Source organism: Periplaneta americana, chromosome 12 (genome assembly GCF_040183065.1).
Source record: "Periplaneta americana isolate PAMFEO1 chromosome 12, P.americana_PAMFEO1_priV1, whole genome shotgun sequence".
Lineage (NCBI taxonomy): Eukaryota > Metazoa > Arthropoda > Insecta > Blattodea > Blattidae > Periplaneta > Periplaneta americana.
Genome location: NC_091128.1, coordinates 174994788 through 175283145, shown reverse-complemented (window position 1 = coordinate 175283145; position 288358 = coordinate 174994788). Strand labels below are relative to the sequence as shown.

General features: G+C 36.2%; 4 protein-coding genes across 6 annotated transcripts in view; all 4 read right to left on the bottom strand.

The window, feature by feature from the left end:
* Nucleotides 1-33935, bottom strand: part of LOC138711233 (pseudouridylate synthase RPUSD2-like) — a 1031543-nt gene extending 997608 nt beyond the window's left edge. For both annotated transcript variants that reach the window (XM_069842639.1, XM_069842638.1), the window contains exon 1: nt 33612-33935. In XM_069842639.1, the coding sequence (XP_069698740.1) occupies nt 33612-33851 (240 nt within the window). In that variant the 5' untranslated portion in view covers nt 33852-33935. The remainder of the gene's footprint in view (nt 1-33611) is intronic.
* Nucleotides 33936-64332: 30397 nt separating this feature from the next.
* Nucleotides 64333-206391, bottom strand: LOC138709997 (uncharacterized). Its single transcript, XM_069840675.1, has 3 exons — nt 206334-206391; nt 202953-203200; nt 64333-64698 (listed from the first exon to the last, which is right to left on the bottom strand). The coding sequence occupies exons 1-3, from the start codon at nt 206380-206382 to the stop codon at nt 64333-64335; spliced, it is 663 nt and encodes a 220-aa protein (XP_069696776.1). The 5' UTR covers nt 206383-206391.
* Nucleotides 206392-229321: 22930 nt separating this feature from the next.
* On the bottom strand, nt 229322-247978 carry LOC138711232 (trichohyalin-like). Its single transcript, XM_069842637.1, has 5 exons — nt 247821-247978; nt 241395-243822; nt 237605-237943; nt 235206-235260; nt 229322-231511 (listed from the first exon to the last, which is right to left on the bottom strand). The coding sequence occupies exons 2-5, from the start codon at nt 243807-243809 to the stop codon at nt 230247-230249; spliced, it is 4074 nt and encodes a 1357-aa protein (XP_069698738.1). The 5' UTR covers nt 243810-243822; nt 247821-247978; the 3' UTR covers nt 229322-230246.
* An 11752-nt stretch (nt 247979-259730) lies between these two features.
* On the bottom strand, nt 259731-287870 carry LOC138711231 (speckle targeted PIP5K1A-regulated poly(A) polymerase-like). Of its 2 annotated transcripts, XM_069842635.1 has the most exons (7): nt 287784-287868; nt 278605-278644; nt 273873-274055; nt 269332-269449; nt 263157-263257; nt 262677-262943; nt 259731-261341 (listed from the first exon to the last, which is right to left on the bottom strand). In XM_069842635.1, exons 3-7 carry the CDS (start codon nt 274024-274026, stop codon nt 259897-259899), a joined length of 2085 nt encoding a protein of 694 aa, XP_069698736.1. In that variant the 5' UTR covers nt 274027-274055; nt 278605-278644; nt 287784-287868; the 3' UTR covers nt 259731-259896. The 2 variants fall into 2 exon arrangements, with proteins under 2 accessions (XP_069698736.1, XP_069698737.1); XM_069842636.1 differs by lacking the exon at nt 269332-269449 and having other exon boundaries at nt 287784-287870.
* Between the last annotated feature and the right edge of the window lie 488 nt (nt 287871-288358).

The window sequence follows — 288358 nt, the reverse complement described above, 5'->3', positions numbered from 1 at the left end:
TGACTAAGAATGTGACGTAGCTCCGTAGCCTCACGCTACAGGATAGTGTGACGTAACTCATTCTCGTTGCTAAGCAACCGATGTCAGGACTGTGCTGAAGTTTTCTTAACATTATTATTCATCCGACAGTCGAACATATACGCTTCACGACAAAGCAGGGCAACAAAAGAGAAAAGAAATAGAAACAGAGAAAAGAGAAACTGTAAGAAGAAAAGAAAACATATGAAATATATAAAGAGGGAAATAAAGGGGGAAAAATGACTGTAGAAAAATAAAAGAAAGAGAGACTGAACAGAAAAAAAAATAGACAGGAAAACCACATGGACGGGAAGAAACATTTAGGGTTATTTAAAATTCGCATGCCCTTCGTCAATTACTGATCACAGACCTCCAAGCGTAAACCGAAACAAAAATAAAACATTCAAGCCAACACAACTGTAGTTTCATTCCCGAAACTGGTTGACGTGTTCTATGTACCAGTGTTTCCCTGATACAGTGCAGAAAATTTTATTTTTAGAAGTGTAGACTTAAAACTGTGGCTGGATCACTGGCTAAGAAGAAACTGCCTAGTGAAGGATGCACTGGAAGGAATGGTGAACGGAAGGAAAGTTCGTGGCAGAAGATGTCAGATGAAAGACAACATAAAATACACGAATCGTAAGCGGAAACTAAGATGAAAGCGGAAAATAGGAAAGATTGGAGAATGCTGGGTTTGCAGTGAAAGGCCTGCCTTTGGACAGAACACTATGAATGAATGAATGAATGAAAAAAATGAAAAACACACTCAGATAGAGACTATCTACCTATAGAGTACCGCAGATCTTTTTGACCCTGAAATTTTAAATGTTAAACAAAGAAGCGCATCACTATTCAATTTCTAAGTTTTGTCTCCCATCCAGCTGCAACCCCCAACCGATATCCGCCCTCCAATCGCCGTAACATTAGAAGTACACTCAGAACTCGTGTAAATAGACCTATACGCCAATGTCACGAACACCGAATCTAATGAAACGTTATACACTGTGAGTTTATTGTTATTGTTAGAAATGTTTTCCACTACGCTATCACTCCTGCTTTATTGTAATTTGTTATTATTGTGATCTCCATCCTATGTACTCGTATCATTGTGATTTCGAAGTATACAGGGTGTCCCATTTATCTTATGCACCTATTATAACTTTTTTGTTTGAATAGATATTGGAATTTTTGTTTTGAGCGTTATGTTAGAACGAGGGGCTAACATGAGTGTGGAGATCTGGTGCATGTAACTACATTATGGTACAAGATACATGTGACGTCATCAATTTTTCAAATAGCACTACATACTTTAATCATGTTCCATTGATTATACACATTAGGAGTTCAAAAATGTATCACAATGTCATCTTCCTAATCAATAACAACAAAACGAAACAAAAACGTACTTCCAATGTGATAATGTTATGCTTTGAGAGTCACAGAAGATGTTCCAAATGGTGACCATTTACATTAATGCATATTCGAAGGCATTCCCCGGAAGACCGTATGACTGCCCGGCATGTTGCTGGCTGGGTGGACACACAAGCCTGTCGAATGTGTTGCTGCATGTCGTCTGGTGTTGTCAGAATGTTCTGGTACACAATGTCCTTTACAGTTCCCCAAAGGGAGAAATCGAGTGGCGATAGGTCCGGAGAACGTGCAGGCCACTGTACGTGGATTGTCGCGTCGACAGTTGTTGTGGTTTGTTTACATGTTAAGACAGCAAACACACAACACACGACGTGTACGGACGTCAGTCGTCTTTCGTTTTGTGTAAGTTAATGCACAAGATGAATGAGGCACCACAACAAACAGCAATTCTGATGGCATTCATTTTGCATTTTCTTGTTGTTATTGATTAGGAAGGTGACATTGTGATACATTCTTGAACTCGTCTTATTGTGTGTAATCAATGTAACATGATTAAAGTATGTAGTCCTATTTGAAAAATTGATGACGTCACGTGTATCTTGTACCATAATGTAGTTACATGCACCAAATCTCTACATCCATGTTAGACCCTCGTTCTGACATAATTCTCAAAAACAAAAATTCCAATACCTAACCAAACAAAAAAGTCATAATAGGTGCACAAGATAAATGGGACACGCTGTATACAGGGTGTAAAGATAATAATGGGCCAAACTTCAGGTATGGATTCCTCATATGTAGAGAAGAAAAAAAGGTTATATGAACATAGGTACGTAAATTTATGCGTCCCTGTATGAGGGAGCTGTCACAAAATCATAAAACACGAGATTTCATGTGAAGACTACAGGGGAAAAACATTATAAGTCACGTTTTACTGTTTCTATTGTCTTCGGGTTATCATTCTTCAAATTTCTTTCGACTAATGAGGTTGTTATTCTGTACAGTTAAAACTACACAAAACTACACTACCCGAGCTATTACATGACATCAAATAGAAAATCGACAATTTTGGACTTAGCAAGTTTTTCCCCTGTGATCTTCATGTGTTTTAGACAGCTCCTTACTGTCTGTTGTCCTTTCCCTAAGTTATTGTAGATATGGCATTGCACCAACTTATGCTAAAACGCTTGGACTAATTCTAAGATACATAAAGTAAGAGCCAAAATGTGTAAAAAAAAATTTCTAGGAATATCGGAGAATGCTTCTAACCTGGCAGCGTTACTAGAGATGGGAACCGATTCGAGTCTGGGAATTATTCTAGAAAGAAAAATCAAATATTTAGGTAATATTCTTTGTAGTAATGATTCGGCAGTTATGGAAACATGTATCTTTTGTATGAAAGCCGCTAATTGGAAATCGAATTGGCTGAAGGAGCTGGAACGAGAAATAAACAGATTAGGTCTAAATTGGCTATGGAGAGAACTAGGGTCTATAAACACGAAAACTATTGGAAGAATAGTAAAAGAGAGGGCAAACGAAATTTCGAGACAAGATATTTTTAGTAATATTAAATACCTAGGATCACTAAAATACTATAGGGAGGTTAAACAGTTTTGGGAACAGGAAGAATATGTTAGACTAAATTCAAGGGAAGAGAGAACAGGAATGGCATGGTGGAGATTAGGTATCTGGAGACTGAAGAAGAAGAGAGGGAACGTAGAGAAGGATAAATGTCCTTCGTGTGGACTAGCTGAAGACGCAATGCATATTGCGCTAAAGTGTCAGGCAACGAATGATTTGAGAAACAGTTGGGTGGATAAAAAATTTCTACAAATAAACGCTATAGTAGCTTATAAAAAATGAATGGTCCCCTTAACGCCAGCAATCTGCATAAATTAGGAAAATTTCTTGTTAGAGTTAAAATTAGATGGGAAGAGAAAGTCAAAGCTCTAACGGAGATGGAATTATAAATGTTGAGTAGTCACACGATAAGAATCTACGAAGAGTAGTCAATGAAGTTAACAGAATAATTCTTAAGAGATTGAGCATAAAAATGAAAAAGCTAAGGTAGGAGTTTTAAATACAAGAGCCATACTTATTAGTTTATTATTATTATTATTATTATTATTATTATTATTACTATTATTATTACTATTATTATTATTATTATTATTACTATTATTATTACTATTATTATTATTATTACTATTATTATTATTATCATTATTGTAAACAGAGGATACTTATAGGTTTAATATGTATTAGGTTATGTTATATTTGTATACAGAGTGATGGCGGATTAAGAACTGGAATATATCTAATCCGCCATGACGTGAACAAAGATTAAATAAATAAATAAATAAATAAATAAATGAGTGAGTGAATAAATAAATAAAATAAATTAATTAATTAAATAAATTAAATAAATGAATGAATGAATGAATAAATAAATGAATAAATAAATAAATGAATAAATGAAAAAATAAATGAATGAATAAATAAATAAATAAATTCTAAGATATGGCCTTTTTTGCAAAATTCTTATTTTTCTCCCTTTATGGTTCTTGTCTATGCGGATGACGTGAATATGTTAGGAGAAAATACACAAACGATTAGGGAAAGCACGGAAATTTTACTTGAAGCAAGTAGAGCGATCGGTTTGGAAGTAAATCCCGAAAAGACTAAGTATATGATTATGTCTCGTGACCAGAATATTGTAAGAAATGGAAATATAAAAATTGGAGATTTATCCTTCGAAGAGGTGGAAAAATTCAAATATCTTGGAGCAACAGTAACAAATATAAATGACACTCGGGAGGAAATTAAACGCAGAATAAATATGGGAAATGCGTGTTATTATTCGGTTGAGAACCTCTTATCATCCAGTCTGCTGTCCAAAAATCTGAAAGTTAGAATTTATAAAACAGTTATATTACCGGTTCTTCTGTATGGTTGTGAAACTTTGCTCTCACTCTGAGAGAGGAACATAGGTTCAGGGTGTTTGAGAATAAGGTGCTAAGGAAAATATTTGGGGCTAAGCGGGATGAAGTTACAGGAGAATGGAGAAAGTTACACAACACAGAACTGCACGCATTGTATTCTTCACCTGACATAATTAGGAACATTAAATCCAGACGTTTGAGATGGGCAGGGCATGTAGCACGTATGGGCGAATCCAGAAATGCATATAGAGTGTTAGTTGGGAGACCGGAGGGAAAAAGACCTTTAGGGAGGCCGAGACGTAGATGGGAGGATAATATTAAAATGGATTTGAGGGAGGTGGGGTATGATGATAGAGACTGGATTAATCTTGCACAGGATAGGGACCACTGGCGGGCTTATGTGAGGGCGGCAATGAACCTTCGGGTTCCTTAAAAGCCATTTGTAAGTAAGTAAGTAAGTAATGGTTCTTGTACCATAGCTCCATCTTGTAGCAGTTCTCTCAATTATCTTAATTTCATTAATGGGACGTGGCTGATCTCACAGTTAGTAACTGACATATTTACTTCTGTGTTTTCTTCTTGATTGAAGGAAAATTACTAGTTATCGGCAAGTGACAGAGCCTCACGTGTGCTCCAGATATTCTCGAACGTCGTTTATTTTATGGTTGCACTGGTTGCTCGGCAACACAAAGAGCTCTGTGCCCATATGCATGCACATCCACAATTCACTTTTAATCGTTTTAGAGCTGCCCTTAGAAACTATGTTAATTCCTAACGTCTTCCTTAATTGCAGTAAGCTAAATTCACACGACTCTATAAAATCAACGAATTTTCACAGCTGTTTTTACCAGCTCCCTTCTCGACTTACTTACCGGTAGCGTTGGGAGAAAAATTTACAGTTTTTATCCAAATTTTGAAAACACTTTTTTCACTGATTATTTGGCACATATAATTAAAGATTTTCACACGAAAAAAATCCCTCAAAAACGTATACCAAGACGAAAAATATAAAAGCGAATTAAATCAATGGCTTTCTCTATGAAATGTTGAAGGATGGGTGGAGCGGAGAAAAATTGTGCATGAGGGTTGGCCACTGCAGGAAAACTAAGATAATGATGATGATGATGATGATAATAATAATAATAATAATAATAATAATAATAATAATAATAATAATAATAATAACCCTTGGCGCTACAGCCCGTGAAGGGCCTAGAGCGACCAGCCGGCTGCTGGCCTCACGCCCACATGCCGAAGCAGAGGTGGACGATCATCCAACCAGAATGAAGGTATTATGTGGTTAGCACGATGGTCCTCCCAGCCGTTATAGCTGGGTTTCGCAACCGGATTTCGCTACCTATCATAACTCCCCAAGTGCATCACGATGCTCCGTGGGCACCGGTCTCATACACTGGCCGAAATTTCATGAGAAAATTTCTTCCCCCATGAGGACTCGAACCAGTGCGCAGTCCACAACGCGAGTCCTAGGCGGGACGCCACGGCGCGGGACACAGGGAAACTAAGAGGTGGAACTTAAACTGAGAGGATTCAATCCGGCATCGGAACTGGAATCCGGTGTGGCTTAGTGGATAAAGCGTCAGCACATAGAGATGAAAACCCGGGTTCGAGTCCCGGTGCCGGACAGACTTTTTCTCCGCTCCACCCATCCCTCATCATATGATAACGCAGAATTCATGCACGAAAATATCATACGTATTTCGGTACATTACTATAATACGCTATGAAATGTTTCACACAAAACAATTTTTCTCGAAAAGAAAGAAATAACGAGAAAAACTGTATTAAACCTTTTATGTTTGAAATATCTCAAAGAATAACCCCTTGAATTTAATGGTATTAGTTACGGTTCACTCTATATATACTTAAATCATGCAATATACAGTCTGATCCGTTTGGGTATGGATAATATTAATTTATTATTATAAAGCTATTATGATAGTAGGAAAAATTTCTTGCTGGTTATATTATGATTAAAAGATGGGAGTTTCCATGACAATCAACAATGCATAATCTGAAAGGACAAATGAAAATCGTACATGATTAAAATGGCTACTACAAATCAACAGCGGGCACAATGTGTTCTTTGGTATGCTAAATTTGAGAGTGTTAAAAGAGTTCAAAGTGAATTTCGACGTGAGTATGGTGTGCGTAATGTACCTAAATACGATTCCATAATGTTGTGCTATCGAACATTTGTAGAAACAGGTTCTGTGTAAAAAAAACATGCAAGAGGTCACAGGCGAAACTCGGTACGAGAAGCAGCTATCTCTTGGCTTGGTCCCCAAATTCCCCAGATCTAACCCCTCCTGACTTCTTCGTGTGGGGTTTTGTTAAAGACATTGTCTATTCACAGAAACCCAGGAACATTGATGATCTGAGAGTAAAAATTACTCAAGCTTTTAAACAAATCACCCCTCTTACGTTACAACGGACATGGGCTGAATTGCATCACCGTTATGAGTTGTGCAGAGTGCGCAATGGGGGTCATGTTGAGCTCTGAGGAATCTCCCATCTATCAGTGTTGTATGCACTAAGCTTCAATAAATAAAGTTCAGTAGTAAATGTTTTACGGTGTTTTTATTTTATCCATACTCAAATGGATCACCCTGTATAATTAATCTAAAGCTATTAACTTGTATATAATATAGGTAACGAAATTTAATCTTCTTTTGGTTGAAAATAAATTTATGGCCTTCTAATGACGGTTCAACAGGCACTGCGTGTTGATTCAGACCTGCACACGGCGTGGGTTCGATTCCCGTTTGCGCTAGTAACGTGGTTGCCCCAACTGTAAAGCGAATATCAGGTAATCATATGGCAAATCCTCTCCCACATCTTACCAAATACCATACAGCTTCACCGACTCTAGATAACCTAATAGTTGATACAGCTTCGTTAAACAATCAACTAAAAAAACTTTTCAAGAGTATAAAAATATAAACGGTAATAGTACGAGTATTCGAGAAACAAATTAAATTATTGCTGAAAGAGTGTAACATACGATGGGCAGAGATAATCATCTTAGTTATACTCATTTTTCTATACAGTTTCCTAATACTCTATAACCACATTCCCAGGCCGGTATTTTTAAACGAGTGGATATAGGGCTTCTGGACGGTTCAAGCAATATTCAGCAGCGAATGAAAACAGAGACAGACACAAAGATTAATGAACGAGATTCACAATTCAAACGCGCACGTGCTCCACAAGCCCGTTCAAAGCTCAGTGTTCGATGCAACACGTATTGTTTTACAGTTACATTTTATCACATCTCCTGGCAGGCATTTGTTTAGCGAGGAGTGCCACAACATCTGCATATCTAGCGCTAGTTATTTGTTTATTTCTGCCGTGCATAAGTAGTGCTAAATGAAGCAGTATCCAATACATGTATGCAGTGGTGAATGCAGGGTTTATTCCTGTGACTGACCATACAATGAAATACCGTGTCTCTCAAAACATAACACTTAAATTGGTAGTGATTCAGTTCGTGTTTATCAGATTACACACACAACTTTCGAGAAAACATGTTTACATTTCTCCAAAATAAGGTAGGCCATGGTATCTCCATGGTTACAATGAATTTGTTTCCAATTTCTCTATAGTAAAAATGGCTACAAGATTCAGCTTAAGGCAAAGACAAAAGATTGCGCCATTGATGGAGGTGGTTCAGTCCCAATAGGTTATCTCGTTTTTCATTACCCAATCAAATAGCTAGTTGGCTGATGACACGCGAAGAGTCCATGCTGATTGGTCGTTTATTTTCAAATTGATCAGCGTACATTATAAACACAATCGCCTCAAATAAAAACATTACAAGGGGTATAAACCAAGTGTGTACGTATCATGGTATCTCCATGGTTACAATGAATTTGTTTCAATTTCTCTATAGTAAAAATGGCTACAAGATTCAGCTTAAGGCAAAGACAAAAGATAGCGGCAATGATGGAGGTGGTTCAGTCCCAGTAGGTTATCTCGTTTTTCATTACCCAATCAAATAGCTAGTTGGCTGATGACACGCGAAGAGTCCATGCTGATTGGTCGTTTATTTTCAAATTGATCAGCGTACATTATAAACACAATCGCCTCAAATAAAAACATTACAAGGGGTATAAACCAAGTGTGTACGTATCATGGTATCTCCATGGTTACAATGAATTTGTTTCAATTTCTCTATAGTAAAAATGGCTACAAGATTCAGCTTGAGGCAAAGACAAAAGATTGCGGCAATGATGGAGGTGGTTCAGTCCCAGTAGGTTATCTCGTTTTTCATTACCCAATCAAATAGCTAGTTGGCTGATGACACGCGAAGAGTCCATGCTGATTGGTCGTTTATTTTCAAATTGATCAGCGTACATTATAAACACAATCGCCTCAAATAAAAACATTACAAGGGGTATAAACCAAGTGTGTACGTATCATGGAATAAAATAAATATGTTCAAATTGTTTACACCGTGTATATAAAAGCTGTACTTACACTTGTCATTGCATTATTTTTCTGTATTTCTTAACAATTCATCTGCTCTCAGTGTCTGCCGTCCGTTTTCATCTGCTAGTTTCCAGTCTTGTGTTCACATACTAAGAGTCCCGTCGCTCTAATTTCCGGCAGCCAATCGCGTTGCAGGTCGGCTACATTTAAACGTGTGCGTCTTGTGATTCGCTGATTCCTTTCTTAAGGCTGGATAAATACTTAATATAATCGCCCGCCATTTTGGCTCTTTCGTTGGCGTTCGCAGAAAGCACACGAGGACGTTATTTGCCGCTCAATTATTTGCTGAATTACAGTGCGTTTGATTTATTATCATAGGAGCTACGACATGATAATGTTTAACGGTGCGGCAAATAGATTCCTCGTATGGTAGCTCGGCAACGTAAGAACAAAAATGGCGCACGATACTACCTACCTAGACTCTATAGAGCCTTCACTTTCTACGACGTAAGCAAAGAGGAGGAGTCACGCCGGAAATAACAGCGTCGGGAGTATAGAGTCGTATAAAGAACCTAGTTTTGACTGTACAATCAACAATAAAATTTCACGTGGAACGTTATGTACGAACATTGCGACATGTTCTTTGGTTCTTTTTATAATATTCCGTCCCTTTTAATCGTGTTGTTGCCATGAAACTCATTGTAGAATTTTTCAGTATTATTGAAACTACTTAGCCATGCTGGTGATGGCATGGTTAAACCTTCAAAAGAAAGAATAATGTACTAAAATTTAAAGTGGGCCAAGCTGGTGGTGTTTTTGCTTTAAATGTATGTTAATAAAGCGTCGTAAAATAACCTACTAAAATAAAAAAAAATAAAACTTATCAAATATTGGCAAGCATTGAATTTGACGAACATTTGATCGTGTACAACCAGCTTCAGACAAAACTCATCTCTAACGCAGGAAGTAAATAAAAAATCTTCATTTTGAGATATGCTGACATGAATGTTTCATTTTTACACAGCTTTATGACTCACTTCCCTTCGAATACCCAAACATATACGCAACTATCCATCCCTGCAATTCGGGAGTACAGACCGATTATTTAGTCCTGACAGCTCAGCGACGCGAAAAAGGGGAAGTAATAGGAGTGGGGGGAGTTCCGGAGTAGAGATAAGGGCGAGTGCTCGGTAAAGGAATGCAGTACAGCTTAATTGTACTGGAAACATACCGCTCTACCACAGTCTACTATATACAGTCGCGAAGCTCAATATGTAATAAAAATGCAAACAGGGGTAGTTGCCCACCACTAGGATCGCTACTATCGCCTCATCATCGCAGATCTCTCTCCTAGCAGACGACAAAATATGTTACACTTTCGTTGTCGTGTTCTTTTGGAAAAATTAACGCCTTCCTTCCATTATTGAAATATTAAATGCATAAAGTTAATTTATTATTTTAATGAAGTATATTAAATTCCACCATAAACTCGAAGATACCTGCAAGAAATAAGTTAATATAATTTTTGTTTGAGCAAAACGAACTGAAATTTACTATAATAGCTTCACTTATTCAATATTATAGCGATAATTAACTATGAAACCAATAAATATTAATTTGCATTTCCCTTTACAACAATAATAATGGAAATATGAATTAATGGAGTAACTTACGTGTACCGGTACTTGTAGTGTAGGCTTACGTAGTTAACAAAGTGGGATGAGGTTAAGCAATAATAATCACACCAGAATTGGAAATAAAACGTGATCAATAAATTTTATTGTAACAGACTTTTTCTACGTCTCTAGTAAAGCAACAAATAAAAATAAGAACAAAATTAACAGCTATAATTAAAAACATATCCTTTGAAAAAAAAGTAGGCCTAAGCAATAACAATCACACCAGAATTGAAAATAAAACGTGATCAATAAATTTAATTAAAACAAACTTAATTTTTCTACGTCTTTAGTAAAATAACATAAAAATAATAACAAAATTAATAGCTACAATTAAAAATATATCCTCTGAAAAAAAAGTAGACCTAACCTTTATTTCTCTGGAAATTTAGCAGAACTTTAACCGGTATCTAATGTCCTTTCGGTTAGACTGAAACATTTCATTGTGAAATTTAAGGATATAATGTATTCTAACAGTCACAAAGAACATCAAAATTAAGAGTTTTGTTTCTGCACGGCATTCTTGTGGAAACCCAGGAACCTTTCTGAATCTTTCGGAAATCGGACAAAGGATAACTCTGGCCTCTTTCTCTTACTGTTGCTACAATTTATAGCACTACAAACGTCTCCTTCTTGTCCCATATTATTATTCCAATTATTATATTTTAGCCATTAACATTTTCATTACAACCAATAACAAACATTTCACAAGCATCAATATGAAATACGCAACGAGCTAGCACTCGATAGAAATACGACACAGTCCAAAGTCGACCATGGACAGTCTATTGTTTCTAGTTGCTAACCGCTTGGAGCGCTTTATCACGAGATTTGCAAAAAAACACCTCAAGCTTCGCGACTGTATATAGTAGACTGTGGCTCTACCGCACGCATGACATCCGATCGCTCCGAAGGCAAGGGAGTGAATAACCCAAACACCCCTAGGCGTAATTAAATGGACTCGCCTGACCCAGGCGCACATCTCCGGCGACTGTCAGGACTAAATAATCGAGTTGCACCAACATTAAAGCAAGCACACAATCCTGTATATGAATCAACCATAACGTAAAAATCTGTTTTGGCGCTTTCTTCTTTTTGTCTTCTGACTCAAGAAATAGTGTGGGTTCTGAGTTTTAGTCAATACTAAAGGCTGGTCCACAATAAACCGGGAACGGAAACGAGAACGAAAATATTGTTAAAATAAATTTATTTAAATGCGAGCATTCACAATTAATTTTCACTTTCCCGTTTTCGGGCTCCGGTAAGTTTCTCGTTAATTGTGAATGTTCACATTTAAATACATTTATTTTAACAATATTCCCGTTCTCGTTTCCGTTCCCGGTTTATTGTGGACCAGCCTTTACTCTTATTTACACAGTGTAGTGCAGTACAACCTCTATTATCCGTCACCCTATTAACCGATTGGCGGATTATCCGATTGTCTATTTCTCGCTCTTCTTTTTTCTTCAGAAATAAATAACTTACCGGTATATGAAGTACTGTTTTGTGCAAGTAGGTTCTACATATGTTTTTCCTAGAGAGTGATATTACAAGCCTTTATCATTACACAGCATTGTCTACTATTGAAATTGCTGTTCTATAATATAACTTGTATATAAAATGTCTTCCACGGATGATAACAGAAAACGTGTTGTGCTAATATATATTATTTTAATGTACCGAAGTACATATGATATTTCCATGCAGATATTCTGCGTCATCATATGATGAAAGAGTAATGGAACGGAGAAAAATTCTCTCCGGCGCCGGGATTTGAACCCGGGTTTTCAGCTCTACGTGCTGATGCTTTATCCACTAAGCCACACCGGATACAACTCCGACGCCGGTTAGAATCGTCTCAGATTAAGCTCCAACTCTTGGGTTCCCTCTAGTGGCCGCCCTCTGCACTTCGTCATAGATGTCTATGAACGCAGGACCGAAGTCCACACATGTGTTGTGCTAAGTATCGAAAAAAATGGAAATAATTTAATGGTTTGAGAAAGAGAAACTGTAGCTCATCTCGCATTAGAATACGAGATTGGAGTTACAACTGCGCCATTTAATAAAACACAGGGATAAAGTGTAAAAAAATTATGAAAATCTACAACACGAGACCTCCTTTATTCCTATCTTTCCTGAGGCAGTCTTTACAAAGGGGTTCGTTGTCCCTTAAAAACCCGTCGTTGACAACCAGACTTGAATTAGTGAACTTCTGATCCGCTACCTTACTTACTTACTTACAAATGGCTTTTAAGGAACCCGAAGGTTCATTGCCGCCCTCACATAAGCCCGCCAGCGGTCCCTATCCTGTGCAAGATTAATCCAGTCTCTATCATCATACCCCACCTCCCTCAAATCCATTTTAATATTATCCTCCCATCTACGTCTCGGCCTCCCTAAAGGTCTTTTTCCCCCCGGTCTCCCAACTAACACTCAATATGCATTTCTGGATTCGCCCATACGTGCTACATGCCCTGCCCATCTCAAACGTCTGGATTTAATGTTCCTAATTATGTCAGGTGAAGAATACAATGCGTGCAGTTCTGTGTTGTGTAACTTTCTCCATTCTCCTGTAACTTCATCCCGCTTAGCCCCAAATATTTTCCTTAGCACCTTATTCTCAAACACCCTGAACCTATGTTCCTCTCTCAGAGTGAGAGTCCAAGTTTCACAACCATACAGAACAACCGGTAATATAACTGTTTTATAAATTCTAACTTTCAGATTTTTGGACAGCAGACTGGACGATAAGAGCTTCTCAACCGAATAATAACACGCATTTCCTATATTTATTCTGCGTTTAATTTCCTCCCGAGTGTCATTTATATTTGTTACTGTTGCTCCAAGATATTTGAATTTTTCCACCTCTTCGAAGGATAAATCTCCAATTTTTATATTTCCATTTCGTACAATATTCTGGTCACGAGACATAATCATATACTTTGTCTTTTCAGGATTTACTTCCAAACCGATCGCTCTACTTGCTTCAAGTAAAATTTCCGTGTTTTCCCTAATCGTTTGTGTATTTTCTCCTAACATATTCACGTTATCCGCATAGACAAGAAGCTGATGTAACCCGTTCAATTCCAAACCCTGCCTGTTATCCTGAACTTTCCTAATGGCATATTCTAGAGCAAAGTTAAAAAGTAAAGGTGATAGTGCATCTCCCTGCTTTAGCCCGCAGTGAATTGGAAAAGCATCAGATAGAAACTGACCTATATGGACTCTGCTGTATGTTTCACTGAGACAGATTTTAATTAATCGAACTAGTTTCTTGGGAATACCAAATTCAATAAGAATATCATATAATACTTCCCTCTTAACCGAGTCATAAGCCTTTTTGAAATCTATGAATAACTGATGTACTGTACCCTTATACTCCCATTTTTTCTCCATTATCTGTCGAATACAAAAAATCTGATCAATAGTCGATCTATTACGCCGAAAACCGCACTGATGATCCCCAATAATTTCATCTACGTACGGAGTTAATCTTCTCAAAAGAATATTGGACAAAATTTTGTACGACGTCAACAAAAGTGATATTCGTCGAAAGTTACCACAGTTGGTTTTGTCCCCCTTTTTAAAAATAGGTACAATTATGGACTCCTTCCATTGTTCTGGTACAATTTCCTTTTCCCAAATAGCAAGTACAAGTTTATAAATTTCGCTATATAATGCACTCCCACCCTCTTATATTAATTCTGCTGGAATTTGATCGATATCTGGAGACTTGTACTTTTTCAGATTTTCTATAGCAATTTCGACTTCTAGCGAGTTAAATACAAAACCATGGAGTAAATAACGAAATCTTTCATGGTACGGATTATCCGATTTTTTCGATCAGGTTCTACTATACATATTTTATTTAGGCCTAATAATAATAAGTAAATTAGAAAGTGTCATTTCAGTGATACCGTTTACCATGTGTCTAATAGATGAGTGCTTGACACAGGCGAGAAAATGCGCTACACTAAGGCCGTTATGACTCTGATCCAGATAACAAAGAGCGATGTGAGGCAGTTCATTATACATTTTATGGAGCAATTAATGGAATCGTAACTTGAAGGAATGTCGTGTCAAATGTACTCGCCTTCACCGCCATCTTCCAAATCTCGATCAAGCCACGACGACACTAAAGTTAACTAACGACGAACAGCTGAAACAAGAAACATTAGACGGATTTCGGAATAATCAAGTCATGTCACATCGGATGTTCTATAAAGGACAGCCTGTTTTGAACTCTACCTGGTACAATGTGAGCATTCTATAAAACTAATTTGAAAGGAATATAAATAAACACGTCACCACCGAAATCTCCACTCACATTCAGAAATATTTACAGCTCATATGGCTTACATCATCCTCTTCTAAAGGTTAATTATTATATATTTTAATTACACAACTTTTAACACTATATCAGTTCGGAATATAAAATATATACAGGGTGATTCACGAGGATTTACCGTCCCTTACGAAGCTTATTTCGGAAGACACTCTGAGCAAAAAATATCATATAAACAAATGTCCTAATCTCAAAATGTTCAGAATTACACTAATTTGGAGTTGTTTGTAAAATAACATTATTCTTGAGTTTTAAGGGTAAAAGAATATTACAGATAAAGAATCAACTATTCAGGAGTATCATTTCTTTAATTAGCTAGTATTCTGAAGCTAAAAATGTGTTGTCAACTCTATAGTTGCTTCGTACACATTTTCTTTTTTTTTTTTTTTTTTCGATTTTTAACTGCTGTACAAAATTACATTTTCTTCCGTATTTATCACAACAATTGTTACAAATCACGCCACTTGTAAATTCTTTATGACTCTACATTAGGATGCATAATTATACTGTAAAAAATCAAGTTCCTAAAGTCGTATGATTTGTAAGAATATACTTTCAATTAATGCTCCGCCATAAATGTTGTAACTAAAACCTTGTGCATCCCTCGTGTTTATCGCACGGCTCGTCCTCCCCCAAACGTTACGTGCACCTTGTTTACGTTTTCACTGTGTCTAAACGAGACGCTCTACTGTATGTGTATAAAAGTAATAATAATAATAATAATAATAATAATAATAATAATAATAATAATAATAATAATAATAATTTCTCCGCTTTATTTCATATTAATATTAAGGTTTTAACCTACAGGGAGTTCTCAATAACATAACACAAAATATAATAATAATAATAATAATAATAATAATAATAATTTCACCGCTTTATTTCATATTAATATTAAGGTGTTAGCCTACAGGGAGTTCTCAATAACATAACACAAAATATAACAGTAATAATAATAATAATAATAATAATAATAATAATAATAATAATTTCTCCGCTTTATTTCATATTAATATTAAGGTGTTAGCCTACAGGGAGTTCTCAATAACAGAATAACACAAAATATAACAGTAATAATAATAATAATAATAATAATAATAATAATAATAATAATAATAATAATAATAATTTCTCCGCTTTATTTCATATTAATATTAAGGTGTTAGCCTACAGGGAGTTCTCAATAACAGAATAACACAAAATATAATAGTAATAATAATAATAATAATAATAATAATAATAATTTCTCCGCTTTATTTCATATTAATATTAAGGTGTTAGCCTACAGGGAGTTCTCAATAACAGAATAACACAAAATATAACAGTAATAATAATAATAATAATAATAATAATAATAATTTCTCCGCTTTATTTCATATTAATATTAAGGTGTTAGCCTACAGGGAGTTCTCAATAACATAACACAAAATATAACAGTAATAATAATAATAATAATAATAATAATAATAATAATAATTTCTCCGCTTTATTTCATATTAATATTAAGGTTTTAACCTACAGGGAGTTCTCAATAACAGAATAACACAAAATATAACAGTAATAATAACAATAATTATTATTATTATTATTATTATTATAACAAATAATAATATTAATTTATCTTAAATAATTTCAATAGAACAATTGTTTCAGGGGCAGGTATCGAACCCGGGACCATTGGCTGAGCGTGTCAACGTTCTACAGACTGACAGTGAGCTCAATTTTCCCCTTACATCCACGTACTAGCCGGTGACTCAGGAGAAGACGAGAGCGGACTGAGGAGGAAGGGATGTGAATAGATAACGTACGACAACACGTGCAATATTTGTACTGCAGTAAGCGGAAACATTAGGTCTCCTTCTGTTCAACTCAGCTTTAATTTCCATATGCATTGTTACTCATGTTTCCTGCACAGTAATAACCCGGCTACTGGGATGCTTATCTGAGCGATGTTTATAATAATCAGCAGCGATAGTCAAGAAGGGCACATTCTTTCCGCTAGTCTTCTCCTGAGTAACGGACAGTACCTCATGTGGGTTGACAGGAAGGCAGAGTCCAACATTGAGGGCACGCTTACTGTATGACTTAAATTTGTAGTTTTCTGTTAATCGAAGCAGTAACGCGTATTATACATCGCTCAGCCTCAGTCCCTATTTACATCTGCTATTTGTCGTGCAACATCAAGCGCTTTCTGTCGGCTATATGTAGCATCACCGTTTACACTTGGCAGATTTTTCGTCCACAAGTCGACGCAAGTGGTTGCGCTTTCTGTCGGCTAAATGTAGTATCACCGTTCACTCTTGGCAGATTTCTCGTCTGCTACTCAGTGTTGCCAACTGGACGGAAATTCCGTCAAAATTGACGGAATTTCAATGTAGCAGATGGTAAAAGAATGGCTATGACGGGTGACGGATTTCCTGGCGAAAAATATAATTTACATCGTCCTTTGTATTTTTTAGTTGCTGCCATTTGTAATTGTTTAATTTTTGGGGAAACCTACACCAACAAAACACATCAACTGCAGAACTAGAGGCAGTTGATGTGGATGAATTATTATTATTATTATTTTAATGAAGATTATTAAGGAAGTTGCGTTAATATCTGCTTTTATTTGTATATAGATATATTGACTGGGTCCTTTTTTTTTTAATTTGACGGATTTCCAGGTGATAGACTGACGGGGATACAATTTATGTGTTGGCAACACTGCTGCTACTCGAGGCTAGTTGTAGAGCTCGAACAACGTGTGAATGATGTGGTGAACCTTTTAAATGAATAAAATGGATTTTAACAACAAAACGTAGCTGTTTTAGCTTCTGCAGGTTCAAGTGTTTTGTTAGCTTGCACTAATGAGAAGTCAAAAAAAAAAGAGAGAGAGAGGGGGGAGAGAGAGGGGGGGAGAGAGAGAAGGGGGAGAGGGGGAGAGAGAGGGAGAGAGGGGGAGAGAGAGGGAGGGAGGGGGAGAGGGGAGGGAGGGAGGGGGAGAGGGGAGGGAGGGAGGGAGAGAGAGAGGTCCAGAAGGCGGGAGAAAGCGTTATTCTATGTTCTCGGTAAAGATTTCAAATTGGAACAAAATTGTCCAATAGATATTTATTATATTAAAATGAATTGAAAGTTTAATTTTTTTTCTTGCGTATTGACTCCTGATGTTCTTTATTTTTGTTTTGATGTCGGAGGGAATAGTATTGGGACGAACTGACTCCAAATTTTTACAAATAAACTCCAGTGCATTTTCCCTCCGAATCCTATTGTGATAGTCCTTATTTCTGATGTCATAAAAGTATGGAAATTCCTCGTAAAGCTTGATTAATTTCATTACTTGGTTTTTGTTCCACTCTGACATGACGCTACAAAGCGCGCGGAAAGAGAGAAACAGCTGATTAAAAGTTGTCTGCTACTGCTTTTCTGAACCATGTTCGGGTCCTGTCACGTCAATTCGGCTGGCCCACCTAGGAAATGTCGCAAAGAAATCAGGGTTGTCGTAATTTAACCCGACCCAAAAAAAACCATATGGGGTTTTTTTTTTTTAAAAAAACTTCAATAAAACCCGACACAAAACCCCAAAAAAAACATATATTTATTTCTCGTAATTTAATCAACATACAAAATATTACAAAAAGGTGCATCATATTTATTTACTATAACAATTTGTCAGCAGAAGTTATTAATTAGGTAATGTTTCATTACTAACTTACTTACAAATGGCTTTTAAGGAACCCGAAGGTTCATTGCCGCCCTCACATAAGCCCGCCAGCGGTCCCTATCCTGTGCAAGATTAATCCAGTCTCTATCATCATACCCCACCTCCCTCAAATCCATTTTAATATTATCCTCCCATCTACGTCTCGGCCTCCCTAAAGGTCTTTTCCCCTCCAGTCTCCCAACTAACACTCTATATGCATTTCTGGATTCGCCCATACGTGCTACATGCCCTGCCCATCTCAAACGTCTGGATTTAATGTTCCTAATTATGTCAGGTGAAGAATACAATGCGTGCAGTTCTGTGTTGTGTAACTTTCTCCATTCTCCTGTAACTTCATCCCGCTTAGCCCCAAATATTTTCCTAAGCACCTTATTCTCAAACACCCTGAACCTATGTTCCTCTCTCAGAGTGAGAGTCCAAGTTTCACAACCATACAGAACAACCGGTAATATAACTGTTTTATAAATTCTAACTTTCAGATTTTTGGACAGCAGACTGGATGATAAGAGCTTCTCAACCGAATAATAACACGCATTTCCCATATTTATTCTGCGTTTAATTTCCTCCCGAGTGTCATTTATATTTGTTACTGTTGCTCCAAGATATTTGAATTTTTCCACCTCTTCGAAGGATAAATCTCCAATTTTTATATTTCCATTTCGTACAATATTCTGGTCACGAGACATAATCATATACTTTGTCTTTTCGGGATTTACTTCCAAACCGATCGCTCTACTTGCTTCAAGTAAAATTTCCGTGTTTTCCCTAATCGTTTGTGTATTTTCTCCTAACATATTCACGTCATCCGCATAGACAAGAAGCTGATGTAACCCGTTCAATTCCAAACCCTGCCTGTTATCCTGAACTTTCCTAATGGTATATTCTAGCGCGAAGTTAAAAAGTAAAGGTGATAGTGCATCCTCCTGCTTTACCCCGCAGTGAATTGGAAAAGCATCAGATAGAAATTCATTATAAAGAAATAATTACTTTCATCAACACGGTGTTTTATTGTAGAATGGTATTAATATTAACTATATCACAATTCAGTCCTTCTTAACATGCAGAAATCTGTAGATCTTCCCTAATTTCTTAACTTTGACCAAACAAGCCCATAGGTGGAGAAGATTCTCTCAATGGATGCAGTGCTGGCAGGGCAAGAAATTAAACTTTTCACAAAGCTAATAAATCCTGTTGGCAAGTGCCCCTTTTTTGTTGTTTTCAATTCCATTATTTTCCACCATTTTTTGGACTGAACTGTTGTACAACTGCGTCAGAAAACAGAGTAGCAGGAAAATAATCAGAATCTGCAATCCTAAAAGACATAACACTTGTCACCCACTCTGGATGAATCTCTGTGAGCCAATTTTCTGCACTTTCCTCTTGATCTGCAGTTATTCTTGCCCCTCTGAATCTTGGATCTAACATATTAGCAAGATAGTGGAAGGGCAGGCTGCCAACTTAAGAATATTTAATAATAATTTACCAATCTTTGCTTATTTAATTTACAAGTTTTTGCTCATGAAGTAGTTCTTAGAATATGTTGGTGTTCCGAATCACTTAGTCACGAAATTGAACTATTTAATACCCATCAGAGAAAAACCCAATAAAACCTATAAAAACTCAAAGAAACCCATAAAAACCCAGTAAAACCCACTGGGTTGGGTCTTTTTTTAAATACCCGGGTTTTTCTCAACCCTGACAGAAACAGAAACAGCTTCTACCCAGCAGATGTCGAAAGGAAAGGAACGAAATCCGTACTGCGCATGCGCCCGCGCTGTAAGTCGAACGACAAATAGCAAGTGTAAATAGGGACTTAAAAATAAAAAGGGGGTCCACAACTCGAAGTAATTGCAAACCACTGCTCTATACTGCATATACAGGGACATCATTTTACTTTTACTAACATTTCTAATATTAACCTGATTATACCTTTGGATTAATGATTAAAAACCGGAAACACCGTTTGCTACCCCCTTCCACGACTGGAGTTCGATGATACTGGCGTAAAATACAAACAAATCACTTTACTAGATACAGGAGGGAAGAAAAGTAGTTCACCTATTTACATAAACTAGGAAATATCGCGATTTTGAGTTTGATAATTTTAATTAGGTTTTTGCTTAACCAAAATGCAGTACTGTATTAACAATGAGTGTTTTTACTCACAACTGAGTTATCCATGCGAACGTATTCATTATGCAGTGTATATTATACTGTCTACAGCACATTAGCGTATGATCTAGAGAATGAATCATCATCATCATAAACAACACGGTTTAGGCATAAGACCTGTTCCGTCTCCATACGTGTTCTAAATGTTAAAATCAAAATTGGTCACTCCATCTCCCTTGCAGACTAAAAGACGAGCAGACAGTCAACCAAATAATATTAAGATGTGCCACACTGATAAAAGAAAGAAGAATTCTACGAGCTAGTATAATACGCACAGGTCAAACCTGGCCTCCACCTTTTGATCAGTTCACAACAACATACCTCAGAAGCTTCAGAAAATTGATAAAATCCATAGAATTTGGCAAAATGTAACAGTAACTGAAATTAGAAATAATATTAACAATGGTGGTAACCTAAAATAGAAGAAGTACAATTAGGCAACACTTGTATCTATAAGAATTTCAAGATCTCAATCAAATTGTAAATATCTTGTTCTCATGTCATAAATTATGTAACTAATTATTGTAATATTTTATGTAAAGCATGTAGTATTAGAATAATTTCGAGGGAAAAATTGTTCCGGGGCCGGGTATCGAACCCGGGACCTTTGGTTAAACGTACCAACGCTCTCCCACTGAGCTACCCGGGAACTCTACCCGACACCGATCCAATTTTTCCCTCTATATCCACAGACCTCAAAGTGGGCTGACAACCGTCAAGCAACCAACATTTGAGTGCACACTAACTCTGTGTGATTTTAAATTGTGGTTTTCTGTTACGTACAGTGACGTGTATTATGCAAATTAAGCTTTCAAGAATAACTCCCTGTAAAGTTAATTTGAATAATTTCGACCAAAGGTCCCGGGTTCGATACCCGGCCCCGGAACAATTTTTCCCTCGAAATTATTCAAATTAACTTCACAGGGAGTAATTCCTGAAAGCTTAATTTGAATGTAGTATTACTCCAATGCTGATATACAAAAAAAAAAAAAAAAAAAATCTCTTCCTAGGTCGACTGACGTCTCTCCTACCTCTTGGCTGATATTGATATATTAATTGTGGAACACGGTGTTGTTCCATTCTGGTAATACGGTCATGCCATCTATTTATATATTCATGTGTTGTTGTTGTTGTTGTTGTTGTTGTTGTTACACTTGTCATAGAATTAAGTTAAATTGAAAAATAATCATAATATGGATATTTAAACACAATTTTGAAAATGGTGGCCGATCATTTCGACACAGGCATATTTTCATTTTATCGCACTATAGACTATTGTACCTAATTCCAATTACCAGTTTCGTCCTTCGTACTGGTAACTCATCTATACTAATAATAAATCTATAGCCGAAATTTTTCTGGTAATTTTCGATTTTCCAAAAATCATTGGTCCTAACATATATAATTAACCACCCTGAAACCGAAAAGCGCTTTTTTGAAATTTTTGTTTGTATGTCTGTCTGTCTGTCTGTATGTTTGTTACCTTTTCAAGTGATAATGGCTGAACGGATTTTGATGAAAATTAGTATATAAATTAAGTTCGTTGTAACTTAGATTTTAGGCTATATGGCATTCAAAATGCGTTATTTAAAAAGGGGGGTTATAAGGGGGTCTGAATTAAATAAATCGGAATATCTCGCTTATTATTGATTTTTATGAAAAATGTTACATAACAAAAATTTCTTTAAAAATCATTTCCGATAAGTTTTAGTCTTCGAAAAATTTTGATAGAACTGATATTTAATGAGATAAATGAGTTTTAAAATTAAAATAACTGCCATCTAAGGCCGTGTAATGAAATAAAAAACAAATGACTTCGTCTATAAGGGGCCTTGGTCAACAACAATCGAAAGCTATGAATCATAGCCTACAGAGAATGTTTCTGTGTTCGTATGAAGCAATATCGGAAGCTAAATTAACCGATTTGTATAATTAATTATTATTTCACCATTGGAAAGTGTAGTTTCTCTGGATGGACATAATGCTATAATGTTATTACAGTAACTTCTGAGTGAATCGAGGACAGCTAAGATTAAAATAGCTTCTTATGCACAGAAAACTTGATAGGCTATTCTGTGTATTCGTTTCCTGTATTTCTTAAAATAATGTTTATCTCAGAAAATTAACGACCAACGAGAGTGTATTGATTTAGTATGCAGTAATAATATGTTAGCTTAGCATTTCATTATTTCATCATCATCATCATCATCCTTCATGCATTAGGAAATTGATTCCTGTAGCAGCTACTGAAATTGGTCCATCCATCTTTTCGCTGGTCTTCCAATATCTCTTCTTCCCCGAGGTTTATATTTCCAAAACTTATATGGTATCCTGTCCTCCTGCATCCTTGAAATGTGAGACATCCATGTATTTCTATATTCTTCTATTTTGTTGTTTAATTCATATATCTCAAGTTCTTCTCTTATTTCTTCGTTTCTTTTATGTTCTATTTTCCTGTAACCTGCTACGCTTCTCAAAAATTTCATCTCATTTGTTTGTAATCTAGAGGCATCTCTCTTTTTCATAACCCATGTTTCGCTTCCATATAGTAAACTGGGCACTGACATCACCTTATAAAATTTTAACAATGTATCTTTTCTAGCTTTTGATTTCAGAGTTCTTCTTATTGTTCCATTTATGTAATTAAATTTTTCTATTTTTTCTTTTATTTCATTATTTTATACTCCAAATTTTAACTATGCTCAAATGAATCGAGCTAAAATACATAAAATACATATGCATTAAATGCAATGCAAAAAATTTGGGTAATGAGCCAAGCAGATTATGTTGCCCTGTTGCAAAATAAAATTTGTTCCTCCTGAGATTCAAGAGCCCCCATAACAAATTGAAAACTTACTTATCGGGGTACATCCGTTATCAACACACTTTTTATATAATATAATATAATATAATATAATATAATATAATATAATATAATATAATATAATATAATATAATATAATATAATATAATATAATATAATATAATATAATATAATATAATATAATATAATTTAAGTTATTTGAAGGGTTCAGAACCATAGTGGGCCAAACGCCATTTACTGAATACGTAGAAAACAAGAGTTAAAATTAAGTTATTACCATAATTCAATGGAAACCTATAACAAGTAAAATAAAATATACATATTAAATCTAAATGATGTCAATGTTCATTGAACTATGGATGCATGTAATAAAAATTAAGAAACATGTTAAAGGAATTGTCATTGCACCAAATGAGTGCTCTGTGGACCAAAATGATTCCATTTTAATTATTTAAATATAATTTAAATTAAGTAACATATTAAACGATTTATCCTTCTATCAAACACGAATATTCCCTGGATCAAATATCCCATTTTAATTATGTAATTACTTTATATTTATTTCTAACGGGTGCAGCGGAGCGCACGGGTACGGCTAGTGTTGAAATAATTCTGTATCTGCTCTATAAAAGAGTACTTTACGTACTGTAAATTCAATCTTCACTTCTGCCCGATCCGAAAAGATAAAATTACTCAGACATACTATCTACTGTCCGTCCAAGTGATTATGTCGCAGGATCGTAGAAAGGGGAGAAATCACGTGACAGTTAATTACTTAACGAGGCCCTTTTATTTAAGTTATTTTAAACAGTTTTATAATAATTCCAATTCCTAACAGAAATTAATGTTTTCAGAAAAGAGCTAAGACTGCCCATCCACTAGCCTTTACAGAGGGGCGAGCAGAAGCGGGTGGGGGGATACCGGGATGCGACGTAGGCAAACGGACGACAGTACCTGTGCAAAATATGATTCAATATTGAAAGCGCTTTCGCCACTGAGAGGCGCGAACATATTTCTTGAACGTACTAAACGTGTTATACTCACTAACTGTACTGCTTACTGACTTTGACTGCATACGCGGCCTTGGTTCTGTGTGGAGGACGGTTGGGAGTTTACTAGTAGAGGGGGTGGGAGTGAAGAACATTAAAAAACTCAGGTACAATAAAAATTGAAGTAAAAATAAAATGATGCCCCCGTATAATCCATATACCCATTTCCATGTTTATTGTATGGAAAAGATTAGAATGTATCAATGGAAAACATTTAAAATGTACGCGAAAACGCGTCTTTGCAAGGAAAATTGGGGAAAGGGGCACATTACATAGAGAAGAAAGGGAAACGGACCACGTATTAAACCCACTACACTTCTGTTTCCATGGTACCGTGAGTGATGTCATCGTATTACAAGACATTTTTATTTGTAGAAGGTTCCGCTTAAACGTTCTGCGTAACAACACCGTAAGGGTAAGAAGAAACCCTTCACATGTCAGGTGACATGACCCTAATAATAACACCTGTAAGTACTTCCGCAACGTCAGAGTCGTTAAGTTTCACCTAGATTCTGAGTAATTTTCCAGCAGTATATGACATGCAGGTGCCAAAGTCTCGAACGAAAATATGTTTCATAAGGCGAAACACAAGTTCAATCCATGCAGTGATAAGTAAATGGCTCTAAAAAGGAACTAAACAATTAATCGATATTTCGCCACTTGAACCTCACATGTCAAGCGTCTAATGGAAAACTACCAACGGTTGGCAACGCAAATCAACTTAATACTAGTGACAGATTACAGCTTCTAATCGCGATTACCCGAAAATATGTGAATACACCAGGTCACGCGTGGTTCGGTTTAGTTAACAGCTGAATTACCATATAGATGTTTGTTCATAGTCTTTTTTTTTATTGTTGTTTCTTACAGTTTGAATGGGAATTTATTTATTAAAATTTGCTAGAGGTGTTATATATAATTTATTATATTATCAATTTATAATAAAACATTTTTAAATTGAATAATAAACCCTAGCTTCAACAATATAGTCGTAACAAAGACTCAAATTGAAAATCTGCAAACGGATTCGCTTAATTAAAGATTTATTCCAATGAAACATCTTTCAGCGTTCTTCTGTTGTTATCCATACATGAATAATTCCTCCGTCATTTGTTCATGAACACATTTCTTTTTACTGTTCTCCATTCTGCATTAAATTTCTCCACAGGTCTTCTAATATTAACCAAATGTCATTTTCTGACCATTCACTTCGTTTTCTTTGCTCTATCGTATACTAGAATGCAAGAGGCAATCAAACTTCACGGCGGCAACTATCACGACTTACTAAATTATGAACTTGTACATCGTTAGTGGAGGGATATTTTTTTGTCAAATTGGGCAAATTAATTGTTCAAATAAAGCTTTGTTTCTCTGTAGCAGTCATTATGCTTTGTTGTATATAATTGTTCATGTTCTGCACAATTAGTGTTAAATATAATGTTTTAACCATGAGTTTGTATATCAGTGGTGTGATAAAACATGGAATATTTAAACATGCAACATGCTTGTATTTTATTGTTCTCTAAAACTGAAAGATTATAGTAAAGTGCATTAATATGTAATTAAAAACTGTTTTTTCTTCTGCCTCACTGAATAAATTATTTTCTGAAAGTATACAAGACTTCGAACAGAATTAAATACAAAAAGGTCAGTGGTGTAACATTTCAATTTTTTTTCACATTATTCACCAACATCATACACAATCTCGCTATCGCGCTTGTGGCATACCTTACCCAGTGACATCAGAGACTGTCGGAATATAAGTGTTCAAAAACAAACTCATTAAACATTTTCTTACTGTGTACAATGCAATGCAGTAAACTGAGTATACTAACTCAATGCAAATGTTTCGAAATTGTTACTGTTTTGTTTCGCTTTACATTTGCACAGTCCGCTACTTACTTCTAGATAGTTAATCATTTTTCTTAATCACTAATATATTAGGTAAACAATAAACTGCATTAGTACTTTTGTGATCTTATCTTCCTACTAGTATATACAGTGATGGACAGAAGTATTCGTATGAACCCTTAATCGATATTAAATTCAATATTCTGACGAAATAAATGTTATAATTGTATTAATTTTTCTTTGTATCATAACATAATTTCTTATTGTTAGTGTTTACACGGAGAAATCGATGTCGAACTGAATATAATGAGATTGGCAACAGTTTGAACCATAATATGCTAGGACAGAAGTTTTCGAATATTGCAGTCGTGGGGACAAACTACACGGCAAGCATCTGTGTATACCCTCACTAGTGCTTCAAACCTCATCTTTTGATGCAGTCGATAGACTAACGAGTCACAGTGTTCTGATACGCAAAACTGTAACACGTACTAGTATAATGGGACAACTATTGAAGAAAGAAAAAAAATTATGTATTTACACAAACAACAAAAGACGAATGTGGAAATTGCTAAGGCTGTCAACAGAAGCTGTTCTACAGTGTATAGTATTATAAAAAAATGTTAGAAAACGGAAGACATTAATAAATAGAGAGCGCACAGGTCACCGACGAACTAACCAACATGGAAGAAAGAGAGGTTATTAAGGCAGTAAAGAAAAACCAAAGGTGAGTGCATCTGAAATTGCAGCTAATTTACAGGACGATTTTGGTACAATTACTCATCCTAAAACGGTAACCAGAACTCTTCAATGGGCCGGGTACAATACCAGGGTGCCGAGGAGAAATCTTGTATAAGCTACGTAAATAAAAAGAAGAGATTTCTGTTCGCAAATGAATTTGTCGGCAAAGATTTAGGGTTCTGGAACAAGGTTATATTTCCAGATGAAAGTAAATTTAATATATTTCATTCTGATGGGCAACTTTTGGTCTGGAGAAAACCGAACACAGAATTGGACCAGAAGAATATTCTATCAACAGTTAAACATGGAGGTTGGAGTGCATGCCGGCCACTGGTGTAGAAGAACTAGTATCTATTGACAATTTAACCATGGAAAAGTTCAAGTATAAGCAGATATTTTAGGACAATTTTAAGAAGAGTGCAGATAAACTTGGTCTTTCAGGGGATTATTATTTTCAGCAAGATAATGACCCAAAACATACCGCAGAAATTGTTCGTTTGTGGATTGTATACTTTACACACTCCACCCCAATCCCCTGACTTGAATCCAATCGAACTCTTGTGGTCTGAACTGGAGGAACGAGTCTGGAAACATCGAATATCCAACAAGAATCATATCAAACAGAAACTTCTAGAGGAATGGCATCAAATAGGGCAGAATATCACTGAAAAATTAGTTTCTTTCATGCCTGCACGATTGAAAGAAGTTATTCGCAGGAGAGGGTGGGCAAATAAGTACTAAAGTTTGTTTTATTTGTATTTTGTGTCTATTTCGAATACTTTTGTCCAAGCTTCTTGTAACCGAATCGTACAATGTTTTTTTTTTTTTTTTATTGAAGAGTTGATGAATTGATTATTTTCTGTATACATTTATACCATATGATAATACAATTATTTATTTTCACAAGCATTCTCTTTTCTCTTCATTACGTTCCCACCTACAAGTAATTAAAAAACTAATCATTACTTTTCCGAATACTTTTGTCCATCACTGTATATATTTTCTCTCTCATCATTTTTGCATTTGTGCTTTATGTATTTGTATCTGTAATTTTACTTCTATTTCTTATTCGCTTCTTCTCTATACATTTGTTTCTTGTAAATGTCTATTTCTATTCTGGTGGTGTGGTAGAGAAGGCCTGATGGCCTTAACTCCGCCAGATTAAATAAATAAATAAAATTGTGGTCACAACTAAATTTAAAGGTTATGAAAATTAGTTTGCAGTTAATAAATACATAACATTACAAATATTACCCAACATTCAAGTTTAATTTTCATTAGAGAAGACGTTTTATCAAATACGAATGTTTTCTAGCGTCTGAGTGAAATGAAGGTGATAATGTCAGTGAAATGGGTTCACAGTCCAGCGCCTAAAGTTACTCCGAGTTTTTTTTATTTATTTATTTACTTAATTTACTTATATATATTTATTTATTTAATTATTTCTACTGGCAGAGTTAAGGCCATAAAAACCTTCTTTTCCATTCAACCAGTATAAAAATGACAAATGCAGAAACAATATACAATTAATAATAATAATAATTATTATTATTATTATTATTATTATTATTATTATTATTATTATTATTATTATTATTATAACAATAACAAATTACCGACACAGCAATATGAATCGAAGTAATTGTTAAAATAATAGAGAAAATTTATACACTATATTAAAAATAAAAATCATATAATAGAAAAACTTTATTTTAGGTAAGCTCACAGTCAAAGTGGTCTGTTTGACAGCCGGGTTTTTAGTAAATGTCTGACAGCCCCTTAAGGTATGAGGTAGGGAGTTCCAACGACGAGAAATTGAAACGGCGAATGATGAAGAGTATCGGGAAGTGTTATGATGAGGTGTACTCAATGTACCGGTGATCTGAGATCGAGTATTTGGGTTATGGTTGGAACATAAATACGCAAGAAGAGACGACAGATACCTTGGTGATAACTTGATAATAGTTTGAAGGAAAATCCCTAGAAACCTCAACTAGGTAATATGTCCCAACCTGGGTTCGAACCCGGGCCCGCAGTTCACATTCCGACATGTAGACTATTACTCCACGCGGTAGACATATTTTATTATTCTCTTAAACTAAAAAATTGGCCTACAATAAACTACATTAATATGGACAAACATTACATTCCTATTCTACTTTGTTAAAATACTGTATAAAATAATTCGAACAGAATTATTCAGCAAAAGTGAAAGTGATTAAACTTAGCTATTTTTTTTTCCGCATTATGGTTACACATGTGCATATACTCATATATACATACAGGGTGATTCACGAGGATTTACCGTCCCTTACGGAGCTTATTTCCGAAGCCAGTCTGTGCAAAAAAGTCATATAAAATTTGTCCTAATCTCAAAAATTTCAGAATTACATTAATTTGAAGTTTTATGTAAAATATCATTATTCTTGAGTTCGAGTTTTAAGTGTAAAAGAATATTACAGACAAAGAATGAATTATTCAGAAGTATCATTTCTTTAATTAGCTAATATTCCGAAGCTAAAAATTTGTTGTGAATATAGTTGCTTCGTACAGAATTTTTTTTTTTTAGATTTTTGACTAAAAAATTACATTTTCTTACGCAATTAACACAACAATTGTTACAAATCACGCCACTCTTGTAAATTCTTTAAGATTGTACATTAGAATACATAATTAAACTGTAAAGAATCAAGTTTCTAAAGTCGTATGATTTGTAACAATTTTTTAGATAAGTGCGTAAGGATGTAATTTTTAGTTAAAAATTGAAAAACAAAATCTGTACGAAGCAATTAACAACACATTTTTAGCTTCAGAACACTAGCCAATTAAAGAAATAACACTACTGAATAGTTCACACTCTATTTGTAATATTTTTTACCATCAAAACTCAATAAAAGAGGTGTTTTAGTAACAACTTCAAATCAGTGTAACTCTGAAAATATTGAGATTAGGACAAAAGTTTGTGTGACATTTTTTGCTCAGAATGTCTTCGGAAATAAGTTCCGTAAGTGAAGGTAAATCCTCGTGAATCTCTCTGTATAAATAAATTTGCAGTTAATGAATACATGCCACCACAAATATTAGGCTTATTTTCTACGTTAAATTAAGTTTGATTACAGAAGCATTTATAGGTTAGAAAATATTTTGACCACTTTTTCATGGGCAAGGCCCTGTACAACACTTCGAGACATCGAGGTGGTTCGAAACGAACGATTATTATACCCTAATTTTCGTCCATTAGGCCGTGTCTCAGCGCGATTATCCAATCAGGCTTCTGTTCCCGAACAGACGTCTACAAACCACATGTGCTTAGAGCACTTTTTCTATCTTTTGGGAAGCCTTGAAATCAGATTTTTTTCCTGTTCTTACAGAAATAATGCAGCAAAATACAATCGATATAATAATAATTCTCTATACAATACAGTACTAGTGCAGAATGGTGATTTAGTCTCATATTTTCAGTATTATCACTATATTGAAAATAGTTTTCATATTCTAGTATAAAAAAACTCAATCTCCAGTAATTTCATCCTGTACATTTAATTTGTACTTCATTAAATAATTCTATCTTTGTTCTTGATTTCTACAAAAAATTGTCCAGTCTTTACGAATCAAGTAATATTTCAGTACGTCCGTTTTTACTATATTGTAAGTAATTGTAATTTTCAATGCATTATCAATATTGTAGTCGTAATCTCTTGGTAGAGGGGAAGAAAAGGCCTGATGCCTTATCTCTACGAGGTTAAATAAATAAATGGATACATAAATAAATAATTATGGAGATCGACTCAATCAATTTTCGATATTTTCTGAAAACCCCTAATTTTTACCCCTTTTTCAAAAGAACTTAGAAAAAAAGTAGTGAGATGACCTAACCTAAATTTTGACTTATTTCTTTATTTATTTATATATTTATTTATTTAACCTGATAGAGATAAGGCCATCAGGTCTTCTCTTCCCCTCTACCAGGGGGTTACAACTACAATATTAAGAATACAATTACAATTATAATTACAATTAATATTAAATTTACAAATACAATAAAAATCAAAGTACTAAAAAATTAACTGATTAATAAAAGCTAGACAGTTTATTATAAAAGTTAACAAGAGAAAAACATTTTTTTTATTAATTAAGTAAAAATTAAACCTACTCTACGCAGTAAGAAAATGCTTAATAAGCTTGCTTTTGAACGCTACTAAATTCCGACAGTCTCTGATGTCACTGGGTAGGGTATTCCACAAGCGCGAGAGCGAGATTGTGTATGATGATGAATACGATGATGTCTTACGTGTTGGTATGGCTAGTATGCGGCTATTTTGCGTGCGTGTGAAGAGATTATGATATGATGACAGGTAGGTGTAGGTAGGTAGGTGTAGAGGCGTGAAGGACTTGGAAAAGGAGAACAAGAGAATCGTCAATCTGCATCAATCTGACAAACATATCATCTCTCTTACCTTAGTAGTTCGGTGCATTGATGACTAAGTAGAAGGTTAGGTTAGATTAGGTTAGGTTAGGTTAGGTTAGGTCATCTCGCTACTTTTTTTTGCCTATCTCCTTTTGAGAAAGGGTGTAAAAATTGGGGGTTTTGAGAAAGAAATCGAAGATCAATGGTGGAGTGAATCTTCACAATTACCAATAAATATATAAATAAATACTAAATATTTCAATTTTGACCAGAAATTGACAGAAAGCTAAATAATCCATCGTCGTGTGATCTCAGTTAATCCGTTTGTCAAGAACTTCAGACGCGTGAAGTTCTAAGACAAGAATTAATAAACAAGATTTACATGATAATATACAAACTCGTTAATATTGTAAAACGGATTAGCAAGAAGCCATATTTCAAGAACAGATTTAGATTTGCTTTGCGTCATAATATGGACATTATTTGGTAGTTTATTGAACATATAAACTGCAATGATAAAAAAAAAGACTTCATACTTTCACTTCGTCTAACATGGGGAGGTCCACGCCTGTGGAGTAACGGTTAGCGCGTCTGGCCGCGAAATCAGGTGGCCCGGGTTCGATTCCCGGTCGGGGCAAGTTACCTGGTTGAGGTTTTTTCCGGGGTTTTCCCTCAACACAATATGAGCAAATGCTGGGTAACTTTCGGTGCTGGATCCCGGATTCATTTCACCGGCATTATCACCTTCATCTCATTCAGACGCTAAATAACCTCAGATGTTGATAAAGCGTCGTAAAATAACCCTCTTTAAAAAAAAAACATGGGGAGGAACTAAAGGTGATTATTCCTGGTTCGATAACTATGGAATTGAGACTAAGTCCAAATTGTGTGAATTAATTTTAGTAAGTATAAGACAATAAAATATGTGCTGTTTAACAATTGTGAGAATATTAAGATCTTTGAATAAAGAAAACAATACGTAAGGCCGTCTTTTGGAGAATAAGAATTTCGGTCGATAATTGTGAGATTTCTTTCCAAAGCTCACTATTTAGACGAAACGCGAATTTCTGCTGCCATCGCTACAAGCAAAAATCAAATAGGAATTTATACCTACATTATTTTTCATGTAATTTGGACCCTCTTGGACAATTTCTGTTGCGGTTCTGTGGATATATTGTTTCATGGAAAGAAAGTAGATCATTTTTGCTCTGGATTTAATTAATTTTGGAAAAAAAAAATTGCATTCTTTTCATTGAGAATTCACAGGGATTTAGAATTATTTTGCTTAAAATGTCACCCGTGGAAACCTAACCTCAAAAAATGTATGAATCTAGTCTTATTTGAAAACTTCGAACTTTAGAGATCATGATTTTGGAAGGAAAGCTAATATTGTGATTAGGGACTATAGTCTGCCAGAAGACACGTATTGAGACGCTTCGTATGCAGGATCTTTGAATAAAGAAAGCAATACGTAAGGCCATCTTTTGGAGAATAAGAATTTCGGTCGATAATTGTGAGCTTTCTTTCCAAACTCACTATTTCCAAAAATCTGTTTTTAGACGAAACGCGAATTTCTGCTGCCTTCGCTACCAGCAAAAATCAAATAGGAATTTATACCTACATTATTTTTCATGTAATTTGGCCCCTCTTGGACAATTTCTGTTGCGGTTCTGTGGATATATTGTTTCATGGAAAGAAAGTAGATCATTTTTGCTCTGGATTTAATTACTTTTGAAAAAAAATTGCATTCTTTTCATTGAGAATTCACAGGGATTTAGAATTATTTTGCTTAAAATGTCACCCGTGGAAACCTAACCTCAAAAATGTATGAATCTAGTCTTATTTGAAAACTTCGAACTTTAGAGATCGTGATTTTGGAAGGAAAGCTAATATTGTGATTAGGGACTATAGTCTGCCAGAAGACACGTATTGAGACGCTACGTATGCAGGTCAGTTTCGACCTGTGACACTGCCTCACGTTCCTCAGTCGCGGCGACACCTGCACGTGTCTCCAGAAATAACACACATCACGTCAGTTCGCCGACGACGTGTCACGTACCTTGCGAGGACGCTGGGTCGACGCCGATGCCGACGCGGCCGCCGCCGCCGCCACGGAGGCCGCCTGGGAGGCGGTGACGAAGGTGCGGAGAGCGGCGAGAGGTGCGGGGGGCAGCCCCAGCACGTGCACGGGGGGCGGATGAAGGGGCTGCGGCTGCAGACCGGGGTGATGGTGCAAGGGCACTGCCACCATCTTCTGGAGGGGTACGCCCCAGGGCAGGATCCACGGGTGGTGCTGCATGCTGGCCACGGCACCGCGACCGCTACTACGACAACGGGTCCATGCCTACGAGGCGCTGCGGCCCGACTGAGCGGCCAGGCGTCCGAGCGCCGCGCATGCGCACCGCGACGCCCATCGATCCGCGCCGCCACGGCGCGCGCAGCCGCGGGGTGGAGCGATGGTGCAATGACAGCTGGCAGGGGAAACTGCGCCGGGCGTCGATCACTGGTACCTCGCAGCCTAACAGAGGCGTCTCATATATTGTATCGGGAACTGAACCCCTGTCTCTCCAGGTAACTAGATCGGTCGTGGTAATGAAAAGTACGTAAGTTCACCGTCACAAAACTGAATTACTGACCGCCGGGCATCGATCACTGGTACCTCGCAGCCTAACAGAGGCGTCTCATATATTGTATCGAGAACTGAACCCCTGTCTCTCCAGGTAACTAGATCGGTCGTGGTAATGAAAAGTACTTAAGTTCACCGCCATAAAACTGAATTACCGATCGCGTGCTTCGATCACTAGTACCTGGCAGCCTAACAAAGGCGTCGCATATATTGTATCGAGAACTGAACCCCTGTCTCTCCAGGTAACTAGATCTGTCGTGGTAATGAAAAGTACCTAAGTTCACCGTCATAAAACTGAATTACTGACCGCCGGGCATCGATCACTGGTACCTCGCAGCCTAACAGAGGCGTCTCATATAATGTATCGAGAACTGAACCCCTGTCTCTCCAGGTAACTAGATCGGTCGTGGTAATGAAAAGTACCTAAGTTCACCGTCATAAAACTGAATTACTGACCGCCGGGCATCGATCACTGGTACCTCGCAGCCTAACAGAGGCGTCTCATATATTGTATCGAGAACTGAACCCCTGTCTCTCCAGGTAACTAGATCGGTCGTGGTAATGAAAAGTACCTAAGTTCACCGTCATAAAACTGAATTACTGACCGCCGGGCATCGATCACTAGTACCTGGCAGCCTAACAAAGGCGTCGCATATATTGTATCGAGAACTGAACCCCTGTCTCTCCAGGTAACTAGATCGGTCGTGGTAATGAAAAGTACGTAAGTTCACCGTCATAAAACTGAATTACTGACCGCCGGGCATCGATCACTGGTACCTCGCAGCCTAACAGAGGCGTCTCATATATTGTATCGAGAACTGAACCCCTGTCTCTCCAGGTAACTAGATCGGTCGTGGTAATGAAAAGTACGTAAGTTCACCGTCATAAAACTGAATTACTGACCGCCGGGCATCGATCACTGGTACCTCGCAGCCTAACAGAGGCGTCTCATATATTGTATCGAGAACTGAACCCCTGTCTCTCCAGGTAACTAGATCGGTCGTGGTAATGAAAAGTACGTAATTTCACCGTCATAAAACTGAATTACTGACCGCCGGGCATCGATCACTAGTACCTCGCAGCCCAACAGAGGTGCCTCATATATTGCGTCGGGAACTGAACCCCTGTCCCTCCAGGTAACTAGATCGGTCGTGGTAATGAAAAGTACGTAAGTTCACCGTCATAAAACTGAATTACTGACCGCCGGGCATCGATCACTAGTATCTCTCAGCCTAACAAAGGCGTCTCATATATTGTATCGAGAACTGAACCCCTGTCTCTCCAGGTAACTAGATCGGTCGTGGTAATGAAAAGTACGTAAGTTCACCGTCATAAAACTGAATTACTGACCGCCGGGCATCGATCACTAGTATCTCGCAGCCTAACAAAGGCGTCTCATATATTGTATCGAGAACTGAACCCCTGTCTCTCCAGGTAACTAGATCGGTCGTGGTAATGAAAAGTACGTAAGTTCACCGTCATAAAACTGAATTACTGACCGCCGGGCATCGATCACTGGTACCTCGCAGCCTAACAGAGGCGTCTCATATATTGTATCGAGAACTGAACCCCTGTCTCTCCAGGTAACTAGATCGGTCGTGGTAATGAAAATACGTAAGTTCACCGTCATAAAACAGAATTACTGACCGCCGGGCATCGATCACTAGTACCTCGCAGCCCAACAGAGGTGCCTCATATATTGCGTCGGGAACTGAACCCCTGTCCCTCCAGGTAACTAGATCGGTCGTGGCCATGAAAGGTACGTAAGTTCACCACCATAAAACTGAATCACTGACCGCCGGGCATCGATCACTAGTACCTCGCAGCCCAACAGAGGTGCCTCATATATTGCGTCGGGAACTGAACCCCTGTCCCTCCAGGTAACTAGATCGGTCGTGGGCATGAAAGGTACGTAAGTTCACCACCATAAAACTGAATCACTGACCGCCGGGCATCGATCACTAGTACCTCGCAGCCTAACACAGGTGTCTCATATATTGCGTCGGGAACTGAACCCCTGTCCCTCCAGGTAACTAGATAGGTCGTGGCCATGAAAGGTACATAAGTTCACCGCCATAAAACTGAATCACTGACCGCCGGGCATCGATCACTAGTACCTCGCAGCCTAACAGAGGTGCCTCATACAATCCGTCGGAAACTGAACTCCTGTCCCTCTGGGTGGCCTTGAAAAGTACGTAAGTTCACCGCCATAAAAGTGAATTACTAGATAACACAAGTGGCTGCTTTTATCACTGCTTTAAACAGGCAGGAAGTATACACAGCAAAACTAACTGATGTTCTCTTTAGACACAACATGAAAGAAAAGCCTTTGCAAAGTCCAATTTTGCACATTTATAGAAGTGCAGATAGGCTGAAAAATAAATATTCCAAGACTGAAAAATAAATATTCCAGAATCCTGTCCACCTACCTTTCAAACTATAAATAAAATTGAACCCTTCTAGATGAGTGATCCTCAACCTTTCAGAGATCGCGGCCCGGCAAATTCTATTTCTATAAAACGAAGGCCCGGTCCCAATAAATTAACTCATAAATACCTTCCGAGTTTCTTTATACATTTAACTAGCATATACTTACTCACTTATTGGCTTTTAAGGAACCCGGAGGTTCATTGCCGCCCTCACATAAGCCCGCCTTTGGTCCCTATCCTGACCAAGATTAATCCAGTCTCTACCATCATATCCCATCTCCCTCAAATCCATTTTAATATTATCTTCCAATCTACGTCTCGTCCCCCCCAAAGGTCTTTTTCCCTCCGGCCTTCCAACTAACACTCTATATGCATTTCTGGATTCGCCCATTCTTGCTACACGTCCTCCCCATCTCAAACGTCTGGATTTAATGTTCCTAATTATGTCACGTGAAGAATACAATGCGTGCAGTTCTGCGTTGTGTAACTTTCTCCATTCTCCTGTAACTTCATCCCTCTTAGCCCCAAATATTTCCCTAAGAACCATATTCTCAAACAACCTTAATCTCTGTTCCTCTCTCAAAGTGAAAGTCCAAGTTTCACAACCATACAGAACAACCGGTAATACAGGGACATCATTTTATTTTTACTTCAATTTTTATTGTATCTGAGTTTTTGAATGTACTTCACTCCCATCCCTTCTACTAATGAAGTACCAACTGTCAACACAGAATCAAGGCCGCATATACTAAACAGCTCTGAGTTAGTGAGTATAGTACGTTCCAGAAATATGTTTGCGTTTTCCAGTGACGAAAGAGCTTTCAATATTGAATCATATTTTCGCACAGGTACTGTCCGTTTGCCTACGTCGCATCCCGATTTCCCCCACCTGCTTCTGCTTACCCCTCTGTAAAAGCTGGGCTGTCTTAGCTCTTTTCTGAAAACATTAATTTCTGTTAGGAATTGGACGTTTACGTAATATTACACAACTGTTTAAAATAACTTAAATAAAAGGATCTCGTTAAGTAATTAACTGTCACGTGATTTCCCCCTTTCTACGATCCTGCGGCATAACCACTTGGACGGACGGTAGATAGCATGTCTGAGTAATTTTATCTTTTCGGATCGGGCAGAAGTGAAGATAGAATTTACAATACATAAGGTACACTTTTATAGAGTAGGTACAGAATTATTTCAACATGATTACTAGTACGAAGGACGAAACTGGCAATTGGAATTAGATGCAATAGACTATAGTGCGATAATATGCACAAAAGAACTGAAGCCTGTATCGAAATGAACGGCCACCATTTTCAAAAATGTGTTTAAATATCCATATTATGATTATTTTTCAATTTAGCTTCATTCTCTATATTGTACGCTAATGTGCTGTAGACAGTATAAAATACATTGCATAATGAATACGTTCGCATGGATAGCTCAGTTCGTGTGTAAAAACAGTTATTCTTAATACAGTACTACATTTTGATTAAACAAAAATGTAATCCAAATTATTGAACTCAAAATCGCGATATTTCCTAGTTTACGTAAATAGATGAAGTATTTTTCTTCCCTCCTATACCTAGTAAAGTGATTTGTTTGTGTTTTACGCCAGTATCATCAAACTCCAGTCGTGGAAGGGGGTAGCGAACGGTGTTTTCGGTCCTCTAAAGGTATAGCCAGGTTAATATTAAAAATGATAGTAAAAATAAAATGATGTCCCTGTATAACTGTTTTATAAATTCTAACTTTCAGATTTTTTGACAGCAGACTAGAAGACAAAAGCTTCTCCTTTAACTAGCATATAAGTATTAATAATTAAATATGGCGTACGTAATCTTAAGATTTAAAGAGTACCAGTAGTTGAAACTTGGGAAATAATTTCATTTTCTATTTTAAGTGCAACTCTTTAACGCATGAAGAATTCAATGGGTTTGTAGACTAAACTGGAATGTTTTGTTATGAAGTAGTCGAAATAGTAGCGATGGTTTCATAGCTACATTTCCCGGAAGAGTAGCACAAATGACACATAGAGGTCGTGGCACTTGGTCATTTTTTTATTTATTTTAGTACGTAGATTATTTACGCCGCTTTATCAACATCTAGGTTATTTAGCGTCTGAATGTGATGAAGGTGATAATGCCGGTTAAATGAGTCCGGGGTCCAGCACCGAAAGTTACCCAGCATTTGCTCATATTGGGTTGAGGGAAAACCGCGCAAAAAACCTCAACCAGGTAACTTGCCCCGACCGGGAATCGAACCCGGGTCACCTGGTTTCGCGGCCAGACGCGCTAACCGTTACTCCACAGGTGTGGACAATTGGTCAGTGTAAGGGCATTGTACTAAATCAAATTTTATGCGTTTGTCCATGTACTTAAGACTGAACGCAGATTCTTTTTTCTTCTTCTGTCTATTAGTAGTTTTTCCCTCCTTTTGCTTATCCTGGAGATCGCTCTTCTATGGACTTCAGTACGATATTTCTTAATTAAAAAATTAGGCAAAGTCCCTTGTCTTTTATTCATACTTACTTACTTACTGGCTTTTAAGAAACCCGCAGGTTCATTACCGCCCTCACATAAGCCCGCCATCGGTCCCTATCCTGTGCAAGATTAATCCAGTCTCTATCAACATATCCCACCTCCCTCAAATCCATTTTAATATTATCTTCCCATTTACGTCTCGGCCTCCCCAAAGATCTTTTTCCCTCGGGCCTCCCAACTAACACTCTATATGCATTTCTGGATTCGCCCATACGTGCTACATGCCCTGCCCATCTCAAACGTCTGGATTTTAAGTTCCTAATTATGTCAGGTGAAGAATACAATGCGTGCAGTTCTGCGTTGTGTAACTTTCTCCATTCTCCTGTAACTTCATCCCTCTTAGTCCCAAATATTTCCCTATGCACCTTATTCTCAAACACCCTTAACCTATGTCCCTCTCTCAAAGTGAGAGTCCAAGTTTCACAACCATACAGAACAACCGGTAATATAACTGTTTTATAAATTCTAACTTTCAGATTTTTTGACAGCAGACTGGATGATAAAAGCTTCTCAACCGAATAATAACACGCATTTCCCATATTTATTCTGCGTTTAATTTCCTCCCGAGTATCATTTATATTTGTTACTGTTGCTCCCAGGTATTTGAATTTGGCCACCTCTACAAAGGATAAATTTCCAATTTTTATATTTCCATTTCGTACAATATTCTCGTCACGAGACATAATCATATACTTCTTCTTTTCGGGATTTACTTATATTAATATTTAAATCTGAATGCCTATTACTTAAAAAAAACACAACATTCGGGTTTTGAAACAAGCACTTACACACTGAAAGAAGAACTTGCGAAAAAAAAAATATTCAGTATCACTGTTCAGTATCGATAATAGGTTACAGACTGTCTTAAATTTTCAATTTAAGTGAAAAAAATTTTATTTTACTTCCCAGCAACATCTGCAACACGCATCTAGGGCATTTCGTAATCGAAAATTTCGTCACCGTTATAGTTCGTCACCTATTTTTCGTCAGTTTTTTGGTCATCAAATACATTTTATCATGTTTCTTGTCACTGAGGAGATTTTGTCACCGAACATATTTCGTCATCATATTCATATTGTCATCTTTTTTATACTGAGGGGATTTCGTCACCTAAATAATACAGAAAATTACGTTTAGGCTATTTTATTATGAGTCTAAAACTATCACTGTATTATTCTAATGCTTTCTATTAACATGGATTTTGAACTTGTTTACATTCATCTTGTTTTATGGCACTATTTTGTGGAGAATCAAACAGCGTATTTAATTTTTATCTGAATGTAATTTTTGTATAATGTATTTAGTATCGTTTACAGTATATTAACTAATTAATGTATTTATCAGTGCTGCATTGGAGTTAAATCGCTCGCTTCAACTCGGTCGAGTGTCGCACCCTCGAGTGAGATACGATCGGTCGTGATACGCTCGTAATAAATAGAAGCACAGTACAAGGTCATCTCACCGACATGTCTTGTCTTGTATGGAAGGCGACAGATAAGATACACATATGTTTTGCTCACACGGTAAAAATAAGGCTTTATTTTCTGCCTTTATGACAAACGTTTAATGGAACGTACCAAAACAGGAACATGAAGTTATAAATAAAATAGTATGAAAAACTTCCATATACAGTTATTATTGCTAATTAATAATTATGCAATATTTGATTTACCACATATATAATATGATAGGTCCATACATAGTGTTCCGCCTATATACTGCGACAATGTAGAAACGTTTTACAAAATAGTATTGATATAGCAGTAGATTAATAACAATATTAGTACAGAGATAACGTCACAGAAAATATAATAAAACGAATAATCATGCTGCACAACTGTTACAGACGCAAAGATTGATACACTAGTTATTATTATTATTATTATTATTATTATTATTATTATTATTATTATTACTACTAGAAAACTTGATACAGTTCTTGCATTATCGTGATTGTGTTCTCCGTTTATAATAATTACATTTACATCCAATAACATCTATCAGATGTGGCAAAAACAAAATCACTCTTGAGTGGAGAGAAAAAAAAACAATTATGTACAACATTTATATTACATTTTAAAGCAAGTTTTGTAGTTCTACTATGGAGGGATTAGTTAAACACCGCAAAGTTTTGAAATGATAAACATCTATGATGTTACTACACAGTTCATCACTGTAACAAGAACGAATGTCTAACGCTCGGCATATACCGTTCGAGGATTTATCGCTCGTGACAATTTTACCCATCATGCATGTGCGCTACCTATCGGATTATGCTATGAACTACTTGGCGCTCGAGCGAAAACATCCGATGCAGACCTCTGATATTTATATTGTAACTATGACTCAATCCTACTACTACTTCTTTACAATATTGTATTTTATCTCTATATAATGTATTTAACATGTAACAAACTACAACCCTAATATACCAAAAAGGCAAAGCAGGGTTACAATATTTGGATGATGATGATAATGATGATGATAATAATAATAATAATAATAATAATAATAATAATAATAATAAAATGGCCAAATCATTGCTTTAACGTTCTGGTTGTTTTTCTGGCGTAAACAATATTATACTTGTCAAAAATATTCACCACATATACGCGCACACACAAAGTGCATTAGCCGTTTGACCATTCTGCTGAGGTTAATAAATATGCGGGCTTTTGTATGTCCTGACCGCAATTATTCCGGCTATGTATCGCCACCGATCCAAATTTCTGTGCAGACGGAAGATTAACTTTTTTCCAGACATACCAAAAACAACTAAGCACGTATACAATGTTGCAGAGCGTAGTTTTACTGTAACACTCTGGTCGTTTGTCTGTATAGTTGAAACAAGAGAATGAACAAATTTTAAGTGTTGCACTTTGTAATAAAAATCAGTTTTTTTTCTATCGCAGTAAATTAAACTACATAGTCAGTCATAACTAGACAGTGGATGCGGGATGAGTTATCGTTGAATCCAGGTGCACATTTACTATATGTTACATTTTTTTCATCAGGACCATTAGCTGAAGAGGTTTTAAACGTGAAAAGACGACGTCAACATGCTACTGTATCTCCGTACAGTCAGAAGGAAAAGAAAAATAATGTACTGTAGTACATACCTTGCAAGTTCAGTCCTCGTCATCATTGATGCAATTACCAGCGTTGCAGTAAACGACGATATATTCTCGTAAGTTGTCGAAGCTGAATCGTCTTCGCCTATCGCTTAATAGTAATATGCGTTACAAGAGCGGTATGTTGAAGTTTTCATGTTCGAGGAAAAGTTTGAAAAAGCGAAACGTAGTTGAGCTTTTTTAATTTCCGAGAATTGAAAGAAAACATACCGCTCGTGTATCGTACATTATTTTGTGCGAAGATCGTTTATTACATACCTGAAAGAGGAATTTCTAATTAGTTGCAATGAAATCTCCATCTTGGTTTCCGTTCAATGACGCCAAATTTGCAAAACAAAAATATTGTGACTTTTATTTCATCTCACAACAATGAAATTTTATTCTTCCAACAATAATTCCTTCCTACAATTCACCTTAAACGCTCTCGTCAACAATTGGATCTTCACTCAACACAGTATTCGTTATAGCACTCCACCGACGACAATGACAATTTACTTGGACTATTACCCACAACAATGAACTGTTAATCTTAACTAATATTTACAAAGCACTATTTACAAATCAGAACTACCAGTTCTCAGTTCACAGTTCTTCTATCTCAGTCACTCGAGTTCACAGTATCTCGAACCACAGACCTTCAGAGACAGTTCACTGTACTCGAACTCAGGTCCCTCCAACTGCGGTCCACTGCACTCGAACTCAGGCCTTCGGATGCTGACGCAGATGCGGACGCACACTCGAGTCGAACTCCGGCACACAAGTCTGGCTTGCTTGCTCTGGCTTACTGACTGAATAACTGAAAACTACTCGAGTTCGCTGGCGCTTCTTCTTTTATAGCAGAATCATAGTTGCGAGAAATTTCTACAGGTGTGTAGAGAATTATCTGGATATCTCCACTTCGACGCACTTCTGGAAGGGTCGGGAAGGTCCATTCCCCCTTACTCCGCATGCAGCAGTTGCGCGCGCACTCTCGCTCCACTCTCTCGCCGCGTTGGCCCTTTCCCCTCTCCGCCGCGCGCCATTCCTCATGCTTCATGAAACCCGCGCGATATGCTCTCTCTCGCGGGACGCTGGTCGTGAGTTCGAATCTCACGTCGCTGTCACAATATCTATCTTCAACATTGTTGCTTTAAAATGTTTTCTGTGTTTACTATACTCCAGCAGGCCGTGATATACGTCTGTCTTTCCCCCCCCCCCAGTCTATAAATGCGAACTTAAAACAAACGGTAAGGTTATGTAATGATTGAGAGTTTACTTAATTTTTGCAAATATTTAAAAACAATAATTAACAGTGCAATTTAGGTGAAATTGCAGTGGTAAGTTTCCAATTTATAATTATTACTATATTGAACGTCTCTAAAAATAATATGTTAAAAGCCTAAAGCAGTAAAATGAATGTGGCGCTTAAGCGGTAACAAGAGGGAAATTGTTATGTGTGTTAGGTTGGGAATACTGAATGTGGAATTTTAGACTTTCCGCGGATTGGTTTTGTGCGGAAACCAAGCAAATACGAACGATCTCGCACAAACAGTTTTTGTATCGAGAGAATTTCTGAAGAAAAACTCTAAAATGGGGATCACTCAATTTCTTTAGAGCAATATTTGTACTGAGCATCATGTTGCACGTGTCGTTAGACCCGCACAACTAAATGATGATGATTTAGATGATTATGATGATGTAGATGGTTTTTCAGATTTCATTTCAACGCATTTCCTGTGCGATGTACTGTTGCAATGTTTCTCTATAGCCTGAGTTGTTCTGGTTTTTATTTCAATTTTACATACATTACACACGATATTGTCTTCGTTAGTACATAAAACGTCACTCTCATACTTCTTAATTGCATTTCGTAGACCATCTCTGAGCGAATTACGACACAACTTCACTTTTCCTTAAGTCATCTCGCATCCACTGCCTAGTCATAATACTGGTCAACAATGATTTTGTTACATATTCAATTTCTGCTGTTTCTTATGTAATTTAGTAGTATTTATTTATTTAACCTGGTAGAGATAAGGCCGTCAGGCCTTCTCTGCCCCTCTACCAGGAGGTTCCAACTACAATATCAACAATAAAATTACAATTAGTATTAAATTTACAATTACAATTACAAATAATATTACAATTAGTATTAAATTTACAATTACAATAAAATCAAAGTACGAAAAGATTACCTGAATAATTAAAGCTAGATAATTTATCATAGAGAAACAAAGAATATTTTATATTTACTGAATTACAAATTAAATCTAGAATAACAAAATTGTATTGTGTGATGAAATTACTGAATACTGAAATATTTTGTGATAGATTAAAGAAACTATTTACAAGTAATCAATTACTGAGCAAGTGCCTAGTAAGTTTTCGTTTGAATTCAATTTTATTTCGACAGTCCCTGATGCTAGCAGGTAGCGAATTCCAGAGTCTTGGCAGGGCTATTGTGAAAGAAGATGAGTATGAGGAGGTGCGATGGGATGGTATTGTTAGTATTGTTTCATGGCGAGAGCGTGTGTTCAGATTATGGTGGGAAGAAAGGTAAGTGAAGCGAGACGACAGGTACGAAGGAATAGAAGAGTTCAATATTTCGAAGAGAAAGAGAAGTGAATGTAAATTTCTTTTCTTATCTAGTTTAAGCCAAGCTATTGCTTCCAGGGATGGGGTAATATGATCATATTTACGAACATTGCTTACAAAACGTACACACAAATTATGAGCACGTTGAAGTTTCATTTTGTTGTCGCTGGAGAGGTCAGTCAGTAAAATGTCCGCATAGTCGAAATAGGGAAATGCAAGTGTCTGCACAAGGGACTTTTTTAAGCAAGAGGGGAGATGAACATTTATCCTTTTTAGCACATGGATAATAGAATATACTTTTCTGCAGGTTTCTGTGATTTGCATGTCCCAGTTGAGATTATTATCCATGTGAATGCCAAGATTTTTACTGAAGAAGTGAAAGGGATATGCACTGTACTTACTTTAACAGGGGAAATGTCGAGGTGTTTTACAGCGTCGGTTTGCCGTTTGTGTCCTAATATAATTGCTTGTGTCTTAATTTCGTCTGCTGATTCCAAAAACGAAGTCAGAATTTTTCTACCACCCTCCACTTCTTTATAATTTTATAAAAATTGGTTTATTTTTATTGTTATACACAGTCGACATGGTAATGAAAACAAAATATTTCAAATATTTTCATTTTATTGTTTTAACAAGTGACCTGTAACTTTATATCATTGTCTGTGAAGTCAGAATTCATAAATAGTACATTATGCAACCAGCCTATAATGGTAGTAATTAAGACGCGAGGATGTTTATGAAACGAGCGCAAGCGAGTTTCATAATTTTCATACGAGCGTCTTAATTACCATTATAGGCAAGTTTCATACGACTTTTTATGCTCGACCATATTTCTAACTTGAAATTATTCATAAGTATTCATGTTATTGTTATGTGAGTGAGTGCAATAGCCTACCTCATAAAATGTGAGATGTGCGCAGACGCGAAAGTATTGATTTTTTTTCCGGGAAACGAATGTCGACGACCTTGATATAACCTAGAGAGTAAGGTAAACATTACTCTTAATATAACATTGAAATTGAATTCGACATTGAAAAACGAGATGACAAATTGAATTTATTTGAATATTATTTACAATTAACGCTAATTATTATAGTAACAGAACATAACCTTCTGCGACAGTATTGGATTTCCAGCCTCCGTGACGTTTCGATAGTTGTCTTTCGATTGTATATCCGAGAATAATAGAAAACCTGAACGTTAATGAATAGGGTACTTTAATGACATGCATTAAAGGGCTGCTACCAGGTGTATAATTACTACATTTCGGTATGGTCGAGCATAAAAAAATTTATTCCTCAATAGACCGTGGGAGTTAGTATTAATTCTCAGTTGAGTTGCAACTGATATTCATGAAACAAGTTTCATAACCCGTGTTTCCTTTGTTCTAATTTTAAGTGTAGTAAAAGTATCGTATACAGTGAAACATACCTCGAATACTATATAAATACATAAAATTTTTTGTTGCGTTTGAGACTAGTTAAGTTTGAATCTTACTAGTTAAAAGAGTTTACGAGTGTTCTTTTGATTGTAAAATAGATGAGGACAAGAACTGGGCTCCTGAAATCTGTTGTGCTCCATGGTTGGCTAAAAATATCCTGTCATATGCCTTTTCAAGTTTGAATGATATACGGGGAACCTAAGGATCTTTCAACAGACTGTTACTATCTAGGAACCACAGATCATAAGATTACAGAGAACTTGTCAGCGAGCTGATTCAGAACTATATTGTGATGGGGTGTCATATCTCTCAAATTAACTTCTTGGATTCTCGTCTTATTTTTTCTTTCCTCAAAACCTTCGAGCAGTGAGCGACGAACATGGGGAGCGTTTTCACCAGGATTTTTCTGAAATGGAAAGGCGCTACCAGGAAAAATGGAGCCCAAATATTCTGTCAGACTACTGCTGGACATTCAGAAGAGGTTTTTTCTCAAGCGAAGTACAGCCTAAAATCTATTTCACACACATGATAGGTAAATAAATATGATTTTAGGTAAAATGTTACAAGGCATCAATACTAGAAACATTTGAATTACATTTAATATAATTACTCAAAGACTCTGGGCAATAGAAAAATTTCGAAAACAGATTTGAAATCAACGCGTAAAATGCTATAAGAATCACCAATTCTTTATGTTCTAACAAAAAATATGTTTAATTTTGTTGACCAGTGTGATTTACTCCTGGATTTTGGTCAGCCCTAATAATGTAAAGGTAATAGATACCACAATGCAATGTATGTAGTTTGAAAGATAAAGTGTAATATATTGTTGCGACATATTCTGATACAACAATGTGTTCGTGCAGCCTTGAATGCAAAAGAAAATGAAGCTATTGTTGCAGTCAGAATGTAGACGGGAGCTGATTGTGAGAAGGCTTACTGCATTCTAAAGCTCGCAATGACCAAACCATTATCAAGGTATAGCGACGTTTTCGAACTACATTTCACAAGAACGCGCCTACAGACAAAACAATATGCCAGTGGTACCAAAAGTCCAGAACACAGGATGTCTGTGCACGCCTAAACGCCCTGGGCGAACAGATTCAAGTGAGCAAACAGTCGATCGAGAGAGAGACGCCTTTCAACGTAGCCCCATGAAGTCAACCAAGTAGACTGGACGTGCATCTAACGGCGATCGACCACTTCTCGCGTGGCCTCCTCGATCACCGGACTTAACTCCTCTGAACTTTTTTTCCTGTGGGGATTTGTTGAAGAAACTGTGTATTTGTCACGCCCATGCTCCGAGATTTACAGGATTTGCGACACCTACGATTACTTGAAATAGCACAACTACGAACCACTTAACGGGGGGAGAGCTGGTAAAATGTTGGTCATTTTTAATATAAAAAGACACTTTTTGTGGAGAATCAATCAGCGATCTCTTATTTATATGTTGAGGAAGTTCTAATGTTCTACAGCGCTTGGCAGCAGAAAAATTATGCCATATTTAAATGCCTGCACTCTTCAATTTTAATTCCGTGCAAAATTAACCCAATCTCAAATCTTTTTTTTTTCAGCATATTTCGTCATGTAAAGGATCTTACAATTTAGATGCTAGGAACATGACATTTTTATTGCGTATTCTATATACTATAGTTAACAAAACACAGTAACCTTTTTATACACTGAATAATAATAATAATAATAATAATAATAATAATAATAATAATAATAATAATAATAATAATGTTTATTTACAGAAAAATATAGGGGAAGGTGTTGTACCTTGGGTCATTTTTACATTTACTTTCTATTTTTACCATATTATGATTATTAGGTTGTCCAAATTATAAAATAAGATGAAGCTACTCTTTGAGATATCATTGGTAATCTTTATTTACGAATTTAATTACTCTGATAATTTTTATATTCAATTAAATGTATACAAGTATAATGGACCAAGGTACAACATGAGGTTGTACCTTGGGTCACCCGATGTTGTACCTTGGGTCACATTATAAATTTAGCCTACAAGAAAAGAAACAAGAATACAAATTGTGGATAAACATAAATATGAATGCAAAGTGTACATATTATCTAAAAATCACGAAACTTCTGGAATATAATAGGAAACAAATTAAAGATACAATTCCTCTGCAACATGTCCATGCAATAATGCATTTTAAGCAGATAACAAACACAAAATCGATCTACTTAACATCATAACTACTGAAATCAATTGCGAATTGTAGTTGGGAAGTTTGTCTCTTAGATGAACCTTGTTGGTAGAGAGGTGGTAGCTTCATGACTATGTCACTTAAAGGCACACTATATTCATCATCTTTCGCCATAACAAACTTGGAGTCAGGAAGTTTTTTCAGAAATTGGACTTCCTGACTCCAACAAGTTTCTGTTGTGTCCGTTAGTATTAAATTATAACTAATAATTTATAATTATTTGTACACTTCTGCTCATCATCAGTTCAATGTTGTACCTTGGGTCGACCCAAGGTACAGCGCTTCAAGTGGACCGAGGTACAACTACTGAACATCATGTTTCAAAAGTTAGGTTATATTCTAACAATAACCTAATATACCATTCGCACAAGAAAGAAGCAAAGATCTTACCTTACTATTGGATTATAACACAGCCCCGTAAAAAAAAATAAAGAACACACTACAAACAAAATACTTTCTGAGATCAAAAACAAATTTCTTCACAAAGAAAGCAAACCACTGTATCTGAAGATCACGAAGCTTTGTGAGAGGACTTTTGTGTACAAACATGTAACTTGATTGTAATATTTCATTTTTCAAAACACAAATGGCAGAGAAATGATGAATGACCCAAGGTACAACTGACCCAAGGTACAACACCTTCCCCTACTACAAAATTTGTAAATGTACAAAATTATAGCACTCGCCTGAAAGATAAATATCTCCGAAATTAAAAAATAAAATATATTTGGTGGACATTAAAAATGTAACTTTGAAGTTGTAAATAATTTTTAAAAATTTCTCTATTTATAGATGTAAATTTAAAATAATGGATATTTAGTTCTTTTCTAACCATAAGAGTACATAGATTTTTAATTTTTTATTATTATTTAAATACCTCAAAAACCACTCATCAGATCATATTGAAACTCAAATGCAAGAATACTTATTGGAAGGGGATGGAGTGTACAACATATGAAGTATCGAACTTAAAAACTATACAAAACAGAAATTTCACTCAACATCCCCCCACCTAAAATGTTCTACTCAATTATAGGGATTGTACGAATCCTGCGCCATCTTCTCTTCATGTGAAACATGTTTCGTATATATAGAGTGAACCGTAAGTAATGTCATTAATTTCAGGGGATTATTCTTTGAGATATTTCAAACAAAAAGTTTAATACAAATTTCCTTGTTTTTGCTTCCTTTTTGAGATAAAAATTATTTATATGAAACATTGCATAGAGTGTTTTGGGAAAGCCATTGACTTAATTCCCAAAATATGCTCAGTCAATTTAAGAGAGCAGTGTATTATCATAAAAAACGATTCAAAGAATTTTAGTTTTGTCTTTAATGTGCAGAAATTTGATCACAACAAATACAACATTTTAAAACACTTTTCAAGAACGAGCTACATTTTCGGATCAAATTTCTGCACATTCAAAGGACAAAACTAAAATTCTTTCAATCTTTTATCATCATAATGCACTGATTTCTTAAACTGACTGAGCATATTGGGAATCAAATCAATGGCTTTTTCGAAACACGCTAAAGAATGCTTCATATAAAAAAAATTCGCTATATGGAGAATTACCACGGTAGCTTTGAACCGTGCCGTTGCGTTTACCACCAAATTTAACTACATACACAATGTTGCCAACATAAGAACATGATTTTGGTCTGTGGTGTAGTTAGAAGGAGAAATTTGTTTCTTTTTCTCTCTACCTCCTTCGTTCTGAACATTACTGAGAGACAGCACCACTGTTACTCTCATCTATTGCAATTATTTTTCCCTGGACCACCAATTTGCTTGGACGACATTTCTACATAGAAGATTAAGACAGATCTTACAAGCGATCTCCAGTTACTAACAGTATGGCCATCAAAATTTTGTGTCCATTTTATCTCGAACAAAAATCTCTCTCGCATTTTCTTTTGTTTTATCACGGCCAAATGGATTTATCTCTTCGGTATCGATGTTTCTAGTCGGTCATGGCCTTTATGACATTTTTGTTTCGTAATATTGATAGACGGTAATATAATTAAAGCGGTGAATAATTTCATGGACCCTAAAAGTTTTTTTTTTTTCGTAAAAGGCTAGGTATTTTGTCTAGGCCACAAATAAAACTGCAACGCGGTCATAATTATGTACTCAACGCTTTGGTGAACATTAACCGGAAATTTACTTTCCGTTATTTAAATGATATTCCGTGAACCACACCTTTTTCCCCTTTATTTCGTTGTCATAACCTACTTTAAGATCTTACTACATATGCATTTTCTTTTAGTGCATTCAAAACATCGTCTTGCACGTGACTAATAGAGTGATTTATTTAAGAATATAGTCGCGAATTTTACTACCACCATTTCGATTGTCTTCTGTTTGACACGGCTCGGTACGGATCGGTGACTAGTGGCCAGCGAGTAACGTCGACTATCGATCGACATTGCTCTGCCGTGCGTATTATCCAGTTGTTCCAAAAATTTTATATTGGAAGGAAGAAAAAACAAATTAAATTGTATTAAACTTTCTTTTTTAAAATATCTCAAAGAATAACGCATTACAATTAGTGACATCACTTACGGTTCACCCTGTATAAATGGCAGTGGCTTACGTAGCAATGGTAAATGAGCGATGAAAAGCTAGTAGGTCTACACAGAATAGGTACTGCAATTCTAGTGATGCAACTAGCTACATTTCTAACAAGTATCCGGCGTGGGCTGTCGATGGACCAGCAACAGGTGCAAGTCAAGTGTCTGAATTAGTTGCGGGGACTCCGTGCTGGAGTACAAACCTCCAACTGGTCATTTCCCCCCCCCCCTGTTCACCGGTGTTCCCCTGTCAACTGCATTCTATAATTTCTCTGGTATCAATCATATTTGTGCTTCCACAGCGCTGTTCAATGGTTCACTCGATGATTTATGACCTACCAAGCCTGTCTCTGGGCCCAAGAGTCGCGGGTTCAAGCCCAGCTGATAGTGACGAAAAACTTCAAACTTCGGTTCTCTTCAAATTTCACAGCAATTTTAACTTGTAAGTAATGGCAGTGCAGGTGTGAAAACTGAGACATGTTATGAAAGATACGATCCTACGAGACGACTTCCTTAAGACTTTGTATCAGAGTGCTGCATTGCAGTTAAATCGCTCGCTTCAACTCGGTCGAGTGTCGCACCCTCGAGTGAGATACGATCGGTCGTGATACGCTCGTAATAAATAGAAGCACAGTACAAGGTCATCTCACCGACATGTCTTATCTTGTATGGAAGGCGACAGATAAGATACACATATGTTTTGCTCACACGGTAAAAATAAGGCTTTATTTTCTGCGTTTATGACAAACGTTTAATGGAACGTACCAAAACAGGAACATGAAGTTATAAATAAAATAGTATGAAAAACTTCGATATACAGTTATTATTGCTAATTAATAATTATTCAATATTTGATTTACCACATATATAATATGATAGGTCCATACATAGTGTTCCGCCTATATACTGCGACAATGTAGAAACGTTTTACAAAATATTATTGATATAGCAGTAGATTAATAACAATATTAGTACAGAGATAACGTCACAGAAAATATAATAAAACGAATAATCATGCTGCACAACTGTTACAGACACAAAGATTGATACACTAACTATTAGAGATTATTATTATTATTATTATTATTATTATTATTATTATTATTATTATTATTATTATTATTACTACTTCTACTACAAAACTTGATACATTTCTTGCATTATCGTGATTGTGTTCTCCGTTTATAATAATTACATTCACATCCAAGAACATCTATCAGATGTGGCAAAAACAAAATCACTCCTGTGTGGGGGGGGGAACATTTACCTACAACATTTATATTACATTTTAAAGCAAAGTTTTGTAGTTGTACTATGGAGAGGTTAGTTAAACACTGCAAAGTTTTGAAATGATAAACATCTATGATGTTACTACACAGTTCATCACTGTAACAAGAACGAATGTCTAACGCTCGGCTTATACCGTTCGAGGATTTATCGCTCGTGACAATTTTACCCATCATGCATATGCGCTACCTATCGGATTATGCTATGAACTACTTGGCGCTTGAGCGAAAACGTCCGATGCAGACCTCTGCTTTGTATAAATAGCGCGATATCTACAGAACGTCCCGAAATTATTACACTGATTTCAGACTCTTATTGCTTTCCACTGATGTCACTGATTTCTGATTTTCCTCTTCATGTTTTGATGGCTTTGTGCTTCAGTTCCCAATTCCACCGCTAGGAGCGTTGTAGCTATTGAATATAGTTGCAAAACAGAAAAATATAAAATATTACTGTGAGAAAAATGCGTTTTCGTTCTAAAAAACCTGAATTCTCAAAATATTATTTTTACAGTCCTCGAGTTAGCTATGTGGTAGTGCGTCTGATTCTATACTATTCGGCCTGGATTCGATTCTCGGCAGAGTCAATAATTTTCATGTAAAATTTCTACCTCGGGACTAGGAGAGATGGCGGTGCACAACTTCTAGGGTGCTGTGCATAGACATTTCGCTAGCCCGCGCTACGAGCGTGCTAAACTAGGCCCGGCTATCGACTGATTACTATTTAACCAAAATTTCACTATACTGTAATATTGTAGGAACATATAAAATATGGACATTGCGATAGTTTTCTTTACAGTCCGACACGGTTTAATAAACTACTGTGAGAAATAAAGCTTTGCCAATGTAGGGCAGAATGTAGGGGTTAAATAACAAAGTACATAACATATCGTTGGCTTCTGCCCCTATAGTGAGACCCTTCGCAACATCCGTCTCCTTGCTGTCCGTTCTATGCTGGCCGAGGCACTGAAGGAAGTAGGGTTTACAGTCCATCAAGAGGTGCAGGGACTAGCCACACAAGGAAGTGTTCTGCGAATTGATATCATTGCCATTAGGAACAACTCGGCATACATTCTCGATCAGATCTGAGACACATGCAGATCAACCGCATGAGGTGGACAGTGAAAAGAAATGGATCTATGAACCAACAATCCCGTTCTATAAAGATAAATATAGCCTGTCCCACATTGATGTATTAGGTCTGATGGTGGGAGCACGAGGTACCATACCCTCCTTCTTTGTCAACAAATGTAAAAACCTGGGGCTAACACACAGCATTGTGAACGAAATAGCCATTAGTGCCCTCAAAGGATCGGTTCAGATATTGAGAAATCATTTGTACGGGAGTGATAATCGAAATTTCAAGTTATCTTAACCGATGGCTGTTGATTGGTTTAGATATCAATGCCAATAAATCCGTACTATTATTTTTCTCGCGTATATGGCATTTAAATCATTCTAACCTATCTGATGATATTTTCCCCCCCTTTCTTAACTGTAAATGAGCACAAACGCTAATTAGGTGTAAATTTTTCTGACATTTTGTATTGTGACAGCGACGTGAGATTCGAACTCACGACCAGCGTCCCGCAAGAGAGCATATCGCGCGGGCTTCACGGGGAAAGGGGAAAGGGGCCTACACGCGAGGGGAGGCTGCGCGCGCAGCTGCTACTTAACGCAGTGAATGTGGAACGACCTTCCCGACTATTCCAGAAGTCCGTCGAAGTGGAGATATCGAGATAATTCTCTACACACCTGTAGAAATTTCTCGAAACTATGATTTTGCTATAAAAGAAGAAGCGCCAGCGAACTAGAGCAGAGTTTTCAGTTATTCAGTCAGTGAGTAAGCCAGAGCAAGCAAGCCAGACTTGTGTGCCGGAGTTCGACTCGAGTGTGCGACCGCATCTGCGTCAGCATCCGAAGGCCTGAGTTCGAGTGCAGTGGACCGCAGTTGGAGGGACCTGAGTTCGAGTGCAGTGGACCGCAGTTGGAGGGACCCGAGTTCGAGTACAGTGAACTGTCTCTGAAGGTCTGTGGTCCGAGATACTGTGAACTCGAGTGACTGAGATAGAAGAACTGTGAACTGAGAACTGGAAGTTCTGATTTGTGTAAATATTAGTTAAGATTAACAGTTCATTATTGTGCGTAATAGTCCAAGTAAGTTGTCATTGTCGTCGGTGGAGTGCTATAACGAATACTGTGTTGAGTGAAAATCCAATTGTTGACGAGAGCGTTTAAGGCGAATTGTAGAAAGGAATTATTGTTGTGACGAATAAATTACATTGTTGTTACTAATAAAATTTACAGTATATTCGATTCCCTAACCGTTTCAAATGTATATCATTTTACCTTTTAGGTGTATTTCCAAATTATATGTAATACGCTTTGTCAAATCTGGCAACCTTTTCATAAAGGAAGCTAAATTTATATTATATTATGATCAGTCTTTAGACTGATTCGCTGATTGATTTAATGAATGACTGAATGATTGATTCATTGATTCAACTATTGGATTGGCCGATTTTATCGTCCTGAGGAAGGTCTGAACTCTGAAACCTCGGATCCACGGTATCACCAAGGACGACAAACGTCGCTTCGTGTAGCTATCAGTTCATTTGTCGTACCGCTCTACTGCCGATACTCGCAATCTCGTGGCGACAACACGTCGTTTCAGATTTAATCGCTTCGAAGTCTGAACACAAGTACATACAGACGCCGACCCATCTCTCAATGACAGGATCAATTCCCAGCCATCTCTTGACGTCGGAACAGAGCTGAAGTTGTAATACGTGAAATTGAAGAAGAATATCAGAGTACGGCTTCCACCGGCAGGGAAATAAAATTGTGCGTCCGATGTCACACTAAGTTTGTGACATAAAAAGAACCTTACGACGTTCAATCGATACGTGTCGCAAACAAAATTCTACAGCACGGTCCTTGCATCTTCCGACTACGGTTCCAATTTCCAGATGCAAATGTCTTCCCAAAGCACTTTTCCCCGCATGTCTCCCAACTAACACTCTATATGCATTTCTAGATTCACCCAAACGTGCTACATTCCCTGCCCATCTCAAACGTCTGGATTTAATGTTCCTAATTATGTCAGGTGAAGAATACAATGCGTGCAGTTCTGCGTTGTGTAACTTTCTCCATTCTCCTGTAACTTCATCCCCTAAGCACCTTATTCTCGAACACCCTTAACCTCTATTCCTCTCTCAAAGTGAGAGTCCAAGTTTCACAACCATACAGAACAACCGGTAATATATCTTACTTACTTACTTACCCGAAGGTTCATTGCCGCCCTCACATAAGCCCGCCATCGGTACCGGTAATATATCTGTTTTATAAATTCTAACTTTCAGATTTTTCGAGATAAGACTGGATGACAAAATCGTCTCAACCGAATTCATTCCCCATATTTATTCTGCGTTTAAATTCCCATCAAGTGCAATTTATATTTGTTACTGTTGTTCCAAGGTACTTGAATTTTTCCAGCTTTTCAATGAATAAATTTCAAATTTGTATTTCCATTTCGTACTATGTTCTAGTTACTTACTTACTTACAAATGGCTCATTGCCGCCCTCACATAACCCCGCCATCGGTCCCTATCCTGTGCAAGATTAATCCACTCTCTATCATATATCCCATCTCCCTCAAATCCATTTTAATATTATCCTCCCATCTACGTCTCGGCCTTCCCAAAGGTATTTTTCCCTCCGACCTCCCAACTAACACTCTATATGCATTTCTGGATTCGCCCATACGTGCTACATGCCCTGCCCATCTCAAACGTCTGGATTTAATGTTCCTAATTATATCAGGTGAAGGATACAATGAGTGGAATTCTGCGTTGTGTAACTTTCTACAATCTCCTGTAACTTCATCCCTCTTAGCCCCAAATATTTTCCTAAAAACCTTATTCTCAAACACTCTTAATCTCTGTTCCTCTCTCAAAGTGAGAGTCCAGGTTTCACAACCATACAGAACAACCAGTAACATAACTGTTTTATAAATTCTAACTTTGAGATTTTTGACAGCAGACAAGATGATAAAAGCTTCTCAACCGAATAATAACAGGAATTTCCCATATTTCTACTATGTTCTGGTCACGAGACATAATCATACACTTTGTACTTTCGGGATTTACTTTCAAACCTAGCTCTTTACTTTCTTCAAGTAAAATTTCCGTGTTTTCCCTAATCTTTTGTGGATTTTCTCCGAACATATTCATGTTATCCGCATAGACAAGCAGCTGATGTAACCCGTTCAATTCCAAACCCTCTCTGTTATCCTGAACTTTCCTAATGGCATATCTAGAGGAAAGTTAAAAAGTAAAGGTGATAGTGCATCTCTTGTTTGAGCCCGCAGTGAATTGGAAAAGCATCAGATAGAAACTGACCTATACGAACTCTGCTGTAAGTTTTGCTAAGACACATTTTAATTAATCGAACTAGTTTCTTGGGAATACCAAATTCAATAAAAAATATCATATAAAACTTTTCTCTTAACGGAGTCATATGCCTTTTTGAAATCTATGAATAAATGATGCATTGTATCCTTATACTCCCATTTTTTCTCCATTATCTGTCGAATACAAAATATCTGATCAATAGTTGATCTATTACGCCTAAAACCACACTGATGATCCCCTAATTTCATCTACATATGGAGTTAATCTTCTCAAAAGAATACTGGACAAGGTGAAGTGATTCAGAAGAGGAAATTGTAATACAGAACTCTGAAATAAAATGAATTCACAGAAAAAGAATCGCATATTCTAGTATGAAAAATACACATGAATTTAATTATTAGACATTCATGTTAACCTCTACAAACATGTACAGCTTTAATTGTGACTGGAGGCGCAGGAAACACTAGTCTAGTCAATTAGTATTTAACAGCCAAAGAGCAATTTCCTTCCTTTTTTTAGCGTTTTTAATCTTTTTTCTCATTCCATGAAAATGCATAAAAATAATCCATATTTCTTCTCTAATTTTACGAAGCAATGCCACATCGCAATGTGCCATCTTACTTGTCAAACTTGTCAACAATTGACAGTCACTTGACAAGCGTCTCAAAACACTGAAAGAAACAAAATTTACTCAACTTGTCACTTGTGTCTGATTTCCTTGTGTCACAGTGGTCTTAAGAAACAGGACCCCGATATCTAAACGAAAAACCCCAGAGATACCTTGATACCACGCATATCGCGAGTGTAATGGCCTCGCAGATTTATACAGGAGGCCAGTCAGAAGGAAAACCCAAGAAGGAATGTTACATGGCGTGACGCAATGATGTGAAAGTACTATTCGCTCTAAAAACATTTCCTGCCATACCACAGTATAGAGAACATACAGTGAAGACACCTAAGCCATTTCGTGGGAACAAATTCTGAGTGCGCATGTCACGAAACCGGGTGTATTGTCTGGAACCTCCACCAGATGGATCTCCATCTACGACAGACTGGCATAATTTAATATTAACTGAAAAGATTCATTACTCATCTTTTAACAATTTTAAAGACATGAGGCAAAGGAATGGCAATATAACCATAATAATAATTACTTCCGTATGCAATCATCATGAAAATATTCACTAATTGACGCTAACGTCCAAGTCACTGTTTGAGGCTTATGTTGGTAGAATTGATCCAAGTACAACATAATACATCACGGCGTCCGTTGCGGTGAAGTGCGAACATGAACGTCAACAATGAATATAAGTATTTTGACTTCCTAGCGACATAATACTAATAATAGATAATATACATACAAGATTATTCGTATTACTGACCAATAAAATAAATAAATAAATAAATATTTTACTAATATTTTGATAGTGGTTTGATACTAGCGACATAGTTGGATTCATTGAGAACTAGACCTTACTGAGCTTGAATTTAGTACCAACAACATCAAAGGTGCCGACAAGAGTTGTCCCTACTGATTCTTCTTATACTGTGGCCATACTTGCAGCAAAGTGTGTAATTACATTGTACAGATGTATTATAGGCCTATATCTTCCTCTATGCAACGTCACAGTTTGCGATGAGGAGTAAGAGAGGTAGAAAAGGTTACATTAATCTGTGAGAAAAAGTATATCTAAACTCTCATCTTATACCCTAGATCATTTATATACCCCAGATTGGTCGGCCTTATAGGCTTTGAAGTTAACAACTTTTGTCAGGTTTACTACGCTGCCATCTAGTTGTTACATAAGGAGTCACGTCATAATTCCCATTTGAATTGCATTAGCGACTGTACTGCCATCTCGTGTTCGTTTACGGCGGACGGGTGGCGATCCTGGCGGTTGTTATCTTCAAAGTACAAACGATTTTAACATAGCGATGACCTATCTGTTACATATATGATCTAGGCTTATACTCAATCAAGCAGTTACCAGAGCATTGCAGAAAGGAAAGCAGATTATCTTGTTTTCCTTTTTAGTCCTCTCATACCCGACACTAAGAAAAGCCACTTCAATCTCAACCGTCGGTCACCGGCAGAGATATAATAAAAAAATGTACATAAATGTGCTCTACAGTGAATAACAAGCTCAGAGACGAAACAAAAACTAAAAAAACATCATTAGTCGTCGCCTCTAGGCAATGTTTTGGTGTCCGAACTTCATTTCCTAGTTATAAGGTAATAATCTCATTTATACTCCCTCCATATGCAATAATAATAATAATAATAATAATAATAATAGAACAAACATTATAGGGGCCACCCATCACACATTATACGCAAAAACCGTCAGCTGAAGTAATGATTCGATTAGCGTTTTTATTATTCGATATTGGATAAGCATTAAATGCTACCAAATTAAAAAAATTAAATAAAAAAATTTAAACACTTTGTTACTACTGATGTGATTTTAGTCAGGTTGTATTATGTTTTTCGTTCAGAGAAAATAAATTTTACTCTTACTGCCGTTATTTCCATTTTGAAGTAGATTACAAGTCAACAATATAAAACTCTGTTAATTTAGAAGTTGGCAACATATTTTATATCGATTATAACAACAATACATATCGATAGTAACATTCATACCATTCAACCAATAAGGAGACTGGCCCCTATAATGCATCTGTTCGATGATAATAATAATAATAATAATAATAATAATAATAATAATAATAATAATAATAATGGAACAGATGCATTATAGGGGCCACCCATCACACATTACACGCAAAAAAAGTCAGCGGAAGATTCGATTAGCGTTTTTAGTATTCGATATTCGATAAGCATTAAATGCTACCAAATTAAAAATTAAATAAAAATAATTTAAACACTTTGTTACAACTGATGTGATTTTAGTCAGTTTGTATAATATTTTTGGTCCAGGGAAAATAAATTTTACTATTGCTGCCGTTATTTCCATTTTGAAGTAGGCTGCAAGTCAACAATATAAAACTCTGTTAATTTAGATGTTGGCAACATATCTTATATTGATTATAACAACAATACATATCGATAGTAACATTCATACCATTCAACCAATAAGGAGACTGGCTCCTATAATGCATCTGTTCGATAATAATAATAATAATAATAATAATAATAATAATAATAATAATAATAATAATAAAATGAAAACAAGTTTAGCAACATGTAATTCTAAGAATCAAACAATTACAGTTATGTGCATCGAAGTCATTGTTAAAATAATAAAAATTTGTATGTTAAAAATAAAAATCATGTATTAGAAAAAATTATATTTTAGGAAAGCTCACAGTCTAAGCAGTCTAGTTGACAACCGGGTTTCGAAATTAGTAGATGTCTGACAGCCCTTAAGGTATGAGGTAGGGAGTTCCAATGACGAGAAATTGAAACGGCGAATGATGAGGCCCCCTGCCATGACAGCAATACGCTGGCAAATCGTTGCAAGACGGCGGACATCAGTCGTGGACATCTCTCTCACTAATCGATCTAAAGCTCATAGGATGTAAACTTTTGATTGCAAGCGAATGCCTCGCTTCCACCCATCTTGCAATAGTTCGTTATGGCAGGACTTCTCTCCCACAAGCTTCTAGTAATAACATAAGCAATGGGTTGCATTTTTTCCTCTTGAAACTTGTATTTTTTATTAAGTATGTTTGTTCGTACCTACTGAATATTTTTAGGGCGATATTACTTAATACAAATCAGAAACAATTCATATATTCACAAAATATGGTTACTTAAAGACTTTTAATATTCCAAATTTATGCAACAATCGCTCCTCTATTACGTACTGAAAGATTCCGATGGTTACCGCTACGAGCGCAGATTTACAGCACTGTTGCCATTACTTATCGAATGCTGGTATCTTCCATTTTGTACGATTTTAACCTAGCAGCACTGAAAAACAACGAAACTCAACTCGCAAACATAACGGTGTCCAAAGGCATCAACAAATGCAACGCAAAAATATATGATACGTTCGTTTCGACGTAGAACGGAGTAAGTGCAACCGTTTTTAGACGTTGACTATCGTCTATATGGATGCTTTGCTTTAGTCATTTTGTATAAACAATGTACACTGGCGGTCAAAGGTATAAGAAATTGACAAACTTTGGAATAGTTGTTCTAGTTCTCGATAGGTGACACTATTATTGGGACGTGTAAAAATGTATTGGGGAAAGTGATGAATAGAGTAAGTAGAAATTATACTCATGCTTGGCAGTGTAACAGGTTTTCCGGTAAATCTAGTGCTTTTTACAATCATTAGAGAGGGATGAACTTTTGAATTATAGAATCCAGACACATTTATTTACTACTAGCGGCACTGATTGCAATCTTCGCCATCTATTCATACAAGTAATAACTAAAAAAGGCACACCTGCACGAATAAATTATAGATTACTATCGATTAGTATGGATCAAAAATCTTTGAACCCCAGTGCAGGCCCTACACTGGGCTGCAAAAGAAATGCCAATACGAAATTGTATCGTTTTCCGAGAACTCTAGCAAACATGGCGAGGTAGAAAGCTATTTTCCTGAGATTAGTTAAAAAAAACATGTAAATACGACTTTTATGATATGTTTACCTCATTATTTAATATGGATTGATTTTAAATTATTCATATACTTTTATTTTACAACATTAATAAGAATGCTATACGAAAATAGTGAAACTGCAGTTTATATGGTATTCCACAGCCTTCCTTATTATCCATGGATGCTGTCATTGTTACAATCGATATATACGGCCAGTTACGTTTCATATTGTATTAACAAAAAATGTATCAATTTTATTATAAATATAAATATAAAACTGTATTATAAATACAGATACAGAACTGAAAATTGAATCTAATTGAAACATTTAACTACACATTTCTCCTTTGTATGGAATATAAGCTGTTTAGAAAATTCAGGCCAGTTCACATGTGTTTGTATAATTATTATTTCATACATATAACAGAGTTTACATGCAGTGCCTCCTGTGTATCTCTATTTCTATAGTTTCCTAAGCGAATTCCTCGTAACACGGTAATATTTCAAATCGATAGCGAATTCGACTCGGCATTTCTTTTGCAGTACAATCACAGACTTTACCATGGTAAAATGAGGTGTCAGCTAACCATGTTTAAGTAACCAGTGATCATGAATGATGCGCAGAAAATACATTTTAACCTTGGTTACTGTTTAACCATGGTTTCATAACCTATATTTACTGCGTTTTTACCGAGACTGATGCACTTTGTCGTAAATGTACGGGCTATTCCATCTCAAATCGACAGAAATATAGAGAAAATTGACCTTGCAATTTTTAAATACAATGAAACTTTTTCTGTCCGTTGACAACTGTGATACAATGATTTGTGCAAAGTTTGAGGCATCAGAACTTCATAGTGTTTAAATTAAAAATATTTAAATTTATCGTATTTTCATAAAAATTAGCAACTTTAAACTGTTGTGCCTCCGAAACCCTTTCACCCAATGATCAAAATCATAGTTTATTTTGATGCTGAGAAATTATAGTTTACATTGACATGTAAACAGTTTTTCTTACTTTTTATGGAAATGGAGAAATTGAGATTTTTCTTAATTAAGACGCCTTTGACCACGAAAAAATATTTTTAAAATATATGGCTAGATTCCGCATTGAAAGTACAAATAAACACATATTTTTTACTGGTGCACCGTTGATAAGAAAGTATTGAAAATATCAAATAAAGAAAATAAATAGTACGCGCGTGAACTAACCAGCTGACTGTGAGGCGGGAGCTAGCCTAGGCAAGCAAGGCCAGAAGACATAAACACGTGATGTGTCGTCTAGCAGTCATGGCTGTGCTAGCTTTATCACAGGTTTTCATAAACACAGGAGTAAAATGACGCCCAACGCTCGCTTATCTTCAGCTCTCGGCCAGTGCGTGCGGTACTGCGCCGTTCAAGTCCAGGCGTGTAAAAATAATTTATTTAATACCCTCGAAACTTATTGCCGAGCCACTAAGCAAACAATGCCGAATCCCTCTTAATAATGTAAGATTTTTTCTCAATATTTTTTACAATTTTACAAATTGGCAAAAAGCCTAAAAGTAAGTAAAATCAGATTATCTGTCTCTCTCTGTATACAATAAAAAAAGGATTACTTCTTATCATAACCTACCAAATGTCAGCTTCAAAATGAGCTCTCGTTCAGTGTTCTGCAGTAAATGGTTCCAGAGTTCTGAGCGCTGAAAGAGGTTTGTTTTTATAAAATACGCTAAATTTGTCGCTCAATAATACGAAAACCGTTTGACTTTCGATAGTATATTTTTGAAAATGCACTGTCCTCAACAGCTTGTATAAATAGGGAAAAAATTAGAGTAGAAGTGTAAGGGATAAACTGACGCTAGGAATGCTTTCTTTTCATCCCATCCAACCAGTTCCTACTTAGTTGTCATATTTAGGCCCAATTGTATAAAACTCCCTGACTAAAGATCAATTTTGATCGAAGATCGAAAAGTAAAACGAGTTCAGACACTTCTTCTATTGTATAAAACTTTTCTGCGATCAAATTACCTTGGTTCAAATGCAATCTAAGTTCACGTGGAAAGGATTTGGCAACATCGCATAAACAGGTGAAATACGTGATGCGCGGACCATGTTATACAGGTTTGTTCAGTGTTGCCAATCTAGCGATTTTAACTCTTTTTCAACAACAATTTCTTTTAACTTTTATATTGCTTAAATAGGGTTTTGGTGACCTTTTCAGCACCCCATAGTGACCAAATTTAATCTTTCTTTGTTGATAATGAGAAATCTAGCGACTTTACAACTACTTTTTGGCGACTTTCCGTATTACACTCTGTTGGAGACACTGGTTTTTTTTTTTTCAATGTAAATAATGGCGGACAATAAGAAGAAGGTTGACTGTTCTCCAAGTTGTTATCATGTTATGGTGTTTGATACTGCTAAACATAATAAAGCTTTATAAAACGACAATTTTCGTTTAGTAATACAGTTAATTGAACATTTATGAATGTACCTATCATATCCATTAATAATTAATGGTTGTTATAAACATAATATAATTATAGGTTATGTTATTTGATACTGCTGAACACGATAGAGCCTTATAAAATATAAGAATGTTTGTGTTTTAAGGCAAGAAATTGAAAGAAATATATATAAATGTACCTAACATATCTATTAAAATTAATAATAATGGATATTTTATTTGCACAATCTGTCACTCGTATATTTCAAACAGAAAAGAAATAACTGAACTTGGATCGTCTAACTTAATCGGAGAAATTTCTTCAGTCAAAGTTGACTTTAGTTTGAGACAAATTAATCTCAGATTAGACTTTATACAACACAAAATTCCAAGTTCAGCTGAAACAAGGATCAATTTAACCTCTGATCTAAGATTAAATGGTTTATACAATCGGGCCTTAAGCTGTTTTCGTTAACGTGATAGAGGTGTAGCAAACTGTTTCATCTAAGAGCCCCAGTAGCAGCTTGGTCATCGAGCTCTGAAGCGGAATAATCGTGCGTTGTGATGTATCAATCGTGTGGAAGAAATCGAAAGCCTTCCAGGCGAACGTCTTAAGCAGGGGACGGACTTGATGAAACACGTGACAATTACGAACTGCACTCCTTCGTGCAGACGCCTCGTTACCGGGAGCTGTGTGGTTAATAAAAGAGGCGGCGATGTCTTCGACGGGCCCATCAAAATATACGACCCTCGCATCCGGCAGCGTATAAAAGTCTTTACAGCCGAAGCTGCAATATTCATCCCTGCATGACGTCTACACACCCAACTCACCTGGATCGGGACCCCTGCGTCTGTCGGCACACCCGCAACACACGGTTGGTCCTCTGCCTCCACCTGCACAACGAAACGAATTTAAATATTATGACAACGGAATGGTTACTCAAAGCGAAGTAATGAGTTACGACATAAACACAATAGTAGTTAGTATCAACCTAATTGAAAGTAACAAATACGTTACCATGGCAATACAAGATTGTGTCCACTAGACACCAGGCAACACAATAGAAACATAGTGGTTGTGTAACCAAGATTTCAGTTGAAAAGGGATTTGTCATGGCAACTGAGAAGAAATGACAATCAGAATCCAATTACAATGGGTCACCACACCAGCACAGCAGTTCTATCAACCACAGTTGAGGTGACAATGAGTTACCAGGACATCACGATGGTTTGTATCAACCAAGTTCAGGTGACAATGAGTTACTAAAGCATCACGATGGTTTGTATCAACCAAGTTCAGGTGACAATGAGTTACCAGGACATCACGATGGTTTGTATCAACCAAGTTCAGGTGACAATGAGTTACCAGGACATCACGATGGTTTGTATCAACCAAGTTCAGGTGACAAAGAGTTACCAGGACATCACGATGGTTTGTATCAACCAAGTTCAGGTGACAATGAGTTACTAAAGCATCACGATGGTTTGTATCAACCAAGTTCAGGTGACAATGAGTTACTAAAGCATCACGATGGTTTGTATCAACCAAGTTCAGGTGACAATGCGTTACTAAAGCATCACGATGGTTTGTATCAACCAAGTTCAGGTGACAATGAGTTACTAAAGCATCACGATGGTTTGTATCAACCAAGTTCAGGTGACAATGAGTTACTAAAGCATCACGATGGTTTGTATCAACCAAGTTCAGGTGACAATGAGTTACTAAAGCATCACGATGGTTTGTATCAACCAAGTTCAGGTGACAATGCGTTACTAAAGCATCACGATGGTTTGTATCAACCAAGTTCAGGTGACAATGAGTTACTAAAGCATCACGATAGTTTGTATCAACCAAGTTCAGGTGACAATGAGTTACTAAAGCATCACGATGGTTTGTATCAACCAAGTTCAGGTGACAATGAGTTACTAAAGCATCACGATGGTTTGTATCAACCAAGTTCAGGTGACAATGAGTTACTAAAGCATCACGATGGTTTGTATCAACCAAGTTCAGGTGACAATGAATTACTAAAGCATCACGATGGTTTGTATCAACCAAGTTCAGGTGACAATGAGTTACTAAAGCATCACGATGGTTTGTATCAACCAAGTTCAGGTGACAATGAGTTACTAAAGCATCACGATGGTTTGTATCAACCAAGTTCAGGTGACAATGAGTTACTAAGGGATCACAATGGTTTGTATCAACCAAGTTCAGCTGACAATGAGTTACTAAAGCATCACGATGGTTTGTATCAACTAAGTTCAGGTGACAATGAGTTACTAAGGCATCACAATGGTTTGTATCGACCAAGTTCAGGTGACAATGAGTTACTAAAGCATCACGATGGTTTGTATCAACCAAGTTCAGGTGACAATGAGTTACTAAAGCATCACGATGGTTTGTATCAACCAAGTTCAGGTGACAATGAGTTACTAAAGCATCACGATGGTTTGTATCAACCAAGTTCAGGTGACAATGAGTTACTAAAGCATCACGATGGTTTGTATCAACCAACTTCAGGTGACAATGAGTTACTAAAGCATCACGATGGTTTGTATCAACCAAGTTCAGGTGACAATGAGTTACTTGGACATCACAGTGGTTGTGAGAACTAAGTTCGGGTAACAATGGATTATCATTTTAACTGATTTAGTAACGTCAACTACAGAGCAGGTGACAACCTGATATCTTCAATTTGTTGTGGCACATATGCAGGTTGACTTCAGAGAATTCACGACAGTGACCTTTGGTATATCTAAGTACAGTGCACTATAAAAGCGAAATAAAACGCAAACATAAAAAGCTTCAGTCTGTACTTCCGTAAGAGATAAAAACAATGGCTGTTATCACAACAGAGACCTCAGTCCAGCAGTGCGAGTAATGCAGGCAAAACTCTAGGATTTGAGCAGGGGCCGTCGTGTTCAACTGCCGGCTAATTATGCAATAAAGCACAAAGAACAATAAATTGTTGAGTCAGATTCCTACATCGCAATCAAACCGAGGAAGCTTAAGAGTAGTGGGGAGGAAACTAGAAGGCAAAGAATGCAATAGACAAAGAATCATAGCAGGATACACGAAAACGAGGAGCTAATATGGGAGAAATAAATACAAAGCGGAAAAGAAAGAAAAACAGAAAAGGCAAGGAAATAAGAAAACGAGATATAAAAGAAGTAAAACAGTGTGAAATAAAAATCTGGAAGCAAAATACTAGTAAAAAAAAAAGAAAATATACGGAAGAAAAAAAAACAGAGAAGAAAAATGAGAAAATAAGATTTAAGATGCAAACAAATAAAGAGCGAATGCAAGAAAAAGAAGAAAACAAAGATAAAGAACATGAAAAACAAAAGCGGGAAAGTAAAATAAAAGAGAAAAAGAGATAATCTAGAAGCAAAAGAAATGATAAAGATAGGAAAAATGAAAATGAAAATATAAAGAGCGCAAAAGAAAAACAAAGAAGGGAAGATATAAAATCCGGAAAGGAAGGGAGGAAGGAAGAAAAATGAATAAAAACAAAAAGCGGGAAAAATATACAACAGGAGAGAAAAAATCTGTTAGAAAAATAAAAAAAGAAAAAGATAAAAGGCGAAAGAAGAAAAAAGTGGCAAAGAAAATAAGAAAAAACGAAAATGGGAAAGCAAGAATAAGAAAATAAAATAAAAATGAAAAAATAATTCGCGAGAACCAAAACAAAAGATTAACAAATACAAATCTGGTTAAGAAAGAGAAAGAAACCAGAATGACAAAGAAATGGAAAAGGAAAAGGAAAAAAGGCGGAAGACAAAAGAGAAATGAACGAAATAAAATCTGTAAAGAAAGTAAAAGAAAAAACGAAAACAAAAAATGAAAGGAGAGAAAGAAAAATAATGACATGGTAAAGTAGAAAAGGAAGTGTAAAGAAATGAAAAAAGAAAATAAAAAATAAGCAGGAAAGAAAAATAAAAGAGGATAAGAAATTAAAAAGTGGAAAAAAATGCAGAAAAACTAACAGGAAAAGAAGAGTACGGAATAGAGTAGAAAGAAAAAATGTGAAAAAATTAAATATGGAAAAGAAAAATAAAAGTGGGGAGAAATAAATAAAAAAGTGAAAAAGTGCAGAAAAGAAATAAGAAAAGAATATCACGAAAATGAGTAGAAACGGCAAAATAGGAAAAAAATAGAAAACGGGAAAGAAAATAGAAGAGAGAAAGAAATAAAAAGATGAAAAAAATATACAGAAAAGAGCAAGAAAAGGATAGAGCGGAAAACAGTACAAATAAAATGGAAAACAATGAAAAAGGAAGAAAAAATGAAAGATGAGAGTAAGAAATAAAAAAATTGGAAAGAAAAAATGCAGCAAAGAAAGAACAAGAAAGGCATAGCGTAGAAAGCAGTAGAAAGAAGAAAATAGGCACACAAAAAGCGGAAAAGAAAAATTTCACAGAAAGAAATGAGAGAGATAAAAAGAAATTGCAGAAAAGAAAGAACAAGAAAAGAATAGCAGGAAAAGAAAAAGAACATGAAAAAATAAAATGCGAGAACGAAACATAAAAGAAGAGAGCAAGAAACTGAAAAGTGGAAAAAAAGAAAATGCAGAAAAAGAACAAGAAAAGAATACGACACAAAAGAGTAGAAAGAAGAAAAGACACGGAAGGAAAATTAAAAAATGATAACGAAAAACTAAAATCAGACAATGCCAGAAACAAAAGAAAGCAAATAATGGATGAAAGGTAAGACAGAAATAACTTGGAAAAAATAGAAAAAAAAAACGAAATGGGGAAAAAGTTAACAGCTGTAAAGAAAAAGAGAAGAGGAGGGGAGATGAGGAGAAGAGAGGGGATAGGAGAGCAGACGAAAGGGGAAGTGGAGAGGTGGGAGGGTGAGAGGACAGGAGAAGGGTGGGGAGGAGAAGTGAGGGGAGGGGAGAGAGAAATACATAAAAAATTGGAAAGAAAGAAAATGCTGGAACTTAAGAAAAAATAGAATAGCGGGGGAAAAGAGTACAAAGAAGAGAATGAGAAGAAATAAAAAGCGGGAAATAAAAATAAAAGAAGAATGAAATAAATAAAATAACTAGAAAGAGACATAATGCACAAAAGAATAAGAAAAGACTGGAAAGGAAAACAGAAAAGACGAAAACGTGAAGAAATATAAAGCGGGAAAGAAAAATAAAAGAACACAGTAAATAGAGAACTCGAAACAAAGAAAACGCAGGAAAAAAAACAAGAATAAGTATCACGGAAAAGAATAACAAGAAAAAAATACTCAGAAGGAAAAGAAAAAAGCATAGAGAAGAAAAAAGAAAAAAAAAAAAGCAACGAGAAAAACAAAAGGAAGGAGAAACAGAAACGAAAAGAAAAATGGGTGAAAAGGAAGAGCGGAAGAAAAATTGGAAAATAAACAAAATAAGGCAGAAAGTAAGAGAAAAGAAAGAAAGAAAGAAAGAAAGAAAGAAAGAAATAACTTGAATGAGTTCTTCCTACCGTGCATTTCTCGACTGCAAATTACGTGAATGCACAAGGTGTACTTTAACCGAGTGTAGTTGGCAGATCGCACCGCAGTGCGCTAATGTAAGCCATTTGCGGCGGAAGTAAAAACACTAATCGTGATTACGCGCCGTAATCGCTTCTAACTTCCCTCACTCTGCATTAGTCACGGGGCCGGCCGGCCGGCAATCCTGTGAGGATCGGCACAGCGGCAGCTAGCCTCCGCTACGTGTTCTAGGGGGCTACGCAGAACCTCAAACTATCACTGAAGTACCTTCGGTCTGAAACCTTCCTACACCCAAGTGCGACAAGCCGCTAATAGGTTTGCAGCTTTCATTCAGGGTGGCACGTTCAAAGGAACGGTTTTAAATTCTGAATAATTATTTCTGTGGCAGGAGGAAAAAAATGACACTCTGGAGGAAATTAAACGCAGAATAAATATGGGAAATGCCTGTTATTATTCGGTTGAGAAGCTTTTATCATCCAGTCTGCTGTCAAAAAATCTGAAAGTTAGAATTTATAAAACAGTTATATTACCGGTTGTTCTGTATGGTTGTGAAACTTGGACTCTCACTCTGAGAGAGGAACATAGGTTAAGGGTGTTTGAGAATGAGGTGCTTAGGAAAATATTTGGGGCTAAGCGGGATGAAGTTACAGGAGAATGGAGAAAGTTACACAACACAGAACTGCACGCATTGTATTCTTCACCTGACATAATTAGGAACATTAAATCCAGACGTTTGACATGGGCAGGGCATGTAGCACGTATGGGCGAATCCAGAAATGCATATAGAGTGTTAGTTGGGAGACCGGAGGGAAAAAGACCTTTAGGGAGGCCGAGACGTAGATGGGAGGATAATATTAAAATGGATTTGAGGGAGGTGGGATATGATGATAGTGACTGGATTAATCTTGCACAGGATAGGGACCGATGGCGGGCTTATGTGAGGGCGGCAATGAAACTTCGGGTTCCTTAAATGCCATTTGTAAGTAAGTAAGTAATCTCACTAGAGGTTTTGATTTATCTAGAGAAAATCAAAACTCGAGTGGGATTTAATTGACTATTACACGATTAGAAGAAAGTATATAAAGATTAGAAGTAACGAAGTACTCCAATACAATAAAATATTAATTGACTTACGAAAATACTGAACTGTCTTCAAATGTATTATTGTACCATTGTATTCAGCTAGATGGCAATAGTGTGTTATGATTATCTGTTTTCTTGTTACCAGTTGTGCCAACTATAGAATCTTCATTGAACTCTGTGGAGGTTACTAGTCAAGAAGGCTTTGTTGATTCAGTTTCATTTTTATTAAAACAGTTGCATTTCACTTCACTCATCCGGATCCGGATCCCAGTATTAAACAGTATCTGATACGTGACTATCCATAATATCATACAACAGAAGCTATAACATAACCTAAATATAATGGACAAGTGTTTGAAAAGTTATAATTAGGAATGATGAAATAAGAAAAGTTTTAATTAAGGATTATGAAATAAAAAATAAACATGAATAATTTTAAATGAAACAATTATTGAAAGTACAATTTTCAAATTTGAATGTTTTAGTGGTTCGTGGTTCAGTTGATGTTATATTGGACGTGTGCGTAAATGGAGTGGAACTCGTTGATGTACATAGTACATTCCTCAACTTATTCAGGATTTCCAAATGGTGCTGTTCATTTATTTGTAAATAGGGATTCAGGGAAGCTGCATAGCTATGACCAGTGATCTTTATTAATTCTTGTTCTTGACTGCCAATGTGAGTCATATTTAAAACTGCTGTGCATTGACTGGGGTGGTTTATAATTTTCGGTTTTTTTTTTTTTTTTGACGTCCAGACCAGCGCAGTTTGAAATGTTGGCAAACAAAGAAACAAATGCTAGTGACGCGATAAAATTAAACAAATGCTAGGAACGCGATAAAATTAAACAAATGCTAGGAACGCGATAAAATTAAACAAATGCTAGGAACGCGATAAAATTAAACAAATGCTAGGGACGCGATAAAATTAAACAAATGCTAAGGACGCGATAAAATTAAACAAATGCTAGGAACACGATAAAATTAAACAAATGCTAGGGACGCGATAAAATTAAACAAATGCTAGGAACGCGATAAAATTAAACAAATGCTAGGAACGCGATAAAATTAAACAAATGCTAGGAACGCGATAAAATTAAACAAATGCTAGGGACGCGATAAAATTAAACAAATGCTAGGAACGCGATAAAATTAAACAAATGCTAGGGACGCGATAAAATCGTACGATAAGCAGCCATAATTGGTTGAAAGACATCCTTTCGCACCGTTTTAGTGATCAAAAGTATTATGACGTAGTAAAAGAGTAATAGCCCGGTTAAAATTATATTTCTATTATATTCACAATAAAGTTGTATGATAAAACAGTCAAAATGGTATGTACTCGTAAGCAAGTCTGCATACTTAACATATTTTGTGATATTTCCCAAATTTTAAAAAATTTTAAACCATGAAAACTTGTACCTTTATATTTATTTATGTACATTAGGTTGAGACTTTAATTTTTGACATCAAGGGCATATACGTATACATAAATAAGAGATTATTATATTGTAATTAAATCATGTTATCTGGTGATGTCATTTAGTACGACGAAAACGTTATTACCCAAGAATAAGTGTGTAATATAAAGGTTCACACCTTATATATGAAATGTTAAGTCACTGACGGAAAAGATGTAAAATCATTCATTGTATTTAAGAACTGAGCTTCTACACGTGATTTTGTGCAAACATGTCAAGGAATTTTCCTGGAACCTTTCCATATACGCCTTATGATCAGTCTTCTTCTCTGCCTTTCAAGTGATGCATTTAGTATAGACTCCAGGCGTTTCTCTGGTTCTCCATCACTCTTCCGTTTCCTATTTCATTGTATTCAGGACAGTCTGAATTTTTTTGAAGATTACTCTTTTGCACTTCCTGGAAAGTTTACTTAAAAGGACATACGGGCTTTTTACAATAGTTCAAGATTTAATTAAGGACATTAAATATTAATAACTAAGGCGGGAAACATTAACCTCGGACTCGGGGGGAGGGGGGAAGTCAAAATACCAAGATTCCAACCCAGAACATTCTGGCCTACATGTTGTTAACCGATAAGCTATTCCCACAAGCTGCAAGAGATAGGCTACGTAGTTAACACATCACAAAACCCTTTTAAAAATTCATTTATGTTCGACCATGCCGATATGTAGTAATTATACACCTGGTAGTAGTCCTTTAATGGACCTCATTAAAGTACACCTATTCATTAAAGTTCAGGTGTTCCACCAATCAGAATACACCATTGTAGCAATATGAAAGCACAAGTATCGATTATTCTCGGATATGCAATCGAAAGACAACTAGCGAAACGTCACGGAGGCTGGAAATCCAATACTGTCGCAGAAGGTTATGTTCCGTTACTATAATAATTAGCGTTAATTGTAAATAATATTCAAATAAATTCAATTTGTCATCTCGTTTTTCAATGTCTAAATCAGTTTCAAGGGTATATCAAGATTAATGTTTATTTTACTCTCTAGATTATATCAAGGTCAATGACATTTGTTCCTTGGAAAAAATCAATACTTTCGCGTCTGCGCACATCTCACAATTTACGAGATATTTTACAAGGTCAGTTCCGCTCCCCAGTCAGATAAGAATAACATGAACACTTATGAATAATTTCCAAGTTAGAAATATGGTCGAGTACAAAAAGTCGTATGAAACTTGCCTATAATGGTAATTAAGACGCTCGTATGAAAATTATGAAACGAGCTTGCGCTCGTTTCATAAACATACTCGCGTCTTAATTACTATCATTATAGGCTCGTTGCATAATGTACTATTTTGGGCAAACTCACTCCCCTGATATCTATTACATAGATAAATTCAAAAATACGCTTTAAAAATTATAATTTGGTATGGGTTTCGTCAAACAATTGTTTTCGTAACGTAATCTTCCCTTGTGAGTCTGAAAACATACCAGTTTATACACACGAGAATTTAATAACAGTATCCATAGCAACAGCAAACTCAATAGCCGAACAACAGGTGGTGTCAGTAGGGCACTCCATTCCTGAAAAACACTTCAATTTCTCACTCCAAATTCATCGCACGGAACTGATCTGCACCAGTACAGCTTCATGCCCATACCAAGTATGGAAAACAAATTGATACCAAAAGACTCTTGTGTATAAAACAATGATCGTATCGATATAGAGGCGAATCGCAATACAAACACTCTAAAACTAAATAAAAACAAGTGAGAATTTGTGAATTCTCCACTCAGCTAACCAGCGACCTATATCCTGGTAGACCATAAAAGAAATCAAAAGCATTAGTGAAGGACTGTTTTCAGAACATGGGAGTGGTGATAGGCCTGGTTCATAAGATTTGCTGATGATATGGCGTTGATAGCAGGAGAGGAAACGATACCAAAGGATGTGCTACTGGAGCTAAATGACAGCAGTGAGCAGTATGGGTTGAAAATAAATGCAAACAAGACGAAGACCACGGTCATCGGAAGAAAAATAAAGGTAAACGTGCGAATTCTAAATGAGGCAGTAGAGCAAGTGGACAGCTTCAAATACTTGGGGTGTACTATAAGCAGTAACATGAGCTGCTGCCAGGAAGTCAAAAAGGAGGATAGCAACGGCAAAAAAAAAGCTGTTAATAAACAAAAGAAAGCATCTTCTGCGGATCTTTGCAAAAACCAGTGAAATGCTTTGTGTGGAGAGTGGTATTGTATAGGGCAGAAACATGGACATTACGACGAAAAGCTAATAGAAGTATTTGAAATGTGGGTATGGAGAAGAATGGAACGTGTGAAATGGACAGACAGAATAAGAAACGAAACTGTTGGGAAGAGTGGGTGAAGAAAGTATAATGCTGAAACTGATCAGGAAGAGAAAAAGGAATTGGCTGGATCACTGGCTGAGAAAAAAACTGCCTACTGAAGGATGCACTGGAAGGAACGGTGAACGGGAGAAGAGTTTACGGCAAAAGAAGATATGAACTGCTGACTTCAACACGGATGTTATTCTTCAGCTCTTCAATGGTGTGTGGCCGACTTGATTACTGCTTTGCCTTTCAGCTGTCCCCACAGGAAATAATCACATAGTTAAGTCAGGGGACCTGGGGGGCCAATCAACGTTGTCGTTCCTGGAGATGACGCTGTTGTGGAAAATTTGGCGCACTGCTTCCAACAAAATTCTCGCTGAATGCGATGCAGCCCCGTTTCGCTTGAACCAATGTGGCCTCTTTCTAGGGATTCTAGCAAGTTTTCTACGAAGGATGTGTTTACCATGTTGGCATAGGCCTACCTGATATATTTTACCGTGGACAGAACCATTTCTTGCGATATTAAAATAACGCCTATATTCTCTTCAAGCATCGGCCGCAGTATCACCATTTTTATAAAAAGATTTAACAACTACTGCTAGTTAAGATCCATTCCAACGATATTGACTATAGAAGTTTGCATTTTAGTATTACACATGAATGTTTGATCGTATTTATTTTTATTTATTATTTTTTTAATTAATTTAAAGTGCATTTTAACAATTTTAATATAGCCTATGTTTTTTCTCCTGGTTATGAAGGTTAACTGTGCAAACTTTGGCACATATCTGTCAAAGCGTGTAGATTTGTATAGAGAACATATACATACATACATACATACATACATACATACATACATACATACATACATACATACATACATACATGCATGCATTCATACATACATACCCACATTCACTTTTATAAATATATATATAAAAATTATTATTATTATTATTATGATTATGATTATTATTATTATTATTATTATTATTATTATTATTATTATTATTATTATTATTATTATTATTATTATTCAAATGTAGGAAACAAAACGGATGCAGGTAAATTCTCATTTTTAAATAGAACTATAAATGATTGGAATGACCTACCTGCAGCGGTCTTTGAGGGTTGTCCTTCCTTAAGAATATTCAAGAATAACTTAAAAAGTTGTGTATAAAGTGTAAATTAAAATTGAGGTGACATTTAACATTTAATTTTTTAAGGTGACATGTATTTATCTAGCCTGACGAGTTTACTCCCTTGGTTTGAATTGTAAATTATTTAAAAATAGCGTGTGAGAGGGCCTTAGACTAGAAATGTTTAGTTTAAATGTAGTTATGTTTATAAGTATGCATAAGGGTGTAATTATTTGACTTATTTGAACTGTTGTATCAGTGAAGCGAGGTGAGTCAATGAAGTTATGGTTTTACAGTGCAGTGAACAGTTCCGATCAGTGATAATTTATAGCGTCAATGAAATGTGTTCTATAGTGTCAGTGAAATGTGTTCTATAGTGTCAGTGAAATGTGTTCTATAGTGTCAGTGAAATGTGTTCTATAGTGTCAGTGAAATGTTTCCTAAAGTGTCAGTGAAATGTGTCATAGTGCCACTACAGTGAGTGAGATGAGAGTAAAGTGAAAGACTATTGAAACTTATGTAGGGCCTATACATATGTAAGTAGTATTGTAAAATTAGGTTCACTTATTAATTAGGTTATTTTATGTATTATTATTAATTGTAATTATTGTGTTAAATTGTATTGTGTATTCTTATTGCATCGTGTATATAATTGTATTGTGTATATAATTGTATTGTGTATTGTAATTTTATTTTGTATTGTTTATATTGTGTATACAGTTATATTACCGGTTGTTCTGTATGGTTGTGAAACTTGGACTCTCACTCTGAGAGAGGAACATAGGTTAAGGGTGTTTGAGAATAAGGTGCTTAGGAAAATATTTGGGGCTAAGCGGGATGAAGTTACAGGAGAATGGAGAAAGTTACACAACGCAGAACTGCACGCATTGTATTCTTCACCTAACATAATTAGGAACATTAAATCCAGACGTTTGAGATGGGCAGGGCATGTAGCACGTATGGGCGAATCCAGAAATGCATATAGAGTGTTAGTTGGGAGACCGGAGGGAAAAAGACCTTTAGGGAGGCCGAGACGTAGATGGGAGGATAATATTAAAATGGATTTCAGGTAGGTGGGATATGATGATAGAGACTGGATTAATCTTGCTCAGGATAGGGACCGATGGCGGGCTTATGTGAGGGCGGCAATGAACCTTCGGGTTCCTTAAAAGCCATTTGTAAGTAAGTAAGTATATTGTGTATATCACTGCCACCGGGTGCTTGCCCACTTGCAGTGTAAATAAATACATACATTATTATTATTATTATTATTATTATTATTATTATTATTATTATTATTATTATTATTTCAGTAGGTACCATTGTGATTTTTTCCTCTTTGGTGATAACTGATATTAGTTGGCAACACTGAAGAGACGGCCACATTAGACTTTTAGGAACTACACTTACGTGATCCTCACTATAGAAGAAGCTGTCCCTAATGTTATAACAAGCTCGTATTTTCACAGTCTTGAGACCCACCTCTGTCGAGGCATGGTTGTTCTCACGGAATTATAAAATATATCGTTCAGGCGACATGACATATTTACGGAATGTCTCTAGAAATGATTTAGGACTTATTCACAGGACACGTTCACCTGAAACTCTTCTTTCTTCATGTAAAAGAAAAACTAGGTTGAGTAAACGATACCAAGTACATACATGCACATGACATTTCATGCTGCAACTAACAGAACTAAGTTCATTCAAATGAACTTTATTCGCAATCCCACTGCAGGTGAAAGAAGTCGGGCCGTGCAGTGGTCTTACTGTTCCTGCTACACTTTCCTACTGAATCAATATGCATCATAAAGGTGATACATATCTTCTCCTTATACCTTTTATAACAAATCAGTTTTTCTATAACATTTCCTAACACTACGACACAAAGTCGAGACATTTCCACCGAACTATGTTAGTGTCACAAAACTTTCCGGAGTGAATCAAATATGTACAGGGCACTGACAAATCAAGAGGGCTTCCTACAGAGCTCCTAAAAATATATATTTTAAAATCTTATATTTTTAATACTACTGCAGGTAAACTACCAAAATACAGGGTGTATCACGAGGTTTTCCCCCGGTTTATGGAGGTGATTCCTGATGTTATTTGGAACAAAAAATGTAAATACAGTAATGGGGTGGCATTCATAATTAAGGAGTTATGGAAATTTGAAAAAAAGCAGAAAAAAAAAATTTTATTTCAGGATATAACTGACAAAAATAGAAATCATACTTAGAATACAAACAAGTGCTTCATTTTGTATCAGTCCCTTGCATGTAGAGTGGATTTAAAGCAAATTTTCAAAATTTCCTCCCTGCATCCGAAGGCAAAGATTCGCACGGGTGTGAACCGCGCGTGTAGCATTTCGTAACTTCACATGTTCCTTCCTTATTGTCGCTGAGGTATCGAGAATGCGTTGAATCAACTCTTCTCGTGTTTGTATCCTAATCTGGTACTCGATGTCTTTCATCCACCCCCAGATGCAGTAATCTAGGGTGTTAAATCTGGGGATCTGGCAGGCAAACGGTTGTCATGATCATGTGGTTCTAAATGCTGCACTTTTTGCACATGAAAAGCATACAGTCCGTTCTCATTAAGAATTCTCCATACCTTGGAATGTGAAACGTTAAATCCTCCCCCATACATCGACAGTCCTGCGCTAACATGTCTAGCGCTACATACACCATGGCGTGTTTCGAAATCTGTTGTAACCCCTTAATTATGAATGTCACCCCATTACTGTATTTACATTTATGTTCCAAATAACACCAAGAATCACCTCCATAAACCGGGGGAAAACCTCGTTATACACCCTGTATAAAGCAATTTATGAGTAATTTAATGTATATAGAAGGGATGATAGTAACAGGAAGACGAATAAAGTGTATAAAATTTGCTGTCCACACCTGTGGAGTAACGGTTAGCGCGCTGGCCGCGAAAACAGGTGGCCCGGGTTCAATTCCCGGTTGGGGAAAATTACCTGATTAGGTTTTTTCCGGGGCCTTCCCTCAACCCAATACGAGCAAATGCTAAGTAATTTTCGATGCTAGACCCCGGACTCATTTCACCGGCATTATCACCTTCATCTCATTCAGACGCTAAATAACCTAAGCTGTTAATAAAGCGTTGTAAAATAACTTACTAAAATAAAAAAAATAAGACTTGCTGATGATATGGCGTGGTTAGCAGAAAGGGAACGATACTAAAGGATATGCTACTGGAGCTAAATGACAGCTGTGAGCAGTATGGAATGAAGATAAATGTAAATAAAATGAAGAGCATGGTTATCGGAAGAAAAATAAAAGTGAACGCGAGAATTCTAAATGAGGCAGTAGAGCAAGTGGACAGCTTCAAATACTTGGGGTGTACTACAAGCAGTAACATGAGCTGCTGCCAGGAAGTCAAAAGGAGGATAACAATGGCCAAGGAAGCTTTTAATAGAGAAAAGGAGCATCTTCTGCGGACCTCTGGGAAAAGAACTAAGGAAGAGACTAGTGAAGTGCTTTGTATGGAGTGCGACATTGTATGGGGTAGAAACATGGACATCACGACGAAGTGAAGAGAAACGACTAGAAGCATTTGAAATATGGATATGGAGAAGAATAAGAAATGAAGATGTGCTAGAAAGAGGAGTCAAGAAAGAATAATGCTGAAACTGATCAGGAAGAGAAAAGGGAATTGACTGGGCCACTATTCGTGTGAGGAAAATACATGTTCAGGACAAAACTATAGTCCTAAAAACTTCTAATTTGTGTGTAAGGTGCTGACAAACGTGCATGAAAGGTGCTGAGGACATAATTAGAGCTTTCATCTATGGAAAACGGAGGACTACATATTTTCGACATAATTATCAAGACATTTATTCATTTATTTATTCAATTTATTCATTTATTCAATTTATCAATTTATCAATTTATTCAATTTATCAATTTATTCAATTTATTCATTTATTCAATTTATTAATTTATTCAATTTATTCATTTATTCAATTTATTCATTTATTCAATTTATTCATTTATTCAATTTATTCATTTATTCAATTTATTCATTTATTCAATTTATTCATTTATTCAATTTATTCATTTATTCAATTTATTCATTTATTCAATTTATTCATTTATTCAATTTATTCAATTTACTCATTTATTCAATTTACTCATTTATTCAATTAATTCATTTATTCAATTTATTCATTTATTCATTTATTCCTTTATTCAATTTATTCATTCATTCATTCATTTATTCATTCAATTCAATTCATTTCAATTCAATTCATTCATTTAAATTCATTCATTCATTTTATTTATTTATTCAATTATATTTGCTTATTCAATTTTATTCGTTTATTCAATTTTATTCGTTTATTCAATTCATTCGTTTATTCAATTTATTCATTTATTCAATGTATTCATTTATTTAATTTATTAATTTATTCAATTTATTAATTTATTCGATTTATTAATTTATTCAATTTATTCATTTATTCAATTTATTAATTTATTCAATTTATTCAATTTATTCATTTATTCAAATTATTAATTTATTCAATTTATTCATTTATTCAATTTAATAATTTATTCAATTTATTAATTTATTCAATTTATTCATTTATTCAATTTATTAATTTATTCAATTTATTCATTTATTCAATTTATTCATTTATTCAATTTATTAATTATTCAATTTATTCATTTATTCAATTCATTCATTTATTCATTCAATTCATTCATTTATTCATTCAATTCAATTCATTCATTTAAATTCATTCATTCATTTTATTTATTTATTCAATTTTATTTGCTTATTCAATTTTATTTGTTTATTCAATTTTATTCGTTTATTCAAATTTATTCGTTTATTCAATTCATTCGTTCATTCAATTCAATTCATTCATTCAATTAATTAATTCATTCATTCATTCAACTTAATTCATTCATTCATTTATTCATATTCATTCAATTGAATTTTATTTATTCATTTATTTATTTATTTATTCATTTATTTATTTATTTAACCTGGTAGAGATAAGGCCATCAGGCCTTCTCTTCCCCTCTACCAGGGGATTACAACTACAATATTAAGAATACACTTCCATATGAATTCTGTGTATAATGTGTTACCAGTGTTCATGTCTTAAGCGTTGTATGTGATTCCAGGCTTAATTTTTAGAATTTACGAAGGCAGTTTCTCTCTCTCCCATATTTCAACCTTATTTTCTGGAAGTACAATTATGAGACGTGAGAAGTTTCTAAAACATAACACCCGATTCCTTGATATAATCATGTTATCACTTTGCACACGTAAGGAAAAATGATATTTCTACAAGGAATCGCCTCAAATCTCATTTTCAACTTCGTTGTTTTCAAATTAGAGGCTATGGAAAAAGACTGTCCCATATTAACAACTTCTCTATATTATTCCTATATGGGAAGACACGTAAACATTGAATCTTAACACACACAAAAAAACCGTACATTATACTAACGAAGAGAAGAGCTTTGACAGAGACGAACGGAAGACCTAAAAGCATTTACTCGCCATCAGAAAATTAAAAGGCGTATCTGTGAAAGTCTTGAAATAGATTTCCCTTCCAGCATTAAAATATTCGCTTTATATCTTTTTTACAACAAGAAGGTAAAAACATTCCATTTACCTGTCATGGACGAAGAATGACAGCCGCTATGACCCAGTGCTGCCAACATTACAACGCCCCTTCTGAATTTTATATGAGGATTATCTAATGCATCACATTTATTTCACTCGTATTTTATTTTGATGTTTTGTTACAATACAAACATTAGGATCACAACGTTATTCCGTATGTTAACTCAGTCTTTACAAAGAGTCTTCTGTCACCTCGCAAACAAGGGCATGTGTGTACACACGGTGCAACTGAGAACTCTAAGACACGAACTAGTTTTGCGTAGCTGAAACAAGGAAGTCACCATGTTCTACGAACAATGCTCCACGAATTTAATGTTCTGAGTTTTGTTTCCAAATGTGCAATAAATGGAGCAACACGGTTTATGCGTTTATTGTTAATTATGACCATGCTTACTCACTTACTTACTTACAAAAGAAGAGTCCACTGCAAGAATGATGGATGTCATTTGGAATACATTTTTCAGAAGAAGCAAATTGAATATTCCCAAGAAACTAGTTCGATTAATTAAAATGTATCTTAGTGAAACTTACAGCAGAGTCCGTATAGGTTAGTTTCTGTCTGATGCTTTTCCAATTCACTGTGGGCTAAAGCAAGGAGATGCACTATCACCTTTACTTTTTAACTTTGATCTAGAATATGCCATTAGGAAAGTTCAGGATAACAGAGAGGGTTTGGAATTGAACGGGTTACATCAGCTTCTTGTCTATGCGGATGACGTGAATATGTTAGGAGAAAATCTACAAAAGACAGGGTTGGAAGTAAATCCCGAAAAGACTAAGTATATGATTATGTCTCGTGAACAGAATATTGTACGAAATGGAAATATAAAAATTGGAAATTTATCTTTTGAAGAGGTGGAAAAATTCAAATATCTTGGAGCAACAGTAACAAATATAAATGATACGCGGAAGGAAATTAAACACAGAATGAATATCGGAAATGCCTGTTATTATTCGGTAGAGAAACTTTTATCATCCAGTCTGCTGTCGAAAAATCTGAAAGTTAGAATTTATAAAACAGTTATATTACCAGTTGTTCTGTATTGTTGTGAAACTTGGACTCTCACTTTGAGAGAGGAACAGAGACTACGGGTGTTTGAGAATAAGATTCTTAGGAAAATATTTGGGGCTAAGAGGGATGAAGTTACAGGAGAATGGAGAAAGTTACACAACACAGAACTGCACGCATTGTATTCTTCACCTGACATAATTAGGAACATTAAATCCAGACGTTTGAGATGGGCAGGGCATGTAGCACGTATGGGCGAAACTAGAAATGCATATGGAGTGTTAGTTGGAAGACCGGAGGGAAAAAGACCTTTAGGGAGGCCGAGACGTAGATGGGAAGATAATATTAAAATGGATTTGAGGTAGGTGGGATATGATGATAGACAATGGATTAATTTTGCTCAGGATAGGGACCAATGGCGGGCTTATGTGAGGGCGGCAATGAACCTCCGGGTTCCTTAAAGGCCAGTAAGTAAGTAAGTAAGTAAGTAAGTAAATGTATGTAAGTAAATAAAAGAGTAAATAAGGAAACAAAGTAAATAAGTTAATTAGTAAATGAGTAAATAAATAAATAAGTAAATAAAATGAATACATAATTAAAACAACGAAAATAAGTAACAAAAATGAATAAAAATTTAACAAGAATAAATAAAGAAATGAATAAAAATAAATAAATAAATAAAAATAAACACGTAAATAATTAAATAAATATAAAAATAAGTAAAGAAGTAAAAATAAATAACGAAAATGAATAAAAAATAACAAAAAGCAAATAAAAATGAACACAAATGAATAAATAAGTAAATAAAAAATAATAAATAAATAGGTAAATAATACTGAACAACAAATTTTTACTTTTTGTCTTGCTCTGAAAGAGAAATAGGTGAATATTACTAATATGTGTGCCCTAAATCTGAATTTAAAATCCAAACTGCCCCATCACGTACCATTTTCCGGGGAAAATTAATTGAATTTTTTTTATGACAAACCTTACTTGTTTTTAATTTTTCACTGCTACTGATAAAATTACATCCAGTCTGCTGTCCAAAAATCTGAAAGTTAGAATTTATAAAACAGTTATATTACCGGTTGTTCTGCATGGTTGTGAAACTTGGACTCTCACTCTGAGAGAGGAACATAGGTTCATGGTGTTTGAGAATAAGGTGCTTAAGAAAATATTTGGGGCTAAGCGGGATGAAGTTACAGGAGAATGGAGAAAGTTACACAACACAGAACTGCACGCATTGTATTCTTCACCTGACATAATTAGGAACATTAAATCCAGGCGTTTGAGATGGGCAGGGCATGTAGCACGTATGGGCGAATCCAGAAATGCATATAGAGTGTTAGTTGAGAGACTGGTGGGAAAAAGACCTTTAGGGAGGCCGAGACGTAGATGGGAGGATAATATTAAAATTAATTTGGGATATGATGATAGAGACTGGATTAATCTTGCACAGGATAGGGACCGCTGGCGGGCTTATGTGAGGGCGGCAATGAACCTTCGGGTTCCTTAAAAGCCATTTGTAAGTAAGTAACTGATAAAATTACAACACACTAGGGATTCAAAATTCCTCATAATACTTACAACCTAGTAGCTTATGCCACCTACGAGGGAACAATTTTTAAGTGAAATGCGGCGTGCCAGTGTGATGACAGCACCAGGTCGCGGTGCACGGGGAGCATGCAAATGTGGACATGCCGATATTCGCTCTAATCAAGCAGTGACCGTCAGTAGCCTCGGGATCTTCCTGGCGCAGACATTTGACACCCCCAACTGCCCCAATATCGAGCACGCATTTGTTTCTCCGGTGTCCAGGCTGAGTGACATTGTTTCCACAGTTGTGCGGCTGTCACTGTCACGTTATTCAACTCTTTAACATGGCATGCATTGCCTAGGTTCCGATAATCCTACAAGGCTTCAAAATGGTTATTAGTATATCACTATGTACAGACTGAAGGAAACCTTGAATTTAAGAAAAATCACCAGCAATATCACTGTTATCTAACCACTCACTATTGCAATGTCAAAAAGATTATCTAATGACGCTCCGATTTTATTTATGTATTTATGTATTTATTTATGTATTTATTTATTTATTTATGTATTTATTTATGTATTTATGTATTTATTTATGTATTTATTTATTTATGTATTTATTTATGTATTTATTTATTTATGTATTTATTTATGTATTTATTTATTTATTTATGTATTTACTTATGTATTTATTTATTTATTTAAGTATTTATTTATGTATTTATTTATTTATGTATTTATTTATGTATTTATAATATGTATTTATTTATGTATTTATTTATGTATTTATGTATTTATTTATTTATTTATGTATTTATTTATGTATTTATTTATGTATTTATGTATTTATTTATGTATTTATTTATGTATTTATGTATGTATTTATGTATTTATTTATGTATTTATTTATGTATTTATTTATGTATTTATTTATTTATTTATGTATTTATTTATGTATTTATTTATTTATTTATGTATTTATTTATGTATGTATTTATGTATTTATTTATTTATGTATTTATTTATGTATTTATTTATTTATGTATTTATTTATGTATTTATGTATTTATGTATTTATTTATTTATTTATGTATTTATGTATTTATTTATGTATTTATTTATTTATTTATGTATTTATTTATGTATTTATGTATTTATTTATGTATTTATTTATTTATTTATTTATTTATTTATTTATTTATTTATTTATGTATTTATTTATTTATTTATTTATTTATTTATTTATGTATTTATTTATGTATTTATGTATTTATTTATTTATTTATATTTATTTATTTATTTACTACTTTAGTCATTTATTCGTTCATTCACTCTTTCACTCATTTATTTACGTATATATTTATATATTTTCACTTATCTAGTTATTTATTTTTATTTATTTTATTTAATTACTTACATATTTATTATGTAGATGAAATTATTGGAGGTCATCAATGTATTTATGTATTTATTTATTTATGACCAGGTATTTTGTATTCGACAGATAATGAAGAAAAAATGGGAGTATAAGGGTACAGTGCATCAGTTATTCATAGATTTCAAAAAGGCTTATGACTCGGTTAAGAGAGAAGTTTTATATGATATTCTTATTGAATTTGGTATTCCCAAGAAACTAGTTATATTAATTAAAATGTGTCTCAGTGAAACATACAGTAGAGTTCGTATAGGTCAGTTTCTGTCAGATGCGTTTCCAATTCACTGTGGGCTAAAGCAAGGAGATGCACTATCACCTTTACTTTTTAACTTTGCTCTAGAGTATGCCATTAGGAAAGTCCAGGATAACAGAGAGGGTTTGGAATTGAACGGGTTACATCAGCTGCTTGTCTATGCGGATGACGTGAATATGTTAGGAGAAAATCCACAAACGATTAGGGAAAACACGGGAATTTTACTGGAAGCAAGTAAAGAGATAGGTTTGGAAGTAAATCCTGAAAAGACAAAGTATATGATTATGTCAGTAACTAAGTAAGTAATAATCTCGCTTACAATCGCAATCTGAAACCTGCTTGGAAATTTCACTGCTGTGAAATGCTCCGACTCTGAACACGATGGAAGATCTTATAGTTCTGTGAACATCATCATCATTTGTGACGTAGTACTTGTCCAGGAGTTCTATAGGGCAACGAAACAATGGTAATCGTTGGTCGGAGAGCTCGGGAGTGTGGAGAATGCACTAAAGTTTCCACCCAGGTCCGTCTATTGTCTCCCCCGTATGTTGAGCAATATACGGTTTGGCATTGTCCTAAAGGAAGACGACAACTTTACGATTGACTAACCCAAGTTGCTTTATCACGAAGAATGTCACTAACTGTAAGTGATGTGAGAGGTGATAGTTTGTCCCTGAAGCAGAAACTCGTAGTGCATTCCTTATGAGGTCCATCGATAAACACAGACGTTTTAGCGTGTGTTACGTTTCCCCTGGTTACAGACAATACTGTGATCGCTTGGATTGTTGTGAACAATCTTCCTTGGTTATCTAGTATTTGACCAACTGGATATCACTGACTGTGCATTCTTGGTGTATATAGAGATGGGAACGATATATCGGTTTTTACGCAATACCGATATTTTCGTTTCGATATAGCGGTATATCGATATCGAAATTTTGATTCAATATATCGTATAATACAGACGTGGACAAATTATTAGCAAAATTGAAAATTTTTATTATATATTTTTACAAAATATGATTCTTCAATTTAGACTACAGTTGACATTTTTGCGTATTTCCAAATTATTAGCAAAATTGAAGATTTGTATTGTATATTTTTATAAAATTTAACTCTTCAATTTGGACTAAATTTGATATTTTTGCATATTTACAAATTATTAGCAAAACTGAAGGTTTTTATCAGGCCTATATATTTTTACAAAATATGATTCTTCAATTTGGAATACAGTTGACATTTGGAATATTTCCAAATTATTAGCAAAACTGGAGGTTTTTATTTTATAGTTTTACAAAATTTGACTCTTCAATTTAGACTGTAGTTGACATTTTTGCTAATTTACAAATTATTAACAAAATTGAAAATTTTTATTATATATTTTTACAAAATATGATTCTTCAATTTAGACTACAGTTGACATTTTTGCGTATTTCCAAATTATTAGCAAAATTGAAGATTTGTATTGTATATTTTTATAAAATTTAACTCTTCAATTTCGACTACATTTGATATTTTTGCATATTTACAAATTATTAGCAAAACTGAAGGTTTTTATCAGGCCTATATATTTTTACAAAATATGATTCTTCAATTTGGAATACAGTTGACATTTGGAATATTTCCAAATTATTAGCAAAACTGAAGGTTTTTATTTTATAGTTTTACAAAATTTGACTCTTCAATTTAGACTGTAGTTGACATTTTTGCTAATTTACAAATTATTAACAAAATTGAAAATTTTTATTATATATTTTTACAAAATATGATTCTTCAATTTAGACTACAGTTGACATTTTTGCGTATTTCCAAATTATTAGCAAAATTGAAGATTTGTATTGTATATTTTTATAAAATTTAACTCTTCAATTTGGACTACATTTGATATTTTTGCATATTTACAAATTATTAGCAAAACTGAAGGTTTTTATCAGGCCTATATATTTTTACGAAATTCGATTCTTCAATTTGGAATACAGTTGACATTTGGAATATTTCCAAATTATTAGCAAAACTGAAGATTTTTATTTTATAGTTTTACAAAATTTGACTCTTCAATTTAGAATGTAGTTGAAATTTTTGCTAATTTACAAATTATTAACAAAATTGAAAAGTTTTATTATATATTTTTACAAAATATGATTCTTCAATTTAGACTACAGTTGACATTTTTGCGTATTTCCAAATTATTAGCAAAATTGAAGGTTTGTATTGTATATTTTTATAAAATTTAACTCTTCAATTTGGACTACATTTGATATTTTTGCATATTTACAAATTATTAGCAAAACTGAAGGTTTTTATCAGGCCTATATATTTTTACAAAATTCGATTCTTCAATTTGGAATACAGTTGACATTTGGAATATTTCCAAATTATTAGCAAAACTGAAGATTTTTATTTTATAGTTTTACAAAATTTGACTCTTCAATTTAGACTGTAGTTGAAATTTTTGCTAATTTACAAATTATTAACAAAATTGAAAATTTTTATTATATATTTTTACAAAATTTAACTCTTCAATTTAAACTACAGTTGACATTTTTGCATATTTCTGTCTATTGTAATGATAGAAATATGCAAAATTGTCAACTGTAGTCTAAATTGAAATATCAAATTTTGTAAACAGAATTATCATAAAAATCGTCAATTTTGTTAATAATTTGTCCACGTCTGTATATCGGTTTTCTCATAAATTTATCGATTTTTTGTGGAATTATTATCATTATCAACAACAACATAATCCACACTAGACAACTCCAATAATTCCCGAGAGATGGCGCTACTGAAGGTGGACAGTTATTAAATACATAATTGTGCAACCTCACTCAATACCTTGTTCTAATTGGCTGGACTGTAATTCGAATTCAAACTGCTTAATATGCAGCACCAAATTCAAAATGCAGCGTGTGCGAACGTGAGGCAGACGGGAGGTTTATCTACTGCTGTTTAATATTGTTATTAATATTCTCCAAGGCAGGAGCAACTCCCACCCTGAAAGGGAACCGTCTGACCTTAAAACGGGTATCATAACTTTTATTTCTATACTAGCCGTACCCGTGCGCTCCGCTGCACCTATTAGAAATAAATATAAAGTAATTACATAATTAAAAAGGGACGTTTGATCCAGGGAACATTCGTGTTTGATAGAAGGATAAATCGTTTAATATGTTACTTAATTTAAATTGTATTTAAATAATTAAAATGCAATCATTTTGGTCCAGAGACACTCATTTGATGCAATGACAATTCCTTTAACATGTTTCTTAATTGTTATTACATGCAACCATAGTTTAATGAACATTGACATCATTTAGATTTAATGTGTATATTAAGAGTGTTTGAGAATAAGGTGCTTAGGGAAATATCTGGGGCTAAAAGGGATGAAGTTACAGGAGAATGGAGAAAGTTACACAACACAGAACTGCACGCATTGTATTCTTCACCTGACATAATTAGGAACATTAAATCCAGTCGTTTGAGATGGGCAGGGCATGTAGCACGTATGGGCGAATCCAGAAATGCATATAGAGTGTTAGTTGGGAGGCCGGAGGGAAAAAGACCTTTGGGGAGGCCGAGACGTAGATAGGAAGATAATATTAAAATGGATTTGAGGGAGGTGGGATATGATGATAGAGAATGGATTGATTTTGCTCAGGATAGGGACCAATGGCGGGCTTATGTGAGGGCGGCAATGAACCTCCGGGTTCCTTAAAAGCCAGTAAGTAAGTAAACTTTATTTTACTTGCTAAATATTTTCATTGAATTATGGTAATAACTTAATTTTAACCCTTGTTGTTTTCTACGTATTCAGTAAATGGCGCTTGGCCCACTATGGTTCTGAACCCTTCAAATAACTTAAATTATATTATATCATATAGTATTACATTATATTATATTATATTATATTATATTATATTATATTATATTATATTATATTATATTATATTACATTACATTATTATATCAGAAGTTACTTTAATAACATTATAGTATTATGTCCACCTAGAGAAGGTACACTTTCCAATGGTGAAATAATAATTAATTATACAAATCGGTTAATTTACCTTCCGATATTACTTCATACAAACACAGAAACATTCTCTGTAGGCTATCTTTCATAGCTTTCGATTGTTGCTGTCCAAGGCCCCTTGTAGACCAAGTCATTTGTTTTTTATTTCCTTACACGGCCTTAGATGGCAGTTATTTTAATTTTAAAACTCATTTATCTCATTAAATATCAGTTCTATCAAAATTTTTCAAAGAGTAAAACTTATCGCAAATGATTTTTAAAGAAACTTTTGTTATGTAACATTTTTCACAAAAATCAATATAGGGAGATATTTCGATTTATTTAATTCAGATCCCCTTATAACCCCCCTTTTAAATAAAGTATTTTGAATGCCATAAAATCTAAGTTACAACGAACTTAATTTATATTCCAATTTTCATCGAAATCCGTTCAGCCATTATCGCGTGAAAAGGTAACAAACATACAGACAGACAGACAGACAGACAGACATACAAACAAAAATTTCAAAAAAGCTATTTTCGGTTTCAGGGTGGTTAATTATATATGTTAGGACCAATTATTTTTGGAAAATCGAAAATTACCAGAAAAATTTCGGCTACAGATATATTATTAATATAGATTCTGAAATGGAAAGAGAAACAAGGATTTAATACCGATGTGACATTTGTTTATGTCTATGATTTCTATGCACAACCTAGTGCTGACATTCTGCTTTCTTATTATATCTTTTAGTGCATAAAAATTCTATCCCTATAATCATCACCATTGTTGTTTGGAATGTTGGAGTGTAACAATAACTTGCAATGGGAACTTACTATAGAAGGATTCCATCAAATCAACTCTGTAGTTTGTTAAAACTTGTAACATACTAAGTGCGATTTACTTACATTTAAAAATAATTACAAGTTCTGTTTACTTACATTTAAAAATGATTACGTTGTTAGATAGAAAAGAGCATTTATATCTGTGTCCTGGATTGAATCCTATCTAACATTAGAATAATTGAATCGTGTTCCAATATCAAATACTCAACCATGTACAGTTCACTTAACTCTTTCCCACTATATCATTTAAGCTCTCTTGCCTCCACAATAATTTTTATTTAGGTTAGGATCTACATCATATGGTATTGAAAATGTATTGTTTATTGTTACAATTTTACATTTATGCTTTTGACTGTTATGATGTTAATTTCAATGGTAAAAAGGAATATTAAAATTTAAGTAATTTTATTGTAATACAGTAAATATACGCCTGAAAATGCAATTTGCTTACGGAATAGCGATATATCGATAATCATTCGATATATCGATATATTTTCTGCGATGTGTCGTTTATCGAATTTGGGTTTGCAATATATTGCAATATCAGTATATCGGTATTTAATTTATTTCCTCCATCACTAGGTATATACATACAAAATCGAATGCTGACAAAGGAACACGTGCTACGAGGAAAAATGTAAATCTTAATGATTTTATTACGGGTCGTAACAACACGAAACCGTCCCATTATTTTCTCTGTTACGATTCTTTATGTCCCTAGGTGCATATTAATGGGCGTTGGAGATTGTGAGCTGGCTTTATCGGGAATGACGACGCTAAACACAATTTTTCAATGTTCATGTTTTCATAAGTACAAATAAGGAAATTAAACTATATATGTTGATAAAACGCAGAATATGACCTTAATATTGAACTAGGACTTGGCGAATAACCTAAAATTTTGTCCAGATATGAAATAACTTACTTTATAAACTACATGGCTATGCAGAAATGTTATTAAATTTGCACACGTCAAATTGAACAGCTATTCTTGTACTGTAAACACTTTACAGGTATAGTTAGGAAAATCGTACTTTGAAGTGATATAAATATGATCGATTATGACATTCTAAGCACATTCTTTTGTTTTATCTTCTCATTATATTTACGAACTTTATGTACAGGGTTTGTACAGTGTTTCCAGAAACTTTAGGCACACTTTGTAATTCTTATAAAATGCTCCCTTGGCCTTAAATTATACTGTTGATTAACAATAGGAAAGACTAATTTTTAGTGTAATTTCGGTATTTATATGATGACTGTCAGTCCTTATAGAGAATTTATAAGTTTTCAAAAAAAAAAATCTTACATTTTCGCTAGACTTTTCAACATTGAAAATGAATCAGTAACTAAATTGGTGCGCGATTCTCAACTGTTGCTGCATGATGTAGGATATATTACTCTTTAAATCAGTAAAGATCAAATATACAGATGAACAGACCGATAACAAAATTTTCCCATTTTTTTAATGTCTCGTGAGCAGAATATTCTAAATGGAAATATAAAAATTGGAGATTTATCTTTCGAAGAGGTGGAAAAATTCTAATATCTTGGAACAACAGAAACAATATAAACGACACTTGGGAGGTAATTAAACGCATAATCAATGTGGGAAATGCCTGTTATTATTCGGTTGAGAAGCTTTTATCATCTAGTCTGCTGTCAAAAGATCTGAAAGTTAGAATTTATAAAACAGTTATATTACCGGTTGTTCTGTATGGTTGTGAAACTTGGACTATCACTTTGAGAGAGGAACAGAGATTAAGGGTATTTAAGAATAAGGTTATTAGGAAAATATTTGGGGCTGAAAGGGATGAAGTTACAGGAGAATGGAGAAAGTTACACAACGGAGAACTGCACGCATTGTATTCTTCATCTGACATAATTAGGAACATTAAATCCAGACGTTTGAGATGGACAGGGTATGTAGCACGCATGAGCGAATACAGAAATGCATACAGAGTGTTAGTTGGGAGGCCGGAGGGAAAAAGACCTTTGGGGAGGCCGAGACGTAGATGGGAGGATAATATTAAAATGGATTTCAGGGAGGTGGGATATGATGATAGAGACTGGATTAATCTTGCACAGGATAGGGACCGATGGCGGGCTTATGTGAGGGCGGCAATGAACCTGCGGGTTCCTTAAAAGCCATTTGTACGTAATTAAGTAACTTCAAACCTAAGAAACTACTAGGACATTCACAAAGAACATTTTTTACAAATATTTGATCAAATAAGTATATGTTGGGCGTAAGGTCATTTGGTAATGACTACGACTCGAAATTTGATGACCTAAAAGTTACATACCAATAAAATTACCTTAAATGTCTGAAAATAGCCTCTGACATAATTTAAAAAATGACCACGACTTTAATAACAAATTACAAAGAAAATAATACTATACTTCCATCTGTAGGAAATACACTGTCATCATCACTAACTGTTACAAAAGAAGTTTGTCCATTTTGTTTTATTTTCGACATTTTTACGTCTTCATTTATGTGATATAATATACTGACTGCGGACACTGCGGCTGCAATATTTGTACTGTTGCCTTGAATGGGGAGACACGTGACAAGAAGTGAAGGCTAATGCAACCATAAGGAAAATTCTTGTAAGACGCAACCGAATTGTGTAAGCAATCTGCAGTAAGTTCTCGAATATATGAGTAGACTACGACTGCACCATAAAAAAAGGTTCAAAAAGCAAGAAAAAGTAGAACATTTCCTAAAAAAATTACCAACAGATAATAAAAGACCCAAAAATTAAAAGACAAATGCAAAATAAAAGTAGGCTACATTACTTCATATTGAATGAATGAATGAATGAATGAATGAATGAATGAATGAATGAATGGAGAGGGAAATGGGAGGAGAAGCTTTAAAGGTACATGAAAATACGTCTTTGCAAGGGAGTTGGGACTGTGAAAAACTGAATATGTGAGCTCCAAGCCTGTTGGCCACTTGTCTCACTTCGAGTTTCGCCGCTCCACTGAAGGAGCGCTAGAAAATTCCGAAGAGAAAAGCTGAAAATGGACGTAACTTACTAGCTACAACATACGGGGGAAAGGGGGAGAAGTAAAACGAGCTGGAAGTGAAACGAGTTTCTGTTGCTTCTGCATTGTCTGTGATGTCTCAGAAAAAAAGATGATATTTCGTCAACTTCCGAGCCCTAGCTAGTGACATTCACGTTTGTCATAATGTAATAGTATATCATATTACAAGGTTGGGATGTGTTTTTTTACAAAATAGAGGAAAAGTTTGAAAAACGAACAGAGAGAATTTTTATATTTCCGAGATTTTGTAATGCACTTCACAAACATGTATTGTACAGCATTTTTTTAACGATCATATTTTTAAAATTGCAAATATAACATATTTTGCATTGAAAATTTAGAGAAAAGTTATTTCAAAGCCTTCGCAAAACTATCTACTGTAATGGTAACTAAGTAACAATAAGTATAGTTTCATGTTATGAAGAATGGTTTTCCTAGCAACAATTTCCTGTGTGGGAATTTTAAGTTTCAAAGCCTAACAACAATAGCTGTAAATACAGCAAAAAACACGATCGTGCAAAGCAAATATTACACCGCTATTAATCTTGAAAACATAGTATTTTACAAATAAATAAACACAATTATAAAAAAATACATTTCAGTAGGCATTTTGTTCAGTAAACCGATAAGTATGTACAGTCTATACAGGGTGATTCAGTGACTATATTACAAACTTTTAGAGATGATAGAGGAGACAATTATGAGCAACTTTCGTATAAGAACCTATGTCCGGAAACGTTACGTTTGGCAGTTAAAAGTCTAGATATTAGTCAGTGTAACCAGCTATGATCGAACTGAAGGCGATCCTTTTGAAGTTTGGTTACACCCGATCTGTTCTTATAAACGTTGGTGATTTCTCATAAACATGGTATAAGCTAATTGACATCGTAAATTATATTTTTACGAATTAAACCTTGCAAATTTCCTTCCATTTTCTTTTGTTCTTTCATAAATGAAATTTATATGAGCAAGTTGCAAGAGAAGCTGCAAGATTTAATCAGTCAAAATATAGTTTACGATACCAAATAGCTTTATACTATGTTTGTGAGAAATCACCAACTTCTGCAGAAAGAGGTCGTCTGCAACAAACTTCAAAAGGATGGCCTTCAGTTCGATTCTAGCTGATTACACTGAATAACGTATCTAGGCTTGTAACTACCAAACGGAACGTTTCCAGACATAGGTTCCTATACGAAAGTTGTTCACATTTGTCTCTTTATTATCCATAAAAGTTTGTAACATAGTTACTGAATCACCCTGTATAATTTTGGCAGTTTATATCGTTACACCCTGATCTCATTTCTGGGATAAATGAACTCGTAAGTAGATCATATGAATAAAATCTGGCCAGTATATTTCAAGAATAGAATACAGAATATAATTACAAATCTATATATATATATATATATATATATATATATATAATTTCGAGGGAAAAATTGTTCCGGAGCCGGGTATCGAACCCGGGACCTTTGGTTTAACGTACCAACGCTCTACCATTGAGCTACTCGGGAACTCTAACCGACACCGATCCAATTTTTCCCTCTATATCCACAGACCTCAAAGTGGGCTGACAACCGTCAAGCAACCAACTTCGAGTGCACACTAACTCCGTGTGACTTAAATTGTGGTTTTCTGTTAACGAACAGTGACGTGTATTATGCAAATCAAGATTTCAGGTATAACTCCCTGTAAAGTTGATTTGAATAATTTCGAGGGAAAAATTGTTCCGGAGCCGGGTATCGAACCCGGGACTTTGGTTTAACGTACCAACGCTCTACCATTGAGCTACTCGGGAACTCTAACCGACACCGATCCAATTTTTCCCTCTATATCCACAGACCTCAAAGTGGGCTGACAACCGTCAAGCAACCAACTTCGAGTGCACACTAACTCCGTGTGACTTAAATTGTGGTTTTCTGTTAACGAACAGTGACGTGTATTATGCAAATCAAGATTTCAGGTATAACTCCCTGTAAAGTTGATTTGAATAATTTCGAGGGAAAAATTGTTCCGGAGCCGGGTATCGAACCCGGGACCTTTGGTTTAACGTACCAACGCTCTACCATTGAGCTACTCGGGAACTCTAACCGACACCGATCCAATTTTTCCCTCTATATCCACAGACCTCAAAGTGGGCTGACAACCGTCAAGCAACCAACTTCGAGTGCACACTAACTCCGTGTGACTTAAATTGTGGTTTTCTGTTAACGAATCAACTTTACAGGGAGTTATACCTGAAATCTTGATTTGCATAATACACGTCACTGTTCGTTAACAGAAAAGCACAATTTAAGTCACACGGAGTTAGTGTGCACTCGAAGTTGGTTGCTTGACGGTTGTCAGCCCACTTTGAGGTCTGTGGATATAGAGGGAAAAATTGGATCGGTGTCGGTTAGAGTTCCCGAGTAGCTCAATGGTAGAGCGTTGGTACGTTAAACCAAAGGTCCCGGGTTCGATACCCGGCTCCGGAACAATTTTTCCCTCGAAATTATTCAAATCAACTTTACAGGGAGTTATACCTGAAATCTTGATTTGTATATATATATATATATATATATATATATATATATATATATATATATATATAATTTGAACTGGTAATAGAAATTACGGGAAAACGGCTGAACGGATTTTAATAAATGGCCCCTCATTTTGAAGCTTGGAACCCAAAGTTTTTCGGAAAAGTAGTAGTTTTCAGTGAAATGTCAATTTTCCTACATAATTTTCCTATTTTCCAAAATCCATCTGTTGTCAGTTTTGAGAACTAATTTTATTGAATCACGGCCGACTTGATTGAATTTCAGAACAAAACACACACTACAATAAACAATAGGCTATTACACGAAGGCCATGACCTGCAGGATTGCCGACATATTTAGAGCTCAATTCAATTTGTTATTAAAAACTGATTCTGCAGTGTATAATTTTCTGAGTACAGCTGTGTATTGGATATTCAAATCTACGAAACTTGAGGTGGTTTAATGACATTATTATCATTAGAAATTAAATATTATTATACCGGTAGTTAATATCATGATGCGTCTATTTTTCATTAATTGTACATAATATTGATGCTATATTGATGACATGAAAGTGAAACGTTTTGTGGTTATGTAAGTAAATGTAGAGAATATCTTAATTTAGATCTTCATTTCTATAATTTACTGAGTGGCTGCTATATACAGTATAACTACAAAACTTAAGTAAGATAATAATATTGTTATTAAAAATCAAATATTTTTATACTTATTAACCCAGTGGGGTTGGGTCTTTTTCATATACTTAATGGCGGTGTAGTGTAGATATTGATATGTGTCATTGTCTTCAGTATTGGCTCGAGAGAGCGCAAAAATTACAGTTCCTAAGGAAAGATCAAAAGGTATTACTTACTGATAAAATAAGAGGCCTACAAAATTTTCTGGTCTCCAGATCATTTCAGCAAGACCTCTTAGTAGGATAAAATGATTTTACGCTCTACATTTCAAGTTCTACATGCAGCAGCTATACGAAAATGCTATTGTTCGAAAGCTTAGCAAACCTGACATTTTTTTAACTTTTGCCTACAATCCGCAATGACCTGAAATAGCTACTGCTATCGTCCTGACATTGATACTTGCGTTTTCGCATTGAAACTCAAAAACTGAAGTTGGATAGGTTCAAGAAAAAGTATCTGGCTTTAAAAAATCCATTCAGAGGGAGTATGTTTCATTATCATGGAAGTAAATAACTATCAAAAAGACAAGTATTCTTCATTGAAAATAAATGTGAAAAATTTTTATTTGAACGTCTAACGAACTTAGTTTGCAGCAGCATTTGCTGCACAAGCCACTAGTATATATATATAATTTGAACTGGTGATGGAAATTACGGGAAAACGGCTGAACGGATTTTAATAAATGACCCTTCATTTTGAAGCTTGGAACTCAAAGTTTTTTCAGAAAAATAGTAGTTTTTAGTGAAATGTCAATTTTTCAACATAATTTTCCTATTTTCAAAATCCATCTGTCGTCAGTTTTGAGAACTAGCTAATTGCATTTCAGAATAAAACAAAACACACACTACAGTAAACAATATTACACAAAGGCCATGATTTGCAAGAATGCTGACATATTTAGAGCTCAAATTAAATTGGTTATTAAAAATCTAACTTACTAAAAATAATTTACAGGTTCGATTCTGTGGTGTGTAATTTTCTGAGTATAGCTGTGTATTGGATATTAAAAACTACAAAACTTGAGGTGGTTTGATGGCATTATTACCATTAGAAATGAAATATTATTGTAGTTAATGCCATGATGTGACTATTTTTCATTAATTATACATATTAATGTTATACTGATTATATGAAAGTAAAACGTTTTGGGGTTATATAAGTGTATGTAGAGAATAACTTAAATTAGATTTTGATTTCTATATTTTACTGAGTGGCGGCTATATAGTATATATAGTATATGTTACTGAAAGCTATAAAATTTACGTAAGATAATAATATTATTAAAAATAAAAAAATTAATAAAAGAAGAGGAAGAAGATCTCTAAGCCAAAGAGTTTTAAAATAAATATTCTCGCAAAAGGTAAAGATTTGTGATTTCTATACTCATAAATATCAAGTAACATGAATGCAATACATAACTGCAAATATTTTTATAGTTATTAATCAAGTGGGTTGAGTCTTTTTCATACATTTAATGGCGGTGTGGTGTAGATATTTATATGCGTGGTTCTCTTCAGTATTGGCTCGAGAGAGAGTATCTTTCATCATTATGGAAGCAAATAACTTTCAGAATGTTTGGTATTCTTCATTGAAAATAAATCTGAAAAATGTTTATTTAAACGTCTAATGAACTTAGTTTGCAGCATTTGCTGCACAAGCCACTAGTAGAACATAATTATAATAGAAATAGAAATAAAATAATACAATCAATATAAAAAGAAGAAAATTCCTGTACAACGATAGACAGGCGACACGTTTAAAATCTCCCCCCCCCCCCGACGTCAGTGATACAGAAAAAGTGAATTGGAGCAAATATCACGAAATAAGATTTTTACAGCGTCGCTATACTTTCCTCTTTACATTTCATACCATAAGAAAGCAAAATACGTTGTATTACCTTTACAGTACCACTCGCAGCCAACATAAACGCAGAAGTGCTAACCTAACATAACGTTGGTCAAAGCCTCAAAAAAGCAGCAAGACCATCAACTCTGGTATCGACAGTGAACGATATTCTATCGGCAGTGAAACCTTCTAGCGTGGACCACTACCGCTTCTAGTTACAACACGCATGATACACACCTGTATCAACTGGCGAGGGCACGATGCGTGACGTTGTATTGATTCAGGCCGTATTTACGGGGTGATAAAGCCAAGACTGTCCCGGCCGGCGTCGGGCTGGTACAATTGTACTTCTCGGAATGGGGCAGCCCGACTTTTCTCTTTCTTTATGATATAATGCCAGCCCGCGTGGCGTGTCTGTCGGCGATTAACCTCCTTGCAGGGGTGCCCACCGTGCAGGCAGACCAACCAGTTCAAGACTTCGTCCTTACGATCCCAAAAAAAAAGTCTTCAAAAATCAGAAGTCTTTCCGTAAAAAAAAATATAATTAAATAGAAATTTTAATTACCAAATCTGAAGAAATGATGTATTTCATCACACACAAATTTCAATGCAAAAATAGTCACATCGAACTCAGAGAATGTCAGAAACAGCTTAGAGATTATCAACGCAAAATCAGGAGAGGAAAACTGAGCCCCGAAGACGTCAAAATGAGTTAAAAGAACGTCAGAATGACTGAGCTCAGAAGCACCAGTGTCAACGAAATCAGTTGACCTCAGAGATGTAAAAATTAACTCACAGAACATCAAAATTAACTAAACTCAAGAATCATCAAATAAACTCAGCGGGAAGTCACAACGAACTCAAGGACCACAAAAATGAAATAAGCTTAGGAGTCAAAAGCAGAAAAAAGTCAACAACAACGAACTTACAGACTTTAACATCAAACTCAAAAGCCATCAAAATGAGATATTTTCAAGAGGCATTAAGTACCAAAAGAGCTTAGTGCATGTCACAATGAACTCAAAGACTGCCAGAGTTGTAAACAAAAAATTACCAGAAAGACCAAAAACACTCACGAGAGAGGCGCAGACATCTGAAAGAAACTGGCAGTGTTGCAAACAAAAAATCACCAGGAAGACCAAAAACACTCACGAGAGAGGCGCAGACATCTGAAAGAAACTGGCAGTGTTGCAAACAAAAAATTACCAGGAAGACCAAAAACACTCACGAGAGAGGCGCAGACATCTGAAAGAAACTGGCAGTGTTGCAAACAAAAAATCACCAGGAAGACCAAAAACACTCACGAGAGAGGCGCAGACATCTGAAAGAAACTGGCAGTGTTGCAAACAAAAAATCACCAGGAAGACCAAAAACACTCACGAGAGAGGCGCAGACATCTGAAAGAAACTGGCACTGTTGCAAACAAAAAATCACCAGGAAGACCAAAAACACTCACGAGAGAGGCGCAGACATCTGAAAGAAACTGGCACTGTTGCAAACAAAAAATCACCAGGAAGACCAAAAACACTCACGAGAGAGGCGCAGACATCTGAAAGAAACTGGCAGTGTTGCAAACAAAAAATCACCAGGAAGACCAAAAACACTCACGAGAGAGGCGCAGACATCTGAAAGAAACTGGCAGTGTTGCAAACAAAAAATCACCAGGAAGACCAAAAACACTCACGAGAGAGGCGCAGACATCTGAAAGAAACTGGCACTGTTGCAAACAAAAAATCACCAGGAAGACCAAAAACACTCACGAGAGAGGCGCAGACATCTGAAAGAAACTGGCAGTGTTGCAAACAAAAAATCACCAGGAAGACCAAAAACACTCACGAGAGAGGCGCAGACATCTGAAAGAAACTGGCAGTGTTGCAAACAAAAAATCACCAGGAAGACCAAAAACACTCACGAGAGAGGCGCAGACATCTGAAAGAAACTGGCACTGTTGCAAACAAAAAATCACCAGGAAGACCAAAAACACTCACGAGAGAGGCGCAGACATCTGAAAGAAACTGGCACTGTTGCAAACAAAAAATCACCAGGAAGACCAAAAACACTCACGAGAGAGGCGCAGACATCTGAAAGAAACTGGCAGTGTTGCAAACAAAAAATCACCAGGAAGACCAAAAACACTCACGAGAGAGGCGCAGACATCTGAAAGAAACTGGCAGTGTTGCAAACAAAAAATCACCAGGAAGACCAAAAACACTCACGAGAGAGGCGCAGACATCTGAAAGAAACTGGCAGTGTTGCAAACAAAAAATCACCAGGAAGACCAAAAACACTCACGAGAGAGGCGCAGACATCTGAAAGAAACTGGCGGTGTTGCAAACAAAAAATTACCAGAAAGACCAAAAACACTCAAGAGAGAGGCGCAGACATCTGAAAGAAACTGGCAGTGTTGCAAACAAAAAATTACCAGAAAGACCAAAAACACTCACGAGAGAGGCGCAGACATCTGACAGAAACTGGCGGTGTTGCAAACAAAAAATTACCAGAAAGACCAAAAACACTCACGAGAGAGGCGCAGACATCTGAAAGAAACTGGCAGTGTTGCAAACAAAAAATTACCAGGAAGACCAAAAACACTCACGAGAGAGGCGCAGACATCTGAAAGAAACTGGCGGTGTTGCAAACAAAAAATTACCAGGAAGACCAAAAACACTCACGAGAGAGGCGCAGACATCTGAAAGAAACTGGCGGTGTTGCAAACAAAAAATTACCAGGAAGACCAAAAACACTCACGAGAGAGGCGCAGACATCTGAAAGAAACTGGCAGTGTTGCAAACAAAAAATTACCAGGAAGACCAAAAATACTCACGAGAGAGGCGCAGACATCTGAAAGAAACTGGCGGTGTTGCAAACAAAAAATTACCAGGAAGACCAAAAACACTCAAGAGAGAGGCGCAGACATCTGAAAGAAACTGGCGGTGTTGCAAACAAAAAATTACCAGGAAGACCAAAAACACTCACGAGAGAGGCGCAGATATCTGAAAGAAACTGGCAGTGTTGCAAACAAAAAATTACCAGGAAGACCAAAAACACTCACGAGAGAGGCGCAGACATCTGAAAGAAACTGGCAGTGTTGCAAACAAAAAATTACCAGGAAGACCAAAAACACTCACGAGAGAGGCGCAGACATCTGAAAGAAACTGGCGGTGTTGCAAACAAAAAATTACCAGGAAGACCAAAAACACTCACGAGAGAGGCGCAGACATCTGAAAGAAACTGGCGGTGTTGCAAACAAAAAATTACCAGGAAGACCAAAAACACTCACGAGAGAGGCGCAGACATCTGAAAGAAACTGGCAGTGTTGCAAACAAAAAATTACCAGGAAGACCAAAAATACTCACGAGAGAGGCGCAGACATCTGAAAGAAACTGGCGGTGTTGCAAACAAAAAATTACCAGGAAGACCAAAAACACTCAAGAGAGAGGCGCAGACATCTGAAAGAAACTGGCGGTGTTGCAAACAAAAAATTACCAGGAAGACCAAAAACACTCACGAGAGAGGCGCAGATATCTGAAAGAAACTGGCAGTGTTGCAAACAAAAAATTACCAGGAAGACCAAAAACACTCACGAGAGAGGCGCAGACATCTGAAAGAAACTGGCAGTGTTGCAAACAAAAAATTACCAGGAAGACCAAAAACACTCACGAGAGAGGCGCAGACATCTGAAAGAAACTGGCGGTGTTGCAAACAAAAAATTACCAGGAAGACCAAAAACACTCACGAGAGAGGAGCAGACATCTGAAATAAACTGGCGGTGTTGCAAACAAAAAATTACCAGGAAGACCAAAAACACTCACGAGAGAGGCGCAGACATCTGAAAGAAACTGGCGGTGTTGCAAACAAAAAATTACCAGGAAGACCAAATACACTCACGAGAGAGGCGCAGACATCTGAAAGAAACTGGCGGTGTTGCAAACAAAAAATTACCAGGAAGACCAAAAACACTCACGAGAGAGGCGCAGACATCTGAAAGAAACTGGCGGTGTTGCAAACAAAAAATTACCAGGAAGACCAAAAACACTCAAGAGAGAGGCGCAGACATCTGAAAGAAACTGGCAGTGTTGCAACAAAAAATTACCAGAAGACCAAAAACTCTCAAGAGAGAGGCGCAGACATCTGAAAGAAACTGGCAGTGTTGAAAACAAAAAATTACCAGGAAGACCAAAAACACTCACGAGAGAGGCGCAGACATCTGAAAGAAACTGGCAGTGTTGCAAACAAAAAATTACCAGGAAGACCAAAAACACTCACGAGAGAGGCGCAGACATCTGAAAGAAACTGGCAGTGTTGCAAACAAAAAATTACCAGGAAGACCAAAAACACTCAAGAGAGAGGCGCAGACATCTGAAAGAAACTGGCAGTGTTGCAAACAAAAAATTACCAGGAAGACCAAAAACACTTAAGAGAGAGGAGCAGACATCTGAAAGAAACTGGCAGTGTTGCAAACAAAAAATTACCAGGAAGACCAAAAACACTCAAGAGAGAGGCGCAGACATCTGAAAGAAACTGGCAGTGTTGCAAACAAAAAATTACTAGGAAGACCAAAAACACTCAAGAGAGAGGCGCAGACATCTGAAAGAAACTGGCAGTGTTGCAAACAAAAAATTACCAGGAAGACCAAAAACACTTAAGAGAGAGGCGCAGACATCTGAAAGAAACTGGCAGTGTTGCAAACAAAAAATTACCAGGAAGACCAAAAACACTCACGAGAGAGGCGCAGATATCTGAAAGAAACTGGCAGTGTTGCAAACAAAAAATCACCAGGAAGACCAAAAACACTCAAGAGAGAGGCGCAGACATCTGAAAGAAACTGGCAGTGTTGCAAACAAAAAATCACCAGGAAGACCAAAAACACTCAAGAGAGAGGCGCAGACATCTGAAAGAAACTGGCAGTGTTGAAAACAAAATATTACCAGGAAGACCAAAAACACTCACGAGAGAGGCGCAGACATCTGAAAGAAACTGGCAGTGTTGCAAACAAAAAATCACCAGGAAGACCAAAAACACTTAAGAGAGAGGCGCAGACATCTGAAAGAAACTGGCAGTGTTGCAAACAAAAAATTACCAGGAAGACCAAAAACACTGAAGAGAGAGGCGCAGACATCTGAAAGAAACTGGCAGTGTTGCAAACAAAAAATTACCAGGCAGACCAAAAACACTCAAGAGAGAGGCGCAGACATCTGAAAGAAACTGGCAGTGTTGCAAACAAAAAATCACCAGGAAGACCAAAAACACTCAAGAGAGAGGCGCAGACATCTGAAAGAAACTGGCAGTGTTGCAAACAAAAAATTACCAGGCAGACCAAAAACACTCAAGAGAGAGGCGCAGACATCTGAAAGAAACTGGCAGTGTTGCAAACAAAAAATCACCAGGAAAACCAAAAACACTCAAGAGAGAGGCGCAGACATCTGAAAGAAACTGGCAGTGTTGCAAACAAAAAATCACCAGGAAGACCAAAAACACTCACGAGAGAGGCGCAGACATCTGAAAGAAACCGGCAGTGTTGCAAACAAAAAATCACCAGGAAGACCAAAAACATTCAAGAGAGAGGCGCAGACATCTGAAAGAAACTGGCAGTGTTGCAACAAAAAATTACGAGGAAGACCAAAAACACTCAAGAGAGAGGTGCAGACATCTGAAAGAAACTGGCAGTGTTGCAACAAAAATTACCAGAAGACCAAAAACACTCAAGAGAGAGGCGCAGACATCTGAAAGAAACTGGCAGTGTTGCAACAAAAAATTACCAGGAAGACCAAAAACACTCAAGAGAGAGGCGCAGACATCTGAAAGAAACTGGCAGTGTTGCAACAAAAAATTACCAGGAAGACCAAAAACACTCACGAGAGAGGCGCAGACATCTGAAAGAAACTGGCAGTGTTGCAAACAAAAAATCCCCAGGAAGACCAAAAACACTCAAGAGAGAGGCGCAGACATCTGAAAGAAACTGGCAGTGTTGCAAACAAAAAATTACCAGGCAGACCAAAAACACTCAAGAGAGAGGCGCAGACATCTGAAAGAAACTGGCAGTGTTGCAAACAAAAAATCACCAGGAAGACCAAAAACACTCAAGAGAGAGGGGCAGACATCTGAAAGAAACTGGCAGTGTTGCAAACAAAAAATCACCAGGAAGACCAAAAACACTCAAGAGAGAGGCGCAGACATCTGAAAGAAACTGGCAGTGTTGCAAACAAAAAATCACCAGGAAGACCAAAAACACTCAAGAGAGAGGCGCAGACATCTGAAAGAAACCGGCAGTGTTGCAAACAAAAAATCACCAGGAAGACCAAAAACATTCAAGAGAGAGGCGCAGACATCTGAAAGAAACTGGCAGTGTTGCAACAAAAAATTACCAGGAAGACCAAAAACACTGAAGAGAGAGGCGCAGACATCTGAAAGAAACTGGCAGTGTTGCAAACAAAAAATCACACACTCTGTATATGGTTTTTGGTAGTCCAATGGTTACAATGTCTACTTTGCACCCAAGTGTGGCAGGTAACTATAGATCCGAAACGTTGGATATATCCACGACACGGAGTAAATACCCAAAAACATCGCATCATTTACGACATAATTAACGTCCATGTCACAAACTCTGCAGGTAGCGCAATGGCCTTTTGTATGGCCCGTAAAACATTCCCTAAGCTTTCAACCCTGTTTATCAGATGGGTCACTATTATGTGACACAACTGTACGAAAGTGCCATGTTAAAATAATTAGGTTAATAACTAACGTTAGGAAAAGCGAGATTCAGGACCGTTTATTCAAGTTTAATAGGCATTCTGAAATGCATGCATACATGCAAGAGAGGTTGCCTAACTACCCTCGCATTGTAATGACAACCATTACAGCTTGCTTGCAACTCGTAATGCTGGCGTCACAGGGAACGGGTTTCTAATACCTTGCTGCTTCCTTCGGCCCCTTTACTAACTTCAGAAGTTCATACGTGAAGCGCGTCCGGAAATTAAGGTCCGGGCAGTAAATAAAAGAATCTTTGAAAGATAAAAGTGATTTATTACAAACTAAAAATACCTGCAAACAAACTATGCTTCTCCACATAGTCGCCATTGACTGCCGCACATTTTGTGTAGCGCCGTACCAGTCACCTTATGCCAGTGACAAAAGAAATTCGCCGCCAGCGAGTTCAGTATAGCTGACAATAGAGCGTAGCTCAGGTGATAGCGTATTTGCCTACTAATCCGCAGCTGCACTCGGGCGTGCGTTCGATTCCCATTCGGGCTGATTCCCTGATTGGGTTCTTCCGAGAGTTTCCCCGACCGAAAGGCGAATGTCAGGTAATCTATAGCGAATCCTCGGCCTCATCCCTTCAAAATACCAACTCGCTATCACCAATACAATCAGTCGACCTCGGTAGTGTAGTCGGTACAGCGCTGGCCTTCTGTGATCGAGGTTGCGGGTTCGATGCCGGCCCAGGTCGATGGCATTTAAGTGTGTTTAAATGCGACAGACTCATGTCATTAGATTTACTGGTATGTAAAAGAACTCCTGCGAGACTAAATTCCGGGACACCGGCGATGCTGATATAACCTCTGCAGTTGCGAGCGTCGTTAAATAAACCATAATTTAAATTTGTAATTCAATACAATCGACGATAAATAACCACTTATAATAATAATAATAATAATAATAATAATAATAATAATAATAATAATAATAATAATATTGATTTATTTTAGCTGGCAGAGTTAAGGCCGTAAGGCCTTCTCTTCCACTCAACCAGCAAAAAGTGTATATACATATGCATGAACTTACAAAGAATCCAACAATTTGATTTAGATGAGAGTTACATGTATACAAAAGTTATTTACAAATTAAACAACAAAATACTATGAACTATTAATTAAACACTGAAATAAACTGTGTAGCAGAATTAAACTAAAATACGTAGAATGTTAATATATTTCAAATAATATTAGATAATAGAAAGAGATTATTACGAGACAATTAAAATACAGCACAATCAGGATGATGTCTAAAGAAAAAAGTAACAATGTAGTCAGTTATAGTTTAAATCAGTATGATTGGAGTGAAATGCTAATAAGGTTATCTTTTAAGCTGTTCTTAAAGGTGTTTATTGTCTTGCAGCCCCTAATACTTTGTGACAAGGAATTCCATTGACGCGAGGTGGATATTGTAAAAGATGATGAATAACAAGATGTTCTATGAAGAGGTATACTTAGCGTACTACAGATAAGTGATACAACGTCGTTAAGTAACCGACTAAGAAAACAATAGTGCTGCACAATTCACACACAATGGAGAACATGCGCTGTTTTCATGTAAATAAATTTAACGACTCTTACAAAACAAACATTTAAGTTATTTGTTTTTATGAGTTAAAATCTTATTTTTATCAAACGAAATGAACCACTAACCACTGTTCATGTATTGTTTAGGACTCGAATTTACGGCATATGTTAACATTAACGCTAGTTTTTGTTTTCTGCTTTCATAGCCTTACATACGAGTTTTACAGTAGTTCAGGATTTTTTTACTGTTACAGTGTAACAAACGTAACATATTTTGGTGTTATATACAAGGTGATCCACAAGGATTTACCGCCATTTACGAAGCTTATTTCCGAAGACATTCTGAGCAAAAAATATCATATAAACATGGCTACTAATCTCAATATTGTCAGTAATGGCAGAAAAAGTGAAAGGCGATTGCTATGTGTCATTTCCAAACTCTGAGATTTTCAGCTATAATGTGATACGCAATTCGTTTGAATTTTATTTTTTCTTGTGTCTTTTTTGAAGGACCACAAGGGCAGACCTTGGTCCGCGGATCATAGTTTGAGAAACGCTGTTAATGAATATGTCAGAGAAGGCTGCCCACGCTAGAATATCCTTTGATTTTCATAATGTTTTTGTCCAGCAGTCCAATCTCACTTGGAATGTAAGAAACCAAGTCTCTAATAAGTATACTTTCAAATTCCAACGTTGGTCACAGCACAGTTATCAGTGGATGACAATAATGGTAGGCCTATGTTCGCAATGATTGCGAAAACAAAAGAAATAAATATCAATGTAGCGTTAGAATATATGGAATCCGTCAGTTTGCGTTGGTATCCCCGAAAATAATTTTCTGTAATGATTTGGTCACCCAGTATTTCCATTAATATATTTCTCCTAGAGCCTCGTTTCTCAAACTATGGTCCGCGGACCACCAGTGGTCCTCGGTGTCTGCCCTTGTGGTCCTTCAAAAAAGACAGAAGAAAAAATAAAATTCAATCGAATTGCGTATCACAGTATGTGCTTACGTTAATGTTTACGCTATGTTTAATTTTCATTGTGAATGGGCCTTGGCTACTTAAGTTTGTGGCATATGTTTATGTGCTTATGTTAATGTTTACGTTATGTTTAATTTTCATTGTGAATGGACCTTGGCTACTTAAGTTTGTGGCATATGTTTATGTGCTTATGTTAATGTTTACGTTATGTTTAATTTTCATTGTGAATGAGCCTTGGCTACTTAAGTTTGTGGCATATGTTTATGTGCTTATGTTAATGTTTACGTTATGTTTAATTTTCATTGTGAATGAGCCTTGGCTACTTAAGTTTGTGGCATATGTTTATGTGCTTATGTTAATGTTTACGTTATGTTTAATTTTCATTGTGAATGAGCCTTGGCTACTTAAGTTTGTGGCATATGTTTATGTGCTTATGTTAATGTTTACGTTATGTTTAATTTTCATTGTGAATGGGCCTTGGCTACTTAAGTTTGTGGCATATGTTTATGTGCTTATGTTAATGTTTACGTTATGTTTAATTTTCATTGTGAATGAGCCTTGGCTACTTAAGTTTGTGGCATATGTTTATGTGCTTATGTTAATGTTTACGTTATGTTTAATTTTCATTGTGAATGGGCCTTGGCTACTTAAGTTTGTGGCATATGTTTATGTGCTTATGTTAATGTTTACGTTATGTTTAATTTTCATTGTGAATGGGCCTTGGCTACTTACGTTTGTGGCATATGTTTATGTGCTTATGTTAATGTTTACGTTATGTTTAATTTTCATTGTGAATGGGCCTTGGCTACTTAAGTTTGTGGCATATGTTTATGTGCTTATGTTAATGTTTACGTTATGTTTAATTTTCATTGTGAATGGGCCTTGGCTACTTAAGTTTGTGGCATATGTTTATGTGCTTATGTTAATGTTTACGTTATGTTTAATTTTCATTGTGAATGGGCCTTGGCTACTTAAGTTTGTGGCATATGTTTATGTGCTTATGTTAATGTTTACGTTATGTTTAATTTTCATTGTGAATGCGCCTTGGCTACTTAAGTTTGTGACATATATTTATGTGCTTATGTTAATGTTTACGTTATGTTTAATTTTCATTGTGAATGGGCCTTGGCTACTTAAGTTTGTGGCATATGTTTATGTGCTTATGTTAATGTTTACGCTATGTTTAATTTTCATTGTGAATGGGCCTTGGCTACTTAAGTTTGTTTCATATGTTTATGTGCTTATGTTAATGTTTACGTTATGTTTAATTTTCATTGTGAATGAGCCTTGGCTACTTAAGTTTGTGGCATATGTTTATGTGCTTATGTTAATGTTTACGTTATGTTTAATTTTCATTGTGAATGAGCCTTGGCTACTTAAGTTTGTGGCATATGTTTATGTGCTTATGTTAATGTTTACGTTATGTTTAATTTTCATTGTGAATGGGCCTTGGCTACTTAAGTTTGTGGCATATGTTTATGTGCTTATGTTAATGTTTACGCTATGTTTAATTTTCATTGTGAATGGGCCTTGGCTACTTAAGTTTGTGGCATATGTTTATGTGCTTATGTTAATGTTTACGTTATGTTTAATTTTCATTGTGAATGAGCCTTGGCTACTTAAGTTTGTGGCATATGTTTATGTGCTTATGTTAATGTTTACGTTATGTTTAATTTTCATTGTGAATGAGCCTTGGCTACTTAAGTTTGTGGCATATGTTTATGTGCTTATGTTAATGTTTACGTTATGTTTAATTTTCATTGTGAATGAGCCTTGGCTACTTAAGTTTGTGGCATATGTTTATGTGCTTATGTTAATGTTTACGCTATGTTTAATTTTCATTGTGAATGAGCCTTGGCTACTTAAGTTTGTGGCATATGTTTATGTGCTTATGTTAATGTTTACGTTATGTTTAATTTTCATTGTGAATGAGCCTTGGCTACTTAAGTTTGTGGCATATGTTTATGTGCTTATGTTAATGTTTACGCTATGTTTAATTTTCATTGTGAATGAGCCTTGGCTACTTAAGTTTGTGGCATATGTTTATGTGCTTATGTTAATGTTTACGTTATGTTTAATTTTCATTGTGAATGAGCCTTGGCTACTTAAGTTTGTGGCATATGTTTATGTGCTTATGTTAATGTTTACGTTATGTTTAATTTTCATTGTGAATGAGCCTTGGCTACTTAAGTTTGTGGCATATGTTTATGTGCTTATGTTAATGTTTACGTTATGTTTAATTTTCATTGTGAATGGGCCTTACATACTTAAGTTTGTGGCATATGTTTATGTGCTTATGTCAATGTTTACGTTATGTTTAATTTCCATTGTGAATGGGCCTTGGCTACTTAAGTTTGTGGCATATGTTTATGTGCTTATGTTAATGTTTACATTATGTTTAATTTTCATTGTGAATGAGCCTTGGCTACTTAAGTTTGTGGCATATGTTTATGTGCTTATGTTAATGTTTACGTTATGTTTAATATTCATTGTGAATGGGCCTTGGCTACTTAAGTTTGTGGCATATGTTTATGTGCTTATGTTAATGTTTACGCTATGTTTAATTTTCATTGTGAATGGGCCTTGGCTACTTAAGTTTGTGGCATATGTTTATGTGCTTATGTTAATGTTTACGTTATGTTTAATTTCCATTGTGAATGGGCCTTGGCTACTTAAGTTTGTGGCATATGTTTATGTGCTTATGTTAATGTTTACGTTATGTTTAATTTCCATTGTGAATGGGCCTTGGCTACTTAAGTTTGTGGCATATGTTTATGTGCTTATGTTAATGTTTACGTTATGTTTAATTTTCATTGTGAATGGGCCTTGGCTACTTAAGTTTGTGGCATATGTTTATGTGCTTATGTTAATGTTTACGTTATGTTTAATTTTCATTGTGAATGGGCCTTGGCTACTTAAGTTTGTGGCATATGTTTATGTGCTTATGTTAATGTTTACGTTATGTTTAATTTCCATTGTGAATGGGCCTTGGCTACTTAAGTTTGTGGCATATGTTTATGTGCTTATGTTAATGTTTACGTTATGTTTAATTTTCATTGTGAATGAGCCTTGGCTACTTAAGTTTGTGGCATATGTTTATGTGCTTATGTCAATGTTTACGTTATGTTTAATTTTCATTGTGAATGAGCCTTGGCTACTTAAGTTTGTGGCATATGTTTATGTGCTTATGTTAATGTTTACGTTATGTTTAATTTTCATTGTGAATGAGCCTTGGCTACTTAAGTTTGTGGCATATGTTTATGTGCTTATGTTAATGTTTACGTTATGTTTAATTTTCATTGTGAATGAGCCTTGGCTACTTAAGTTTGTGGCATATGTTTATGTGCTTATGTTAATGTTTACGTTATGTTTAATTTTCATTGTGAATGAGCCTTGGCTACTTAAGTTTGTGGCATATGTTTATGTGCTTATGTTAATGTTTACGTTATGTTTAATTTTCATTGTGAATGAGCCTTGGCTACTTAAGTTTGTGGCATATGTTTATGTGCTTATGTTAATGTTTACGTTATGTTTAATTTTCATTGTGAATGAGCCTTGGCTACTTAAGTTTGTGGCATATGTTTATGTGCTTATGTTAATGTTTACGTTATGTTTAATTTCCATTGTGAATGAGCCTTGGCTACTTAAGTTTGTGGCATATGTTTATGTGCTTATGTTAATGTTTACGTTATGTTTAATTTCCATTGTGAATGAGCCTTGGCTACTTAAGTTTGTGGCATATGTTTATGTGCTTATGTTAATGTTTACGTTATGTTTGATTTTCATTGTGAATGGGCCTTGGCTACTTAAGTTTGTGGCATATGTTTATGTGCTTATGTTAATGTTTACGTTATGTTTAATTTTCATTGTGAATGAGCCTTGGCTACTTAAGTTTGTGGCATATGTTTATGTGCTTATGTTAATGTTTACGTTATGTTTAATTTTCATTGTGGATGAGCCTTGGCTACTTAAGTTTGTGGCATATGTTTATGTGCTTATGTTAATGTTTACGTTATGTTTAATTTTCATTGTGAATGGGCCTTGGCTACTTAAGTTTGTGGCATATGTTTATGTGGTTATGTTAATGTTTACGTTATGTTTAATTTTCATTGTGGATGAGCCTTGGCTACTTAAGTTTGTGGCATATGTTTATGTGCTTATGTTAATGTTTACGTTATGTTTAATTTTCATTGTGAATGGGCCTTGGCTACTTAAGTTTGTGGCATATGTTTATGTGCTTATGTTAATGTTTACGTTATGTTTAATTTTCATTGTGAATGGGCCTTGGCTACTTAAGTTTGTGGCATATGTTTATGTGCTTATGTTATTGTTTACGTTATATTTAATTTTCATTGTGAATGAGCCTTGGCTACTTAAGTTTGTGGCATGTGTTTATGTGCTTATGTTATTGTTTACGTTATGTTTAATTTTCATTGTGAATGAGCCTTGGCTACTTAAGTTTGTGGCATGTGTTTATGTGCTTATGTTATTCTTTACGTTATATTTAATTTTCATTGTGAATGAGCCTTGGCTACTTAAGTTTGTGGCATGTGTTTATGTGCTTATGTTATTCTTTACGTTATATTTAATTTTCATTGTGAATGAGCCTTGGCTACTTAAGTTTGTGGCATGTGTTTATGTGCTTATGTTATTGTTTACGTTATATTTAATTTTCATTGTGAATGAGCCTTGGCTACTTAAGTTTGTGGCATGTGTTTATGTGCTTATGTTATTGTTTACGTTATATTTAATTTTCATTGTGAATGGGCCTTGGCTACTTAAGTTTGTGGCATGTGTTTATGTGCTTATGTTATTGTTTACGTTATATTTAATTTTCATTGTGAATGAGCCTTGGCTACTTAAGTTTGTGGCATGTGTTTATGTGCTTATGTTATTGTTTACGTTATATTTAATTTTCATTGTGAATGAGCCTTGGCTACTTAAGTTTGTGGCATATGTTTATGTGCTTATGTTAATGTTTACGCTATGTTTAATTTTCATTGTGAATGAGCCTTGGCTACTTAAGTTTGTGGCATATGTTTATGTGCTTATGTTATGTTTACGTTATGTTTAATTTTCATTGCGAATGAGCCTTGGCTACTTAAGTTTGTGGCATATGTTTATGTGCTTATGTTAATGTTTACGTTATGTTTAATTTTCATTGTGAATGAGCCTTCGCTACTTAAGTTTGTGGCATATGTTTATGTGCTTATGTTAATGTTTACGTTATATTTAATTTTCATTGTGAATGAGCCTTGGCTACTTAAGTTTGTGACATATGTTTATGTGCTTATGTTAATGTTTACGCTATGTTTAATTTTCATTGTGAATGAGCCTTGGCTACTTAAGTTTATGGCATATGTTTATGTGCTTATGTTAATGTTTACGCTATGTTTAATTTTCATTGTGAATGAGCCTTGGCTACTTAAGTTTGTGGCATATGTTTATGTGCTTATGTTAATGTTTACGCTATGTTTAATTTTCATTGTGAATGAGCCTTGGCTACTTAAGTTTGTGGCATATGTTTATGTGCTTATGTTAATGTTTACGCTATGTTTAATTTTCATTGTGAATGAGCCTTGGCTACTTAAGTTTGTGGCATATGTTTATGTGCTTATGTTAATGTTTACGCTATGTTTAATTTTCATTGTGAATGAGCCTTGGCTACTTAAGTTTGTGGCATATGTTTATGTGCTTATGTTAATGTTTACGCTATGTTTAATTTTCACTGTGAATGAGCCTTGGCTACTTAAGTTTGTGGCATATGTTTATGTGCTTATGTTAATGTTTACGCTATGTTTAATTTTCATTGTGAATTAGCCTTGGCTACTTAAGTTTGTGGCATATGTTTATGTGCTTATGTTAATGTTTACGCTATGTTTAATTTTCATTGTGAATGAGCCTTGGCTACTTAAGTTTGTGGCATATGTTTATGTGCTTATGTTAATGTTTACGCTATGTTTAATTTTCATTGTGAATGAGCCTTGGCTACTTAAGTTTGTGGCATATGTTTATGTGCTTATGTTAATGTTTACGCTATGTTTAATTTTCATTGTGAATGAGCCTTGGCTACTTAAGTTTGTGGCATATGTTTATGTGCTTATGTTAATGTTTACGCTATGTTTAATTTTCATTGTGAATGAGCCTTGGCTACTTAAGTTTGTGGCATATGTTTATGTGCTTATGTTAATGTTTACGCTATGTTTAATTTTCATTGTGAATGAGCCTTGGCTACTTAAGTTTGTGGCATATGTTTATGTGCTTATGTTAATGTTTACGTTATGTTTAATTTTCATTGTGAATGAGCCTTGGCTACTTAAGTTTGTGGCATATGTTTATGTGCTTATGTTATGTTTACGTTATGTTTAATTTTCATTGCGAATTAGCCTTAAGGTGGTCCGCGGAACTGTTCTGACTTAAAAAAGTGGTCCCCACTTCAGAAAAGTTTGAGAAACGCTGGCCTAGACCAAGGCCTAATGAACGGAACAAAGTACATCCAAGTTCGGGTGGGGAGTGGGGTGATGATGTAGGCAGACAAGTGGCATGTCAAAATCCACATCTTCGATACACGGGATTGATTTTTGCTACATTTCAATACAAAACAGACTTCATTATTTGATAGCATTGTGACGGCGAGACGGTGAACTTAGTATCTTGCGCCGCGGCGCTGTCGAACTGCTATCTCTGCAACTCTGATCACCTGGCGACGGGCTCGAACACATCGCGGAGGGGGAGGGGGATGTACTACTGGTAAGTGACACTACATGGTAATGCACTGAAGCAAACAAGAACAACCCCTGCTAACAGTTTAAAACCAGTGTAAAGGCCCATTCACAATGAAAATTAAACATACCGTAAACATAACACGTGTGTGGAAACAAACATACCGAATCAACAAAACTACAGAATCTATTACATAAAAATGGAGAATTGCACAATGACTGACGATGTAGCTATTCAGTTTATGTTTCTAATAACTACAATGGCATCAGTATATGGCTTTCAATACTTGAAATCAAAGAAACGGAGATGTAAAATAATCAACTTTTCGTCATATGATTCCATGTTGCGCGCCTAGCTAACATCACGGCCAATAGATCAAAATATTGCCTGTAGGCAAAGTCATGAGATGTTAAACAAAAAGTGAAAACACGCTTTCCGCTTGTGTACTGTTTCCAAATCGCATAAACATAAGCATGAAAGTTTGGAGTTTGCAGACTTTCATGTTAACGTCTTATGATTAAGATTAAGTTTATGCTTATGTAATTCATTGTGAATGCTTTCATTAAATAACATGGACACAAGGTTTTATGCTTACGTTATGTTTATGTTTAATTTTCATTGTGAATGGGCCTTTAATTACAGTTTAGGTCTCCCCCTTCACCTCCCCCCTATTCCTTTGAAAAATCATATGGCACCCCTACATCCATAATACATGTGTTCGATTTATTTGCAACGTCCGTAGATCTGACCGCATCACACCTTCACCAAATATGCTGTCCTGGGTCCGTCTCAAAGAGCGAAGAACTATTCACTCTCTCACGTTATTCTTCAATATTCTTCAGAATTCTAAAGGCCCATTCACAATGAAAATTAAACATAACCGTAACATAAACACAGAAGTTTGCGCCCAGGCTACCAAATGGTATCATTCACAATGATTCACATAAGCATTGACATAAACATTACCGTAAGACGTTAACATGAAAGTTTGCAAACTCCAAACTTTCATGCTTATGCTTACGTGATTTGCAAACAGAACACAATCGTGGAGCGCTGACGTATACGACAGAATATGAGGAAATGGCGTCGTTGTTATGTTTCCATGGTTACCAAGTATGTCTCCTGTTATGTTTATGTTGTCCACACCTGTGGAGTAACGGTCAGCGCGTCTGGCCGCGAAACCAGGTGACCCGGGTTCGAATCCCGGTCGGGGCAAGTTATCTGGTTGAGGTTTTTTCCGGGGTTTTCCCTCAACCCAATACGAGCAAATGCTGGGTAACTTTCGGTGCTGGACCCGGACTCATTTCACCGGCATTATCACCTTCATATCATTCACACGCTATTCATTCATTCATTCATTCATTCATTCATTCATTCATTCATTCATTCATTCATTTTATTCCATAGATCTTACATGAGCAATGAAGCTTTAAGATGTGGAACATGTCAACATTTTACAATATTACAATTACAATTTTTACAAATTTTTATAGTTTTACAATTTAGTAATTTTCTACAATTTTTACAAATTTTTATAGTTTTACAATTTAGTAATTTTCTACAATTTTTACAATGTTGTACAATTTTTTTACATTTTGGCGAGATGTAGTGAGATGAAATGAGGTCCGAGGATTCGCCAAAATAACCTAGATGTTGATACAGCGTCGTAAAATAAACAAACAAAAAATAAATAAAAAAAATATGTTTATGTTCCCATCGTGAAAGATGGTATGACTTCTTGATTTTACCGTAACGCTTACGTTATGTTTAATTTTCATTGTGAATGAGCCTTAACCCTAGCTACTTAGCTTCTCGTTTTCTACATTTGTCCTCATATCACGAAATAGATACTCGCTCACAACACCATTTCACTCTCTCCATTCCTAAACACAGAACATTCTTCTACTCTTCATCTTTCACCGTCTCTGCAGCTCATCTCTGGAACTCTCTACTACAGCATGTCAGGGACTGTCGGACATTGTCTAGTTTCAAAAATAAATTAAAATTGCACTTTTTCAATTCAGATTCCTTTCAATTATAAGCCCTTTTCTCTGCGATAGTTTTGTAAAAACTATATTTATTTTCCTTCTTTTCCCCTTTTTTTGTTCTCTTGATCACCAGATGAATTTATTATGATACCCTTTTTATTGTGGATTTTATTTAATTTTCGTATTTTTTCTTCTTTTTTATTATTCTTTTATTACATTCCATTTATTGTATTCTGTCTTACGTTTTCCCTATTAACTCTTTATACTGAGTTGCTTTTATTATATTCCAATCTTTAGATCTGTACTTTACTTCATTTTTTTCTATTATGGTATTATTTTCATGTTGTTTAGTGTCGATTTTGTTATGCTGTTATTATTATTTTTTGCAATATGAGTATGTTAGTATTCTCCTCTTTAAAGGCCCATTCACAATGAAAATTAAAAATAAACATAACGTAAGCATAAAACCTTGTGTCCATGTTATTTAATGAAAGCATTCACAATGAATTACATAAGCATGAACTTAATCTTAATCATAAGACGTTAACATGAAAGTTTGCAAACTCCAAACTTTCATGCTTATGTTTATGCGATTTGGAAACAGTACACAAGCGGAAAGCGTGTTTTCACTTTTTGTTTAACATCTCATGGGCTTTGCCTACAGGCAATATTTTGATCTATTGGCCGTGATGATAGCTAGGCGCGCAACATGTAATCATATGACGAAAAGTTGATTATTTTATACCAAAAAAACCCTTGTCTATACGACAAGAAACATAAAACATACAAAGATATTACATTAAAAGAGAATGTATGGAAAAAAATAGCACAGGAAATGAATTCTGAAGGTAGGTATTAGTTAAATCATTTTATAGCTAACATTATTTTATAGTTCAAAGTATTGGTGTTTCAAAATATATTAGTATGTGAATGTGGTTATAAAAGTCCCCTGTTGTATTCTTCTCTAATTCAATGGATGAATCCACCATCGTTTTTTACATCTCCGTTTCTTTGATTTCAAGTACTGAAAGCCATATACTGATGCCATTGTAGTTATTAGAAACATAAATTGAATAGCTACATCGTCAGTCATTGTGCAATTCTCCATTTTTATGTAATAGATTCTGTAGTTTTGTTGATTCGGTATGTTTGTTTCCACACACGTGTTATGTTTACGTTATGTTTAATTTTCATTGTGAATGGGCCTTGGCTACTTAAGTTTGTGGCATATGTTGATGTGCTTATGTTATGTTTACGTTATGTTTAATTTTCATTGTGAATGGGCCTTAACTTTTGTTAAATTTTCACCGCTTGTACCTATATTTTGTGACCTGGTAGAGTGTACAAGTAAGAGAAGGCCCTACGGCCTTAACTCTGCCAGTATAAATAAATTATTATTATTGTTATTGTTATTATTATTATTATTATTATTATATTCATAGTTTTGTACTCAAAACCAGATCTTTCATTGCAAACCCAGCATTCTTCAAACTTTCCTATTTTCTATGTCCCTCTTATCCTCCCCTTATGATCCATATCTTAAAGTGTTGTCTATTCTTCTGCTCCGAATTCTTCTCCCGTTCACCATTCCTTCCAGTGATCCTTCAGTAGGCAGTTTATTCTCAACCAGTGACCCAATCAATTCCTTTTCCTCTTCCTGATCAGTTTCAGCATCATTCTTTCTTCACCCACTCTTTCCAACACAGCTTCGTTTCTTACTATGTCCATTTCACACGCTCCATTCTTCTCCATATCCACATTTCAAATGCTTCTATTCGCTTCTCTTCACTTCGTCGTAATGTCCATGCTTCTGCCCCATACAATGCTACACTCCACACAAAGCACTTCACTAGTATCTTCCTTAGTTCTTTTCCCAGACGCCCGCAGGAGATGCTTCTTTTTCTATTAAAAGCTTCCTTGGTCATTGCTATCCTCCTTTTGACTTCCTGGCAGCAGCTCATGTTACTGCTTATAGTACACCCCAAGTATTTGAAACTGTCCACTTGCTCTACTGCCTCATTTAGAATTCTCATGTTTACCTTCTGTATTTTTCTACATATGACCATGGTCTTCGTCTTGTTTGCATTTATCTTCATCCCATACTGCTCACAGCTGTCATTTAGATCCAGTAGTATATCCTTTAGTATCATCTATTCTGTTAACAATGTCATATCATCAGGAAATCTCATGAACTTTATTCTTCTTCCTCCTACTATCACTCCTCCCATGTTCTGAAAACAGTTCTTCATAAATCTCCCAAGTAGATGTTGAACAGAGTAGGTGATAAAGGGCATTCTTGACGTACTCCTCTCCGATGTATTACTGTCTTATTATTTCGCACACGTCGAGTCTAGGCTTTCATATGGTATTTGTTTTTGGGGATCTGGAACCATGCTGAATGATATATTTATTGCTCAAAAGCGTATTGTCAGATGCATAGCGGGCGTTGACAGTAGGACCTCTTGTAGGGAACATTTTTTACAATATAATATTCTTACTGTTTATGGTTTATACATTTTTAATGTTTTACTACTAATTTATAAAAATCTGTCTGATTTTCATCAAAATTGTGATTTCCATACCTACGACACTCGTAACAAAAATAGTTTAACTATTCCAGCTCACCACCTTACAAACACTAGTAGAACATATATGGTCTTTGGTATTAAAATATACAACAGTTTGCCTGATGACATCAAATATACAAAAAATTCTCTGAAATTTAAGAATTATATAAAAACGAAATTAATAAAATTGTGTCCCTACAGTCTTGAGGATGCACGCATGGGCCGTTGAAATGAATGTTTTTTTTTTTTATATTTGACTTATTTTACATTAAATCGTAATTGTATATATATTTGACCATGTCTATGCATACATTATGCCATCGACAATAAAGTTCCATCCATCCATCCATCCATCCACCCACCCATCCACCCATCCACCCATCCACCCACCCACCCACCCACCCAACCACCCATCCATCCATCCATCCATCCATCCATCCATCTATCTATCACATTTTACTTCCTTCTGGCATTTCTTCTCCTCTCCTGACTTTGACTGGTTGTTTCATATAAAGTTCCATAAGTGTTAAAAGAGTGCATTCAGAATGAAGAAGAAATTCAGCTAGAGGGGTATGAAGGCACAAGTTCGTCGTGTAGAAATCTGCGTTTACAGAAAAAAAAAATCCTGGTAACAGGTCAGTCAATTCACAACATAATATGAGCCGTTGAGAGCAGAAGTGGTGTAAGTCAAAAATGGGTAATGAGAGTTAAAGTAAACATTCTGTAAAATACAGCGCAAAGTATCAATAAATATTCAATTTATTTAAACTATTAGTAGTCAGTGGATAGCACGAAGGACATATTAATTGCTACTTTGCGCTGTATTTTACAGAATTTTTATTTTAAGCCTCATTACCCAATTTTGACTTACACCACTCCTGCTCTCAACGGCTCATATATCAGTTTGTTATATTAATGTAATGGTGATTTTTTTAGAGTAATTGCAGTCTCTGTACGAGATTTTTATTCCCTGCCTTGCATGTTAACGACAGGTACTTTTCTTCAGATATATCTCAGATGCGGCTGAGATATTCCTTTGCTATGTTTGTAATTGCATCATTGGGCAGAGAGCTTATAAAACTACAGATACAGTGCTGCAGGCTGGCGGGTGGATGACGTCAGAAGATATTTATCTGTTAGAAATAGGGCTCCACTCTAATTCACTGATACTAAGAGAACTGAAAACATTGGGTGGAGTCTCTTCTGTTTAGAATCATGCATACTTCTACTCCGAATTATCTGTTATCGCGCTTTCAATTTCTTACAACTCTTCGAAACCGACATCAAGCACTTCTTTCTATCCCTCAACATAGAACGTCTTTATACTCATCTTCCTACACTGTAGAAATACCTCGCGTCTGGAATTCGTTACCTAATGACGTCAGGGACTGCCGGACTTTATCACAATTCAAAATTAAATTGGAAAATTTTGTCTTAGTTAATGTTTTTAGGTATTGCTAGAAGTATTGATTTGTTTTTTTTTTCTTTTCCTTTTTTAATCTAGATTAAAATTGCAAGTTTCTTGTTAATGTTAGTTAATTAGTTAGGACACAATTAATTAATCATTTAAAGTTTGTGTGACTGCAACCTATGTATATTTTTGTGTGGCTTTACTTTGTTTATAGTGTTTTTTTCTCTCTCTTTATTTCTTGTGTAGCTTTATTTTGTATATAGTGTATTTTTTTTTTTTGTTTATTTCTATTATTGTATTTGTATTCGTGGTGTTGTGGAAGAGAAGGCCTGATGGCCTTAACTACACCAGAATAAATAAATAAATAAAAATTAAATACATGCTACCATGGAATCCACAGAGAGGTACAGACGGCTGCCACACACTGGCTCCGATCCCAGGGGACAGACTTCTACGACACAGGGATATAAAAGTTGATCCCAAGGTATGACAAATATCTAAAATCCTGTGGGGAATATATTGAAAAATGGCTCAACAATTGCTGTATCCGTTCCAATAAATGTTTCCATGAAATTGTGTTTTCTTTCTGTAAACGGCGCCAGGGAAACTTATTTTTACGGCTCCCATAATTGCGCTCGAGTGTCCAAAATTTTATAAGCATTTGTTTTGACATTATTAACATGGTGGAAGAAAAAAAACTTTTTTATCTGCCCCCATGAGAATGTTTGCGTGTCAGACGTTACAAATCATATTAGTCGATAAAGCGTCGGAAAATAGCCGCTTAAAAATAATAATAATAATAATAATAATAATAATAATAATAATAATAATAATAATGATGTAAGTATATGTTTATGTAACATAGACAGGGAATATAAATGGCAACACGAGAAATTACGTGCAATTTCTTTCGTAATGCACAGCATGTATAATGACAAAGTGTGTCATTTTCATGACATCGTTTATCACATTTAATTATGTCTGTTAGTGTAATCACTGGGAGATACAGTCTGACATCCATAGGTAGAGGGACAAATTTTTCATCTTTAGCGTAACATTTTCTGCATAAATTATTATTATTATTATTATTATTATTATTATTATTATTATTATTAATTACTTAGTCGATTTTTAATGGCGTTGTATTAACTACTAGGTTATTTAGCGTCGATTTTTTTATTTTATTGGGTTATTGTACGACGCTGCATCAACATCTAGGTTATTTAGCGTCTGAATGATATGAAGGTGATAATGCTGGTGAAATGAGTCCGGGGTCCAGCACCGAAAGTTACCCAGCATTTGCTCATATTGGGTTGAGGGAAAACCTCAACCAGGTAACTTGCCCCGACCGGGATTCGAACCCGGGCCACCTGGTTTCGTGGCCAGACGCGATGACCGGTACTCCACAGGTGTGGACTTTAGCGTCGATGGATTTGGTGATAGAAAGATGCCATTTGGGGATATGTGGCAATGTAATTATCTGACATTCGTCTTATAGTTGGGGAAAACCTCGGAAAAACCAAACCACGTAATTAGCCCACGAGGAAATTCAACCTATGACCGCGCGCATTCCCGGATCACTAGGCAAACGGTGTATACCTATTGACCTACGCAGGGATTATTATTATTATTTTATTATTATTATTATTATTATTATTATTATTATTATTATTATTATTATTATTATTATTATTATTGTCTCTAGTCCTCCTCGGGTTATAGCAGTCACGGCTGCGTCTTCCTCGGAGATTGCCCGAAATGAGATTCATGACAAACAGAGGCAAGCACACACTGCGTGCCATGAAGGTTCACGTCACGGGCGTTGCTGGAGGGTAAAATGACAGACTCGGCGGAGAACACAGCAAATGCGGCAGTTGCAAATAAAGCAGGATGTTAATACAGCCTGTCTGGTCCTTGGTTCACCAGCTCTCTATAACACTTCACAATTCGGTTTTGTATTCCGAATGATGTAAAGCAGCTATTTCCGCCCGGGTGCCGACTGAAGGTTCCTAAGAGTTCTTTCATACTTGTTACGGTTCCTAACAACCGCTGCTGGAAATAGAAAACACCATACAGTCATTTGTCATTACCACTAATTGCTTCCTAGGATAAGCACTGCCGGTTTCACCACTACAATCAAGACTTCTTGAAACATATCCAAAATTTAAAGAGCGTCAAAGTGATATTTATGATTTTTCATTACTTCAAGTAAAAAGAAAAGATGCTATGATCAACAGTTATGTCTACAAATCGTTTCCGCCCCCCCAAATCACTTATAACTAGGTTCCGTATTCCAGCTACCTATAAACTGAAATGAAGTTGCCTGATTCGAAGTATATGTGACGTCACAGCGCAGGTAAAGGTATGTTCGTATCAGTGGCGGCCGAAGGCCATTCTGTCAAGTGGGGCACAACCTTAATGATGAATCCTGAAAATTAAAAACATATAAAACCAATTTATGTGCACTAACCTTTCTAATTTTTGTAGATGAGCTCCATTTTTCGGTTCTTTCTGCGAACGAAAACCTCTATAACTCTACAGACGTGGACAAATTATTAATAAAATTGACGATTTTTATGATAATTCTGTTCACAAAATTTGACTTCTCAATTTAGATTACGGTTGACAATTTTGCGTATTTCTATTATTACAATAGACAGAAATATGCAAAAATGTCAACTTTAGTTTCAATTGAAGAGTTAAATTTTGTAAAAATATACAATAAAAATCTTAAATTTTGCTAATAATTTATAAATTAGCAAAAATGTCAACTACAGTCTAAATTGAAGAGTCAAATTTTGTAAAACTATAAAATAAAAATCTTCAGATTTGCTAATAATTTGAAAATATCCAAAATGTCAACTGTATTCCAAATTGAAGAATCGAATTTTGTAAAAATATATAATAAAAACCTTCAGTTTTGTTAATACTTTGTAAATATGCAAAAATATCCAATGTAGTCCAAATTGAAGAGTTAAATTTTCTAAAAATATACAATACAAATCTTCAATTTTGCTAATAATTTGGAAATACGCAAAAATGTGAACTGTAGTCTAAATTGAAGAATCATATTTTGTAAAAATATATTGTAATAATCTTCAATTTTGCTAATAATTTGTCCACGTCTGTATTGTTGAAGTTCGGAATAGAATGTACCATCTTTCTCTCAATTGAGAGCACTGCTGTGCCCAGAGGCAAGTTAAATGTAATTCTAAGTGTAATTCACAGAAATGCGCTGATTCTCACTCGTTCGTACTCACAGATCACGCAGCTGCCTGCCTTCTTACTACCGCAGCACTAGACTTGGGGAAACTCAGTTCAAAACTGTAGTGTGCACGGAAGGGGCAAAACGCCCGCCACTGACAAAGCTTTTTGAGAACTGCCAACTTCATGTACTGTAATGTAAACTTTCTTTTTTGGATACGATGGAAGCATAAAAGTTTACAGGGAGCATTAACAACATAACTGTGACAAATGAATATACACGTGATTTATACAACGAGTCGAGCTTCTAAATTAGTAAACTTACATTTAACGTTTTTCATGTCAAGTTTAGCTGTAAAATGTCGTCTGCTATACAGCAAGTATAAACATCCCTAAAAATGACACCCAGCTAATTGGACTGTTCCTAAACTAAAGAGACTTGGTGGGCACGGCAAATACAGTGCCCAGAGTACACGGTCTGAGGCAAAGAGCTCCGCCTTCCTACAACTCGCACCCCCACCCCTTTACTACCTGTTCAGAAAACTTGGGTTTCGTTGACTACTACAGATTCTGAAAACATTAGTAGCAATGAAAATGTGAAACTCTTTAAGTTATTATTTCATAATGCAATTAAATTGTATTATAATATAGTCATAATACTGTGACAGCAACGTGAGATTCGAACTCACGACCAGCGTCCCGCAAGAGAGAAGATCGCGCGGAGCATTTTGGGATGGCGCGCGGCGGAGAGGGGAAAGGGCCAACGCGGCGAGAGAGTAAGCGCGCATCTGGTGCTGGTAGAGAGGAGAGGGCTCTGGATTTTTCTGGAGTGCCATCTCTAGAGACGCGTGGAACTTTCGAGGCTACGTCGCTGTGGTTATAAATTACGGACGCGAAGGAACGACAGCAGTTTTCAGTTGATTAGTCAGCCAGTCAGTGAGAAAGCCAGAGCAAGCAAGCCAGTATTGTGTACCGGAGTTCGACTCGAGTGTGCGTCCGCAACTGTATCAGCATCCGAAGGCCTGAGTTCGAGTGCAGTGGACCGCAGTTGGAGGGACCTGAGTTCGAGTGCAGTGGACCGCAGTTGGAGGGACCTGAGTTCGAGTACAGTGAACTGTCTCTGAAGGTCTATGGTTCGAGATACTGTGAACTCGAGTGACTGAGCTAGAAGAACTGTGAACTGAGAACTGATAGTCTGATTTGTAAATAGTGCTTTGTAAATATTAGTTAAGATTAACAGTTCATTGTTGTTCGTAATAGTCCAAGTAAATTGTCATTGTCGTCGTGGAGTGCTATAACGAATACTGTGTTGAGTGAACATCCAATTGTTGACGAGAGCGTTTAAGGTGAATTGTAGAAAGGAATTATTGTTGGAAGAATAAAATCCTATTGTTGAGTGGAAATAAATTCACAATACGATAATAAAAATCACTGGGAGGGCACGTGCCCATGTGCCCCTTAATAGAAGCCGCCCCTGGTTCGTATACAAAATAGTTACGCATCCTCTGCCCTCTTCCTGTAGAAAGTCAAAACCGGGACGCAGTCATAGTGAGTAGTCTTATCGATCACTGCTCTTACTTACTTACAAATGGCTTTTAAGGAACCCGAAGGTTCATTGCCGCCCTCACATAAGCCCGCCATCGGTCCCTATCCTGAGCAAGATTAATCCAGTCTCTATCATCACTCCCCACCTCCCTCAAATCCATTTTAATATTATCCTCCCATCTACGTCTCGGCCTCCCCAAAGGTATTTTTCCCTCCGGTCTCCCAACTAACACTCTATTTGCATTTCTGGATTCGCCCATACGTGCTACATGCCCTGCCCATCTCAAACGTCTGGATTTAATGTTCCTAATTATGTCAGGTGAAGAATACAATGCGTGCAGTTCTGTGTTGTGTAACTTTCTCCATTCTCCTGTAACTTCATCCCGCTTAGCCCCAAATATTTTCCTAAGAACCATATTCTCAAACACCTTTAACCTATGTTCCTCTCTCAGAGTGAGACTCCAAGTTTCACAACCATACAGAACAACCGGTAATATAACTGTTTTATAAATCACTGCTCCTACTAGTTGTATTATTTAAATAACTACATCTTTGTGGTTGATTGAAGGTTCATTGCAGAGGTAAAATGCCTTAGGTAAGACACTCAAGCGTGTAATATTGCAGGGCATAGTTGAGGATATTTGAACTAATATTTTCACTGTCAATATACAGGATGATTCACGAAGATTTACCTCCCTTACGGAGCTTATTTCCGAAGACATTCTGAGCAAAAAAACTCATATAAACATTTGCCCTAATCTCACTATTTTCAAAGTTACATTAATTTGAATTTGTTAGTTTCAAGGGTAAAAAAAATATTACAAATAGAGAATGAACTATTCAGAAGTGTCATTTCTTTAATTGGCTAGTGTTCTGAAGCTAAAAATGTGGTGTTAATTGCTTTGTATTTTATTTTTAAATTTTTAACTAAAAATGACATCATTCTTACGCACTTATCACAAAAATTGTTACAAATCATACGATTTTAAGAACTTGAATCTTTACAGTTTAATTACGCATCGTAATGTACACTCTTAAAGAATTTACAAGAGTGGCGTGATTTGTAACAATTGTTGTGATAAATGCGTAAGAAAATGTAATATTGTAGTTAAAAATCGAAAAAAAAAAAAAAAAAATCTGTACGAAGCAACTATGGGATTCACAACACATTTTTAGCTTCAGAATACTAGTTAATTAAAGAAATGATACTCCTGAATAGTTCATTCTTTCTCTGTAATATTCTTTTACCCTTAAAACTCAAGAATAATAGTATTTTACAAAAACTTCAAATTAGTGTTATTGTCAAAATATTGAGATTGGGACAAATGTTTATATGACATTCTTTTGCTCAGAATGTCTTCGGAAATAAGCTCCGTGAGTGACTGTAAATCCTCGTGAATCACTCTGTTGACAACATTACATATAAATTGTGTAAAATAAGCGTATAAGTGACAAAAACAGTGCAGTCAAAGACAATGCAATACCAAGAGGCACAGAAAGTGTGTCGAACGTAATCCAAACGAACCAGTATCACCACAATCTGAAAATTATGTATATATGAACTCTACGTTTAGCATCGATTTGTACAGCCTACCATGATGTTCAGTGCCAACATTCCAATTAATAAATTACATAATAATTAGAGAATTTATAGAAAAGTAGGCCTATATAAGAAATTAGTGGTGTCTCAGTGATGAGCGACATGCAATATCCTAATGAAACACGAAAAAATATCAGACAATAGGAATATCTTGTACTACGTCATGCACCAATAACGTCATGTGCTATTGAAAAAATTTCTTGTAATACTACTGGTTTCAAAAAGTTCCCGGAATTTTACTACTATTTTTCGTATTAATATATAACAAGGGATGTTATACATTTGTTTTGTTGGTAACATTCATGATGTCATTTTCTTAAAGTTTGTTGATAATGGCGATTGTTGGTTTTGAGTTGTAGGCAATTGTTTATCATAGTGTTTTGTTTGTTCGTCGCATTTTGTGATTATGTCCACAGAGCAACGTACAAACATCAAGTTCTGTGTTTTGTTACACAAAACTCCTGCAGAGACATTAAGATTGTTGGAAGAAGCATATGGCGAAGCAGCAATGAAAAAAACTCAAGTGTATGCCTGGCATAAACGCTTTTCTGGTGGCCGCGATAGCATCAAAGATGACGTACGCAGCGGCCGACCAACAACTGCAACAAATGAAGCAATCGCTCAGCGTGTGCGTAATGTTGTGAGGGACGACCGACGTAAAATCATAAGAGAGATAGCAGCAGAGGTCGGAATATCAGTCGGAAGTGTACACAATGTTCTTCACAAGCATCTCAACATGCATTACGTGTCTCAGAAGTTAGTTCCGAAAATGTTGTCGGCAGAATAGAAGTAAACAAGAATGACTCTTGCTGGGGACATGATCAGTATGGCTGATGAAGATGGTGATTTCTTAAACAAAATTATTGCTAGTGATGAAACTTGGTGCTACTTGTACGACCCAGTCCCTAAACGACAGTCATCCGAGTGGAAATCGAAAACATCTCCTCGGAAGCAAAAATTTCCTAGGGACACTTCCAAAGGCAAAGTTATATTGGAAGTTTTCTTCGACTCTCAGGGTCTCATCCACCATGAGTTCATTCCAGAAGGTCGTACTGTAACGAAAGAATTGTACGTAGAAATCCTCCGTCGCCTCCGGGACGCAGTGAGAAGGAAACGTCCAGAAAAGTGGGTAGAAAACAACTGGTTCCTTATGCATGACAATGCACCTGCTCATCGCGCAATTATTGTAAAGAATTTTCTTGCCAGGCACAACATAACTGCTTTGGATCATCCACCATACTCTCCTGATCTCTCCCCACCTGATTACTTTCTGTTTCCCCGTCTGAAAAGTCATCTGAAAGGACGGAGATTCAATGATGAAGAGGTTATCGCAAACGCGACGAGAGCACTAAGACGGGTTTCACAAAATGGCTTCCAGGAACTCTACACGCGTTGGCAAAAGTGTGTTGTTGCGGAAGGCAACTATTTTGAAGGGAATGCTGTAGAATAGTGTTTAAGGCACGTTGTTTCTATGATACTAGCAAATTCCGGGAACTTTTTGAACCTAGTATGTATAAAATAATTTCAAGTGATATCCGTATATGTTCAAGTTCCGTAACTTACGAATGCACGTTATTATTCACTACAAAGATCACGACGAAAATAAACATCACGGCTCAAACATGTGTTTACTAGTATAGCTTCAGAATGTCAGGAGTTGACTGTACTACACTAACACGCAGCGACGATGTGTTTGTTTATATCCTCATGATATGATTTTTAAAAATGTTACGAATTACCTACCCTATCAAATTTGACGACCAGTGCTAAACCGACGAGCTGCATACAAAAGACGTCTGTTCTAAGTTGATGACGTCAAACGCGCTAAGTCTACACGGCGTCTCAGAGCAGTCAGGGGCTCGAGCAGCGACCCTCAGAAACGTATGCTCAATAAAATCAATATTGTATGCAATCCTAATCTGTCGCGGTAGTGTTAGCAGCAAACAAAGCGGAACCTGACATTAATTGCAGATGTAATATCGTATCGAGTGCGGCTCCCAGGGGCCGGGGTTCAGAGCGCGTGTCGGGTCTTGTAGCAGTCGCTGTCCGCCGGTGTTAGCAAGAAATGGCCTAACAAGCATGACGCCAGTGTTCAATTGTAATTAATATCGAATGATACCGAGTAACAAACATTCCCCAGTTACTATTATGCGTTTTCACGTTTCTTCGTGATTTTGCATTTATGGCTTTCTATTTATTTGTTTCTTTGTCTGAATGTTTATTTATTTCCAAATTCAATTATTTAATTACTGATTTATTTCTTTACTTACAGTACTTACTTGTTTATTTACTTATTTTCTTGTTTACTTAATTAATTATTCACTTATTTATTTGTTTGTTTATTTTTTATTTTTTAATTATTTATGTATTAGTTATTTATCTATTTACGTGTTTATTTACTTATATACTTATTATTTATTTATTTATTCATCTATGTATTTATTTACTTAATTACTTCTTTACTTGTTTCCTAAGTTATTTACCTACTTATTTTTTACTTTAATTATTTACTTAATTAATTATTCGCTTATTTATTTGTTTATTCTTTTAATTTTTTTTCATTATTTATCTATTAGTTATTTATTTATTTAGTCGACCTGGTTGGCGAGTTGGTACAGCGCTGGCCTTCTATGCCCAAGGTTGCGGGTTCGATCCCGGGTCAGGTCGATGGCATTTAAGTGTGCTTAAATACGACAGGCTCATGTCAGCAGATTTACTGGCATGTGAAAGAACTCCTGCGGGACAAAATTCCGGCAAATCCGGCGACGCTGATATAACCTCTGCAGTTGCGAGCGTCGTTAAATAAACCATAATTTAATTTTAATCTATTTATTTACTTAATACTTTTTATTTATTGATTTACTTAGTTACTTCCTTACTTGTTTAAATACTAAGTTATTTACTTATGGCTTTGTTTAATTATTTACTCAATTAATTATTCACTAATTTATTTATTTACTTATCAGTTAATTAATTTATTTAATTTTTAAATTGTTTGTTTGTTGGTTTGTTTGTTGGTTTGTTGGTTTGTTCGTTTGTTCATTTGTTCGTTCGTTCGTTTGTTCGTTCGTTGGTTCGTTGGTTCGTTGGTTTGTTGGTCCGTTTGTTCGTTTGTTCGTTCGTATTCGTTCGTTCGTTCGTTCATTCATTCATTCATTCATTCATTCATTTATTTATTTATTTATCCATTGTGATATGAGATAGAAAAGATCTGTTATATAAACTGTGACGAAGACAATGGACTGTTTTTGTGAGAGACTGGAATATTGTTTAGTTGTGAATGGTTCTCATTTTAAGCATCTGTAATAAAGTTTGGTTAGTCACAGTGTTTTGTTTAGTTTTATGCCCTACTCAACATGATTTTACATACTTATTTGTCTCAAATTTTAAGTCCACGAAACAAGTTTAATAAATTGTTAAAGACATGAAACGGGTTGAATGGGTGAAGCTTCTACGCATCCATACGTAAAATTGAATGGCGATTCGGAATATATAAATTTTAATATAGGGTGTCATTAAAAAAAAATTGCTTACTGTCACACCTTATATGTCTGAATAACTTTTTTCGAACACTGGTGTCATATTGTATGGTTTATCTCCAACATATATATTTTTTTAATGTACCGAAGTACATATGATATTTCCATGCAGATATTTCTGCATCATCATACGATGAAAGAGTAATGGAACGGAGAAAAATTCTCTCCGGCGCCGGGATTTCAACCCGAGTTTTCAGCTCTACGTGCTGATGCTTTATCCACTAAGCCACACCGGATACCCATCCCGGCGTCGGACAGAATCGTCTCAGTTTAAGTTCCAACTCTTGGGTTCCCTCTAGTGGCCGCCCTCTGCACTACGTCACAGATGTCTATGAAAGTAGGACTGAAGTCCACACATATGCTGAGGTGCACTCGTTCAAATCCCGGCGCCGGAGAGAATTTTTCTCCGTGATTTAAGACGGCGCTTATTCCGTCGGATCCCGGCCAACTAGTCACTCATAACGAGTGCACCTCAGCACATGTGTGAACTTCGGTCCTACGTTCATAGACATCTATGACGTAGTGCAGAGGGCGGCCACTAGAGGGAACCCAAGAGTTGGAACTTAAACTGAGACGATTCTGTCCGACGCCGGGGTAGGTATCCGGTGTGGCTTAGTGGATAAAGCATCAGCACGTAGAGCTGAAAACCCGGGTTCAAATCCAGGCGCCGGAGAGAATTTTTCTCCGTTCCATTACTCTTTCATCGTTACCTCCAACAGTTTTTTGTATAATACTCTTTTTTTGTAAAATTAAAATTTAAGAAGTTATTAGCAATATTCCATACTTATCGTTCACCCTGTATATACATATAATCCTTTCAAATATATGGTAAGTTAATTCCATTACCTAAACACTGAACAGCAAAATAATGAAGTAAATTCTATTACCTGGACGCTCTCATTGTATACACAGAGCCAGAAGGGCTTTTTCGGCTGTGACATCATGTCCATAGACACACAGTAATTTGAGCTGGGTTTGAAATTAATTTCAAGCGAAAACGGGACAAAATGGGAGTTCAGGTCAAACAGACGGGACGGCGAGGACAACATCATAAAACGGGGCAATTGCGTTCAACACGAGACGTATGGTCACTATGATGACAGATAAATGACAATCGAATGCTCGCACGGTTTGTTTAAAATCGTTCTCCCGTGCGTATGGCGGACTGCGGAATAACAAACACGGTCCCCAAATCGCGCCACAGCGGACTTTGTCCATGCTATGTGGCAACACCGCGGTGTAGACTGCTACCTGTCATAACAGTGAGGGCAATACAGAATGTTAGGGAAATAGGTGCAAATATTTTGACAAGTGATTAATCAGATCAATACCAATCTAAAATTCATATGCAACTTTGTCCTTACAATGGCGCTTTGTCCAGTAATTGGCTGTATACCAAGCCAGCATGTTTATCGGCGGATTACGCCATTTAAACGCCTGCGAATTATGTCGCCCGCAGGAAGACCATAGATAGGCAAATATCATAGAAGGACCTCCAACTCAATGTATACGTTGGAGAGACTACTGAAAATTATGAGCGAATGTTTTTTTTATTGGGTTATTTTACGACGCTTTATCAACATCTAGGTTATTTAGTGTCTGAATGAGAAGGTGATAATGTCGGTGAAATGAGTCCGGGGTCCAGCACCGAAAGTTACCCAGCATTTGCTCCTATTGGGTTGAAGGAAAACCCCGGAAAAAACCTCAACCAGGTAACTTGCCCCGACCGGGATTCGAACCCGGGCCACCTGGTTTCGCGGCCAGACGCGCTGACCGTTACTCCACAGGTGTGGACTTGAGCGAATGTTAACGCCAATTGTGGCAAAAATTGGAACTATAGATCATGATACACAGTCGGTTAGGTATTACAGGTGTCCATTTTTTTTATTTATTTTTTTATTTTACTAGGTTATTTTACGACGCTTTATCAACATCTTAGGTTATTTAGCGTCTGAATGAGAAGGTGATAATGTCGGTGAAATGAGTCCGAGGTCCAGCAACGATAGTTACCAGCATTTGCTCATATTGGGTTGAGGGAAAATCCCGGAAAACCCTCAACCAGGTAACTTGTCCCAACCGGGAATCGAACCCGGGCCACCTGGTTTCGCGGCCAGACGCGCTGTTACTCCACAGGTGTGGACTACAGGTGTCCATTACACCAACATTATTATTATTATTATTATTATTATTATTATTATTATTATTATTATTATTATTATTATTACACTGACCTGCATGACTTTTGTTGTTTTGAATAAAAAAAAATAGTGCAAATCAAGATTTCAGGTATAACTCCCTGTAAAGTTGATTTGAATAATTTCGAGGGAAAAATTGTTCCTGAGCCGGGTATCGAACCCGGGACCTTTGGTTTAACGTACCAGTGGTAGAGCGTTGGTACGTTAAACCAAAGGTCCCGGGTTCGATACCCGGCTCCGGAACAATTTTTCCCTCGAAATTATTTAAAAAAAATAGTGTTTCTGAATCAGAATATCGTGCTGATTGCAAAAATGAAATCCGTTTTCGTCTACCACGTCCAGGGTTGGGACTTTACGCGTAAATAAAGGTTATTTACATTACAGTAAAACACGCGTAAATAATGCGTAATTAACGTAATAAATGTAAAATACGTAAAAGAACCTCCAACAACTTTTATTTTTAGTTTTTCTTTGTTCAGTTTGTGATGAAAATTTACCGTTTGAACTGCCAACAAACCTAACATACAGTGTAACTTGAAGGCTAACAATTAATGTTAAAAAAATGGAAACCCTAAGAAGATTTTGCAATTCATACCGGATGAAGTGAAAGGTTTGTTCACAGCACTCTACATATGGCCTCCGATCAACAAAGATAGTAATGCCTGTAAAGCGAAGATTAAAAAAATAAGTTTATTAAATGTTCTGGCATACAAAAAGTCTATTCAGCCATGTTTCCCAACTCTTTGATGATTAGTCATTTACATATAAAATTTGGAAAATTATTACATTTAATAATAATTCATACCTTTTACAATAATTCAAATAATGGACTTAAATTAATAAAAAAATGGTTTGACATAAATTATCTTTCTATCAACGAAAATAAAACCATAATTATTCCATTCTCATTATCTGAAAAATGTAACAAACCTCCTACATCTATATTAAGTATTAAATCACATAATTCTGATTGTTGTCTTATACAATGTAAATGTCCGATTATTAAATAGTCCTCTGAAGTTAAGTATTTAGGCATAATTTTCGATAATCATTTAAAATGGAACCAACACATTAATTACCTCTGTAATAAATTACGTAAAATAGTATATTATTTTGTTTTATTGAGGAATTACTTGTCAATAAGTTTATTACGTACAATATATTTAACTTTATTTCAATCGGTAATTATGTATGGAATTATAGGATGGGGTAGCTCATTTAAATCCAATTTTAATCCACTTTATTTATTACAGAAGAAAATAATTAAAATATGTCTTCATAAACCTATTGATTTTCCATCTCAAAATTTGTTTCTAGACTTTAATGTACTTAACGTAAGACAAATTTATTATACTGTATTAATAAAATTCATACATAAAAATCGAAATAATTTTGAATTGTATTCTCATAGTTATGAAACAAAAGGTATGAATTCTTTAAGATTGTTTGAACCAAATGCAACACTGTTACAGTATTTAATCATAGTAGTAATTTAGGCCCAAGAATATACGAGTATAACAAATTTATATTTAAATATCCTAATCTTGTCAATTCTAATAGTTGTAGTATTAAATTTAAAAAGTTATGTATGGATTTTATAAAATTAAAAAATTTTAAATTTAAATTTATATACTATAATTGCACAGTAGACATAAGACAAATTGTATTGTATAATTATTAATTTCAATCAGGAATCCGCCCCTGAGCACGAGTTCTACTCTTTCAGGGGCGAGCTAAAGTTTTTCTGTATATATTATATTTTATGTTACAATTATTAGCAAAATAATAAATAAATAAATAAATAAGTTATTATGTTCAAATCATAATATTTATCTTAAATGCCTACTATAAAAAGGCCTAATAATTTAATACACTTGGCCAATTACGTAAGATACTAGTTTCAATTGTTTATACATACGTTTCTAATGACAACTAGTGACTTGTGCAGCAAATGCTGCAAACTAAGTTCATTAGACGTTCAAATAAACATTTTTCAGATTTATTTTCAATGAAGAATATCAGACATTCTGAAAGTTATTTGCTTCCATAATAATGAAAGATTCTCTCGAGCCAATACTGAAGAGAACCACGCATATAAATATCTACACCACACCGCCATTAAATATATGAAAAAGACCAAACCCCACTTGATTAATAATTATAAATATATTTGATTTTTAATAATATTATCTTACGTAAGTTTTATAGCTTTCAGTAACATATACTATATATACTATATAGCCGCCACTCAGTAAAATATAGAAATCAAAATCTAATTTAAGTTATTCTCTACATCTACTTATATAACCCCAAAACGTTTCACTTTAATATCATCAATATAGCATTAATATGTGTAATTAATGAAAAATAGTCACATCATGGCATTAACTACAATAATATTTCATTTCTAATGGTAATAATGTCATCAAACCATCTCAAGTTTTGTAGTTTTTAATATCCAATACACAGCTGTACCCAGAAAATTACACACCACAGAATCGAACCTGTAAATTATTTTTAGTAAGTTAAGTTTTTAATAACCAATTTAATTTGAGCTCTAAATATGTCAGCATTCTTGCAGATCATGGCCTTCGTGTAATATTGTTTACTGTAGTATGTGTTTTGTTTTATTCTGAAATGCAACACGGCCGACTTGATGCTCGCTTCGCTTCTCCTTTACAAAAAAGCGAATGGTATATCAAGTCGGCCGTGAATGCTATTAGCTGGTTCTCAAAACTGACGACAGATGGATTTTGGAAAATAGGAAAATTATGTTCAAAAATTGACATTTCACTGAAAACTACTATTTTTTCGAAAAACTTTGAGTTCCAAGCTTCAAAATGAGGGGTCATTTATTAAAATCCGTCCAGCCGTTTTCCCGTAATTTCCATTACCAGTTCAAATTATATATATATATATATATATATATATATAATATATATATATGTTATATCCGTACGATCCGTATGTACTATAGTTTGAAATCCACACGCTACAACAAACACACACAAAGATTCTGAAGCAAGGTAAATAAATATTTCATTCTTCTCCTATATACATACACACAAAGTAGTGTCCACATTTTGTGGAAATAATCTTACTCAATTGTTTTCAGAATGTCCGAGCGAGCAAGCAAACAGCGCTCTCTCAACGCAGTTTGTGGAGATGAAAACGCACATCAAACAGGGCGAAGCAATGTAGTGGTAATCTCCTAACATTCCCCACAGGACTTGATGGCAAACAGCTACCCTCATTACAGCTGGTTTTGCACTTTAATGAGAGACTAATGCACCGACTGAAAAAATGCAAAAAAAAATCTGTCTTGTTCCGTGCACTGTACAAAAACAATACATTTTAATGTTACGGCGAATATTTCACAATATACAGAAATTTTTCATTAAATCATCACTTGAAAGTTAATTTTTCCTCTCCTTCTTGTCACTAGTAAGTGTAATAATTATGAAGTTACATCACAGTCTAGTACATACAGTCACGAAGCTCAATACTTACTAAATATGCAAACATAGACAGTTGAAATACGCATCCATAGATAGTTGCTAACCACCAGGATTGCTACTATCGTCTCATCATAGACCCTTTCCCCAGCAGACGATAAAATGTATTGTACTTTCGATATCGTATTCTTTTGAAACAATTAATACTTTCCTTCCACTATTGAAATATGAAATACATAAGATTCATATATTATTTTCATAAAGTATATAAAGTATATGATTATGTCTCGTGACGAGAATATTGTACGAAATGGAAATATAAAAATTGGAGATTTATCCTTCGAAGAGGTAGAAAAATTCAAATATCTTGGAGCAACAGTAACAAATATAAATGACACTCGGGAGGAAATTAAACGCAGAATAAATATGGGAAATGCGTGTTATTATTCGGTTGAGAAGCTCTTATCATCCAGTCTGCTGTCAAAAAATCTGAAAGTTAGAATTTATAAAACAGTTATATTACCGGTTGTTCTGTATGGTTGTGAAACTTGGACTCTCACTTTGAGAGAGGAACAGAGACTACGGGTATTTGAGAATAAGATTCTTAGGAAAATATTTGTGGCTAAGAGGGATGAAGTTAAAGGAGAATGGAGAAAGTTACACAACACAGAACTGCACGCATTGTATTCTTCACCTGACATAATTAGGAACATTAAATCCAGACGTTTGAGATGGGCAGGGTATGTAGCACGTATGGGCGAATCCAGAAATGCATATAGAGTGTTAGTTGGGAGACCGGAGGTAAAAAGACCTTTAGGGAGGCCGAGACGTAGATGGGAGGATAATATTAAAATGGATTTGAGGGAGGTGGTATATGATGATAGAGACTGGATTAATCTTGCACAGGATAGGGACCGCTGGCGGGCTTATGTGAGGGCGGCAATGAACCTTCGGGTTCCTTAAAAGCCATTTGTAAGTAAGTAAGTATATATTTTATTTTATAAACTCACCTTCCTGGATCTTTCGGAAGAAGGATAACTCTGACCTCTTTTTCTTACAATATTTATAGTACCACAAACGTCTTCTTGTCCCATATTATTATTCAAATTATTGTATTTTAGCCATTTACAGTTATCACAACCGATAACGAACATTTCACAGTTTACACAACTTTTCACAACAATGCGAAATACGGCACAGTCAATATCTTTTCGATCTAGACCAGGCCGTAATGTTAATGTATGTTCGGGTTTTCTTTTTCAGTGTATGGAGCTCAGTGAAATATTATAACTTTATTGCGTATCATTGCTAAGTTTTATTTAGTGTAATGTGTCCATAAGTTCCCTTTACTTCTTGTTGCATAATATGTTGCAGAAATAATTACGAAACTGTGTTATTTTAATGTGAAGAGAATTTTACATGTTAACATAATCTGTTGGCATCAACATTTTAAGTTTAGAATGGAAGCTATTTTGAGGTTCAATAAAAACGAATTTATAATTGTGATTTTAATATAGCACATCTACCTTCCTTAATTGTAGACAAAAAATTTACCATACCACTCCTATGAAATTAGTCACGATTGTGTTATTTCGTTTCTTAGGTAGCAGATAAATACAATAATTCAATACTCAATTGTAGTATTAAAATACAGACAAATAGGATGTGACGGGTGTCATACATGACATTATGTTTAATTATAATGTATAATTGCGAATATAGGAATATGAGTTAAATATAGTAAACATAACCTGTAATTTCCATATGACATAACATACATATGTAGTGGCAGGGCATTGGAGACCACTAAAATTAGACAAATGGGCAATTGGTACAGTAAACATAACCTATAATTTCAACATATCTAAATATCCGTGCGGTGCAACTGAAAATTATTGAATCGTGCATAAATGAATATACAAGCATTTCGCAATATTTAATCGAAATAAAGGCAGGTATTACACATACGAACAACGTAATTTTCACACCATAAATAATATTACACCTTAACTCGCAAGGAATTATGTCTGAAGTGTCTCCTAATCATTGCTTTAAATTTTACTAATGCAATTACACTACATTTTAGAGAAATATATGTTACTGTTTATGCATTCCAATTAATTTATATGGTTAAAACGCCGCCCTTCGTGATCGGGTTAAGCGAATCACATGATCTGCCTTACGGCCTGTATTAGATCACGATGGCAGTGACACAGTCTATTGTTCCTAGTACTCACAGCGCTCCAAGCGGCTAGCAACTATCGCGAGAAATCAAAAAAAATCACCCCAAGCTTCGTGACTGTATATAGTAGGCTGTGGTTACATGTCTGCATATTTTGCATTCCCGTTAGTAAAAAAAAAAACCTTTGTATCTGTGCCTATATGAAATACGTTTAAAGTTAGCCTAACTGGAGTAGGTTCAACTTTCGGAACGAATGCGCAAGTGGATTATTCAAAGAGGCGAGAATTCTTTTGATATTGAAGAATACTATTTCGCAAGTAAAAGGAATAAATAAATAATATACTAATAAATAAAATAGACAACATATATTAACACAATTAAATGAGTGATATCTTAAGTTTCTGACTGGTCGGAATGGCATTGGCCTCCTGCAATATGAAATTCATAGACAAACATTTGACAATAGCTGTAGAAATTGAAGAAATATTTGAGGTTATAACATTTCATTTTGAACTAGATAGCTTCATTTAGTGAATTATGGACAAGATAAGAACTCGCTTGATATTTAAATAAGACTATTTCGCGAAAATATCAATAAATAATGTATAACACACGAAACAGATTATATTTATAATAAAGATATTACTGATACATTTGCTAGCACGGCCGTCACGCAATATCACGGCCCACTGTATTGTTAAGGAAACAATGAAAATATTTAACATCTGAACATCAGGTGCGATAAGATATTAACAGTCTAGTATATACAGTCACGAAGCTTGTGTTGTTGAGGGTACTAGGAACAATAGACTGTGCCGATACTATTTTGCATTGTCTGTTATGAAGCGATAGTAGTGATCCCAGTGGTTAGCAACTATCTATGGATGCATATTCCCTACGTACTCAGTTTCGTGACTGTATATACTTGACTGCGTTATAAAAACAAATGCGTTTCGACAAAATTGCAGTCGATAGTTTGGCTTTGACTGATTAAAACTCAACAGATAAGGTAGGCGCTCAGTTACCAGAACGGATTCGTGTGGCGCGTTCGGATTTTTATTCTTTGCATTATTTTAAATGGAGCATCGCCCACTTGGCCGTATTGTCTCTGTCTGCATGACCGGATTCCGTCCAGAAAATTCTAAACGGATTTCCGTACAGTCCAAGATCGAAATAAAGAATGTCATGAAAATTATATCGATTGCAAGGCCTCCAATCGCTGTAATATTAAAGATAGCCATCTTGTATTGAAGGCATAAATTAAATGGATACCGCAAAGTTTATTTTGATAATCCATCAGTATGAAAAGCTTTACAGTTTATCAAATTAGAATTATAGCAATGTAATATGGAAAAAAGAACATATGGGACGAGATTGGGAAAATATTGATTCAAACAGGTATGTTTTTTTTTTTTTAGAGTTTAAGTTATAGAGCTATTCATTTTACTTCCAGGTTCAGTTTAGAACACTGCAATGAAATAATGCGCTCTAGCGGTAAATTACAACACTATCTGATTATTAATTCGGAAATGCGGACAAGACAATTTAATCACCTTTTTAAGGAATTAGAAGAATCTGTTGGGATTTGTAATTTTTATTCATATTTTCATACTTAAAAATCTCGCAAAAATTAATTTTCACAAATTCTTTTCTTTGCGTCGAAATTCGAAACCTATGGTAGATACGGTGTAGACCACATATTTAACACTTTCTGAAAGAATTAGCACAATCGGTTGGAATTTATAGATTTTATTAGCGTTTATACAAATCGCTATTTCGTCTCGTGAAACGAACGATTTTCCCATTTAGAAATCATACACTAACAAACTTATGTTTCTCTGCATGGGACCATGAAACTTTTGATGGATATATGTGCAGACACTTGAATTTAACATCTTTTTAAGGAATTAGAAGAATCTATTGGGATTTGTAATTTTTATTCGTGTTTTTTATACTTATAAATCTCGCAAAAATATATTTTCACGTTGCCCTCGGTAGCGCAGTTGGTATAACACTCTCCTATGCTCGAGGTTGCGGGTTCGATCCCGACCGGGCTCGATGGCATTTAAGTGTGTTTAAATGTGTCAGGCTCATGTCAGTAAATTTACTGGCATGTAAAAGAACTCCTGCGGTATAAAAATTCTGGCACACCGGCAACGCTGATATAACCTCTGTAGTTGCGAGCGTCGTTAAATAAGCCATGTTATTATTATTATTATTATTATTATTATTATTATTATTATTATTATTATTATATTTTCACAAATTCTTTTCTTTGCGTTGAAAATCGAAACCTGTGGTAGATAGCTACTGGTGCAGACATCCATATTTAACACTTTCTGAAAGAATTAGCACATTCGGTTGGAATTTATAGCTTTTACTACCGTTTATACAAATCGCAATTTTTTTCTCCTGAAACGAACGATTTTCCCATTTGGAAATCATACACCAACAAACTTATGTTTCTCTGCACGGGACCATGAAAGTTTTGAGAGATATGTGTGCAGACACTTGAATTTAACATCTTTTTAAGGAATTAGAATAATCTATAGGGATTTGTAATTTTTATTCATGTTTTTATACATCTAAATCTCGAAAAAAAATACGTATTTAACAGTTTCTGAAAGAATTAGCACAATCGGTTGAAATTTATAGAGTTTATTAGCGTTTATACAAATCACTATTTCGTCTCCTGAAACGATTTTCCCATTTGGAAGTCATACATTAACAAATTTATGTTTCTCTGCACGGGACCATGAAAGTTTTGAGAGATATGTGTGCAGACACTTGAATTTAACATCTTTTTAAGGAATTAGAATAATCTATAGGGATTTGTAATTTTTATTCATGTTTTTATACTTCTAAATCTTGAAAAAAAATACGTATTTAACAGTTTCTGAAAGAATTAGCACAATCGGTTGAAATTTATAGATTTTATTAGCGTTTATACAAATCACCATTTCGTCTCCTGAAACGATTTTCCCATTTGGAAGTCACACATTAACAAATTTATGTTTCTCTGCACGGGACCATGAAAGTTTTGAGAGATGTGTGTGCAGACACTTGAATTTAACATCTTTTCAAGGAATTAGAATAATCTATAGGGATTTGTAATTTTTATTCATGTTTTTATACTCCTAAATCTCGCAAAAATACGTATTTAACAGTTTCTGAAAGAATTAGCACAATCGGTTGAAATTTATAGATTTTATTAGCGTTTATACAAATCACTATTTCGTCTCCTGAAACGATTTTCCCATTTGGAAGTCATACATTAACAAACTTATGTTTCTCTGCACGGGACCATGAAAGTTTTGAGAGATATGTGTGCAGACACTTGAATTTAACATCTTTTTAAGGAATTAGAAGAATCTATTGGGATTTGTAATTTTTATTCTAGTTTTTATACTTATAAATCTCGCAAAAATATATCTTCACAAATTCTTTTCTTTGCGTTGAAAATCGAAACCTGTGGTAGATACTGGTGTATTTAACACTTTCTAAAAGAATTATTACAATCGGTTGGAATTTATAGATTTTACTAGCGTTTATACAAATCGCAATTTTTTCTCCTGAAACAAAGATTTTCTCATTTGGAAGTCATACACTAACAAACTTATGTTTCTCCGCATGGGACCATGAAACTTTTGATAGGCACTGTATGTGTGCAGACACTTGAATTAGTGAGCGATAATGTAATAAAAATCCGAACGCGCCGAACTAAATTTTACCAGTAAGTGAGCGCCTACCTTTATACTGCAATGAAGCATTGGTACAAGAGCGAAACGATCTAAACCTTGTTTCATGGCAGTACCGCCTCAAGGACATCTTTCCGTCCCACGATTGTTTTGTGTCATCTAAGACATCTCGGCGTTTGGGCTTGCAATTTTTTTCGCACACTATGTTTAACTACAGTGCTTGATACAACATTTTAGCCGTTAGATTTCGCTTGCAATCAGCCTGAGGAAATTCCGTGATTATGAATGAATAATATTCTGCTAGCACATTACCACTCCACTTCCTTTGGTAATGTTTCCCTTACTTTATAACCAGGGTTGAGAAAAACCCGGATATTTAAAAAAAGACCCAACCCAGTGGGTTTTACTGGGTTTTTATGGGTTTCTTTGGGTTTTTATGGGTTTTATTGGGTTTTTCTCTAATGGGTATTAAATAGTTCAATTTCGTGACTAAGTGATTCGGAACACCAACATATTCTAAGAACTACTTCATGAGCAAAAACTGGTAAATTAAATAAGCAAAGATTGGTAAATTATTATTAAATATTCTTAACTTGGCAGCCTGCCCTTCCACTATCTTGCTAATATGTTAGATCCAAGATTCAGAGGGGCAAGAATAACTGCAGATCAAGAGGAAAGTGCAGAAAATTGGCTCACAGAGATTCATCCAGAGTGGGTGACAAGTGTTATGTCTTTTAGAATTGCAGATTCTGATTATTTTCCTGCTACTATGTTTTCTGACGCAGTTGTACAACAGTTCAGTCCAAAAAATGGTGGAAAATAATGGAATTGAAAACAACAAAAAAGGGGAACTTGCCAACAGGATTTATTAGCTTTGTGAAAAGTTTAATTTCTTGCCCTGCCAGCACTCCATCCATTGAGAGGATCTTCTCCACCTATGGGCTTGTTTGGTCAAAGTTAAGAAATAAGTTAGGAGAGGAAAAGGCTGAGAAATTAGTGAAGATCTACAGATTTCTGCATGTTAAGGACTGAATTGTGATGTAGTTAATATTAATACCATTCTACAATAAAACACCGTGTTGATGGTATGGTGGGTCCCTATCACCACGGCATGGCGCGTCCTCAGGTTGCGGATAGAGGAGACGGCCTCCAGATATGGAGGGTAGCTGCGAATATATTGAATAAGCAGTCGTGGACAGCCGATAAGGGGTGGTCCTCCAGCTTGGGGGTTGGGCGAAGGGCTAACAACCCATCACCGTAAAAAACAGCTTGTTACGAATTCCTACAGTAAGCCTCGGAATAGGACTGATTCTCTGGCACGACCACAGCAAAGGAGTAAATCCCGAAAAGACAAAGTATATGATTATGTCTCGTGACCAGAATATTGTACGAAATGGAAATATAAATATTGGAGATTTATCCTTCGAAGAGGTGGAAAAATTCAAATATCTTGGAGCAACACTAACAAATATAAATGACACTCGGGAGGAAATTAAACGCAGAATAAATATGGGAAATGTGTGTTATTATTCGGTTGAGAAGCTCTTATCATCCAGTCTGCTGTCCAAAAATCTGAAAGTTAGAATTTATAAAACAGTTATATTACCGGTTCTTCTATATGGCTGTGAAACTTGGACTCTCACTCTGAGAGAGGAACATAGGTTAAGGGTGTTTGAGAATAAGGTGCTTAGGAAAATATTTGGGGCTAAGCGGGATGAAGTTACAGGAGAATGGAGAAAGTTACACAACACAGAACTGCACGCATTGTATTCTTCACCTGACATAATTAGGAACTTGAAATCCAGACGTTTGAGATGGGCAGGGCATGTAGCACGTATGGGCGAATCCAGAAATGCATATAGAGTGTTAGTTGGGAGACCGGAGGGAAAAAGACCTTTAGGGAGGCCGAGACGTAGATGGGAGGATAATATTAAAATGGATTTGAGGGAGGTGGGGTATGATGATAGAGACTGGCTTAATCTTGCACAGGATAGGGACCGATGGCGGGCTTATGTGAGGGCGGCAATGAACCTTCGGGTTCCTTAAAAGCCATTTGTAAGTAAGTAAGTAAGTTGATGAAAGTAATTTTTTCTTTATAATGAAACATTACCTAATTAATAACTTCTGCTGAGAAATTGTTATAGTAAATAAATATGATGCACCTTTTTGTAATATTTTGTATGTTGATTAAATTACGAGAAATAAATATATGGTTTTTTTTGGGTTTTGTGTCGGGTTTTATTGAAGGTTTTTTTTTTTTTTAAATCATATGGTTTTTTGGGTCGGGTTAAATTACAACAACCCTGTTTATAACGGTAACGCTTCCCATATTTGTCACTGACAGCATCAGTATTTTTTATGGTAAAGGCTCCCCCAAACAGACGCGATACGGAATGCGTTACGATAGCGTTACGATTTTACGATAAATGTTTTCATTGCGTTCAATGTTTGTGTTCACACACACGCGATTAACGCAATATGCGTTATTACCGCAGCAAGTAGAACGCGACGATTCTGCGTTCTATTCTCCCGGAGATGTAGATCGCGAGAACGCCACGCGTTTATTTTGATGCTGGGTTGAAGTGTGTCTGCCATGGATTCATCTTCAAAGGAAGAGGAACTTCTGCTTCTAGTCGCGCTAGCTGAGGCTGAGGAAGAAAATCGTGGCAGACGCAGGTAAGTCCATGGTAGTCATGTATGGTTAAGATAAACGATATAAAAAGTATAAAGTGATGATTTGAGCTTTTTTTTGCCAAGAACTTGAAAAAAATTAGTCCATTATAAACTTTTTTTTTTAATTTGCTCATTTCATTGCAGGAGGTTGTGGATTCACAACATAAATACCACAAGGGAAGAACATGGTGAATTTTATACCTTAGTTCCACAATTAATTAGAGATGAAAAACGTTTTATATATACTTCCGGATGACAATTCAGTGCTTTGACGAGATTCTGGGTAAAGAAAGGGGAGGCATAACGAAGCAGCATACCGATAATCATAAAGGCACGGATTTTCCTTTAATGAAATGAATCAGAAGTTCCACGTTCATTTTCAAGCAAAAGAAATCAATATTTAAGCACAAGTGATGTACGCCTGCTAAAGATAACTGTTCTCTACGGCTGTGGTTGGAAAACAATCCGCAGATGTGTCACCCTCTATGGCAATCTGATTGGCTGGGGACGTTACGATATCGTATATCGCGGACGCGCCAGTTTGGGTACCTCTTCGCGATAATGCGATATTGCGTTATCGCGAAAGCGTGCCATAAAAAATACTGATGCTGTCAGTAACAAACATGGGAAGCGTTACCGTTATAAAGTAAGGGAAACATTACCAAAGGAAGTGGAGTGGTAATGTGCTAGCAGAATATTATTCATGTATGATCACGGAATTTCCTCAGGCTGATTGCAAGCGAAATCTAACGGCTAAAATGTTGTATCAAGCACTGTAGTTAAACATAGTGTGCGAAAAAAATTGCAAGCCCAAACGCCGAGATGTCATAGATGACACAAAACAATCGTGGGACGGAAAGATGTCCTTGAGGCGGTACTGCCATGAAAGAAGGTTTAGATCGTTTCGCTCATGTACCAATGCTTCATTGCAGTATTAAGGCCTCCCCAAACAGACGCGATACAGAATGCGTTACGATAGCGTTACGATTTCGCGATAACGCAATATCGCACTATCGCGAAGAGGTGCCCAAACTGGCGCGTCCGCGATATACGATATTCTAACGTCCCCAGCCAATCAGATTATCGTAATGGGTGACCACATATGCGGATTTTAGTTTTCCAGCCACAGCACAAAGACCAGTTACCTTCAGCAGGTGTATATCACTTGTGCTCACAGATTGCGATTTCGGATTACTTGTAAACGAACGTGGAATTTTTTATCGAGTTCGTAAAGGAAAATCCGTGGCATGGAAAAGGAGAAGAAATAGAAGGAGATAGCTACAAAGTTAGATGTAAACAATAAGTGCAATTATTTATTTATAATTTGATGTCATTCTGTCTTGTAGACTTAAGCTAGAAAATAAATAACTGTCGCAAAAATGCACAAATGAAAAAAAATTACTTGTGCAAATTGCAAAATGCTTGTACAATATTATAAATAATTGTGCAGAAATATAAAATTAATAAAGTACGTGGAAACAAAAAGTTATGTAATTTGTTTCTCGGAGTTTTATTACTTTCAATATCTTACCACACTCTAGATACACTTATGTAAGTAAATCATTAGACGTAGGTATGTTTAGAATAAATTATTACTGAATTTACTTCACATTAAAATTCGTTATTTTATGGGTACTCTAAACATTGAAATTCTTTACTAGTAGGCTCTTCAAGGTTAGCAGAGTGCTAAGGTTAGTTGTTGAACTAAGGTATAAAATTAATCTTTTTCTTCCCTTGTGGCATTTAACTCGTGAATCCACAACCTCCTGCAACAAAAAGAGCAAATTAAAAAAAAAATAAAGTTTATAATCGGGTAGGCGTACTTGTTATTTATTTCACGTTCTTGGCAAAGAAAAGCTAAATCATCACTTTATACCTTTTATATTGTTTATCTTAACCATACATGACTACCATGGACTTACCTGCACCTGCTTTGCCTGCGACGATTCTCATCCAAGAAAGAGAAGTTCCTCTTCCTTTGAAGATGGATCCATAAATGACACACTTCATCCCAGCATCAAAATAAACGCGTGGCGTTCTCGCGATCTACATCTCCGGGAGAATAGAACGCAAAATCGTCGCGTTCTACTTGCTGCGATAATAAGCATATTGCGTTAATCGCGTGTGTGTGAACACAATCATTGAACGCAATGAAAACATTTATCGCAAAATCGTAACGCTATCGTAACGCATTCCAATCGCGTCTGTTTGGGGAGGCCTTAAAGATCCAATCCCTGAAGAATATGGCATAACTAGTCATCGAAAGCTTGAAACCAACAATTCAACTGAGAAGAGTTAAGGCTGGTTCACAATAAACCGGGAACGGAAACGACAATGAGAACGAGAACGGAAAAATTGTTAAAATAAATGTATTTAAATGTGATCATTCACAATTAACGAGAAGGTTGTCGGAGCCCGGAAACGGGAACGTCAGAGTTGGCCAAGTTTTAACTTTGCCGTTCTAGTTTTCGATCACAGCCTATTAGATTCATTTTGTTGTCATCAGAAAGCTATTTGGTCGTCGTATACTTTGCAGCAAGAAAGCTTGTATCTATCGCAGAAATTCAGTAGAATCACTTTCCATACATGCTATGTGAATATGTGCTAGACTACAACGTGAATTGAATTCTTAAATTTCGAAGTTGGTTAACCTGTGCTTATGTTGGCTGGTTTGTGCTCGTGACAGAATGTCATTGGTTAAGTATACACAAATAACATCAGAATGCGTAATATCGACTTTACTTATCGATGTACATAGCCGTTTCCGTTCTCGTTTTATTGTGAATAAAAAATCTTCACGTTCACATTCGTTTCCCGTTCTCGTTCTAGTTCTCGTTACCGGTTTATTGTGGACCAGCCTTTATTCCATATGTAACGCCGGGAAAGCCTTAAAGGCCCATTCACAATGAAAATTAAACATAACCGTAACATAAACACAGAAGTTTGTGCCCAGGCTACCAAATGGGATCATTCACAATGATTCACATAACCGTAAGACGTTAACATGAAAGTTTGCAAACTCCAAACTTTCATGCTTATGCTTACGTGATTTGCAAACAGAACACAATCGTGGAGCGCTGAAGTATACGACAGAATATGAGGAAATGGCGTCGTTGTTATGTTTCCATGGTTACCAAGTATGTTTGCTGTTATGTTTATGTTCCCATCGTGAATGATCTTGATTTTACCGTAACGTTTATATTCTTATAACAGAGAGGGTTTGGAATTGAACGGGTTTCATCAGCTGCCTGTCTATGCGGATGACGTGAATATGTTAGGAGAAAATCCACAAACGATTAGGGAAAACACGAGAATTTTACTGGAAGCAAGTAAAGCGATAGGTTTGGAAGTAAATCTCGAAAAGACAAAGTATATGATTATGTCTCGTGACGAGAATATTGTACGAAATGGAAATATAAAAATTGGAAATTTATCTTTTGAAGAGGTGGAGAAGTTCAAATATCTGGGAGCAACAGTAACAAATATAAATGATACTCGGGAGGAAATTAAACACAGAATAAATATGGGAAATGCCTGTTATTATTCGGTTGAGAAACTTTTATCATCCACTCTGCTGTCGAAAAATCTGAAAGTTAGAATTTATAAAACAGTTATATTACCGGTTGTTCTGTATGGTTGTGAAACTTGGACTCTCACTTTGAGAGAGGAACAGAGACTACGGGTATTTGAGAATAAGATTCTTAGGAAAATATTTGTGGCTAAGAGGGATGAAGTTACAGGAGAATGGAGGAAGTTACACAACACAGAACTGCACGCATTGTATTCTTCACCTGACATAATTAGGAACATTAAATCCAGACGTTTGAGATGGGTAGAGTATGTAGCATGTATGGGCGAATCCAGAAATGCATATAGAGTGTTAGTTTGGAGGCCGGAGGGAAAAAGACCTTTAGGGAGGCCGAGACGTAGATGGGAAGATAATATTAAAATGAATTTGAGGGAGGTGGGATATAATGATAGAGAATGGATTAATCTTGCTCAGGATAGGGACCAATGGCGGGCTTATGTGAGGGCGGCAATGAACCTCCGGATTCCTTAAAAGCCAGTAAGTAAGTAAGTTTATATTCTTAAGTTAACGCTTACGTTATGTTTAATTTTCATTGTGAATGAGCCTTCAGTCCTACCGTAACAGCGATTATCTTCTGTTAGTTTTAGTATCATGGCGATTTCGTATCCTAGCAACAACGTGTAGGATATAAATTCAGATTGTGCTAGCGCCACATAACAAAACTGTCTCTAAGGTTCAATTTTATTGCAATTAATAATGCATGTAAAACGAACTTAATCGCGATTTGCTTATGTCAGTTTTATTATGAGCCAACTGTGTCGCACATCTGTATATACTGAATGTGATGCCGGCAGTTACGAACACATGCTGTGCTACAACCCTCACTTATTCATAGAGTGACGCCTAAACACATTCACCGTTCCCGGCTACCGCGGCCAGAAAAGCCAGTTATCGCCTCTTTCGTGTGTTTGTGATAATAATTTATAAACGTCAGTTAACTGATTTAATTCGCTGCTCGCCGGGCGAACAAATTATCGCCGCCAAAACACAAACAAAAAGTGGAAATATCGGCATGCAGTACCCGGCAAACGCGGTTACACGGCACAATCTCTTGCGCGAATCTTGTTCATTTAACGACGCCTTATCGACTGCACGTAGTGGACAACGGACTGACAGGCGAAGGGAGATGCCGGCTGTCATTCTGTATGCATGTTTAAGAAAAGTTTCCTACAATGCCACAGTATTTCGTGACAATTGCCAGAGCTTGTTCACGATAATCTAGAAACAGCGCTTCCAACGTCACTTCATTGAATTAGGTATTTCACAAAACATCATGAATGTTCATAAATATAAAACGAGAGAACGAACACACAGTTTGGACTAGCTATTTAACGATACTGTCTAGATTGAACGCTAATTATACACGATGTCCCAAAAATAAAGCGACATAACTCAGGAATGTGTTGCTCACGAACAATGAAAACAGGTCATACAGTCGAAAACGCTACAACAATTTTCTAGGGTCTATATTTTCATTTTCATTTCATTTATTGTATTCCATAGATCTCACATTAACAAATACAACATAACAAAAGTTTACAACATTAAAATTTTTTGGTGAGGTGAAATGAGATGAAGCCGAGGATTCTGTATTTTACAATTTTTTTTAAACCTCATTACCCAATTTTTTTGCTCTCAACGGCTCATATGTAGGGGAAATTATGTATGCACCGGTATCTGCACTATATCGGTCCGCTTTATATTGGGCTTTACTGTACTTGGAAAGTAATGACTAAGGGTCGAATTCATAGTCGTCACTTATAAAATGACGAAACAAATAATGAGCGTTTCCTTAGCACTTATTTTAGATCGTATTGCACAGACACTACTCTTTCATACGGGCTATTTCATATGAAATCGATCAGTAAAAAACCTCGCATTTTTTATACTCTAATTCAGGGGCGGTTATTCAGGTGAAGTAGATGAAGTGCCACTTCACCTATTTACGTGTAAAACACAATTTTGCCTCGTATTAATTAATTCTAGTTATTACCGATACCATTATTTCTAAAATAAAAAAAAAAGTTTTCTTTTCAGTCGTTATGAACAGTGTTTAGTTGTATAAATAGTACCTGTAACCGTCCGCTGAATAGGATAATTTCAACTGTTACGAGCGCCGAGCGGTGACTATTAGAACTTGCAATACTGTAGAGGTGAAATTATTTGGGCTCCCATTCTCATACAGCACTTGGTTTCCATGGCAACGTGACGTCACGCACTAAAGAAAGCTTGTATGAGTGAAGTGCGTTTCTGAGTCATTCAGTTACGGAGAACTGTCAGACTTCTTGTAGGCGGAGTAACCAGTTTGCTGATCTAACGGTAGAGAAGGGTTGCAGCTGGTCTCCAAGGCCGGGGGCTATTGTTTAAGGGCTGTGAAATTTTACAGTATGTACTGACTCGAGAATAGTATCCATAGACAAATAAATAGAGATAGTATCCTCATTCCTTGTGTGCAAACAGCCACCCCTGCAGCGGTAAATTAGCTGGCTGCATATTATTTTATCAGGAATACACCCCACATACATTCGCAAAGTTTAAAAGTTGTTTTCCGCGATGCTTCTCATGAGCTTGCAGTTTTGTTCCAGCTATTTTATTTGAAAGTTTATCGCGCGCGTATATCTACACATGTAGTTTAATATTGAGTACGTATATATTAACTTAGTATTCAATGTATTTAGAATATATTACTGATAAGTGTATATAGTGTATTAAACCTACATCATAGTGTAGCCTATATTATATGTTTAATCACTATAGTGCTATTATACAGAGTGATTTATATAGAACTGACACATTTCTTTCATTAATTGTTTCAAAACCTAAAATGTAGAGGAATTTTGGGAGATTATTTACCTCTATAGCAAATTTTGTCCGGCGTTGTCAAATCCGGAGATCTCGGTGGCCACAGGTTCCTAGAAATTATTTGGTCGTCACATAACCGGATAAATGGAACCATGCTTCACCTGTGAACCATGTGATGGAAAATATGGCAGGATTTTGCACAATGAACGTCTGAAACCAACGACAATAAGTCACTAGATGCGCAGATGTTTATGTTTTATTCCTATTGTTGGCAGCTGTTTTCGACATTCTGTGTCAACGTGAAAATGCTGTACACATTAAATCAACGACTCTTCCTTGTGAAGCAATACTGGATTACGAATTCAATTACAGCTACTCAAAGGGCATACCAGAGAGAATTTGGTGTTCGCAATCCTCCCAAAAGAAACACAATACTGGGACTGGTAAACAAATTGGAAACAACTGGATCTCTGGTGAGTGAAAAGGGCAAGCATCGTTCATCTAAGCTTCCCACGGTTGTTTTTGACGTAAGAGCACGACTGGAGCAGTCACCCAAAAAATCATTAAGACGTTTGTCGCAGGAGACAGGGTACACCTACTCAATGTGTCAGAGAGCCTAAAGCCATATAGGGTTGCGGTTGTTCATCAGCTACAGGAACCAGATAAGGATAAAAGATTGAATTATTGTCGTTGGTTTCAGACGTTCATTGTGCAAAATCCTGCCATATTGTCCATCACATGGTTCACAGATGAAGCATGGTTCCATTTATCCGGTTATGTGACGACCAAATAATTTCCAGGAACCTGTGGCCATCGAGATCTCCGGATTTGACAATGCCGGACAACATTTGCTATAGAAGCAAATAATCTCCCAAAATTCTTCTACATTTTAGGTATACTAAGTTGTCGCTAGCACAATTCGTTTTGAAACAATTAATGAAAGAAATGTGTCAGTTCTATATAAATCGCTCTGTATAAATACTTAGGTACCAGTACATAGAAAATGTTGATAAATGAGTGGAAATATGTATCCCGAAAATGACACGATTTGTAATTTATTAGAAATACCGTTTTGTAGACTTAAATATGATAAAAAAAGATGTTTTAAATTCTAGACGACCTGCAGTTCCATTTACTCTTTGTTTTAAAAAGTTCTAAGAAAATAGAGAAATTGTATAAAATAACTTTCCTGTTACAAAAGATTGAAAATTTCACTCGGAATGCTAAATCACAGGAGAGACTTTCATCATTAGCTCCATAGCTTTGCATAGAGATATACTGTCCACCCTCAGTTAAACTCAGACATTTTATGAAGACATCATCGACAGGTTTGCTGCTTTAAAAGATAGGAAGATTGACTTGGTATGCAAGAAATTGGATGGGTCCTGAAATAAATTAATTTTCCTGTTTATATGTGTTCTAGAACTATTAAAATTGTACGTAGTTTACGGATAGTAGGCCCACTCATTGTATTGGTAAAACTGTTCATGCATTTGTGTTTGTGAACAGCACTTCACCTATTTTTTTACGGCGAGCCGCTACTGCTCTAATTTTTTCCCTATTTATACAAGGTGCTGAGGAGAGTGCATTTTCAAAAATATATTATCGAAAGTCAAACAGTTTTCGTACTACTGAGCGACAAATTTAGAGTATTTTATAAAAACAAGCCTCTTTCTGGAACCATTTACTGCAGAACATTGAACGGGAGGTCATTTTGAAAATGACATTTGGTAGGTTATGATAAGAAGTAATACTTATTTTTATTGTATACAGAATGACAGATATCTGATTTTACTTACTGTACTTTTAGGCTTTTTGCCCATTTGTAAAAATGTAAAAAATATTGAGGAAAAGCCTTGCATTATTAAGAGGGATTCGCCATTGGTTGCTTAGTGGCTCGGAAATAAGTTTCGAGGGTATTAAATAAATTATTTTCACACGCATAGACTTGAACGGCGCAATACCGCACGCACTGGCCGAGAGCTGAAGATAAGCCAGCGTTGGGCGTCATTTTACTCCTGTGTTTATGGAAACTTGTGATAAAGCTAGCCCAGCCATGACTGCTAGACGACACAACGTGTTTATGTCTTCTGGCCTAGCTTGCCTAGGCTAGCTCCCGCCTCACAGTCAGCTGGTTACTTCACGCGCGTACTATTTATTTTCTTTATTTGATATTTTCAATACTTTCTTATCAACGTACTACCAGTAAAAAATAAGTGTTGATTTGTACGTTCAATGCGGAATCTAACCATATATTTTAAAAATATTGTTTCGTGGCCAAAGGCGTCTTAATGAAGAAAAATCTAAATTTCTCCACTTCCATAAAAAAGTAAGAAAAACTGTTTACATGTCAATATAAGCTATAATTTCTCAGCATCAAAATAAACCATGATTTTGATCATTGGGTGAAAAGGTTTCGGAGCCACAACAGTTTAAAGTTGCTAATTTTATGAAAATACGATAAATTTAAATATTTCAAATTTAAACACTATGAAGTTCTGATGCCTCAAACTTTGCACAAAGCATTGTATCACAGTCTTCAACGGACAGAAAAAGTTTCATTGTATTTAAAAATTGCAAGGTCAATTTTCTCTATATTTCGGTCGATTTGAGATGGAATAGCCCATATGCATAAATTGTTGGTCATTGTACATCTCTGAAGGGTTTTCCATATTTTTTATATATCTTTTGTTTCGCCGAAACACATTTTTATTTTCATTTTAGAACTCAATAAATTCATCAAAGTCATAATCATCATCCATTGCATACCGAATCAGCTGATTACAATGTATAGGAGGAATCACTTGAGTAAGCTGACAATCTACCTTACTTGAATAAGTGTTCACTTGAGTGGGATTTATGAATTGGAGATGATTATAAGCAACTGCTTAAGGGTTTCCTTACGATAAGTGTCGACTACGAATTCGGCTCTTAGGGTGCTATTCATAGACATTTCGCAAGGCCCGCGCTACGAGCGAGCTAAGCTAGCCCCGGCTATCGAATGATTACTTGTACAGGATTCATAGCATATCATATCGCTAACATTGGTTTATGGATACGAAAAACGTTAGTTCGCTGATAATCTACCGGAAGCCCGCGCTAAGAATGTTTATAAATACGGCCCTTAGGGTGCTATTCATAGACATTTCGCTAGCCCGCGCTACGAGCGTGCTAAACTAGCCCCGGCTATCGACTTGTACAGGATTCATATCATATCGCTAACACTGGTTTATGAATACTAAAAACGTTAGTTCGCTGATCATCCACCGGAAGCCCGCGCTAAGAATGTTTATAAATATGGCCCTTAGGGTGCTATTCATAGACATTTCGGTAGCCCGCGCTACGAGCGTGCTAAACTAGCCCCGGCTATCGACTGGTTACTTGTACAGCTTCATATCATATCATATCGCTAACACTGGTTTATGAATACGAAAAACGTTAGTTCGCTGATCATCCAGCGGAAGCCCGCGCTAAGAATGTTTATAAATATGGCCCTTAGGGTGCTATTCATAGACATTTCGCTAGCCCGCGCTACGAGCGTGCTAAACTAGCCCCGGCTATCGACTGGTTACTTGTACAGGCTTCATATCATATCTTATCGCCTACACTGGTTTATGGATACGAAAAACGTTAGTTCGCTGATCATCCACCGGAAGCCCGCGCTAAGAATGTTTATAAATATGGCCCTTAGGGTGCTATTCATAGACATTTCGCTAGCCCGCGCTACGAGCGTGCTAAACTAGCCCCGGCTATCGACTGGTTACTTGTACAGGCTTCATATCATATCATATCGCCTACACTGGTTTATGGATACGAAAAACGTTAGTTCGCTGATAATCTACCGGAAGCCCGCGCTAAGAATGTCTATAAATACGGCACTTAGGGTGCTATTCATAGACATTTCGCTAGCCCGCGCTACGAGCGAGCTAAACTAGCCCCGGCTATCGACTGGTTACTTGTACAGGCTTCATATCATATCATATCGCTAACACTGGTTTATGGATACGAAAAACGTTAGTTCGCTGATAATCTACCGGAAGCCCGCGCTAAGAATGTTTATAAATACGGCACTTAGGGTGCTATTCATAGACATTTCGCTAGCCCGCGCTACGAGCGAGCTAAACTAGCCCCGACTATCGAATGATTACTTGTACAGGATTCATATCATATCATATCGCCTACACTGGTTTATGGATACGAAAAACGTTAGTTCGCTGATAATCTACCGGAAGCCCGCGCTAAGAATGTTTATAAATACGGCACTTAGGGTGCTATTCATAGACATTTCGCTAGCCCGCGCTACGAGCGAGCTAAACTAGCCCCGACTATCGAATGATTACTTGTACAGGATTCATATCATATCATATCGCCTACACTGGTTTATGGATACGAAAAACGTTAGTTCGCTGATCATCCAGCGGAAGCCCGCGCTAAGAATGTTTATAAATACGTCCCGCGCTAAGAATGTTTATAAATACGTCCCTTAGGGTGCTATTCATAGACATTTCGCTAGCCCGCGCTACGAGCGTGCTAAACTAGCCCCGACTATCGACTGGTTACTTGTACAGGCTTCATATCATATCATATCGCTAACACTGGTTTATGGATACGAAAAACGTTAGTTCGCTGATCATCCACCGGAAGCCCGCGCTAAGAATGTTTATAAATACGGGCCTTGATGTTTTCTTTTTGATAGGTTCAGTCTTCAATCAGAACTCCTTTCGTTGTCTGTCGATGTATCTATAATAACCATTCCTCAATTTTCCTTTTCCCGAATGACAACCCACGAAAATTGCGAAGCAATTAACAGCGGCAGCTCGAACGCACTGACAAAGCCGAACCGAGCAGCCTGCGTCCAACAAGAACGTGGCGCTCGGGTTTCAATTTTAAAAGCAACTCTATGCAACATACTATGCTCTGAAGGCCTCACTCAGCGATAAACATTAATGTATTGATTTTTAATAAAATCACAAAGTTGCCTCTACATCGCTTGACCCGCCATGTTGCTAATGAACTTCACTGCTCCGTCTTTAACCTATTCAATATAGCGAGCGCTAATTCCCACAAGATGAGAAATCACATTTCTAACAACTTCTATTAAAAGTTTGCATAATTAAATGGCAGAAAGCCTAGATACATAGTTGATAGCCGTCCCAATTAGGGTTTAATAATCAACCTCCTAATCAATTCTAAATGAATATTTATACTCAATTCAATTTTTTCTTTAATAGAAACCCTAGTTAGGTAGGCTATCATTGAGAAATTTATTGGAAATGCAACAAACAATTTAGGCTACAAGACAAATTACATTTTATAAAGAATATAAATGATGATTAATTATGCTAATCGATGATTTCAGTGCAGTGGAGGATATCATGTCCAGGGTGCTGTCAGGAACTTTTAATTTTCGGAAGACTTCTAAGGACTCCCGTGGGATTGTGCCTCTAGCCCCAATCATAATTCCTATAACGTCCCATGTCTTGATGTTATATTTGGTCCCCAAATCGCTGCACCATGGCAGATAAATTGCCCGTTTTTCTTTGCTGACTTCTCTAGGTTGTTCCTTGCTGTTCTCAAAACGGACTGTGGGATCGAGAATGAGTCCACAATTTTTTTCGGTCTATAATAATGATATCTGCTCTTCTAGTTGAATCGTCAGCAGAAAGGCACCCAATTTCCTCGTACACCTCATACTTATCAGCCCAGCGAAGTTCATTGGCAATCATGGAGCGAATTTTATTACGACGGTCAATTCTCGGTAATTCTCCCTTCTCGCAAAAACCCAGTACAAGGGCTAAGGTTTCTTGCTCATCGCATCTTCTGCAATGGGTAGTACCAAGGCTTCTGACTGGAATAACGTTGCAGCTCATTTTGATCGCTTCAGTCCTTTGGCTGCAGGAGAGACCCTTCTTGTTGGAAATCCATGCATTCCCTTTCTTCCAGTGGGAATAAAATGTGACACCTTTCCCTTTTCCAGGAAGTTAACTCCATTTCTTAAAGGAGTCCTCACGAAGTGTTCTTCTCAAACATTTTGGACGAAAATCATTAACTTGGTATGACTGAAGAGGTAAGTTTCGGTTTTCACTCGTTCCGGAACATAGGAACTGTCACAATTTTTTGGCTCCGAGAAATGTCGAACCTGAAATGTGTGGGGGGGGGGGGAAAATCGCCAAATCCCGTCTGTAAGTGGGGAAGAAGTATTAAAAAAAAAACTAATTTTGATAAAGTAAATTTAAATATTTTGAATCAATTTTAGAAGCTGATGAGAAGAATGAAATTCAATGAATAATAAGTAAAGGAAGGAGTATAATTGAACGAAGTTACGCAATAATAGACCAACCGACAATTTAAAAAAAATGAGATATTTGCACAAATCTGTTGATGGCAGGCTAATTTAACTCGGAAAAAAATCAAGGATGCGGTATCTGAATTTTTCTGCTATTTATAAGCAAAAATTCGTTTATTGCATAAAATTCATTTATTTATTTTGCTTTGAAATATTAATTCAACTGCTGGTCTCTTATTAAAAATCGGTTAGCCTTTTTTGGTATTATTTGTGCTATTTTTTTGTAACAGTATGAATGTTATAATACTTATTGAATAAAATGTTTTATAAAAACAAAAACAGATTTATTTCAATGGCCAATATCTCGAAACAGGTTTTTGGCGCTTGATCTCTTATTGCGCAACTCCGTCCAATTGACATGTTGAATTCGGGTTCTTTGGAGTAGGAACATTTACAATAAAACAAAAGCCCTCATATATAGTGACGATCACGTAAGAATAGTTCCTAAGGGCCGAATTCATAGACATTCTTAACGCGGGCTTCCGGTGGATGATCAGCGAACTAACGTTTTCGAATTCAAAAACCAGTTTTAGCGATATTATACAGAGTGATTTATATAGAACTAACACATTTCTTTCATTAATTGTTTCAAAACGAATTGTGCTAGCGACAACTTATTATACCTAAAATGTAGAGGAATTTTGGGAGATTATTTACCTCTATAGCAAATGTTGTCCGGCGTTGTCAAATCCGGAGATCTCGGTGGCCGCAGGTTCCTGGAAATTATTCGGTCGTACATAACCGGATAAATGGAACCATGCTTCATCTGTGAACCATGTGATGGACAATATGGCAGGATTTTGCACAATGAACGTCTGAAACCAACGACAATAATTCAATCTTTTATCCTTATCTGGTTCCTGTAGCTGATGAACAACCGTAACCCTATACGGCTTTAGGCTCTCTGACACATTGAGTAGGTGTACCCTGTCTCCTGCGACAAACGTCTTAATGATTTTTTGGGTGACTGCTCCATCAATTACAGCTACTCAAAGGGCATACCAGAGAGAATTTGGTGTTCGCAATCCTCCCAAAAGAAACACAATACTGGGACTGGTAAACAAATTGGAAACAACTGGATCTCTGGTGAGTGATCGTTCATCTAGGCTTCCCACGGTTGTTGTTGACGTAAGAGCACGACTGGAGCAGTCACCCAAAAAATCATTAAGACGTTTGTCGCAGAAGACAGGGTACACCTACTCAATGTGTCAGAGAGCCTAAAGCCATATAGGGTTACGGTTGTTCATCAGCTACAGGAACCAGATAAGGATAAAAGATTGAATTATTGTCGTTGGTTTCAGACGTTCATTGTGCAAAATCCTGCCATATTGTCCATCACATGATTCACAGATGAAGCATGGTTCCATTTATCCGGTTATGTGACGACCGAATAATTTCCAGGAACCTGTGGCCACCGAGATCTCCGGATTTGACAACGCCGGACAACATTTGCTATAGAGGTAAATAATCTCCCAAAATTCCTCTACATTTTAGGTATAATAAGTTGTCGCTAGCACAATTCGTTTTGAAACAATTAATGAAAGAAATGTGTCACTTCTATATAAATCACTCTGTATAATACGATATGAATCCTGTACAAATAATCAGTCGATGGCCGGGGTTAGTTTAGCACGCTCGTAGCGCGGGCTAGCGAAATGTCTATGAATATCATCCTAAAAGACTAATTTGGCCGTCTCTTCAGTGTTGCCAACTAATACCAGACATCGCGAAAGAGGATAAAATCACAATGCCATGTAGGCCTACTGAATAATAATAATAATAATAATAATAATAATAATAATAATAATAATATAATACAGTATTAATAATAACAATGTCTTGCTTATTTACTTATTTACCACACCTCATCTTTATGTTGGGAGATGTTTTCTAAGTGATTCAACAATTTATGAAAGACCATATTTTCCTCCTGGATATCTCGCATATTATGTTGGTAATTAGTAGATTAGTATGATCTAACATTAAAATATATTTTGTCTCACAACATGAAATTCACTGCTTTGACTAAACACTTTACGATTCACGAGACCTAACCTAAAAATGTATTTTGTTTGATGACGTGAAATGATTAGTATGAATTCCGAAAACAGAATACCGCTTTGAAATGTATACCCTACTTAAAACACATACTCCTAAGTCGCTACCATGCTATTTTCTTTCTTGTACATTTTAATAAAAATCTAACAGTAAAAAATATATTTTTGACATAACGGCTCTTTCTATATTATCAACTAAAAAACTTGAATTTTTTTAGATGTGTCACTGTTGCAGTAAATGAGCGATATAATCTATTATTTAATTACACTTACCTGAATATAGCGTTGAACTGGAATCACGACGTAATACAACTGAATTATGTATTGATATTAATATTAATACCGGTATTACTAAATGATTATTAATTACGTTCAAATTTCACAAACTCAGATACTTCCATTTCATCAGATTTTTCCTACTGTAAACTAAAATTATTGCTGCCAACACAACAGTTAGAAAATAACTGCCAGTTGCAGTATTTGTCAGTACTCGAAATTGAAACGAAGTTGGTAAAAGAAAGTTCAACCTGACATCTAGAAAATCACTATAATCCACTAGCATGTGTAGTAACAGGGGAAGAATGGTTAGGTTTTACCCTTAGGGTATTAAGTAAGCTGATCAGACTACAAGTCATTGGTACAAAGTGTTATGTGATACGGGACAGAATCTTGGACATTGGACAGAATACGTCAAAACAATGGCTACTGAGGAAAAAGCGAAACGAACGACTATCACCACGTTTCTTAACGAACGAAAATTTCATTCATTCATTCACTCATTCATTCATTCATTCATTCATTCATTCACTCACTCACTTATTCATTTATTTATTTATTTATTTATTTATTTATTTATTTATTTATTTATTTACTCATTTATTTATTTTATTCATTTATTTATTTATTCACTCATTTATTTATTCATTTATTCATTCATTTATTAATTAATTCATTTATTAATTAATTTATTTATTCATTTATTTATTTATTCATTTATTTATTTTTTATTCATTCATTTATTTATTCATTCATTCATTCATCCATTCATTCATTTATTTATTCATTCACTTATTTATTTATTTATTTATTTATTTCTTCATTCATTTCTTTATTTATTTCTTCATTTATTTATTTATTTATTTCTTCATTTACTTATTTATCTCATCATTTATTTATTTATTTATTTCTTCATTTATTTATTTATTTCACTTCATTTATTTATTTCTTCATTTATTTCTTCATTTATTTATTTATTTCTTCATTTATTTATTTATTTATTTCTTCATTTACTTATTTATCTCTTCATTTATTTATTTATTTCTTCATTTATTTATTTATTTATTTCACTTCATTTATTTATTTATTCCTTTATTTATTTATTTATTTATTTATTTCTTCATTTATTTATTTATTTATTTCTTCATTTACTTATTTATCTCTTCATTTATTTATTTATTTCTCTTCATTTATTTATTTATTTATTCATTTATTTATTTATTTATTCATTTATTTATTTATTTATTTCCTTATTTTTCATTTATTTATTTATTTACTTATTTACTTAGTTACTTACTTATTTATTTTTTTTCATTTATTTATTTATTTCTTCATTTATTTATTTATTTCTTCATTTATTTATTTATTTCTTCATTTATTTCCTTATTTTTCATTTATTTATTTATTTACTTAGTTACTTAGTTACTTATTTACTTACTTAGTTACTTATTTATTTATTTCTTCATTTATTTATTTACTTCTTCATTTATTTATTTATTTCTTCATTTATTTATTTATTTATTTCTTCATTTATTTATTTATTTCTTCATTTATTTATTTATTTATTTATTTCTTCATTTATTTATTTATTTCTTTATTTATTTATTTATTTATTTCTTTATTTATTTATCTCTTCATTTATTTATTTACTTATTTCTTCATTTATTTATTTCTTCATTTATTTATTTATTTATTTCTTCATTTATTTACTTATTTACTTATTTATTTATTTCCTTATTTTTCATTTATTTATTTATTTACTTAGTTACTTACTTACTTAGTTACTTATTTTTTTCATTTATTTATTTATTTCTTCATTTAATTCCTTATTTTTTATTTATTTATTTACTTAGTTACTTAGTTACTTATTTACTTAGTTATTTATTTATTTATTTATTTATTTATTCTTTTATTTGCTAATAATTGTAACATAAAATATAAATACACAGAAAAACCTTAGCTCGCCCTTGAAAGAGTATAAACTCGTGCTCATGAAATGTACTTTTGGTTTCGCGGAACTATGACAATCCGAGTGCGCGCAAGAAGCGTAGTCCTAACCTCACGCCTTTTGATTTTTATTCGTGGGGTATATGCAGAAAGGATGAAATCACTTCATCATCTGCGTACAAAAATCACAGCTGCCTGCAAAGAAATATACCTTAATATAATACGTGTCGTCGATGAGTAAGTCTTCTGTCTTGACATGTGTACACAGAAAAATGCTCACCACGTCGAACATGCACTCGAAACTTAATTTTGCCCTATGGCGCGTGACCTGTGGGACACCCTGTAGAGCGAGACGGACCACGTGGAAAATCACGTCAGAAGGGACGTCATAGTAAACTTTCGTGTCAAAACATTACAATTGTTCTCTCCTCGCAGATTCTCGCTGGAAGTGACGGTAAGTGGAAACTTTTATCTCTTTCCATTGACACCGTCTCCTTTCCTATATTACAACCCACATCTATCATTATTTTTATCCACACAAAAACTCCGCACTGCTCTTTGTTTTTGATGAATAAAGTTTTAATAATTCGCACAGACTTACAAGTTTTTGCATTCACGAATTTTAATTTGAAATTTGCATGTGTTTCCATTACATCTCCACGCCTCCCAGGTCGAACATCGCTGACAGACAAATGAAACGGCGTCATAATAAGAGCATCTCTCCCTATGAAACTTCTAGTCTCCAATCTTGAAAGAGATGTGCGTGGGTTACTACAAAAGAGATGCAGCATTTTTAAAAACCACCTTTCATTCCACAGCTTTGCTATTTGCACAATGCGTAGGTACGTTCTTTAGGAGCAGAATGTAATTTTCCACGTAATCCCAGTCTCTTTCAACAGGCTTACGTCACCTAGGAACAAGGGAAGGTTCGTCCGCACGCTGAAACTTGCAACCTGCTGTTTTGAACCACTTTCCACAGCCGCAAAAAGGGACTCGACATTCTCCAACTTTATTCCACGAATGCACTCTTTGAATTTACAAAAGAGGTTTTCGTGAGACGCGACGGTGGCAGACAGATGAGCACAAAATCAACGTGTATATCAGTGTCTGCGGTTCGCTATGGCAACAGGCCTCAAGGAAAAACTGTACAGGTAACATGAAAGTAACAGAACTTCCATTTCATAGTATGTCTTAAGGTCAGCCCACTTCAGTCATGAATTCATGGGGTAGCCTTGGGGAGGGGTCATTCTCCCCTGGATGTCCCCTCCCCCGGAAATTTCAGACTAACTAAAAATACATATTTTATACAATAATATACAATATTCTCCCTAATTTAAAGTTTAAATAAAAACAGATGGATCAAAATAAGGAAACTTTATTAATATGAATGGTATCTTAACAGTGGGAATTTTTCATTTTTTGAATAACGTGTCTCTCAAGTGGTGTCCTTCACTATCAATGCTTTGTTGAATGCGACTTCGGAAATTCTGCATCACTCTAAGTTAGCATTTCTTGAGGAATAAGACCAATTTCTTCCTATATTGCATTTCTTAGGTCTGGCAAAGTCCTCGGCCGATGTTTGAACACCTCAGCCTTAAGTGCCCCCATAGAAAAAAATCGCAGGGTGCAAGATCTGGTGATCGTGCTGGCCAGGGGACGTCGCCACGTGAAGAAATTAAGCGTCCGGGAAACATCTGTCTCAGGACTTGGAGAGAAATCTGAGCTTTGTGAGAGGTGCTCCGTCCTTGCTGAAACCATACCTGGTCAATCTGCAGCGCATTGAGTCTTGGTGCCAAAAAATCGTTGATCACAAAAGTGTACCGCTGAGAGTTCACTGTCACAGTAGCACCATTCTCTTCAAAAAAGTAAGGACCAAGTATTCCAACCACGCACCATACAGTAACACGGTCGTTATGTAGAGGTTTTTCATGAAGTTCACGAGTGTTCTGTCCACTCCCATATCAGAAATTTTGATGATTCACGCATCCCGATAAGTGAAAATGTGCAATGAAGATGCTGTGGTTCTGTTTAGTGATGAAGCACGATCACCAGGTCTTGCACCCTGGGATTTTTTTCCATGGGGGCTTCTTAAGGCTGAGGTGTTCAAACATCGGCCGAGGACTTTGCCAGACCTAAGAAATGCATTACAGGAAGAAATTGGTCTTATTCCTCAAGAAATGCTAGTTAGAGTGATGCAGAATTTCCGAAGTCGCATTCAACAATGCACTGATAGTGAAGGACACCACTTGAGAGACACGTTATTCAAAAAATGAAAAATTCCCACTGTTAAGATACCATTCATATTAACAAAGTTTCCTTATTTTGAGCCACCTGTTTTTTATTTAAACTTTAAATTAGGGCGGATGTTTTACCGCACCCTTTATTTCAATCTGATGACATTTCACTATTGGAGATTAAGAACAGTATATCTACAAACGTTAATCTATGCGGATGATATAACATTAACAGCAGAAACACCTGAAAGACTACAACACATGCTGATGGAATGGAACGAAGAGTTACTGAGAAAAGGGATGCGGATTAATGTCAACAAGAGTAAAGTAATGTGGATCTCTAAGGAAAATGGACAGGGAACAGAATTTAACATTGGATGTGAAGGACAAAACCTGGAGAGAGTGGGAAGTTTTAAATATTTGGGAACAATAGTACTAGTGATGGAAGAGTAGATCATGAAGTACTGAACAGGGTAAAGAAAGCAACATCAGCATACTATCAAATAAGTAATACAATATTGGGAAAAAAGAAATAACCACTAAGACAAAAATACAGATATATAATTCAACTAGTGGCTTGTGCAGCAAATACTGCTGCAAACTAAGTTCGTTAGACGTTCAAATAAAAATTTTTCAGATTTATTTTCAATGAAGAATACTTGTCTTTTTGATAGTTATTTGCTTCCATAATAATGAAACATACTCCCTCTGAATGGATTTTTTTAGGCCAAATACTTTTTCTTGAACCTATCCAACTTCAGTTTTTGAGTTTCAACGCGAAAACGCAAGTATCAATGTCAGGACGATAGCAATAGCTATTTCAGGTCATTGTGGATTGTAGGCGAAAGTTAAAAAAATGTCAGGTTTGCTAAGCTTTCGAACAATAGCATTTTCGTATAGCTGCTGCATGTAGAACTTGAAATGTAGAGCGTAAAATCATTTTATCCTACTAAGAGATCTCGCTGAAATGATCTGGAGACTACAAAATTTTCTAGGCCTCTTATTTTATCAGTAAGTAATACCTTTTGATCTGTCCTTAGGAGCTGTAATTTTTGCGCTCTCTCGAGCCAATACTGAAGACAATGACACATATCAATATCTACACTACACCGCCATTAAGTATATGAAAAAGACCCAACCCCACTGGGTTAATTAGTATAAAATATTTGATTTTTAATAACAATATTATTATCTTACTTAAGTTTTGTAGTTATATATACCAGTCACTCAGTAAATTATAGAAATGAAAATCTAAATTAAGATATTCTCTACATTTACTTACATAACCACAAAAAGTTTCACTTTCATGTCATCAATATAGCGTCAATATTATGTACAATTAATGAAAAAATAGATGCATCATGATATTAACTATAATAATATTTAATTTATAATGGTAATAATGTCATCAAACCACCTCAAGTTTCGTAGATTTGAATATCCAACACACAGCTGTACTCAGAAAATTATACACTGCAGAATCAGTTTTTAATAACAAATTGAATTGAGCTCTAAATATGTCGGCAATCTGCAGGTCATGGCCTTCGTGTAATAGCCTATTCTTTATTGTAGTGTGTGTTTTGTTCTGAAATTCAATCAAGTCGGCCGTGATTGAATAAAATTAGTTCTCAAAACTGACAACAGATGGATTTTGAAAAATAGGAAAATTATATAGGAAAGTTGACATTTCACTGAAAACTACTACTTTTCCGAAAAACTTTAGGTTCCAAGCTTCAAAATGAGGGGCCATTTATTAAAATCCGTTCAGCAGTTTTCCCGTAATTTCCATTACCAGTTCAAATTATATATATATATATATATATATATATATAGATAATTGAACCTATAATACAATATAGTACCCAAAAGCTTACCACTCTTAGATAAACATCGAAGTAAATTAATAGCAGTGGAAATGAAATATCTTAGAAAAGTTGTAGGAAAGACCAGAAGAGATAGGATAAGGAATGACAGGATAAGAGAAGAAGTTAAACTGAGAAAAGCATTAACAGAGGGGATTAATGAAAGGAAGTTGAAATGGTTTGGGCATGTATATCGTATGGGAGAAGAAAGGAAGGTTAAACAGGTGATGGAGATGAGAGTGGAAGGAAGAAAGAGAAGAGGAAGACCAAGGATTAAATGGAAGGATACAATAGAAAGAATAGGCCAACAGAAAGGAAAAACAATGGTAGAGATGAAGAGAATGTGTAGAGAAATGGATGAAATGGACGGAGAGGGGCGAACCCGACGCTTAGCAGCAGAAGGGACTGAAGAAGAAGAAGAAGAAGAAGAAGAAGAAGAAGAAGAAGAAGAAGAAGAAGAAGAAGAAATTTCACTAACTAAAATAAATTCTGTTATGTGAACTTTCAGGTAAACAGTACTTACTTACTGGCTTTTAAGGAACCCGGAGGTTCATTGCCGCCCTCACATAAGCCCGCCATCGGTCCCTATCCTATGCAAGATTAATCCAGTCTCTATCATCATATCCCACCTCCCTGAAATCCATTTTAATATTATCCTCCCATCTACGTCTCGGGCTCCCCAAAGATCTTTTTTCCTCCGGTCATATGTGCTACATGCCCTGCCCATCTCAAACGTCTGGATTTAATGTTCCTAATTATGTCAGGTGAAGAATACAATGCGTGCAGTTCTGTGTTGTGTAACTTTCTCCATTCTCCTGTAACTTCATCCCTCTTAGCCCCAAATATTTCAGGTAAACAGTAACAAATCGTCGTTGTTCCGGCAATAACTCCTATGCGACATATTTATCGATTTTCAGATTTTTGCTCTATTAAATAACTTAAATAGAGATACAGCAAATAATAAAATCTCCTATATGTAATTATATTTCTTTCTTTCGAAAATTAAAGAATTTACAGTCTCCTATGTACTACTGCCATAGAATGAATAAAATGTGTTTTTCTTCCTGCTGAACAATTTTATATTTTGCACATAGGAGTTATTGCAGGAACGACGACGAAATTTAAATGACACTCGAAGAAAATTAAACACAGAATAAATGTAGGAAATGCCTGTTATTATTCGGTTGAGAAGCTTTTGTCATCTAGTCTGCTGTCAAAAAATCTGAAAGTTAGAATTTATAAAACAGTTATATTACCGGTTGTTCTATATGGTTGTGAAACTTGGACTCTCACTTTGAGAGAGGAACAGAGATTAAGGGTGTTCGAGAATAAGGTGCTTAGGAAAATATTTAGGACTAAGAGGGATGAAGTTACAGGAGAATGGAGAAAGTTACACAACACAGAACTGCGCGCATTGTATTCTTTATTATGCCCACAGATTTATTAAATTTTGCAGTCTTGTGTAAAACATCTAATTTGTTTTTGTTCGTTTAACGACGCTATATCAACTACTCTGTTAATTTAGCGTCGATGGGATTGATGATAGCGAGATATTTGGCCAGATGAGGCCGAGGATTCCTCATAGATTACCTGACATTACAGTTGGAAAAACCTCGGAAAAAACCAACCAGGTAATCAGTCCAAACGGAATCGAACCCATACCCAAGCACAACTCCGGATCGGCAGGCAAGCGCCTCAGCCACTGAGCTAAGCTTATGGCTCTCTAATTTATTAAAAATGATATCTGAAGCAAATATAATTAAATTGGTTTACTCTTTCTAAAATTGTTTTATATACAGGCTACAAATTTTGCTTCGTATCAGATTCTTGCCACATTTTTTCAGTTGTTCCCATAAACATTTCTCAGGTATTAAATTATATAATGAGCTTTGTAAATCATTTTTCTGAAGTAGATGATAATACCAAATCATATGCAAAAATTAAAACATCTGAATATAAAGTTCGGTTTATGGGTATTTTGACCATGTCGTCTATTTCTGAATTCTCTGATAATTGCATTTATATATACAGTATGTTGAAAGGAAGTGTGATGAAAGATAACTTTGTCTCACTCCAGTAAAGATCTCTTCCCGTTATGACAGATCTATTACTTTCTTTACTAAAATCATGTGCCGTGCAACATTCCCGGGAGTGGGTTCGAGTTCAAATCCTGGTCGGGATAAGTACCTGGTTGAGGTTTTCTCCAGAGTTTTCCCTCAACCCATTAAGAGCAAATGCTGGGTAACTTTCGGCGCTGGACCCTGGACTCATTTCGCTGGCATTATCTTCATCTCATTCAGACGCTAGATATCCATAGCAGTTGATAAAGCGTCGTAAAATAACCAATTTTAAAAATCCCCGATTGATTTGACTCGTATATAATGAATATGAACAAAAATCGTGCAAGAATTTTGAAATAACTGCTATACACAGTCAGACGAAACATTTAGAACCACTTTTTTCATCCTGAGAGATTGAAAATCAAAATATGAACTCCATTTCGAAGAGAATGTCGCTCGAAAACTTCTGCAGCTATGAAGGTAAATTCGATGCGCGTTGGTATCAGTTCTGGATAAAAGTATCCCCGCATCACACACAGTCCATCCTTACTTTCGCATTACCACCGTCTTTTTATTCTTTCCTTCCATTTCACCACCTTCTCTCGCTAATGTGACGTCAGTAGAGATGGGCGTAACACATCTCGTTAAGTCTGTTTTCCTGTCGTTCAGTCGGTTGGAAGGTCACTCTTTCAGTTCTTCTCGTTGTAGGCCTACATTTCAGTTTGTAACTTTCTGGTGCAGTTAATCAAGGGTTCTATGATTGTTCACATTAAAAACAACTCGCCATCGACATAGCTCAAGAAGGTAACGAGTTGCTCCTCTGATCCGAGATTGCGTTCGGGCTTGGGTTCCAATCCCGGTTGCTCCGATTACCTGGTTAAGTTTTAACGACATTTTCCTTAAATACAAGGCTAAGGTAATTGTTAAACACAAGCCCGCTATTTCGGGTGAATGTTACTTATGTTCCGACCACTATAGCAGACATAGGCCACTTTTACACTAATCCTAAACATATTTAGTATAACTTGTGGCAGGCGACGGTAGAAAACAAAAGATGCGAAAATAAATTAATGAGCTGTATAAACAATTGAATACTCTTTCATATTTAAGTATAAAAATATAGGGGTGCCATTTGAAGTTTCAAAGTGGGGGTGGCTGGGGTGGGGGATGAAATCTGAAATCCAATTAAGCCTGGTTTCAGACTTCCCCCTCAATATCTAAATTTCCGTGTTTTTTTGTTTAAATTGAATTCAATTTAAATAATTAGTTATTTAGACCGGGAAGTTTTGAAATGAAAGCCCTGTATGTATGTATGAATAGAAAATAATAAAAATCTATTTAATTTAATCACCTTTCAATTATCTGATAATTAATAGCACTGGAAACTACTGCCCAATCAATGTGATTCCATAGCTAAAACCAGCATCTTTATTTATTTTTTTATTGGGTTATTTTACGACGCTGTATCAACATCTAGGTTATTTAGCGTCTGAATGATATGAAGGTGATAATGCCGGTGAAATGAGTCCGGGGTCCAGCACCGAAAGTTACCCAGCATTTGCTCGTATTGGGTTGAGAGAAAACCCCGGAAAAAAACCTCAACCAGGTAACTTGCCCTGACCGGGATTCGAACCCGGGCCACCTGGTTTCGCAGCCAGACGCGCTGACCGTTACTCCACAGGTGTGGACCCACCAGCATCTTAGTGGATATGTTGTAAAAATGTCGACGCTGCATATTCAGTACCTTCAGACAACTTGGGCCTATAGATCACCCCTTGCGTTCAATTTTGATATTTTCTACACATTACGGAAACCAAGCTAAATAAAATTCGGCTACATCACAGTTTTTTAGTAATAAACTCAGCAAGATCTGATTTATATGTATGTAATTTCTCTTTAAAACCAGAGAGACGGTTTTTTAATTAATTTAAGGATTACAAATTTAGCAATTTCCATACAGCGCCATGTACAATCCCCGTTAAACCTCTGAACTACAGCGTGGATATGGCGGGCTGGTGTCCACTCACAGCTCAGCCGTGCCTCTGCCCAGATACTGATGCAGGCTGAGTCTTGCTTTAAAACTCTTCCAATCCCATTCAGTCATTACTATTATTATTATTATTATTATATCAACTCACAAAAAAAATTCCCTTCGTAATTCACAGCTATTTTAATCGCGGTGAGAGAACTATGTTTCTGATTCAGGGTCAAGTTTGTTCGGACGAACTATCTTCTTCCTTTGGTGCTTCCAATCCAGACACAACTTCTTCCTTTGGTGCTTCCAATCCAGACACACTTATACAACAATCAGACATCTTCCTTTGGTGCTTCCAATCCAGACACAACTTCTTCCTTTGGTGCTTCCAATCCAGACACAACTTCTTCCTTTGGTGCTTCCAATCCAGACACACTTATACAACAATCAGACATCTTCCTTTGGTGCTTCCAATCCAGACACAACTTCTTCCTTTGGTGCTTCCAATCCAGACACAACTTCTTCCTTTGGTGCTTCCAATCCAGACACACTTATACAACAATCAGACTCCAAAGCAGCTATTCTATCAATAGTCTCTAAACACACACCTTCATCTCAAACAGCAGAAATAACTAAAATGCTCTCTCAATTAATATCACTCTATAAAAGAATTGTATTCCAATGGATACCATCCCATTGTGGAATCCTGGGAAACGAGAATGCGGATGTTTTAGCAAAGAAGGGCAGCACTGCTACTTACAGACCTGTTACTAAATCTACGTATTACTCTGTGAAGAGATTTATTAAATCTACATACTTAGACTTCAACAAACAAAATTTGATAACTCAATCCCAAGGGAAAAAATGGAACTCTTTGCATCAAAATCCACAGTTAATTCCCGATTTACCACGAAAATCGTCTGTAGCTGCATTTAGATTGGCAACAGGCCATGATTGTTTGGCCAAACATCTGCATAGAATTGGAATATATCAGTCCCCTAACTGTCCATTGTGCAACTCAAACCAAGAAATGGATTCGGAACATCTCAAAATCTGTGCTTCAGTGGCTGGCCATGATAATATCTTTGAAAAATATTGGAGTGCAAGAGGTCAAATGACTTTATTGTCAAACGCCTGGCATTAGAAAACAACAGCAACTTATACAGCAAAATATATATCCAGTAATAATACTTCACATTAGTTTGAACTAAATAGTTAACAAGATCAAAATTTTAATACAAAATCTTAAGTGATAGTATAAGAAACTATTAAAATAATTCATTCTTACTATTCTCCTATCGCAGATAACATTTCCTGGTGTTTCGTTATAGTTAACTTGCTTCTTCTTTTTTTCTGTAGTCAAAAAATTTCAGATTGGTACGAAGATATTTGTAAATTCAAATTGTAATGTTTTATATTAAACGGACTCGAATATAGGCTATTTATTATTTGTTCAATTTTTTGTAGGTTATTTTACGACGCTTTATCAACAGCTTAGGTTATTTAGCGTCTGAATGAGATGAAGGTGATAATGCCGGTGAAATGAGTCCGGGGTCCAGCACCGAAAGTTACCCAGCATTTGCTCATATTGGGTTGAGGGAAAACCCCGGAAAAAACCTCAACCAGATAACTTCCCCCGACCGGGAATCGAACCCGGGCCACCTGGTTTCGCAGCCAGACGCGCTGACCGCTACTCCACAGGTGTGGACTGTTCAATATTACCCCGCAAGTTGAGTACGACACTACACCAAATTTTCAAATACTTTTTATATTGTACAGAGTGTCCCAAAAGTCTCCATACATAGGAAATGTTAGTTTAAAATAGAAATGTCACAATGTGGCAGCCTTCGAGAGTCAGACATAGGTAAATGTTATCCGACCAGTTTCGACACACATTCTGCAACATGTCCAGCATCACATGATGGCAGACGTCGATGATACAGGCCTGCAAACGGTGCAAGTCCCAGATTTTCCCCTCGTAGACCTGCAACTTGAGGTGTCCCAGATGTAAAAAAATCAAGAGGTGTAAGATTTGGGGAATGAGTTAACCACATTCAGCACATTATGTGAAATTTCTAATTGAAACTGACATTCCGTGTGTATGGAGACTTTTGGGATACCCTGTATATTGGAAATAGTATATGGAGGTATTTCCTAGGATGTGAAGAAGAGTGAAAAACAACGGCACCTCTTCTCTCTTACCCAGAAGAAGAGTATAGTACTCATTAATAGGATATGTATCGATTATGAGATAGTCTACACAGGCCATGCAAGCATGTCTGATGCGCATGTTCTCTGCTGGGAGTCGAGTTGAACACTCTATATAGTCTATCTAGAGTAGTTGCTACCGGTTGGAATGTGTTAAAACAAATTATGGGATATTCTATTATGATTCCTATGTACTTTCACAATGCTTTTGTTTTAAGATACGTTCATCAATTTTTTTTCAGAAAAAGTAAGATAATTAAAGAAACATTCCAAAAACATAAAAAAGTAAGAGCCACTCAACATGTACGGGAAAAAAATTCAATGCATGAATTCAGTAAGAAGAACGAAAAACATGCAACTTATTTCAAGTGCTTACAGGGAAGAAATGCAGAGCAGATTATACTGTAGTTCTTCAGGAAAGTTCTTGATATTCTTTTTTTTTTCTTGGAACGCGTGATGTAATTTGTAATAAAGGGAGAGTAAGGAAATATGGATAATTTCTTGAATTTGTGAGGTTCTTAGCGATCATTTATTTGGAGAAAGTTTTATGAAATTAAAAGATATATCATTGCTAAATTAAATTCTAATGGTCTTACTAACAAAAACTCTTATACAGACGTTTAACTGCCTTATAATCAATATTTTTTTTTATTTTAGTTGCTTATTTAACGACGCTGTATCAACTACTAGGTTATTTAGCGTCGATGGGATTGGTGATGGCGAGATGAGGCCGAGGATTCGCCCTAGATTACCTTGTATTCACATTACGGTTGGGGAAAACCTCGGAAAAAACCCAACCAGGTAATCAGCCCAAGCGGGGATCGAACCCGCGCCCGAACGCAACTTCAGACCGGCAGGCAAGCGCCTTAACCGACTGAGCCACGCCGGTGGCTTTATATAATCAATATATACGTCATATATAACAATACCAATGTTATAGAACTACGTCATAGTTTCGTCATTATGTTATTACGAACACTAAAAGAATATCATAGATTCTTTATTGCATCCGATAGTGTGCGCTAGTGTGCCGCTCTAAGTATCGATAGTACTATTGGGCCTGATCGATTATTTTGATTAAAAAGTACAGCTACAGAAATCTATATATATAATTTGAACTGGTAATGGAAATTACGGGAAAACGGCTGAACGGATTTTAATGGGTGACTCCTCATTTTCATGCCTGGCATCCAAAGTTTTTCGGAAAAATAGTAGTTTTCAGTGAAATGTATGTTTTTCTACATAATTTTCCTATTTTCCAAAATCCATCTGTTGTCAGTTTTGAGAACTAATTTTATTGAATCACGGCCGAATTGATTGAATTTCAGAACAAAACACACACTACAATAAACAATAGGCTATTACACGAAGGCCATGACCTGCAGGATTGCCGACATATTTAGAGCTCAATTCAATTTGTTATTAAAAACTGATTCTGCAGTGTATAATTTTCGGAGTACAGCTGTGTATTGGATATTCAAATCTACGAAACATGAGCTGGTTTGATGACATTATTACCATCAGAAATTAAATATTATTATAGTTGATATCATGATGCATCTATTTTTCATTAATTGTTCATAATATTGATGCTATATTGTTGACGTGAAAATGAAACGTTTTGAGGTTATGTAAGTAAATGTAGAGAATATCTTAATTTAGATTTTCATTTCTATAATTTACTGAGTGACTGCTATATATAACTACAAAACTTAAGTAAGATAATAATATTGTTATTAAAAATCAAATATTTTTATACTTATTAACCCAGTGGGGTTGGGTCTTTTTCATATACTTAATGGCGGTGTAGTGTAGATATTGATATGTGTCATTGTCTTCAGTATTGGCTCGAGAGAGCGCAAAAATTACAGTTCCTAAGGAAAGATCAAAAGGTATTACTTACTGATAAAATAAGAGGCCTAGAAAATTTTGTAGTCTCCAGATCATTTCAGCAAGAGCTCTTAGTAGGATAAAATGATTTTACGCTCTACATTTCAGCTATACGAAAATGCTATTGTTCGAAAGCTTAGCAAACCTGACATTTTTTTAACTTTTGCCTACAATCCACAATGACCTGAAATAGCTACTGCTATCGTCCTGACATTGATACTTGCGTTTTCGCGTTGAAACTCAAAAACTGAAGTTGGACAGGTTCAAGAAAAAGTATTTGGACTAAAAAAATCCATTCAGAGGGAGTATGTTTCATTATTATGGAAGCAAATAACTATCAAAAAGACAAGTATTCTTCATTGAAAATAAATCTGAAAAATTTTTATTTGAACGTCTAACGAACTTAGTTTGCAGCAGCATTTGCTGCACAAGCCACTAGTATTATTCTAATTATTCCGTGCTCTTTGATTTGTTGTTCTGTGGTTACAAGGCAACCATCGTCAAAAAATGACAATCGATACGAACAGCTGTTAGAGAGGCGGCCATTTTTTCTCTATATACAACGCTTAAATTGAGTGTTTCGTGTATATAACTACTGCAAAGCAATTCCCATGTATAGTTCCACACTGCTTTACATCCATCACTTATGTATGGTATTTGCACAGTCTAGTATATACAGTCGCGAAGCTTGAGTTGTTGAGAGTACTAGAAACAATAGACTGTGCCGGTACTATTTCGCATTGTCTGTGATGAGGCGATAGTAGCGATCCTAGTGGTTAGCAACTATCTATGGATGCATATTCCCTACGTATTGAGCTTCGTGACTGTATATACTAGACTGTGGTATTAGTAAGTTTTTTTTTCCCAACTCTGCGTAAGTCACGTATAAAAATTATACACGGTTTATTAGTATGACGGTAAGCATATTAAAAGCTGCCATTACTTTATAATTAAATTTTAAGCATATTAAAATCTGTTATTGGTTTATAATTAAATTTAAGCGTGTTAAAATATGTCACTGATTTATACTTAATTAAATACACTCAGGGACAAAAAAAAACCCGGACACTTCTATATTTGCTTGTATTTTGTTGCCAATTATTTCAAAATGAAACAAAACCCATTTAAACAAAATAATGTTTCATTTAGCACCTTATACGACAACATTTGAAAAAAAAAATCTCTGATGAGAAAATTTACAAAAAAATTACAAAGGGCGTATAACTATGGCATCGTTTGGTCTAACTGTTTTTTCATTTTATGGTGCCTTAAACATTAAAAACTCTTTTTAGTAACGGGTATTACCCCCTCTGGCTTGAATAACTGCATCCATAAGTCTTGGCATGCTCTCAATTTGGTTAGCAATGTCTTCTTGAGGAATAAGTTCCCATTCTTCGCCAAGTGCTCGCCTCAACTCTTGTAACGATTCTGGTCTCGGTCGTCTATTCTTAACACGCCGTCCCAGCATGTCCCACACGTGTTCAATTGGGTTCATGTCTGGACTCCTTGCTGGCCATGGAAGAACATGGATTCCCACTTCTTGGAGATAATCTCCGTCCGCATGGGCAATATGCGGCCGTGCATTATCATGCATTAAAACAAAATTATCGTCTACAAATTGGCCAAATGGCACAACATGATCAGCCAAACATTCATTTATATACCTATCAGCTGTTAGTCTTCCATTTTCAACAAAAACCAACTCTGTACGAGCATCCGTACACACTCCTGCCCAAACCATCACTCCACCACCTCCATACGGCACATTTTCGGAAATGCAACACTGTGAAAATCGTTCTCCCCTCCTTCTCCAAACTCTTTCACGTCCATCAGGTGAGCACAGATTGAAACGGGACTCATCGGTGAACAGAACACAGCTCCACTGTCCATTTCTCCAATCCCTGTGATCATTTGCAAAACGCAGTCGTTCAACTCGATGCATCCTGAGAAGTCTGGGACCAGTTGCAGGTCTACTTGATATCAGTACACTTGCTTTCAACCTCCTTCTAACTGTTTTGGCCGAAATTGGGCGTCCATGCATGTTAACAAATTGCTGGGCTACACTAGTAGCTGGCAGGTTGCGCTCCCTAAGAACTCTCAACACCATATACCTGTCTTCATTTGGATTTGTAGCTCTTGGACGACCCGAACCTGGTCTTCTGGTATATTCTAGGGTCTCTCTATACCGTTTTATGGCATCATGGGTTGTGCTTCTAGCCATATTCATAACATTTGCAATGTAACGTACACTGCGTCCATCATCGTAAAGGGCTACACCTCGAGCCACATCTTCAGGTCGCATCTTGTTTTAAGACAAATGTTACAACCCCACTTAAACTCAGAAAATGTAAAAATAAAGAAATAACGAATGATAACGATAATGAAGCACAAAATGGTTGAGACAAAATTGTTATAGCTGAGACTCCGAAAGCAAAATTGGAATATTTGGTTATAATGGCTTGTTTATAAAACAAAAAACAATCAATGTATACACGTCTCCATAACAACAGATGGCTACCATAATATTGTATAAGAAGATAATGTTTTGCAAAATAGCAGCAAATATTAAAGTGTCCGGTTTTTTTTGTCCCTGAGTGTATAATAGCGCCCGCTATTAGTTATAGGCTACTTAATTTTTAAGCGTATTAAAATATGTTACTGATTTATATTTAAATCTGAGATAACACGTGTTATCAGTTTATAATTAAATAATTGAAAACACCACTTTGGATTGCAGCAGATGCACTTAAGTCTCAGCTAGAGGACGTGGGACCCGGCATCGGGAAGAGGAGCACAGGACGTTCAAGGTGCGGACGATCTGATATCTTCCACAGAGCGACAGGAGTGCACTGGACGAGGACAGCGGAGGATAGGCATGCATGAAGGATCCTGGAAACAACATATTCAGGGAGTTAGCAAACATTTAAATTATCTTGCAGTGTAGTAGCCAAACTGCCTTGGATTTGCTTACCAAGCAGATTAAATTTCCAAAATATAAAACTTTAAAAAACTTAAAACTTATTTTTTAATATTATATAAGAAGGGCAATATATCATATGTAACCGTAAAAGAATTAATCATGTGATTAAAGGAGTGTAGTTATGGTGAAAAATATACAAGGTAAACCGTAAGTAATGTCATTAATTTCAGGAGGTTATTCCTTGAGATATTTCAAACAAAAAAGTTTAATACCATTTTTTTGGTTTTTTCTTCCTTTTCGAAATACAAATTGTATTATATGAAACATTTCATAGCATGTTTTGGGAAAGCCGTTGATTTAATTCCAAATATGCTCAGTCAGTTTAAGAGGGCAGTGTATTATGATAATAAATGATTGAAAGAATTTTAGTTTTGTTCCTTAAATGTAACATTTTATGTTTATTTCGGATCAAATTTCTGCACATTTAAAGGAAAAAACTAAAATTCTTTCAATCATTTATTATCATAATACGCTGCTCTCTTAAATTGTCTGAGCATATTTGGAAATAAACCAATGATTTTCCCAAAACACGCTATGAAATGTTTCAGATAAAACTTTTTTTTTCTTGAAAAAAGAAGCAAAAACAAAAAAAAAATTGTATTAAACTCTTTTGTTTGAAATATCTCAAACAATAACCCCTTGAAATTAATAACATTACTTACGGTTCACCCTGTATAAATACCTACACACGATTTTTAAACTGTTTTTGTTTTGTTAATGACCTGAATACGCTATGATATTTCATGCTTGTATCATCTGAATCAGGTTAAAGAATCCAAGAAAATTTACTCTATAACGTAAATGTATAACTACAGTGTGTTCCAAAAGTTACCATACATAGGAAACTTCGGTTCAAAATAAAAATGTTACATAATATGCTCAACATAGCCAATCCGCTCCCCAGAACTCAGAGCCTTTAATTTTTACCTCTAGGGTCACCTTAAGTCGCAGGTCTACAAGAAGAAATATCTCGGACTCAGAACATCTGCAAGGCCCCATTGTCGACGCCTGTCATGTGACGACGGACATGTTGCAGCGTTTTCATCGGAACTAGTTGGAACGCATTCACTGATTCTCGAACACCACCACATTGAGCGCATTATGTGACATTTCTAATTTGAACTGCATTCCCTATGTATGGAGACTTTTGGGACATCCTGTATTTTTAGATCATTAAAATAAGCTAATTATGGGAGTATTCTAAATGTTATGGGATATACCATAATGACATCTCGGCCATATATGCGATATTGTTGCATTCTATTCCGTGATTCCGTACATTATTTTATGCTCGACCATGCCGAAATGTAGTAATTATACACCTGGTAGCAGTCCTTTAATGCATGTCATTAAAGTACAGGTGTTTTCAGCTAATGACAACTCAGCTTACAGTTGTTCAGCCAATGACAAGTCAGCTTTGTACCGTTATAAAACCGCAAGTATCGATTATTCTCGGATATCCAATCGAAAGAGAATTAGCGGAAAGTCACGGAGGCTGGAAATCCAATACTGTCGCAGAAGGTTATGTTCTGTCACTATAATAATTAGCGTTAATTGTAAATAATATTCAAATAAATTCAATTTGTCATCTCGTTTTTCAATGTCGAATTCAATAATCAAGGTTATACCAAGTTTAACGGGATTACATCAAGGTCAATGACATTATTGTTCCTCGGAAAAAATCAATACTTTCGCGTCTGCGCACATCTCACAATTCACGACCTAGAACAAGGTCACTTCCGATCTTGTCAGATACAAATAAAATGTATACATCTGAATACCGGTAATTTCAAGTTAGAAATATGGTCGAGCATAAAAAGTCGTATGAAACTCGCCTATAATGGTAATTAAGAAGCTCGTATGAAAATTATGAAACTCGCTTGCGCTCGTTTCATAAACATCCTACTCACTTCTTAATTACTATCATTATAGGCTCGTTGCATAATGTACTATTTATTCCCATCGGAAGATAAATAAGATCTTCTTGGAAAGTTTCTCCCTCTCCCCTCAACAGAAGTGTCACGTGGTGAAAGCTGTGGTAGAAATGAGAGTGAAACATCCGGGAAGCAGTGAATTATATATTCAGTATTCATTTCAACAAACTGGAGTTCAATTTATTCGGATATGGACTTCATCTATGATGCAGCCACTAAAAGGCCAGTCTGGAAGCTCTCCGAAAAAGAATGGAGGCGGCGAATTAACGAAGGAGAAAGTAAAACATCGGGCACAAAAATACAGACTGGGAAAATGAAATTGTATTTAAGCGATGGTTAGCTCCAGTAATTGATGGCCAATTTCAATCTAAATGTACCAAATACATTGACATTTTCAGGGCTCATCATAAAGGCTCACGGAAAATCGAAACATCATATTTTAAACGTGAAAGCTATCCAATTAGGTTTAATTTATTGGCACAGGGAATAGAAGTTTAAAGCTGTAACTCGACTAGTGCATGTGGTCTGCCACAGCACGGCGCTAGCTAATCTTTTCGCTCTATGTTGTGGGTAGCGCAATGTTACACGAGTTCGCGAATCGGCGTTACATGTTTCTATACGAGTATATCTTTCACAAATTATCACGTTCATAAAAATTCAGCCTTTTGTTTTGAACATAGACCTATTATATAAATATAATATACGAGTATAAACAACTCTGAGTAAAAATAAGTCTTTTTTAGGAATTGTGAAGATAGTGATTTGCGTCTACATACTTTCTAAAATACTGCAGTTGAAATAGGCAGATTAAAGCATTCACATTATTCATATTTAGAAGGAAATTAAAAAGTGAATTGCGGTTTTAGAAAATCGTACGGTTGCGTGTAATGTATATACAGGAATTAGAATAAATAAATACAATTTATTATAAGATTCAAGTGTGTCTAATTGTATTGTATTGTATTTATTAACATTCCATGGTATTCATACATTGTTTCACAGCTAGAATATGGAACAAGTCAAAAAACTTAATACTATTATAAAGTCTTAATTTATAGTCACAGTCTAGATGAAATATATACAGACGAGATTTACAATATAGTCTACTAGTACAACACAAAGTTTTAGTATCAATTTCATGAAGTGTTATTGAATGTCATGAATTCACCTACAGAATAGAAGGCGTGAGAAATTAGGTACTTCTTTAATTTGGCCCTAAATATCCTTATGTTTTGAGTTTCATTTTTTATATCGATAGGGAGGCTATTAAAAATTTTTACTGCCATATAACGCACTCCTTTTTGATAGCACGATAGACTTGCCGATGGAGTATGAAAGTCATTTTTGACGTGTATTTATGCTATGAACTGTTGAATTAGTTACAAAGTTTCCAAGATTACATACGAGGAAGATTATTAATGAAAAAATATAATGACAAGCCATGGACATTATTTTTAGTTTTTTTTAATAGTCCTATACGATTCCCTAGATTTTGCACCTACTATTATTCTAATTACTGTTTTTTGTAATAGGAATATACTGTTACTACCTGTGGAATTTCCCAGAATATTATTCCAAAACTCATTACCGAGTGGAAGTATGCAAAGTATATTGTTTTTAAGGTATTGATATTTACTATCTTTTGCATAGATTTAATAGCAAAATATGCTGAATTTAGTTTGAGGGTAATTTCTTTAATATGATTTTTTCCAATTTAACACATTATCATTTTTAAGCCAAGAATTTTGGTTGTTGTTGTTTCTAATAGGGATCTATTGTTAATTATTGCGCTAGAAATTTGCGAGGTTGAATTTGGACAGGAAATGAAACAAACCATGAATAACAGTCAACCCCCTCTACCAATAATAGCATTATACAATATTAAAATAAATTGTAGGCCTACCATTAAGAGGACAAGCACAAACAATTACATGTATTGGTCATATGGTCCTATACTGTGTAACTGAAGACTTCCCGGTATAAGGATTTACAATAAAACTGTAATTCATGTTTCAGGAGAAAGGAAAATAATTTCAGGGCCATATTTCATTAGGCCTACATTTACTATCACAACCACTTGACTAAACAGGGATTAAAGTTTATTCAGCCATTGAACACAAAAATTTATTATCTATACTAATAATAAATCTGTAGCCGAAATTTTTCTGGTAATTTTCGATTTTCCAAAAATAATTGGTCCTAACATATATAATTAACCACCCTGAAACCGAAAATCGCTTTTTTGAAAGTTTTGTTTGTATGTTTGTATGTATGTATGTCTGTCTGTCTGTATGTTTGTTACCTTTTCACGCGATAATGGCTGAACGGATTTCGATGAAAATTAGAATATAAATTAAGTTCGTTGTAACTTAGATTTTAGGCTATATGGCATTCAAAATCATTATTTAAAAGGGGGGTTATAAGGGGGCCTGAATTAAATAAATCGAAATATCTCGCTTATTATTGATTTTTGTGAAAAATGTTACATAACAAAAGTTTCTTTAAAAATAATTTTCGATAAGTTTTATCCTTTGAAAAAGTTTGACAGGACTGATATTTAATGAGATAAATGAGTTTCAAAATTACAATAACTGCCATCTAAGGTCGTGTAATGAAATAAAAAACAAATGACTTCGTCTATAAGGGGCCTTGGACAGCAACAATCGAAAGCTATTAAAGATAGCCTACAGAGAATGTTTATGTGTTAGTATGAAGCAATATCGGAAGCTAAATTAACCTATTTGTATAATTAATTATTATTTCACCATAGGAAAGTGTAGTTTCTCTGGATGAACATAATGCTATAATGTTATTACAGTAACTTCTGATATAATATAATATAATATAATGTAATATTATATAATATAATTTAAGTTATTTGAAGAGTTCACAACCATAGTGGGCCAAGCGCCATTTACTGAGTACGTAGAAAACAAGGGTTAAAATTAAGTTATTACCATAATTCAATGGAAACCTATAACGAGTAAAATAAAATATACACATTAAATCTAAATGATGTCAATCTTCATTAAACTATAGTTGCATGTAATAAAAATTAAGAAACATGTTAAAGGAAATGTCATTGCACCAAATGAGTATCTCTGGACCAAAATGATTGCATTTTAATTATTTGGATGCAATTTAAATTAAGTAACATATTAAACGATTTATCCTTCTACCAAACACGAATGTTCCCTGGATCAAACGTCCTATTTTAATTACGTAATTACTTTATATTTATTTCTAACGGGTGCAGCGGAGCGCACGGGTACGGCTAGTTATAAATAAATGCTTTAAAATTACTTTTTTCATCTACATCACATTTAAGAATCTGAAGTTACATCCTTTTTCCGGGGAGGTCTTCAATTATAAACATATGAGAATATCCCACAAATATTGTTACTGTTATTTATCCACCTGTAACGCCAAGCTTGTATTAACTTTCTATAGTTACGCATGTATGGCGCACGCGTCTTACAATAAACTCTTCCAAGTACATCATGTATATATACGGACTTCCCTTGTGTATAAAAGTCGACTTTTTTTAGTTTATCGCACAAGCGTTTCTAAGGCAACCAAAGTCGAATGACGTCAATCTAAGAAATCAGTCTATTAATAATAGTAATATACGTTACAAGAGCGGTATGTTGACGTTTTCATGTTCGAGGAAAAGATTGAAAAAGCGAAACGTAGTTGAGCTTTTTTAATTTCCGAGAACATGAAAACAAACATACCGCTCGTGTATCGTACATTATTTTGTGCGAAGATCGTTTATTACATACCTGAAAGACGAATTTCTAATTAGTTGCAATGAAATCTCCATCTTGGTTTCTGTTTAATGACGGCAACTTTAGAAAACAAAAGTATCTATACTCCAGCAGGCCGTGATATACGTCTGTCTTCCCCCCCCCCCCAGTCTATAAATGCGAACTTAAAACAAACGATAAGGTTATGTAATGATTTATTTTTCATTTTAATATTTTAACAATATTATTTATATAACATATTGCAGTAATAACATCGGCATCTGGAATCTCGTTGATTTTTTCACGGCTTCCTTAATGTTACTTGTATCAGGAATACAATAGCTTTCGTGGAGTAGCAGACTTTACTTAATTTTTGCAAATATTTAAAAACAATAATTAACAGTGCAATTTAGGTGAAATTGCAGTGGTAAGTTTCCAATTTATAATTATTACTATGTTAAACGTCTCTAAAAATAATATGTTAAAAGCCTAAAGCAGTAAAATGAATGTCGCGCTTAAGCCGTAAGAAGAGGGAAATTGTTATGTGTGTTACGTTGGGAATACTGAATGTGGTATTTCACACTTACCGCGTATTGGTTCTGTGCGGAAAACAAGCAAATACGCACGATCTCGCACAAAGATGTTATACGTTAAAATTAGGCTGTTGACCGATCAAAATATTTAATCGACTAATCGACAGATTAATCGAGTTTTCATCGAGTTGAAAAAATGTTTTACTGTTGTTATTGTTAAATTTAACTGTTGTGATAAGCATAAGTATTAAATGTTGTATATATTGTATCGTTATATTATAAAACAACTATTTTTTAATTACTTACTAACATATTTATTATGAGGTTTATAATTTATTGTGTCAATTTCCCGGGAATTTTTTTGGACAAACGTAAATAACAAAAAGTATTAAGACTCACCTAGTTAATATTGCTTCATCCATGATTTTAAACATGTAAGTGCATTCATATCCTCCGAATTAAGTGCCGCTCTACGTTTAGTAACAATGTTTCCTGCATCACTAAACACGAAAAAACTTTTTTTCTGTCAAGCAGTTCTCCACGATCGTTCAATTTAAATCCAAACGTTTCACCGAGTTTACCTCTCAAATTCTCATATGACACAATGGAGTTTACACTTTTCACAAACCACAGAAAACTGATTTTTCCTTCTTTATCACACTAAACACACAACCTTCATATACAAACTCAGTACAGAAACTGCAACTGCAAAAGCAAAGCGGTCAAAACAGAAGACTGGTCTCTATTGTAATCGAATTACCGGATTTTAAAAAGAGAAGAAGGTAGTTAGGCTCTCACTTGCATACAGTGTAGACATGGCTATTTTGCGAGGGATGAGGGGAACGAATCCCAGAAAAGTATGTATTTCATATGCTGGGAAGATGAGCTGAAAACAATGTGGAAGTTTTCTTGGAAAACCATAAAACTTAATAAGGGTTTCGTATTCTGTTTCAACTTTCAATAGCGATAGACTGTCCTCATATCTCCATCTCTTTCTTAAGTATTTGTGCAAAGATTTTCCCTACGCTACCTGGTTTGCTGTTAGAAAATAACAGTACTATTGTGCTTTTAAGTAAGCAATTTCCGAGAAAGAAATATTGTCGGAATTTTTAGTAGGAGTTTGTATTAACAAAATAATAATTAATATCAACTACAACCGATTAATTTTAATCGACTCGATTATTCGATTAAATATTTTTGATCGATTAATCTTACAACAGAAATTGATCGATTAATCGATTAGATTAATCGGTTAAATCCCACAACACTAGTTAAAATATGATCATTTTCAGTTTTGGAATAATACAGAAGCTATTTATTGCTTTTATAATTTAAATTATAAAATTATTATAAAAAAATTTTACTTTACTAAATAGGGAACTCTTAATCTAAGTTGTTGAGGAGGTATCAGGCTAAAAGTTTGATTTGAGGTTCACGGGTTCTTATCCGATTGAAGGTAATGGATTTTATAGGAAAATAAAATCCTTAGCATCACTTCTTTCGGGAAGAAAGTGAAGTTGCAAAGCCGTTATACATTTAGGACATAAAAAAATTCTGCCCCTAATAGGGGGCTCCAGGCAAAATTTGTGGTCATTTTTCGCCTATGTTAAATTTTAACATTGAATAACCTTTGTAGTTTTAAAAGTCGTTAAATAAATCGCCACCACTACTAAGAATCCCTTATGCAAACCACAAAATAGACATTTTTATTTACAGTTTCTTGCTTTATCCACTGAAATTGCTCTCCCTAAAGTATCGATTTCCACTCTGAACAGATTGGCAACCCTGTTAGGTAATAGTGTTGAATGAAATCGAACCGGATGCATTGAGCAGACCTATAACTGCAGCGATGCCTGTTGTGTGGATTCATATTGACTTCGCAGTCGCTTGATAAGGTCAGTTTGTAATTATGGACGGTACAGTACCTATTGGAGAATCACAGACGTCCAATCAAGCGTGCTTTATACACCATTATTCATGCTGACAAAAGATGTGCTGTAAAAATTAATTAAAAGTGCAACGTATATCATTCAATGGTGTGGTTATCCCTTGTGATCAATTGGAAACTAAAATGCGAATTTATTTCATCACCGACAACTTCGAGGCTTAAGCCTATTGGTCTGTTTTCAGAGATTTCAGCCTACTATCGAAACAGAGAATGTCCGACATCTCGACTTCCCCTGGCACTACATTGCATTATGTTCCGAAGTAATTCCTTTGCAATTCTTATAAACGTGTGTGAGTCGTATTTGTTTCTGTAAACTATCTCATAGGGCCGTATTCTCAATAGTAGTTTAAACTGCGTTTAATTTAATCCGTGGCTTAAACCAGACTCCATATCCTCAACATTCTCTTGAAGTCTTGAACTTTGATGTCCTGAGTTGAAACCAATCAATTGGTAATCCTATGCTTCAGAGTAACTGTTCATTACTGAGATAATACTATGTCAATTGTTGATAATAAATAATTTACTAGTGGCTTGTGCAGCAAATGCTGCTGCAAACTAAGTTCGTTAGACGTTCAAATTAAATTTTTTCAAATTTATTTTCAATGAAGAATACTTGTCTTTTTGATAGTTATTTGCTTCCATAATAATAAAACATACTCCCTCTGAATGGATTTTTTTTACGCAAAATACTTTTTCTTGAACCTGTCCAACTTCAGTTTTTGAGTTTCAACGCGAAAACGCAAGTATCAATGTCAGGACGATAGCAGTAGCTATTTCAGGTCATTGTGGATTGTAGGCAAAAGTTAAAAAAATGTCAGGTTTGCTAAGCTTTCGAACAATAGCATTTTCGTATAGCTGAAATGTAGAGCGTAAAATCATTTTATCCTACTAAGAGCTCTTGCTGAAATGATCTGGAGACTACAAAATTTTCTAGGCCTCTTATTTTATTAGTAAGTAATACCTTTTGATCTTTCCTTAGGAACTGTAATTTTTGCGCTCTCTCGAGTCAATACTGAAGACAATGACACATATCAATATCTACACTACATCGCCATTAAGTATATGAGAAAGACCCAACCCCACTGGGTTAATAAGTATAAAAATATTTGATTTTTAATAACAATATTATTATCTTACTTAAGTTTTGTAGTTATATATAGCAGTCACTCAGTAAATTATAGAAATGAAGATCTAAATTAAGATATTCTCTACATTTACTTACATAACCTCAAAACGTTTCACTTTCATGTCATCAATATAGCATCAATATTATGTACAATTAATGAAAAATAGACGCATCATGATATTAACTATAATATTTAATTTCTAATGGTAATAATATCATCAAACCACCTCAAGTTTCGTAGATTTGAATATCCAATACACAGCTGTACTCAGAAAATTATACACTGCAGAATCAGTTTTTAATAACAAATTGAATTGAGCTCTAAATATGTCGGCAATCCTGCAGGTCATGGCCTTCGTGTAATAGCCTATTGTTTATTGTAGTGTGTTTTTTGTTCTGAAATTCAATCAATTCGGCCGTGATTCAATAAAATTAGTTCTCAAAACTGACAATAGATGGATTTTGGAAAATAGGAAAATTATGTAGGAAAATTGACATTTCACTGAAAACTACTACTTTTCCGAAAAACTTTGGATGCCAGGCATGAAAATGAGGGGTCACTCATTAAAATCCGTTCAGCCGTTTTCCGGTAATTTCCATTACCAGTTCAAATTATATATATATATATATATATATATATATATATATAAAATCTTATTTTATATTTAAGATAAATATTTTATTTAATAACTTACAAGGAAGTAAAGGGAAACGAATAGAAGCATTCGAATGAATCAATCAATCAATCAACGAATCAATCAATGATTCCATGGATGAATAAATCACTGAGTCGATGGCTGGATGGATGGGTCGATGTATGATTGATTGCAGTGAGAGAATTATCATTAAATAGTAGGCCTACACGATGATAATTTTGCGTCCTTGCAAGGGCCCTTGGAAGTCCTACATGGCTCAATATGGTCTGCCTTTGCCGTCCACCCACAAAGAATGCGAAACAACTCGAATATTCGTTAAACCGAATACTGAGGCATTCCGCGAGACGGAAGAGCTTCTGCCCATGGGCAGATCTTCCACTGCAAACCCAGCATTCTCCAATCTTTCCTATTTTCTGCCTTCCTCTTAGTCTCCGCATAGCCTATGATCCATATATCTTAATGTTGTCTATCATCTGATATCTTCTTCTGCCCCGAACTCTTCTCTCGTTCACCATTCCTTCCAGTCCATCCTTCAGTAGGCAGTTTCTTCTCAGAAACTGACCCAGCCAATTCGTTTTCCTCTTTATGGTCAGTTTCAGCATCATTCTTTCTTCACTCACTCTTTCCAACACAGTTTCGTTTCTTATTCTGTCTGTCCACTTCACACGTTCCATCTTTCTCCATATCCATATTTCTGCCCCAAACAATGCCACACTCCATACAAAGCACTTCGCTAGTCTCTTCCTTAGTTCTTTTTTTTCCAGAGGTCCGCAGAAGATGCTCCTTTTTCTATTCAAAGCTTCCTTGGTCATTGCTATCCTCCTTTTGACTTCCTGGCAGCAGCTCATGTTACTGCTTATAGTACACCCCAAGTATTTGAAGCTGTCCACTTGCTCTACTGCCTCATTTAGAATTCGCAATTTTACCTTCTTTATTTTTCTTGCGACAATCATGATCTTCGTCTTGTTTACATTTATCTTCATCCCATATAATTTCTATTTACACTATTTTTCGTAACCGATTGTGCACGACTCTAATTAATCAGAAATCGGTGACATCAGTAGAAATCAATAAAAGTCTGAAATCAGGATAATCATTTCGAGAAACTTTGTAAATATTACTCTAAAAATTACACCTTCAATTCTACAACGTTGCCACTTCCACAGTGCAAAGAGGCATCCTCCATTCTTCCCACTTTCTGCTATTCAAATTTAGTTCGTTTTGTTTCCGCAAGTGGCGTATCAGTGCCACTCGTTTAAGATGGCTGCTATTCTCAACGTCCGTCAGAAGCAACGAGCTGTTATTGAATTCCTCGTGTGTGAGAACGAGATAGTGGGGACCATCCACGGAGACCGCTGAAGGTGTACGGAAATGATGCTATTGATCGAGCAGCACAGGGAACATGCCAATGTTCGCGATCTGACGAGTTCCGCTCTCACTGATGTGATTACTTAACAAATGAACAACACGGTTACTGCCAACAGACGCAACTCTCTAAGGGTGAAGTCTCCCGGTCGAACATTGCAGAATATTACAGCAGTTTCCGGATACGAAGGTCTGTAAGAGGTAACTGAGAGACCAGTGCCGTCAGGTAGAGGGAAATTTTCAGAAAAACGGGAAATTAATATTTCTAGAGGGAATTTTTTATTGAAAAACTGGAAACTTCTATTGCATTACTATACTTGTTTTTTTTTTAAAGATGGGACATGACAGTTAAGCAGCCGAACTTGGAACTACAGTGCTATGTTGCCAATATGGACTACCACGCTGCCAGCTGATGGAAGGTATCAATTGACGTTAAGATGGCTGACGTTAAAACATTCATTGACAATTGACGCAAATGATGAAAGAGTGATGGAACGGAGAAAAATTCTCTCCGGCGCCGGGATTTGAACCCGGGTTTTCAGCTCTACGTGCTGATGCTTTATCCACTAAGCCACGCCGGATACAACCCCGACGCCGGTTAGAATCGTCTCAGATTAAGCTCCATCTCTTGGGTTCCCTCTAGTGGCCGCCCTCTGCACTACGTCATAGATGTCTATGAACGCAGGACCGAAGTCCATACATGTGTTGAGGTGCACTCGAATGAGTGACTTCTTGGCCGGGATCCGACGGTATAGGCGCCGTCTTAAATCACAAAGTGATTTATTACGCATATCATATATATTTTTTGATGTACCGAAGTACAAGTCACTCATTCGAGTGCACCTCAACACATGTGTGGACTTCGGTCCTGCGTTCATAGACATCTATGACGTAGTGCAGAGGTCGGCCACTAGAGGGAACCCAAGAGATGGAGCTTAATCTGAGACGATTCTAACCGGCGTCGGGCTTGTATCCGGCGTGGCTTAGTGGATAAAGCATCAGCACGTAGAGCTGAAAACCCGGGTTCAAATCCCGGCGCCGGAGAGAATTTTTCTCCGTTCCATCACTCTTTCATCATATGATGACGCAGAATATCTGCATGGAAATATCATATGTACTTCGGTACATCAAAATATATAAAATATAATTGACGCAAAGGTAAGAAAACAACACAAAAATCGACACAGAATCAAAGACGAAACGTATCAATGCTAACATTGTGTGCACAATAAATGTCGCCAAGAGCTATTAAGCACTCTCCATATGGGAACGATAAGTGTGGCAACTCAACCGTTGTTACCATAGCAACAGGCCTACCACGCTATGTGACATTCAGTTGTTTTTCCGATCGCAACGCTCCTGTCATGTCCCATCTTTCAAAAAAACAAGTATAAGCGTATACGTACTATTGTTTTACAATTTTTTTTAATATTAATAACAAATGATACGAAAAAATTTTTCTAGTTCACTCTTGCCACTTCGCTATGGTGTCCTAGATGCAATGTATCGGTCAGTGTAACCATTATTTGTAAGATATAGTCGCGACGCTGTTATTCCCGGCGTGACTCCTCCTCTTTGCTTATGTCTTAGGAAGTCAAGGCTCTATAAAGTCTAGGTAGGTAGTATCGTTCACCATTTTTGTTCTTTCGTTGCCGATCTACCAGACGAGGGATCTATTTGCCACACCGTTAAACATTATCATGTCGTAGCTCCTATTATAATAAATCAAACGCACTGTAATTCAGCAAATAATTGAGCGCCAAATAACGTCCTCGTGTGCTTTCTGCGAACGCCAACGAAAGAGCCAAAATGGCGGGCGATTATATATTAAGTATTTATCCAGCCTTAGGAAATGCTTTACATCTTCATCAGCGAATCACAACACACACACGTTTAAATGTAGCCGACCTGCAACGTGATTGGCTGCCGGAAATTAGAGCGACGGGACTATAGTTATGAAATGCAATAAAAAGTATAAATGTTATGACTTTAGTAAACCGTCTGTCAGGCATGTTAAAGTGAGCCACAAATGGCATTTGCCATAGTCGTGGTTCGACTTTTCTACAGTGACCAGTTGAGTGACAGCTCAGCTGAGTGTTCAATTGTTCGAAGTTTAGTTGCTAGTCTCTTGTCATAGTAAGGCCACAGTCTAGTGTATACAGTCACGAAGCTCAATACTTACTAAATATGCATACATAGACAGTTGAAATATGCATCCATAGATAGTTGCTAGCCACCATGATCGCTACTATCGCCTCATCACAGACTCTTTCCCTAGCAGACGATAAAATGTATTGTACTTTCGATATCGTGTTCTTTTGAAAAAATTAACATCTTCCTTCCACTATTGAAATACGAAATACATAAAAAAAAAAAAAGGTAAAGGTATCCGCGTCACATGCCATGAAGGCACTTGGGGGGCATGGAGGTAGAGCCCCATGCTTTCCATGACCTCGGCACTAGAATGAGGTGGTGTGGTCGGCACCACGCTCTGACCGCCTTTTACCCCCGGGAAAGACCCGGTACTCAATTTTATAGGAGGCTGAGTGAACCTCGGGGCCGTTCTGAAAGTTTGGCAACGAGAAAAAAAAAATCCTGTCGCCACCTGGGAAATACATGAGGTTCATATATTATTTTCATAAAGCGTATATTATATTTTATAAACTCAGCTTCCTGGATCTTTCGGAAGAAGGATAACTCTGACCTCTTTTTCTTACAATTTATAGTGCAACAAACGTCTCCTTGTCCCATATTATTATTCATCTTTCAACCAACGTGATGCCATGGAAACCAAAGGATGAAGCTGTAACATATCTTGGAGTGCACTTAGATCGCCGTCTGTCATGGAAACATCACATCAACAACAAACTTAAATCGGCCTACTCAAGACTCACTAAATTATATCCGCTCCTCAACAAGAAATCATCTCTAAAGCTACAAAATTGCATGCTACTTCACACATCTCTATTACGACCTCTGCTGCTTTATGCCTGTCATGTCTGGGGAGGAGCTGCAATAAGCGAAATTAAACACATCCAGTCATTTCAAAATAAAGTCCTACGAATTTCACTCAATTCTCCTTGGTTTGTCCGTAACAGCCAACTACACAGAGAAACTGGTATTGACACAATCCAACAGTTTATTCATTCACAAGCTAAGAAGTTCTATAACAACCTAGAAAATGTTCCAGGCGCCATCCACTACTCTCTCGGAAGTAAGTCCACATTTCCCACCAGAATCAAGAGCCGACTTCCAATGGACCTCATATTATAATCAAAATTTATCATCACACCAACCTATGTAAATAATTACTTATTAACAATTATTTTTGTTCATTGAGGAGCCCAATCAAGGCTGCCCTCAATTCAGTGTCATGTATTGTATTTATATTTTATTTAGAAATGATCTGTATAGCGCTAAATGCGCTGATCGATCAATAAATTATAAAAAATACATATATATATATATATATATATATATATATATATATATATATATATCATTATTCAAATTACTGTATTTTAGCCATTTACAGTTATTACAAGCGCTAAATGGGCTGATCGATCAATAAATTATAAAAAATATATATCATTATTCAAATTACTGTATTTTAGCCATTTACAGTTATTACAAGCGCTAAATGCGCTGATCGATCAATAAATTATTAAAAAAATATATATATTATTCAAAATACTGTATTTTAGCCATTTACAGTTATTACAAGCGCTAAATGCGCTGATCGATCAATAAATTATTAAAAAATATATATATTATTATTCAAAATACTGTATTTTAGTCATTTACAGTTATTACAAGCGCTGAATGCGCTGATCGATCAATAAATTATTAAAAAATATATATATTATTATTCAAAATACTGTATTTTAGTCATTTACAGTTATTACAAGCGCTAAATGCGCTGATCGATCAATAGATTATTAAAAAATATATATATCATTATTCAAAATACTGTATTTTAGCCATTTACAGTTATTACAAGCATTAAATGCGCTGATCGATCAATAAATTATTAAAAATATATATATATCATTATTCAAATTATTGTATTTTAGTCATTTACAGTTATTACAACCGATAACAAACATTTCACAGTTCACACAGCTTTCCACAACAATGCGAAATACGGCACAGTCAATGCCTTTTCGATCTGGACCGCCGCGAGTCACACACCTCTATGAGTTATTCGCTCTGAAAATCTACAGGGTTATTCCACTTCACCCTGTATATGTGTAACTGCAAAAATATCAGTTTTAATCTTAGCTGAAGCGTGATTCTTGTAACTGATTTCCAGTTACAATTTTACAGCCCCGCATTTCTTTCTCACTGCAGGTAGCGAAATGTTTTCTTTTCAATACTGCGCATTCTATATGCTTTTGTTAACGCGTGAGAAATTTCTTCATTATTCCACCTGTGAACCTCAATAAATTCTACGCTTTTGTTATTTTTTTTAACATAACCGTAGCTTATTAACTTGGTGACAGTGATGTTAAAGAACGATAACTTTATTAGCCTGTACTAGTAATAATTCTCTGTCGTTACGTGCAGGTTATTTTTCACAGGAGGCCTTGGTTTTGCAGCTTAATTTCCAATAGAGATATCTTACGCGTTATATGTAGGAGCGTTCCATGCTGCACAACATGTTGTAGTGCTATATATATATGCCATATGCTACAGTTGATTAGATTCTCTCGCTTATTGGTTTTCTGTGCGTGTCAAAATTATACAGTGCGTTTCAAAAGTCACGCATATCTTCTGCTACAGCTAGATGGAAATGTTTTTCGAAAAATGCTCGGACACGTCAAACAGTATATCTTAAAAGACTTTTATTTTTCACAAAAACAAACCATTCTTGATATCACTGTTGTGCGAGTTGTGACGTCATCGGAAACATTTTTAAATGACACCCTGTACTTTTCTGTATACCATTTGAAAGATTTTATTATTCTCCATGGTTACACAAGATCAATTGAGGGGTTTGCCGGAAAAAGGGCGTATACGTCAATATGGCGAATTGAGGTACATGCAATCTAAGATTTTAAAACGCACCTGAATAAAATGTTATACACGCACCCAGACCTGTCTATAGGTCTATCCGCCTTTCTTCCGGCAAAGCCCTCAATTGTTTTATAGAACACACGTTGCTATGGTAACAAAACAAATAGTTGGATTTCCTGGTGTTGTGGAAGAAGTTTATTCGTAGAAATTAACAGAAAATAACGATGTTATTAAGTGAAAGTGAAAGAATTGAGATTTTAATGATGACTGGATATGGTGACAGTAAACGTACATAAGATGAAATATGTGCACTTTTCAATCAAACACATCCAGAACGACCTCCTATTTATCAATCTACTGTGAGTAGAATACAAAACAAATTCAATGAAAATGAACATATGAGAGATGTCCAAAGATCGGGTAGACCATCATCAGTTACTGAAGAATTGGAGATAGACATTACATTCTTCACTTACTGAATTACAATTTACATTTGATGTATCGAAACCAACCATATGGGGACTGTTGCGTCGTAATAAATATCATCCATTTGCTTCTGTAACACATTTATTTTAACTAGGTACCGGTATTTATTCTGTTACCATAGCAACCATGAAACAATTGACATCTTGTATAGCCATGGATAATAAAATCTTTCAGATGGTAAGTATATAGAAAAATACAGAGTGTCGGTTAAAAATGTTTCCGATGACGTCACAATTCGCACAATGATATCAAGAATGATTTTTTTTTGTGTGTGTGAAAACGCGTCTTTTAAAATATACTGTTTGACGTGTTCGAGCGTTTTTCGAAAAATATTTCCATTTAGCTGTAGCAGAAAATATGCATGACTTTTGACACGCACTGTATTTATAATTATTTCGTATAACCTAGTATAATTTAATATAATTCAGGATTTTATTACCTCATAATTTAACTTAATTTACAATAACTAATAGTTTAAACTGGTATAAGAGATTCCCCTTAAGAGATGGATGGGGAAATCTGCAGTATGCAGAATATAGATGAGTAAACTGAATGTTCATGAACCTAAACGAGAACTTTGAGAACGAGGTACGCAAATAAAAACAATAGGAACTTTGTCGAAGGTAATATTACCTCTTTAATCATTAGTATTGTTAAGAACCGTACGCGAAAAACAGGATATGTAGCCACCAGTGTTTTTTTATAGGAAAGGAACTATCGCGCTTGAATTCCTCGTGTTTTTTTCTCTAGTTCCAGAAATATCAACTGCAATTTTTAATAGGATATAAAATGATCGCACTTGTATCACGATTATTCGTGCGTTTTGTACAGAAGTATCAAGTGTGGGTATGTTCCACTTAAAATAAGAGAGTTGGAGTTACTTCCGGTTGAACCGGAAGTAGAAAAAACTCGGTAATACCATTATTGAGTTCTTAGCATATGATTATCCTCACATACCAAGTTTCATATCACTGGACCATATGCTTCAAAAGTTATTTAGGTGGTGCGTTCATTATTGTAATATTCGATACACTTTTCTGTTTTCTTGACTTAGTAACACTGAATTTGTACAGAAGTATCAAGCGTGGGTAATTTTTGAAAAGCTCTTAATGAGCTTTATTCAAAAATAGAAATATATATTGGGTGTTCCACTTAAAATAAGAGAGTTGGAGAAACTTCCGGTTAAACCGGAAGTAGAAAAAACTCGGTAATACCATTATTGAGTTCTTAGTATATGGTTATCCCCACATACCAAGTTTCATGTCACTGAAGCACATGCTTCAAAACTTATTTAGGTGTTGCGGGACTTTTAACTAACCCTGTACATTGTTGTGTACGCTATTTGACAGGAAATGAATACTGTTAGGAGCTCCTTATAAACCATTCATATCTTGCCAGACTCTCACTTTTGCACAAATGAGAATGCCTTTTTTGTGCAACTAGATAACTATAGCAGTTGATAGAGCGTCGTAAAATAAACCACTAAAAAACCCCTAGACTTAATGGCAATAGAAGAAGTCTTCCTTTCGAAAACAGTCCTGTTTTTAAAGGCACGTCTCCGAACTATTTGATCCAGTCTTGTCACTAATGCTTAAAGGGAAAATATATTATTGTTCTCAGAATGATTTAGATATTTTGCGTCTACTCATACTTTTTTGTTACGCTTCGCCACTGCTTATCACTTTATTTTGTACTATTAAGCCAGACAATTTTCAAAACTCACTTACAAAAATGCAAAATTAATTAAGAAATAGTTGTGTTATTGTTGCTCGTAACTATTGGCCAGAACCATAAGCACTTGGTCATGTTATAATGACTACTGATTATTATTATTATGGTAATTGTGTGTTTCTTATATAAAGTTTGAAAAAAATATTTTTGGCCAGGTTTTCAGCGATTCGGACCTCTTGCAACGCAGCCCTTGCGGCCCCTGACATGCTATGAGAATGCACTGCGCGCTTTGTAATGTGAAATCGTATTTTAAAACAGGTAGTGGGAAACTAAACAGAATGTTGCGTTATCCTCTATCCTTAATTAAATCAATAATGTACACGTATTTTACAATAAATGTTTAATGAACTTCACAGAGTTGCTCAAACACTGAACAACATTACTACTATGATTACAACGCTCATTAAATCTTTAATAATGCTTTTTCCTCTCCCGATGTCATAAGTACGCTGTTATTACTTTGTTTTTAGGAAGTAAATGGATTTCACCGTAATAATTAGATATGGGTAAAAAATAACACAACAGTTATTTTGGAACTGTTCCGGTCTCGGAACTGTTGCAAAAATGAACAGTAGGTCGGAACCTCCTGTTCCGAAATAACAGTGTTCCGACTCCGAGCTGCTCACTTGCCCAGCTGTTGCGGGCTCGCAGTACCGCGTTGCACAGGGTATGTTCCGACTCCGAGATAACAGTCGGAACGTCGGAGCTTGTTCCGATGAACCAACGACAGCAGCAGTTACACTGTTCTCGTTGTTCTTTATGTTGTACTTGGAACTTCGTTGGATGAAGTTGGTATTTGAAACTCTCACGTGGTTGGAGGGGGGCGCATGGAAATTGAAATCCTTGCGGTGGCTGTATGTCGTTTGTTGAGGTTAAGTCTGACAAGCACAAGTTTTTGTGCTATCTTCTCTGTTATCAAAGAACGACAAAAATGTTGTAGCATTATTTGTTGGAAACTACCCATATAAGTACTGATTTGGAGAGCGAGGTTTAATGCGAAGTTTAAATTACACTTTGGTAAAGATGCGATTCCAACATTTTACTAACCCACTGCGGGGTTTCCAGGTTTCAGTACTGCCAATATATATATTTTTTATTTATGAAATTGTAATATTTATTATTATTATTATTATTATTATTATTATTATTATTATTATTATTATTATAACTGCATTAAGAAAAGTAAAAATAAAAATTAATGATTTGTCTTTTTTTTTTATTATGTAAGAGAGAGAACAGAAATTACATACCATATGTTTTAAATGTTATTTTTTTTTAGTTGGCTACCATGTCTTTATAACTTTATGTACGAAAACAAAGTGTTGTATTCTGTCCTTGTAGTCAACAGCTGTGTAATTACTAACATTAAGCTTTTGAGTTCTGTCCGCATGCACAGCAGTTTTCCAAAATCGATTCGAATGTGCATTGCAGTGCCATCTATAGATAAGAATGTGTACTATGTCCTGCCTATGAGTGCTCCAGTGTGAGCTGCATGGTGAAGAGGGAGGGTACTGTACCGTTCGTTTGAACGACTCAACGACTCCGACTCATCACCACTGGTGACTGTTATTTCGGAACTGTTATTTGGAACATAGTATTTTTTCGGAACCGGAACCGTCGGAACTGTTCCGGGAAAAGAACAACTTCGCCCATCACTAATTGGAACACGATTCAATTGTTCTAATTTTATATAGCATTCTATCCAGGACACACATATAATGCTCTTTTATACTTAACAACGTAATCATTTTTAAATGTAAGTAAACAGAACTTGTAACATTATTTTTAATATTCAATATTTTAGAAGAAAACGGATATATTAATGTAAATCTAATAGTATTTCTATACAGTAATAGTATGTTCCATGTTTTAATACAGTATTTTTTCTTGTAAAAACCTATAACCAAATAGAAAATTAAAAATCCCAAACAATCCTAAAACCTGGCTTGAAAAAAGCTCATTTTTGTCTTTTAAAACATAAAAATCTGGGGGTTGGTAATGACACTATGTTCGAGAAACCCTTATGAACTAGGAAAGCTAGTGGAATCATTGTGAAACAAAAGAAGAAAAACTAAAATATCAGATACTTTATAAAAAAAAAACTATGGTAGTAAAAAATATAATTTTATTCTTTGAGTGAGATCAGTAAGTTACTGTAATTTTGTACCATACAAGTATTTTCCCTCAATTTACACCAATTTCCCTTGTCCCTTGAAATGTGTAAAAAAGGGATTCTGCTATTTTTATATGGGTTCGAAGGAGTAGTGGAGTGCATTCCATAACCTCCCCTACTCAAATCCCATCCTCACCTCACCTGTTTTTAACAAACGAACTCTGGGGACCAAGTCATAGCGGCAAAACTGCTCAAACAAAAATGGAGGAATGCCATTTCAGTATGCCGACCTGCCATGGCACACATAAGCGTCCCCTAAGTGGTCAAGAGGGGATATGGTCAGTGGAGTTGTCTGACAAACTTCCTGACTGGGTCTTATAGACCCACTAACCAACGGCAGGTGCGGTCCTCCAAACAGTTTAGCAGTTATGTTTAGATCAGGCCTGCAGAACTGTAGCTCTTGAGAGCGACTGCTTTCCTCCCCTCTTTTACCCCACCCACCTTTTCTATCTGTGCGGTCACGGCGTTCTAGTTACGCTCGGCTGCATCAACATTCATTCTCGGGGCGGAAGTCGATATCCCCAATAGAAGTGGAGTGAGGCTGACGTCATAGTTCCCCTACTTTGCGAGTTCTGCAGGCCTGGTTTAGATACTATAGCCACTAACATAAAAATATGATGCCTACATTAAAATGGTTATATCTTTTGCTACATCACTCTATTAACTATTTTTACATAGGCCTAGTGAATGGTGCAGGGCATCTATGTAACTCAAGCTATAAATTCAGTTTGAGGACTCTAAGAAAGTGTATTTGAGCCACAATTTAGAAACCGTATTTTTGGACCAACACCAAACTTATACAACAGTATTTCATTCTGAAAAAAATAATGAAATTCATCCTAGTGTTACATTGATGTATGACAGCGAATTTATTGCAATCATTTTAATTTAATTTAACCTTCATAAGGCATTTAAATATAAATACAAGATGGCCAATGAAACTGGCTAATTTCAGATTCGTGTCTTTTCGGCTGTTGTCGGGTATTTTAATTGTTACATGCAACAATCTATTCTTCATTTGATAGCATTTGTTTATAATTTTTTTTATTTAAAATATGATATAATATAATTTTTTTGTATAAAATATTATCTTGTAATGAAAAAATTAATTACTTCTAAAAATATCTATCTATACTAAATAAATTGTACAAGAGAAAGAGTTCATCCAAAGGGCTGGACTCGGGAAGAGTACCCAAAACGCTCATTGCATTTCCGCGTTGAACTGCAATACTTAAACGTTGACACAAATAAGTAGTGCAACGACGATCACCAGTAATGGAGATCAAAATTTGGCCGATTTGAGATACCAAAACATGACTCCAAGGACCGAAGGTCTCCACAGCAAAGGGGACAAAGATATAATTGTCTAAAAGATGAGCATACTTATTGACTTTTTTTTTTTCACGGCTAATTCAGCAGCAGATGCTGCACGTCTGGAGGCATTCAGTAAGTGAGATGGAGCTAGAGTGTTTATAATGGAACGTTGGATGGGGGAACAACGTGCTTTTCCTATTAAGACATATTACAAAAATAATGATGTTTCATTTCTGCACAATGGCTATTTCAACAATTTTACAATATCCATCGCAATGATCCCTTACCAAAGCCCATGCAATAAAAATCTGAATTCAGAACTTTGAAGTAACTGGTTCTGCATTAAAGAAGAAGTCTCCAGGTAAGCAAAGATTTGTATGTACCACGGAAAATATCAATGTCGTGAGAGTTGCTATGATCTGTACTCCTAAACATTCTGCCCACTGTCATGCAATTTCACTTGACTTGTCAAACACCAGTATACGAAGAATTCTTCATAAGGACTTACACATGCATTGAAACAAAATTCAAGTAGTGCAGACATTAAAAGATGCTGATAAAGTAAACCACATGACATTTTGTCAAATCTTGAATCTAAATGTTAACGAAGTCATTGTCCACAATATGCTGATGAGCGATGAAGCACATTTCCACCCCTCTGAATACGCCAAAAACAAAACTTTCGATCCTGGTCACCAACTAACCCTTATGAAATGCATGAGAAACCATTACACAGTGACAAAGTCACAGTTTGGTGTGTAATAGCATCATTTGGAATCATCGGTCTTTATTTGAGGACGATAATGGAACATCTGTTACTATAACATCACAGCGACATGTCCAAATGATTCAATAATTTCTGTCTTCACAAATTGCCAATAATCCTCTCATCAATAGAGACACGTGGTTTCAACAGGATGGTGTGACCAGTCACACGGCTAGATGCTCCAGGTATGCAATCAGACGTTTATTTCCAAACCGCATTGTCTCAAGATATGGAGACATTTCATTCCCTGCGAGATCTCCAGAACTGACACAATACGATTTTTTCTTATGGGGATATTTGAAGAGTATGGTCTCCAAAAATTCACCTCCACAGAACATCGAAGGACTCAAAGAAAAATTCTCCATGAAGTTGCTGAAATTCTTGTGGGCATGTTGCATCATGTAATGGGAAACATACAACTTAGACTTGAAGAATGTGTGCAACGAAATGGGTCCCACCTGCGCGATGTAGTGTTCAGAAAATAAGAATTTCATGAGGTACAGGTAAATGCTATTCTGTACACTTTGAATGTAAAGTGAAAGTTTCATTTCAAAGTAATCAGTGCAATAATTACTAAAGTTTTAAAATCAACCATTTCATTAGCTCACCTTGTATATATTAATTTTATTAGTTAGAACTTCTTCTTTATTGACTATACCCCAACTCTGGCTACTAGCAACAGGCATCTATAATGAACACCGATCAAAATACCCCTCATTTCTCGTGAAAAACAACAACGGAATAAACTATAGTGGACTTCATGTTGTCAGCAAACAGTTGGATACATTAAGAAGATTGATTCTTCTTTAATAAAAAGAGGTGGAACAATGTGCATCATAACCAGTCAAAATACGAATAGCTTCTTTTTGTATACCAAGAACGTTTTGCATACCACTACTATTTCCCCAAACAGTGGCACCGTAAGTCAAAATACTATTGAAGAGTGCATAATAATTGATTTACGAATACTGTTTTGGTAACAGGTTCTTTAAATGTCTTAATAGATAAATGGTAAAAAAAGGGTAAAGGTAAAGGTATCCCCGTCACACGCCATGAATGCACTTGGGGGGCATGGAGGTAGAGCCCCATGCTTTCCATGACCTCGGCACTAGAATGAGGTGGAGTGGTCGGAACCACGCTCTGACCGCCTTTCACCCCCGGGAAAGACCTGGTACTCAATTTTATAGGAGGCTGAGTGAACATCAGGGCCGTTCTGGAAGTTTGGCAACGAGAAAAATCCCGTTACCACTTGGGATCAAACCCCAGACCTTCTAGTCCGTAGCCAGCTGCTCTACTAACTGAGTTACTCGAATAGATAAACAGTACTGTGCGTAAAGCCTAGAGCAAACAAAATCGACCTGAGGCTCCCATGTCAATTTAAAATCCATTATAATACCTAGACAAAGTATACGATTATGTCTCGTGACCAGAACATAGTACGAAATGGAAATATAAAAATTGGAAATTTATCCTTTGAAGAGGTGGAAAAATTCAGGTGTTGCCTGAAATGACAACTTAACATACATTACGTCGCTTTTCCATTTCCAGCATATATATTGAATTCTTAATAACATATCTCCCTCCTGACAATATATTATTTCCCACCAACAAACACAGCACCCTCTAGAGTCGACAGCAATTCGGAAGGCGGTAGTCTGCTAGCGTTTGCGTCGAGAGAGACAGATAGAGAGAGCAAGGCAGCGTACAACATTGCCACATCGTACTTCACGAGCACGTGCAATACAAATAGCGCAGGAGAGAATTTAAATTATCAAAAGACAATAATGACCTTAGCCATTGATTACTGTAAACATGACACCAAACAAACCCTCTTTCCTTCACTAACAATATTCTTTGCACGGTTCTCAATCCCACACCACATGCTTCTACAGTCGTTTCTTGCGCGTTGGCAACATTGCAGTCAGCATCAATATGGCCACCAGCATTCTGCTCGTCAACGTTTTTAAAATAATTATACTGTCATTGCAAGTTATCTTGAACCTTACATCCCCTAAGTCTGTCTTTGGAACTGCTCGGTACGGCGTGTACTCATCAACGTAACGGCACGGCAAGGATGCCCCTCCCTCGGGTAACGTGACTCTTTTCAGAAAACGTTGGTTCTTTTACCTTACGGCTCTCTACTATAAAAGAACTTGGTTCAATACAGACATCATCTTCTATCGATACTCCGGTTTTGAGAGGAGAACATAGTTTCGTAGCAAGCTTTAATTAACCTGTAATGAGTAAGTATTTAAATATAATCGTGTGTACACTCCTCTCTCATCCGGGCTGAGGACCGGCAATGGAGGAGTTACTACAGCTACTTCTATACATTATATAGGCCTGCATGACTTACACCTTCAGCTAATATGTACATATTCTTATAACAACATTTTACAGGCCTATTATTTGAATTTACATTAATTTACAATTATACACAATCCATATCCCTATCATTGCTGCCATCATCGCTTGTTCCAAAATTAATTATTTCGCCAATGGCATCATCCATTCGGAATTATCTTCTTAATCGTAGACTATGTACTACTTTCTGAACACGATAGAATTCTTCGATTGTATCCCGAATAACGTGTTGATCGAAGTCGTCCACTTCAACTTTACACAAGTCCTAATTCTGGAATGAAATAATATGTTTAGTAGAACTATAAGAAAATAATAACTTACAACAGTAATTCATTATGTCGTTCACAGTACACACACTATTGTACATAACTATTATAGCAATAATTTCTAAACATTACATATCTATTCTTTCCCGAGTAGTGTGAGGTTCATTCGGTTGTAATTCAATATTATTTTTAATTCTCTTCACGGAACTAATACTTTTGCCAGAGTATTTAGCCGCTCTCTCATATTCCTTATCAAGAGGTTCCAGCAAATATTTGTTTAATTTTTCCTCCTCGCAACATTTAATTATATTTGCGATAATTTCTCTTTCTCCGCTATGGATAACAGCGCTACTTTTTCTCCGCAGTGGTGTGATTTCACCATAATTACTACCCTGTGGTTGCTGCTCCATGGTAACACTACTGGTACGCAGTGAAGGAAATAGTTCTATGTTTCTTGACAAGAGATTATGCTGCAGAGCATGCGCAAACAACTCAGTTGGCTCCACCCGCGTTACGCGCTTCCTTCCCTCTGCCCCTCTGTCCCCACTCAGAAGGTTCAAGATAACTTGCATTAACAGTACACCTTAAACATTATTATCCGTGCCTGCCTGTGCAATACTTGTCTTTTTACAGTCTCTTCTTCCATTTATTTATCTTACATACACAGTAAATGTTAGTTTTACTTATTCAATGTATTGAAACAAACAAACGAACTCTGGACGTACTTGTTATAGACTGATTCTGAATGGTTCTACTGTACAAGCTTGTGACGTCACATACCAGAATTGCTACGGCACATGTAGCAGCTGACCGCCTTCCGAAATGCCGTCTAGTCTAGAAACATTTGAATGCCATTCTGTACAATGCTGCTATATCAGCTCTGAAATGTTTAATGCTCTGTATATCAAATTCGAGATTCTGCACTTAACCAGAGAATATCTCAATTATGAAACTTGGAAAAATCAATAAGTTGATAAAAAAGCCTAATTTTCCGGAAAATTTTCATCACCAGTTAGTGAAAAGCAACACAACGTTATACACATCATCATGACAGCAAACAATATACAATGCTGCACTCAAGTGAACTGTTTTGTAACTCACCACAGTCGAGTCGTCTTCGTCCACTGCATGATCCTCAACATCGGAGTACGAGAGTTTCATTACAACGATGGAATCATCGTCCTTCTGTTTGGGTTCGCACTGAGTCCAAGCACTTGTCACAAGTCCCCTTTCTTCCATTCTGAAGCACTTGGGTTCGAATTGCACAAATCTACGCACAGGAGTCCACTTAGCACAAGCACTGGCCGTGGTCCATTCCTTCACAATTGTGTTCCACAGGCAGAATAGACCTGCAACATCCAGACCAAACATTTATTATTTATTAACTTATTTATTTATTATGGTGGAGTTAAGACTATCCCTTCCATACCACCACAAATACGTACACAAATAAAATTTTAAGATGGCAGTAAAGAAATTAATTGAATTGATGATTGCAGAAAGGACCTCAGTCACTTCAGTACAGTTTTGAGATAAAAAAAAAAACTATCTGAATGTTTCCATGGCATTTTTATACATACGTAATTCTGTGGCCGGGAGGAAAAAGGTCTTAAGCAAAAATTTTATACTTTTCAGGAGAGCAGTAGAAAGATTAAAATTGGTACCAATTACAGAGTTTTTTAATTAAGTTAAGAGGTTTTTTCCTGGATATTATTTGTTTATATTTCTTCTAAAATAGGTACTGTTGCTCATTTAACAATTTTCTTGGTTATTTCCAAAAATAGCCGCACTTAAGCCCTTTTAAGACTAGAACCCAAACTGAGTAAACGGGACTATTTAAACATAAGACCTTTTTCATGTCAAAATAAATGAGAAATGTAAATTATTAGAAATGCAAAATGGGTCTTAAACAATTATAGGACTATTTACCCTGGTGCTTAAAGAATTAAAAGGAAAGGACATCAGTATGTGATAAAATGGCTAAAATACAAGTTAGACCTTTTTAATAGGGAAGCATGGAAAGTAAACCTGTGATGGTCTGTAAGGAATAAAGTATTAAATATTCTTAAGGCCTTTATTCTGTGTGTGCTCGATTCAAAAAGCACTTAGGACATTTGGTAACGCTCTATAAATCCAGTCAGGAGTCTTATTTGACTTTAGCCATTTTACCAGATTGTAGAGAACTGTTTCCGCTTTCAGAATATCTGAAAATCTCATTGACTTAAGGCCTTTTTCCTCCCGGCCACAGAATTAATTTATCTGGAAAGAATACCTCAATATACACATTTAAAGCTATCTTGTTGACACTTGCTACTTCAATTAAAATCAATCAATCAAAGGACATTACGGAGCATGTCGACTCCATGTCGATTTCACAAAAGGCTTCCACTCTGTTCTGTCTTTTGCTAGTTCCTCCCAGTTGGTAATTCCTATTTCCATGCATTCCTTCTTAATTTCATCTTTCCATCTACTTCGAGGCTTCTCCCAGTGGCCTTCTGTCAAGCTAAGGGATGTATTTTATTTTTATTTTATTGGGTTATTTTACGACGCTGTATCAACATCTAGGTTATTTAGCGTCTGAATGATATGAAGGGGTCCAACACCGAAAGTTACCCAGCATTTGCTCGTATTGGGTTGAGGGAAAACCTCGGAAAAAACCTCAACCAGATAACTTGCCCCGACCGGGATTCGAACCCGGGCCACCTGGTTTCGCAGCCAGATGCGCTGACCGTTACTCCACAGGTGTGGACCTAAGGGATGTATGTCTGCTGAAGGTCACATCAGAAAATCTGTCATCAGTATTTATTAGTCACACAGTTCGTAATGATGTCTGGCATGAACTTAATCTCTGAAAACGTGGAAGGCAGAACTCAATTCCTGCATTTCAGCTAAAATATGACGGACCCTGACCAGTCGAAAAAGAACAAAGTTGCTGACATCTTGTCTCTCCTGGAGTAGCCTACGTTCCACCTATACACTATACATTCTTCCTGTCTCTTACACCGACATGTTCGGAAAATGGGCATGTGAGTGATAACGTATGTTTCAGATGACAATAACTATTTGGAAGCCAACTGCACAAAGAAATTTATGCAATACAATCATCCCAAGAAAAATATTATTTGTCCATCACTTTTTTTTTTGCAAGAAAAAGTGAGTGTTTTTTGGCCCAGTGGGGAAAAAAACTTGTCTTCATTCGCTGCTTAAACACATTAATCATTTTAGCTTCATATTTCGTAACATCTACTAAAATAAGCCAAAGTCTTTGGTCCAGGGATAATTCTTCAGAATACATTGCATACCAGCTGCCATCTTTACTTAACTTCACTTGTTCCCTCTCCTTTGGTTGGAGGCTCGACATGGTATGGTCACTAATACTACAAAAAATTTCTTAGGTACCTGTATTCTAGAGCTTAGCGATTATTTACTCTGTACTAGTACAAGACCCAATAAATTCTGATTTCCAGCAAGTTTTGTCTTGTATTGCTTCCAGAGGAATTTCTACTTACTCCCAGGAAAAGAATCTAGGAAAACTAGGCTTTTCGGAGATGTGATTTGTTATAAAATGTACCGGTAACTGTATGTTAAACAGGAATGAGTTTGTTTTCGAAGAGTTAGCACAGATGAAAACATATCAAAATTGCTATCTTCTTGGAATGTTAATGTTAGGAATATTACGCTTAATTAATTCCTTTTTAATGTTAATATAATTCTAGACATTTTCATTTTAATTAAAATAAATATGCTTAGGCCTACACAACCAAAATCAAAATGCCCATCATAATGTATCAATTCAGTTCTTTCAATGAAATGTAGTAACATGTATGACATTTTTCAGTCTCACGCAATATCAGTAAAACTGTCAAAGTAAACTATGCGTTCTAATGTATATATGAACAAGACAGTACAGAAATACAACATGCCGATCACTACAAAATGAGCTTAACATCCGAATAATTTTCATGTCTCTTACAGCTAATATTTACACATTCTATACAATTCAAACTTTACTCCAGTAGTCTATATACGAATGACCACAATGTTACTGCATTAATAACAAAGGGTAATTTATCTAAGGAATGCAAAATCATATTCAAATTCATTAGTCTCTATCTCCCACAACATTGCTTACACATCTTACAATTCTCAGACATAATGTCAGATGAAATGTCATATAAACTGAACATCACTGCTACTTTCCACTTAGATTTTTAAACCTTTCACCAATTAGATATCATTCAACCTACCACATTATACAATAAAACACTACTATAAAAAGCATTCAAATTAAGGTTAAAACCGACCAACAGGCATATTATTTATAATTTACCTGTCTACTCTCATGTAATAAGTTGAGACAAGTTATAAAATAACTTTTCTATGTACAACGTCCTGTAGAATGTATGTTCTCGTTCTCTACCACAATATATTAATCTTTTATTCACGATTATACACAACAACACTGTTATAATAATATCTTACCGCATGTATTTAAATATCTGTTTGAAACTCGCAACCCCAGAAATGCCATCTATCCAATAACCTTTGAAACTTGTTGCAAGCACTGAACACTAATCCATGGATGGTGCCCAAAAGATCAACATCTGTATGGGTCCAGAAACAGGATACTGTGTGCTGAGCGTCAGATTGCAATGAGATGAGTGAGCGAAAATATCGCTGAACACGGGAAAGGGTAACATTCACCACCACTTTTTGCACCTTGTTGCAGTTTAAACTTTCCTTCTGGAGTGTCAAAATGGCTTTAGAAAACGAAGATCATGTGTAGATCCATTATTTAGTATCAAACTATTGTTAGAAAAAAGAAGAGAATTTAATTTAGAAACCCATATAGCTTTTATTGATTTTGTGAAAGCTTTTGATAAAGTCCGAAGAGACCTTTTATTCGACATATTACAAAATAAAAATATTCCAAATTTGCTATTACAAAATATAATAGAAATCTACACAGACAGCAAAATAAGTGTCAAAATAAATAACTGTATATCCGAAAGAAAATTAGTTAATAATGGAGTTCGACAAGGTTGTCCACTATCACCAACTTTATTTAATATTTATATAAATGAAATTATTTTAAAATGGAACCAAATCTACACATCAGGAATCAAAATAACCAGTACTCTAACATTAAATACCTTACTCTATGCCGATGATCAAGTCATAATTTCCAATTCAGAGGATAATTTGCAAAGAGGATTGTATACATTAAATAAAATATTAAAAGATTTTGGGATGGAAATTTCAGCACAAAAATCAAAAGTAATGGCATTTTTAGGACAAGACCGAGTCAGAAGTAAGATAATACACAATAACCAATGCCTCGAACAAGTGCAAAATTTCAATTATCTGGGTTGTGAAATATCTTATCAAAATGAAAAAGATGTGAACAAGAAAATTACCAAATCTACACAAATTCTAGGAATAATAAACAGTACATTAAAAGCTAAATTAGTACAAAAGTCTACAAGAATAAAAATATATAATACACTAGCATTACCCTCCCTTTTATACGGAAACGAGATTTGGACATTAAAGAAAAAAGACATGAACAGAATCAAAGCAACGGAAATGAAATTTTTCAGGACAGCAGGATATAGCCTACTCTTTTAGACCGAAAAAGGAATGAAGAAATTTTAGAACAATTAGAAGTAGAGTCAGTAGAAGAAAAAAATCAGCAGATACAAATTCAATTGGCTAGATCATGTAAGAAGAATGGAAAATTCAATAATCCCAAAAATTATGATGCAGTATAAACCTAGAGGACATCGTCGACCAGGAAGACCTTTAAGAAGACTGCTAGATGGGGCCGAAACAGGTCTAGAGAGGCCTAATTCGTGAAGGATGATGATGATGATGATTGTTGCAGTTTATTATTAAGCTAGATCACGTGTAAAAATGCTGCAAGCTCCACGTAATACTGAAGTATGCTGAATGAATTTCTTATAACAATTTATTGACGAGTGCGATCCCAAAGCGCGTTGAGTCCTTTTTTTTATGAAAAGACCGGGCTAGTTTTTTTTTTTTTATCCACGGACTGAGCGAGCTTTTTCTTGTCCCAATCCTACACACTCCACTTCACTCACGCACATATTTTCCTCTACTTATCTCTTTCTCTCTCTACCTACTTAATTTTACCAGCTAGTCTACTCTATATTAAATTAGTAGTCTATACATACCGGTAACTTACCTTTGCATATACCGAGATTTGATCCTAGGATCTTTCGTTCAGTGAACCCTTATCATAGCCATTAGGGCTACGCTACTAATTCGTTAATGCATAAACCCTTAAACATTATACTTGGGCACAATTAACAACAGCTACGTGCTTCAAAGATATTATACATATGACTTTATTTATTATGGCTTAATAGAACTGAATTCATTAGTTTGCTATTAACCTTATTACAGTCAATATGGCAAACAGACCACGAATTAATTAACTTATATTGTACAAGGAACTAATATGATAAATATTCGAATGGCGCTATTACACATTTCCACTATCAATTGTCTTAGTAGTAGTAATAATAATAATAATAATAATAATAATAATAATAATAATAATAATAATCCGTGACGCCACAGCCCTTGAAGGGCCCAGACCGAAACAGTTTTTCGTAGGTACTTGCAATGCAATGTGCGGACATTTGACGTCATACAGACCTATAACACAGTCTAATATATACAGTCGCGAAGCTCAATACGTAGTAAATATGCATCCATAGATAGTTGCTAACCACTAGGATCGCTAATATCGCCTCATTACAGACAATGTGAAATAGTACCAGCACAGTCAATTGTTCCTAGCACCCCCACAACTCAAGCTTCGTGACTGTATATACTAGACTAACATCAACTTCTTGATCGGGAAAACAGCGACTCTTCCTGAATTCTACCAAATTTCCAAATGGACTGACCGTGTTTTGGGATCACACTCTTCAATTATGTTAACATTCTATCTTGTTGCTAGGTATAGATGATACGTTGGGAGTGTACAAATGGGCTACTATTATCCTCTGGGAGATAAAGATATTCTACTATCGGTTCTATATTGAGAATTTCATGTAGGAATTTGTTTCTTTTCAACAATCAACACCAAAGACGATTCGTAATCACTTTAAGGCTTTGAAATAAAGCCTTATTTTGCGGTTTTCCATTCATATTGCCTTACACTATGACCTTGATGTCAAAGACGAGTTGGATAAATTGTATTGTTTTAATGAGTCATTGTCTTAGAAAGTATTCATTAAATAATTTGAGAAGGAAAGTTGGACATATTATGTTATTACTTTTATGTGAGGCGCAAATTTTAATCTTTACCCAACGTATTGTCATTGCAAGTTATCTTGAACCTTACATCCCCTAAGTCTGTCTTTGGAACTGCTCGGTACGGCGTGTACTCATCAACGTAACGGCACGGCAAGGATGCCCCTCCCTCGGGTAACGTGACTCTTTTCAGAAAACGTTGGTTCTTTTACCTTACGGCTCTCTACTGTAAAAGAACTTGGTTCAATACAGACATCATCTTCTCTCGATATTCCGGTTTTGAGAGGAGAACATAGTTTCGTAGCAAGCTTTAATTAACCTGTAATGAGTAAGTATTTAAATATAATCGTGTGTACACTCCTCTCTCATCCGGGCTGGGGACCGGCAATGGAGGAGTTACTACAGCTACTTCTGTACATTATATAGGCCCGCATGACTTACACCTTCAGATAATATGTACATATTCTTATAACAATATTTTACAGGCTTATTATTTGAATTTACATTAATTTACAATTATACACAATCCATATCCCTATCATTGCTGCCATCATCGCTTGTTCTAAAATTAATTATTTCGTCAATGGCATCATCCATTCGGAATTATCTTCTTAATCGTAGACTATGTACTACTTTCTGAACACGATAGAATTCTTCGATAGTATCCCGAATAACGTGTTGATCGAAGTCGTCCACTTCAACTTTACACAAGTCCTAATTCTGGAATGAAATAATATGTTTAGTAGAACTATAAGAAAATAATAACTTACAACAGTAATTCATTATGTCGTTCACAGTACACACACTATTGTACATAACTATTATAGCAATAATTTCTAAACATTACATAACTATTCTTTCCCGAGTAGTGTGAGGTTCATTCGGTTGTAATTCAATATTATTTTTAATTCTCTTGACGGAATTAATACTTTTGCCAGAGTATGTAGCCGCTCTCTCATATTCCTTAGCAAGAGGTTCCAGCAAATATTTGTTTAATTTTTCCTCCTCGCAACGCTTAATTTTATTATATTTGCGATAATTTCTCTTTCTCCGCTATGGATAACAGCGTTACTTTTTCTCCGCGGTGGTGTGATTTCACCATAATTACTACCCTGTGGTTGCTGCTCCATGGTAACACTACTGGTACGCAGTGAAGGAAATAGTTCTATGTTTCTTGACAAGAGATTATACTGCGGAGCATGCGCAAACAACTCAGTTGGCTCCACCCGCGTTACTCGCTTCCTTCCCTCTGCCCCTCTGTCCCCGCTCAGAAGGTTCAAGATAACTTGCATTAACAGTAATGTGTGTGAATGTCATTTCCTTTTCTCTGTGAAAGTTTTCATCAGTGGCGGAGGATCCATGTTAGGACTGTTGGCCCGGCTAACAGCTTATAGGCAAGGCTAAGGCTGGCGTGAAAAAGCATTGAAGAGACTGAGCGCGCATGCGTATTCATGCAGATCGGCAATGCAACATGCTGCATTACACGCCACACAGCATGCTTGTCTTGTAAGCCCTGGGAAATAGGGCAACAGCGCAGTCTGATTAAGAGTATTCTTACTTTAAGTGCGTTGCGTGTACTATTGCGATTGTTACACAAACTAAAATATCATGGGAGACGACTGCTTGTATTATAGCAGTACTGAGCATAAAGGGGAAGGAAAAGGAAAGGAGACACCTTCGCCCATGTCCTTTCCGCTTCACCGCTTCAGGTACGAACACACAATAAAGCACTGTGTATCAGTGGTGGTTTTAGGCGACCATCGAGATGCATGTCTTACACAATCCGTCACTCAGCCATGCTTGCCTTCAGGTCTACTTCAGGTCAACTGTTCCTTCAGGTCTACGTATAATAATACATATAAGGAGCACTCGAAAGAGTATTAAGTATGACTTTTATATATGTTGATCTTGTATCACACATTAGTCACTGTAGTCTGTTATGGATTTTGTTCTTCTTCCACACATTATTATGTGATAGCGTTCGCACTTTCGGTCGCACAGTGAGCAAATGCAGTCGTCGTCTAGATGGTGTAATCTTTGCGTCCTACATATCTTGTGGTGGAAGCCGTGGATAGCGAGTCTGGTTACCACGTGTCAAGCCACCGGCGTGGCTCAGTCGGTTAAGGCGCTTGCCTGCCGTCTGAAGTTGCGTTCGGGCGCGGGTTCGATCCCCGCTTGGGCTGATTACCTGGTTGGGTTTTTTCCGAGGTTTTCCCCAACCGTAATGTGAATGCAAGGTAATCTATGGCGAATCCTCGTCCTCATGTCGCCAAATATCATCTCGCTATCACCAATCTCATCGACGCTAAATAACCTAGTAGTTGATACAGCGTCGTTAAATAACCAACTAAAATAAAAATAAAACCACGTGTATTTGGTCCTGGCACGTCTCTGTCCACTTCCGGTCCGTCATTGCGGTTGTACAATAGAAGTCCGGGTCGATGTCTTCTTGCTTCCTACGCCGTGTCTCCAGGTGTGCTTGATATGGGCCTGTTGATGGTAGCATTAGTTCCAGCCTGAGGTCCTCTATGAAGAAACTCTCTTTGGCCAGCACGTAGACGATCCTGGTAGGGGACTGCTTTCCTACTCCTAGGACTCTCTTCAGGAACCTTGCCCTCACATTTTCTAACTTTGCAAGGTCGTTGTTCGTCAGTTTCTCCCATATTAATTCTATTCCATAGGAGGCAATCGGTGTTATAACTGCATGAAATAATGACATAGCTGTGGTCAGGGAGAGTTTGCCGATGTTCTGAATTCAGGTCTACTTATGTCGATTAGATACAGAACTGTATCTGCCGGAGAATGTGGAGTTAGGGGTAGTCCGCAGTAGCTCAATTGAGCTATTAACGCCCAGGCCTATATTATAGAATATTTACAAAGTCATTTTTCAACTGAAGTTTTTCTGAAAAGAAAGGAACAGTTGACAGACCTAAACAAACTCCTAATTAAAATACCATGAGGTCAAACAAAAACCAAAGTACGTTTTAATAAAGAATGATTTGGAAATGATACATGGCTATGTGGCAGTAAAAAGTCCATGTTCGATGTACTGTTGGCCCTACCTTCTAATTTCAACGGAGAAAAATGTTTGGGCAAGAAAAGGAGTTGAAGTAAATATGTAGTTTTCACGGACTGAAAGAACAGCATGAGCTTTCTGTACATCTTTGTTCAAGAAAATCCATGTTTCTGGTGTTGTACTTACTTTGCTCCTGCCATCTTCCATGTTTTCAACCAAATACGTAAATCGTCTTTCAATTTCTTCGACACCCAGCCGGCTAAATATTCTAGTGCATGCATTCCATGTCACTGACCGTTGATTTCAAGTCTGTGTCGCCTAGTCCTTCTTCGAATCCCTCTAGATGCACCGTATCAATAGAGGTGTTACTTAACTTTGTTTCTTCATTAATGGGAGCATCAATCACATTAATTATCCAGAAATGCATATAGAGTGTTAGTTGGGAGGCCGGAGGGGAAAAAGACCTTTGGGGAGTCCGAGACGTAGATGGGAGGGTAATATTAAAATGGATTTTATGGAAGTGGCATATGTTGGTAGAGACTGGATTAATCTTGCTCAGGATAGGGGCTGATGGCGGGCTTATGTGAGGGCGGCAATGAACCTGCGGGTTCCAGTAGCGGCCGGTGATCAAAATCCTCGGTGAGGCCAGATGCAACTAGTTTAAGTGCCTCCGATTGGAAATGTTTGTTTATGATATTGATTATTATTGTTATTATATTATTAATATCATTATTACTGTATTATTATTATTGTTACTATTATTAGTCTATTCTTATTACTATCAATGAAAAATAATAATTTCACTCACCAAATAAGCTGTTATGCTCTGAGTTTCAGTGATTGTTTCAGTGTGATGAAGCATCCCATATTATGTGTTGAAATTCCCCTTTCTTTCTTTTATTTTTTTCCTTCGACAGCAACAAACAAGGCCTAGAGAAGTTTATTTTGCATCACATTACCACATAACCATTTATGTTGTCCATACCAGGATGCAATAGAAACTCGCGTTTTAAGATTATGTGTCTGAAAAATTATCAGCGATTTCGTATCTCGGTAGTCTCTCCCTTTATTTAAAACTTCCTTTCTTTCAGTATTATTTCTTCTCGAAAAAGGACACTCTAACAATGAATTAACTGCACCAGCATTATTTCTCTCATTTGTTTCTGTTTATATTTTCCCAAAATACATAACATTGGCCCAGATTCACTATACTACGAAGTACAATAGTATAACACCCTCGCTTATGTCATAAACTGAGACATAAGGGGAGAGAATCGAGTGGGTTTCTGCCTGCCAAAGAGCTGGAATTTTGTTATTTATGGCCTAGTTAGGAAGAGAAGTCACCACTGCTATTCCCACCCCACTCTACCCTCGAGGCCGGCCCATGGATGGGAGGAGTGAAACTTGACCAGGCCAGCCGAATTGTGCCTCAGCTACAACGTTTTAAGCGTAAACTCAAAGCCCGCGAAAGGACATGAAATGCATTAAGCGAGAACCGGCACGAACGATTCTGGCCTCAGGAACAAATTTTACTGCAAAACAGGTCTATATACATCACAAGCCAGACCCGGCACGAGCGATCCCGGCCTCAGGAACAAATTTTACTGCAAAACAGGTCTATATACATGACAAGCCAAACCTGGCACGAGCGATCCCGGCCTCAGGAACAAATTTTACTGCAAAACAGGCCTATATACATCAAAGTTTTCAAATTCTTTTACAGCGTTATATGCTTCATTCAAATAACTAATACATATATATATATATATATATATATATATATATATATATATATATATATATATATAAACACAAAATTTGATTTCAGTTAAGCCAAGTTACTGAGGCCCGGCCTCACTTGCCTCAGTCAGTCAGCCGCCACTGGCGGGTTCCTTGAAAGCCAGTAAGTAGTATCAATCGCACTAATTACTCTGCAAGATACAAACTCGGAATCATCAGCACAATTATTCGTGTTAGTGTTATCTTGTAATACTCAATGATTTTTCCGTAATATAAGCATCCTCATTCGGTGCAATGCATCGAGAGGCGAGGGGTGATCATTCTTCCACCTCGTAGTATAACTTGTGAAAACCAGTTTTCGACGGCATCTTGGTTTAGATGGCGAGTTAAAATAAATTATAGCCAAAGAGCTTTTTAAATATTCAAACAGGAACTATGTAGATTTAATTGAAATTACGCAACCTTTTTGGAACAGCTGAACTATTCTTTTACCACATCATCTCATGTCCTTCATAATGTCCAACGTTTCATTGAGAAAATGATTTTGTTTCTCAAAGTCTTTTCCAAATTACGCGGACAGTTGAGTTCATCAAGCCAAACCATTTATCTACTAATTAAAAAAAAAACCTGTGTTTTTGGCAAGTTCAGCATCCTTATCTGGTAAAAATGTTTTCAAAGCTAAGACTGAGGAGGGACATTAATTGGGTTGTCTTTCGCACATTCTGGCGTTGAGTCCTCTCCACTTTTAAATGCGCCTTGATTCTCTTGTGACCTTTATTTCAGGATTTTCAGAATGGATTAAGGGCTCTAGGATACCTTTATAAACGGAAATATTTCAAGGTAGAACAAATCCCGTGTCTAGAAACTAGTTTCGAATAAGTTTTAGCACATGTGGCATCTGCGAACACGTAAAGAGATGGGTGTGGAAAAAAAAAAAGTTTTCTCAATTGACACATTTAGCTCTCTCCATAGTTCAACCATAACGAATACAAAGAAGAAGTGTGCGCACTCTATCTGTTCAGCATTTTCGACGGTGACCAAGAGAATTAGTGGCGCTGCGATCGGTATTGCTCAGTTGGAAGCGAATATCCATAAAAGAAGCAGTAGAGTTTTCGTTCATTTCGTTTGCTTTTTTAGTGTAATTAAGTGCGTTAAATACTTTAAGTGCCAATACACTAATCTGCAATTATTCGTACACGAGTGACAAGTGAGTAGCTCTCACGATTTATTTATTAAAGGACGAGATTATTATGTTTTTGTCGTGTTATATTTGAAGCAATGCATTCGTGTTTTGTTCCGGGTTGTAGGGCGTGCGTGTTTCATTTGCTTATGCAAACAGAACAGACAATAAAAGAAAAATTGAGCGATGGAATGTGGGGCGACATATTTCACGAGTGCATAGACAATATTGCCTCAATTGTAATTCAGCCACCGGGAACAGGATGCTGCTTGGATCATGCCATGGATATCATACCGAAACTAATTTTTCACTATATGAAATGTCGGTTCTTCTTCCGGACGAAACAAATCCGACGAGAACTCCAAGCTCCGAGAGCCGCCAAATCATCTCGTAAATTCTTCAAAGTGTCGGACAAGTAACTGTTGGTGAGTACATATTGCATGCCTACAAGCAGCCCTAAGTTAAGTTTTACATATTAAAGTATTATTTGTTTTACAGTGTGATGTATATGAATGTGTTTTTCTTTCAAATAGTTTAAGTACAATGCCAGTTACGTACGTATATGGAGCGAAAGGTAAACCGTGCAACTTACGTTAAATGTATTTACGTACTTATACACGGAACAGACTGAGCGAACTCTACACTAGAGCCGCGTGGTATCGGCCGTTTGAATTAACAGAGTGCGACCACTACTTCTTTCTATTCGTTATGGTTCAACGTTACTTTCTCCACTTACAAGTGGCTTTAACCAGATAACCTGCCTTATTTAATTTACAAGTTAATGAGTTCATTATAGCTGATGTCATTTTCGTATCGAAATTCACATATACGGACTGTTTCCAATTGGAAAATAAACCACGAACCATGACAATTTGCATAAAATTCGATGAGCCGATAATTTCATTCTTCGTCATATTCGAAAGTTCGTTTCATTCTCATCCCGTCAAACATTAGAATAGCTATACGTTCCGTCTTAACTCAGTTTCCTTTCTGCAACTTCTGTAACATTTGTTATAGCCCAGATCAAATATACCCAGATTGCTCGGCCTTATAGGCATTGACGGTAACAACTTTTGTCAAGTTTACTATGCCGCCATTTAGTTGTTACATAAGGAGTCACGTCATTACTCCAATTTGAATTCCATTAGCGACTGTACTGCCATGTCGTGTTTGTTTATGGCGGACGAGTGGCGTTCCTGGCGGTTGTTCTCTTCAAAGTGCTACTGATTTTAACATAGGGATTATCTATCTGTTATACACTATCTACCAAAAAGTAATTGGGCACTGTTTTTGCCCCTTTAGAATCTCGTGGTACCATCTCTTGTTGCTATAACAGCAGCCACCCTGTCAGGCATGCTCTCCACTAGTTTGTGTAGGATATCCACTGGAATGCGTCACCATTCCTCTTGCAACATGGCACTCAGTTGGACAATGGAAGTTGCCGCATCTCCCGAGACCTCAATCGCCGGTCCAATTCGTTACAAAAGTGCTCAATGGGATTGAGATCGGGACTCTGTGCAGGCCAGTCCAACCGGTGAACATTATTGTCTGCATAGCAGCCCCCGAAACATGGGGCCAACTTCCATTGTCCAACTGAGCGCCATGTTGCAAGAGGAATAGCGACACATTCCAGTAGATATCCTACACAAACTAGTGGAGAGCATGCATGACAAGGTGGCTGCTGTTATAGCAACAAGAGGAGGTATCACGAGGTTCTAAGTAGCAAAAACAGTGTCCAATTACTTTTTGGTAGATAGTGTATATGTGATCTGGGGTTATAGTAATCCTCCCCTCATTTTAAATGACGCCCACTTTTGCAATGCTGAAATTCCAGATAGCGGTACTTTAAGCTCCCTCGTAAGCAGGGGCGGCTTTCGAAGAGGGGCTGCGGAGCTGCAGCACCCCCAGACATTTGTGGCTCTTGTCTCGTTTTATGTTGTGAAAAACATTTATTATACAGTCTCTATTTAGCGGCTCGAATTTTTTTAAAAAATTTCGCTCTCAATGACATGCACGCAATCGTTAGTGAAGTCACTTCCTCCCCTGGTGCTGCCAATCGAAACCAGAGACAAGGACTATAAGGTGAAGCCACTTCCTCCCCTGGAGCTGCCAGTCTCGTCTCGGATACTTTGCGCGTTAGTTTTACCCCTCCTCCCTGCTGCCCCTTGCACTGAATCCAGAATTTCCAGGCGCTGCAAAATTTCCAGCAGTTTGTCAGTAGCGCGCAGTTTTAAATACATTTTCTTTAATGTTGTGAGTATAACAAGTGCAACAATGTTTAATTCTGTACAATATTTACAGTCTATTCAGTTCAGTACCTTAACAATTCAGGAGAAATGTGAAATTAAGTGCCCATCAGTTGAATCTCATAATGGAAAGAGCCGCTAAACAAAATACAAAGGCTCGCATATTTTTTGCTGATTTATCCAGTATCCCTGCTTTCTTCTCTCAATCTCCACTCAGTCTGTATTAGATTAATGTGTTTCAAAGACAATTCCATCAGCTGAGGCAACAAGATGGATTTAAAACAAGACCAGTAAATGTTGTTCATGAGAAGGAGTCATTGTTAGAATGTTTTCAAACCATAATGGAATCTGAAACATCTGACATCACAATAAATGAGGCAAGCACCCTGGTGCGTACTCTTGAATACCCTGAATTCAATTTCTGGCTGTTATTTTTTTTTCATTTATTGATGTATCTTATATATATATATATATATATATATATATATATATATATATATATATATATATATATAAAATACAACCAACTACAACATCGCCAGTTAGATATTTCTAAAGTTCAAATCTGCATATAAAAAATTAAATTATGGTTTATTTAACGGCACTCGCAACAGCAGAGGTTATATCAGCGTCGCCGGTGTGCCGGAATTTTGTCCGCAGGATTCTTTTAAATGCCAGTAAATCTACTGACATGAGCCTGTCTCATTTAAACACAACTTACAAGATAAGCCGCATGGAACTAATCTTCAAATAAAGTAAGTTGCTTGGTTTATTTTTGTATGCAGCCCCCCCTTAATTCAATACCCACGAGCCGCCACTGCTCGTAAGAATAAATACATATCCTTTGCCAAGGTAACGTAAAGTGAAAGGCAAGTTCAGCTCTTCGGGTGTCCATCTTACTTGTCCTTTTCTTGCGAGGAGCAGTTGGATTTGATTTTCTGTGAATAAAGATGACAAAACCTTGGAATATTTCTCGGCTTTGTTATTGTTATTCAATCCCTGCTGTTTTTGTCTTCAGAAAAAGAATTTTTCTCATCTTCCTCATATCAGCCTGATTCAACTCGCTCTTTTAGAAGTGTCTTTTTTTTTTTCCCAATCTCTAGTTCTCCTCCCTCGCACTATTTCGTCTTCTTTTCTTCCTTGCTCATTACCTAAGCTTTTTTTTTTTTTTCCTAGTATTTCTGATACTAACTTCCTGTTCTCTCGTGTTTGGAGTCTAGAAGAGCTAGGTTCTCCATCAGATTGCAATTGACGGTACTGCTGATTTCTTTAAACATCTTTTATGTTCTGTCTTTAGCAACTCTACCATCAAGTCTCTTTCGTAATCCTGTGATATGAAACGTAACTGTATTGAATTTATCGTCTTCCTTGCATCCCTGCAAACAATGGTTTCTACGAGAAATATCCTTGGATAATCTATGGTATATAATATTACTACACTTCGTTTCATCTCGACTGTTATTACATACAGCGACACAACATAGAGTTCCCGGCATTTTTAAAATAAACCTCCTTGCCTGGAAAGAAAATTGCGATATGAAAGAGGACGAAAACTTCGACAAAGTGGATAATGGCGACACAAAAAAAAAGACGAAACAATTGTTTTGTGAAATTCAATGCACTGGAATTCACACACTGCTAATTCAATCATTTAGAATAGTAATAAATTGTACTGTACCTGACAAGATATTGGAGGGAAAATGCACTCTGCAACTGCTTCTTTAAACACAACACACGCTTCACAATAAATTGATACAAACTAACGAGTTTACAGTAAGACTCGGACTGAGTGGTCTAGAAGTGGAGGACTGCCTGTGACGTCACTCACCATGCGGCTTGGAAGTTAGACAACCCGCATGTATCTATGAGCCTTGGCCATCACAAACATAAAGAATAGATTGGTGGTACTTATTTAAGTAACTTCAAAGACGAAACAAACTTAAACAAATCAGCATTTATTTCAAACAAAATCCTTCTTTTACTAAAAAATACATTACATCGCATCACTGTGTGTAAAATTGCATATGTGTTGTAAAATTGTATTGTGTATTGTAAATTTTATTGTGTATTGTTAATATTGTATATACCACTGCCACCCAGTGCTTGCCCACTTGCAGTGTAAATAAATACATACATCATTCACTGAATAAATTTACTCAGATTCTGGTATGCTAACCATTAGCACTGACTCTAAGAGGTCCAGGTCCTTTCCGCCTTCTTCAAAAATATTTGGAAATGGCCAGGCCTTCCAAGATTAGACAATTAAGTAAATGAAACATATTATGGAAAGCAGTGAAGATAGAGTGAATAGTGCAGTGTTATCATAGTCGCATATCAAAATATTAGTGTGGGCGGGACGTAGTTGCAAACTTGGCTGCGGTGAAGCATTGGTGAGTGGAAATCCAACAAACAGAATTGATGGAGATAAAAATGTCATTATCTTTGAAAGTCTGCGCTGCTTGGGATAATTCTAGAACCTTCGATGTGTTTATAAACGATCAGCAAGCCAGTTCAGATCTCGACTTTATACTTGGTGCAAGGTTTGGGTTTGGAATTGAACGGGTTACATCAGCTTCTTGTCTACGCGGATGACGTGAATATGTTAGGAGAAAATCCATAAACGATTAGGGAAAACACGGAAATTTTACTTGAAGCAAGCAAAGCGATAGGTTTGGAAGTGAACCCCGAAAAGACAAAGTATATGATTATGTCTCGTGACTAGAATATTATACGAAATGGAAATATAAAAATTGGAGATTTATCCTTCGAAGAGGTGGAAAAATTCAAATATCTTGGAGCAACAGTAACAAATATGAATGACACTCGGGAGAAAATTAAACGCAGAATAAATATGGGAAATGCCTGTTATTATTCGATTGAGAAGCTTTTGTCATCTAGTCTGCTGTCAAAAAATCTGAAAGTTGGGATTTATAAAACAGTTATATTATCGGTTCTTCTATATGGTTGTGAAACTTGAACTCTCACTTTGAGAGAGGAACAGAGATTAAGGGTCTTTGAGAATAAGGTGTTTAGGAAAATATATGGGGCTAAGAGGGATGAAGTTACAGGAGAATGGAGAAAGTTACACAACGCAGAACTGCACGCATTGTATTCTTCACCTGACATAATTAGGAAACATTAAATCCAGACGCTTGAGATGGGGAGGGCATGTAGCACGTATGGGCGAATCCAGAAATGCATGTAGTGTGTGTTAGTTGGGAGGCCGGAGGGAAAAAGACCTTTAGGGAGGCCGAGACGTAGATGGGAGGATGATATTAAAATGTATTTGAGGGAGGTGGGTTATGATTATAGAGACTGGATTAATCTTGCGCAGGATAGGGACTGATGGCGGGCTTATGTGAGGGCGGCAATGAACCTTCGGGTTCCTTAAAAGCCATTTGTAAGTAACTTGGTGCATGTTTAACGTTCTTACTGGGGTGCTATAGCGTGGTCGTCCATACTAGCAACATGGCGCTGTAATTCCAAGCTCGGTCGCTGAACTGTCATGTGATCATGTCCCATCATATACAGTGTGATTCAAGAAAATCTTTACAACTTTGAAAGCTTACGAAAATTTATTGAGAAGGTTTACATAATTTGTTTTAATGTCATGTGATAGCAGAACATACAAAGTTCGTACATAAACATTCAATGTGACTGCCATTGGTCATCGGCAAACATCCCACCTGAAGTCAATTTCTTCCCAAACTCGACGCAGTATATCCGGCGTCTGCAACCGCAGTAATCTATTGCACCATCGTACATCGCTATGCTTTCAAGTGCAAATGTCTCCATAAGATGCGACAAACGGTTGGTTTTGGAACAGTAACACGAGAAGCACGCTGCAATGATTTCTTAGGGCTGCGAACAAAGCTATCTCCCACTTGTTTGACTTCTGTTACGACTGGTTGATCTGTAAGCCATATCAGATCTCCGGGACACTCACGTATTGCTGATGCAGTCGTCGAACAGTTCAGTAGTTTTTATGTGATTCGTATTACTAATCACCACCACTAATATAGTAGCTGTTGAAATTAAAATTATTTCATTTCTGCGAATTAACTTTCAATACATTTTTGTAGGTACATTTTTTTTAAAGTTCACAGACTAATGAAAGATGGATAAATCAATACAATCACTTTTAAAATGCAAAAAGTTTCGACACTTGCGCCTCCCAAAAAATTCGGCCAGAAGCCGCCACTGCAATTCATACATTGATGCGTAAATTATTGACAGTGCGTCTTCTGTGTAGTGTTGTGATGTTATTCAGCGGAAACTATCGGGTTAAATTACAATTTTTGAGAAGCTTCTTAACAGAAAATATGCCAAAATCAGGTACTGAACAAACGAGTGTGTTAGGAAAACTTCTTTGGGCAGGATATGAGTCAAACGCTGTGAAGAAAAATTATGTGACTGATGTCCCAAGAAGGTTTTGCAGGTTGCTATTTTACAGCATAAATAAAGTTACCGATGTTTGTAGTTTTCTACAAATTATTGAGGCTGCCATTAGGCAGTGCATTTTGTAGTGTTACAATGTTATACAGTTTAAGCCAGTGAGTGAAATTACATTGTTGAGAAGGAACGAACAAAAGCATGGTTTGAAGGAAAACATACATATTGACCTCCGAAAATCGAGCCAAAAATGAAAGTAGTACACTGGAAGGAATGCGAGAATGCAGGGAGAGAGAAATGCATTTTTATAATCCTTCTTCTGCGGTTGTTAGAAAGTGTCACCCATTTAGTAATGTTCCTACAACGCCAACAACGAACAAGTCCAATGCCTGATCAAACTGGTGTCAGTGATTTAGAATTAAATCACAGTTCACCACATGAAGACTTTATTGGCAAAGTCTTATTTAAAAGTAGGTACGGAATTTCCATGTTTAGTTTTTCTGGAGAATACTAAACCTTGTTAATTTTTGTTATAATCTATTATCACCTGGCCTAGTTGCCTCATAAGTGATACCATGTTGGAATCACTTGTGAGGTTCAGACCTGTCTTCAAACAGTTGACTAAACAACATCAGTTCATTCAGAGGTTCTAATACCTTAACACAAACCATCCTGGAAGGAAGGTGGCAATATTAAATCCAGTGGTTTAGTTGAATCAGAATTAAAATGTATGCATGTCAGAAACATGAAGACACCAATCTGGAAACCCAGTATGAATACATTTGGCGGTTGCTAAATTGATAATGTAACTTCCTGTAAATATTTTTTTCCCAACTAAATCAGCTGGCTAAACCTTTCACAATACATCATATTTCCTTAGGAATTCCTTTTACACACCGTTATCCAGGGCTTTCTCAACACAACGACTGGAAGAGTACTGAAATGTTTGGTTTGCAATAACAAGGATTATTTTATAACATAGGTAGTTTTAAAACATTTTTGAATGGTGGAGAAGACAACACATTCCTATTAAATCTGGAACAGATATGGGTATACCACATGATCGCATAAACTACGAAATATTGTTAAGTCTAATTCATCTCTGAAATGGAAAAAAAGAACCACATAACAAAAGATATCGAAAATTCAGCTGTAGTAACAATACAAACCAAATAACACTCTTCTTAAAATAATTTTCTCAAAAGTACTTATCAGATGACGGGAGTTCACGGTTGAGATTTCCAATTTAATTTAATTTTTCTGTTAGCACCCGGTAACACAATTTCCATTTTATCTAAAAAAATGCCCTATTTTAAATTTCGTTTACCTACTGTACATCACTATCTTAAGAATGGTGACACTTTACATGGAATTTTCCTCTCATTGCCTCGACTAGCTCAGTTTCCACACGTTTCCTATATGGATTGTTACAGCACATTGATTTTGGTGACTCAAGTGAACTTCACAATTTGCTGAAAGTTCTGAGCTAAATCTTCAATCTCTGCCACCTGAGCAAAGTTACACATGGATCACATATTGTAATATAATTAATATATTTAGTTTTGTCCACCGAGTTAGCTCTGTTGTAGCGCATCTGTCTCCAGACTAGCCGGCCCTGGTTCGATTTCTGGTAAGGTCAGAGATTTTCGTTTAAAATTTCTATCTCAGGACTAGAAGACGTGATGGTGCACAACTTCTAATCACTAGATTGTGCACCAATATGCCTGGGTTAAATCCCAAATCTCTCTGCAATGCATATGAAGAGAAGGCACATGTTCCTGTTGATAGTGATTCATCAGTCAGACGGGACGTTAAGCCTGGCGGTCCCTTGGTGCTATTCGACAGAAGTAGGCTACGTGCCGGCACCGTGTTTCTTCTTCTCTCTTCCTCATCATCTTCATCGTCCTCACTCCATTCCCTACACTACACTTACACCCAACACTTGCATATACACTCACCCTAGTACACGACATAACTCTCCACATATGCACATCATGCACAGCATTGCTTGCCGAAGTGGTGTGCAGCTTGAAAATGAATCACAGTCCTGCCATCTATCCGCAATATGTGGCACTCGAATCACGCAAGTGAAGTGAATAGGACACACACATACAGTATATATATATTTTGTAACGAAATCGTATATTATTGTAGAACAGTCAGTCTAGGAGTGTGTTACGGACAAATATTCAAATGAGATACAATTAACACTGTTAACAGTTCACCTACCTATATTTCTTACAAGAAAACACGGAAGTGAATTCTGCACACAAGTGGCAATACTAGAAAATGAGTACGTGGAATGAGGCATAATTCAAAACATCATAAAGGTTATTAGCAGGAGCTGTTACAGTGAACAAGAGGCTAACTGCAATTCTAAAACTTCAGAAAAATTCCAGTATGTACAGTAAATATACAGGAATTTCTGAAAGAAAAGTTCTACAAAGAATAACCAGACAAATCTGTGACAATGGTCGGTGCAGAAAAAGGCATAATGAAGAGTCTATAAAAATATATACTACATCATGATTAGAGCAGAAGGATTTATGATTGGCTGGACATGTGGCAAGGATGGACAGCTCTGGATTAGCTTAGAAGAAACTGCTGAAAACTCTAGAGGGCAAAGGAGGCCAAAAATGTCATGACTTTAGTTGGCTTGATGGAGTAGAAGAACATCTAAAGAAGCCCGAATCTCAAAACTCATTTCTATGCTTTCAAATGGAAATATGTAACAAAAAAATAAACATCCCAATAAGTATAGGAGACATAAACCATGAGGGAGTTTTAAACCTGACATGACTAATCCACATTAAATACACTACTGTTTGTGAAAAGTGCAACACCCAGAAAGAATGGCCCAAACGACTCCAAACTCGAAAGGTGTGTAGAACAGTATACCACCAATAATAAATTGATTATGTTTCCAGAGAGATGGCGTACTCATAGGCCCAACAGTGACGTCTCTTGTGTCACCAGCAAGGTCAGTGTTAAGGTCTGCTCAGTCAGTGCAGAGCTTCCAAATGAAGTGTCTCGTTGACATGGAAGGACGCAATATCAGCATGTGAGTAAATTCGAACGAGGCAGAATAGTTGGTGTCCGGGAAGCAGGTATGTCATACCATGACATTTCGGCTAGTACAGTGATGCGTGTGTGGAACCAGTGGATAGAAGAGGGTCGTACACAGAGACGAGCGGATACTGGACCACGTAATGTGACCACAGCACAGGATGGCCGCAATCTTCTCCACATGGCCGTGATGGACCGTACAGCTTCATCCACAGTGTTGAGTCGATGTTGGAGTACTGCAACGGGTGTGGACCTGTCTGCGTCAACTGTTCATCGCTGTGTTTTGAGGGCTGAACTAGTGGCTCGCATGACGTTGCATCGGCTTCCATTGTCCAGAAACCACCAATGCTTCAGACCGCAATGGGCACATGGCAAAATGTAGTGTTTTCAGACGAGTCCTCTTGCAACTTGTTCTACAATGATGGCCGCATACGTGTTAGACGCTAACATGGTGAACGCAAACTGAGAGCCTGCATTGTTGAGTGGCATAGCAGACAAATGCCTGTGTGATGATTTGGGGCACCATTGGATACAATATGCGATCTCGCCTCCTACGTATTCAGAGTAATCTGAACAGCAACCACTACATTAGGGAGGTTTTAGAGCCTGAGGTACTGTCCCTCCTTCAGGCAACTCCACATGCCATATTTCAGCAGGACAATGCCCGGCCACATGTGGCGAGGTTTGTGCAAGCCTTCTTCGAAGAACGATGGGTATCACTGCTTCCCTGGCCTGCACATTCGCCAGACATGTCGCCCATGGTTGGTCGGCAACTTGTTCCTCGTGGAACCAGCACCCACTCTTGACGCTTCATGGACTCTCATACAAACTGCGTGGAGGTAGATTCCCCAGGAACATATTCAGGCTCTCTTTGATTCCATGCCATGATGCTTAAAGAGGCTCTGATTGCAGCGCATGGAGGCTTCACACCACACTGAAATCTCACGGTCACAGATTAGGTACAGTTCTGTAATTCTAATCATTTGTGTATTGTCATGTACCTAATCTGTGGTATCAGTTACATTTCAGTCAAATGTATCCTTCTTGGTGTTGCAATTTCTACAAACATTAGTGTAGTTTCAAAAATATGCAAGATTAAAATTAAACTGCTAAGATGAAGAAGTAATGGAACGGAGAAAAATTCTCTCCAGCACCGAGATTTGAACCCGGGTTTTCAGCTCTACGTGCTGATGCTTTATCCACTAAGCCACACCGGATACCCATACCGGCGTCGGACAGAATCGTCTCAGTTTAAGTTCCAATTCTTGGGTTCCCTCTAGTGGCCGCCCTCTGCACTGCAGAATATCTGCATGGAAATATCATATGTACTTCGGTACATTAAAATAATATATATGATATGCGTAAATCACTTCGTGATTTAAGACGGCGCTTATTCTGTCGGATCCCGGCCAACTAGTCACTCATAACGAGTGCCCCTCAGCATATGTGTGGACATCAGTCCTATGTTCATAGATATCTATGACGTAGTGCAGAGGGCGGCCACTAGAGGGAACCCAAGAGTTGGAACTTAAACTGAGACGATTCTGTCCGACGCCGGTATGGGTATCCGGTGTGGCTTAGTAGATAAAGCATCAGCACGTAGAGCTGAAAACCCGGGTTCAAATCCCGGCGCCGGAGAGAATTTTTCTCCGTTCCATTACTCTTTCATCGTACGACGCAGAATATCTGCATGGAAATATCATATGTACTTCGGTGCATTAAAATAATATAAACTGCTAAGGTTAAATCCTTAAGCTGCAAAACTTAATGTCACAATTGAAGCCTTCAGCAGTTTAGGAAAGTGTCATTCATGCTTAACACAAGGTAGATCAACATGAACTTAATTTTTGTGATACTGAGCTATAGTTATGTCTGGCTTGAAACCTTTCACATTTCCTACTTCATTATAAAGTCAAAAAGGAGAATGTTCCGCGGATCTCTGGAAAAGCAATTAAGGAAGAGACTAGTGAAGTGCTTTCTTTGTGTGGAGTGTGGCATTGCATGGGGCAGAAGCATGGACATTACCAGTACAACAAAGTGAAGAGAAATGACTGTAAGCATTTGAAATGTGGATATGGAGAAGAATGCAGCATGGTGAAGTGGACAGACAGAATAAGAAATGGAGCTGTGTTGGAAAGAGTGGGTGAAGAAAGAATGATGCTGAAACTGATCAGAAAGAGAAAAAGAAATTGACTGGGTCACTGGCTAAGAAGAAAGTGCCTACTGAAGGATGCACTGGAATGAATGGTGAATGGGAGAAAAGTTTGGGGCAGAAAAAGACATCAGATGATTACGACATTAAGATATATGGATCATATACAAGAAAACTAAAAGGAAAGGGGAAAATAGGAAATATTGGATAATGCTGGGTCTGCAGTGAAACACCTGTTCTTGGCCACAAAACTATGAATGAGTTATAAGGTCTCCTAGCAACTGTAATGGCAGTGCAGAAATCTGTATGCAAGACGTGAGCATCCCAATAATTAAAAGACATAATATACTCCCTCCATTATTATATCTATAATAAATACCCCATTCTATGCTTTTCCAGAGATATTTTCTCAGAACACACATCACAAACTACAGACATATGGCTCAGGATTGAACAATAAGTTATTTTTCAGTGTTTCTTATGAACGTCTTGACTATCACCTTAAATTTGAATAAAGCTTTGGTTAAAAGACTACAAATCATTACACAGTTTTCTGAGAATTACTTTCATGAGGACAATAGCATTTTATCAAATACTCTATGAAAGCAAGTGTAGGTTGCGACAAGTAGAACAGGAATGGAGTTTGCTACAAACCAGTAAACACTTTCAGAGTAAGTGTTGTGAACCTTTCCCATTACTGGTAAAGAAATGATTTCACATTTGAAGGTTGGTTCTGTAATCTTCACGTGAAAAAGAAAGGAAGAGGCAGGAAGGATTTTTAACATACACATAGAGTTTCAATGTGGGAGAGAATTGACCAATAAATCTACGATTTTATGTTCTATAAATCTAAAACACTACAGCTTTACTTCCCCTCCAGTGGAAGCCATGCTAAAGCCTCGCTTTTCTCCAATTTGAAAGTAGAACTGAACTTGACTTGAAACTGAACTGAAAATTCTACTTCTTATGAGAGTGTTTTCCTCCAGACTACAACTAAGATCATCTGAGCGTGAAATGATGCCTGAATCTATAATTTTCAGTTTGCCACTAAAAGTTAAAATTTTCCACCAGAATTCTAAGCAGAAAAAATTATAGTGCCAGTCTTCTGCTTCTTTCCAGTTCAGTTCTCAATTTCGGTGTGAAGTGAAATGAAAGCACTGTCCCAGTCTAATAGGCTTTGTTAGTAAGCTCATGTAAGTGTTATTTTTTCTTCAATATAAGCAGAAAACAAACATTTTTATGTACTCAAAAAATGATCGATTTTTTTTTTAGTCAGAACGAATTTGCAAATAATACTGAATATATATGGAAAATAAACAAAAGAATTTTTATATAATGCTCAACATAAAGAATAAGAAATATGGAGAAGAAACAAGAAAAATTTTATATAATGCTCAACATTAATAAGAAATGCGGAGAAGAAACAAGGGAAGTTTCATATAATGCTGAACAGAAAGAATACATAAATGCAAAGAAGAAATGAGGAAAGTTTTATATAATGTTCAACATAAAGAAGACAAATATGGAGAAGAAACAAAAGGAGTTATTTTCATATAATGTACTACATAAAGAATAAAGAAATATGGAGAATAAACAAGGGAAGTTTCATATAATGCTGAACAGAAAGAAGACAAATATGGAGAAGAAACAAAAGGAGTTATTTTCATATAATGTACTACATAAAGAATAAAGAAATATGGAGAAGAAACTAGGGAAGTTTTATATTATGCTCAACATAAAGAAACAAGGGAATTTTTATTTAATGCTCAACATAATGAATACAGGATTATGGAGAACAAAGAAAAGTTTTAAATAAAGCTCAACATAGAGAATAAGAAATATGGAGAAGAAACGAGGAAAATTTTATATAATGTTCAACATGGGTAATAATAAATTCAAAGAAGAAACAAAGGGAAGTTTTTTTTAATATGATGTTCAACATAAAAATACAGAAATGAGAAAGAATGTTTGGTGAGGAACTAGGATGATCAGGCAATAGATCAGTAACTTCATTTTAATAATTCTGTTCATTGTCTTCGGCAGGAAGAGTTAATGATTTTGGAAAGGCGTAATATAGCAACACAGTTGCGAGACGAGCACAACGTTTTTTGTTTAGTTCAGTTTTAGATTCTAGTTCAATCTTCAAATTGGAGGAAGCAAGCCTTAATGATTACATCACTATTTACAATTCATTAATCTCAGCCAGCTTTTCAGGTGACATCAATTACACCAGCCAGCATGGCAAGACGAAGGTAGAGCCAAGAACCAACTGTTGAAACATCATGAAATCATTTCAACAGCAATGGGAGAAGTCCACTTACACCTCTTCTAAATAATCCATTGTTGCGTTCTCCCTTATTAAGGAGAGTATACTCTTAATTGTAAGTCTCATAGTACAATATGATTCCAACCCATTTATTACATGAATACACTACACAAACCAAAATGATACACTTTTGAACACGTGTCACTCATTCTGCAACTTGAAATCGTCTGCTGTGCTGCATGCCGATACTATGTTGGTATGTCCCATATGTTAAACAAATCTTGTTTCTGAATAGGATTTAATGTTACCAAATCACCTATTCTAAGTTCGTGTGCAATTTTAGCTATCACCACAAAACCAAATCACTTTCTTCACTTATATAAATTAGAACCAAGAAAACTTAATTAAAGATTGCAGCAATATATAATTGAATGCGCACAACTTCAGTACAAAAAAAGAAACACAAAAGCAAATTTATCACATCATTCTTATAAACTATGAGGCAGAAAAACTATTACTACCAGTTGAACTTGTACAGTGAGAGCTGTAATTCTACGCATTTCTACTGACTTCACTTACTCGTACAACGTTTGACATTATGTTTCGCCTTTAGTTCACTTATGATGCGGAAACTCACCAACTCCATCAAGAACTGAGGACGTGTCAGCCTGGTTGACAGATAAATGGACAGGAAGACGTAAAAAAAAATCGCCATGATTGCCGACTTCGTGCACAAAGGATTCACATTAGACAGTACTACAAAAGGAACAGAATGCACGGCTTCAGCTACTTACCCAGACGTAATGTTTCTGAAAGTCTTGCAGCGACATCATCCTAGAATAGTTCAGTGTAGCATCTCACCACAATTGAGGTGCACTATTACAAATGATATGACAGTCGATCATTACATTTCACCAATTTTCTCTCTCTATTGAGAGAGGATCTGTTAATTCATTTAAACATCACAAATCTATGCTTTCTAAATTTAGAAACAACTAACAACACTAAGCATAATGAAATCCACACTAAGAGACAATGTTCGTAAAAGCACCTTCAGAACTTGCGGTGTGGAGTAGCATCATTTCTGCCTGCTTTGGTGAAAGGCTGCAGCAGATGGGTGGCAGAAGACCCAGGAAGTCCACTGCTTCTTGTTAGTGAAGAAGGTGATGGCACATAATTCTGGCTCTGGCTGGTGTTCAGGGTGTTTGTAAAACTGAACCCTGCAAGGCTAGAAGATGTTGCTCCAAATGTGCTGCTGCTGCTGCTGGCCGCTCGGACTGCTGAACTTGCTCTCATACTCAGCGTCCCAGGTAGAGTGAACGCCTTCGAACTTTGGAGAAGGGGAAACAAAGGAAGTGACGACTTGGATTGTGTAGGATGTGGTACTGGTTTTGGTACTGGTTGTGGTACTGGTTGTGGTACTGGTTGTGGTGCTGGAATGTAGCTGCTGGTTTTCAGAATTCCCTTCGGAGGTGGAGGAGCCAAAGGTGAAGGAGTGAATGCTGAGGCTTTTGTTTGTCTCACTGAAGACTGTCCCATTGAAATTGAACTCACAGGATCTGTTGATCTCACTGAAGTCTGTCCCACTGAAATTGAACTCTTGCCTTGATTACTCACATACACTTCAAAGGACGACGTCCTATAGAATGTGCCTTCAGCCTTAGGTTTCTGTTGAGACAACTCCTCCCTGTTGGTATGTGACTCTGCCTTGGAAGACTCAGCCACTCTCTGCTGATCCCCAGACCTCTTCTCTTCAGAGTCTTCCTTCGTTGTCTTCCTCCGAGTACCTCTCCTCCTCCTCGGTGGACGAACTCGAACTGGTATCGTAGCAGTACCTTCGTTGACCTCTGCCATGTTTACCTGCACTCCCACACTAGCAACACTTGGGGACGTGGTCTGCGTCGCATTCCAGATCATGATGCAGTTTCTGCGCTGTGCACACGCCAAGCACGGCTGCTTCTCAGCTTTGCTCACCCTGCTGCTCTTCTTCTCGATATACGTGTCGGTCATCGTCGAGGAGTCCACCAACTTGGGCGTTGCAGGCAAGTCAGGCAGAATGTCCTCCTCGTCACACAGGGGCATCCTCGTGAAGCTCAGCTGCACGTCCGGGTTCTGTGTGATCGGAGACTGGAACTCGCTGGATTCGGACTCTGCAGTTGCAACGGGAGGGCAAGGCCTCGGGGTTTCATGCAACACAAAGTGACTGGCAGATGGTTTAACAACACCTTCGTCAGCTCGCAGTGTGCGGATAGCTTCCTCGCAACGAGCCACCAGCACGGGATCCACAGACACTTGTCTCCTTTTCGCTGAGCCACCAACTGGAATTGTGCAGCAGCACATTACAACTGCTTTGCAAGGATGAAGCTCTTGGGTAACTGCATAGGACGGGAAGTGGGAAGGATAATGACACAATTAGCTAAGAGCTTCACACCATTGCATTCAGCAGGGTCATCATGGGAGATGACACTACAATACAAAGCTCATCTGGAATAGAAGTGGCAATTTAGAGACACAAAAGTCACACAGATTTTATGCTTAATAAAGTATTCTGCATTAACATCATATACAAAGGAGTCACTGCAGTTGTTGGTAATTCTGCTGATCTGAGGGCTTACTTTCAATAAATTCGAAAATACAATAAAAATCACTGTACCTTGAAGCAATTTTCGCCCTCTGAAGGTAATATCACGAGCAAGTCTTATATCTCCAGAAGAAATAAACACACAAACAAATTAATTAGTTAATTAATGAAACTTTGCACTTTCTGAGATTTTCAGCCCAATCATAATTTTCTGGGTTTTGTCTGCATTCCTTGCACCATGGAAAATAATATTTAGGAATACACAAAACTCTAAAATTTTCAGATGCCAGTAATTTTTTTTTCAGGAGCCACTTCGTTTTACCCACACATGCAATGAGAAAACCATTCCAGCTAAGATAAAGATACATTTACTAAAATATATTAAGACAATATTACAATTAATTAATAAAACACATTACGCACTCAACTTTCTACTCCCCCTGCTTTTGTTGCCATTATGCATTGGCTGTAGCGACATAAAAATAAGTGAAGTCTTAAAAAAATGTTGATAATAAAAAAAACTCAGGCACCACATAAAAGTTTTTAGATGTCATGATAACCTGGTACCCAGGATTTGTCTACCCCTGATATTACATTCTTTTCATATTATAACTTCGGTTTACAAAACTCCCTAGTTTAAAATTTATGAGCAGCATTGAATAAGTAATGCAAGCAACAATTTTTTTCAGCCAATTTTTGGTCGAAAATAATTATATTTTATGTGGACTATCTTTCAACCTTCCTGCATTACCTCATGTCGTTTCAATGTTTCTCAGTAGCAGTTAGCTTTCAAATTGGAGTATGTGTGAGGTGCTAGTAAAAGAGAGAGCAGAGACTGAATTTCATTTGGCAGAAAATGAGATGATCACAAACATTCACAAGACACTTGGAGATATGGCAGTAGATGAAAGCACTGTCAGCCACTGAATAAACTGGCTGTCATCATCAGAAGTAGGGTAAGACCTTGGCTGATATTAATAAAACTGAGAAACTCCTAATGAGTAAGACCTGATGAGCATGAGCATAGTGTCGCTGGTTTAATATTAATAAATAAATCCTCAAATAGCGGAGCAAAAGATTAGCGACATGAGCATTTGCTCTGTATTCGTTCATCTTTTGTTTTTGCTTTACTTACATCCTTCCGCACTTTCTACTGCTATTTCGTTGGCAACACTAGACAGGTTTTTTCGGGGTTTTCCCTCAACCCAATATGAGCAAATGCTGAGTAACTACTGATGCTGGACCCCGGACTCATTTCACCGGCATTATCACCTTCATCTCATTCAGACGCTAAATAACCTAAGACGTTGATAAAGCTTTGTAAAATAATACGATGTAAGAGTAATGGAACGGAGAAAAATTCTCTCCGGCGCCGGGATTTGAACCCGGGTTTTCAGCTCTACGTGCTGATGCTTTATCCACTAAGCCACATCGGATACCACCCCGGCGTCGGACAGAATCGTCTCAGATTAAGCTCCAACTCTTGGGTTCCCTCTAGTGGCCACCTTCTGCACTACGTCATAGATGTCTATGAACGTAGGACCGAAGTCCACACATGTGCTGAGGTGCACTCATTATGAGTGACTAGTTGGCCGGGATCCGACGGAATAAGCGCCGTCTTAAATCACGAAGTGATTTACGCATATCATGTATATTATTTTAATGTACCGAAGTACATATGATATTTCCATGCAGATATTCTGCATCATCATACGATGTAAGAGTAAAGGAACGGAGAAAAATTCTCTCCGGTGCCGGGATTTGAACCCGGGTTTTCAGCTCTACGTGCTGATGCTTTATCCACTAAGCCACACCGGATACCACCCCGGCGTCATAGACATCTATGACATAGTGCAGAGGGCGGCCACTAGAGGGAACCCAAGAGTTGGAGCTTAATCTGAGACAATTCTGTCCGATGCCGGGGTGGTATCCGGTGTGGCTTAGTGGATAAAGCATCAGCACGTAGAGCTGAAAACCTGGGTTCAAATCCTGGTGCTGGAGAGAATTTTTCTCCATTCCATTACTCTTACATCGTATGAGACGCAGAATATCTGCATGGAAATATCATATGTACTTCGGTACATTAAAATAATATACATTCGTAAAATAACCTACCAAAAAACCCAAGGTGTAATTACAAGCATTTTTTTGTACATCCTTTCCTCTTATCTAGAGGAACATTATATGCAAGTGGTTTTAGATTACTTTTAGATTGTCAGGTTACTTTTGTTTTACTGATATTAGTTTTAGTTTATTCATGTTAGTTTAAGTTAATTCCGGTTTGCTCAGGCTCGGATATCTTTTGGTTAGTTTCTAGTAAACAAACCAGAATTAACCAGAAGAGATCAATGTTTAAGCAGAACAAAAATAACCTGAATAAAGCAATAAATAAAATATAAAAACAATCAAAATTTCGAGTTATGTTCTGTCTAGTAACATATCAATAACAAGTGAGCTCTACAACCCAATACATATTTAAGCAGATTATGTTTTAAAGAACAAACGTTTTCAATCTCTTATTAGATCATCTTCAGGTTAACATGACTGTATGAATATAGAAACAAGTGAATCATAATATATTTCATGGAGACTGTACAATATTTAATAACAAAGTAATATTTGACATAAAATATTAAATAATTAAAAATTATCAGGTTAAAATATACAGATTAAAATGACTAGAATTGAGGTTAGGGTGACCATTTTCATATTGTAAGGCGATTACGTAGTAGTGTGAATATGATATTATTATGTTGGACTATTCCAAGAAGATAGTGGCCTGGACCCATGTTATCCATGATCGTGTTTTTTGTTGTATTTACAGCTATTGTTATTAGGTCTTGGAAGTTAAAATTTCCACACAGAAACTTGTTGCTAAGGAAACCATTCTTCACAACATAAAACTATATTGAAATAGACCCATTACAGTGCATTTATTGTTACTTAGTTACCATTACAGTATAGTTTTGCAAAGGCTTTGGAATAATATTGCTCTAAATTTTCAATGCAAAATATACTGTATTTACAATTTTAAAAATATGATCGTGCAAAAAATTGTTGTACAATACACAATTGTGAAATGCATTACAAAATCTCGCTCTGTTCGTTTTTCAAACTTCTCCTCGATTTTGTAAACAGCACTTCCCAACCTTGTATCGTAATATACTATTTAAGTCCACATATGAGGAATCCATTCCTGAAGTTTTGTCATGTATTTTCGTTACACCCTGTATATCATTAAACTCTAATACGAAATTTACTGTACCCAAATTTAAACTTTTTAAAATGCTATACTAGACACCCAGCAATTTTATTTCAAACTACAATATAATAAATTTATGTTTATATTTAACTGATTTAGATTATCACAGTAAGCCAGTAAAAGGAATTAATTATTGCAATGTAATAAAATACTAACGATCTTTCCTTACCCTTAGCAGAAGCCTCTAGAAGACTAGACAGCCTTATCTTCTTCTCGTCTTGTGGCTGAAATAAAAGCAATTTACAAAATGCCATTAATACTTGGAAGACTGAAAATTCTTCTCGAATAAAAACCCTCAAGTAAAAACCGAGACTTGTCGGATATATCTCGAGCTAAGAAAAAAAAACCTTCTACCAGAAAAAAAAAAAGCAAACACTTGTGAATGAATGCACACAAAAATACGTGTTTTTCATTCTATATCTTTGTTTCATATTACAATGATAGTTTCCTCCTTTCCTTTGGTGTCATGCACACATTTTCTGGCATGAATGCTCTATGGACTGATGAGAAAAATGAGGACCGAGGCACCACCTTGAATCATTCTTCACCATATGGTAATGCAGAATTCCTGCTCGTAAATATTATATGCACTTCGGTACATCATAGTAATATGATAATGCGTAAGTAACCACTTTGTGATTCAAGACGGGGCTTTGCTCCGTCGGACCCCGGCCACTTACTCTATTTCCAACTAAAGATTGAAGTAGACAAAAACAAAACTGAAATGTATTACTCTGCAATCGCAAGCTAGCTACCAAAGCAGCCACCAGGGCGCATTATTTTCAGCAAGTGAGCACGCAGGGCAGCCATCGTCTGATATATTGCAGACATTTCAACACGTTCATTGAACTAACCCGTAAAATGCTCACAGAGGGTTAATATTTATTAATTCTCTACTGGGAATAGTGGATTTTCATTTTCTGTAGATTCGTGATTAAATGTTATTCTTTGAAGAGTGGAGAATTTCTTTAATTCTACAGAAATTTATTTGAGGTTGACAACACTGAATCTCGCACTGTGTTATACCAGCCGTGCTGATGTGCTCTGTGAAGCTGCAAATCACCTTGGGAGGGATTTAATGCCTATTACGCATGCACGTTGCCATAATACATGTTACAATGATTTAACACGCAATGTCTGAAACTACTAATATAAACATGTTGTTTAAATCGTAAGAAAGTGTTCTTATACGCATGTTTAATTCACTCGTATTCCATGTATATTATACATTTTACTATTTTAGAAGGAACTATTTTAATATGATGAAGAAGATGACAAGCATGAGTTTGGAGGCATTGTGCGTCCAATAGCCAATCAGGAACCATTATGCCACGTGCATTTATTTACATTTACTTCAATCTTTAGCTGGAAAGAGAGTAGTCACTCGTAATAAGTGCACCTCTGTACATGGTATGTTGGACATTGTGCCACTGTCACATATTCTGTGACACAGTACATTAGGGTAGGCCACCAAAGGGGAACAGAGAGGTAGAACTTAAGGTACGATCACACGTCGCTACTTTTGCACCGCTGCAGTACAAAAAACTGCACAACTCTTGTACTGCGACGTGTGAACAACGGTGCAACCTGAAAAGTAGCGGCTGCCGAACCTGCTGCTCGCTACTTTTCCATGCTGCGCGCAACTTAAAAGTAGCGACGTGTGAACAGGGTTCTCAGGGTTACAGCTGCAGCATTTTTGATATCAGTTTTGTTGAAACTTTTGCTGCGGTTGCAACCAGTGTTACCACCCAAATGTGCCAATGATACTTTTATTGCTTGGATATATTTTAATGTTAAATGTGATGAAAATAAATTATTTGTAACAGTTATTAAATACACAACACAGTCTGAGCATAATTGGTGACGATATAATTCATTTTTTTTTAATTTTCCGTAGCGTAGTTCCAAACAGGAGGGTTGCCAACATTGATTACGTGAATATACTGTTGGTTATCATTTAAGTATACAGGCGTTTTTAAAAGCTTTACAGTAAAAATAATGTCAATTTCTGAATACTAGATACGACAGAAAAGCAAATAATAGATAAGGAAGCTTTCGCATGAGTTTCTTAATAATGCGAACATAACCACAAAATGTATATTGAGAAGGCAACACGGAAATGGAAACCTGCAGCATGACTGCGGCTGCAAAAGTAGCGCCTTGTGTGTGAACAGACTCGCAACCTCCAGTTGCAACTTTTGCAGCACTTGGGTTGCGCAGCACGAAAAGTAGCGTGCAGCGCGCTACTTTTGGCTTACTTGTGAACACGACACGCAACTTTTGAAGCTGCAGTATAAAAGTAGCACTGCAAAAGTAGCGATGTGTGACCATACCTTTAAACTGAGAGGGATTCAATTTAGAATCGTAACTAGAATCTGGTGTGGCTCTGTGGATAAAGCATCAGCACATAGAGCTGAAAATCCGGGTTCGAGTCCCGGTGCCGGTGAGAATTTTTCTCCGTTCTACCCATTCCTCACCATTTTTAATATTTGTTAATTATTAGAATATTTGGGATTCATTAAGAAGTCTTGGTAACAATCAGTGAAACCAACCAATAACCTTACTAACCTGTGATATCTGAGGAGGAGGAGGCACAGGCACTGGCACAGGTTCGGGCAAGGTCTCAACCACTTCCATGGACCGCGAAGTATTCTCAACTTGTGCAGAGAACTCGATTGGAACAACAGGTGGGGGAACAGTGAAATCAGGAATGGGAAAATGCATGGGTTGCTGGGGAGTGGATTCGACACGACTATCTGGGGGTGGTGGTGGTTGGGGCACGGTATCCACTGGATACATCTGCGGAGGAGGTGGTTGAGACATGCTGTCCACTGGGTACATCTGTGGGCCAGGTGTGTAGTCTGCGTGATAAGGGGCAGCGGAAGGGAATGTGTTAACACTGAAGCCCTGTAGCAGAGAAAATAGTTAAGACATGTCTGCAACACAAATGGCATTCTAAAACTTGTAAACAAGGATATGAATCGCAGAGTTCCCTTAAAGCTCAAGCAACATTAATGTTCTACTATTCGTGAAAAGAAAGGTGGAGGTACACCTTTCGCTAGTATAACTGTAATAAGCTATATTTCAATATTTTTTCCCCTCAGAATTTACAGGTTCTTTGGAAATAAAAATTGACAAGCTTCATATACACTACGGGTGATATGCATAAAGTTTTAGTATTACCTTTTGCTTTGATTGTAGAAAATACCTGAAATATAATCTTTTCGCTGTAAGAAAAATCCTAATGTAAATAATAGCATGTGACTGAAGTGAGGCGTCACTGGCCGCTGTTTGGCGCCATAGATTCTCAGTACGTGTTCCCGCCTACTGTTGTACATTGTTTTATGCTAAACATTTCCCGTTACTCACCAAGTAGACCTAACCTCACTACTATGCAGTTGTTTGCTTAGGAAACATTTACTTTATAATTACTGCAATTGAATTATCACATAACTTATTATATACCTTTAAGACTATTTGTTTTTCCGCTTTTGAGAGGGTTTCCACTCTTATGATTAATAACCACAAACACCAAGGATACAGAAGAAATGCTTCTTCAGTACCACGAGCTCAAGTGACGCCAGCTTGTTACAAGAACAGACTACCTCGGTATTACCGTTGGTATTGATCCGCGTTCATTGTACATAACAATATATAAATATTGTGAGTGAAGTTATATGTTTCATCATATTTAACAACTAGAATTCAATTTTTCATTTTCAAATAATTCAAGATTATGGTTTCCAAATACGAACTATATTTTCCTGTGTCATGTGAGTGTTTCGACTGAGAACCAATCACGGGTATGACAGCAACGTGCTTATGTTTACATTAAGATTTTTCTTACAGCGAAAACTGTATAGAAGTATATACTTCGTCTCGTATGCATAAATCTGATACTACTACTATGAAATATGCACTACACAGCAGTAGTATCAACTATCAACAGTATTCGACTATATCAATTGAGCCGTTCAGAGCAGAAGTGGTGTAAGTCAAAATTGGGTAATGAGGTTTAAAGTAAAAATTCTGTAAAATATAGCGCAAAGTAGCAATTAATATGTCCTTCGTTCTATCCACTGACTATTAATAGTTTAAATAAATTACTGAATATTAATTGCTACTTTGTGCTGTATTTTACAGAATGTTTACTTCAACCTCATTTCCCATTTTTGACTTACACCATTTCTGCTCTGAACGGCTCAATTGTCGATACTACTTCAGGTTTATCCGCAAAGATTCGTTAGTTTTCACCTTCCAGGCATTTATGTTAATTTATTTGTGGGGAAAATTGATTGTTGTCCTTGAAATTTAGTTATTTCAACAAGAAAATGGACAATTACGACGAAATGGGAAGTTCAAAGAGAGAGAAAGAGAACAACTGCTGTTTGTTAATCTACTAAAATCAATCAATCTTCTTAATGTATCCAGCTGTTTGCAGACAACATAAAGTCCACTGTAGTATATTCAGTTGTTGTTTTTCACGAGAAATGAGGGGTATTTTGATCAGTGTTCATTATAGTTAATCTACTAAAATAATACCCAGCATTATTAAACAAGTTCCAAACTCCTGGCACAAGAAGTGATAAAGAAAAAGCCATTCAGGCTATGAAAGCTGAGGTGGAAGTTTACAACAGGGGAAAAAAATTGATGGAAAGCAAATTATTACGAAAATAAGTAACATTAAGAACAAAGTCAAAATCAAACAGGGCCAAAATGTTATTCATTAAATTCACATGTAACCTAAAATATTGTAGGTACACGGAGGTTTTTCACGTAAATTAAATGTATTACAAATATATCACAGAATCATTTTGTTAAAAATATATAATTTTTTGTAATAACAAAAATCTGATAGAATTCCGGTTAAGTTATCTCAAAATCAATATTTGAGTAGTCCATTACAAAAATTGATCCTATAACACTTTTATTCATAAACTATACAACATCTTGTAATCATGTTCTGATAGTTCTCGTCTTTCTTTGTAGAATTTTCAAGCGCGAATTTGCATAAATTCTGCCATTTTAGATTGTACAAATGCTTATCCTAAGCTAACAAAGGCTCAAACATGCAGACTAGATTTTTCTTAGTTTATACTTCGAAGTAGAAGTATATACTTCTTGTTATGCATACAAATAGTAGTTGATATTACCAATTCTAGCATAAAGTAAACACCAACTTCCAGATCAACTTTCCACTATGCAGGAAAGAATTTACTAAAGGTTTTTATATATAAAGATCATAATATATAGTATGAAAACCTTAGCACTAGCATTTACTTCAACTTTGTGCATATCACCCTATCTGTACAACACTAAGCAATTTTAATGTTTTTGAAAACCTAATAGTTATTTTCTTTTTGAAAACCTAATAGTTATTTTCTTTTTGAAAACCTAATAGTTATTTTCTTTTTCTAATTATAAAAATTGGTGGAGCATTTTCTTCAACCAAACAGCTTTTATACAACTTAAAAAGTACTTCAACATATATTAATGGAACTTTACATGGATGTACAATTCTCCCATATGAATAACATAATCTGAGATCTTTAATACTGAATGTAGCCAATAGTTTATTTAAAAAAAATATTATTGATCAATATTTAAAGAAAAATTAGTAAGAACACAATATTATAAATAAGTGATTAAATGGCGATCTTACTAGTGTTAATTATGTAAGCATGTGCGGCTTACAGCTGTTTCAGTGCTATTCAACACCATCCTCAGAGCCTACTCAGTAATTAATCAATTATTTATATTCAAGTGTTAAAAATAGTGTATGGAAGATTCAACATGGATTATCAAAACAATATTATTAAAAAAAAATGAACTATACATTCTATAGGCATATAAAGATTTTAGAGTATGTTGTTCACATGCAAAAACTGTACATGCAAGCAAATTTTCTTCTATAATACAAGTGCTGATAGTTTCTTGATAAATTAACTGAGCTTAACGAATATATGTAGTCATGTAGTCAAAGGTCGAGAAAAAATTATCTTATTACAACATACATGAGTTTAGAAGTTCAATTAAATAATCAGAGAAAATATCAAGCACGAATTGTATTCAGCGAGATAATTCCTATGTGAGAAAGTTGCCATTTTAATTGGAATTTTTATAATATAATCATGATGTTCATGTTCATGGCAGTGACTTGCTATAGGACAATACAGTCAAAGGTTTGCAATGTAAAAATGTCAACTGAAGTTCTTCTTTTGCAACATTAGTAGATAAAAGTTATTTCATAACCCTTCAACACAACAATAGCTTCCCCAGAAAACTGTTGTGTTCAGATTGGACTGTATATTCAGTGAGGAATAAGATATGAGACAGAGAATGTTTTAGTTGTCTGTACCTCTTGATATGCTGCACGGAAGGAGTAGTCTGTCTGTGCAGGGTAGTAAGATCTGCTCAAATCACTTGCAAACTTTCGTTCAATCTCTTTCCAAAATGGTGAACGCTTCCTCTTGGGTGGCCTCTTGTAGTAGGATTCATCTGAGAGTGATGAGAGCGACTCAAGTGACCTGCTGTCAAGTGAGAGGGACAAGTCACGTGAGAGGGATCTCCTCCTGCGCTCGCTGCTGGTAGACGACGTCCAATCCTCCTGGTCTGGTGATATAGGCGACAGATCCCTGCTGTAGCTACGTCTTCTCTGGTTTTCATAACCTGGAGATCGCTGGCTTTTGTATTTGTAGTCATTGTGAGGTTCTCGCCTCTCTGGGCTCAGCGACAGTCTATCTCGCCTGACACGCCTCTCTGGGCTCAGCGACAGTCTATCTCGCCTGACTCGCCTCTCTGGGCTCAGTGATAGTCTATTTCGCCTGACTCGCCTCTCTGGGCTCAGCGACAGTCTACCTTGCTTCTCCTGGCTCAGAGATAATCTATCTCGCCTGACTCGCCTCTCTGGGCTCGACAGTCTACCTTGCTTCTCTTGGCTCAGCGATAATCTATCTCGCCTGACTCGCCTCTCTGGGCTCAGAGACAGTCTAACTCGCCTGTCTTCCCTTTCTTGGCTCAGAGACAGTCTAACTCGCCTGACTTCCCTCTCTTGGCTCAGAGACAGTCTAACTCGCCTGTCTTCCCTCTCTTGGCTCAGAGACAGTCTATCTCGTCTGTATCGCCTCTCTGGGCTCAGAGACGGTCTATCTCGCCTGTCTTCCCTCTCTTGGCTCAGAGACAGTCTATCTCGCCTGTATCGCCTCTCTTGGCTCAGAGACAGTCTATCTCGCCTGTCTCGGCTTGGAGACAGTCTATCTCGCCTGTCTCGCCTCTCTGGGCTCAGAGACAGTCTATCTCGCCTGTCTCGGCTCGGAGACAGTCTATCTCGCCTGTCTCGGCTCGGAGACAGTCTATCTCGCCTGTCTCGGCTTGGAGACAGTCTATCTCGCCTGTCTCGCCTCTCTGGGCTCAGAGACGGTCTATCTCGCCTGTCTCGGCTCGGAGACAGTCTATCTCGCCTGTCTCGCCTCTCTGGGCTCAGAGACGGTCTATCTCGCCTGTCTCGCCTCTCTTGGCTCAGAGACAGTCTATCTCGCCTGTCTCGGCTCGGAGACAGTCTATCTCGTCTGTCTCGCCTCTCTTGGCTCAGCGATAGTCTATCTCGCCTCTCTTGAATCAGTGGCAGTCTGTGTTGCCTGTCTTGTCTCTCTCGTTTCAGTGGCAGTCCATCTCGCCTCTCTTGGCTCAGTGAAAGTCTACTTTGCCTATCCCTACTTCTTTTCCTCGTAACAACACCTTCTGGCTGCTTCTCTTTGCTCCTGGACACAGATCTACGAGTCCGCTTCGCCCACCTGTCCCTGTGTGGAGATTCTATCTCCCTCTTTATTATTCTCAGAGGAGATTCTATCTCTCTCTTTATTATTCTCAGAGGACTTGTCTTGCGCTCTTCAGACAAAACCCTCAGAAGCTTCGTCGTTTTCTTACTACCATCCTCCAACTGCATGTCTGAGGGTTCTGCCAGCTCACTTTGAGTCCTATCCTCCTTCTTCTCCTCAGTCTTCATAGGCAGTATGAACTCGTCCTCTGTTCCTGGTGGCAGGAGGTCGTCTAATTCCTTTATGCAAGTATCCAGCTTCGGACTGCTTAGCGGTCTGGCATTTTTGATGACTGCTTCATCAATTTCCTTTTTGCTGCTGTCATTCTTTTCCTCTGACACAGGTTCTGCAGCTTTCTTCTCCTGTTCTGACTTCCGTCTATCACTTCTGCGTTCCCTGCTCCTGCCCCTGGTGTAACGGTTGGGCTGCTTGCGAGTGATCCTGTTCTCTACACTCCTATCTCTGTCTTTACCTGCATTTTCTTTGTCTTTCTTGTCTCTGCTGCTCCCCTCTTTCTTATCTTTTTCTCTTCTATCCCTTTCTCTCCTGGCACCAACAGTCCTCGAAACACTCTTCCCATTTCTGTCTCTGCTGCTTCTAGTTTGCTCTCTTCTGTGAGTGGATATATGAATATCCTTCTTCTCTCTCCTACTCTCTCTCTCTTTGTTGTCTCTCTCTCTCCTACTTTCTCTCTCTTTGCTATTCCTCTCTCTCCTCCTCCTATAATCGTTTTTTTTTCTCTCACTTCTATCTTTAGTCTCTAACTTCTTTGAAGACGCTTTCCTTGCTTCCCGATGGTCAACCCCCTCACTGTCGTCGATATCTGGATCCCAAGTGTCCACCACTGCTAAGCTTTCCAGTAACTCCTCAAAGAAGCCATCAGGTGGTTCATCGATGTCCCCAATCACGCTATCGCTTGGCTTTGTGCTCTTTTCCTTTGGCGGTGTAGATGTCATAATGGCGTCTTATCTGAAAGAAAAAAAAATCACAATTACATTCATTTTCCACAAAACTGTTGTTTAAATGTATCACAGTACATATTTGTTAGCAAATGTTATGAAGATAAAAATAGTTTTCAGAAAGTAAGACAGAGTAATGAGTAGCATTATAAGGGAGGAACAATATTTATCACAAGTTCTTACAAGTATTGAGTAAAATTCTTCAATCCACAGACACAACTTTTACCAAACATGTAAAGGAGAAAGCCATAGGCGAAGTCAGGGCCTTAAAAATCTGTCACTAAATACAGCTGTGAAACTATTCTGTGGTAATATAGATATGGGTAATTATATAGTGACCATAGGCCAAGCCATCTTACTGCAACAGAGGTCCAGGGAACATACTACCCTGGACCACTATTGTGGGAAGATGGCCTGGCCAAAGATTACTACATTTTCACCCAGATACATCCTTCTTGCATATAATAAATGACTTCAATTCACATGCACCAATAACTAAGCCGCAGAAGTGAATATTGTGACAAGGTTAGAGTGGATCAGATGAGGGAATAGCTAAGTAAGTGACAGAAAGCCAAGGACTGTTACAAGGTTGGATGGTTATAACTTAGAAGACGGAATAGCTAGGTTATATTACAGTCACTTTTTCGTTCGATTCTAGTAAGAAGCCATTCTAAGTTCTTTAAGGACAGCCAGAGTCACTTTAGTTGTGTTTAATGGATGAGTACATTTACTTCTTTTTTTATTAAAAATAACTATTGCATAAAAACTGCTGCTTTAATACTAGGTACCATAAAATCTATCTCAGAAAACTGTCGATATAATACCATAAAACCTATCTCACAAAGGAGCCACCAGCGTGGCTCAGTCGGTTAAGGCACTTGCCTGCCGATCTCAAGTTGCGCTCGGGCATGGGTTCAATTCCCGCTTGGGCTGATTACCTGGTTCGGTTTTTTCCTCATCTCGCCAAATACCATCTCGCTATCACCAATCCCACCGACGCTAAATAACCAACTTTAAAAAGAATCTCACAAAGGGAATGTCTTCAAGTTAAAATTTGAAGTTCCACATAGGACACAGACAAACATACATTTATGTACAGAATTAGTAAATGCCTGATTTTTTCAACAAAATTTCTGCATTTTCACATTCATAACTTACTTCAAATTACATATGAAGAGTCCATTGCAAGAATGATGGATGTCACTTTCTTGTCGAAAATGAACCAAGACTGTCAATGCATAGCTTCAGACATATAGAATGTACATTGAGAGTTATATGGCATTAACACTGATAGGCATTGTCCAGTAATGATCGGAAAATCACAGTTAAGCTTTGAGCGCTAAGCATTTCAAACTTTCAATTGCTTCTCCTGCAAAATGTATTCCAAATGATATCCATCATTCTCGCAGTGGATTCTTCATATAAAAGGAACACTTGGTAACAAAAAAAAATATAATTCAATTAATTTTCGCCCCCAGACCCACTTATTCTATAATAATAATAATAATAATAATAATAATAATAATAATAATAATAATAGTAGTAGTAGTAGTAGTAGTAGTAGTAGTAGTAGTAGTAGTAATAGTAATAATAATAAGTTAATAATAATAAAATAATAATAATATTCTAGCGAGGTTAAGGCCATCAGGCCTTCTCTTCCACTTAGCCAGAAACAAAAGCTGATACAATTTTACAGAATTTAAGAGGCATATTGGTCCGACAAGTTAGCACATAAATGAAATAAGTATAATAATCCTTCAATAACAGCTGTCTTATTAACCTAAGATTAATACAAAAGTTACACTAGGTCATTACACAATCAAATGTGACAAGCGCTTTCGTCAATCAATGGCATCTTCAGGTCTAGTAGCATATAGTGATACTATGAGCATAAAGACATAGATAAATGGCAAGAAAATAAAATATAATGAATTCCATGATGTGAAAGTGGAAAAGATTAATTACAATTCGAGTAAGTGGAGATGATTGAAGTGGTAGTGATGATGGCGGTGGTGGTAGTGGAATACTAGTGCTAGTGATAACTCTGTCTTAGCTATGCCTTTGGAGAGAAAAGCACATGGTTTTACGTGAGCGTAATATTTATGTACAAGTTACACTGTTGTACATAAATACTTGGGTGTACTATAAGCAGTAATATGAGCTGTTATCAGGAAGTCAACAGAGGATAGCAATGGCAAAAAAAGTTGTAATAGAAAAATGAGTATCTTCTGTGGACCTCTTAAAAAAAGAACTAAGAAGGGATTAGTGAAGTGCTTTGTGTGGAGTGTAGCATTGTATGAAACAAAAACATGGACATTACGATGAAGTGAAGAGAAGAGACTAAAAGCATTTGAAATACGGATATGGAGAACAATGGAGCGTGTGACATAGACATACAGAATAATAAATGAAGCTGTGGTGAAAAGACTGAGTGAAGAAAGAATAATGCTGAAACTGATCAGGAAGAGAAAAAGGAATTGGCTGGGTCACTAAGAAGAAACTGCCTACTAAAGGATGCACTGGAAGGAATAGTGAACGGAAGAAAAGTTCGAGGCAGAAGAAGATATCAGATGATAGAAAACATTAAGACACATGGATCATATGCAGAGGCTAAGAGGAACGCAGAAAGTAGTGAAGATTTGAGATTGCTGGGTTTGCACTTAAAGACCTGGAAATGGGCAGAAAAAAAAAAAATATATATATATATATGAAATTTTAAATTATTGTTTATTTAACGACGCTCGCAACTGCAGAGGTTATATCAGCGTCGCTGGTGTGCCAGAATTTTGTCCCGCAGGAGTTCTTTTACATACCAGTAAATCTACTGACGTGAGCCTGTCGCATTTAAACACACTTAATAAATGTCATCGAGCTAGGCCGGGATCGAACCTGCAACCTCGAGCATAGAAGGCTAGCGCTATACCAATTACGCTACCCAGGGCGACTATATATATATATATATATATATATATATATATATATATATATATATATATATATATATATATACATATACCTGTATATAATTTTCCAGAATGTAAAAAACTGCATTTAAGCTTTACTGCTGATTCACACAATATTCAACTTGGATAGTCTATGTCTACATTTGTATTTTAAGTTGCTTAAGTTCAATAACGTCGTAAGGAAGTGTGCAGTACACAACACTTGGCAATGAGCTTATAATGTTAAATAAAGATTTGCCACTACATCCATAGACCGTAGTCTTGTTCTCCGTATCGAAATTCTAATATACTTGTGCTGCAGATATAGAGAAAATGCTTTCTTGTACGCTAGTATCAAGTATTGTAGATTATTGTGAATACATCTCGCTTATAGCGATTACGCCATAATCAGGATCGTAAGCAACGATCTGGACTATGGAGTCCAGCTCGCTATTAAACACGGCCCTATAATATCTATCCCCTCATTTGACATAACCTGACCTATATTTCGAAATACACGCCGGCGGAAGGTATAAAATATAGTGCGACACAATCCCCACGATCAGACGCTACTACGAATAGCCTACGTGCCAAATACAGTAAACACATGGTGCCGTTGAAGTAAATAATTACGGAAATCAAATACAGTAAACACACGGTGCCGTTGAAGTAAATAATTACGGAAATCAAATACAGTAAACACACGGTGCCGTTGAAGTAAATAATTACGGAAATTTTACAAAGTGTCGTTAAAGCAAAATGGAAAATGTAATTATTGTAAGAATAATCTGTACAAATTTTCGTGATCAGCGAGGTACATTCTATACACATCTGTTCTATGATAAATAATCTTCAAATACTTCTAAAATTCTGACCCCTTCCCTTCTGTTCTCTCCTACGCATTAACATAAGCGATATCCGGTATCATAAAATCATACCGCTTCTCGACTCTTGGCCAGCCCTCCTAATTAACAAAATTCTGCAGATTCATATCACATCTCCTTTCCGTAAAATATAAAGAAGCCACACATGTTTATCGACTGCATTTATACAATCCTATACTCACAATATATATGCGACCATATGCTGATATAATTTATTCCGCAAAATTTTAGTAATACTCGGAACTTATGAAACACAACACCATTACCACTTCACCGCCATTTTATATTTCTACTATTTCCAATGTTGCCAATTGCCATCCTTCACAACCCTTCACAACATTGTCACATTCACGCGCATACGCAAATAAAAAAAAAAAATCATTCTTCTACAAAAGAGATCACCGAACAGCATCGGTGAACTTAACATATGAATTTAAAAACAGATTTCTACTGGCAACGATAAAATCAAGCTGAATTTAGGAACGACTTAAAAAAAAGTTACCGAGACCATCAGTGAATTAAAAAGCGTGCACTCTGCATCTCATACATTCATAATGAAAAAGTCCGATGAATTTGCGCTGAATTACAAAAGAAACTATAGGCCCAGTGCGACAACAAAGCTATTTCATAAAAGCGACAGACTATGTCGCTAATTGCGATTACCGAAAATGTGTGGTCACGCCACAGTCTAATATATGCAGTCGCGAAGCTCATTACATAGTAAATATGCAAACATTAGGTAGTTGCTTACCACTAGGATCGCTAATATCGCCTCATTGCAATGCAAAATAGTACCGTCACAGTCTATTGTTTCCAGCACCCTAAAAACTTAAGCTTCGTGACTAATATAGTAGATTGTGGTCACGCTTTGTCCCGTCTGGTCATCAGCTGAATTACCATATGTGTACGTGTGTGTCTAGCGGCCGAGTTCAGAACTACAATAATTTGTAGCGTGGTATGATCACCGCCGTGGGCACAGTCTAATACTTACAGTCGCGCAACTTCAACACTTTTTTTGCCAACATTCGCGACACTAGCGCCCAAGCGGCAGGCAAGGCACTGGTCATAGGGTTGATACAGCCAGCACGTGCTTTAAAGGGATGCGAGATGTTATAATAACGTTTTAATCATGCGTCGGAATAAAGGCAATGTGTGCAATGACGAAAATTGCAGTAACAAAAAGTTTAAATCTCCGAATTTGTCGTTCTTCAGATTCTCTAAAGACCAAGAGAAAATCATAACTCAGTCATAACCAATAATCCACGTTGTAGGTAGCCTACGTATTGTGTTCTATAAAACGTTTATTACTTATCAGTTACTTATTTGTATGTCAGGAAGGACAGTTTAAATAAAAACAAAGTAAATACCTGTTACAGTATATTATTTTTTTGCAGAGATCATATGTGTAAATGTGTAACCATTCCGATTTTGGATAATATATCTACAGTTTTTAATGCAAGTAATTTCATAATTTTTGTATTCGTGTTTTTTTTCTTTATATTTTTCAAGAATGTTATATAGCATTCAAGTAGGTATCATGGTGATAATTTTGCAAGCATTCATGGAGTATAGTAATCCTTTTGGAAAATATTCACTTCTTGAATAAATCCAGACTGTGTCGATAAATTTCTGATGTGTTGGTGTAGATTCATGTGCCAGACTTATTAAGTTCTCAAGAAATAAAAGAGCCTTTTTAAATTTGATATAAAAAGCAATCTTTTCTGTAATAATTTGCATGACTGTTATTGGTGTTGATTTTACATTCCCAGTGATTATTTGAGCCGTTCAGTGCAGAAGTGATGTAAGTCAAAATCAGGTAATGAGGTTTAAAGTAAAAATTCTGTAAAATACAGCACAAAGTAGCAATTAATATATCCTTCGTGCTATTCACTGACAATTAATAGTTTAAATATATTCAATATTAACTGCCACTTTGCGCTCTATTTTGCAGAATGTTTACTTTAACCCCTTATTACCCATTTTTGACTTACACCACTTCTGCTCTGAAAATAAAATTAGGCCTACATTTTCTGAGTTAATTGAAGTTACAATTTGTTCAACAAAATTGTGTGTTCATTTATTTGTTCTCACCTACGTCATATTAACAGTAAGTGCATGTAAATTACGTATTATATAGGTAGGATAAGTTAAAATTAGGCATTATGTGTGAAAACTGGAAATGTAATGTAAAAAGCGGTAAAATTACCATAAAAATTTAAACCATAACATCATCACTATTTGTGACTCAAAATAATAAAGAAAATACCGGTTCTTAAGAAATGGAAAAATAATGAACTTCATATTAACATTTAAATCCTCCCCTTTTCTTTATTTTCAAGTTTACTTCAGCGGCCGAGTTTACCCCAATTTGCGATATGCAAAATCGATAATTTCTCAGGAAATAGGGAGAGGCGTTCACCACGCGATGTACCCTACGAGATATGCCCTACAATTTTGAAGATACTAATTTTTACTCTTCTCACAGGAAATACAAAGTTCCAATGATTCATAAATATATTTAGGAATGAATTGAATTAACCGTCCACGTACAAACAATTATATTATTTCAAACCATGATACGCGATCAGGGCCATGATTCAGTTGTAAGGAGCAGAAAGAATTACGTTTATTCCCAGTTTCTGAAACTTGTAGATTAACTGCGTGTGAAATTCTTCCAGGATTCTAAAGTAGAATTAATTAGAACCATATACACTTATTGTATAGCATAAACATATAAAATAAATTACGCAAAACTCGTTTTATGATGTGTTATCATATGTCGTGTGCACACTTTTAACTTGCCTGCCGCTAGAGGGCTACTGTCGCGCCAGCTGTCAAATGTTGGCATATTTTATACGTATGAGTTGCGTGACTATCTATTAGACTGTGGCCGTGGGTATGACGACGCAAATCCTGGGTCACAGTGTATCTGTATCATAGACAAATAAATACTGTATATTGTGGCTGGGTCTCCTACGATTGGAAAAATAATGTATAATATTTTAAGTTTCATCACTGATCGTCATATGCATAAAAGGATATAATTGTCGCATTTTCTTCCAATATGTAGTAATATTTTGACTTGTAACAATGAAATTCAGATTCCAAATACCAAAATAATATTCTCGCGAGGGCTATATTAGTCTTCTTGAAATGGACTCCATTCCTACACATACAACATTGGCAATACAATACAAATTTGCGCAACAGGTCTTTCGCGCTATGTGCAGTGTGCTCTATCATGAGGAAAAGAGCGTCGTCAGGGGACGCTGCCCCCCCCCCCCAACAAATGAATAACGAAAAAACAAAAAATGAAGAACTTACGAAAAAAAAAGTTTATAACTAAAAATCTGTTTTTTATTATTATATTGAACTAAAGAATGCTGGAATATACACTTAAATACTGAAATACTCTGGAAAGCTGCTCCACAAGCGAAGTATTTGGAACTCTTCTAGTAACGTGTATGACATTTGTGATGTAGTCCCACCTGATTGACATTTCATTTATTTTATTCCATAGATGTTACATTAGCAATGAAGCTTTAAGATGTGGAACAAGTCAAAACTTGACAAGATTCTACAATTTTTTGGCGAGATGTAGCGAGGATGAGGATTCGCCAAAAGATTACCTTTTACAATATCCACTTTCTCTTTTTGTGACATTTTTAATGTGACTGTACTTCCGAACACTCAACTTGACAAACTAAGAAAGTACTGACTGCTCACGTACAGTATCACAACTAACAACTGTGCTGCTTACCTTCAATAAAGTACAAGAACGTTCAAATACACGATAATGATTGTTGCAAAGGATTCCGTTTAATTTACAACCTTCTTTTTCTTTTTTTTCTTTCACGCTGTCCATTATTTGGAAGTTTTAATTGTTGTTGGGAGATACATTTCAGTGTCTGCGTCCGTTATTGAGAATGTCCGCTATTTGGAAGAATTTTATCATAAGGGCCAATGTTATTTTGCAGGGGAATTTTAAAATGCCTGCTATTGGGAAGTGTCCGTTAAGGGAAGTTTCACTGTATAGTATAAAAAAATTTAAAGATCGAAGCTAACAAGCTATTATGGTTAATGAAACTATTCAGGAATTGTTTTCATATATCCTCATGGAATGTACTGGTCATTGCAATATGTTTGTTTTAACTTTTGCAATACGGTATTTTTTACAGTTAATTTGAAATGGAAAAAGTCAGATGGAGATAGGAGTGGTAGCAACAAAAACGAACAAGATACCAATGTGTCAACTAAAGCTACACATGAGGCAATCCCTTGTACTTCGTATGATGCGGGACCCAGACGGAGCTGTTCAACGAGTCAAGATATGAGGCCAGACATCAAAGCTGGCGTTTCAATGGATGACAGCCATGAAAACGACATTGCAGTGGAAGCATAAAGGCACCCCTATGCCAAAGAAGTTCAGAACAGCATCATCAGTAGGCGAACACATGGCCTCAGTTTTTGGGACAATGATGGAATCATCCTCATTGACTGGCTCGAACTAGGGATCACCATTAACAGCACGGAGTATGTGGAGATCCTTAGGAGCTTGTGCCATGCAATTCAAAAGAAACAGCCCGGAAAATGGGCGAAAGGTGTGCTCCTGCAACGTGACAACACTTGTCCAGGCAACCACAACTGCCATCGCTGAGATGAGGTTCCAGGTGCTGCCACATCCACCGTATTCTCCTGATAACCACCTATTCTGAGCTTTGAAGAAACCTCTGCACTGACTTCATTTTGCAGACTTCCAGGAACTGAAAGCAGCTGTCCTGATGTGGATGAGACAAACTCCGAAAACATGGTTCCGGGGAGGGCCTAGTTGCCATATCGGTGGCGCAAGTGTGTACAGCTTAATGGAGATTATATTGAGATAGTGGGTGTATCTGTTTAGGCATAGAAGTTCTGGGTGAGTGTAAAAAAATACAGTATAGTTCATTACGGAACGACCCCTGTAAATACATGTTCAAAAAAAAAAAAAAAAAAAAAAAAAAAAAAAAAAAAAAAGGAATTGCTATATTAAACGCCTGTTAAACGTGCAATATAAACTTGTTCAATGTTGGCCATGTTATGACCAGACATCGGATTCTAGGGCAAATGCCTATTTTGTTTCTTTAGGAGGAAAGTAAAAGTAATTATTAATATTTGTGTTTCATGGAAATTGAAAGGTATTCAAAGAGTTTTATAGTACCCTAAAATGGTTATTAGAGCCTAATTTGTTAATATTCGCCTAAAAATGCCTAACTCACTGTAAAGTTTCGCATTTTACTCTTACTTTTTATAATTTATACATGCATTCACTGCGAAATTTAAGGCATTTAAAAAGTGGAAAGTTTGCTTCACACCGGCCATGAAACCATTGATAAAGGAAACAAAATGTTTTGAATCTCACGACACTCGCAATAGATTTCACCGAATTTAACATGTTTGGAGGCATAAATGCCGACAAAGAACCAACCTTAGTTTTGAAGCAGGCAACAATTACAACATGTGCTGCTACCGATTCAGAGATATACTATACTATAAAAATGACTGTTTTCGGTCTGAAACCGATTAGCTGTACTGCCCTTCAGAGTGTCATAAAATCACAATTTTTGGAGAAAGAGTGTTTTTGAAATATTTATGAAAAGTCGTAAAACTGCGAATTAGTAGGGTAAACCATTACAAAATATTTAAAAGAATGGCCCTCCTAGTGTTAACACTACCAGGAAATGCAACAATAAGTGGAACTTTGTATTTTTGTCCAATTGAATCTCAATAACAACGGTTCATTTGAATGCTCGTTAACAGTTGCTCTTTCCCTCACCTTATTTGTGTTGAGAAGTTTTGAGCGGTAGGACGTTTTCCTGTGAAGTTTAACGCGATAATGCCGAAAAATATAAGTGCAAAATCTACATTGATCCGGCAATGGCTAACAGAATATTCAGAATTCACTTATGATGGAAAAATAATATTCTGCAAGATTTGTAGCAAACAGGTATGTAACAATAGTTGAAATATATAAATTCTATTAATTTTAATGAGCAGGCCTATAATATTTATACATTGACTGAGCTATCCTGAGGTATAATTCTTTTTAAGACCACTACACTTTAACCTTTTAAATTCCGATAGTTAAAGTATTTGCAGGTCATTAAAATTTTGATTGTTCGAACCCACTAACTTTGTGATAGAAATACGGCAATACAACAATTAGGATTTTATTTTAATTCAGTTTACTTTACTTTTTTAGAAGTGCCACCTAAAGCAGCATGTGCAAGGAGCGGCTCATAAGGCTAAAGCTCAGCAAAAAAATCAACTGCAACAAACTTTACTAACACAGCCTACTTCATCCAATCTCAGCAGCAATTTCTATGCTGATTTAACCAGAGCGTTTGTTGCTGCTAACATTCCCTGGAATGCAATTGAAAATCCGGTTTTAAAACAGTTTTTACAAAAATACTGCAAACAAAATATCCCATCTGAGTCGACCCTAAGAAAAAATTACTTAGACAGAATATACAATGAAACTTTAGCTTCCATTCGGGAGGATATAGGTGATTCCTACATATGGGTCTCTGTGGATGAAACCTCAGATCCTATGAATAGGTATATAGCAAATATGGTAGTAGGAAAACTTAGTCCTGATGGGCCTTCGATTCCACACCTCGTATGTGTTAAGGAACTTTCGAAAGTGAATAGCCAAGCCATTGCTTATTTTGTAAATAAAGGCCTACAGTCTTTATACTCGGGTAATATAGACGATTCTAAAGTTCTGTTGTTTTGTACTGATGCTGCCTCATACATGGTTGCTGCAGCTCCACTTCTTAAAACATTTTATCCTAACCTCACGCATGTAACCTGTCTAGCACATGTCCTTCACAGGGTTTCTGAAACAATCCGGAATGAATTTCCTCTTGTCAATTCGTTTTTGTAAAGCCCCATCCAGGATTTCAATATTCAGAGAGAACTTTCCAGATATCCCACTCCCATCTCTGCCGGTTGTTACACGATGGGGAACCTGGATTCAGTCAGTGGTGTATTATTCTAAGTATTTTAAAGAAGTGGTCACAGTTATTGATAAATTACCTGAAACTGATAGTGCAGCGTGTGTGAAAGCAGTGAAAGATTGTCTGAATGACTCACGAGTGAAAAACGATATTGCCTACATAACATCAAACTTTTCTTTCATACCTGCAAGCATTGAACAATTAGAACGTGAAAAACAATCTCTTTGTAGCCAAATAGCAATAGTAAAGGAAGCTCAAGTGAACATACATTCTGCTTTGGGCGAAACTGTGAAAAAAGTTAAAAATAAGTGGGATAACGTATTAAATAAGAATGTAGGATTTTCATTGTCGGAAAAAGTATCAAGAGTGATATCGGGGGAAAGTGTAAATGTTCCAGTAAGTATTGATGTTTCTATTGTACCTAATTTAAAATTTGCGCCTCTCACATCAGTTTCGGTTGAAAGAAGTTTTTCTGCTTTCAAAATGATTCTCAGTGACAAAAGGCAAAGGTTAACTGTGGAGAATTTAGAAAAAATTCTGGTGGTGTACTGTGCAGATAATTATAATAAAGTCTGAGCATGGAACTGAATTTCAATAACTTAAAATGAGTAATCTTGATATCAATAATCATTATTTCATTAGTTTCAATATATTAAATTTGTGCAGCTCTGTTTATAAATATAATATAGTATTCTTTTTTAATGTTTAAACATACTTTTTTGTGCGTATTTTAGTGTATAACTAAAAATTTCAGTGAAAGAAATAAGTATGATATCTTGATGTGCCTAAAATGCCTATTTTCATTAAAATAGAACCTAATTTTACAAATTTTGAGCTTATTTTAGGCGCCTAAAACTGCACTTTTTAGTGCCTAAAAATCCGATGTCTAGTTATGACTAAGACTGTAATGTCGCGCCATAGACAGTCTTTCTCGTTTAACAACTAGAGCCCAAGGTGGGCCTTGACATCTGCAACATTCTTCCCCAAATTCACAAAATCCAGCCACCTTGTTTTGGTCTCCCACGTTTTCTGTAGCTTCATTGAATAAAAGCCTTTTCGGTATTTCTCTATCATTCATCCTAAGTAAATATCCTGCAATCTTATTCTTGCGGAGGCTTCATTGGCTTTATTTAATATATAAATAAAAATAAATTTAGCTTCCCTTATGAAAAGGTTGCCAGATTTGACAAAGTGTATTACATATAATTTGGAAACACACCTAAAAGGTAAAATGATATACATTTGAAACAGTTAGGGAATCGAATATACAAAATGTCAGAAAAATTTACACCTAAGTAGCGTTTGTGCTCATTTACAGTTAAGAAAGGGAAAACAATATCACCAGATAGGTCAGAATGATTTAAATGCCATATACGCGAGAAAAATAATAGTACGGATTTATTGGCATTGATATCTAAACCAATCAACAGCCATCGGTTAAGATAACTTGAAATTTCGATTATCACTCCCATACAAATGATTTCTCAATATCTGAACCGATCCTTTGAGGGCACTAATGGCTATTTCCAGCACAATGCTGTGTGTTAGCCCCAGGTTTTTACATTTGTTGGCAAAGAAGGAGGGTATGGTACCTCGTGCTCCCACCATCAGACCTATTACATCAATGTGGGAAAGGCTATATTTATCTTTATAGAATGGGATTGTTGGTTCATAGATCAGTTTCTTTTCACTGTCCACCTCATGCGGTTGATCTGCATGTGTCTCAAATCTGATGGTGGGATCGAGAATGTATGCCGAGTTGTTCCTAATGGCAACGATATCAATTCACCGAACACTTCTTTGTGTGGCTAGTCCCTGCACCTCTTGATGGACTGTAAACCCTACTTCCTTCAGTGCCTCGGCCAGCATAGAATGGACAGCATGGTGTCAGATGTTGCGAAGGGCCTCTCTATAGGGGCAGAAGCCAAGGATATGGGGAAGAGTTTCAATCTCGCTGAGACACCGCCTACAGCGGGTACCATCCCGACTTCTACCCGGTACAGCTTAGACCGGAGCGACATAGCCTACCATTTTAAGGGTGTAGCTTATGACCACATCTCATTCTTCACATTTCTTTGTTGTTTACTAGGCCATAAATTCTTCTGAATATCTTTCTTTTGAAAGATCCAAAAGAACTAGAAAAATACACGCAATTCACATTTAAATTACTTTTTACACCAAATTTTAAATAAGAATACTTTATTAATCTCTTGTATACACTCAATAATATGTTGGTATTCCTTTTATTCCCTGTGCTGTCATTGCTTACTTGCATACAGAGGACTAAGGAAATATATTTGATTTCAAAATACTTCGTTGAAGAAAGCAACAGCAGTGACTAGACTTTTCCCAAGTAGGACTTCTTTTTATGAGATGTCAATCTCACAACAATTCGGAGCTCATAAAACCTTATTTAATAAATAGTCCACCAACAAAGGTACAATAAGGTAGCTATGGAAATATTAGATTTTCAATTACTTTGAAAGTAAATAAATTAACATGTGGGAAATTAATACTTACACAAAGGCAACTTAATGCTACAACAATTTCGAACAGGGTTCCCAACAGTCGAGGATTCAGTGGGATTAACTGGGTATTGTATGCCATGTTCCTGGAGGAATTTTTTACTTCAATGAGATGACACAAATCCCAGAATTAGAATAATTTCCGATTAGTGATGCTTTTGAGCATTAGTAATGATGTCTGAGTCTAGTATATCTTTTTCTTTTGACAAAGCTACAGAATCTTTCAAATAAGTATAATTTTGAATTGTGAGTTTTTTTATGTCTGGTTTGTCTTCAAGAACTTTACCCACATGGAATGACATAGAAATTTTGATTAATGATCTTCAGTTAAATATTCATGTGGGTGAGTTGCATTAAGATATCTATCATGAAGATGCTGTAGAAGAAAAAAGTATACATTTTTTTAATCTAGTCTAGTTTATTTTACTTTATTTTATCACCACCTGTTTTCAATGTTTAGGCCTAATGTGAGAGAGTTTTTAGTTTTAGTCCACAGACACCATAAACAGAGTAAGTGATAAATAATCATCTGAAGGCAGAAATCAAGGTGAAACTAAATTTCAACATGTCATTTAGTTTTATAATTATGTTAAGAGTAGACCTAATCTAATAAAGGAAGTCAAATCTCAAGATAAATGCCTGTTTAAAAATTCAACTGCAATGCCTACCAGCACTAGCGTCAATGTCATCTAAAAGTTACCAAATGTTGATGTTTACATCTGTTGATACATTAAATCTTAATTTGCTGTTTACCGATCGTGACAAATAAATGGATAAATTAGTTTCACTTAAAATTTGTGAAGTGATTATATGTAAGCTAAAATAACCAATATATTAAATTGCAATGGTCATATTATCAATTAATTGTGATGGGATGTACTTCATTAAAATAGATTATTTCCTCACAAAAGCTGTGCAAATTGCTCTTAAATTGCTGCTTTCAGTTCAAGAACTTTCCCCCCCCCCCCCCTATGCCTCGTATAAGTTGTCCTGGAATGCACTGACCCAAAGCTGGGAACCCTTATTTCGAAGTGAAATTCAAAATCAATATTTTAGGAAGTTCGTTAACTTTCTATGTCCATCTTCTACCAGACTAAACACAAGTTTAACAGCAAGACATCCAGTGCGTTTCCATTCAGTCCTCTGTGTCTTGCAGTTCACCTGTCCCCATTATAATTACAAAAGGAGGCAGACCAGGGTGAAAACACTTGCATTACTTTAAATCTGAGTATAGGTTCCTTTAACACTGAGGTTGATAATGGAAATCAACTACAAAAACAGTGTCAAAACAAAAAAAAATTTAACAGTCAGAACATAAGATCAGCAGCCTCTTGCAAGTCTTCCAGATTAACAGACAATCACAACAGTTGTTATAGAAAGACATCATGAACCTTCAGGAGATGAAAGTAACTTCCTGTTTCCTCACTTTGTTAACACTGCTTTTTACTTATGGTTTAATTTGATTGAAGAAATTTCATATTAAGTTAATGGCCAAGTTTATCCCTAATTTTATGTTCATGCTTTATTTTAATTTAAGAAATTTCATATCAATTTAATGAACAAGTTTACATATATCCTCCTTTATGTTTTTATTAGAGTGAAGAAATTTAATTTTAATTTAATATCAAGTTCATGATTACTCTTCTGTTTATGTTTTATTTGGATTTAAGTAAGTTCATATTAATTTTAAGGGGACACGTTACTGAGTTTTGGTCAGTTTTGATCATTTTTTAAATATGGCACCAACAAATTTATGGTTTCTTGAGGAATACTGCAGTGAATATTTCATCGTGATATCTTTGTTCCGAGTTAGAAATTCAGTTTGTTCCATATAATAGTATTCCGAATGCATATTATAAACTCTGAAGTGATTTTACCGCAAATCAGAGTTTAACTTTTTAGAAATAAGGTATCTCCTGAGTAGCTACTTCGCACACATATTCACAACAGGTCTGTGCATAAAATGCTGCATTCATGTAAACATATGGTTATTTTTTAGAAGGTTGGGATTTTTTATCAGATGGTGAAGCTGAAAAGCAAATGTTCATAGTAAATACTTTTTACTAATGAAATATATTGACAAGAAAAAAAAACAATGCACCTTTTCATTACAAAGAGTCTTAGCTTCATTTTAAACATTCAGGAAACTGATTATTTTTATGTGAGGCCCAGATAAATGTTTACCAAAAAGAGACATTATTTTTAAATACATTTAAAAAAGTTCACATTTTCCAATATAAAAGTTAGAAAAAAAATTTTGAAAATGTATTTTATCAATATCTAACTGATGTAAATTTTGAAGAAACACTAGAAACTGTAAACTCAGTAGCGCGTTGCCTTAATGATCCAAGTTTATGTTAATGTTTAGCATTAATGATTGTATTTTAATGAATTTTCACACTAACATTATAACTGAGTGCATTTGTTATGACTTGGTGTTAATTTTCACAGTGAATTTCAAACTTATTCCTCTCGTATAGAGAGAAAAAAAAATTAAGTTATAGATAGTGTCATCGTTTACTGGAAAACTTTGTTGCCATAGATCAGATTTGTACTTGCATTCTTTGTTCTGACTCTGCAGCTGCTAATGTTATAGATACTCTGTCCAGTTTTGCTCTGAATTTAGTTACCAAATAATGTTTTGGTGCAAGGAACCAGACAAATGATATCAGTAAGTTTGTCTCACGTCAGATTTTACCAGAAATGTTTGTTATAATTCCTTGGTGTGGAAATAAGTATCAAACATCCGACTGTTTTGCAGGTACAATTTTGTTCTGCTGCTCCTTGAGGCACTGTTCAATCCATACAGGCAGGCGCACTTGCAGTAAGGCTGCCAGTACCTTGAAGTCACTTTTGTACGACTTCTTGTCACCAAACTCTAACACCACACGCGTGGGCTCCTGCCGTGGCCGGAAGGCGCACTCAAAGGAGGTTACGAGTGCTGCCTTCTTCTCCTTGTTCTGTTCCTTCTCTTTCTCCATCAGCAAGTCAGAGATCATGCATTCCCGTTCCATCATTCCCATACCATCAGGGAACTTGAACTTCTTGGCAGCACTGCGTCGCCCCTCCCACACGTGGTGGTAACCGGCACAGTGGATAATGCGCACATTGTCTGTGGTGTCGGACTGTCCGTCCAACTTCTGCACCTTAGTGGTGCTGCGCCCCGCCTCCTCCACGCGGGTCTCGAGTCGCAGCACCTTCTCCAATATCTCGACGAGCAAGTCCAGCACTGCCTGGTACCACTGCCTTCGCACCACGTCCTCATCGCCATCCACAGTTGCGGCATAGTTGCCCAAGAGGATCGTGACATATGCAACCTCATTGCTCCACGACAGTTCGGGAGAGGGCTTGCTGCTTTCGTGGAACAGTTTCCATAGGAAGGGGGGCGTGTCCCCTTCTTGGGACGGAGACGCTAAGAGATTCTCACAAGCTACCGCAGCAGCCGAGCAGTGACTCTTAAAGTTATGCAGTGCCCGTGACGTCATGCTAGCAGAGAGGTTATGACACAGCTCGAACGGGTCCTGAATGCACATATCACTATCCACTTTGAAGGTAGCCTCATTCTGCTTGTAGCGGTACATTACTTCTGGCAAGAGGTCTGGTGATCGGAATGACGACTTGGGCACAGTACCACCTGTTAGAGGGCAGATCACCTTGATACCATAGTCGAACTGGTAACAGAACTTGAAGAAGCCTTGCAGCAGCTCAGGCACAGATAAAGTATTGGCATTGGAGTATGGTGTGCATATGATGTCGCATGCCCAGCCATCAATCACAATGTTGTCCTCGCAGTTCTCCTGCAGTTTGGCGACGGGCGGGATAACGGACGGCACCAGCTGCTGCAAGTAGAACAGCACAAGCATGGTGAGTGCGTAGTTGCTGATCTTGCCATGGCCTGTCAGCTCGTTTTTTCGCGCCCAATACTTGATGATGACGATCAGTGGACGCAGGCGTGTGTCCAGGGACATCAGGTAACGGATGAGTGCGCTGTTGTGCACGCCCAGAGCGTTCCTGAAGGACAGGTCGCATCGCAGTCCAGTCGGTATGTGAACCAGCTTTACGATCGGTGTCTTGGCTTTGGGAATTGCGATTATGTGGCTGTAAAGGTTGGTATTGCGATACAGCAACCTTTTCGCCCACATGACCATGTCTGCCTTTTGTGGAATAACTGTCTTAACTGCATCTGTGACACAAATCATAACATAAGAACTTCAAATATCAGACTACTAATAAATTTAATTGACATTGTCAGTCTAAGACTATGAGCATTGTTTGAAAAGTTTATAGCCTGACATAGAAATGAAACTAGGATTATTCTAAACAGTCTTATTTCTCAACATAATTCCCCTTGCAAGTCACACACTTGGTCCACTAGTGCTGTAATGCTGCTATACCCATCTTATACACACATTCCTCGAAGTCTGCAAAAAGCCTTCTGCTGCTGCGATAAGCTCTTCAATTGACGAAAATTTTTTCCAAGCCAAGTGAGGTTTGAGCTTTGGGAAAAGAAAGAAATCTGAGGGTGCAAGATCTGGTGAGTAGGGGGATGTGGTAACAATTCGAACCATAGTTCATGTAGTTTAGCAACTCTGATTACAGATGTGTAAGTGCACTATCGTGGTGAAAAAACACTTTCTTCTTGGCCATACCCGCGAATTTTCCCTTTCAATTGCTGCAGAAGATTTTAATTATATTCTACAGTTGTTGTTCTCCCCCTTGCTAGATGGTCAATCATGATTATCCTCTTAGAATCTCACAACACGGACGCCATGAATTTCCCAGCCCTTTGAACAGCTTTTGCTTTCTTTGGAGGCTGCTTCGACTGCTTTTTTTGGTTTTGTCTCTGGTATGTATTAGTGGATTCAGGTTTTATCAGTGGTCACAAACTAACTAAAAATTTTCTCTCGAATTGAGCCAATTTCTCGAAATCTGACATCAGATACGTTTTGTTCTAGTGTTAAACATGGAACCCATCTTGCGGAGACCTTGGACATGTCCAAGACATTGACTAAGATGTGGTGCACCTGTTCAGCTGAGATACGCATAACCTCGTTAATTTCCCGCACTTTCAGTCAATAGTCATTCAACACAGTATCTTAGATTTTTTCCTGTGATTACTTCACTTGTTGCCATTATTGGACGTTCAATGTTGGGGTCATCTTACACACTCTCTCGACCATGTTTAAATAGTATCCCCCATTTTTTCACAGTCGAAAATGCTGGAGTGGAATCCTCCAGTGCAGCATCCATGTCTGCTTTTATATCTGTTGGATTCATTCTTTTATTTTTTTTTTTTACGAAATATTTAATGACAGCACGAAGCTCCATATTTTTCATTTCTGCCAATCTGTTCGATGCACTAACTTCAATATTAGACTACACAAAATGCAGTTAACAGAAAATTAACTAATGTAAAATGGCTCCTAGCAATGACGGCATTGTTGACACGTTTTCAATGCAGTCTATGTGTCAGACCACGAACTTTTCAAACATATCTCGTATAGTGCGAGACACTCACCCATGGACATGTAGACATCTAGGTCACTGCCCTTGAACGCCAGCCCGGTGACTGTTGAGCCAAATGCATATGCCTTACAGCCTGGAAATGTAGCAGACAAAGTGGCTTCCAAGTGCTGGCAGAGTAACGTGTACTTTCTGCAGTCTCTCAGTAGAATCTCGTTCATCAGTGCCCTCGCTTGATTCTGGAAGTCAGGCTTGCAAGAGGACAACACAGTCATGATTTGACCATCATTCAGTTCGTTGCTCACGAAGTAGTCTTGGGAAGCTAAAAAAAAATTCCATTCTGAAATCGTTCCAAATATTTCATGACCACTTTTATTTTTTATTTATTTATTTAGCTAGTAAGCAAAATGAGTACGATTTAGGAACACTTATTTTCATCAAATCTTTGGAACAGATTCTTTCAGTATTAAAAAGTATCCCCTATGCTTGATATGAGAATAAGAAATGAATAACAAAAGGTTGCAGTTACAATTACCCTTGTTAAAATTTAAATTCTCACGCACTTCAGCTCGCTTGATTTGGAGGAAGGAGTCACGGAAGTACAATTTCTTGGAGAGGCAAGTCTGAGCAGACGACCTACAACATGAAACATATTAATTATTCAATATGTATGTCATAGAAGCAAGTACATGAAGATGTTAAAAAACAAAACAGAACTTATATAAGTGTTTGGCTTTCAGATAACTGTGATCAGAATTATGCACTTGGGTATTCTATCGCGGGTAATACTACACAGATCATATTAACTACTCTTTTTTTATAACATAATGCTCAGATTTTATTTTTTCTCCTCTGTGCTATTAATATAAAAAATTAGTTTTAGTAATCCAAAATCAATTATATTTATAGTTCTGTTTCATTTTAATTTTAATAACTGCCTCCCATTGGAGGTAGCCCAGAAGGACTCAGTATACTCTCCTACATGAATTTTACAATATTAAATGTTTACATAAATTTTGTAGAAAGAAAAGTAAAATAAACATAAATGAATTATAAAGTGAATAAAAAAATTAAACAGAGTGAATATGATGACTCAGAATTTGGCAAGAGCGTTTCAAAACTGAAGTTATGATGTCAGCAGTAAGTGTCTGTGGTAGTTCAAAAGTCTTCCTGAAGCTTTCAAAGAACTTGGGAATCACACCACGAGCTCCAATAAGAAGAACAATCACCTCAATGTTTTCAAGCTGGTATTTTGCTTTGAAGTAATCAGCTGTTGGCAGATAAATGTTGATCTTTTCTTGATTGACATCCTCCGGCTGGCTACTCCCCCTTTCAATCCTTATGGTAGGATCAATTATATATCCTTTCTTGGTAGCCTAGGAATACGCTATGATGTCAATACGTCTAGAGGAGCCATTAGTAGCAAGGCTGAAAACTTCCTCTTCTACTATCCAAGACTTTTTTCTTAAAGCAGTTGCAATTAAGGATCGAACATGATGGTGTCTGGCATTTCGGAGGAGTAAACCTCTGTTACACTGACCTTGGACGTGGGCAAGGGTTTCAGTCTCCGGGCAGCCATGTCTGCACCGGGATCCGTCCAAAGAGCGACCAGGTACTCCTCTAACTGCTGCTAAATTGGCATTCATTTTGAGGCAGGTTACCCATTCAGATGTAGATAGTCCAGACTTATTAAAAATCCAGGCGTTGGCTTTAGGTACTTGGCTGTACAATTCTACACCTCTGCCTCTTCCAGGCATTACTTTCCAAGATTCGAATTCTGCATTTCTTAATTCCTCTCTTAATTTCCTAGTCACAGATTTACGAAGTTCAACTGGACAAGGGAGACTTAGATGTTGACAGGAAGAATTAAGTTCAGACATCAAAGGTCACATACTATTTACATAAGGATTTTCATTTAATATTAAAGTGATGCAGATGTTGCAATGTTGCAAGAACGCTTCCCATGATGCTCTGACTAGTCCCAAACTTCTGTATTTTTTGCTTGCATATAACATACTAGTAGGTGTATCAGATGGCAACATAAGCATTTGTTTAACAGAACTATGGATTAACTTGTCAATATCTTCTAGGAATGTTCCTGGTAACTGATGGTAGCCATTTGTAATGGGTAGATCAATTTAGGCCATATATACTGGTTAACTGTATTATAATGTTGTTGTTGTTTTCTAATGCCAGGCGTTTGACAAAGTCATTTGACCTCTTGCACTCCAATATTTTTCAAAGATATTATCATGGCCAGCCACTGAAGCACAGATTTTGAGATAATGTACGTTCGTGATTTTTCAGACTGTCTCATTTGACTTCAGCAATCAGTTTCCTATATAAACAATAGCCAATTAAAAAACCTTTGCTCAGTCAGACTGGCATAACTAGCCCAACAGAGTAGGCTACGTATCTGCCCTGGTGATGGAACGTTGGAAATGTAAAGTTCCAGGACATGATGGAATACCCAACAGCCTAATTCTGAAAACTGAACTTGATTTTAAATTCATTATAAATCAATACAATGACTTATACTTATTACATCGCCATTGTCACTTACTGGGAACTATTGAATGTTTCAATACAAATCATAATCCGACAACAAGTCTCAAAATACTAGGGAGGATAGGGAGGGAATTCAAAATACATTGTACAGGGTGATTCAAAACCTCTGCGACAAACTCGGAGGGGTGATAGCTCTAACAACTAAGAACCCTTTTTGTTAAACAATCTATGTCTTTTGACACGTCGTTTCGAAGTTATCAACAGTAATCTCACTAGACGTTTTGATTTTATCGATAAATCTGCGAGTGGAACATGAGCAGATTTATCTAGAGAAAATCAAAACTCGAGTGGGATTTAATTGACTATTACACGATTAGAAGAAAGTATATAAAGATTAGAAGTAACGAAGTACTCCAATACAATAAAATATTAATTGACTTACGAAAATACAACTGTCTTCAAATATATTATTGTACCATCTCAACATTACAAATATTACGCTAGATGCATGCTAGATGGCAGTAGTGTCTTTATACAGACACTGTAATGATTACTATTCAATAAATCTTAATATTAAACAATCTCTGATACGTGACTATCCATAATATCATATAGCAGAAGTTCTTTTTATCCTCTCAGAGCAGAAGCTATAACATAACCTAACTAATATACACAAGTGTTAGAAAAGTTTTAATTAACGACGATGACATAAAAAATAAACATGAATAATTTTAAAAGGAATAATTATTGAATGTACAATTTTCAAATTTGAATGTAGTTGGTGGTTCAATTGATGTTATATTGGACATGTGCGTAATAGAAGTGGAACTCGTTGATTTAGGCCTACATGGTGTATTCAACTTATTCAGGATTTCCGAATGGTGCTCTTCATTTATTTGTAAATCGGATTTCAGAAGATGCATAGGTATGATCAGTGATTTTTATTAATTCTTGTTCTTGAATGCCAATGCGAGTCATATTTGAAACTGCTGTGCATCGACTGGAGTGGTTTGTAATTTTATATATATTTTTGACGTCCAGACCAGCGCAGTTTCAAATGTTGGCAAACAAAGAAACAAATGCTAGGGACGCGATAAAATTAAACAAATGCTAGGGATGCGATAAAATTGTGCGATAAGCAGCCATGATTGGTTGAAATACGTCCTTTCGTACCGTTTTATTGGTCAAAAGTAGCATGACGTAGTAAGAGTGTAATAGTCACTGAAAATGTTTTTGTGTGGGGTACATCAATGTATGCAAATGTGTGCACCCCTGCTTGACTGTTTGTTGAGATGTTTGTAAGAGACGAGAAGGGTTGTTTGTTTTTTACGTTTAATGTTCAATACCTTTTCCTTTCAGTTCAGTGTAATCATCAATATGAGAATGGATGTCTACGCGGTCTTCCACCATTGTGACGGGGACAAAGAGACCCATCGTCTCGAAGGCGCTGATAAAGTCGAGCAAACATTGTGTGGTGAGGGTGATTTCCCATGTCAGTTAACTCAGGAAAAGTGCAGACATTCACTCTCAATTGATGATTAGACTGAACTGAAAGGAAAAGGTATTGAACATTAAACGTAAACAAACAACAACAACCCTTCTCGTCTCTTACAAACATGGGTGCACACATTCCCATACATTGACGTACGCCCGCGCAAAAACATTTTCAATGGTAACTTCGAAATGACACGTCAAAAGACATAAGTTGTTTAACAGAAAGGGTTCCTTATTGTTACATCTATCACCCCTCAAAGTTTGTCGCAGAGGTTTTGAATCACCCTGTATATGGCACATACTTTTTCCATTATTCACTTTTATACAATAACTAACAGCAAGACCGCTGATTTTCGGTCCCTACACAGCAACAAGACATTACATCCCTTCGCATACGGAAGAAGGATACCAATGAGTTTAATGACCTTGCTGTAACTGACTTACACCTAACATTCAGTATTGGGACCGAAAATCCGATGTCTGCTAATAACACTGCTGCTGTAGATACATAAACTTGTGTTAAATGAATTGTGTGCAATATGTCTTTCTTTTCGTATATCCAATATTTCAACGCAGTTACGGCAAAATGATAATTGGATGCACTTATGCAATATGGAACCAACCACCATTTTATGAATATCTGAATTTCTATTGCAAAATGTGTCTTAATGTCTATAGTTTCTTATACAAAATAGAACCAACTCCTATCTGTAACGTGCTGCACTATAGAGAGATCTGAACCAACCACCAAAAACAGAATCCATAGCGCAGTGTTTTGCAATTTAGAATCAACTCCAAGCTGTCAGTTCCCATGTTTGTTTTGCGTAAATATGGGAGTTTGAATACAATATTTTGCGAATAGAAGTGATATTATATTATATTATATTATAGCAACAAGAGTTATGTTAATGTATCAAAGATAGTCAACAGAAAACATGACACAGACAACACCAAAATTAAATGGTTGCCACTCCGTCAAATAAGAATTACAAAGGACAAGCCTTATTCAATATTTATGAACACAGACTTTGATGAAAACTTAGTTGAAATAAATATCAACAAATGCCGACCAAAGTCTGCTCCAGACCTAGCAGGGCTCCTGGTACCTTTATGGCCAAATGGTAAACCTATGTCACTGCCAAAATTGCAAGACATAACGTCAATAATGCGTCTCATACCAGTTGATGCGAAACAGTTTTATTTAAACCTGATTTCAGATCCTAACATTGAGGATGATGTTGATGGAATCGATGGTCCCCTTGACTTCACCTTGGAATGATAAGTAAATGTAGGAACAAATGCTAATGAATATAAATTTTTAAAATTTTATTTGTAATTTCACAATTAGTGTCTCGGATGTTTAGTTGTCCAATAATAAAGTTTTAAACATGGATTTGAACTAGAATGTTGCCTCATCTCATTTGAATCACACAAGTAGGAACCAAGTGCCAATATCCATTTTTGCAATAAGCAATATGGAACCAACTCCAATGTTGGCCTTCTACTCTGTGTGAGTCAAATACTGATGCGAGCTACACCAGTGATCTGAAAGAGCATTTCAGGATGTTAATAATGCAATCATTACTTTCGTAATAGTATTGATGTATATAGCTCTACTGATAAATTGTTTGTGTTTGTAATTTGAAGTAGTTTGCATGATATGTATTATCAATTTCTGTATATCACAACTGGTTGAATTGTTTATGCCTTAAATTTAATTAAATTGTTTTGTATTATAACATAGCTCAACTTATGAATGATCGTTTGCGTTTGTAAATTTAATAATCTGATTGGCTATGTATTGTATACTTTTAGTAGAGCCATCGATGTAGCTCAGTCGGCAGACTCGCTGGGCTGCTCATCCGGAGCTGCGTTCGGGCTTGGGTTGGATCCCCCTTTGGACTTTGGTTTCTTCGGAGGTTTTCCCCAGCCGTGGGACTGAAGCCGGATGGTCTATGGCGAGTCCTTGGCATCAACCCCTTTGATTTGATTACCCCATTTGATTTGATTACCTGGTTGGGTTTTTCCGAGGTTTCCCCCACCGAAAAGGCAAATGCCAGGTAATATTTTGGCGAATCCTCGGACCTCATCTCATCTCACTACATCTCGCCAAAATGTAAAAAAAAATGTAAAAAAATTGTACAAAATTGTAAAAATTGTAGAAAATTACTAAATTGTAAAACTATAAAAATTTGTAAAAATTGTAATTGTAATATTGTAAAATGTTGACATGTTCCACATCTTAAAGCTTCATTGCTCATGTAAGATCTATGGAATAAAATAAATGAATGAATGAATGAATGTAGAATTTTATTTGTGACGATTTGCTAAAACAGCTGCAGCTCAAAAGCTGTATTTTGGACTTGGTTCCATATTGCATAAGTGCATCCAATTTAAGTTCAAAGGAGTAAAAACAAAGTCATGGTGGTTTTTTTTTTTTAAAAAATTCCAATAATTGTGTGCACCAGAGAGGAATTTAAGAGTAATGGCATTAATATAAATAAATACAATTTGCTGTAAGATATAAGTGTGTCTAATGAAATAAGCTATGAATAATAGTCAACCCTTCAATAAGTAATGCATTAAACAGAATGTACCATTAGGAGAAAAAGCAAAGAATTGTTTCTAGCAACAGACAATTAATAATCAACTGGTATACTATATATAAACACATGAGAATACCCCATGAACGTAGTTATGTGACCAACCTGTCCAAGAAGTGAACAATCGCAAAATTGCCTTGGGCTCCATATACGAATTTCTTTATTTTCCCGAACTGTCTGAAGAAGGACTTCAACTCCTTTTGGTCCACCTGATTCGGGAACCCTGCAACACACACACCTTATTCAGCTACATTTTGCAAAACTTTAATGTTACTTTGACTTTCTTTCGCTACATCATTTAAATACAGTACTTAAGTCAGTGATTCCCAATACATGGGCCATGGTTAATTATGGGCCGAAGAGCAAACATTACTGAACATAAAAAGAAGCCAAATCTGTCAGTTGTGTAGTTGTGTGAAATAAGATTTAAAAAACATTATGAAATTAGGTTGAAATCTTCGATAATTTGCCAAACTTCTCTGACATGAAAAAAAATATATTGTCAGACACGTTCATGATGCTTTGAGTTTATCCAGTACCTTTTACATTCCCACCTACTGTAGATGAAATTTTCATTGATCATTATACTCGCTTCTCTCATAAAGACATTAGTTATTTACGTAACTAGGATTAGAATATGATACTTTTGTGTATCATTGAAATTTCGAAACAAGTGCATGAAAGACACTTTCGTACTATTTGACTTTAATTATGTGTGTGTGTTCCGCCTTTGCTTATCATACAATTAAATGGAGAAACTAATAAATCATATTTTCATTAACATTTTCGGTACTTATGTACCATCTTCAGATGTATGTATATAATGCTAATTGTTAACCAAGCCTCTAGGTGCATGTATCGTAAACTTAGATGATCAGTGTTTTTGTGCGTACTGTACTGTATTGATGAAGTGTTGTCATGATTGAATAAATAATTACCTAGCTCTTATATACTATTTGTTGGTACAACATACTATCAAAATTAAAAATTAAATGTTTCAGTCAATATTTAAAACACTATTTAAAAACACTGTTTAAAACTGTTTAAAAACACATAGTTTGTGCATCACTTTAAATATATGAAGTTAGTGATCACTTGTTGTGCGGTGTTTGCCGATGTGAAGTTGAATGAGGCAGTTGTGGTGATCTTGTTTTTTAGCGTTGAGCTAGACGTGGTATCGTTGACATGGCTGTGTTTGCTGAAAGTGATGTTGTGGCACTTCTATAATAGTTAATGGCTTTGTTGTATTTATTCAATCATGACAACACTTCATCGATACAGTACAGTACGCACAAAAACACTGATCATCTAAGTTTACGACACATGCACCTAGAGGTTTGGTTAACAATTAGCATTATATACATACATCTGAAGATGGTACATAAGTACCGAAAACGTTAATGAAAATATGATTTATTAGTTTCTCCATTTAATTGTATGATAAGCAAAGGCGGAACACACACACATAATTAAAGTCAAATTGTGATAGCTTATCGGTATACCTTCAATATGAGAAACTTTCGTACTAGTTACAGACAATATCTTTTGGCACAACTACATGAAAATTATATGTGAACCGATTAACTTATTAAATTGATCACAGACTATTGAGATTTTTGTACGCTATGAGTCACAGCCTTCTTTATATTACATCTAATTATAACTAGGATATTATGTTATTATGACAACTTTGCAGTACTTGTACGGAAAAATGAATCTAATAATGTTTCTGCCTTATGTGTATAGCAAAGAAGAGCTTTCTAACCCATAATGTGTTATAAAAACAGCAGTTTACGTGTAGGTGTACCAAACAAACATTTCCACAAGTAATACCACGAGTGAGTTTCATCATGTTGAGAACTTCACAAGTGTGGAGTGAAGCACGAGGGAAATTACCTGAAAAGATGAATCCACACTAAGACTATTTCGTGAACAAATATCGAACTTTGTACATTGGAATAGTCTCCTATATGCTTTAACACAAACTCAGGAACAAAATCTGGACCACCTGAATTAATATTCTAATTACTTTTTTTTGTAGGAATATACTGGGTGTTCATTTCAAAGTGTGTCATGACATCACTGTTGTGAGTCAGCGATTTGATGCGAGTTTCAGCTTTTATGTCAGAGAAGTTGCCTATTATTCAAGGCGTTCAATCTGAACTTGAGAAAGTGCACGGTATAACTTGAATATCGTAGCAACAGATGGCGGTCTGTAAAGTCTGTGTGCTACCATAACCTCTTTCGAACTGTGTTTTGCGCGGGCAAGTTGTACGCAGGGTATTTGTTATCATCGATTGCGTACGGCAACATTCCACAACACAAATCAAATGCTCCGTGTCCATGTTGACCGTCGAAGTTAATGTCAACAAATACGTAGGTAATCGTCTTAACTCTCTCCCCATATCCCGACAGTAAGAAAAAAAAACTCACTTCAGTACGTGTTTCCAAACAGTTCACATTCTTGCCACTACTGGCGTTACCGTACGTATCGGTAAGTAATCTTCAGAATGAACTCCGTACTTGCTAGGCAACTTCTCCCGCATTTAGGTAATACGCCTCTGCGGAAGTGTAGGAAGATTGAATTCTCTAGGCTCATCGGATAGCCACATGACGACATACAGCGAGCCATGATACATTTTGAACTGAACACCCAGTATTGTTACTATCTGTGGAATTTCCCCAGAATATTATTCCAAAACCCATTACCAAGTGGAAGTATGCAAAGTATATTGTTTTTAAGATATTGAAATTTACACTCAATTTAAGAAAAGTAACTACCAAATATTTTCACTTGGTAAAAAAGAAAGAGAATTCAATATCCAATACAATGGCCAACACCTTCCTAGGACTTATGAATCCAAATATCTTGGAGTTATTTTCGATAGTAAGTTAACATGGAGCAACCATTTGAAATACATTTCTGAAAAAGCTCGTAAAAGATTCTCCCTTCTAAAAAGACTAGCAGGAAAGAAATGGGGATGCTCTAGGAATACTTTGAACACTACATACAAAATGTTTATACAGCCAGTGCTGACATACTGCGGAGAAATTTTAATTACTTCACCTTTCATAAACGAAATAGAATATGTTCAAAACCAAGCTCTCAGACTCATTACTGGTGGAATCAAAACAACTCCAATAGATTCTATGAGATTCCTCACTAATATTAACAGCATCAAAATGACAATAGAAGAAAAAGCACTGATTCAATATGAAAAACTTATCAGATTACCAGGAAACAATTAGCATTCATACAGTCCTCTCTGTAGATTGAAAACTTAAAAAAGTTTCATATCCATTGTTCAAGAATTAAAACAGAAAATCAATATCCCGAATTTAAAAGAAAACCTACAAATTAAAACAAACCCTTTAACTCTATTAAATATAGAATATAATCTAAATTTAACAGAAGAAATACTAAAATCAGGGTTAACACTGAAATACTAAAACATTTGTCTTTAGAGACAATTAATATTAGGTACCCTCCACAAAATTGGCTTCATTTATACACCGACGGATCCTTGATCTCCAGAGAACAAGGTGCCGGTGCAGGTGTTACGTGCTGTCTCTTCTCACTTTCTAGATCTCTTGGGTATGGAACAACAAGTTTTGATGGAGAAATCATTGCAATAAGTGAAAGTCTCAGGAATCTTCTATGCCACATCAATAAATTTAAAAATGCAGTTATATTGTCAGACTCCAAAGCAGCTATTCTATCAATAGCCTCTAAACACACACCTTCATCTCAAACAGCAGAAATAACTAAAATGCTCTGTCAATTAATAACACTCAATAAAAGAATTGTATTCCAATGGATACCATCCCATTGTGGAATCCTGGGAAACAAGAATGCGGATGCTTTAGCAAAGAAGGGCAGCACTGCTACTTACAGACCTGTTACTAAATCTACGTATTACTCTGTGAAAAGATTTATTAAATATACATACTTAGACTTCAACAAACAAAATTTGATAACACAATCTCAAGGGAAAAAATGGAACTCTCTGCATCAAAATCCACAGTTAATTCCCGATTTACCACGAAAAACCACAGGCCATGATTGTTTGGCCAAACACCTGCATAGAATTGGAATATATCAGTCCCCTAACTGCCCATTGTGCAACTCAAACCAAGAAATGGATTCGGAACACCTCAAAATCTGTGTTTCAGTGGCTGGCCATGATAATATCTTTGAAAAATATTGGAGTGCAAGAGGTCAAATGACTTTATTGTCAAACGCCTGGCATTGGAAAACAACAACATATTTACTATCTCTTACATAGATCTAATAGCAAAACATGCTGAATTTAATTTGCGGGTAATTTCTGTAACACGACTTTTCCAATTTAACACATTATCGATTTTTAAGTCAAGAAATTAGGTTGTTGTTGTTGTTTCTATTAGGGACCTATTGTTAATTATTGCACTTGAAATTTTCGAGGTTGTACTAATCTGTGAGAAAAAGTATGTCTAAACTCTCAGCTTACAAGCAAGCAGAGACCAGGGTATTAGAATGAAGGCAATCAGATATCTCTTGTTTTGCTTTGTAGTACTCTGACGCCCACGACCAAGATAAACTATTAGAAACCCAATCGTCAGTCACCAGCACGGTTATAATGCAACATCTGTATATCCAAGCTCACCTCTGACGTAGATCCCTTTCTCCTCTGCTTCCTTTTTTTGTTCCAGGAATGCAACAGCCCTCTGGTGTTTCTTGCCCATTACATGTAATTTCCATGACTCACTGTTCGGTATATCAACACTGCAAATTTCGCACTTTACAGGCGATTTCTCCATTGTTGATATTTCTACTCAGAGATGAAAACTGTAAAGTTACAACACAAATTAATGAATGCTTGTAAACTGAACTCCACTGTTTCGACACTATCAGAGAGCAGAAATATGTAATATTTCGGAGTCGTGTGCTGACTCCATCAGGGAAGGCGATCAAAGTGGAACAATCTGTTAGATCCACTGCCAAGAGTCCTGGGCCCTATTCCACAAAAGTATGGACTTATATCTTTCTGCTCCATAAAATTATTTATAAACATCATACCTTATTAGTAAATGTGCACAAGTGATGTTATAATAACTGTGCAGTCCACACCTGTGGAGTAACGGTTGGCGCGTCTAGCCACGAAACCAGGTGGCCCGGGTTCGATTCCCAGTCGGGACAAGTTACCTGGTTGAGGCTTTTTCCGGGGTTTTCCCTCAACCCAATATGAGCAAATGTTGGGTAACTTTCGGTGTTGGACCCCGGACTCATTTCACTGGCATTATCACCTTCATTTCATTCAGACGCTAAATAACCTAAGCTGTTGATAAAGCGTCGTAAAATAACCTACTAAAAAAATAATAACTGTGTAGGCCTATATACAGGCTGCTTACCTAGCATCTTACGCCTATAATACAACTATGTTCATCTCCCTCATTTCTAATATAGTAAGTACAGGGTGCGTCAGAAAGAACGGATGGATTTCACATGGCAAGAAAATTGTAAAGATTCATCAAATCAAAAATTTATTGTTATCAACATATTCACCAATACATGCAGTTTATTTATGGAAAACAACATTATCCATATGATGTCCTTGGCTTTCAATACAGGCATCGAGGCGTTTTCTGATGTTCGCCATCACTTTCACAGTCATAGCTGGTGCAATTGCCACGATTTCTTCACGAATCGCTGTCTTCAGTTCGTCCAGTGTATGTGATCGATGTTTACAAACTTACGCCTTCAAATGGTCCCAAAGAAAGAAGTCGCAGGGCGCGAGATCTTACCGTAGCCTCGGACAATCTCAGTGCAATAGAATTTCGTCCAGGTGATTTCTTCTTTAATGTTGAACCTGTGATACGAAATGAAGCCATCCACCGCAAAATTGTATTCCGAGTTGGAATCCTAGCGTGACATCCGATGTCGAAATGAGTCCTGAGTGGCGATCACAGACTCTTCATTTTTCAAACATGTCTCTGCGATGAAAGCACGTTCTACGCCAGACCAACACCATATTCTCAACTGAAACTGCATTCTATGGCTGACCCAACAGTCGTGGTCCCCCTCACTATATCTCTCTCCTCGTTGCATATCGATAGTTTGAAATCCATCCGTTCTTTCTGACGCACCCTTTATTTAAGGAACTGCAGCAAAATCTAATGCCACTAAAATATTTTTCTAAAATCTATTATCATACTACCTTGTAAGTCTGATAGTTTATACTGGTAGTGTATTTTTTTTATATATATAATATAATATAAGAAGAGCTTTTCCGAACGGAATCCTAGTTTCTGGTGTCATATGAAGTGCAGTAGGACCAATTTTACTAAACATATTATGCTAGCAACAATCTTCTCTTCTTCCACTTCTACAGCATTTAACCTAAAAAGTTAATTATACTCAATTCTGTTTTATATTGGAAATTTATTCTTTCTTTATAAACTTTGGTTTTCATTAACATTCTCATCACTTTTATTGCCACTAGTATCATATTTAATAACTTGTATATTGATACAACACTAATAAAATTGTTTAAAGATTCTCTTGTATTAGCAATATCAGCTTCCTTTCATTGGAAGAGAAAACTGTACAACTGTACATAATAAATATGAACTAATACTAATACTTGTTGTGGAACAGAACAGTGGTAGTTTCACTTGTAATCTCTAAGTACAGAGTAATGAAACACAACTGTACACCATACTTTTTTAAAATTCGTTATTAACTCTCTAGCATATGTTAGTACTTTCTGGTTGTGTTAACTGAAGTGTTACATGTCAACAATATGACGAATCTTGTGTTCCCCAAGAGCTGAGCCCTACAGTCGAACCCAGGACTTCCAGATATGAAAGTCAGCATGCTGACCACCAGTCCAGAGAGGCAGTCAACATCGTACTTTTGTAGAAAACAATCTTCATAATTTGTACAAATTAGAGGTAAATATGGTGTGTGGATAAGCTTCAGGGCTTCTACCGTTGGCTGACGTTTCGACCGCTGTGTTGTGGCCATCTTCAGAGCAGTTGTTGGTAGTTATCCAACAACTGCTCTGAAGATGGCCACAACGTCAGCCAATAACACCAAGGCAACGCGGTAGAAGCCCTGAAGCTTATCCACACACCATGTACACCAGCAGCGGAAGCCTACGCGAACACTACAGGTAAATATATTTACTTGTAATGTTTTATACCTTATTTTTGTGAAACAGAGCCCTTGGAGTACAAAAGATTAGTTTTCCCTTTCCTTGCCTTCTCTGATGAGAGATCTAACATACAGCTTTGAAACAGTGATGTTTCTGCATCTACAACATAGTGCAAAAACTAAAAATTCTTACTCTATATCAAACACCATTACAGTCTTCAAATTTCACTGAACTGTAAAACACAGTTAAGCCTCAGTTCGTTATGGCAATGATCGCCAAGTGAACATCACCAGTGCCAGAGCCTTCTTCAGTTACAAGCCGGAGCATGGGTAAGTTTGGCAACGCTGAGTGGAGAAGGGAGATTCTAAAGTGATATTGATGTAATTGTGCTTGCTCATTGCTGTCATTGTACGTAACGTGTATTTTTTCAATATTACTTTATGCACAAAGGTAAGATCAAGATTCAGAGTAATTATGTAAATTATTATGTATTCGAAAATAGTGTTTTATTGCAATCAATTAGCTATACTTCAGAATACGGCGTAAGTACGCTACTTACATACAAAGACTGCCACTTACAATAATTAAAAAAAAAAAAAAAAAACATGTTTTTTATTGATAGTACAAAGATAAATAAATAAATAAAAAATATATTTCTTGCACCGAAAATAATAAAATCAATAAAGACGTAAGTTCCTACGCAGTAGTCTTAAATTCCATTCAATTAACAAATTTGTGGCTACCAAATTAACAGTGTTTTTATGGTGTTTCACCTGTAACATGAAAGGTCTAGGATACATTTTAATATTATCTTATGTGATTATTTATAGTGCTTTTCTATAAATATTTCAGATGCCCAGAAAACCAGTTTTAGTTTGAACCTGGCCAGTTACCATAACAATACTGTTATCCTAAATTATTTGTTATAAACTTTTTAAAATATAATTTTAAATAAATATAACTACAAAAAACAAGGTAAGAATATAAATTATACAAATAAAATAAAAATGTAAACAGAGGAAACTACTGATATATTACAATAAAGTATGAGGATGTAAATACAGTTCAAAGGCCAAGTATGAAGATCTATGAAAAAATGAAGAAACATATCTTCAACATAATATGTAACAAAACACATCATTATCTATTAAGTATGTGCCAATTACCGTACACTCAGTGAACTTTAAATCCTGTAAATACGAAGTGAAAAGAAACATGTTTATAACTAATTTATTACAAAAAAAAATATATTAATAAACAAACCTTGAAAACCAACAAAGTGAGTGTCCAGAAGAGTTAAAGTTTAAATTGTCAAAACAAACGGAAATGAGTCCATGCATGTAGCACGTAAGGTAATAATATAGATTATTCTATAATATTTTATAGGGGCAGCAGATACGCACATGCCTATGGGTAGGGAAATATCAAAAGGAATCAGAACTTGACACACATAAGCATAATGAATATAAGTTTGAAAAGGTCTCTAGTTTCATAGATCCTTAATTAATGACAGATAGAAACACAAAAAAATACCATTAAGACATTTTAAATCGAGTCTCTCACTTGGAAAACAAAATATAAAATCCTTGTAAAGCCAATATTAACATATGACAGTGAAACATGGACATTGTCCAAGAATGAAAACATTTGAGATTAAGATACTTCGGAAAATATATGGTCCAATATGTGACAAGAGAATGGCATATAATTTTATACACATAATAAAATATATTAGTGAATATTGTGGGTCGAGCTAACGACACATTTAAACATTTCTTATTTTTAAAATAAAAGAGAGTATGGATCCTTCATGAAATGATAGAATAACCTTTACAATAAGTAAATATGGGCTCTTTAGCTAAAACTTATAAATATAAAACATTTTAATGAAAATGCTACGTACTAATAAAAATTACAGTAAGTAATTCTAAAAAACAATATGAAGATATTGACTATCACTACATGTTTAGGCCTAATCATAAAGATATTTTTCAGAAATAAAAAAATAACATGTTAATTTAGTTTGATGAAAACACCAAATGCTAAATGAAAAGCTAAGTGTCACGAAATAAATAATTCTACAGACAAGCACAACCAAAATTATCATTACCACCACTAACTCAATTTTGGAATGCTGCTCTCTTTCGTCTTTATCCAAGACGTTCCAATCATCTTTTACTGCACAACATAGAATCACATACTAATATAAATGCTCAATATAAGGTGAACCTTTGCAACTCACCTTTCCTGCTTTAATTAGTCACTGGAAAGAATTACTTTATCTGCAACACAGAACAAAATCATCACATAAAATGTAAGTGCAAGTCTAATGCAAAAGTAAGCACAATGCGCACAGGGATAAAGATGTTCGTCAGATTATCCTCATTTTCAATCAACCATAAATTCATTCAACTCAACAATAAATTAATTGATATGGTTGCTAAGGGTCAAATAACGTATACCAACTGAGACAAACGAGAACACAAAAAAACATCGTTTGCGACTCCAGAGCTGCAAATGATGCAGTAGTTAAAATTCATAACCTTAAAATAAAAAAACCAAGTGAAAGATTCAACAGCAACTTCACAACAAGAACAAAAGAATGTCTAGCAATGGATACGATATTACGAAATGTTTGGAAACGAAAAAGAAATGGCAAAAAGGGTACAAACATTCAGCTAATTGCAAATTTCCCACTCACATATCACGGCATTAAAGGAATCACTAATTCTAAATTTAAGGAGAAATCCCTTCACAATACTGCCTTGTGAAGGATGCACTGGAAGGAATGGTGAACGGGAGAAGAGTTCGGAGCAGAAGGTATCAGATGATAGACAACATTAAGATATATGGATCATAACAGAGACAAAGAGGAACGCAGAAAATAGGAAAGACTGGAGAATGCTGGGTTTGCAGTGAAAGACCTGCCCTTGGGCAGAACATTATGAATGAATGAATACTGAAACTGCGAATTAAGATTGTCTGGGAGCTTTTTAATAGAAGACGAATCCTGAAGTCGGCAAGAAGTCTAATCAAGACTGTCTGGTTGCCCATTTATACAGACTTTCCATCTTGTAGACGCCAGAATGTGTTTTACTCATGAGCCTGAATCTATTGTAGGCCCCTAAATAGGAACCTCTTCATTTCTGAAGTTACGTTACTGTAAATGGGATTTAACGTAAGCAGTACTGGAAGCATTAGGCAAATGGCAACTTGTAAACTGTTTAACATTGAATAAATAAATATACCACATATGCTGTTGGCCCTTCCAACAGTCTTTCTTGTTGTTATGTTCTCGATTTACAAGTTTTAAAAAATTCTACTTTAACAAATTTAAATAAAATTAAATACCGGTAATTTTGATACAATACGCGCCTTTGGACTTCGATGTCAAAGTTCTTTAAATCACAGTTTACAATTCACAATTTGTATGTTCCGAAGTCCTAGGATAAAAATTTGTCGTACATGTCGAACACTGAAAGTACAAAAAGCTCTCCCAAGATTCTACTTGATTAACATTACAAGTACAAAAAAAACGTAAAGTACTAAATTGATTTGTAACAAACTCATTTCAAGTATGGTAGTGCTAAATTAAAACTATGACAAAGCGACAGATATAAAAAAAATTGCTCATTCACAAAATACCATTACTCCTTTGCAAGGTCTAGTCATAACGTATTATGAATTGTTAATATAGTACAGTAACAGCATTACCACTTTAGATTTCTCCAATTGTAGCAGGTGTTAAGTATATTTCGTAATAAGATTTGTTTCTGCAGCAGTATCCTACGATTTGAAACCATCATGAGCAAGCTCTCATAGACTTTCCTGTTCGTAGAGTCGATGTAGGTATGCTCATGACAGAACTGCAATGGTTAATGTTCTGCCAGTGTTGCCACATGGTAAAATATTTACTGGGCGGACACTACAATAAATTTGAACCTCGATCAAATGTACGATGCCTCGTGTATGATGCCCTTAAAATGTATGTTACTTTGATAATGCGATTAAGGTTGAATTCATACAATTCATGAAGATATATCGAAGATTATTTTTCTCTGTTGCAGTTGGGCCTATTAAGTAACAACTTATCGACAATGAGTTTATCCCGTTTCCAGCTACTTGCGTCGCGATTGTTAGCATATTCACAAAACACGTTAAATTCAATTACGTGACATTCAATAATCCACAGCTTAACAACGAAATAAATATCAGTTTAAGATCTGTTTATACTTAGCTAAATTCATTGTAAGCACCGTTTAAATATACACACTGGTGTGGGTTTGGGAATGCGCCTAGCTTGAGGATTAGCGCAATAGATCTTGACCTTACTTCAGCCTTTTGTTGGATTCAATCGCAGTAGTAGTACTGTTCTTAGTAGACGGATTTTATAAACATTATCCTTTTATGTGTTTCATTCAGTGTCGTGTACTTTCTATTTCTTTTGTATTTATCCTTGGTTGAAATTTGTCTGTGTACGTCAAATACTGGGTGTTTAAAATAGTATGATGTGCGGCGAAAATATGTACACACAATGAATAATTAAAAAGAAGAAACGAATCTGAATATCAGATCATCAGAATTGTGAATAAAGATGGCCATGAATAGTTGAATAACAATGCCTTCATTCCCGTACCGACTTTCTTTTTTGAAGAAAATTGAAGTTAGAAGTTACTGGAGAATGTATTTAGTAAGATTGAAACAAGAGAGTTAACGAAAGAAAGAACACTACTGTAAACAATGTTTATTGATGCAATTTATTTACGTCACTTCATAGTACTCAACGATAGTACTTCGCACGTATCTTTTTTCATTTCTATTTTTTTTTCCAAAGGCCTTGATTAATTGGTATTTGATAAACTGTTCCTACCAATAATTTTGTGCGAGATTTGTGTCTCAGTTTTTTTTTTTAACAATTTAATTATTTTAAAAGGAACAAGTTTACAACGACCATCTCTGTGGTGTAGGGGGGGTCAGCATGCTGGTCTCTTAAGCAGAGGTTGGGTTGAATTTCCTGGTTGAGGTTTCCATTCACAATGAAAATGAAACATAACCGTAACATAAACACAGAAGTTTGCGGCCAGGTTATCAAATGGGATCATTCACAATGATTCACATAAACATTGCCGTTAGACGTTAACATGAAAGTTTGCAAACTCCAAACTTTCATGCTTATGCTTACGTGATTTGTAAACAGTACACAATCGTGAAGCGCAGATGTATACGACAGAATATGAAGAAATGGCGTCGTTGTTATGTTTCCATGGCTACCAAGTATCTTTGCGATTATGTTTATGTTTCCATCGTGAATGTTGTTGATTTTACCGTAACGTTTACATTTTTAAGTTAACGCTTACGTTATGTTTAATTTTCAATGTGAATGAGCCAAACCTAACCTGTCACAGATTTGTATATGCAGAATGTATAAGCAGAGTACGAAGGAAACTGCAGCAAACTCCCGCTGACTTGGTCCTGCTCGGAACAGCACGGTAGATCTCGTGCCGACCTATTGTAAACTTAAGCACTTTTTAACAATTTAATTCACATTTAACTGAAAAATGTACCGAAATATCATAATACGAAATGAAAACGATCCGAAACAGACAATAGACATTTCTTACGAGAACTAACACCTTACGATACTGTGGACGGAACAGAAAGGGTCCTGAAATTCATGAAAGTGTAGGCTACTCTAATTCAGACTTTAAATAATTGTTTATGATTACTCGTGTGTAATTTGTACCCATGAACTATGACCAACACATTTCAACCACTGTTTAGCAGAGTTCACGAGGGAGTCATCGAACCCGGGCCACCTGGTTTCGCGGCCAGACGCGCTAACCGTTACTCCACAGGTGTGGACCAGTGGGTTCTTCCTAACTTCTGCACAATGGACAAAAAATACAGACAGTGATTCACGACTATGACCCGCACTTAGGAATCAGTTATTCAGGCCATTTTGAGCATAAAATGTAGTGTGAACATGGGTCTGATTATTTATCGAACCTTAAAAAGTTACAGCTGATTGAATCCTACGAAAGTAGCAGTGGTTCTGAGCACAACTAAGAGTTATTCACTTAAAATACACAGAAATATTATGCAAATCAAGATTTCAGGTATAACTCCCTGTAAAGTTGATTTGAATAATTTCGAGGGAAAAATTGTTCCGGAGCCGGGTATCGAACCCGGGACCTTTGGTTTAACGTACCAACGCTCTACCACTGAGCTACCCGGGAACTCTAACCGACACCGATCCAATTTTTCCCTTTATATCCACAGACCTCAAAGTGGGCTGACAACCGTCAAGCAACCAACTTCGAGTGCACACTAACTCCGTGTGACTTAAATTGTGGTTTTCTGTTAACGAACAGTGACGTGTATTATGCAAATCAAGATTTCAGGTATTAGTGTGTTAGTGTGCACTCGAAGTTGGTTGCTTGACGGTTGTCAGCCCACTTTGAGGTCTGTGGATATAGAGGGAAAAATTGGATCGGTGTCGGTTAGAGTTCCCGGGTAGCTCAGTGGCAGAGCGTTGGTACGTTAAACCAAAGGTCCCGGGTTCGATACCCGGCTCCGGAACAATTTTTCCCTCGAAATTATTCAGATCAACTTTACAGGGAGTTATACCTGAAATCTTGATTTGCATAATACACGTTACTGTTCGTTAACAGAAAACCACAATTTAAGTCACACGGAGTTAGTGTGCACTCGAAGTTGGTTGCTTGACGGTTGTCAGCCCACTTTGAGGTCTGTGGATATAGAGGGAAAAATTGGATCGGTGTCGGTTAGAGTTCCCGGGTAGCTCAGTGGTAGAGCGTTGGTACGTTAAACCAAAGGTCCCGGGTTCGATACCCGGCTCCGGAACAACTTTTCCCTCGAAAATTATTCAAATCAACTTTACAGGGAGTTATTCCTGAAATCTTGATTTGCATAATACACGTCACTGTTCGTTAACAGAAAACCACATTTAAGTCACACGGAGTTAGTGTGCACTCGAAGTTGGTTGCTTGACGGTTGTCAGCCCACTTTGAGTCTGTGGATATAGAGGGAAAAATTGGATCGGTGTCGGTTAGAGTTCCCGGGCAGCTCAGTGGTAGAGCGTTGGTACGTTAAACCAAAGGTCCCGGGTTCGATACCCGGCTCCGGAACAACTTTTCCCTCGAAAATTATTCAAATCAACTTTACAGGGAGTTATTCCTGAAATCTTGATTTGCATAATACACGTCACTGTTCGTTAACAGAAAACCACAATTTAAGTCACACGGAGATAGTGTGCACTCGAAGTTGGTTGCTTGACGGTTGTCAGCCCACTTTGAGGTCTGTGGATATAGAGGGAAAAATTGGATCGGTGTCGGTTAGAGTTCCCGGGTAGCTCAGTGGTAGAGCGTTGGTACGTTAAACCAAAGGTCCCGGGTTCGATACCCGGCTCCGGAACAATTTTTCCCTCGAAATTATTCAGATCAACTTTACAGGGAGTTATACCTGAAATCTTGATTTGCATAATACACGTCACTGTTCGTTAACAGAAAACCACAATTTAAGTCACACGGAGTTAGTGTGCACTCGAAGTTGGTTGCTTGACGGTTGTCAGCCCACTTTGAGGTCTGTGGATATAGAGGGAAAAATTGGATCGGTGTCGGTTAGAGTTCCCGGGTAGCTCAGTGGTAGAGCGTTGGTACGTTAAACCAAAGGTCCCGGGTTCGATACCCGGCTCCGGAACAATTTTTCCCTCGAAATTATTCAGATCAACTTTACAGGGAGTTATACCTGAAATCTTGATTTGCATAATACACGTCACTGTTCGTTAACAGAAAACCACAATTTAAGTCACACGGAGTTAGTGTGCACTCGAAGTTGGTTGCTTGACGGTTGTCAGCCCACTTTGAGGTCTGTAGATATAGAGGGAAAAATTGGATCGGTGTCGGTTAGAGTTCCTGGGTAGCTCAGTGGTAGAGCGTTGGTACGTTAAACCAAAGGTCCCGGGTTCGATACCCGTCTCCGGAACAATTTTTCCCTCGAAATTATACAGAAATATTAATTCAAAATACTGTATTAATCATAAAATAAACATACCTCAGTTTGGAAGTAGATTTTCAAATATCCCTCCTTCCACTTCAATATACTTGGCCGCATAGATGTGGTGCACCTGATAATCAACAGGCCTATCTTCCCCATAACCACTGCACTTATCGTCTCAGCTCAATCCTCCATTTAGTTTATGTTCCAATGTATGTATTACGATGCAAACAACTCCAAAGCATGATTCACTGTATATTTGAATTTTTACGAATAACATTCAAACTAATGATAATGGATCAGAAACGAGTCCAGTGTTGATATGTTCAATGTAGGCCTGAATTCTGTCTGATTTTTCTCCTAATACTGCAAACTCTTTCCGTAGAATAGTTACTGTGAGGCAAACAGTACTGGAAACACAACTTTACGGATTGTTTTATGCTCACTTTCCAGTGGCGGCTCCTGCATATTTCTTAAGAGGAGGAAAGAGGTTAACAGCATGAAATGACACCTTCTTGAATGAAATATTCTACAAATTAGCCTACATGCATACCTGTAAGACCAGGTAGTGTTGGGGTTTGCCTTCCCTTCTGTATAGCAATAATCTGTTCTTGTAAACTGAGTTTCCTAAATTGTCCAAAATATATTATGTTTTCACTTCCTTTCATTGTTGATTAATTGCGCAAATTAACAATTACAAGGAAATTCACAACCTCGTAGCATTTTTCGAGAACACTACAGCATCACACGTGTTGGAAGAGACTAGCTACTAACACGTAACCGAAACCGTTTTACGGAAATGGGAATGGGAAATAATAATCTGAGGAAAGCGAGAACACTGCACCCACACACATGGTCCCTGTTGCCACATGTACATTTTACAAGTTCAGTATCACATACTTTTGAAGAATGTCAGTTCTTGTAAAGTCATATTGTCATTATTGTTCAAAGCTGCCGGTGGCCGATTAATTTTTCATGTTAAAAATGATGTAGTTTGGAGTACCTACTTTCAGTTTCAAATATATTTGTACAAAATTGACAATTTGGCTGTTGCCCTGTCTAGTAAACAATGAATAGAAGTGAATTTCAGGTGCCAACTACGTAGAACTACTTCCTCTTTGTTTTACATAAACCCGACTTTAACTTTCAAATATCCACGAAAGTTTCAAACCATGAATAGTAGCCTATATAAAGTGCAATGAATAATATTTTTGATTTATAATTTAAAAAAAAAGTTTATATGGTGTCTTTCAAAGCATTGCATTAAAACTGCTTTTATTGTGTCTCCTCCTAGATGTGTTATAGTCCGGTTGAATGCAACATCGTTAGATGGCAGCGGTAGCGAGCTTGCTGCACGACCAGTCGGTTTCTATTTCCCGCCCATGCGCTGATTCAGAGGAGGATCTCCTCCCTCTCCGTTCATTTACTCGCTTTAAAACTCTGCTTCTTTCTCTGGCCGCTAGTGCGCTGTTGTCTATGTGTGTTAACTGCAGTAGAGGAGGAATGGAGTGCCTTTCCTCCACACAGACAATCTCGCATCTTTCTCACAGTTTTCTACAGCACATGAGCGCGCATTGTTTAAAACTAGATCATCCGAGTTCTTGTTATAGCTGTGAACTTAAAAATTATCGAATCTTCCTCGAATTTCAAGGCACATATTTCATTTGGTATTTACTTTCAAAAGAAGAAAAATGTGAGGAGGACGTTCCTCCCTTCCCTCCCCCGAGGAACTGCCACTGTCACTTTCATTTCTGAAATGTGCAATTTTGGCTCTATTTGCATCTATTCTAGATCCATTTATAACGTGTTCAGGAAATGTATCATATTGATAAGCTGTAAATTCTGTCTTGAGTCTGTTATGTTCACCTTCATTAACTCCTCAGGCCGATTTGCCATAACATGAGTATGCAGCTCTCTAGGTTAGTACTTTAGAGGTTATACTACACGTGTACACATCATGCACAATTGCACAAAACCGGCCACATTTCGTAATAAATTCGAGATATTTTCATGCGGTTTTTACGAATGTATTGCAGGGAGTCTGATTTTAACGGTCGTATGATTGTATTCTGTTTAACCATTTCGAAAATAGAAATAAGAGAGTGACGTAACATAAATTTAATACTACTAGGAGATTTAAACACTGCTTCAGTGCTTAGCACCGGGACTTCTAAATACCGGGTTTAGGGGTTAACCAAACTGAATAACATATTCAAGAGTTATATACGAAACATTTTTTCTGTGAGAAATACCTACAAATTCTGCATGCTTCATAAATTCAGTCTCATTTGGAACTTTTTTTTTTTACAAATTTTTTCCTCTTTGCGGAAAAAAAATATATAGTGTAGAACTATACAGAGTGTCCACATGAAATCTTACAACTTCAGATGTAAATAACAAATCACTGATATATAATATCCGGATGTGGTTTTCTGCATGTTAATCATAAACTGTCAAAGTTTTTATGGAAATTTCGTTGGATTGTTGAAATGCGTTTTTTGGTTGCAGGTGTGAATTTTGGTGAAATCTGACAGTGAAGGAGATGTGTATACTTCAGGAGATGACACAATGTGTATCCTGGTTGATAGACTTAATTACTATATTTAAATATATTATATACCGTAATTAATATGAAAAAGATGGAATATCCATAAAGGAAAAGGATGAAGAAGGTAAGTACGAATGTGTGTACGATCCAGGATCCCATTTATACCAGGGAACTGTGCATTATCCATCCATAACCTCTCTTCGTTCAGCCGTGACGTAGAGAAAGGGATATTCGAGTGTTCCCTCTTAAAATACAGAAAATATCAGTTGTATAAAATCGTAATATAAGCAGCCGATCCGTAGGAAAAATATGAATGTTTCTGTGCTATTTCAAGTGACCCATTTCTTGCAGCAGAAATTATTTTGATAAACGAAATCCCTCCTGAAATTTTCTGTCACCTAATTTCTCGTAAGAATCATCTCTTTCACGCTCACCATCATCTATATCCAAGTAATTCAAGTACTGTACAATAATAATCGTCTTCGAAATAATCACCTGTGGATCTGGCAGCCATTTTGTTTTACTTGGTCTACTAATCGCTCAAATATGGTCTGTTAGAGATTACCGCGGTTAACCTCCTACTTAAGTCCTAACCAAGGTCAATGCACTGTAAAAATGCTTAACTATGGGTTAGGTAGAAATTTTAACCGGTGGTTACATTAACTGATGTTGATGCACGTGGGCATCAGCCCACTGGTGACGAGTACAGAAGAAAGAATAGGTCATGATCAAGTAGCTGCAACAGCACTCCACAACATGAGTGAAGTCACAGCTGTAATGCAACTTCTTGTAAAAATACAGACATAGCAAATGCAATCATTCCTTTCCAACTAACGGTATTTTAAAGGAGTACTTACTTGTAGACACCTCAACAACCTTCGAGAAATACTTAGGTTCAATGTACCCGCTGCTATTTCCAGAACTAAGTATGACGTTGTTCAGAGATCTATAAAATGGAATTCCATCTGCAACAGACAAAAACCATCGCTATTCATCTTTTAGATATAAATGGAAAATTTGCACAGCATAGCATACAAGTTTTAAATGCAGACAGATCTTTTTCTGTGCTCAAGGAGTTTTCTTGCCCCTTAAAACCAGACAAATTAGTGAACTTCTGATCCACTACCTAGCGTGTTAAATACACGACATGTAAGAAATTACGAAAGTGTAGATATTATTCACTAAATTTACGAAAATCTTCTATAGTACTGATTAACCGATCTTTTCGATTAACTGTTCAACCCCCTTCATTAGCATGGATAACTGTATAATGAACTTCCAGTGTAACAAAAATAATGACAAGTCCCTAGAAATTCGTTAAAACGACATTTTCCAGTATAACGAAAATAATGACAGGGTCCCTAGAAATTCGTTAAAACGGCATTTTCCAGTATAACGAAAATGGCAAGGTCCCTAGAAATTCGTTAAAACG

What these genes read in the sequence shown, in the direction of transcription:
- LOC138709997 (XM_069840675.1), bottom strand. Translation starts at nt 206,382, where the DNA reads ATGGCATTTCTGGGGTTGCGAGTTTCAAACAGATATTTAAATACATGC. An exon ending in CAGATATTTAAATACATGCG is followed by an intron (nt 203,201 to 206,333) that starts GTAAGATATTAT and finishes TGGATGTTGCAG; the next exon opens with GTCTATTCTGCCTGTGGAAC. An exon ending in ACGAAGACGACTCGACTGTG is followed by an intron (nt 64,699 to 202,952) that starts GTGAGTTACAAA and finishes TTCGTTGTGCAG; the next exon opens with GTGGAGGCAGAGGACCAACC.
- LOC138711232 (XM_069842637.1), bottom strand. Translation starts at nt 243,809, where the DNA reads ATGACATCTACACCGCCAAAGGAAAAGAGCACAAAGCCAAGCGATAGC. An exon ending in TCCGTGCAGCATATCAAGAG is followed by an intron (nt 237,944 to 241,394) that starts GTACAGACAACT and finishes TCTCTGCTACAG; the next exon opens with GGCTTCAGTGTTAACACATT. An exon ending in TCTAGAGGCTTCTGCTAAGG is followed by an intron (nt 231,512 to 235,205) that starts GTAAGGAAAGAT and finishes GCACAATTCCAG; the next exon opens with TTGGTGGCTCAGCGAAAAGG.
- LOC138711231 (XM_069842635.1), bottom strand. Translation starts at nt 274,026, where the DNA reads ATGGAGAAATCGCCTGTAAAGTGCGAAATTTGCAGTGTTGATATACCG. An exon ending in GAAAGGGATCTACGTCAGAG is followed by an intron (nt 269,450 to 273,872) that starts GTGAGCTTGGAT and finishes TGTGTGTTGCAG; the next exon opens with GGTTCCCGAATCAGGTGGAC. An exon ending in ATTGTTCACTTCTTGGACAG is followed by an intron (nt 263,258 to 269,331) that starts GTTGGTCACATA and finishes TTCATGTTGTAG; the next exon opens with GTCGTCTGCTCAGACTTGCC.